Source organism: Rana temporaria, chromosome 3 (assembly GCF_905171775.1).
Source record: "Rana temporaria chromosome 3, aRanTem1.1, whole genome shotgun sequence".
In the NCBI taxonomy this organism is placed as follows: domain Eukaryota; kingdom Metazoa; phylum Chordata; class Amphibia; order Anura; family Ranidae; genus Rana; species Rana temporaria.
Window position 1 is genome coordinate 409625627 of NC_053491.1, and position 285708 is coordinate 409911334.

Genomic DNA, 285708 nt, shown 5'->3' on the forward strand with positions numbered 1-285708 from the left:
ACCAAAAATGTAAATGTGTTTTATTGGGATTTTATGTGATAGACCAACACAAAGTGGTACATAATTGTGAAGTGGAAGGAAAATGATAAATGGGTTTCAACTTTTATTACAAATATATATCTGAAAATTGTGACGTGCATCTGTATTCAGCCTCCTTTACTCTGATACCTATAACTAAAATCTAGTGGAACCAATTGCCTTCAGAAGTCACCCAATTAGACCCCTTTTACACTGGAGCGGTGCACTTGCAGGACGCTAGGAAAAGTCCTGCAAGCAGCATCTTTAGGGCGGTTTGGGAGCGCTGTAATTAGCGCTCCCAAAACGCTTTGTGCATTAAAATGAATGGTGCAGTGCTTCCAAAGCGCCTTAAAAGCGATTCGGAAGCGCCACAACACACCCTCCTTTGGGGTTAAAAGCGCCCCGCTAGTAGGCAAAAAGTGCCTCTAAAACGAGCGGCGCTAACGTGGCCATGGCCCCAGTGTGAAAGGGGTCTTAGTGCATAGATTCCACCTGTGTGTAATTCAATCTTAGTATAAATTAGGTTTGTTAGAGAACCCTAGTGAATACAAATTCACGCTACACTTTTCACATATTTATTTGTAAAAAAAAATGAAAACCATTTATCATTTTCCTTCCACTTCACAATTGTGTGCCACTTTGGGATGGTCTATCACATAAAATCCCAATAAAATACATTTCCGTTTTTGGTTGTAACATGACAAAATGTGGAACATTTCAAGGGGTATGAATACTTTTTCAAAGTACTGTAAATGTGCTGATAAGGAACTTGATATGAAGAGAGAGCAGAAAGTTTACCTCATAAGTCTACTGCTCTATTACTGTTTCCTCAGCAGGCTGAAGGGGGAGAAGAGACATGAACACAATCACTAATTGTAACAGAGAAAGTGGTATCATCTGCTGGCTGTACTTACTTGCAGGGCTTTGTAAAATTCAGGAGTAACAGAAATATAAAGACTTTGACAGTTAAAATAGCTTCCTTATAAGAGTTTCATCTGTATATTTAGCGGTTTGCCTGAAGTTCAGCTTTAACAAAACAGGCATCACAAACACATGGCTTGGCAGGCAGTCTGCAGCATCAGATGTTCTATTTTTACACTTTGCTGTTGCACACAGCAGTATCATTGAGAACTTTGGCTTGATGAATAAGTGGGAAAATGAACATTGATCTGTAGCAGATTCTTGCAAAAATACATGTGCCTAAGTTTGCCCACCAACAATAAACCTGCCCCTCAGCCAATCTAGAGTCAGCCTTGTACAGCATCACTGTTTGTTCATAACTTTTTAACCACCTACCTATTATGGAGATGTAATAGGAAGTGAAAATGGTTTGAACATTTGCAAAGGTGTGCGTGTTTACAGACTTATGTAGAAATGCATGTTCAGAAAGCTTGTAATCCACAAAATGATACTGGTCTGATACATCTATTTTGCAGTTATACCTTGCAAAACACACAATGGGGGTTATTTACTAAAGGCAAATCCACTTTGCACTACAAGTGCAAACTACAACTGCAAAGTGCACTTGGAATTGCACTGAAAGTGCACTTGGAAGTGCAGTCACTGTAAATCTGAGGGGAAGATCTGAAATAAGTGGAAGCTCTGCTGATTTTATTATCCAATCATGCGCAAGTTAAAATTCTGTTTTTTACTTTCCTTGCATGTCCCCCTTAGATCTACAGTGACTGCACTTCCAAGTGCACCTTCAGTGCAATTTCAAGTGCACGTTGCACTTATAGTTTGCACTTGTAGTGCAAAGTGGATTTGCCTTTAGTAAATAACCCCTACTGATCTCTCTTAATTTTGTTCATGCACTTAGCCCTCAGTCACATTAGATTGAAGTCGCAGCTTTTTGCTGGCAATGACACCGTTCCAATCAGTATGATGCTGACTTGCTTCGTGCCACACCGATTTGCAAAAGTAGTTCCTGCACTACTTTTGCTAATTTCGAGTGCGACTTCAATAGACATCTGTGCATGACGATGTCATGACGATGGTTGGAGACTGAAGACATGCTGTAGGCTACAGACAGGGAACATTGATCCAGGAATTACTTGCTGTGCCGCTCTAAGCTGAGATAAAGATCTCCCCGCCGGTTCCAGTGAAGGGAGCAGGTGCAGGTGCCAAGTACCATTTTGGGGTGTAGAAGCATCAAGAGAGAAAGGAAGGAAAACCGCTCACTGACCCAGTGCATGAATATGTGAATAAATGTGGCCTCATGTTGCAGCAATGGCTGAGGCCACATTCATTCACGTATTCATGCACTGGGTCAATGAGCAGAGACGGAACATGTTATGAGAACATGTTATAAGAGACTGGTAAAGATCATTGCCTTTGCATTTCATTTTCAAATTGGTGCTCTCAATACTCACTTCTCAGGTTTGAAGGGTGCATCAAGTACCAAAGGTCTCTTGTACTGCAGATTGGCCAACAGGAGGTTTGGTGTTGTAATGTTTCAAAAGCTTTACAAATTTGCTTTGGGAATTGTTTTTAATTCCTTGATTAATGAAGGCTGTTATAGAAAAAAAGATGGAGGATGGGCAGACCACAATAACCCACAGCAACTTATCAACAATCATTTTTCTTGAGTGTGAATGTAAGATCTGCTTGAATGCTTGTTGCCTTTTTAATTTAAAGTCACCTAGGCAAATGAGAGTAAAGCTTTATACAGTGTTGAAGTTACTATATGTATTGTTCCCTAGCGCCTCTCTTAAATAGTTTCTTTTTTAGACTGAGAGGTTTGTAGTACGGCTGAAGAAAATGTTTGTGAGCATAGACCAGACCAGACATATTATGGTTTTTCTTTTTTAATTTGCAATATTCTGAAACAAATCAAGAGGAAGATTTTTTTTCTGTTTGTCTTTATCCTCTTGCTTTGACACTTACAAGGCTCAGAAAAAAATAGTGAGAAAGAGACGAGAAAACAGAAATATAAAGGAAGACAGCAGCAAAAGAACCCCACTGGCATTCAGAAAACGAACAAGCTGTCCTCTTGTTTCTCTTATATATAGATTTATGTATATATATATGTATTTATAGGATTTCTGTTTAAAGGGCATGCAAAAAATTAAACAGCAACAAATGAAAACAAGTCAGGCCGGAGATTCGCCTCTCCTCTCCCTTGGGGTCACTGCTCTGAACCCTGTAAACTTGTGTAAAATTGGCATTCGAGGAAGGAGTGTTACACATATGCTCCTTGCCTTTTCAGTTAGGGATGCGCAGAAGAGTCTGTCCTGGCAATGAAGATCAGGCACAATAGCAATAATTGGATTTCTGCTTTCCCTCAATCCCTGAAGATTTTGGTTGCTGCTTTTTCCCAGTGTATTCAAAGAGGATCAGTCATCTCAACACAGTGAAAGTAGCCATTTTCTGTGCAGAACCAAAGCTCATCCTTTGTAGAATTAGTCACACTAGATCCTAGTGAATTATAATCAGTTTCCTGCGTTCTTCTGAAAAGTAGCTCAAGTCACGAAAAGGGCCACCTCCAATGTGAAGTAGATCCACTTTAAGGGAAACTTTTGCATCCTGGAAGATTCAGTCCTTTACACTGGACTTATATTTATTATCCTTGGATCATACATTGCCGCCCTACAAACACAGAAAATCCTATAAACCCTAAACCTTCTGCAAAAAATGTCATACACTACAAAATAATGGATATCTCAATAGTAACTAGAATTCAGAAAAAAACATCATCTCCTTGAGGACCACTGAATGAAAACCCAAGCTACTTCAAAGGAAATCTATAAGAAGAATCCCTGTGATATATCCGATCTCAGAAGATCCAAGAGGCGTCATGGATTCTGTGCACAGACCCCACATGTCAGAGGAGAATCGTACTCACTGAGAATTGACAGACTTTAAGCACACTCCAAAAAATGCTGGCCATGCTTTGGGACTGGCTCTCCCACTGCAGACAATGGATAAGACCATTATTTACAGGGTGTGGTTATGTTGGAGCTGGGTCGCTTCTTAAATATATATAAATATATATATTTTTCTTCTTTCAATATAAATAAATATATATATTATATATATAGATATATCTATATGTATAATATATATATTATTTTTGCATTCCTAAAGCAAAAGAAAACAGAAACAGGTAGCAGTGGGGGCCCCTGGGAGAACTGCTTTGCGGAAATAAAAACAAAAAATATATATATTTTTTTATTTTATGTCTTTTAAATTTTTTTTGTGTGTTTTTTTAAAAGTACCTTTTTTGTTTTCTCTTTGTTCTGTTTGGACGACTCATTTCACGTTGGACGCGCAAACACACGGGAAGGAACAGCTCCACGGGAAGGTTACAGTTCTCTCCCCCCAGCCCCTCGAGATTTCAGATGATCCCTCCACCCCTCCACAACCCCCCAAATAAAGCCAAAAAGACCAAAGGGAAGAAGGCTGAAGGTCAAATTTTTCTCTCTGCAACAAGTCAATAGATGCACCTACCCCTGTAGCATGATAGGGGTCATACAGGTTTCAGCTTTCCCTTCCCCAGCTTGGGAGGGGTAAGAATGCTTAGAAGTTCAGAAGGGAAACATACAAAGGAGGCTTTTTTTTCCTACAACATTTTCTTGTCCTCTTGCAAACATTTCATGAGTCCAGGCAGTGGATGTCTGGGGTATGTGTGCACATGGGGGGAGGGGATTGAGGGCCACAAGAATAGAAGAGTCTGGATTTGGAGGGGTTGAGGGGGAGGAGGGATGAGAGGGAACGGCACAAGCATGCGGTCACGTGCTTTTCCTCGCCGCTGGAACTCTGTGAGCGGCGGAGCCAAAAGTCTCTGGCACTTCCTCTTTTCTGGTGAAGCCAGGAGGGCATTACTGGAGGCTGTGTAAAAAGAGATAAAGTCATCTTGAATCGGATGTAAAAATTTAAGTAGTAGATCATACATCTTTTAGATTTCTGCCATTTTGACTTAAAGCTATGATGTGATAGCTCCCAACTAACTCTGTTTTGAAGCTAAATTCCTCTGTCCATTTTTCTTCGTAGTTTATATCCAAAAGCAAAAATTTTGTATATTGCAGCTCATACATGCTATGGGGTGGATTTACTAAAACTAAAAATGTGGTTCCATTGTGGTAACCAATCAGCTTCTAACTTCAGCTTTGACAAAAAACCTGGAAGCTGATTGTTTTTTATGCACATCTGCACCAGATTTTGCACTCTCCACTTTGAGGCTGGGTTCACACAATACTACACTACAGCAGTACGACTTTCATCCTACTTTACTCTGCGACATCAGTCCTACATTGGTCCTACATCCATCCGACTTTCATGAACAGGATACTACTTTGATCCGACTTTGCGATAGTCTGACTTGTTCTTTGACCAATCAAAACAATCCCAGAGTGAGATAAATTCCTTTTACTGCTGCTGTAATCACATGTCAGATGTCAAAAGTCGGATAGTAAGGACAAGGCTCCTACTTTGGTCCGACTTCAATGATATTCAATGGAGTGAAGTAGGATCAATGTCGGACCAAAGTAGTACAGGGAGCATTTTCAAAGTCGGACCAACTTGTATCGAACCAGTTAAGACAGGTCTCATAGGGAAACATTGATTTTCACACGTCATGCAACATAAACTCCCAATGTCGGAGCGTTTGTCGGACAAGTGTGAACCCGGCCTTAGGCTACTTTACACACTGAAGGCAATTTTTAGGTGTTTTAGCGCTAAAAATAACGATTGTAAAGCACACTGGAGAGGTGCGCTTGCGGGATGTTATGAAAGTCCTGCAAGCAGCATCTTGGGGCGGTTTGGGAGCGCTGTATACAGCGCTACTAAACCGCCCCTGCCCATTGGAATACATGGGCAGCGCTTCCGAAGCGCTGCAACATGGGTGATTTTAACTCTTTCTTTGGCCTCTAGTGGGGGTTAAAAGCACCCCGCTAGCAGCCGAAAAGCACCACTAAAACAAACGGCTCCTTACCTCTAACGTGCCGTGGCCCCAGTGTGAAAATAGCCTTAGTATATCAACCCCTGTATCTCTTCTACAATAAAATAATCTTACCTGCCAGTTTTCAGTCTTGTTTACAATGTACACTGAGCTGCATACCTGCAGCTCAGGGGTACATTCTTGGCATGGTGCCTGTGTGCCAGGATGTCATTCAATGCCACATAATAAAAAAGAATAAATACCTGTCATCCAATAGCTGGGGAGAAGATATTGGTGCCTGCGAGGGACCTTGCAGATGTCAGAGCATTGCTGGGGAGGTTAGCATTTGTGGCTTTAGTTCCTCTTTAAATGTGGTGGCTGCACTTGTTTTTTATTTGTATGCTTTTTTTTTTTTTTTTAACCTGGAGATCCAGCCAATAAGAGCTGCATGTGCAACAGGCTCTAATACCCCTGTAAAAACAGATTATTGGAGGATTGCTTTCTCAGAGGTGGTTTTGAGCTGGTGTACAGGCAGGTAATACTGTCACCTCCTGAATGCTTTTTTCTTTCTTAATCGCAATCTGGATATTACATTGAACCACAGCACCACAACCACCATAGCCACAAATGGCATATGGTTGCGGTGAAGGCTTAAATTGAAGGTCCGCCTAAAAAAAAATATTAAAAGCCAGCAGCTACACATTCTGCAGCTGCTGACTTTTAATAAATGGATACTTACCTATCCAAGGTGCCCGATGGCGGCAGCCGAAGCCCATCAATCGCTCGGGTCTCGGCTACCCCCGCCGCCATCCTCGGTGTGGGAATCAGGAAAGTGAAGCATTGCGGCTTCATTTCCCGATTCCCTATTGCGCATGCGCGAGTCGCGCTGCGCGTCCTCACTCGTCCCTGCTCTCCTCTGGGACCTGTGTGTTTCCCAGAAGACAGCCGGGGGGGGGAGTAACGTAGACCCAGCAGATTCTGCGGGGGTCTATGCCCGGAAGTGGGTGCAAATACCTGTATTATACAGGTATCTACATTCCCTCCCCCCTGAAAGGTGCCAAATGTGACACCGGAGGGGGGGAGGGTTCAGAAAAGCGGAGGTTTGATTTTTGTGTGGTCCTCCGCTTTAAGTTATTTTTTAATTTCCTTTTAGATATAAGCTGTAACCGCTTGAAGTGTTAGCTTATTTATTGGTCAATTCTATCTAAATATACCTATGCATCTGAAGTTGGCTATACACTACTGGTTACAAATGAACCAGTTAAAATAGCGTATCTCGGGGTTGATTTTTTTCGACCAAAATCGGTAACCCCGAGTCACGCTCTGGGTAGCTGTGCAGAGCCTGCAGCGCGCGCTGGCTTACCTTCTCCTGGATCCAGCGATGTCACCGCGCTGTGTGAGCGAGCGGGACCTCGCTCGATTCACACAGCGTCCTCCTGTGCCGTCGATCTCCGTTGCCTGCGACGTTACGATGCACGGGAGCGGAGATCGGCGCCAAATTCAAAAAAGTAAACAAACACTATACATACAGTATACTGTAATCTTATAGATTACAGTACTGTATGTAAAAAAAAAAAAAAAAACACTTGTCCCTAGTGGTCTGCCCAGTGTCCTGCATGTTCTTTTATATAATAAAAACCTTTTTTTCTGCCTGCAAACTGTAGATTGTCCATAGCAACCAAAAGTGTCCCTTTATGTCAAAAATGGTTTTAGAGCAGCTAGAAAACAGCGATAATAAATTATAATCACTTGCAGAATTGTGCGATAGCGATTTGTGGGGAAATTCGTCATAAAAAAAAAAATAATGACAGCAACAATTCTGCAACTGAGCAAATTTCAGTGATTTTGAGTTGATTACATTATTGAATAATTTTTATTAGAATTATATTATTATTTGTTATAATTATTTATAATTATTTATTATATTATAATTTATAATTTTGTTTTTAAAAAAATGTCATACCCGGGATGCCTATTAGATTCTTGTTTGGTCAGATTTAAGTGAGTTATTCCAAAAAATTACAGACCTACAGTATAAAACGCCAAATTTCCTTGCAAATAATGGTACCACTTTTAGCATGTTTTTTCTGAAAGAATCATACCGCCAGGGAGGTTAATTAAGCTTTGAAAAAATAAAAAAAACCTGGAAGCTGATTGGTTTCTACACAGATCTGTACCAGATTTTGCAAATTTTTGCAGTTTTAGTAAATCATCCCAGTGTATTTTGGTCACTATGTGTACTAAGTATGTTTTTGAACCAAAGCATCTAAGCAAGGTTTCTGGGGTTTTTTTGGTGTGGGGGGGGGGGGGGCTGTTCCTTTTTATCAGTTGTTATCTGTAAATGCATGCAAAACATTTTTTTTACACAACATACAATATAGATTGTACTAACAGATCTTCTTTTTACAACTAACAAGGTTTTTTTCTAGCAAAGTCGCCTTTGATCGTATACCCTAATTTTATTTTATACTTAAAGTGGATGTAAACCCTCTCCTATACCCAGTGAAGTGAACAGCTTCAGATGATACACAGAGATAAAACAAATCTACATGTATATATGCTGTCTTCAGCTTGCCATATTCTTTAGCATTTTTACATCATGCTAGTGGGAGTGGTGTCTGGGCTTACACTTTGTGACAGCTGATTGGAGCAAATTCACCCCCACCCCCTTCAAATAGGCAGAAGAATGAAGATACTTTCAGAGCTGTGCTGTGACAAGACAAGCTCTCTGCTAATCTATTCATTGCACCCACCCAACATAAATCTCAGGCTGGTTTTACCTTCCCTCTTGGAGAACTTGTCAGAAGTTATACTGATAACAGAGGAAAGAAACAACAGAAGGACACAGGATTCAGGGCTTTGGAGAGAGATAATTAAACACTAAAGATAGATGTGCCTAGGTAAAATTTCATGAATCGGGTTTGCATCCCCTTTAAAATAGATAACCCTCCCCCAGCAAGGATTATTCACCTATTCCTACTCTTTAGCCACCTTCACATTGCAGAAGAAGTCTTCCCTGGAAAAGCTTCAATGTCAGAACTTAAGCAGGTGGATGTGGACCCCAACCCCCTTCCATGTGACAGTACTTGGGTCTGACGTTTAGACACTCAGGCCCAGGAACTGTCACATGGGTGAAGTAACCTGCTGCCCCATACTTCGGAACCAGTCTGTTATAGTAGCCTATCAAGAGTTTGAAGGAGTGGTGAAGGAGTGTGGATCAGTGAGAAGTCCTTGCTAAGGGGTGTGTCATCAGGAGTTACTATACACTGAAACAAGCAAACAATAGAAAAATCTGCAATATCTTACTGTCACTGGAGGGGTGCCACAGGGGCCCCTGAGCAGTGGAAGTGGACATTTTGCCACTTGCCATCACGGCGATGCCAAACACGGGTTTCTTCAGATTGGCTGGTACGAGGTCGACCCTGTGTATCGATGTATTGTGTCAGGCGTATGTAGGCGATACAGGCAGCATCCTCTCCCACCACATGGACGTGAGGATTCAAGATGGTCGTATGGATTGGCTTGTTGTTCTTAGACAGCACTAAACACAATGAAGATTAATTTTTTGGGTTTTAAAGAGAAATATAAAATAAAACATCAAAATCAATAAAATGGTTGCATAAGTATAAGGCCTCATGTACACAAGAAACTAGCAGCTGTAAAGCTCTCTAGTGTAAAATCACCAGAGCTTTCATGTTTCCTTCAGGTGCTGTGTACATGTGCCAGTTCAGGTAATTGGACATAAGCGTCTGTATTTGTTTAAACGCTGATCACTTGTGCATTGGAGTTTAAAGCGTGGGTAAATGCCAATGCAGAAACGATTAACACTTTCACGTACAGACACATACAGCCAATTACCTGTAATGCAGGCTGTACAAGGCACCTGTGGCTCGCCAAGTGTAGGAAAGTGCCAAATATTTTATGCTATATTTTATAAACTTACTACCCAATTTTTCTCCTTTCTTTGTCCATGTGCATGAAGTCTAAATAATTCCTGTATAGCACAGGGTGTTTTATGTTGTTTTTAATAAGGTCAGTCTGATGCTGTTCGGTCTATATACAGCCCTCTAGTACTAACAGAAATGTTATCATCACCTTATCACCAGATTTTGGCAGCATGGTGATGGTCTTTCAATATAGGAGTACCAAAAAAACCCAGAAACCATTATTTCAGTCATTCTCAGAACTAGAGATTGATCAGGTTGGATTTTATTTTCGGATTAAACTAAAGGAAAACTTTATTTTTAGTTTTGGACAGAGAATTAGACAGGTATTAGAAATACCTGTCAGATTTTTGTTGCTGTCTGTCCCATGTTAGGGAGATTCACCTTTTGTATTTGTCATGTTTACTGTCATCACTGAAAGAGAAAAAATCTAATTCTAAATTTTGAGTCCCCAGAACATTAATAGATGGGAAATCCTTCCTTGCTTCGGAGGGATTTCCTCTCATTTTGATGTTGGCTTGGGACAGGAAGTAAATGGGTTCTCCCCAGTGAGACACAAATGGCAACATTTTTATTTATTTTTTTACCTTCATGTATTAGATACACAAAGGTAAAAAACCTTCAGTATGCAGTTCGCCCATCAGCCCCTCCTAATACTTACCTGAGTCTGAACTCGATCTTGATGATTGAGAGCGGCTGCTCTCCCACGTCTCTACCTCCTCATTGGCTGAGAGACGGCTGTGGGAGCCATTGGCTCCTGCTGCTTTTAATTAAAGCCAGTGAGGAGGGGGCGGGGCCAAGCCTTGTTTAGTGTGTCTTATGGACACACAAAGTGGGGCTCGGGAGCGAGAACGCATGAGTGCCCCCTTACCAAGCTCACTTGCATGGCGGTATCTCTATGATCCCCTCCCTCTTTTTCATATACATTAACATGCATACTTAAGTAATCTGAGCATACATGTTAACTTTATTTGTAAAAAGATCTTGAATGTTTATAGCCATCTTTAATTTTGTGTCCCTTGAAACTTTAAGGAGTGAAATAAAGTATAGGTCATTTGGGTTAATTGCACACATTTGTGAAGTGTTTTGGACCTTTCATCAGGTTTAATACATTTTGACTATTTTTTTTACATCAAACCTGTAATTAAATATTTACTAATTAAACATGGCAATTTATAAGGTTCCGCCATATTTTTTGAGGTAAGTTTAGCCCCTTATCATTTGGCCCATGTTTTATTCAGGCTGACTTGCCGGCCTTAAAGCCTAACTCCAAGTTTTAGTGAACTTTAAATAGTTCATTTGGACCAATCTGGTCACATACAGCCTCAGTGTGCTCTGTATAAACTATATGTAGCATCAGCGGGATGGGGACTTTCTGTTCCGCTCCCAGATCAAAATTGAGTTTGGCTAAGCACTGTATTTATGAACGAATACAAGTATTCCTCTGATTGGCTGAGGACGAAAGGCATGATGCTACGATCTCCACCTCAGCCTAATCAGAGGAAACCGTGTATTAATTTGTAAAATACAAAGCTTCCTGTGAATAGCTTCCAGTGCTCAACCTGGTTCTATTTTGTTCCGGGAGCGGGATAGAAAGTTCACTTCCCTATGCCACACTGCTGTGTACTGTATGTAGCTGATGATACATACAGTTTATACAGCGCACACAGCTGCTGCATGTGTTAGTGAAAGAAATTGTTTGCTTGGACCAGCTTAGTCCAAATGCACTACCTACCCTCCTAGTTAGGTTGCTAGGGAAATTTAGTTTTTGGCTCCCTCTGTAGTCAGAGGAGTTGAATTGTCTGCTTTGGTCTGCTATGGCTCCACAAACTGTGGGATTGATTGCTTCCCACTAGTGCTGTTAAGAAACTTCTAGAGCTTGGGGTAGGAAGATACAAATCCTCAGCTTAAATATATACTACCCTCTGACTAATCCCCGGGAAGGTGTGCCCAGTAGGTGGTCAGAGAGGTTAAATAGGGTAACGCCTGGGCAGAGGAGTAAGTGTGTGCCTGATCTGACATATCCAAGGATTGACTGCTGTTGCTTCAGGGGCTACTTTCCCATGGAGCCATCAAGGATTAGCTGCTGGGGTACTCTGCTCTATGGACAGAACCCCCAAATTCTGGATCTCTCTTCCGGATCTGTGAGAAGAGCTTGATTACTGAGCTGCAGTATCCATGGTCCCCTGTTGTGGATAGTGACTGTTCCAATTAGCCCTAAATTTGATTGTGGTTTTCAGCTGCAAGGGTTTTAGGCTTCTCTGTTCTACTATACAGAGTAAACTATTGCTATAGAGAAAATTATCCTCAGCTTAAATTGACATTCGGCTTTTTGAAGTATCCCATTCCCTATTGTTTTCCTTCTACCGCAATAAACCCCAAAAAGACACCACCTGGGCTGTTTTCTGAGTGAGTTTACTGTGTGCCTGTCTACCTGAATAGGAAAGAACCTGGGCAAATCCAGCGGCCTTTGGGGGGTAAATGCTATTTAAAGTTCCCCAAAACCTGGAGTTAGCCTTGTGCCTTTGGTGAAAAGACTTTTAATTTTCTAGATGGTTGTCCTTTATTAAAATGAAAGGGCAGTTTAGTACACAAGGGGAGAAATATTACATATAGGTTAAGCTGGCATGCACTGCTCAGTTTTATCGTTCAGCCAGCAGGCCATTCAAGGTGGATGCTGAAATCCTCCCTGCTCCTCCGCTGTCAGAATACACTGATCAGCGCTGCAACCGACTGGCTGCATTGTGCTGATAGAACCAACATTTTACAAGCTTGTTCATGAGAAGTTGATCATTATATCGACTTCACTCGAACGAGAATGGACATGGATAGATCGAATTCAGCAAGTCCTTTGCCGAACCAGCCAAATTTATATCCATCTATGGCCAGCTTTACTTGTGTACGTGTATAAATATACATAAGAGGATGCAAATGCCTAATGCATTACCACAATTTTTTTTTATTGAAAGTACACAACAGTGTTATACTTACAAAGTAGCAATAAAATCAAGCTTGTCATACACAAGCTTAAATTGGTGAGGCGGGTGAATCTCAGGCCACACAGTCAGCTAGCTCTGAGGAAGGAGGTCTGTCTCCCAAAACACGTAAGATTTTCCACCGTGTGGCTGTAGAGTCACCCACCTCACCAGTTTAGTGTTGTATATGACAATCTTGATTGTATTCCTATTTTGTGAGTACAACACTGTTGTGGGCTTTCAATAAATGCTTTTTTTTTGGCAATACACTAGGCGTTGGTGCCCTCTTGTGTATATTTTTACAGTGATTGGAAGGACCGCCCTGTCTGAGGAAATTTGCATCACTGAAACCATTGCCTACCATCGTCCTGTTGTTTGAGGTAGTCCTGGGATTGAGCGCTGGATGGTGTTTTTGGTTTGTCTTGTGTACGTGTATGTTGATTCCCTGCGGTGACTGCAGAGTTTGGTGATTAAGACAAAACATACAATCTATATATGCATATTCTTATTGCTGTAATTTGCTACTTTGCCACTAGAAAGTGCAATAGAAATACAGTGCCCAAATACAAGGACAAATGCAGTCAATGTATAACTATGATTATTCACTATTTGTGACCCTTTATGGTTTCATAGAGAGAATCTTCTTTACAAGACAATTATCAACAGATTAAAAAGCTCTATCACAGGGTAAATACATTTTCTGTTTACATACTTCTTCCACCTTGTATATGGGATATTATTCTGGGAATGGATACTTCGATTTAAACCTTACCTCACAGCAGGGCCGTCTTAATAGCATCATGGGCCCCTGGGCAAAGCAATGCACTGGGGCCCCCTACCAGGCTGCCCCAATTTACACACCTACTCTCAAAAATTAAAGTATAAATAGTTGATAGAATTAAACATATATTTATTAGTACTTTTGATAAAATTTTATTTAAACAGTAAGAAAACATGCCATAAATCAAAGACTAATGAACACAAAGAGCACAGTATGGGGGAGGCAGAAGGGCACAATACAGGAGGAGTCAGGGGGACACAATACTGGGATCAGGAGGGCACAGTACAGGTTTTCGGGAAGTTGCCTGGGACACAGCCATCCTGGGACAGCTTAGTAAAAAGCGGGACTGTCCTGTCAAATCCGGGACAGTTGGCAAGTATGATGTAATACTAGATTATCATGGGGCCTCCATGCACCTGGGGCCCTGGGCACTGCCCAGGGGTGCCCATGCATTAAGACAGCCCTGCCTCACAGGTGTTTTTCCTACTGACTTTAAACCTGACATCTTAAGATCCCTTGTATAGGCAGCTGTTCTCTGTTTTAAACAATGATATATCTGAGAATGTTCCTAGAAACTAGTAGTCAGGTAACCAGTATACACCTGGAATGACTCACTGACAGCTAATAATGTTTATAACAGACATTTTAGCCATGGATGTAGTAAGAACATTTTGATGTGGAGAGGATGCTATGTCGAACAGGAATTTGAACATATGGTATTTTATCATGCTAAAAATAAAATGGGCATGGTAAAAGTTATTGTATTTATAAACCCTTTCGCCATTTTTCCTGAATGTACTAGAGCCAATTCTTGTCTCCTTTAGGCTAGGTTCACATCTGTGTGGCTCTGCGGGCATATTTGTGTGGGCACTGCATCCCTTTCATTTGAATGGGCTGGCGTGCCCCCTGAAATGCAGAGGAGAGATCTTTGCAACATTCCAGAAATCTCATCCTGCACAGGAACTGTAAGTGCAGTGTAGTTCCTAGTGCGATGTTATTTCCAGTGCGAGCACACCGCTCCTGCATTTTTATGTGTGGGTGGTTGCAGCTGCGGGGTCGCACCTGTTCACGCAGCCGCAACTATCTGCGCAGGTGTGAACCTAACCTTAAAGACTCTTTCATGTGGGCTTCAGCTTGCTCACATATGTGTTGATCATGAAGAACGTGGCAATGCTCATTATTGATTCTACAGCATTTATGACATGTTTTTGTTGCTTTGAAAAAGCTACAAGAATGCTTGATGCCCATGAAAGTGTTGTTTTTCTAGAGTGAAGCACCTAACCACTTGACCTCTGAGAGGCAGTATTTGTAGCTGCTGACTTTAAAATTTTCTGGGGGAGACTGGAGCTGCTCTTTAACTGCTTGCTGACCAGCCGCCGCAGTTATACTGCAGCAGGTTGGCTTGACTGAGCAAATCGCTGCACCGGTACGGCGGTCCCTTTAATGGCTATAGCAATTATAGCTGGAGACAAGGCGTGTGGTTGGCGGCCGCGATGTCCGCCGGCCACCCGCGATTACTCTACAGAGAACCAGAACAGGGATCTGTCAATGTAAACAAACAGATCCCCATTCTGTCAGGGGAGTAGAGAGAGATCGTCTGTTCCTAGTAATCAGGAACAGCAATCTCTCTTCTCCAGTCAGTCCACTCCCCCCACAGTTAGAAACACCTCCCTAGGGAACACTTAACCCCTTGATCGTCCCCTAGTGTTAACCCCTTCCCTGCCAATGTCATTTATACAATGATCAGTGGCTATTTTTAGCTCTGATCACTGTAATAATGTCACTGGTCTCCAAAAAGTGTCAAAAGCTTCCGATCTGTCCACTGTAATGTCGCAGTCCCACAAAAAATCACTGATCACCGCCATTACTAGTAAAAAAAAATTGTTTTTTTATATTTATTATAGCAAAAAGTAAAATGTTTTTTCTTGTTTTTTCAAAAGTATTTTTTTTGTTTATAGCGTAAAAAAAAATCACATAGGTGATCAAATACACCAAAAGAAAGCTCTATTTGTGGGAAATTTAGATTTTGTTTGGGCACAGCATCGAACTACCGCGCAGTTGTCAGTTAAAGCGACGCAGTGCTATATCACAAAAAATTGCGGGTTAATCTTTCCGGGGCTGAAGTGGTTAATGACCACTGTGTTTTTTTTTTTACAGTGGAACCTTGAATTACGAGGATAATTCTTCCAGGAGAATGCTTGTAATCCAAAGTACTCGCATATCAAAGCGAGTTTCCCCATTGAAGTCAATGGAAACAAAAAAAATTTGTTCCGCATTGACTTCAATGGCATGCAATACCACATGCGGCCAGAGGTGGGGGGGAGGCACTCGAAAAGGGCCGCGGACACCTCGGCTGAACTCAGAAAACCTCAAAAAGACTTGAAAACAGAGTATTTCCGAGCATTTACAAACCGTTCGGCTCTGCTTGGCTCCGGGGCCCCACCACCTCAGGCCAAACGCGCTATTGCACACCGCTTTGGCTTGAATCCGGCTCATTTTGCGAGACAACACTCGCAAACCGAGTCAGGATTTTTTTAAATACAGTGCTAGTGTTGCGAAAACGCTCGTTAACCGCAATCCAAGGTTCCACTGTATAAACAAATTTTTTTTAGAAAAAGGCCCTGAAATGTCAGAACAAATGACTCCTTTTTGGAAAGTAGACAGTTCAAGGTATTTAGGCATGGCGAGTTTTGTAAAGTTGTAATTTTTTTGTCAAAGCTTTTGGGAAAATGAAAAAAAAAAGTTCATTTAATTTCCTCAATTTTTTGTTTCTTACAGATTGTCATTAGTGCAGTACGGCGGCATCATATGATCACTGGTGTAGCGGTGATCAGGGATATTTTAAATATTTTTTTATTCAATTTGTTTAACATTTTCTTTCTTTATTTACGATTCTTTTTTTACATACTGTCATCAGAGTAGTTTAGTGTTACTATAGTGACACTGTACTACTCTGGAAGGGGGGGGGGGGGGGGGTGATCAGGGATTCTTTTTTTTTTACACTATCATTGCTTATAACAGTGATGATCTTGGTTATAACCAAGTTTTAACTGTCATAAATGGTTTTCATTCATAATGGTTTGCTTACTATTGTGATGCTGTGATTGGCTACAGCTAATCACATGGTACAGGGTGCCAGGTACCATGTGATAGCTGTGGGCCAATCACAGTAGTAAGCATGCTGTCATGAATGGAAGCCATTCATTACAGTTTTGCGTACATGTTATCATGTGATGGCCATGTCACAGCGATCACATGATAACCCAGCCACTCACAGCTGGACCACCCCAGGGGGCGTGCCGGTGCGCATGTGCGGATCTAGGGACCAGTACAACCCTTAACCTGGCTATGCCACCTGCTAGCAGTAATTGTAGTCGGCAAGTGGTTAAAAGGGAAGTGATGCAGAGGAAATTATGTATTTTCAAATTTTGGTTGGGTTGTGGTGTTATAGCAGACATTTTTGTGAATTCTCTGCAAGATGGTTTTGTTTACTTTGATCTCTTTGACACTGGGCTTGATCCAGCTCAATTTTGCTGACGTAAAAAAAGCTTTGCCAGAAATGTTCAGTGCCTCTGCTTTTACCTGGCACTGGCACAGTTTCTGGCTGGTTTGATGCTTTTGCCTAGACACAGAAGAAAATGGTGTTAACTGGCAGCTGCTGGAGTGGCTCTGTCTTATGCCTCATTTCCACTGAGCGGATCGGTTCGGGATGGTTTGGTACGGTACACTATTTTGAGTGTTTCCATTATGAAAGCGGCCCATACAACCGAACCATACCGCACCATTCTGGGTCCTGCTTCAGATGTGTGGCCATAGAAAATGGTACGATTCGGTTAGGGCGGAGCTACAATACATTCCACTGATTGGCGGACACGCTAGGCATTTTTTCTAAACCCTGTATGGCCCCTGACGGTCCGACTTGCAGTGGAAACACTCACCTGAGTAGGCCGAACCATTCTAACCCTTCCAAACTGTACCGACCCGCTCAGTGGAAACGAGGCATTAGTTATCTATTATTTCCCTGTACATTCTGGTATACAGGAGCCTTTATCTCCCTTATCCCAGTGCCCAGCTAACACTTTAACCACTTAAGACCATTATGCAGGTTAAGGACCTTGCCCCTTTTTGCGATTCGGCACTGCGTCACTTTAACTGACAATTGTGCGACGTGGCTCCCAAACAAAATTGGCGTCCTTTTTTTCCACAAATAGAGATTTCTTTTGGTGGTATTTGATCACCTCTGCAGTTTTTATTTTTTGCGATATAAACAAAAATAGAGTGTAAATTTTGAAAAAAAATCAATATTTTAAACTTTTTGCTATAATAAATATCCCCAAAAAATATAAAAAAAAAAAATAATTTTTCCTTAGTTTAGGTCGATACGTATTCTTCTACTTATTTTTGGTAAAAATATCCCAATAAGCATTTATTGATTGGTTTGCGCAAAAGTTATAGCGTTTACAAAATAGGAGATAGTTTTATGGCATTTTTATTAATAATTTTTATTTTACTAATAATAGCAGCAATCAGCAACATTATGGCGGACACATTTTTGGGACAATTGTCATTCTCACAGCGAAAAGTGCTATACAAATGCACTGATTACTGTGAAAATGACAATGGCAGTGAAGGGGTTAACCACTAGGGGGCGCTAAGGGGTTAAGTGTGCCCTAAGAGAGTGATTGTTACTGTAGGGGGGCGTGGCTGTAGGTGTGACGTCACTGATCGTCGTTCCCTATAACAGGGAACAGACCATCAGTGACACTGCCACACAGATGAACGGGGAAGTTGGGTTTTCACTCACCTCTCCCTGTTCTTCAGCTCCTGTGACCTGATCACGGGACATCGGTGGCGATCCGGTCCGCGGGAGCGGTCACGGAGCTTCGGACCGGGTCGCGAGCACGCCGCCGGCACACGCGCGACCCACGGCTGGGCTCTTAAAGGCAACGTACAGGTACGTGCCTGTGCCCAGCCGTGCCATTCTGCCGACGTATATCGGCGTTAGGCGGTCCTTAAGTGGTTAAAAAACCTTCACTAACACGCCATAAATGTTCTAGGTTCTGTTAAGGCGGGATTATAGAGCATCACCATTGAAATCAATGGAAGCAGTTGACAAGCGTTGATGCCTCATGAAAGCAACATGCTGCTTTTTAACACAATGGAACACAGTGCTATCTCTCTTGTGTGAACAGCACTGTGTGGTGTCATTGTAATATTCATGGCAGGCTTTGAAGGACAGTTTAAGGCTTTAAAAATGCTGAATAATTGCTGCATAAACACATGTTATTCACACGTGTTTGAATGAGCCCTAAACATCTAGAATGGAATATCCAAACTCTAAATTCAACATTATTGTCCCTCCTGACTAATATGTGTCCTTCCTAGATTCCACTGAAGCAACAGAGGTTTGGATTTCATAAACTTGCTAGTTTGTAGCCACAGAACCACGATTCAATTAGTGACTTTTGTAAAAAGACAGTGCAGTTGGGTAAACAGGAGCCTTTCTTTTCTTTTTTTTCTTTTTTTTTTACATTTTTACCCACTCCCACCAAAAAGAAAATAATTGCTATTTGTACAGAAAGTGACATCTCCCTGCATTGTCTCCTTACAGTTTTCGAAGTAAAATCGATGAAAATCTATCCCCTCAACAAGGTTACCCAGAGCTTCTGGCTCAAACGTAGTCAATCCAGGGTCACAAATTTTCCTAGAAAAAAAGGGATTCGTACGTTAAAAAATATGCATGTTTTCTCCAACCATAAATAAATACAACCCCAATTCCAAAACACAATGCAATGATTTGCAAATCTCATAAACCCATGTTGTATTCACAATAGAAAACACATCAAATGTGAAACTGAGAAAGTATACCATTTAAAAAAAAGGCAAATTTGAAGTTGATGGCAACAACACGTCTCAAAAATTTTGGGACAGGGCTATGTTTACCACAGTATAGAATCCACTTTTCTTTTAACAACACTCTGTAAACATCTGGGAATTGATGAGACCAGTTGCAGGAATGTTGTCCTGTCCTTGCCTGATATAGAATTCTAACTGCTTAACAATCCTGGGTCTTTTACGGCGATCAGCAATTTTTAGCGGGACTGCGACATTAGGGCGGACATATTGGACACTTAACTGACATTTTTGTCACTTTTTTGGGGGCCAGTGACACTAATACAGTTAATAATATGCACTGTTACTGTACTAATGACACCACGGGTGATCCAAGGGTTAAGTGTGTCCCTAGGGGGTGTTTACTAACTGTGTGGGGATTGCTCTGACTGGGAGAACACAGAGATCCGTATTCCTGCTAAAACAGGCAAGACCTTTCCCCGAAAAAGACATTGAATGGGCACATATCCTGCTCTTAAAACCTGAACATATCTTTCAGCATATATGCTGTATTGCTGCATACTGCTCTAATGCATAACATCAGAGATGCAGGCTTTTGAACTGAGCTCTGATAACAAGCCAGAAGGTTCCTATCCTCTTAATGCGGAGGTCCTGGTGCTCATGGTTGCCAAAAAAATTTAACATTTTGATTTGTCTAACCACAGAACAGTTTTCCAGTTTGCAACAGACCATTTTAAATGATCTTTGGCATAGAGAAGATGGTAGTGTTTCTGGATAATGTTCAGATTTCGTTGCATGATAGAGCTTTAACTTGCATTTTTGGATGGCAAAAACAGACATGTTCACAGACAGTGATTTTTTTTAATATTCCTGAGCCGATGCAGTGATGTCTATCACAGAATCATGCCTGTTTTTAATGCAGTGGCGTCTGAGGGCCAGAGGATCACGGTCATCCAATATTGTGTTTCGGCCTTGTCCACAAAGATTTCTCCAGATTTTCTGGATTTTCTGCAGATGATGATTTATTTAAAGTCTTTGCAATTTTACGTTGAGGAACATTGTTCTGAAATTGTTCAATAATTTTCAGATTCAGCTTTTCACAGATTAGTGAACCTCTGCCCATCTCTACTTCTGAGACACTCAGGCCGCGTACACACGGTCAGTTAAACCGATGAGAACGGTCTGATGGACCGCTTTCATCGGTCCAAACCGATCGTGTGTGGTCGCCATCGGTTATTTATCCATCGGTTAAAAAAAAGCCAACTTGTTTTAAATTGAACCGATGGATTCCTAACCGATAGAAACAAACGGATCGTTAGTACGACCATCGGTTGAAAAACCACGCATGCTCAAAATCAAGTCGACGGAAGCTTGGAAGAATTGAACTTCGTTTTTTTCAGCACGTCGTTGTGTTTTACGTCACACGATCGTTTTTTTAACCAATGGTGTGTAGGCACGACTGACCATCAGTCAGCTTCATCGGTTAACCGATGAAAACGGTTCATCAGATTGACCGATCGTGTGTACAGGGCGTCAGACTCTCTAAGATACTCTTTTAATACCCAATCATACTGACCAGTTACCAATTAATCTAATTGGTTGCAAAATGTTCTTCCAGCTCTTCCTTGTTAGTACCACTTTGCCAGCTTTTTGTTGTCCTGTCCTAACTTTTTGAGACATGTTGCTGCCATCAATTTCAAAATTACCTGTACTTTTTTCTTAAAATTGTACATATTCTCAGTTTAAACATTTGATATGTTTTTATTTTCTATTGTGTATAAATCATTGCAGTCTGTTTTTATATAGATTTAATGCAGCATCTCAACTTTATTGGAATTGGGATTGTATAGCCCAGCTGGTTTCTTTGTCACTTGTTCAAAAAGTTTTTTCAGGTTATTATCAAATTAACATTTGAACTTCCCTACAAAATCTGCTAACAGCTCTTGGTATCCAGTATCATAAATTAACCTAGAAATGCAGCTAGTCTTCTTATGATCACATAAAGCTACCAGGTAGCTGATGCTGCATTCCATCTTCATACAGAGCTGAATTATTAAAAGAAAAGTGTGAGAATCAAGTTTGTCCCAGAATCATACATACCTAGGTGGATGTAGCATCGGTCTGATGCTGCATCTGTCCACCATCGCCTCTGCACTGAGAACCGAGCGTTCGAACACTGCCGATCATTTGGTTCTGACAGTTGGGCTGTGGAGGGGGTAGAGCATCCAGCTCAGGCTCTCGGCGGCTCAATTAGAGGCTGAGCCAGGTGTCCATCCAGGGACCTGGCGGATCCCGTCTTCTATTGTCGTGATAAGGCAGGCCCTGGTTCCGCTTCTGTGATATCAGCAAAGAGCGGACTTCAGCCCGCTCTCTGCTGAAAATGGGTCACAGGATTGCAAAACGTATTGCATTGCTGTGATCCATAGGAGAAGTACAGTCAAACGAGCTTTGGTTATACTTCTCCTTTAAATTTTAAATGTTCCAGGACTGAAAATGTTGTGATCATGCGTAAAAGAGAAGTATGGCCAGAGCCTGTGCTCTCCTGTGACCCAAAATCAGCTAACAGCAGACTAAAGCCACAGAACCGCTCCAGGCTTTGAAATGGTCCCAACCATAATGTCGAAGTCCGCCCAGATGCCTGAGTGGCAGCTGCTTCAGCCTCTCAGCAGTGCGCTGAAAGCCTGAGCCAGCTGCTCCTGCCTCCTCTTTAGCTCGGTGCTCCAGTGAGCTCTGGAGGGGCAGAACAGAGAGCACTGACTGACAGTCACTGCTCTCTGCTCAGAGAATACTCAGAACTGAGCGATCAGTGGTAATGTAATTGCTCAGCTCTCGGGCTTAGAGCTGATGGGAGACCAATATTGAATATTTTATTGAAGGATTAGTTTACCATTCATATATATTTCTAACAAAACTCTGCATGCATTCCAGCATCCCCAGCTCATTACATACCATTGCTCAGTGTTTTAAAAAAGTGCTCCTTTTCCATCCCATTTATGTAGGCCATTCTCAACCTTTCTTCAAAAATTCTCAGGTAGCTGGACCTCCAATGTCCTGCCTAAATGACAGGACAAGCCATCGGTTGGCAGTGGGCCCCCAGCTGGATGTACTTTCTATCCCTCTAGCAGCAGCAGTTGAGTTCATATTTATGTGATTGCTAATGCAAGAGGGGCAAAGAATGCTCTGCACATGCATGCGATTTGAATGAGCCTTAGCACCTGCTGGGGGTGCACTTTTAATTTCCAACCTGTCTTGCATGAAAGGGGTCCAGCTAGCTGGGAGTTTTCGCAGAAAAGCTTTGCACAACCTACAGAATTAGACTGGAAGGAGCATTTTTTTTCTGTTTCAATATTTTTATTAAAGGTTTTCACAAAGAGTATAAAAATTATAATGAGGATTTTAAACAATACACACTTTTCACAATATGGAGTGCTTATACTATATATCAACAACAGAAAAAGTTTGTGTTACCAATCAAAGGAAGAACAGAAGGCATGTAGCCCGAAGCCCCGTATTAATTATAGATTACTCCCTCTAGAGCATCATTCTTTGGCCTTTCCAAGGCACTTAGCTGTGGGCATATGGGTTATTCTCAAACATTATCGGTCTAACAATTATATCTTGCAAAGAGGCTACAAATACCATGTCAACTCAATATGGCATATCATTTGCATAAAATGTATTTGAATTGATGCAGTACTGGGTTCGCCCTCCATATAGTAAAACCTTGGTTTGAGAGTAACTTGGTTTAAGAGCGTTTTGCAAGACAAGCAAACGTTTTTAATAAATTTTGACTTGATATACAAGCAATGTCTTGATATACAAGTAGCGTCATGTCATAACTGAGTATAAAAGAGAAGAGAGGCGCCTCTAAGTGTAGCAATATGGTTACATTTAATGAAGGTACAAGATTTAGCAACTCACATGGTTGATGATTACAAGAGTCACATCTAAGCATTCCGTGGTAAAGCTGTCCACATAGACCATCCTCCACACCGCCATCGACATCATCCCTTCCACACTGCACTCCATGACCGGTTCAAGCTTCACTTTCAGATCACTCTACTGCAGTGTAGTCTTCCTGGTCACGATTGCAGACTGACAGCGGTGAGAGCTGGTGGAGAGTTGTGGAGGACGGTCTATGTGGACAGATTTACCCTGGATGCCTGTTTTAATCATCAACCATGTGAGTTGCTAAATGTTGTACCCTTCATTAAATGTAACCATATTGCTACACTTAGAGATGTCTCTCTTCTCTTTTATACTATCTAGCTCCTGATGGATTTTGCTTCTAATCCCCTTGTGGAGGCTTCCATTTGTGGATGGTCATTTTTATGGTTACACAACCTGGTCAGATTGCTATAATCTTTTTATATGGGCTATAAACTGAAGGACCTATGAATAAATGGTTGTGAAATAAATTATTTGAATTTCCATTATTTCTTTTGGAGAAATTTGCTTTGATTTACAAGTGCTTTGGATTACAAGCATGTTTTTTGCTACTGGAACCGCGTATGCGTAATATTTCAATCACACAAATAAGAGAGAAGAGAGAGGGGGAAGGAAAGCAAAAGGGAGGGAGACCCATCCGAAGGCATACTAATCGGGTCTAGTCCTGGGATCATTGGTCAAGTATCTGATCCATGAGCCCCAGACTTTTTAAAACACTTTTTATTTTGTCATTTAGAATTAAAGATTTCACCTACTTTTCAACCCAAAAGGGCATGTTTAGGAGATTTGGTTAGATTGATTTGAGCAAGGGCATTTTTTTAAACAATCTGAGCAGTGCTATGTAATGAGCTGGGGATGTTGAAATACATGGTGAGTATGTTGGAAATGTGTCAGAAAGGTGAACTAACCTTTTAAGAGTATAGTGGTTCTGTAATTTGTGAAGCTATCAAAGATGTGGAAGAAAATTGCTTTATACGATAGTGCAATACTTTCTCATGCAACAGAATGAACAAAGAAACATCTTCTGTTATAGTCAGGAGACCTAACCCTTTTCTGCACAATAGCATATAGTAAATATTTTCAATTTTCTTTTGTGTCCCTTATCTTCTATTATTCATAATTGCAATGTATGTTAATAGTAAAGCTTGGTTCTATATGTTAGTAACAGAGCACAGCAACTCACGCATATGCTTCGAAGTCTCCATTATTCACTGCCTCAATCAGCTGTTCTGTTATCTTAATAATCTCCTGTTTCCGAGCTGGAAAACAAAGTGGTTGGTTAAACTAAACAGAATAAAATGAGAAAAGTACTGAAGAAAAAACAGTCTGGTGAACGTCTGAAGGAACACATAATGTTAGATGAGATACTAATAGTAAATATAAGTATGAAAGAGGTGCTAAACAAAAAAATGTTTCAGCCCTCAATTCAACAGATGAAAACAAGTGCAAGGACCAGAATGTGGAATTTGGGGCAGTACCTCAAATCAAAATGTAAGAGTCAGGCCCCATACACACCATAGAATCTATCCGCAGATAAATCCGTGCAAACGGGTTTCAGCGGATAGATTCTATGGTGTGTACACTCCGTGGGATATTTATCCGCAGATAAATCTCCCCTGGGATGGATTTCCAGCAGATGGATATTTGCTGACATGCTCAACAAATCCATCTGCTGGAATCCATTCCAACGGATGGATCCGCTCGTCTGTACAGACTTACCGGATCCATCCGTCTAAAGGGATTCCCCGCACGCGTCGTAATGACTTGACGCATGCGTGGAATTCCTTATATGACAGCGTCGCGCCCGTCGCCGCGTCATAATAGCGGCGACGGCGCGACACGTCATCGGCAGAGGATTTCAGCGCGGATTTCAATGCGATGGTGTGTACACGCCATCGCATAGAAATCCTCTGAAATCTTTGAGAGGATTTATCCGCGGATACGGTCCGCTGGACCGTATCTGCGGATAAATCCTCTCGTGTGTATGGGGCCTCAGAGATGATATCCACCTGTTCATGTAAATGTGGATAAATGGAATTAAAATGTTAGAACAGCCATATATGGACAAAACCCTTTTCAATCTTAATAATAGAGATTTGTCACTCTACTTCAGGACCGCTGGACCCCTACAACTTTCCTCCAGGACTGGATAGCGCTAAAGATTGCTTGTCAGTCTCTGGAAAATCGGAGCTTGTGCGGTAGGCTCAATCAGTAATACTGACATTTTAATGGTTTTACATTCTGAAGAAATGTTGCTCCAGCGAATACGTTAGTGTTCTATATCACACCTAATTATAATAATTAATATTAGCATTTCATTTTAATGCAGCTGCTAAGATTTGGTTGTTTTTAAAATTGTTATCAACCATCTTGATAACTGATACCTTTAGAGTGGCTTCACACTGACCCTCTGTGCTTTTTTTTTGTGGGGTTGGCTGCGCTTTCCCATAGACTTCTATGAGGTCCCACAGTTTTGGTTCGGTTTCAGAAAGAGCACCAAAGGTACAGCACAGGAGTTTTGCTGTGCTTTCTGAAATCGAACCAAAACCACAGGTCCTCAGAGGTCTATGGGAAAGTACAGCTATTCTGCAGATAGCTGCATCTTGGCAAAAGTGCAGCGGGGAAGTGTGAAACTTAAAAACTTTTAAATGATAATCAATTTAATTTATAAGTACTGAGAGTTATTTATTGGCAGAAATAAAAAGAGAGCAAAAGGAAGTGGCTATAGGCTGTCAAAGAAAAAAAATTGCTCATCTAGTAAACTAACAGATTTTTTTTGGCTTTTCAACACCAGAAAAAAAGATATTGGCTAAATGATGTACCAACACCCTTTTGTGCAAAGTGCTAAATGTAAATGTCTGGCAGAAAATGAGATTGGATTATTTGCAAGCAAAAAATGTCATGATTTTAAAGTGTGAAGGTAACCAAGCTGTGTGAATGAAAAATACAAAAACAGTGTGGAAACATACATTAAAAAAGGGTTGGAGGTAGATACAGTACTGTATATGTACAGTATACAATATGTGCACATTATGTTTATTACACAAATGCACAAAATGTTAGGGTTTTGAGGGCTATTCATACAAGATATCTTCTTGGATCACCAGTTTGTGCGTTATAAAATAGCAGCACATTAGCATTTGGTATTCTAGCAAAATAAATGCTTAGAGAACACAACATCAGGGTACCCTGTGGGGAGGGGGGATCCTTATAAAAGGGATGGCAAAAAGGAAAGAAGCTCAGGAAATTAGCATATTTCATTGTGAAAGGATATTGCAATAATTGCATGGTTAGGTGATAATTTCCCAATACACATGGAATTAAAATAGTAGAAAATATGGTAAAACAAAGGTTTGAAGTGCTAACTGCTTTAGAGCTTTGGAGATGGCCATTGTGAACAATGTAGCAAACCATGATGGCAAGTCAGATAACCCCACAGTTTGGGTCAGTAAACTTGTGGGAACAAACATCCATTCTGCTTAGAAAAAAGTGAGAACATTGGTGTGAAGATGATACCTTGTCAACTGGTAACTTGGAAAACTATCACAGAAAAAGGAAAGTCACATGTAAACATAAAAAAAGAGAGTAAATAATACTATACAGAATAAGGAATAAACTGAGAAAACTACAACAGAAGAAGACAGGAAACCTAGAGGGAAAGAAATATTGTAAGCTGACTGATATTGTGCTTAGAAGGAAAAAGGTGAGAAAAAGTACAGTTGAGCCAGAGTATTGTGCAATAGATGAAAAAGTATATGTCCCAATTAATGAAAAAAGCATGCATAATGAGCATGGTATATTGAAACGAATAAGCTAAACATATTTGGCTGGAGGAATAAAGTGGTTGATATATGGAAGAATTTATTTTTTATAGAAGATGAGGAGCTGGTAAGAAGATAACCACACTGGTGAGAAAATTATTGAGAGAAGAGAGGATTGTAAGAACAAAAATATGGTGAGACGCTAGAGACAATGGTCTTAAAAGTAAGGAGGAGAGTGAGCCCATGTGAGATGCGTTTGTATGCGCTAGTTCTACTTACGCTGTACAAACGGAGAGTTTAGATGGGGCTGGGAGAGCCGATGCTGCGTGTTGGAATACTGCACCCCCTCTGCTTCTGAGCCTCGTCTGACTGTGTTAAATATATCTGTGAATCTAGCAGCTGGGAGGGGGACAAAGAGACGGGAACCAGGGATAGAAATAGAGACAAGAGACAGGAAAGCAGAAACAGAAGAAGTAGGACAAGAGACAGAACAGCAGAGACAGAGTTATAAGGACAAGTGACAGAAAATCAGGAAAGTTATAAGGACAAGGATCAGAGAAGCAATAACAGGCATAGCAGAGCAATAGATAGAGAAGCATACAGGTATAAGAAAGGGGACAGGGAAAATAGAGAAGCAAATGTAAAAAGACAAAAAACATAAGCAAAAGTGAATATAGAAGAGTAAAAGGATGATAGTAAAGGTAACCGAGGACAGCAAGAAGAAGTGCAAGGAACAGAAATAAGAAAAAAGTACAACAAGAACCAAAGAATGATGCGCAGGATACAGTAAGAAGATAAAGAACAGAAGGTGAAGAATAGGCCACAAGATTGTAGCACAATCACATAAATAAAGATAGAAGGAAAGATGATATACACGAATAATCAGAAATAGTTATTATGGAAACATTGCGAATCAGCAATAGTGAAACAATAAAATGAAGATGGAAGTTGAAGACCAATCGCAGCGGAAAATGACAGAAAAACAGAGAGAAAGAAAGAAATTTGGAAATCCAAGAAGAAAGGTAAAGAAGGTAAAAAGGAAGTGGAAGGACCATAGCAAATATCAAAGAATGGGAAGAAGAGGGGGGGGGGGCAACGTTAAGGAAGCAACCAAGTTAAGGGAAAGAAAGGGGGGAAAAAAGAAGACAGATATCAACACAGAAAGAGCAGAGACACAGTAGCAATGTGAGTGACAAACACAAACAACATCTCATCACAAACAGCCAAGGACAATGCCAGTCTCCACCCCCCAGAAAGCAAGTAGGGAGCAAAGCCAACCCCAAACCCCAACGCACATATAAACTGTGACAGAAACACAAGGGGCTTCCCAATAATCTAATCTGAATCCACTGTCCGTTGCAGTACCAACTGTAATTAAATATATTAGCATCTTGGATTAAAATATTTCTATTTTCACTGTATTATTTCATTGTATTAACTTAATACATTTAAACAACATTTAGAAATCACATGTGATTTAAATTAAAATAAAAACAATTGCAGCATCCAATAATATTCTTATTCTAACAGAGTAGGAGTAAGATGTAGATTTCTTTACTGAACTATCCATGCATATAGGTTTAAGGGATTACTGTGTCCCACTCCTATTACTTACGCTGTGCAAGAGGTGAATGGGGGAAGGATGGGGAGAGGGGCTGCTGAGCGACCGCTGCTTGAGGTCCCTCAGCTTCCAGGGCCCCCGAACCCCTCCTCACTGAGCTTAAAATGTCTGAGAACTTCAGCACTAGAGAGAACGGGGAGAGAAGAGGAGGTGAAGCCAGACAGAGAAAGAAGGAAAAATGATTATGAAGAGAGAATATGTAGAGCAAGTCATGAGGAGCAGAAATGTTATGAGTTGAACATGCAGATTTTAAGACCATAGAAAACTGCAAGACAACGTGGGTGTTATTAAGCTCAAATAAAAAGCACACATACTTAGGACATCCCGTATACTCTCCTGCTGAGTAAAAATGGTTATTCCACTGTAAAATACTCAAGCTTTTTCTTTTAAAATTGCAAGATGGTCATTTTTGACTGGTTATTTTGTCAAACCGGACTAATAAAGTATACTAAAGGCAAAACGTTTTTTTTTTTTCTGTTTTGGATGGAGTGGAGAAGGATAAGAACACTTTTCAGTTTGTATTGCTGTTTGTACCCATTAGGGAGATACATCCACTCTATTTGTCCTGTTTGCCATTATCATTGAAAGTGAAAGTTAGTAAAAATTCCAAATGTTGGGTTGTCCCCAGAAAAGTAATAGTGGGAAAATCTTCCAAATGGGGACACTAGTTCTGGTGACCTGGGGGTCCCCAAGGAGTTACCCTAACTTTCAGGGATTTCCTTTCACTTTCTGTTTGGCCATGTGACAGGAAGTAAAGGTAAATCTCCTCAATGGGACACAATTAATGAAACATTTTTTTACAGTGGTTATGACCTTCCCATAATCTATCCAAAATACAAAAAAAAATAAGTTTTGCTTATAGTTCTACTTTAAAGCTAGATTTATAGCCATCATATATAAGTGTACAGAAGGGTAGCAAACACATTTTTTGGTTCTGTTCCTTTACTGCCATAAGTGGTGTAGCATATGGTGCTTTCGTTTGATAATATTGGATGTTCAGAAACCCAGCACAATAGGTGATATATAGGGTCCTGTTATCAATGGTCCAATGTAGGGGGGAAATGGCCAGTAGGGTGCAAAGTAAGATGCCCAAAATTGTATAATAAGAGACTGAAAGTCTAATAAAACTGAAAATTCTTCTCATACGACGTCCTCAAACTGAAAATGCCCACTCTTTTAATCTATAGTCATATATGTAATATTTTGCTTGCCTAGCCATTATTCTTCAGGTCTGTATCAGGAAGAATTAAAGGAGAAGTACAGCGAAAGCTCATTTAGCTGTACTTCTCATGTGGATCACAGAAGTGCCGTTATTGTAATCGTCAACCTGTAGTCTTGGCCATTTGCCAGTTATTACTCAGCACTGCAACTCAGTTCTCTGGAGTTCAAAGCTGTACATTAATCAAGAAAGGACAAGTAGACTGTTGAAAATGCAGCCTGTGCCTGATCAACCGGGTTGGTTTGCTTGATGATGCTACAGTATTTATTGATTTCTGTCTGTTCATGTTCTGGATTAGTCAACACTCGCCCCTGGTAACATAGTGGCTCCACCAAACTACATTATACATTATACATACAATAAATGTTTATCAAAACCTCTAACAGAACTACCGGGTTAATTTTAAATGTATGAAACTGGAAAAAAAGAATATAGATGGGATACAATGAAACACACATATAACAATGTGTCAAATATTTTGCATTGCTGATGCCAGGGTATTTCCAGTGGTCAGTTGGTAATAGTCCTTTTAGACTGCACGGGGTCAAGCCAACACACTGTATTCTGCATTTGCCACTCAATATTATAATACCCAATATTCTACATTGTTTCTGTTAATCCCTTTCTGTTAACCCTTTCATGATTTTAAAAGTACTTATAGCTATAAAAATAGTTTACACACTAGAATGGAGCAAATATAGTTTCGCAAAAGCCAACCTAAAAGATATAGTAGCAAATTAAGGGCTCATTTAGACACCCGAATAGTAATGTCCTCAGTGGAGAGCCACTGCCAGATACATTCAGTTCTTTGGGCTGCCTGTACACAGCTCTGAAGTGGATGCACAGGCATCTGCCAGCGGCTCTGCATAGACGACACCACAAATCGGCCATCTGAATGAGCCCTAAAAGTTTAATCACCCATTACATATTATTTATGTCTTAACACTCATTGAAATCCAATAACCCTCAGCCTTCTTGAGAGAGAAAAATCAGACAGTCGAGGTGGAATTTTCCAGACAATTACTATTGACTTCTCTGAGATTATGCAGAATAAAGGCCCATACACACGATCGGATTATTCGACAACAATGGTCCGACGGACATGTTTTATCGGACAATCAGACCGTCTGTATGCTCCATCGGACAATTGTCGGAATTTCCGACAAGTGTTGACTGTGCATGCTCTCAAATTTTCCGACAAAACATTTTTTTCCGTAGGATCATACGATCGTTTGTACACAAATCCATCGGATTAAATACAAAGTACAAACATGCATGCTCGGAACCAATGCTAAACATCAGCCAACAAAAGTTGCCCAAAGGGTGGCGGTAAAGAGCTGAAAAATCATGTGGTTTGGTGAATGTTGGCTGAAAATGTTCTGCCGTAAGTATGCATACCAAGTTCACGACCAACGCCCTTTCGGACAAAAATCCATGGAAAAGTCAGATGGAAGTCCGTTCGTGTGTATGACGAGGCTTAACAGCGATGCAACTCTTCTTCAACAGATAAAATATGTATATTTAGTTGACACAAACATACATATTTGTGAAAATATCTTTTAGCAGGGATGTTGAGCCTGCACACCTGACCACCATTTACCATCTATAGTTAAGCTCCAACCTCTCTACCAGTATATACTCTTTCTCTGTACGTTGGTGGGCAGGCAACTTAAGTTATAACTGTGGCACCATTTTGAATCAGCAGTTTGAGTCCTATAGGATGAAACCATAAAAATAAATTTGAGGCAGGTATGATAAACAGGAAACAACATGACAATAGAGATGACCCTAATAAAGTGCAACATAAAACAACAGATAGATGGAAAGAAAGCAATATAGAGTGTATGAGTTTGTTAGTTAAGAGTTTTTTTGCATGTCAGAATTGTTCTTATCAAGAATCAGTGTTTAGGAGAGACAAACTATGGAAAATAATATATAGGTGTTCTGAGGAGCTGGTATGGGTATAGAAGAGGTAGATGGAATAGGACATGTGTTGATGTAACCAGATGGTATATTCTTAGAAGTAGGTGGATGCATGAAAAGACTTACTTTATTCAATGGTAGTAAGATGAGGAACGTTTTATGTGGCTAGAGCTACAATACCTTTCATTTCTTCATCCTCTGGGTTTGTATGTGTACTGTCTGATGACTCCTACGTGAGACAAGGAAATGGTGGGAAAAGAAAAGAGAGACAAAAAAAAACATGGTTACAAGTACTTCCAAAAATCACATTCACAAATTTAATGAATTAGAACTAAATACCATTTTAACTCCTGGATTGTAACCCAAAGCTAGCCTGATGGACTAGGACTTCTCATCCTTTATTATAAACCTCTAAAAGTCAGCTCCACTCAAATAGGATGTTTCCATTTTGCAAATTGACTCACTTGCTGTCTTCTGATAACACAATCAGAGACTCAAGTGACAAGAGATTTCCCACCAGAAATGTTAGGTCCTTCCAAACAATATTTCAATTAAAGCAAATCAAATCACCAAGCTCCTCTGATTTTTTTTTTTTATAGAATAAAAATTACTGTGCAAACCAGCTGAGATGAATTGAAATCTTATGCCCCATACACGATTTTCCGTCAGAAAAACCCTGGATGTTTTTTTCAGACGGAATTCTGCTCAAGCTTGGCTTGCATACACATGGTCACAAAAAAGTTGTCTAAACTTTCAACCGTCAAGAACGCAGTGACTTACAACACTACGATGAGTTGAGAAAATTAAGTTCAATGCTTCCAAGCATGCGTCAAATTGTTTCCGAGCTTGCGTTGGAATTTTGCGTGTCGGAATTGCTACAGACAATCGGATTTTCCGATAGGAATTTTTTCCGTCAGAAAATTTGAGAACCAGCTCTCAATCTTTTCTTGCCTGAAATTCCAACAGAAAAAGTCCGATGGAGCATACACACGGTCAGAATTTCCGTTCAAAAGCTCACATCAAATTTTTGCTGTCAGAATTTCCGATCGTGTGTACGGGGCATTAGTCTTCTCATACCTAGTGCTGAGCACTGCTAACTATTCCAAAAAATACAGTTAACCAGTATTTAGCCCTGCTAGCCATCAAAGAATAACTACATATCAATTTGTTGGCTAGTATTGCAATGTGCTGGTAAATAGTATTAAGTCAAGTAAAATAGCAGTGTTTAAATAATCACTCCAGATTCTTACCCTTAAAGTGATTGTAAAGTCTAATTTTTTCCCCTATAAAAATAACAAACATATTATACTTACTTGCTCTGTTGCTGTGGATTTACACAGAACAGCTCTGATCTTCCTCTTCTGGGTTCCTTCTTCTGTGATCCTGGCCCCTCCCTCCTGTTCAGTGCCCCCACAGCAAACTGCTTGCTATTGGGGCACCCAAGCTAAGTCACAGCTCCCTGTGTCCATTCAGACACTGAGCCCTGACCCAGCCCCACCCCCTCTCTCCCTTGATTGGCTGGCTGACTTTGATTGACAGCAGTGGGAGCAAATAGCACGGCTAAGACACTCATAGTTATCGCTGGACAGAGGGGGCCTCAGGTAAATGTTAGGGGGGCTGCTGCACACAGAAGGCGTTTTATCTTACTGCATAGAATGCAGTAAGATAAAAAAAAACCTTCTGCCTTGAAGTTCTGCTGACTTCTATCATCCAATCATGTGCAAGCAAAACCATATATTTTTTTTTTTTACATGTGATTGTGTATTCTTTGCAAATTGAACTTTCGCCAATTTTACTAATCTAAGGAAAATTTTCCTTGCAAAGTGAACAGCCTATTTGTCTTTAGTAAATCAACCCCCATGCCTCCCATTTTTTAACCTAAGGAGTACTGCTAGTTTGAGCCTCTTTAGATTAACATGTGTAATTATAACTGTATCAATACAGTAAAGAGCCAGAACCTAATTGTGCTACACAATGGGTACCTAATTCTGGGACTGGTTTAGAATTTAAACAAAATAAAATTGCTTTGCTTTCCCTTTATTACCACCATATATGTAATTTACATTTGATGTTAAAGAAAAATTCTATAAAATGTAGACCTATGGAAGTGTAGGAGTTAACTTTAAGGTGTAAGTTATATATGTGTGTGTGGTATCCTTCATTGGATGTATGTCTATAATAAACAGATGACTTGAGACAGTGGGAGCACAGCAGGGAAAGATAAAAAAAAAATTAAAACCCCTTACCACCACAATTCTACATAGATCTAAACCTTTTGGAGTTTATTTTTTCTTTGACATTAGCAAGTTACAGTTAGGGCAGATTCACACCATGCTGAATGCACAGCTGCAGCTGTGTGCTTGGAGCGCCGAAGCACCGATCCTAGTGCATCACACTTTTTTTTTCTTTTTTGTTATAACTTTATTGAAATGTGACCATTGACATCTCATGGAGTTCTAGTCACACAGTGGTGTTGGGTTGTGGTGGTTTGTACTGCAGCCCTCTATGCTAAAAAAAGGTACTACATGCAGTACCTTTTTCAGTGCACACCACCACAACACAATGGTGAACTGTGAACTAACACCATGAGAAACAAGGCAAATACCTTTGTCTTTGCATTAGGACAGCGCTGGGCAAAGCTGTCCAGCACATCACAAATGGTGTGAGTAGGCCCTTAAAGTTGGGAAAAATATACTGCCAAATCTTTAAAGTATGCTCATACTTATAAAATATGTTCATGTTTTTAAACATAACAGAGTATGAGTATGTAGGTTAGGGTGTAGTTTATGTTATCTATTTCATCTTAATAGTCCTTTCAGAGAAGCTTACTTTACAGTTGAGATCCATGTATCTAAATTGTTTTGCCTTTCATATAAATTGTAATTTTACACACCGCTGCCACACTCTATAGCCAATACAATGACGCCACTGTTTCTGGTTTTAGATTCCTGCGTCATATCCTACGTCAATGTTCTCATTGAATGCTCAATGAGCAGACTGCGAAATGAGAGAAAACAAGGTAATCTGTACAGCTGAGTCTGCAAATGATGGGGAGGGGGGCATGGCTAGTGTCGCTCACAAGTCTAGTTCAGCACAATTAAAAATCCTCTTGGCAGGAAAATAAGTTGATACATATATTTATATATACACACAGTTTCTCACAAAAGTGAGTACACCCCTCACACGTTGTAACTCATTTATTATATCTTTTCATGTGACAACACTGAAGAAATTACACTTTGCTACAATGTAAAGTAGTGAGTGTACAGCTTGTATAACAGTGTAAATGTTTCTGTCCCCACAAAATAACTCAACCCACAGCCATTAACCCCCCTGGCGGTATTCCTGAGTCTGGCTCGGGGTGGTATTTCATTACCAAAAGCGGTAACCCAGAGCCAGACTCTGGATCGCCTTGCAGCAGCCACAGGCATGGTTTACTTACCTTGTCCCTGGATCCTGCTATGCCGCCGCGCTGTGTGATCGAGCGGTGTCTCCTCCCTCAATTCACAGTGTCCCTGTGTGCCACCGAGCTCTGTTCGCTGCGACGTTACGACGCACAGGGGCGGAGAACGGCGCCAAATTCAAAAAAGTAAATAAACACAATACATACAGTATACTGTAATCTTACAGATTACAGTACTGTATGTAAAAAATACACACCCCCTTTGTCCCTAGTGGTCTGCCCAGTGTCCTGCATGTACTTTTATATAATAAAAACTGTTCTTACTGCCTGCAAACTGGAGATTGTCCATAGCAACCAAATAGTGTCCCTTTATGTCAAAAGTGATTTTAGAGCAGCTAGAAAACAGCGATAATAAATTATAATCACTTGCAGAATTGAGCGATTTGTTGGGAAATTCGTCATAAAAATAATAGGAAAATGACAGCGACAATTCTGCAACTGAGCAAATTTCAGTGATTTTAAGTTGATTACATTATTGAATAATTTTTATTATAATTACATTATTATTTGTTATAATTATTTATTATATTATAATTTATGATTTTGTTTTTCATACCCGAGATGTCTACTAGACTCTTGTTCGGACATATTTAAGTGAGTTATTCCTAAGAATTACAGGCCTACAATGTAAAACACCAAATTTCCTTGCAAAATAATGGTACCGCTTTCAGCACCTAAAATCTGAGATAATCATACCGCCAGGGACGTTAATGTCTAAACCACTGGCAACAAAAGTGAGTACACCCCTAAGTAAAAAAATTTAAATTGGGCCCAATTAGCCATTTTCCCTGCCTAGTGTCGTGTGACTTGTTAGTGTTACAAGGTCTCAAGTGTGACTGTAGGTGTGTTAAATTTGGTGTTATCGCTCTCACTCTCTCATACTGTTCACTGGAAGTTCAATATGGCTCCTCATGGCAAATAACTCTCGGAGGATCTGGAAAAAAGAATGGTTGCTCTACATAAAGATGGCCTACGCTATAAGATTGCCAAGACCCTGAAACTGAGCTGCAGCACGGTGCCAAGACCATACAGCGGTTTAACAGGACAGGTTCCACTCAGAACAGGCCTCACCATGGTTGACCAAAGGAGTTGAGTGCACGTGCTCAGTGTCATATCCAGAGGTTGTCTTTGGGAAATAGATGTATGAGTGCTGCCAGCATTGCTGCAGCGGGTGAAGGGGTGGGGGGTAAGCCTGTCAGTGCTCAGACCACATGCCGCACGCTGCATCAAATTGTTCTGCACTGCTGTCATCCCAGAAGGAAGCCTCTGCTTAGTCTGCTGAAGACAAGCAGACTAAGGACATGGATTACTGGAACCATGTCCTGTGGTCTGATGAGGCCAAGATATACTTATTTGGTTCAGATGGTGTCAAGCATGTGTGGCAGCAACCAAGTGAGGAGTACAAAGAAAAGTGTGTCTTGCCTGCAGTCAAGCATGGTGGTGGGAGTGTCATAGGTCTGGGGCTGCATAAGTGCTACCGGCACTGGGGAGGTACAGTTCATTGAGGGAACCATAAATGCCAACATGTACTGTGACATACTGAAACAGAGCATGATCCCCTCCCTTTGGAGACTGGGCCACAGGGCAGTAATCCAACATGATAATGACCCCAAACACACCTCCTAGATGACCACTGCCTTGCTAAAGAACCTGAAGGTAAAGGTGATGGACTGGCCAAGAATTTTTTTAGACCTAAACCCTATTGAGCATCTGTGTGGCATCCTCAAAGGGAAGGTGGAGGAGCGCCAGGTCTCTAACATCCACCAGCTCCATGATGTCATCATGGAGGAGTGGAAGAGGACTACAGTGGCAACCTGTGAAGCTCTGGTGAACTCCATGCCCAAGGGGGTAAGGCAGTGCTGGAAATAATAGTGGCCACACAAAATATTGACACTTTGGGCCCAATTTGGAAATTTTTACTTAGGCGTGTACTCACTTTTTTTGCCAGCGGTTTAGACATTAATGGCTGTGTGTTGAGTTATTTTGAGGTAACAGCAAATTTACACTGTTATACAAGCTGGACACTCACTACAGTACTTTACATAGAAAAGTGTAATTTCTTCAGTGTTGCCACATTAAAGTATATAATAAAATATTTTCAAAAATGTGAGGGGTGTACTCACTTTTGTGAGATACTGTGTGTGTGTGTGTGTGTGTGTATGTATGTGTGTGTATATATATATTTCTAACAGTAGTATGCACTGTGTTTTTATGATTTTAAGTTGTCTGAGCCATAATTTAAAATTAATAGATATTATGGGGGAACTACCGAAGAATTGCGCCGAACATGAAGAACCAACGCCAGTTTCTTTTCTACTCTGAAAGAGAAACTGGCATTGGTAGCCCACATAGACCTGAAACAGGTCTATCTGTTTTGGGAAGTGGTGCGTGCCACTTGCACCAGTTTCCCGTTACTTCCCCTCTCGATGATATAGTTAGCATACATACTTTTTTTTTTCCACCAACTGGCACTGAGAATAATACTATGACACATAAGAGGATAAAAACATAACAGAACTTTGTCAACTGCCACATGGAAGCAATTGTTAGGTGACAACTTTCATTCCTAAAGAGGCCATGTCATATTTTGATGCACTAACATATACTGCTGTTTTGCCAATAAATATTCCCCCTTCCCCATCAGAAAAAAATCAGAAAAATCAAAACAAAAATATATGGAAATGCTTGATATACACAACACAATGTCTCTCCAAAAATATCAGATTTATACTTAACATCAACAAATCATTCAGAATTGTTTTTAGCACATCTTGTTTTCTCAGGTAAAGCATCTTTTAATCACTAGAGTCTACCAATCAAATTTTTATCATAACGCAAACAAGACCCCTGCCAGCAATATGTCTGTAGTAAAATATTTGTGTATGCATTATGACAGAATGCACCAACTAGTGGCTATGTTTAGAATTACACCATGTATACTATGGTGAGAATCTCTCACACAGCCCTTCCTCTGGTGCCTCCAGAGTAAAGAGGTGCATAAAACATGACACATGAAGAGAGAGGTAAAGATATGGCAAATACCTTTATCCCGTCCACCAGGTTATGAATTACTGTGGTTTGAGGCTCCTACAGAGGAAGAAAGAATGAGAAATGGGAAGGAGGAGAGAACAAGAAAAGGTAGGGGATAAGAAGAGGAGTAAGAAGGAATTGGGGTGTCAGGGATGTGGGGAGGTAAAGAAGAGGATCGGAGGAGAGATGATAGGGTAGCAGGACTGAGAAGATGGAGGAGCGGCAGGGCATGTAAAGACTGCTTCAAAAATCACAGACCTTGAACTACCCCACAAAAACATTACAGACTAATCTAAGCCACAGACAGATAACAGACTTCCCGCTCCAAAGACAGACCACAAACTTATCTGAACCACAAACAAATTAAAACATGTATCCCTAAGCCCACAAATAGACCTTCCTGAGACAAACCACAAACATCTGTACTCCAAAGAACACAAAACAAACTTTCCAAAAAATAGACAGGAAGAAGGCAGCACTCCACTTACAGACAGGGCAGAATATTCCCCGTATACCCGCCTTCGCCCCAACAGTTCAGCATCCCACAAAATATCACAGATGAACAAAAAGTGTGGTTCAGTCCGACCCACATCTCATACCAAGGCAGCTGGTGGAATAGGCCCCTTCGGACTAGTCACTCCAGCGCTGTTCTTAGTGCTGTTCGTCTGAGGCTTGGGAGAGAGACAAAGATGAGACTGATTGTCAGCAAAGAAGCAGAGCTGTGTGGACTGCTGTACGTAACACCATATAAAATATACAAGCCAGAAAGACTATTTTGAAGCAATAATGCAGAGGCCAATATTAAAGAGCTTCTCAAGCTAAAAGGTAAAACCAAATGGAAATTTGTAATTATTTTGTACTACGTTTCTAAAGTCTGTCCACTTCATTTACTTTAATATTAATTTCTATACATTCCAGCCACATTAAGTAGGTATCTCACTTAGCTTCTTGGTGGTGCTGAAGAATTTTTGCCACATAATTCTATGTTGAGCAACATCCCTTTCAGTTAACTACAGAGGATGGTGCTAAGAACCTGCAAAAATATGACCTGCATATTTCTAGGCTTGAATTCAGGAAACAAAAATAGGGTAGGGTAGCTAACAGCACAACATGAATGTTTAGCAGGTAGGCTGTGTCGCCAAATTGTCCTTAGATGCTAAATGTTCAAGTTTAACTGAAGTATGTTATGAACCCATAGATAACAATATTCATAAATTAAGGAGTTTGTTCAAATAAGTTGTAATCTAAAGAATTTTTCTTTTTGTTTAGGTTTATGCATTCATTTTATAGAAGACATATAGTACATTATTGCTGTATGTTAATATTACCTTTCCAACATCCGTCTTCTTGTTCAGCAAACTCTTAGCTGCTGCAGGAGGACCAAGAAATAAAGAATAAGGTCAGCATGCATGAAACTGTCACCACTGATATATTTAATATAATATTGGCAGCATGGGATTATTTCTAGGAATCTTTTTGATCTATTTCACCCCTGTGAACCATGACCTTGATGAGTCTCATAATGCAAGACCAATATCTCAGGGAGAATAGTCGTAATTTCAGCTATTACTAATAAATATGATGGAGAAATATGTGTTCATGTCAAACAAAATGAGATATGGAAGCAATAGTATATATATTTCCCAGGTAAGAAACTAAGGGCTCGTTTACACTTGCTTTAAAATGCGGCATTGGAAACACTTTTTGAAAGCATTCGGAATGGCAGTCAAAGCATCCTGTTTAAACGTTGTGTTTGCTTTGCTTCAAAAATGTTTTCCTTTCTTGGTGCTTCAAAGCATCTTCAAGTCCTCCATAGACGTCTGAGACAAAGCTCACTTGCAGCACCTGCAGCGTTTGAGAGGCTTTTACTCAGCTTTAGCTTCATTTTATTTTGTAGGTACTGCAGATATTAGATATCCCAGGATGCACTGGTAAGCCAACAAGCAAACCAGAAACACACCATCAGCAGTCACTTCCGTTTCATGTGTGTATATTCTGGAAGTGTCTGGTGCAGACGTCACATCTGGTGTGCAGCATGAAGCAGCAGGGTCCGGACTGGAATGAAGCAACTAGCAGATAGCACGCATGATGTGCAATGCGGAAATGCTATAGCAGAAGGTAAGTGGGGACCAGAGAGAGAAGACTAAGTCACAGAGGATCAGCATAGCTGTAGGACCAGAGCAGGAGAAACTAGCAATGTCACACATGTGCAGCGTGGGAGCAATATATCAGGAGGCGAGAGGGGACCAGAGAGAGAGAGGAGGATCAGCAATCCAGAGGATCAGCAGAGCTGGGGGTTACTACTGAGTGGGGGATCAGCATAGCTGGGGTTACTACTGAGTGTGGCATCAGCAAAGCTGGGGTTACTACTGAGTGAGGGATCAGCAGAGCTGGGGGTTACTGCTGAGTGGGGAATCAGCAGAGCTGGGGGTTATTACTGAGTGGGGGATCAGCAAATCTACTACTGAGTGCGGAATCAGCAGAGCTGGGGGTTACTGCTGAGTGGGGGGTCATCAAAGTTGGGGGTTACTACTGAGTCGGGCACCAGCAGAGCTGGGGGTACTACTGAGCAGGAGATCTGCTGAACGGCAGTACCAATGAATGAGCTGGGGATCTGCTGAGTGGGGGTACTACTGAGGTGGGGTTCTACTGGGTCCCTTTGAAACAAATCAATAATTAACACACACACAGGGCATTTGCTAGGATTCATTAAAGCTTCAAAAAAGCATCACCAAAGCATCAAAAACACATTAAAAAAGCATGTTGAAGCGGTAGGCGCTTTAATGTGTGCTAAAGTCGAAACAAGTGCAAATGAGCCCTAAACGTTAAAATAAAATGTATCACTGTGTGCTGTTAAGTGTGCCTATCCTAAACCACACTTGCCAGAATTCATATTTGCGCTGAAGGGGTTAATAGTTTAGAAATATGGCTTCCTGAGTGAGATACTTTTTTGCTGTTTAAAAATTCCAGTGATTGTCATAGTTGTTCTATGTGCTTTAGTGTTGTCATATATTGCTGTGCCACATGTATGGATCCCCTGTAATTCCTTTTTTGACAGCAACATTGGTTTGGAATCTGATAGGTCTTGTCCAAAACCTCTTCAGGATATTTATGACTGTTTAAAGCATTGTCTTATCTTTAATATGGAAATACTGCAGGTTTGATTTCCAAAAAGAGGTCTGCACAGACCATTCTTTTTTTTTTTTTTTTTTTTTACAGTGAGACTCAACCCAAAACATTTATTGCTGTTTTAGCTGTAAGCAAAGGTTAAGACTTCTGTCAATTTTTATTTTATTTTATTGCTGTCAATGTTCGCACTGGGTGAACTAGGACAGAAACTTTGGTTCTGACCCTTCCAGAACAGGCTAAAAGCAAAATATTTTCCAAATAGCTTTTAAGCTGCTGTGCACAATAAGAGTGACAACAGACAATAGAGATGGTGAAGGTGAGTATGTGCTGAGTGGGTCTGGAGGAAGCGAAGGTTGAAAATAAGTAGGCTGCTTGGCTTTCACTTTGCCCTACATTTTACTACCCGTGTACGCCTTACATTTTGGAGCTGTTTATATCAGATGTATTTAATAAAGCATAACATAGGTTTTAGCCTTGGGTTTCAGTTGCCGTCAATATGATGGAACCCGCACAAATGTCTGTCAAATTACCCCCGAAGTTGGTATGAAATGCCAGTTTTAAATCGTGCAAGTTCAGCTGAAATTGCACGAGTTCAAAACAGCCCTCAATATTAACATGGGCTATGACAGAAAAGGAAAGTAGCAAAATACATATCTTAAATATCAGATGTAGGCCAGGATATGATTTCTTTATAAGTTAATGCATTTAGGGCTGAATATATTAAACACAATATACCGTAAGTCATCCAACTGCAAAAGGTGATTTTCCTTGAATCCACCAATCTAACATTATTAGTCCACTGCAAAGTTAAAGAATAATACCAGGCATGGTATATATTTACATAGTTACATTGGTCCAACTTGAACTAATGTAATTACTGTATGTACTGTATATACCATACCTGGCTGTTGCCTTGAGAAGCTGGAAATCACTAAAGTAGGCACCGCTACGCCAGTGATCTCCAAGTGCTTCCAGGTCCTGTGCTGAGTGGCCGGCCTGATGCATTGTGAATACTCAATATTCAAATTTTCCTCTGAACGTTATGGAGAGGTGGGGCAATGATGAAAAAATAAAAGCTTAATTTATTTAGTAAATTGCTAAGCTGTCTGTTAATATAAAAAAAATATATATAATGCTAACATTTTAGATCTTTTTTTTACAAATTTAAACATTTAACTTTAACAATACATTTCTGAAAACCTAAAATATGAATATAATTTGATATGGTGGCCCATATATGAGATCTTTCACATATAGCCGGCTGACAAGTGGCTGGGCGGGAACCAAGGAGGCCACACAGCTAAGATTTCGCCAGATCAGGGACATGCAAGTATAAGACCAGCGGGGGTTATCAAAATAAGTGAAGTGTAACCGAAAGTGCAGTTGCACCTTCAACACTTATCTCCCACAGACTGGCATAACCTCTTTCGTACTATATCTGTCAATCTAATTTAAAGGATGGCATATTTTCAAATGTTAATGTGCTATTACTGGATCATTTAATGGGAAAATGAGCAGAGATCATCTCTATTCACTTATGTTGGTGGTTTTCTGATGTCAGTTCCCTCTTACATATTTGGTGAACTTGTGGGGAAATCCAGGCATACTGGAACATCATTTCTCAATTATGTGAAAAAGTCTTCAAACTTCTCATGATCTCTATTGTAAGCTTGTTTGGATGCTGATATAGTATCTATTCTGGTACAGATACCATTTTTGTTATACAGTATTTCTGATTACAAAATGCCAAAGGGTTGTAAAGTAACTCATTCTTTAAGTTTAAATGAATGCCCCAGATAAAAAAAAATTATTGTAGAAGATTGTATGGTATTGTAGAGAGATCTCCATTTCTACACAATTGCTTTTCAAATACCGGTTTAAGTTACTAAAAATTTAACTATAGATATATTTATTCACTTCCTACTTTAGCCAATATATATTTTCTTTTTTTCTATCATTCATAGTTGTAAATAGGAAATGTAAAAAAAATACCAGTGTCTTGGACTATAGGCAGGGATAATGGCATCCACCCCAACACTAAACATTAGTCTTTAAGTGGAAGAGGATTTCCAGTACAGACCCTCCTTAAAATACTAAACCATACAAAATAGGACTTTCAGTGTGCCGCTAGGAAAATACAAATCCCAACAAAAAAAATTTATGAAGAAAGAATATTTTATTGTACAAACAATGTTAAAATCATCCCATAAATAAAGGGCCCACATATAGGAATAAATATATAAAAATACATTTCAGAACATTATGGATTATATTGGCATAAATCCTATAAAGTCGGATAGGGTAATTGTCTTCAAGTCCATAAACCTATGGCCCATCTATAAGAAATTATAATATACATTGTAATACCACATATAATCGATTTAAAATAATATATTATTATTAGATTGACAAAAATTACTCGCCTCCTGTCTTCATATAATCAATATTTTCCGTCACAAGCTAGGAAAATCTAGAATTATATATAGTAACCTGATGGCTGCCCTTTGTACCCTAGAGCATGGGTCTCCAAACAAAGGGCCAGTTTACTGTCCTTCAGACTTAAGCCCTGTACACACGATCGGTTTGTCTGATGAAAATGGACCGTTTTCATCGGACAATCCGATCGTGTGTGGGCCCCATCGGTTTGTTTTCAATCGGTGAAATAAAATAGAATTTTTTTTTTAAATTTCCTATGGATAAAAAACCTGATAGAAAAAAACGATCGTCTGTGTGGAAGTCCATCGGTCAAAAATCCACGCATGCTCAGAATCAAGTCGACGCATGCTCGGAAGCATTGAACCTATGTTTTCTCAGCACGTCGTAGTGTTTTGCGTCACCACGTTGGACACGGTCGGATTTTAGACTGATGGTGTGTAGGCAAGACTGATGAAAGTCAGCTTTATCGGATATCCAATGAAAAAATCCATCGGATTAGATTCCATCAGATATCCGATTGTGTGTACAGGGCTTTAAAGGGGCCGGACTGTGGGCATTGGGAGTAGAAAAGGTCCCGACATTGGGAGGAATTGTGCCCCATTGTTGGTGTCATTGTTCCCCATCTTTTGTGTCATTGGGAGAAATAGGGCTTGCTTATCCCCCTTCGGATGCAAACATTCTGGGTCATCATGGTTAATTACTTAATTGGCACTACACACTACTTCCATTAACGGGAGCTACTGCATCCTCTGCTTATCTTTACGGCAGGTTCTGGCCTGTATGACTCTTATGTGTGCACATTTGGTCCTGGGATGACATCACTGAAACTAATAACAGGCTTTATCTCATAAAAAGTTACAGAGAGAATACATTGCTTTATATGTGTAAGTACATTAAATAATGACATGTGATTATAACTGGCATTACATTGTATATTATAATATTTTATAGCTGCAAGTAGGTTTATGGACTTGAAGACAGTTACCCTGTGAAGAAACTGTGTATCCATGGAATGCGCTGGCTAAATAGGATGTATGCCAATATAATCCATAATGTTCAGATATGTACTTCTTTTTATATATATTTATTCTTACATTTGGGCCCTTTATTTATGGGAGATTTTAACATTGTTTGTATAATAAATATATCTTGTTAGGCTTTTTATTTTTCTGGCAGCACATTGAAAGTCCTGTTTTGTATGGTTTGGTAATTGCTTTGTTAGATTCCACTAGTTATGTAAAAGACGTTTTTTCTAATGAGGCTCTCTTTTTTTATTTGAACATTGAATTATAATTCCTGGGTTTGCAACATAATACAAAGATTCTCTATGCATATTGTATGTATGTTATATTGTATGTTTTTGTAATGACTTCTGTCAACTAAGGATGACAGAAAATTGCTAATGATGGGACCACTCTGTGCTTGGATCCCAAGAAAACAAATAATTGTACCATGGTGGTTCACATGGCATCAGAATAGTAAAGCCTGATTATCTTACGGAAATATCACTTCCACTGACAAAACAGGATGTAAAAGGATAACTAAAGTGCTAGAACTTACCTTGCAATAAATAGAAAAGGAACGGAAGAATACATAGTAGAAAGAGAGAGGCAAGGTATGAGAGCAGAGATAGAACATAAAAGAAAGAAGCAAGAATTAGGAAAGTCAAACAGAAGGAGAGAGAAAAAGAGAAATAGTGAAACAGTGAAAAAAGACAGGGGGAGAGGAAAAGATACACATAGGTAAAATACACAAGGTGGGCACTGTCAAATGGCAAATCTGTGCATATACTTCGGGCATCAGCAGGCTGGCAAGACAGGACATCCAACACATGCCCAGCCACGAAAACACTGTCCATCTACAACACTCACAACCCCCCCACATTTTTTGCTCTCTGCCTGTAATACAGTGCATTTGTCAAAGTGTGGAAAACACTACATTTGTGTCTATTGGGCTTACAGTGTGGGACTTTGCAGAAATAGTTAAACACATCTCAATATTAGCCAATGTGTCTATGCACATTGTGGTGTTTAGATTCATATTTTATAGCGCTTTTTAGGGGCATTACAAAATGCATCAAACCTAAATTTAGAGAGACGTGTACTGGTGTAGTTAGCGCATATATATGCACCAAAACACATACACACATAATTTTATTTCTAGTGACTGTAACAAATATTCCTCAAGCATGAAACTACATGCATATGCCTTTAAGTGTCATATGCACATGAGTGCATGTAAATACGCACCAAGCTGAGCATGTTTTAGGCTGACTTTTACTGCCAGCTCCTGGTTTCATTGATTTTTAGTCAAATTTTGTTGAGCTGGAAGGTCCGGACAGTATAGCAGACTTAAGAAAGTGGAAAGTGTTAGCGCTTTCCTTTAAAGAGTCTGTACCTCTATTTATAAGAAGTACACCATAAAGTGTTTATACAATGATCAGCCATAACATTATGACAGTCCACCATATATTGAGGAGGTCCCTCTTTTGCCACCAAAACATCCCTGACCCATCAAGTCATGGACTCCACTAGACCCCTGAAGGTATTCTGTGGTATTTGGCACCAAGCTGTTAGTAGCATATCCTTTAGGTCCTGTAAGTTGCAAGGTGGGGTCTCCATGGATCTGAATTTTTCTGAAACTCACTGTTGTGTTCCTCAAACCATTCCTGAACCATTTTTGCAGTGTAGCAGGGTGCATTATCCTGCTGAAAGAGGCCTGTGCCATCAGGGAATACCATTCCCATGTCGGGATGTACTTGATCAGCAACAATGTTTAGGTAGGTGGTAAGTGTCAAAGCAACATCCACATGAATTGCAGAATCCAAGATTTCCCAGCAGAACATTGCCCAAAGTATCACATTGCCTCCACCAGCTTGCCTTCTTCCCATAGCACATCCTTGTGACATTTTTTCCCCAGATAATCAATTCACACACATCCAGCCATCCACATGATGTAAAAGAAATGTGATTCATTTGACCCAGACACCACCTTCTTTTGCTTTGTGGTTCAGTTCTGATGTTCACATGCCCATTATATGGGGTTTTGGCTATGGAAACAGGCCAGCATTGGTACCCAGAGTGGTCTGCGGCAACTCAGTCCTATACGCAACAAACTGAGATGCCCATTTTTTCTGCTTTTAACACATCAACTTCAGGAACAACGTTTTTTCTTGCTGCCTAATATATTCCACCCATTTAGAGGTGCCATTGTAACAAGATAATCAATGTTATTAACTTTATCTGTCAATGGTCACACCGTTATGCCAGATCAGTGTATATCTTCTAGAAACAACTGTGAAAATCTTTTAAACAAAAGTCACATATAACGTATACACTCAGATACAGTTTCTACAAACATATATGAGGTCCTACAAGAAAATATATGTGCTGCTTTTAATGTATCTATACACATTAAATTGAGTAAAGGAAAGTGTAGGTATTATTTATATTGGCTAGTTGGGTTCCATATTTGATTGTGCTTACGACGATTACTTAACCCTTTCTCATGGAGGAAACCCCAAGTGTAAATGTTATTTTTTTCGCCCCTAGAACTGCAAAAAAGGGGCCCTCAGTAGAGACTATCAGGCTCCTGTTTAAATATTAATAATGTATTATGCAAATGTATAATTTATCCATTTGTGTCACTGTCTTGCTAGGCTTTCCTAGCTACAATCTGCACCATTCAAACACTGACAGAACACTGGCAAGGGTATAGACTGCTTTTCACAATACAACATCTAAATGTTCTCTTTGAACAGTGACACTCACATACAACGTGTACACACACATGCACTGTACATGTATACACAGAACTGCTGAGGAGCACAGTGAGGTCATTGTACCATAAATGCCATGTACACTGTCAGATGATTGCTGGATTGTACCTCAACACATGCCATGCACATGACATGCCCAAGCATACAGCATGCTCCAAGGTATGCACACTACATGCAGCGTCTCCAAGTGGACACCCAAAAAAGGCCCCTTATATGTTACCTATACAACCTCAGCATGGCAAAGACAGATTGGCACATAAAAGAAAAGGAGCCAAAGAGTGCCTAATATATGTGGGACAATGTATTATTATACAGGCTGGTAGAGGTTTTACCTTTCCACATTCGGCCATGAAAAGATAACACTTAAGTGCTTAGGCAATGTTATAGCGCTAATATATTAGAAGCCCTAGTATAGTCGATTCTATCCCCTTCTATCGCCTCCTAATCCTTGCAGGACAAACCTGCAAGCCAGTCTCATTTCATTATTCCACGCAGGCAGGCAGCTAGGGAAGAAGCAGCTACATGCAGTCACTTCTGAGGGAAGGGAAGGGGCAGGTGTAAAGAGGGAGGGGGAGTGCCCTACGGACACTACTACCTTGTTCCACCAACCCCAGGGCTGTACTAGTGGCGGCAGTGGTGATTGTGGCAGGAGCTGTGGTCTGTCTGCCCACTGTGAGAATGACAGAGATCAGAGAAAAGGAGACGGAGGAAAAAAGTAAACAATGGAGGAAAGTGGTGATTAGATAGATCACATTTAACAGTGATAGGACACAGGAGGTTGGTTATATACAAACATATAAAATAAACCAGTAAGAATAAGAAGGAGAAAGAGAGGAAGACAAATTCAATGTAAGGAGGAGGACAAATGAACATAGGAAGGCCCAAACAAGGCAGACCAAGAGGAAAATAGGTTATGTGTGGGGGTAACGATATGTAGGAGAGTAAAACAGAGGGAAGGAGAGGAAAGATGAAGTAAGTAGAATAAGGCAGACTTAAAATAAAGAAAAGATAAGAGCAGAGAGAAAAGCATATTATCCCCACCACATGGTTACACAAAGAGATGGATCATTGGTAACTGGTTATGTTCAAAAAAGTTCTGCAGCACATTGAGCTGGTCACTTCAGAATGAGCTCCATTGGATGTAAAGTGCTGGACTCTTCTGTGCATTTCCATAATTGTAAAGCATTGCCTCTGCTTTGCTGTACATGGATTGTAGAAATGAGTGGGTAGTATTTTAAAGCATTTTTGTAGTGTTATATGCTTATTATAAGAAGTGGTTTTATCTGTGTATTGGTAATATTAACAGTGGCCACATTGCAGGACCTCTACTGAATCAGATCAAATCTGCTGAGCCTATCACTGGTCATATCCAAAATGCAGCTAGAACACTGTTGTGTCAAAGATAGACTCTTCAGTCTGTCACACCCTTGGTTTGAGGAAAATAATTCTTACAATGTTACAAAAGTGTATAAAACTGGCATCTTAAGCCCTATGCACACAGAGAGTTTGCCCAGCTCTCCTAAACGCCTTTTCATTTTGGCAACATTCAGAAATGTGTTAATTCACTTCATTGGACAGAGTAATATTTTATTCTGGTCATTGAAATGATTTAATGTTCAAGCGCTTGATGCCACTAGACTCAATGGCAGTGGGGTTTTGTTCTGCCTTTAAATGTCTCCAAACACCTATGTGTGCATGGACACACAAGCTAACATGGAGAGGAGTTTACAGGCAAAAAGAAAATTGTCAGATGCCCCTAAAACTGCATTTTTAATACTTAATATGCATGAGGTCTTACAGTTAACCCTGCAAATGCACAGTATTGAGTATAGCAAAAGGCTTTGTAGCATGTCACACTAGTAATAAATGATAGAGATACAATGTGGAACATAAGATAGTCTAATTAGCATGTTGTACATAGTGATGCCATTCCATTAAATGTTAATAGTGGTTGACATATTTGCCTGTGCCACTGTAAGGACCTGTGGTAGTTAATACTGTATTTACTGGCATATAACACTCACTTCTTTACCCTGAGAATAGAGGGTAAACTGTGCCTGCGTGTTATACACAGGGGGCCGTGGAAAGTGTTTTTCCTGAAAATTCCCTCTTAAAGTTAGGGTGCGTGTTATACGTCTGTGCGTGTTATACGCCGATAAATACGGTATTTATCACTAATCCTTAAAACATAAGGCTGAACTGCCATTCATTATCACTTGCAGACCAGTATTATCTAAAGGCGTTGAGTACTTTTTATTTATTGAAATGTGGTTTTGGATTATGTAACATTAACTTTAAGAGTGGGATCTTCCTTATTAATTAATACAATAAAGATCAGCAGTGTTCCTGTAGAACATTATAACAGTATGTATATATGGTTAGCAGAGTGCCTGTAGAATATTTCCCAGATTAGGTAGGGTAATCACTTACCAGAAAAGTTCCTTGTTGCCAGCATAGTGGTCAGAATGGCTCCCTATAGAAATAGCATAATGTGGATTAATATGGCATCCACATTAGAAAGGGACACAGATCAGAAATGCATGATGGAACCACACTTACTTTTAGCTTTCGACGAGCATTGAACTTCTTCAGGCACTCCACAGTCTCTTGTCTGTGCATCATTGAGGCAACAGTTGAACGTTGCTTTAAGGAGAAAGACAGGAAAGTTGCATCATGTAATATTCCAGCTAATCCCTACTGTGATGTACAGTCCAGCCATATAAATGCCATAATAGCCAGTATCAGCAAATATATAATTGTAAAAAATATGGGTTACTCACGCAGACCCATGGGTGCTTGAGAGCTTCATGAGCTGTAATACGCTTGGCAGGGTTAATGGTCAGCATCTGGTTAATCAGGTTCTTAGCTTCTGGTGTCACTGTGTCCCACTCCGGAGATGGGAACTGTAGAGATATTCATATGTGTCAGTGAGACGTGCTAAACTGTCAGACCATTTCTGATCCTTTGGTCCAGGTTACAATTCGGTTTTAGGCAATGGTTACACCTTTAAGTTTTTGCCATTCTATCTAAGAAGTTGTTCCCTTGCTGGCTGAAATGGTGCAGAATCTTGATTATAAGAAGAGCAACATCTCACTGCTATGTCCATTAAGGGAACAATGCTAAAATAGAATGTGAGTAGACCACCAGCAAGAGAATTGCTAGTGTGACATAGGCCTTAAAAACAATTATTATACTAGTCTGAGATATCTGTTTCACAGAACTGGCTGCAAAATAATTTCTTATACAGACTTATGAATCTGGGGACTGACAGTGATACATGTAACATGTACAGGAAAACTGGAAGTGATTAACTGCAGAGTATTACAGGCAAGTGAGCGGTAAAGAGAGGAGCTTTACCTGTTCATCTTTTATGATCTTCCGTATTTACCCATACATAGGAAATGAGTGATGGGCAATAAACCTAATTAACGCAGTTGTCTGACTAATTTGTGAAGCAAGAGTGATTACATCAAAAGATTGCTGAAATCAGTGAATGGGCACCAAGATATGAGCCTGTTGGTTTGAGTCCAAATCTACGTCTTTGATTTTCGGTATAATCCCAGATCTCTCTACTGATGAATAATGAGTAGGTATTCCTCCCACAATACAACTGTCGCTGGGTATCAGAACCCTCCCCCTCTTTTCTCTCTCGGTTACTAGTCCTCCTTCTCTTTCTTTTCCCCATTCCTTTCTATAAAATTCTATCAAGTCCTCTCTTTCTCGACTTCTTCCTTTTCCCCCCTTTCTCTTAACCCCCTTTCTTAAGTACACCATTGGTAGCATGATATATTGGTATATTGTATTTGTTTTACCAGCCTCCAGATTACCATGTGGTATCTCTCCCTATTGTTGGATTTCTAAACCTCTCTGTATCCCCAATGCCAATAATGTTTTATTGTTATTCCTTGTTCATTGTAAACAATGTTTTGGGTAATTGAAACCTATGAATACTCCTTGTCATGCTTCTTGATATGTTAACAAAAAAACTAAATTTTAACAGAAAATTCAATCAGGTCTTGGGAAACCATTGGTTATATTAGTTAGAGCTTGTACTTTACCTTCTCTGAATGCTACTGCAGTTATTGTTCACTATGTGATTTCCCCCATCGTACTTGATGTAATATACAGTTGGGCTCATAAATTTACATACCCTGGCAAAATGTATGATTTCTTGGCCATTTTTCAGAGAATATGAATGATAACACAAAAACATTTATTTTACTCATGGTTAGTGTTTTGGCTAATACATATAGATAGATGGCGCATAACCAGGAGAGCACAGTCAATGATTGAAAAGTACATATATCATAAGGTCCATGTCAATTAGGGTTGTCCCGATACCACTTTTTTAGGACCGAGTACAAGTACCGATACTTTTTTTTCAAGTAGTCGCCGATACCGAATACCGATACTTTTTTTTAATGTCATGTGACCGTTTTCAAACCACAATACAGACCAAAGATATTTTCTTTAGAATTATGAAGAACTGGTACATCATGGTGTGGGGCTGTTTTTTAGCATACGGTACTGGAAAACTACATATCGTTGAAGGAGTGATCACTGTCAGTGCAGCTCATCGGTGCCAGTGCCCAAAAGTGCAGCTAGCCAGTGCCACCTATCAGTGCAGATCAGTGCCCATTAGTGCATCAGTGCAGGGAGGCAGCTTATTAGTGCATCTTATCAGTGCCACCCAATCAATGCCAGTGCCACCTATCAGTGCCATCCATTTATGAGTGCCATTCAATCAATGCCAGTGCCACCTATCAGTGCCATCCAATGGTGCCATCCAATTTGTGTTCGATGTCACAAAAAAAAAAAAAAAAAAAAGTATTCTATTTTGGTATCGGGAGTATTTGCGCGAGTACGAGTACTAGTGCAAATACTCGGTATCGGTCCCGATACCGATACTGGTATCGGTATCTGGACAACCCTAATGTCAATAACAAAAAATTAAAAATGAATGAATGAATCAATAGTCCAATATAAGTCCAATAGCACTTTAGTGGCAGCAAAATCCTGAAGCAGAAGCAGACTCTGAAAGATATGTATAAACAAAAAGAGAAAATGCGCCAACCTAAGTGCAGTAAGTGGGTATTTAATTCAAGCAATTTTTACACAATAAGAATGGCTACTCACAAAACCAGTGATAACACAGGCATGTAATGGAAGAAGCGGCTGGTCCGGTGTCACAACGTGTCATCAACAGTACAACAGGCTGGTCTCATGTCCTGGTCCCCTGGGCGATGGAAATGAAGGTCCAAGGTGTTCGGGAGCCTTTGGGGAACCCCAGAGAGTACAGGAGCCGTGGATGCTGTATCAGAAGCGGCGTGCGTTCCAGCGTGGAACGCAACGTATCGCCGTACAACCGGAAGTTGGCTGTCCGAAGCCCCTACGTCACTTCCGGTTGTACGGCGATACGTTGCGTTCCACGCTGGAACGCACGCCGCTTCTGATACAGCATCCACGGCTCCTGTACTCTCTGGGGTTCCCCAAAGGCTCCCGAACACCTTGGACCTTCATTTCCATCGCCCAGGGGACCAGGACATGAGACCAGCCTGTTGTACTGTTGATGACACGTTGTGACACCGGACCAGCCGCTTCTTCCATTACATGCCTGTGTTATCACTGGTTTTGTGAGTAGCCATTCTTATTGTGTAAAAATTGCTTGAATTAAATACCCACTTACTGCACTTAGGTTGGCGCATTTTCTCTTTTTGTTTAGTGTTTTGGCTGAAGCCATTTATTAGCAATCAACTGTGTTTACTCTTTTTTAATCATAATGACAACAGAAACTTTCCAAATGACCCTGATCAAAAGTTTCTGGACTCCTGACAGACCCTTGCATCTTTCATCCAGTGCTGCACTGACGTTTCTGGATTCTGAGTCATGGGGAAAGCAAAAGGATATGCGGGAAAAGGTAGTTGAACTGTATAAAACAGGAAAGGGATATCAAAAGATAGCCAAGGAATTGAGAGTGCCAATCAGCAGTGTTCAAACTCTAATCAAGAAGTGGAAAACAAGGGGTTCTGTTGAAACCAGACCACAGTTTGGTTGACCAACTAAAATTTCAACTACAACTGCCAGGAAAACTGTTTGGAATGCAAAGAAAACCCCACAAATACCTTCTGATGAAATACAGCACTCTCTGAAAACATTTGATGTAGCTGTTTCAAGATGCACAAAAAGGAGGCACTTGAAGAAATATGGGCTGCATGGTCGAGTTGCCAAAAGTAAGCCATTATTACGCAAATGCCACAAAGTATCCCGCCTCAAACCTTCTGGCACAAAGTCATTTAGAGTGATGAGACCAAAATGTAACTTTTTGGCCACAACCATAAACGCGTCATTTGGAGAGAAGTCAACAAGGCCTATGGTGAAAGGTACACCATTCCTACTGTAAAAAAAAAGAGGAGGATCGCTGATGTTTTGGGGATGGGTGAGCTACAAAGGCACAGGAAATTTGGTGAAAATTGATGGCAAGATGAATGCAGTATGTTATCAAAGAATACTGGAGGAACATTTTCATTCATCAGCCAGGAATAAACATGTCAATAAACAAAAACACAAGGTCAAGTCGACCTGTCATCGGCTACAGCAGAATAAAGTGAAGGTTCTGGAGTGGCCATCTCAGTCTCCTGACCTCAATATCATTGAGCCACTCTGGGGTGATCTCAGCCCAAGAATTTACAGGAACTGGAGGATTTTTTCCAAGAGGAATAGGCAGTTTTACTCTCTGAGAAGAGAAAGAGCCTCATCCATAAATACCACAAAAGACTTCAAGCTGTTATTGATGTTAAAGGGGGCAATACACGGTATTAAGAACTGGAGTATGTAAACTTTTATCGGGGTCATTTGGGTAGTTTCTGTTGTGATTATGATTTAAAAAGAGTAAACACAGTTGATTGATGATAATTGGCTTCAGCCAAACACTAACCATGAGTGAAAGGAACGTTTTTGTGTTATCATTCATATTCTCTGAAAAATGGCCAAGAAATCATAAATTCTGGCAGGGTATGTAAACTTATAAGCACAACTGTATGTGACTTTCTAATAGTTTGTTTTTACAAAAAATCTTAATATTGTGTTTTCTTTGTATAAAGAAAAGTGTACCAATATACAATCTGTGCAATCAAATACCGTATTTATCGGCGTATAACACGTGTTATACGTGTTATACGCCAATAAATACAGTATATTATGTGCAAGTACAAAAACAATCAGTGCTAAATGAAGTGCTAGCCAACACCCGTAAGTGATTCAAAACGTATTAAGCCAAACTATTAACCAAAACATTATGTAGCACAACTCTCATAAAAATGACATACTGTATATATCTTAACCAAAATGTAAACTAAAACAATATGCATAAAAAAAACTGTGCATACTAAACAAAATAGTGATAAAATAAACATAAAAAACAGTGCATATCTTTGCATATTTGGAGATATTTTATCACTATATATTTTTTATTTGCACAGTTTTTAATGCATATTGTTTTAGTTTACATTAAGATATATATACAATTTTTATGAGAGTTACGCTACATAATTTTTTGCTTAAATGTTTTCTTTGTATGTATTTAAAACTTTCAATAAAAACATATTAAACAAAAAAAATCCTCAATAAGCATCTGCTGAGTTTAAGGCCCCTTTCACATGGTCGGACCGTTCAGGCCGCTCCATACATCTCTATGGAGCATCGTATGTCAGCTGTGACATGTCTGCTGACATCCGATCCGCTAAAATCAGACGGATGGAGATACATGCTGTCTGTTTTTATCAGATCTCTCCATAGGAGACAGCGGCACTGGACAAGCCCCTTCCCGCTCAGTGAGCAGAGAGGGACTTGTCATCCGCCGGCTCAGCAGAGATTCAGGGAAAGATCTCCCGCTGAGCTGGAGGGAGCTGGCAGACTCCGCTGCGACGGATCCGCCTGGTGTGAAAGGGGCCTTAGTGTTGTTTTCATTTTTCTATAAATCTGATAAAGCAAAAATAAATAGTTATATCCTATTCTTTTTGGCAGCACTTGGGAGATTATAAAACATTCTTAAAATACTGCGTGCGTCTCCTCATGGAGAACGGTCTGTCCTGTCTAAGCTCCCGATTACACAATTCCAATCTTCTCCTCAGTTAATACAGTATATACAGATTAAAGACCTGTATTGATGAGTTTTGGACTTGTGTCAGTGGCATTAGTTTAAGATGTTTCTAAAATCAAAGACTTTTATGGAAATGCAAAACCTGGCTAAAGTGAACAGAAGTCCTTTGACAAAGGTCCCTACTATGAGTTTTGCTGTTACACAGGGTTGAAAAATCTAAAAACACCTAAACAAATGTAGACTTCTAACAGTCATGTACATAATTTTCACTATTTAATATTACACTGACACTTGATATCATGTGTTATGTTTTCTTCATGGGACAAACCTTTCAATTTACAGAATACATGTGTTACGTATTCTTCATGGGACAAACCTTTCAATTTACAGACTAAGATGCCTGTATTTTGAAAGATTTAACAAGGAAGATACTACAAACGCTACCTATATGACATGTACCGAAAATATTAAACATGAGCTTGTGAAATTTCAAAAATATTCATGATTTATTAAACTGCACATTCAATGTGTGCGTGAGTTTTATTGCTCAGTTGTTTTGGTGAAAGACCGGTATGTGAAATCAATAGCAGGGTTATTTAATACATCTAGCAGTGTGTAGAATCCAGGAACACAAACCAACCAATCAGAATTTGTATCTCAGTAATCTGTATTCTGTACTGAATTATGAAATAAACTCATCTATGAATAAGGTGAGCAGGCAAGTAAAACTCACATCATATGCCCCAGCTTTAATCTGCTGGTAGAGCTTGTGCTGGTCTTCATCCCAAAATGGTGGGTAGCCAACCAGGAGAATATAGAGGATAACACCTATTGAGACAACACACAGAGGAAGCATGTTCAGAATTCAAATATATGACATAAAAGCTCCACTTTTATAGGGAGACCATACAAATCAGCACCAATCAAAGTAAAGGACATCCTTATTCTTAGGCTTCGTACACACGACCGGTTTTCTCGGCAAGAACCAGCAAGAAAACTGCTGGCAGAGCTTTCTAGCCGAGTAAACCGAGCGTGTGTACGAGGCTTTCAGGTTTCTCGTCGGGAAATCTGGCCAGAATCTCGACGAGAAAAATAGAGAACCTGCACTCTATTTTCTCGCCGAGATTCTTGACGGCCTGTTTCCCCGGCGAGAAACCCGAGAGTGTGTATACTTACCTGTCGCCAAGGAAACCCGCGCATGCTCAAAATGACTTTGACACATGCGCGTTAGCTTCCACGACATTGGTAGGGTGAAGCAAGATGGCGGCGACGGCATCGAATGTGACAAGCGCATGCTTGTCGTACGCGATGACGTCACTGCGTTCTTGCCTTTCAAGAGAACCGCCGTTCTTTTGAAAGGTCTGTGTGTACACTCGGGCGGCAAGAGATTCTTGCCAAGAATCTCGTCTGGGAAAATTACGTTTTTTTCCTGACGAGATTCTTGCCCGTGTGTACGAGGCCATACTCATCCTCCCTGTAGGTTATGGTTTGAAATACCAATGTCAGGCAAAAAAAAATGTACCTTTTATCCGTTCTCTAATATTGTAACTGTTTAAATGTAACCTATTAATGCATGTACAGGTTTTTATCTATCTAGGTCATAGTATATCTAGTAGTAGCTAGTCACATTTACTTAAACTTGTTTAGTAATTCTAAATATATATTTTCACTCATCTGAGTAGATTTTTTTGTTAAATGAGTGTTGGGGACATATACCAGTGTTGGAAAAAGACCCACCCCCATCAAAGCAAATTTGTTTCCGTTTGTGGAATATTCTGAAAATATTCCAATTAGATGTATTACTAAATCAGAAATCAACAATTAATTGTTGTTAGTAGCTATTCAGATTTAGGAAACATTTACATCTGTGCAAACTCCATCACTGCATAGGTCACCCCCCCCCCCCTTTAAAAAAAAAATACTCTATAAACTAAGGAAGGGCATGTTAATAATTTAAGTCCATCTTTTAAGAGAAAAATAATAAATTCACATACATTTGCAAGAGAAAAATGTGCATTCATTATTATTCTTATTCTTATGTTTGCTTGGGAGCCTGCAAAGCATTGCACCCATGATCAGTGGATCGCATGTGTAGAGGCAGGCTTCTGCAGGCTCTTCCTACATCTTCCTATCCATGCCAAGGTATGGGCTTTAAACTGGAGAGTTCAGTAGACTATGGATATGGCGATTACTGCACTTGTGTTCCTTTGAGAGTAGATGCGACTGTAATTTATTGATTCACAGATCTCAGAGCCACACACAGTCATATCAATTTCAAAAGTGACAGTGGTTCATTAGAAAGAAGAGGAGGGCAGAACCCCTGCACACTGTAACATATAACATAGTGCAAAAGATGGACTTAATGTTTAACTGAACATATGGCGATTCTGTACAATGGTTAATTGGGTCTCAGTAAGTTTAAGAACGGTTGCTGTTCTTAGTGATGCACCCACCTCATTATTACATTAATCGTGTAGCAAAAATATAAAAAAAAATAAACTGGTTGTTGTTGACAATCACTATAATGTCTGACAACTTTGTACTTTATTTCTTGAGTTCACTGTATTTACAACTGTTGGATATACACGTCTTTGTCGTTCCATAAACTAAGCCTGTGCCATGCTGGTTGGATCAGAATGATAAGCAGGCCATTTTAATCAATTCTGAAGACACATGTTGAATTCTAAGTGAGAATGGTAGAACCCTCCATATGGTGTTTTTATTATACAGCCACAGTCACTGCAACTTGTGTCTGCTTACCACATGCCCAGATATCCACCGGTTTTCCATATGCCTCTTTTCGGAGCACCTCTGGGGACAGGTACCCTGGGGTTCCAGCAAAACCTAGCACAGAAACAACATAATGAAAGTCCTCCTGTATCTCCAGCTGGCAGTAGTTTATACAAAGAGCTATGTGCCAGGGGATTGTTTCATGTACTCGCTTAGGAGAAATGGTGCGTGAAAGATATTTTCTATGCTCAGAATTATAGGCACAGCTCTTGTTAATCCAATGAACTTCAAAAACATTTGGAAGGAGATTAAATCTACCAAGATAACCCCCTAATAAATATCTGACAATCTATTTCTACAGACAGTTATATTTTGGGAAATCTAAAGGCTTATTTAAGGCAGCGCAAAGAGCAAAACTAATAGGCTTAGAAAAGTCACCCAGAGCAACCAATCAGATTTCAGCAGTTGCTATGGGTTACTGCACATTGACCTTATTACATAAGCCAAAATTATTTTGATTTGTGTCACTCCAAAGAAAAGAAGCAGCTACTGTTAAATTTAAAGGTAGCTTTTTTAATGAACTGTGTCTAATATGACACTTAAGCAGAATTAAGATATTACTTCTGTTGTGATTCAGTTATTAGTAATTTTATGGTATTAACGTGAAACTCCGATCCCTGGGTTAGATCTTTCCGTTTAGTTCTGGCATAGTGCCCAGAAGGACTGCTAAAGTTACATCCCATTCACACAGGCTAATTGCAATACATAAACACCAGAACTATCATTCACATACTATAGATCAGAATTGCAACAGACATTTTGTTAGACAAAAAAAACTTTGTATTAAAAAAAAAACGTTGTAGTATTTCTGTCCTTTACTCTTCTGTGTATCCAGCAGTTTTGATTAAGATTTGACTAGGATATAATGAAAAATGTATCCCAGTTTTTCCCTGTCTATATGCCATTAAACCCATTTTTAGGGTTAAATGCTTACCTTCAGCCCAGCTTCAGTGATCTTTACTACTGTGCAGCCTTGCCTGGCATCACACAGCCTTTTGGGGTAAATATTGTGCATCATCTGTGCATGCAAAGGTTGTACTTTTGAAAGGCACAGTCATTCATAAGAGTACAGCCTTATCTATAGGAATGAATAGGAGAAATTGTGGATGTGCAGTGGATTCACAGCCCGCACAGCACTATATACAACTATGGGCTGTGTAGTGCTCGGCAAAGCTAAACAGTCAGCATCTCCAGAACGGGCTTAAAGGTAGGTATTTAAAACTGCTGTTTACACTGGGGTGCTCTTTAAAGGAGCTGTCCTTTAAGGAGATTTCCCTTCACTTCCTGTCCTTAAGGCAAAATAGGAACTGTAAAGAAATGTCTCCACAATAAAGGTAAATCTCTACTTAAACAGATTTTCTATTACTTTTTATTTCAGTGACAATGGCCACCAAGACAAAATTTGAAGGTGAATCTGTCCAGTGGGAAGACAACAATAATAACCTGAAAAAAAATAAGTTTTGGCTAGAGATATACTTATAAGTAGGGATGCACCAGTATCGTGAAAAGGTGTAAGAGAATCCTGGGTAAGAAGCACGCATTGGAGCACGAGCATGGGCATACCAGGATTTGCACAAGAAAGGGCAAGCACTGGCGAATACGTGAGCACGAGCCGGTGCGCCTATTTAAACCAGGCAATGACATACACACTTTGCTGAGTGGTCTTTTAGCTTGTTTCCTTCTACCAGATCTGTTCCTGTTCCTTGTGTCTGACCCGGCTTCCTCTGTACCTGTCTTGGATCTCCGCCTGCCTATCTGTGACCTCGGCTTGTGTAGACTCTGCTCCTGCCTTATGTTCCTGTACCTCGCTGCCAAACTGTGTACCAGACCCCGCCTGTATCCTGACTTAATCTCTGCCTCACGTCTCGGTAGCTGCTCTGCTCGGCTGTTGGTGACCCCCTGGCTTCCGTTCCGGCTACGCTTCCACCTGCTGTTCCAGTCTTCAGTACCTGCCCAGTGATTGCCAACCATCAGGCCCAACCAGAGCCATCTACTACATCGGCCCTTGTACCACTCTGTGTCCTTCACTCCCTGTCATCTCTACCAGGGGCGTTGGACAGGAGGTGCAAGATAAGCCCCCTCTACTGCTCGATCTCCACCAGGTAAGTGAAAAAAGGTTCCTGATATCGAAACCAATAGTTTGCGGTGCGATTTGCGTCAATACAAAATGAATGGGCGTAAATCATACTGCATAAAATTAAATGCTTTCTTCCCCCAAGCTGACATCACTTCTGCCCTATACCCACGGGGTTCCGAAACCCCTCCTCCATCCCTGTGAGCACCTCCAAGTGGCCGTGATTTTCTATAATTTTCTTTCATCTGCAGGACCGGGTTAGTGGCAACATAGAACATTGTAAATGAAAGTTGCTCACTAAAACTTTCAAAATAAGGTAGTATTTCCTGCAAGGAGGTAAAATACACACCTCTCCTGCTGCCTACATTTCCAATCTCTGCAATAGCATAGCTCCCAACTGTCCATGATTTCGAGGGACTGTCCCTTATTCGGAACAAAGTCCCCCTGTCCCTCTTTCCTCCTCATTTGTCTCTCATTTTGGAATGATCTATATAGATGTATATAAAATGTAATACTTATATATCAAAAAGTGTTTTACAGTGTTAAACCTTTCATCCAAATTCTAAATTGCTGCATTTGTAAATTCCAAAAGCCAGTATAAGGGAATAATATGCAAAGTCCAGGAATCAAAATAGAGAAAGGGATATCACTGCTCCAGGCAGGTCAAATGAAGATAAAAGCCTCTCCTCCAGATTAGAAGCCCCAGGTGCTGGCAATGCATGTAACAATGCAAATGGAAAGAAATTCTGGACAGCCGCACTCCAAAAAAAGTTTTTGCCTTTATTAAAAAAATGGATTAAAAAATACGCATGCCACAGCAGATCAGAACGGACAGAAGAGCTGACGCGTTTCACACTAACAAACAGTGCTTAGTCATAGCTATGTCAGGAGCTATGACTAAGCACTGTTTGTTAGTGTGAAACGCGTCAGCTCTTCTGTCCGTTCTGATCTGCTGTGGCATGTGTATTTTTGAATAAAGGCAAAACCTTTTTTTGGGGTGTGGCTGTCCAGAATTTCTTGCCATTTGCATAAGGGAATAATAGTGGTTAAAAAGCACTTGTGGGTTTAACCATATTTTTTTTGTACAACTTTCCTTTAAGTTGGGGGGGCATGGCAGGGTGTGTGTCCTATGCCTATATACTTTTGCTAATAGGTGTCCCTCACTCCCATCTCAGAAAGTTGGAAGGTATGCAATAGTAAAGATAAAATGCTAGTTAAACATTCTGCAGAATCTCACTTTTGCAAGTATCCCATTCCTGGTCTCTTATTATGTGTTTTAGTGATTGAGTTGCTTTAAATATGTAGCATCAAGCTGTCAGGATAGACCGTATATTCTTCATTAGTGCACCATACAATCTTTCCATGACCTGGTTCTAGAGAACAAGCATGTCTCCTTCCCTCCCACCTCCTAAAATTCAATACTTCCTGCTCATGGACCTACCATAATGCCTGGAATTATCATGTAGGTGACGCTGTAAAATGACTGAAGAAATAACATTGTTTTGGTCAGCTTTAAACATTGACATATTCCCCCTTGCTCCCCAAACTTACCAAACCAGGCCTGCTGTTCTCCTTGTACCTCTATGGCCAGGCCAAAATCCGCCAACTTTACAGCAGCTCCTTTGCATTTACTGGCAAGTAGAAGGTTTTCTGGCTGTTGTTAACAGAAATGTGGTTAGTTGAATTGACAGATTACTACTTTTCACTGTCTGCAGTTTACAGTCACCCAGGGGGACTAAGGTTCCCTTTATAAAGGTGACCAGACTTGTATGAATGTGCTTGAGAAATGATAAAGTTCAGCAAAAAGCTGCTTTGTCTTCACTGCAACTTTTCATAAAGGGAGGTCTGGTCACCTTACTTTCAGATTGCATGATCTCCATCTCCTTTACCTGATAATCTAGTCACAGATTTGACTTCTCCAAAAAAATGTTTTAACTTTGTTGTTATTATTATTATTACAATGATGGGGATTCTCACAGTAGCAGAAGAGATAAATAAATAGCTTTTTAGTGTTGATGGTGTTTGTACTTTGACATTTCTTCCCAAGGAAATGTCTCTCCACTATTTTGATGAGGTACATGCTGTGAGGCCCACCTTTTGGCTATAGCCTCTTTTAGGCAACCAGTTTCTCTCTTTGTCCTTCCTGATGGCTCTGGCAGGGGACCCCCTGTTTCTTGCTCCACCATTGCTATGTGAATTAGAAAAGTGATCATTCAAGTTTATAGTCTAAAGGATAGGGTTCCTCCCTTCCCTGTTAGGGTGCATTCTACCAGATCTGGTGCTTCATGGACTTTTCAGAGTCATACAGATGCAAGGCTGTCACCTGGTCTTCTGTTCGTATTTTTAGGTTTTGCCAGGTGGATGTTCAGGCCTCTTCTGATACCAGTTTCAGGTGTAAAGTGCTGCAAGCTGCTCTCTGATTTTGGTTGAGCCCTTTCTTGACCTGTTGTTACATGGACATGTTAGTGTTTGCTTGCTGTGTTACCCACCTCTCTTTTGGACTGCTTTTGAACACCCCATGGTTAACACTAAGATCCTGTGTTCCGTATTATACGATTAAGTAAAGAGGATTTTTTACTTAGCTTTTTATGATCTCCTTATTGCTTCATACAAATCTGAGGCTTGTTGGGAGTGGGGGAAATTATATAGGGGGGTGTACCTGTAGCATTTGCCAGTGTCCAATCACCTAAAGGTAATTGCAATAACCATGATTCGGTGTCCTGTGCTGTACTCCATGAAAATTATTTTACAGGTAAGACAGAAATCATCCTTTTGTTTTTATGAGGTAATTTTTCCTTAAAGTGGAAGTCCATGCTAAAACTAAAATGAAAAGAAAAAATCAGTACACATACCTTTTCTGCAGGCGATCCGACCTGATCTCCAGCGGCGGAAGCTCTGATCCCATGCTGAGCTGCCAGCTGCGGCTTCGCTGTGGAGGCGGGTGCAGAGGACATGTCCGACAATGGAAGCCCCATAGTAACTCTATGGGCGACGTCACTCACCATTCATTTCACAGCTGTTGGAGATTGGGTCGGATCGCCTGCAGAAATGGTATGTATACAGATTTTTTCTTTACAGGGCTAGATAGGTTAGTGTTAGAATGTTGGGCTATAGATGCAGGAATTTTAGCTTTAGTATGGACTTCCACTTTAAAGATAATGGGCCGGATTCAGGTACAGCGGCGTATCTTTAGAGCGGCGTAGCGCATCTCATATGCGCTACGCGGACGTAACATAGAGAGGCAAGCTGAGTATTCACAAAGCACTTGCTCCCTAAGTTACGTCGGCGTAGCGTAAATGGGCCGGCATAAGCCCGCCTAATTGAAAGTAGCAAGGCAGTGGGCGTGTAGTATTATAATTAAGCATGACCCCATGTAAATGCATGGCCGAATGAACGGCGCATGCGCACGCATGCTCAGAATCACGTCGCAAATACTCCCTAAGATACGTTGGCTCAATGCTTTCGACGTGAACGTAACCTACGCCCAGCCCCATTCATGTACGACTTACGCAAACGACGTAAAATCCGACGGCAGTTCCGACGTCCATACCCTAAACGACTTAGACCAGCTTTTTGGTGGTTTAACTTTACGCCGGAAAAACGCCTTACGTAAACGACATAGATTACAGTGATGGGCGCAAGTACGTTCATGAATCGGCGTATCTCGCTAATTTACATATTCGACGTGTAAATCAACGGAAGCGCCCCTAGCGGCCAGCGTAAATATGCACCCAAGATACGACGGCGTAGGAGACTTAAGTCGGTCGTATCTTGGCACAATTCAGGCGTATCTGATTCAGAGAATCAGCGCATAGATACGACGGCGCACATTTGGACTTACGACGGCGTATCAGTAGTCTTTGTGAATCCGGCCCATAGTGATTTCCTAATGCTGACATATATACCCTATTGATTAATGTGAAATAATAATTTTAATGATAGGTCTACTATAAAGTGGAAACCTGGACTAATCATGAAGCATAAATTTACAGCCCCCCCCACCACCACATTCTGGCCGGTTGGAAAGCACTGCTTGCACAAAGCTGAACAAGGCATGTTACAGGGAGTCACGGATACCCTGGTGAGACTAGCTCAGTTATAAGAAAGAAGTAGCAGTTGCTACACGCATGATCAGAAATGTGAACTGCTGTGAGTGTGGAGATCACTTCCGGCAGGATGGCAGAAGTTTGCTTTTACAGGTTGTGCTGTACAGGTATTTAGTGTATGTTTCCCCTTTTTACTGATTTTATAGATGAGCTTTATATGTTGAATTATAGTCACCTATTAATTCTGCTACCCAGAGAGTCAAATAACCAACTCTGGTAAAAAAAGTAAATCAACGGAAGCGCCCCTAGCGGCCAGCGTAAATATGCACCCAAGATACGACGGCGTAGGAGACTTAAGTCGGTCGTATCTTGGCACAATTCAGGCGTATCTGATTCAGAGAATCAGCGCATAGATACGACGGCGCACATTTGGACTTACGACGGCGTATCAGTAGTCTTTGTGAATCCGGCCCATAGTGATTTCCTAATGCTGACATATATACCCTATTGATTAATGTGAAATAATAATTTTAATGATAGGTCTACTATAAAGTGGAAACCTGGACTAATCATGAAGCATAATTTTGGTGAACATTGTTTTAAATTGAGAAACTGGCAAAGACCTATGATGAATTAACATGTTTATGTACTTTTCCAGAAATGAGATTGCAGCTTATGTTGTGTCCAAATTTACAGCCCCCCCCACCACCACATTCTGGCCGGTTGGAAAGCACTGCTTGCACAAAGCTGAACAAGGCATGTTACAGGGAGTCATGGATAACCTGGTGAGACTAGCTCAGTTATAAGAAAGAAGTAGCAGTTGCTACACGCATGATCAGAAATGTGAACTGCTGTGAGTGTGGAGATCACTTCCGGCAGGATGGCAGAAGTTTGCTTTTACAGGTTGTGCTGTACAGGTATTTAGTGTATGTTTCCCCTTTTTACTGATTTTATAGATGAGCTTTATATTTTGAATTATAGTCACCTATTAATTCTGCTACCCAGAGAGTCAAATAACCAACTCTGTGACTAGCACCTCTTTCATACTGCCAAGACTGAGTGGCACAACAGATGGCAGAGATGGATAGGTCTTAGAGAGATGGTGAGCATACTGTTGCTGAGCAGGGGAAAATTCCAAAAGGATTGAGAAGACTGGTATAATGGTGGTATAAATACAAATTGATCCTTGAACCACTGATTACATATAAGAAACATACTGCACGTTTAAATACTTTGGGCACAAAACCATGCAGAATAGCACAAAGTAAAGATCACTGCCCTCAACATGCCATGCACCCCCAAATTAAGCTGCTTTCCCATTCCAAACCTTCACATGCCATAATAACCACAACTATTTCAACATCCACAAAGAAAGCCAGAAACAACTTGCCACCAGCATGCAGGCGACAAAACCAACAGCAGGCTTGCATAGAGTGAGAGATGAGTATGGAGGTATGTCCAGCCTGACATGCACATGGAAAAGAGATGGTATGGGCGGGGGAGACAAAACTCACCTTAAGGTCCCTGTGGACAACCCCCATTTGGTGACAGTGGAGGACTGCTTCAAGAATCTGCTGGATGCAATGACTGCGTGCAAACAGCAGGGGGGGCGTTAGTAAGATCTGTGTGCACCCTGCGAGCTGATGGAGGAGGGGAAGGGTGGGAGAGAAGGGAGGGGATGTCTGCCAACCAAAATTAACCATTGCAAACGATGGGGTCTAAAAATCCTTGTTTCAGGTACAGGTGTAAACTGCTCCTGAGTTTGTACATTCACCATTTCACATGCTCATTTCATTGACACTTTTGCACTCAAGACATTTTTTATGTGTTTGATACACACATTTTCACTTGTAAACATACTTCTTGTGACATCACATAACTGTACGTTTATTGGATGGAAGCAAAAACAAATTATTTAGAGATTACCTATTATGCTGATAGATATCTAGGAATTAAAATACTGAGACTTGTATGTCATGAAAGAATGATATAGTCTACCATTGCTGGTTTCTCCTACTGAGAACGCTAATTACTAGGCTGTAACACTAGTTTTTTGGCTTCGAGTATTTCATTCAGTCATTCAGCTGGAATTAGTATAGAGGAAATTTGACTTTTTTTGTCCTTGCTCTGTGACGACAGCCCTTATATTTCTCACATGACAGGTGCCCTTTATTATATTTTCCTTTTTATTTTAAGTTAAATACTACATCAACGTATAAAGTTGACATTCTGATTTACAAACCTGGTGAAGTAAATTCCTAGGACAACCAATCAAATGTAAGGTCTTGCACAAAAACATTCCTCCGGTGGTCTAATTGCTTCCCCTGCACTAAAGTAATGCGACTCAACATAACACATTGCAAAGATACTCTCATTTTGTGGCACACAGAAAACTATATGCATGTAGATTTATTTTATCATGGCTGGCATGGCTAAAGGAATCTACACTGCTGGCTGTTGTATTGTGATTGCCAAAGCACCCGCAGCTGTCTGTATACCCAGTCCTCATTGGATGCAGTCACTGTTTGACCATCAATTTTCCTCAAGGCTTCTTCATTTTTTAAATGAAGTTTGACGAGCCAGGTGGTGCTGACAAGGCCAACTACAACTTTCAGCTAACTCTTGCTTTGGTAAAGTGAACACATCTCACAGTCTGTAACAATCTTTGGTCTGAGATGGAGATCCAATTGTATGGAAATCTAATATATGCAATCACATATTATATACAAAGCAGTCATCTAATAAAGATTTAGGGCCAGATTCAGGTACATCGCCGTATCTTTGTGCCGGCGTAACGTAAATGGGCCGGCGTAAGCCCGCCTAATTCAAAGTAGGCAGGTAGTGGGCGTGATGTATTGAAATTAACTGGGCCCCCATGTAAATGAATGGCCGATCGAACGGTGCATGCTCAGAATCACCTAACTTACGCCCAGCCCCATTCACGTACGACTTACGTAAACGACGTAAAATACGACGGCTGTTCCGACGTTTCCGACGTCCATACCTTAACATGACTTACCCCTGCGTAAGGGGTAAACTTACGCCGGACGTACGCCTTACGTAAACGGCGTAGATTATTGCGATGGGCGCAAGTACGTTCGTGAATCGGCGTATCTAGGTAATTTGCATATTCGACGCGTAAATCAATGGAAGCGCCCCTAGCGGCCAGCGTAAATATGCACCCAAGATACAACGGCGTAGGAGACTTACGTCGGTCGTAGGAAGCCAAAATTCAGGCGTATCTTGTACTGTGAATACGGCGCAAAGATACAACGGCGCATCCAAGAACTTACGCGGCGTATCAACAGATACGTCGGCGTAAGTTCTCTCTGAATCTGGCCCATACTGTATATTGTACTGTCATGGTACATTTTTCCCCCCTAATGTTCTATATGATTATTAGGTGCATTTAGCACAGTAATGCTTTTTTTCAATCATTATTATGCAATACAACTTGTGGGTAAAAGAAAATAGAACATAGACAGCAGTAGCAATTAGCTGTTATCAAATGCCTACTGTTACAAAATGTTTTTCCTTAGTGCTGCCCAAAGATTTTATTCGCATCGGCCCTAATCGCTGGTGTGAAGGCCTCGGGAGGGGTTCTCTAATGGAGGGTCTCTAAGGGGGACCTTGATATAAGGGGACCTTATATCTCTAAGCAAGGGGCAGTGCGCTTCTAAAGTGTTCGAGTTTGCGTTGAAGAAACGTATCCACCCTATTGTTCAGTAATCTGCATGTTTTCTAGCACGGCTCTGTGTGGACAGAGCTGGTGCTTGTTTGCCTTTTCACTACACACAACAGTACGACAGTCAGAAATTAATTTAATTTCCTCTGTCAAGCCAAAAATTTGGGGACAGAACATTTAGAACATCAAAAATATAAATATTTTTGTTTCAATTAGAGTAATGAATGGTTAATCATATTAGTTTCTTTATTGTAGTTGGGGGAGACACACAAGGAAGTGAGAGGAAATCTTAACAGGAAATCCACTTAAACCAACTTACAGATTCCTCCACCCAATTCCTTTTCCAATGACAACTAAATATTTAGGAATTTCTCTGCCTGACACTCCCTGACACTGACAGGTGACAGAAGAGACACTATTGTCAGTGTTAATGTACACTGAGCTGTGCATGCGCAGCTTACATTTAGGGCACTGCTTTGTGCCATGATGATGTGGCAAATGTGCAGAAGGGAAATCATTGGAAGGAAGACTGAGAGAAGATGCAAACGCTCATTGGAACACTGACAGTGCAGTGTTGGGGGGCATTGTTTCACAAATAAGTCTGCGATAATGTGCTAATATGTGATACATACTAGCACGTTATTTTATATAGCTCCTGGAGGCCCATTTAAAAAAAAAAACATTCTGCTTTAAGAAAATAACACATCACTGTTGATTTTTGTTACCGTGACTGAAATTCAGGACTAGGGCAAAATAGATTAAAGTGAACCTGTACCCCATTTAAATGTTTAAAAATTAAAGTCCTGTTAACAACAGTTTTCAAGCTATGGTAATCCTACTAGGGCCGAAACTTGGGGGCGGGGGCGCAGGGGGGGGGACACACCCTGGGTGATGCATCTGGGGATCTGGTGGGGCGCCGCCAGGGTTCTGTCACCCCCCCACCCACACTGGAAAGCACTGCTGTAAGGGTGTCACTGCCGCCCACTGCATAGTTTGCCAAACACCAGAGAACCAAATAGGAGGGAGGCTGCGCAGGCACACTAGCGCTAAATCACTCTGCTCCTCCCACCTGCCAGCACTATAGAAAGGCATTCCAGGGCTACGCTTCAGCATGGGAAAGCCTCTGTGGAACTGGAAGGCATTTTGTAAGACAAGGAGAGGGGTTTGTGTGCAGAAGGCCCTGGACTAGGAAGTAGGGCTTGGTATGGCAAAGGATTGGGGGGCCTGGGGGGGGGGGGGTGCAGAGAAGGCTCTGGACTGGGGGGGGGGACCGAGGAGGCCCTGAGCTCTCTGCTTAGGGAGCACTTGAGAACTGAGTGAATGGCGGTGTTTGATTACTCAGTACTCAGCCTTAGAGCTGGCAGGGGGACAGATGCAGCATCTAAAGTCTGCTCTTCGCTGATGTCACTGCCATCAGTCGGGGCAGCACGTCATCCCGGATTCCAAGTCAGGATCCACCAGCTGCCCTGATTGATGGCAGTCTCAGCGAGCCGCTGAGAAGCTGAGACAGCCTCTTCCCGCCCCTCCACAGCTCAGCACTCCAATAAGTGTGGAGAAGCAGAGAGGAAAGACGCTGACTGACAGTCAGCAGCTTTCCTCTCGGGGATCGATGAGAACCAAGCCATCAGCGATGTTCGGTGGCTCGGTTCTCAGTGCAGTGACGGTGGGGGACAGATACAGCATCAGCCTGATGCTCCATCCACCGAGGTAAGTATGAATATTGTTCCAATACATACCAAATTGTAGGTGTCTTCTGGCAGGTCCTGTGAAGAAAAGGGTCCTCTTCATCCTCTTCCAGCTTCTTCTTCCTTGGGCTGTGGATAGTTGTGAATGCTGCAGAGAGGCAACCTTTCTCTGAAGCACTCTCCTGTCAGCCTAGGCCAGCGTGATGATGCGCTCACAAGGGTTGTGTCCATGACTGCCTGGGCTCATGGGAAGAAGGTTAAATAATGCTGGACATTATTGAAACTGGAAGAGGACTAGTGCAGAAGGGCGCATGGACGATAACTGCAGTGAAAAGAAGATGGGTTTTGCAGCAAAAGCTGCATTTTTTTTTATTGCCCAAGGTCTGGACAGTTTGAAAAAAAAAAATCCCATAGATAGGGTTGGGTATAAGAAGCAACTATAATTAAAAAAATAAATAAAGTCAAAGGCCCGGATTCACGTAGGAGATACGACGGCGTATCTCCAGATACGCCGTTGTATCTCTGAGTCTGAGGCGTCGTATCTTGGCGCCTGATTCAAAGAATCAGATACGCCAGAATTTGTATAAGATACGACCAGCGTAAGTCTCCTACGCCGTCGTATCTTAACTGCATATTTACGCTGGCCGCTAGGGGCGTGTACGCTGATTTACACTTAGAAATATGTAAATCAGCTAGATACGCCTATTCACGAACGTACGCCCGGCCGTCGCAGTAGAGATACGCCATTTACGTAAGGCTTTGCTTGGCGTAAAGTTACCCCTGCTATATGAGGCGTAGATAAGGCATACCAATGTTAGGTATGGACGTCAGAACAGCGTCAAATTTTTCACGTTTTACGTTGTTTGCATAAGTCGTTCGCGAATAGGGCTGGGCGTCATTTACGTTCACGTCGAAAGCATTGGCTTCTTGCGGGTTAATTTGAAGCATGCGCACTGGGATACTTTCACCGACGGCGCATGCGCTGTTTGTAAAAAGCGTCATTTACGTGGGGTCACAATAAATTTACATAACACACGCCCACATCTTCCACATTTGAATTAGGCGGGCTTACGCCGGCCTATTTACGCTACGCAGCCGCAACTTTGGTTTGTGAATACTGCACTTGCCTGTCAAAGTTGCGGAGGCGTAACGTAAATAGGATACGTTACGCCCGCACAAAGATGCGCTCTTCTACGTGAATCCGGGCCAATATGTAGCAAAGGAGGAAGGAAGGGAAAAAAGCAGTTATGTTTTAAATACGTTTTTTTTTTTTTTTAACTAAGTACTTTAGGCGACCTGCCTCTGTATAAATTCATTTAACCAACAAATACAAGATTCTGTAAGTCCAACCTCTATGTCATTTACACACCACTCATTTTGCATATGGCTGCAATAAAAAGGTTAGGTTGTAAAGCGTTTGATGTCATGGTAATATTCTGAGATGCACAGACAGCCTGCTATACTTTCCCACATCCTATTCTTGATGTATTTCCATGGTAACAAACAGAATGGAGGAACAATAAAAATACATGACAGACATACCAGCAATTCGGTTATATTTTACTTGCTATGTGTACAGTAATCCATTACTGTATACATAGCAGGTAAAATACAACTGAATTGCCGCTATGTCTGTCATGTATTTTTAAATTTCCTCCACTGTATATACTGTATATATCCATACAGTAAAAGTAGACACTCTACCAATTAATCCAAAATATGGTTTAAATTGAACATGTGGTCACTTTGAAACTAAACCAGCAGCAGGATACAAGGACCTTCAGTATTCATGTTCAGGCCCACCCTTCCATTCCTGATGCGGGAGGCAATGATCCCTTTGGGAACTGAAATAGCTATCAATTTAATAAGGAAACCCAGGTTTTGAGGTCCCCAACTTGCTTTGCAAGATACCTAAACGTTCAAAATGTACCTCTAGGTTATGTTTTTTCTTGTCTGCTGCCAGTCTTTCCAATATACAATGGAGAAAATAATTACTTGATCCCCTGCAGATTTTGTACGTTTTTCCACAAAGAAATGAAGGGTCTATAATTTTTATCATATGTGTATTTTAAATGATAGAGACGGAATATTAACCAAAAATCCAGAAAAAGACACAATACAAATGTTATAAAGGGTAAGGATGGGGTAAGGATGATTATGAGAAAAGTGAGGGATCAGCCCAGAACTACACGGGAGGAGCTTGTGAATAATCTCAATGGCGTTGGGACCACAGTCACCAAACAAACCTTTGGAAACACAATACGCCGCCATTGATTTAAATCCTGCAGCTCCCGCAAGGTCCCCCTCTCCTCAAGAAGGCACATGTACAGGCCGGTCTGAAGTTTGCCAATGAACATCTAAGGCCCCGTACACGCGTCCGAGAAACTCGACGCGCAAAACACATCGTTTTGTTCGTCGAGTTCCTTGTAAAAGCCGCCGAGGATCTTGGTGAGCCAAGTTTCCTCATTGACTAACGAGGAAATAGAGAACATGTTCTCTATTTGGCCCGACGAGATCCTCGTCGGTTTCCTCGGCCAAAAGTGTACACACGACCGGATTTCTCGGCAGAATACAGCTCCGATCGAGTTTCTGGCTGAATTCTGCAGAGAAACTCGGTCGTGTGTACGGGGCCTCAATGATTCAGATAAGGATTAGGAGAAAGTGCTGATGTCAGATGAGACCAACATTTAGCTCTTTTTCCATTAACTTGACTTGCCGTGTTTGGAGAAAGAAAAAAAGCATTGAGGTGAAAACAAATATGCTTTGGGGCTGTTTCTCTGCTAAAGATATAGGCCGACTATTGAGGGGCCAACGAAAGGGGCCATGTATTGTAAAACCTTGGATGAGAACCCTCTTCTCTCAGCCAGAACACTGAAAATGGTTCGTGGATGAGTCTTCCAGCATGACAATGACCCAAAACATACTGCCAAGGCAACAAAGGAGTGGCTCAAGAAGAAGCACATTAAGGTTATGGAGTGGCCTAGCCAGGATCAAGACCCTAATAATATGGACCATTTATGGAGGGAGATAAAACTTGTTGCCAAGCCACAGTCAAGAAACCTTAAGAATTATAAAGAAGATCTGTAAAGAAGAGTGGACCAAAAGCGCTCCTAAGATGTGTGCAAAGCTGGTAACCAACTACAACAACAACAAGAAATGTCTTTCTTACCTTTGTGCTTGCCAACAAGTGTTTCTACACCAAGTACTAAGCCATGTTTTGCTTGGGGATCAAATACTTATTTTACTCACTGAACTGCAACTCAATTTGATTTTTTTCTGGATTTATGGTTAATATTCTGTCTCTATAATTTAAAATACAGCTATGGTAAAAATTATAAACCCTTCATTTCTTTGCAAGTGGGCAAGCTTACAAAATCTGCAGGGATCAAATAATTATTTTCCCCACTGTATACAACTACTGCTCTTGATAGGGGACGCGGTTTGCAGCCACACTTGTCTCCCTCCTGTTACTCTGCAGCTTTGCCTAGCTTTCAATATGTGACGCATACACACAGATGGAGTGCACAAGCATAGATGTGAGCAAGGAGATTTAATTAAAAGAAAGCACATGAGAAGGTTTAAACGTGTCTTGACGTGTTTCGCACTGTGGCCATAATCTTTTGACTAAACACCATAGCACAAAATATTTCAATGCGCTTTTTATGCATTTTTTTTAGGAGTAGCATCAATATTAATTACACTTCACAGCATATAACAGGGGTTTCAATTGATGATACAGAGTGGTAATGTAACCAAAGAGTATGGTGCAAAGACTCTGGCCTCGTACACACGACCGAGTTTCTCGGCAAAAACCAGCAAGAAACTTGTTGGGTTTTTTTTTTTGCCGAGGAAACCGGTCGTGTGTACACTTTGACGAGAAAACTGTCGAGGAACTCGTCGAGCCAAAAAGAGAGGATGTCTTCTTTTTCCTCGACGGGAATGGGGAAATTTGGCTCGCCGAGATCCTCGACAGCCTAACAAGTAACTCGACGAGCAAAACTATGTGTTTCGCCCGTCGAGTTTCTCGGACGTGTGTACGAGGCTTAATAGCACATTATACATGAAGGATAAGAAAACAAAAAACAGAAGTCTGAAATCCCCCATTTTTGTTCGGATTTAATGTCCACTTGTAGATTCCAGTTGTGTATATGTGCTACCACCCTTAAACGTGACCACTCAGAATTGCACCATTCTAAAATGCAGAATGGAAATCTGGGTACTGACCAAAGGCCACCTAACCGTGCTCCATGAACTCAGTTGCACATCGATACTGTCAGATCTCATTTAATATTTTTAAGCCCTGACACAGCACACTACATTCCTGCCTTGGACTGGCCCTCCCATTTATGTTTCATCCAGTTTGATCTTCAAAGAGAATATTGTGATTATCTGTGATCTTGTACAGCTGTTCATAGTAAACAATCAGCTTTTAGGGTTTATTGTCAAAGCTTAAAGTGGTTGTAAAGGTAGAGCCCAATCTCCATCCAGTGATGTGCACCAGAGCCGAGGTTCTCTCCCTCCTTATTGGCTCCTGCCGCTGTCAATCAGAGGTAGTGATGAGGGTCTGGGGGTGAGGCTGAGGCCCACTCTGTGTGTCGATGGGCACACAGAACAGGGCTCAGGAGTGAGCATGCATAAGTACCCACATAGGAGGCTGCAAGAAGAGGAGGATCAGGGCACCTCTATGCAAAGCCTTTGCACAGGGCAGATAAGTATAACATGTTTGTTATTTTAAAACAAACCAAAAAAAAAACTTTAATATTACTTTAACTGAACAAGCTGAAGTTAGAAGTTGATTTTTTCTATGCACAGCTGCACCAGTTTTAGTAAATCTCCCCCATAGTTTGAATGTTTGTCTGTTGTGCCAAGTGACAGTCTACAATATCATGTACAATGGTATAATCTAACTTCAGCTGTTAAATGCTGTTAAAGAACATTATGTTAGCTTTTAAAGCAAAAACATGTTGTTGATTAGGTAACTATGAGTAAGCTCCCTTTGTGCATTGCCAGTTGGTAAACAAAAGGTTTACTGCATAAAACAGAGGACAATGTGCAAAGTGCATTAACACATACAGTATAACCCAGTCTGTTTATTTTTCTGTTTGGAGTAGACCGATTTTCCTATTTAGATGTGTATGAGCTGTGATGCTTGCTTGAGCTATTCTTCACTGGGCTTATGAAGTGTGAAGTGTGTGCTAACATTTTCTTGCTGTCCATTCTTCAGAAACCAAAACCCTTGTTTTAATTTCACCGTTGCACTATAGAAAGGTCAATCTAACCACTTGCTGCCCGGCTCACGCCGATATACGTTGGCAAAGTGGTTTGTTACCGCGAATCGCCGTATTGGTACGTCTGTACCTTTAAGGGCGATAGCAGAACGGGGAACCTGATGTGCGTGGCCGGCGGGCGTGATCGTAGCCGGCCACCTGTGATTGCATGCACGAGAGCAGGAACAGGGATTTATGTGTGTAAACACACAAATCCCTGTTTTGTCAGTGGGACAGGAGACATAGGGCCGGATTCAGGTAGATCGGCGTATTTTTAGGCGGGCGTAGCGCATCTCATATGCGCTACGCCGACTTAAAGCAGAAAGGCAAGCACCTAATTCACAATGCAAATGCTCCCAACGTTGCGCCGGCAATTCAAAGTAGGTGGAAGGTGGGCGTGATCCATTTAAATGAAGCGTGACCCCATGCAAATGATGGGCCGAACGAACGGCGCATGCGCCGTCCCGTGGACGCATTCCCAGTACGCATGCGTCAGAATCACGTCGTAAATACTCCATAAGATACGTCGAATCACTGCCTACGACGTGACGTAACCTACGCCCAGCCCTATTCACGTACTACTACGTAAACGACGTAAAATACGACGGCTGTTCCCTGGTCCATACCTTAACATGACTTACCCCTGCTTTATGAGGCTTAACTTTACGCCGGATGTACGACTTACGTAAACAGCGCATATTAATGCGCCGGGCGCAAGTACGTTCGTGAATCGGCGTATCTCACTCATTTGCATATGGGAATCGAATTTCCCATATGCCTCCAGCGTAAATATGCGCCCACGATACGCCGGCGTAGGAAAGTTAAGTCGGTCGGAAGAAGCCTATTTTCAGGCGTATCTAGCTCTGTGGGCACGGCGCACAGATACGACGGCGCACATTTACACTTACGCAGCGTTTCTGTAGATACTTCGGCATAAGTGCTACGTGAATCCAGGCCATATTGTTTGTTCTTATTAAATAGGAAAAACGATATGTCTCCTCCCCCAGTCAGTCATATCCCCATACAGTTAGAAACATTAACTAGGGAACACATTTAACACCTTGATCGCCCCCTAGTGTTAACCCCTTCCCTGCCAGTGACATTTATACAGTAATCAGTGCATTTTAAAGCACTGATCGCTGTATAAAATATCAATGGTCCCAAAAATGTGTCAAAAGTGTCCAATCTGTCCGCCGCAATGTCACAGTACAGCTAAAAGTCGTAGGTCACCGCCGTTACTAGTAAAAAAAATAATAATAAAAATGCCATAAAAATTACATAAATCTTTCCCATAGTTTGTAGACGCTATAACTATTGAAGAATGTATACTGGCCTAAACTGAGGAAGAAATTTGTTTTTTAAAAACATTTTGGGGATATTTATTAAAGTAAAAAATAAAAAATAACATTTTCAAAATTGTCGCTCTTTTTTTTGTTTATAACGCAAAAAATAAAAACTGCAGAGGTGATAAAATATCACCAAAAGAAAGCTCTATTTGTGGGGGAAAAAAGGACGTGAATTTTGTTTGGGTACAGCGCGATTGTCAGTTAAATCGACGCAGCCCTGTATCGCAAAAAATTGCCTGGTCATTAAGCAGCCAAATCTCACATTCTGTAAGTGGTTGAACTGGTTGCCAAGAGAAAAACAATATTTTTGTTTTTGTATTTTGTTTGCACAAACCCCATGTGCACTGCAATTTTCCAACTACAGCTCTAATAAGCCCTTTCTATGAATGTGATTGCTGCCCTTTGAACAACAACATTACACATTACAGGACCATGTTACCCAAGTTCAAAAGTGTGCGAAAGTGCTAATTAGCTTAAAAAAAAAAAAAATCGTAGCCTACAACAAAATCATAGATGTGTAGCTTTACTAAAACTAGAGAGTGCAAAATCTGATGCAGCTCTGCATAGTAGCCAATCAGCTTCTAACTTTAGCTTGTTCAATTAAGCTTTGACAAAAGAACCTGGAAGCTGATTGGTTTCTTTTCAGAGCTGCACCAGATTTTGCACACTCCAGTTTTAGTAAATCAACCCCTATGTGAAAGAGGTGAGCTAAAGCATCTTTGTGACATACAGACTGGAGCACAGAAGTCATCAACACAGTCCAAAGTTACAAACAGAGATCACAAAGACACACAGGACTAGAAACAATCATGTAGCTAATCTAAACAGAAATGCCTATTAGGAATGGTTCTCCAGCAGAAGACAGGACAAAGGCCAATCTTTTTTCCCCTTGTATGTCCTAGATATCTGGGTGATGCAAAGAATTTTCTTCAGTAAAATGCACTCAGCCCTCACCCCATTACAACAATATTTGTGTAGTTCCTTCTACAACGTTTCTAGCACAAGGCAGTGTCTAGTACTGCAAAGCAGACAAGAGAGAAGGACAGGACACAAAGGATGGGAAATTGAGATGAAAATAAGAGAGGAGACAGACAAAGGTCATAGCTGCCAACTGTCCCCCAATTTCCAGGGGCAATCAAAGAGTTTGTAAATTCAAATTTTTAGGTCTTCTGTTTTCGGCTAATTACACAAAAAATGTTTTGCAGGATTCAATATAGTGACATCTGTGTAAGATATGTTTTATATAAACCAACTGAGGATATGTGAGATAATGAAGAATGTGTTGGACTGCAGTCATTTGGAACAATGCTGATTAAGATTAGCATCCATTGGAAATGATTTTAAGGCCCCTTTCACACGGACGGATAGAATGGTGCTTTTAGCTGCGGATTCTCAAGTTATCTACCACAGCTAAAAGCACACAGTGCTTTCCTATGGCCCCATTCACACACTGGGCTGGATTCAAGAAGCAATTGCGCCTGTGTAACCATAGTTACACAGCGCAATTGCTTACTTGCCTCGGCGTAACGAATGCTCCTGATTCAGGAACCTCGTTACGCCGACTGCAGCCTAAGATATGCGCGGCATAAGGCTCTTATGCCCGCATATCTTAGGCTGCATTCTTGCGATGGCCGCTAGGTGGCGTTCCCGTTGTGCTCAGCGTATAGTATGCAAATTGCATACTAACGCAGATTCACAACGTTACGCGAGCCCTGCGTACGCAGTTTACGTAGTTTCCGTACGGCAGTTTTCGCGTAAGGCTGCCCCTGCTATTAGCAGGGGCATCCAATGTTACGTATACCCGTCGTTCCCGCTTCGCGAAATTTCAAATTTACGTAGTTTGCGTAAGTGATTCGTGAATGGCGCTGGATGCCATTCACGTTCACTTTGAAGCAAATGACGTCCTTGCGACGTCATTTGCCGCAATGCACGTCGGGAAAGTTTCCCGACGGAGCATGCGCTCTACGATCGGCGCGGGAATGCGCCTAATTTAAATGATTCCCGCCCCCTACGGGATCATTTAAATTGCGCGCGCTTACGCCAGGCATTTTGCCGGCGTGCCCACGCAATTTACGGAGCTACTGCTCCGTGAATCAAGGGCAGCGCAGTAAATTTGTGGGGGCGCAGGGCAAAAACGTTGGCCTGCGCCTCCGTAAAAAAAGCGCAAATCTACCTGAATCCAGCCCACTGTGTTTAGCTGCAGTTTGGTTACATGCGGTTTGGTGCAGATAGAAAAAATAAAATTGACTGCGTCTAGGAACGATTTGGCGCAGCTATCTGCACATAACCGCAGGTAATCACAGTGCACCGTATCAGCTGAGTTTGGTATGAATCATGAGGGGGAACTCCACGCCAAATTTTAAATAAAAAACGGCATGGGTTCCCCCTCCAAGAGCATCCCAGGCCCTTGGGTCTGGTATGGATTTAAAGGGGAACCCTTACGCCAAAAAAAGGCGTGGGGGTCCCCCCAAAAGCCACACCAGACTCTTATCTAGCACGCAGCCCAGTCGGTCAGGAAAGGGGGTGGGGACGTAATAAAGTAATTATTAGGCCGCTCTAGAGGTCTTCTTCCGACTTCGGGGGTCTTCTTCTGACTTCCGACTCTCTGGTTCTTTCTGCCTTCTACCGGGTTCCTCCACTATCTTCTTCCAGCTCTTTTACTAGCGGTGGCCTGGTCTTCTCCCTTCTTCCAACTTCGGGGGTCTTCTTCCGACTTCTCCGCTCTCTTCTCCCACTCTCCGGTTCTTGCTGCCTCCTGCCGGGCACCTCCGCTATCTTCTTCCAGCTTTTTTACTAGCGGCGGCCCAGTCTTTTGCGTTGTCTTCTTCCCTCTTCTCTTTTTCCGATGTTGACTCGACAATCTCTTCCGCTGTAATGCCATGTGCGCGGTGCGCAACGATTCATATAGGCCTCTTAAGATGTCACAGTCCCATCATGCTCCGGGTGGTGATGACATAAGGGGCGGGGTCACCGGGTGCCATCACCCAGTGACCACGCCCCATGCCTATATAAATCGTTGCGCACCCGGCATTACAGCGGGAGGAAGCGCCATATCAACATCGAAGAAGAGAAGAGGGAAGAAGATTACGGAGAAGACTGGACCGCCGCTAGTAAAAGAGCTGGAAGAAGATAGTGGAGGAGCCCAGCAGAAGGCAGAAAGAACCAGAGAGCGGAGAAGTCGGAAGAAGAACCCCGAAGTCGGAAGAAGACCCCCGAAGTCGGAAGAAGGGAGAAGACCGGGCCACCGCTAGTAAAAGAGCTGGAAGAACATAGCGGAGGAGTCTGGCAGAAGGCAGAAAAAAACAGAGAGCGGAGAAGTCGGAAGAAGACCCCCCAAGTCGGAAGAAGACCCCCGGAGCTGCCTAATAAATTACTTTTTCTTCTTGACACTTTTTCCCCCAGGTGAATGGGTAGGGGTATGATGTACCCCATACTCCTTTTCATAGGGTGGGGGGCGGGATCTGGGGACCCCCGCCTGCAGACCCCAACAACCAACTTGTCGGGAAGAGGCCCTTGTCTTCATCAACATGGGGACAAGGTGCTTTGGGGTGGGGGGCCGGAGGGCTCCCCACTGCCCCAAAGCACCCACCCTGCCATGCGGCCTGGTACGGTTCAGGAGGGGGGGCGCTCGCCCGTCCCCCACCCCTTTCCTGACCGACCGGGCTGCGTGCTCGGATAAGGGTCTGGTATGGCTTTTGGGGGGACCCCCCACGCCGTTTTTTATATAAAATTTGGCGTGGAGTTCCCCCTCATGATTCATACCAAACACAGTGCCTGGTATTGGCGCGGATACAAGTCGGATCCCCGTTTAATATCGTGCCGCAGCTAAATGCAACCGCATGTAAACACAGCTAATCACACTGTACAAATGCAGCTGATCGCTGTGCCTGGAGTCTTGAATTTCACAGAAAATAAACATGCTTTTAACTGCGGCAGAACAGCCGTCTGTGTGAAAGGGGCCTAAAATGTTGGCAACCATTAGAGATAGATAGATAGATATATAGATAGATAGATAGATAGATAGATAGATAGATAGATAGATAGATAGATAGATAGATAGATAGATAGATAAATCTGGTGTATTTTAGAAGAGGAACATTGTGTCCTTGGATATTAGCAAACACGAGTTTATTTAATTAGGCAAACAATATGCAAAGTGAAGTGCTCCAAAGCAAGCAATTGGAATTTACAGTTCACTGATAAGACAGCAGAAAACTGAAATCTGGTTGGTTGCTATGGGTTGCTGCACTTTCAACATCATGATTGCTCTTTACACTGCTGTTTTTGAATAAGCCCCACGGTGCAGTAGTTCAGGAAATGCAGACATGTGGTGCAGAGTGGTGTGCACACAATATTATCAACTGAGAGACACATGGAAGAGAGCGCAGGAGGGGGAGGACATAGAAGAGACAGATGGAGGAGGAGAGAAACTAAAAATAGGTGCCAAAGAGAGCAAAAAACAAGCAAAAGAAATGCAGAAAAGAGAGGAGGAGAGGGACTGAGGAGGGGGACAGAGAAAAAGATGTTGGGGGAAAGATAAGAAATGCTGGTTACACACTAAAGAGAAAATAATGTATAAAATAAAGAACAGAAGATGCTATTCGAAGAAGACAGTCAGAAAATGATGGGTGATTAATTAAAGGAGTGAGGAGAAAGGGCACTTATGAGTATACCAAATGCAGCACAGGTAGATATCATGCAAGTTAGATGCAAAGTATCACGCCACAGGCTATGCAATGCTTTGTATATGCCTCCTGCATTGCTTCATACTCCAGATTCCCACTGGCAGCTATACAGAGCTGTGCATGCTGGGCCTCAAAATGCATCTGACTGTACAGTGCTCACTCACTCTCTGTTTATTGGATGAGAATAATCAAATGAAGCCATGGTGAAAAGAGGACAACAAGCAAGTAAAGGAAGAAAGGTGGCAGTGAAGGGTAACAGACAATAAACAGAGAGTATTGTGAACTAACTCAGAATCGTCATATGACATACAAGCATACATATATTGTAGGACAGGTTCCTCTGGCAACCGGATGATAGGATGCATCAGTGAGGCTATTCAGTACAGATGATTTCATGTACCGCCTTTTATCATCCAGTAGATGGTGCTATATGAGATCTTATCATTAACTCATTTAATATAAAAATAATAACTATATAGAATAATACTAAAGATCTCATTGAATCTCTTTATATGAAAATAATATAATTAGAGTAATACTAAAGATTTTATCATTGCATCTCTTATTATGAAAAGAATCACCATATAGGATAATACTTTTTAGTATCTCACAAAATCTACGGAATTGTGTGAATTAAAAATGGAAAATAATGCACCTTTCATCCATTGCGCTTGCTTATGATGTAGAGGTTCCTGTCCCTTGTTGACAGTAGAAAGAGCCATTTTGGAAAAAAGGCCATGTGGTTTCTCAGGTCTAAATAGTTATTCCTCATGTCTCAGTGACACACCTGATTCATAGTTAAAAGATTCCCTCTAACCTTTTGAATATTAACTCACAAAATGGCTGCCTCCATTGTGTAGGTGACAGGTACCCTTTTATTGACAGGAACGGTCCAAACAAGATATACATGTTTGATCAGGGACAATTAATTTATCTTTCAGAAGACAGCACTATATTTTGTAAGTCCATACTCTTGTTCAGGGCATAGTAAGGCATTGTTTATCTGTTTCCCTTCATGCCCTCCCAGATGCAAACCCCCATCATCGCTACATACCATCACCCCATCTCCCCATGCACTATCCCCAGAGCCAGATGGTGTAGGGTGTGGTGAAGGGTGCAGTACCCCACGATGCGCCGCTTCTCACCTGGACCCCCATGCCATGTCACCCCCTTCCCCTTCAAAAATACTAACCTTCAAGTCCCTGTGCACAATGTCACAAGAGTGTGTGAAACAAACACTTTCTAATATCTGATGGAGACAGTGACTGTAAAACAAAACCAGCAGACCCACATGGTACAGGGGCAATGATTTGGCACAGACAAAAAGGGAACATGTTGGGTATGTGGAAAATTGACATACATTGGGAAGGAACATTTGCATTTGGGGGTAAAGGTAAATGGGTATTCATAAGGAATTTAGGAATAGTTACAAGAACGTATACAAATAGGGAAGATAACAGTAGGAGAAAAGCGGATGTAGTTAGGAGGTAGGACATTAATGATAGGGTTGAATTAAGCAGAGCATTCAGGGTTGGTGAGATGGTAGACAGTTTGTAGGAGAACAATTTGATTGAGACCAATATGTCACAACAGAAGGAAAAAAAGACAGAGGGAAGACGTAGATTGAAAAAAGGGAGAAGGGACAAGAGGAGAAAAACAGTGTCTTAACATCACAAAACATCACATCAGAAAAGGGGCAGCATGCAGGACTGTACAGGGACACATTGTTTAAATGCTAAAGCAAAGAATGTCACCCTGGGACTTCTATGGTCTTACTTAGCAAGGTAGTGCAAAATGCAATGACTTCATGCAAAGTGTAGCAACAAATTTGACTTCTATTTAACAGGAAGAAATTCAACCTGATTGCCAGATAGGGCTTACAGCACTTTGCACTTCATCACTGCTCTTTGCCCAACCATAACAAATAAAGCCATTGGTGTTTAAATGGAAATCTAATTTCAATGTACTGCTGGAAATACAGCAATTTTAGAGGCATGGTAGAGTTTACTAACATCTCTCCAAATTGTTACTTTGTAATTTTTAAGATCAAAAGATTTTTGATATGTGATTGGTTGATACCAGCAACATCCACATTGTCCCCTTCATTATATATCATTAAACATGTTAGTAAATCTCCAGAGTTTAATAAAATCCTGTATAGTAGTCTTACGTTAGGAAACATCTGCAGGAAAATCCCCTTACTGGGGTTATATTGTGTTCAAGATCAAAGTGTATAGTCCTGAAACAGAGTTCTGACAAAATAAACAATGGGTTTTTGATTGTGGTGATTTTTTATCTAATTCGTATATAGTGAATGTGGAGGTGCGGAGAGGATTTAGAGCTTTAAGATATGAAGTGTAAGAACTTCTATTTATAATGAAATATCACTTGTTCATAATTTTATGATAACCATTTTTATTCTCATATGTATCAGCCCTAATTTGAGTGGCATACTTAATACAGCACAGGACTTGAGTCACCCTAAAAATGGCTGGGAGGGGACATGGGTGAGAGGGGGAAGGAGAAGGGGAATTCTAATAATAGAGAATACCCACCTTGCATCTGCTTCACTGTAATATTCTCTTGCCACAATGTCTTCAAACAACTCCCCTCCTGTGACCCTGTAATGCAAGAGACAGAGGAAAACCTTTTAAATGCACACTAGTATTCGCATAATGAAAATGTCATCAGCACAATATTTGTCTTACAACATCTGCATGTTTTTAAATGCAATTCTGTAATTACTGGTATATTTATTATATAGATCTCATCCACCTTTCCAACTCCTCATTGTCCACCACCCTTTTCTACCAATCACTCCACTGGCTTCCACTCACCCACAAATTCAAAATACTAACAACAAAATAAAAAGCCGTCCACAACTCTGCCCTGAGTTAAATCACCAACATTGTCTAAAAATATTACTGAAACCATCCTTTTTGCTCTTTATAAAACTCCTGCTCTCTGACTCATTCATCTTTTCATCCCATGCTTTCTTCTATGACTTCTCCAGAGCCTCTCCCTATCTCTGGAACTCTTATGCCCTGTACACATGGTTTTCCTGACATGCCAAAACCCGACGTTTTTCCCGACGTGATTCCTCTCAAGCCTGCCTTGCATACACACGTTCAGTCAAAAAAAACGCTCAACCAAAGCGTGGTGACGTCCAACACGTACAACGGAACTATAAAGAGGACGTTCCATTCAAATGGCACCACCCTTTGGGCTGCCTTTGCTGATCCTCGTGTTAGTAAAAGTTTGGTGAGAGACGATTCGCGCTTTTCAGCCTTGTGCTTTTCAGTCCGTTACAGCGCGACGAATGTGCTATCTCCATTAGCACAAACATACGCCATTCTACGTGAATCTACCCCATAGACTTCTTGTCGGTTAGGAGTACCTTTACCAAAATAAATTCAGTCACTTCCTTGATGAACTTCTAAAGGAATGACCCAAAATTGTATTCATTATCAAAAAGCATGTGTAGAAGGCATTTCTTACTAGTATGCTCAACAGACCAAGCTTTTAGCCACAAAATCATGTGCATGGGCACAGAGATACAGTAAGAGCGAGAAATATGCTTTTGTCAGACACAATGCGTGTTGCGTGCCAGAGAGAGAGACAGAGTCAGATGAGGGAAACAGTGTCAATATAGCACATGGCTCCGGGACAAGGGAACAGCTATTACCCTGAGCGGTGTTCTCTGTCTCCTGTATGTAGGACATCTGCGGAATGTATGCTATTAGGCTGTTTTTGACCAGCTTTCTTAAACCAATTTTAGTGCTTGATGAGAAGCGTTGGAGTCAAAATAGCAGGGGGTGCCATAATAAACTGAATAACACTTAAATCCTCTGCCTTCTAAGCCATGAAGTGTGCTATGCCTTGCAAATAATGTTTTTTTTTAAGTATTAAGGTTAGGAACTGGATTCCATGTACAAGGAAGCCCTGTTTTAACCTATCCATGAGGCTGGGCCTTTTAAAATCCAGGCCTCACCCGTCATGTTGGGCTCATCTCAGAAAAGGTCTTCTGAGTCTCTAAACCACAGAAATAGACCACGGCCCTAGTCCTGTTTAGCACTTCTTGTCAAGGTGAGCATTCAACGCAGGTTCCAGTGGCCAAAGCAAACATTACAGGCCAGTCCCACATGGTGGTGTCCGTGTATAGTGCCCAGGGTATACACAGAGGGTAACCAATCCAGAAACTGCTAGGTATTGCAAGGCAACGAACAGTCAGATGTTGATAGAAGATTCAGATGAAAAAAAAACACGTTGATAGTTTTAAAAGAAAAAAATCTTCTCCAGAAAATTACAGATCCATCACCTAAGGACACAAAGTGCTGGAGCCTCACATGGATGGGTGGATGGGCTGTATGGGTATATTCTAGGGCAGCCCAATCAAAGTTTTTTTTGCCAGTGACCAATCACTTAGATAGCAGCATATTACCACTGGTCTAAGTCCTGTATTGTACAATTAAGATAATAATGTTGACACCTGGGCATCCAAAACCCTGCCCCCTCCCAACCCCCCAAAAAGAAACATTGAATAACTTTCACTGAGCTAAAAATTGTAGCATTGATCTAGCTTGCAAGCTTGGTGGGAATCAGCACTACTTTTTCTTGGTCAATCCTTCTGCATGTAATGTTTCTGCTTTGGAAGCCTTACCCTGTAAAGAACCATTTTTTGTGTTACATAAAGATTACGCTATTTTTAAGCTATTTTGTCAGGATGTAGTTCGTGCTGTTTAAGATTAACTCTCAGCTACAGTTTCTTTTCATCAATCTAACACACTGTTTGTCATTCCTGATGGCCCCCCGCAAGATCAAACAGCTTTTTGTTCCACTATTGCTAGGTAGATTCATTGACTCATAATTCAAGCCTATTACTTTAAGGGAAAGGTCAATTCACACTCTACTAAATCTGTTTGTGCTTCTTGGGCTTTTCATCATCATGCTTCTGTTTTTCCAATCTGCAAGGCTGCCACCTGGTCCACAGTTCATACGTTTGTTAACTTTTACCAGGTGGACGTCCAGGTTTCAGCAGGTGCTGGCTTCAGTTCTGCAGGCAGCCCTTATGCCGTGTACACACGGTTGGAATTTCCGACAAGAAAAGTTTGATGCAAGCTTTTGGTCAGAAATTTCCTACCACGTGTAGGCCCCATCTGACTTTTTCTGTCAGAATTTCCGAGAGCAAAAATTTGAGAGCTGGTTCTCAAATTTTCCGACGGGAAAAGTTCTTGTCAGAAATTCCGATCGTCTGTATGCAATTCCGACGCGCAAATAAAACGGCGCATGTTTGGTATCAATTAGATTCATGCCCAGAATCATTGAACTTAGTTTTTCTCGACTCGTTGTAATGTTGTACGTCACCACGTTCTTGACGGTCTGAATTTTGTGTGACCGTATGTATGCAACACAAGTTTGAGCCAAAATTCAGTCGAAAAAAAAATCCACGGTTTTCTTGACGGAATTTCCGATTGTGTGTATGCGGCATTAGGCTGAAGGACCTTATCCATCTTTTCCTCATGTTTTCTTGGACCTGTTAGCCCTTTGCTGTGTTACCCACTTCTCAGTTTAACTACTTTTGGACAACCCATTGGTTTCATAATTAATTATTGCCCCCTTTAACATCAATGACAGATTGAAGTCTTTTGTGGTATTTGTGGATGGGGCTCCTTATCCTGTCAGATGGTAAAGCTGACCATTCCTCTTGGCAAAAACTCTCCAGTTCCTGTAAATTTTGGGCTGTCTTGCATGAACTGCATGTTTGAGATCTTCCAGAGTGGCTCAATGATATTGAGGTCAGGAGACTGAGATGGCCACTCCAGAACCTTCACTTTATTCTGCCGTAGCCAATGACAGGTCAACTTGGTCTTGTGTTTTGGATCATTGTCATGTTGGAATGTCCAAGTATGTCCCATGCGCATCATCCTGGCTGATGAATTCAAATGTTTCTCCAGTATTTTTTTTAAAACATACTGCATTCATCTTGCCATTAATTTTGACCACATTTTCTGTGCATTTATAGCTCACACATCCCCAAAACATCAGCGATCCACCTCACAGTCCTTCATCATAGGAGGCCTCTCCAAATGAAGCGTTTATGGTTGTGGCCAAAAAGCTAAATTTTGGTCTCATCACTCCAAATAACTGTGCCAGAAGATTTGAGGTTCGTCTCTGTGCTGTTTGGCATATTGTAGGTGGGATACTTTGTGGCATTTGCAAAGTAATGGCTTTCTTCTGGCGACTCGACCACGCAGCCCATCTTTCTTCAAGTGCCTCCTTAATGTGCATCCTGAAACAGCCACACCACATGTTTTCAGAGTCCTGTATTTCACCTGAAGTAATTTTTGTGGGTTTTTCTTTGCATCCCCAAAAATTTTCCTGGCAGTTGTGGCTGAAATGCTAGTTGGTCTACCTGACTGCGGTTTGATTTCAACAAGTTCAACTACCTTTTCCTGCAGATCCTTTGACAATTCTTTTGCTTTCCCTATGACTCAGAATCCAGAAAGTCAGTGCAGCACTGGATGAAAGATTCAAGGGTCTGTAAGAAGTCCAGAAACTCAATGACTTTTTATACACACACACTAATTACAAGCAAACAGATCACAGGTTAGGATGGTTACCTTTAATAGCCATTCAAACCCCTTTGTGTCCACTAGTGTGCATGTTACCAGGCCAAAATCACTAGGGTATGTAAACTTTAGATCAAGGTCATTTGGTTAGTTTCTGTTGTCATTCTGATTTAACCACATACCGACCAGCTGCCATTGTTTAAAGGGCGGCAGGTCGGCATGATCGTGCGAACTAATAGCTAGGAACCACGATCTGTTATTTCCTCTAGGTCAGTCCCATCCCCACACAGTTAGAACACAGTGAGGAAACACACAGTTAACCCCTTGATCGCCCCCTAGTGTTAACCCCTTCCCTGCCCCCTAGTGTTAAGCCCTTCCCTGCCAGTGACATTTATACAGTAATCAGTGCATATTTATAGCACTGACCTCTCTATAAATGTCAGTTGTCCCAAAAATGTGTCACATGTGTCCAATCCATCCGCTGCAATGTCGCAATACTGCTAAAATACCACAAATCACCACCATTACTAGTAAAAAAATAATAATAAAAACGCCATAAAAATGCCATAAATCTTTCCTATCGTTTCTAGGTGCTGTAACTTTTGCGCAGACCAATTAATATACACTTATTGCAATTTTTTTTTACCACAAATATGTAGAACAATACATATTGGCCTAAACTGATAAAGAAATTAGATTTCTTTGTTTATAGCACAAAAAATAAAAACTGCAGAGGTGATCAAATACCACCAAAAGAAAGCTCTATTTGTTGGGGGGAAAAAAGGACGCAAATTTTGTTCATTGCATGACCGCGAAATTGTTAGTCAAAGCGACGCAGTGCCAAATTGTAAAAAGTGCTTTGGTCAGGAAGGGGGTAAAATCTTCCGGGGCTGAAGTGGTTAAAGGATCGGTCTAATTAAATACCGTTTGGGAGCTACACACTGTGTTATATATAGAATGATGCGTTCTAGTGCCACTGCAGCACCTTCTTTCAAAAGAAACGCAAGGGGAGGGTGAGCAGCATAAATTGTGCAGGAGTGGGGGACAGAATGTGCACGGGAAGAGAACAGAGGGGTGTACATGTCAGAATGGTGATATACCAAGAGGTGTGTGTTTGTTTGAGGAACAGCACAGTGCTACAGTACATGATGGAAATTGACAAAGAGGTGGGTGTAAGAGCAGCACAGACCTCTGAGAGGAGGATGCAAGATATATCAGAACTGATGGCAGTGTGTATGAGTGTGCGATTACTAATACAGAAGGATGAAAATGCAGTGGAAGAGGTGGTGGATTCTGGACAGGAAGAGGACAGTGACTGGTGTGGGGTAGTTTGAATTGTTCCAGCTGGGTAGATTGGTGGGACTGCTGCGTGCGAGGTCAGCACAAGAATACCAGAGGTGGCTGCAGGGGAGGATAGAGATGTAGTGTATAGCAGCAACACTCATGTCTTGTCTTCATCTAACGCCCACAGAGCTGTAACACCAAACACAGCCTGGTGTATTTATAGGCTGCGATCCCCCCTCCTCTGTGCCTGCACCAAAATCCTTTGCAGAAAAAGCAGAATGGAGAGCTCAGTTATTCCACCAACAATTCAATATAGCTTCCTTGTTATGTATTCCCAATGATATCATACAGGCATTGTCGGGTACGTATCGTCCATTGGAAAAAAACGTAACAAACGCTAGGTATCTTGTTTTACAGATAGATGTACAGTCAGCTTTAGGGGAGAATCAAGGTCCAGTCACAGCCTTGGGCACAGAGATAGCTGCCTGGATTTGTCACTGTAAAATAGACTTGAACCTTCCCTACCGTAGTAGGAATGGCACATTTAAATACAAGGTTGGCCATAGACAGATCATTTTCTGAGAGTTATCAACCTGTCTTCATGTGTATCTACACACTGCCAGGATGCTTCTGGCTACTTACTTTGACAAACAAATGAAAAAAATAAATACCAAAGGGTTCATTCTCCTTTCTCTTTAAAACAGGGAATGATTAGTTACTATACCAAATGCACAGAGGCCTTGTAATATGTGGGAGCATTTCTGCATGCAGAAACATTTAATTTCTGAAGGGAAAAATTGGTTGTATTTGGCCTCTAATTATCTCATCATTGGAAAAAGCACTGGTCATGTCTGTCACATCTCATTTTTAAAGTCATGAGAAAGATAAAACATTAAAACTGACTGTGATGCTGCGTACACACGACCGTTATTCATGTTATGGAAAAAAAATATGTTTTTCTCGACGTGATTCCTTTCAAGCCTGCCTTGCATACACACGATGCTCGAGCAAAGCGCAGTGACGTACAACAACACGTATGACGGCACTATAGAGGGGAAGTTCCATTCAAATGGCGCCACCCTTTGGGCTGGTTATGCAAATTTCCCTTCTCATAACTTGCTTCTGCACATGCGTGTTTTTTTCCCCGTCGTTAAAGTCTACACACGACCCTTTTTCACGACAAGAAAAACGACGACGAGAAAAAATAGAGCAGGTTCTACATTTTTAATGCCCATTTTTCTCATCGCGAAAAATGCTCTGGAGCCTACACACGACCGTTTTTCACAACCAATTTAAAAAATTGCATTTTTCTTGTCATGAAAAACGGTCGTGTGTACGCGGCATGACTGTAAAATTCAAGTGAATATAACTTCGGCCTGATTTTTAAACAATTGACATTACAGTTGCCCTTTTTGCTGATGATACAACATTATGTAGAATTTTTAAGCCTCTGCATAATAGCATGATTATACAGCTAGACAACTGATAAAATGGCAACATGAGCTGTTCAATAATAAAAATATGAAAAATGTAAGGTTATTTACTTAGGCTGTTGTATCAGCTCTGCCCCCATTACATTAAAGTATAAATAAATTATGAAAAATTAACATCGCACAACTTCAAAAATGTGTTTCTGTTTTTATTTATTTTTTACTTATGGTTTAAAAAGTTTGTAAAGCTGCTCCCCAAGTGTAGGGGGGTACCCTAAACTGTAAAATAATAACTTTATTATTTTTATTGTTAAAAGTATAACTAAAGGCAAAACGTTTTGTTTCGTTTTAGATAGAGTAGAGTGGGATTAGAACACTTGTCAGTTTTCATTGCAGTCTGTACCCCCGTTAAGGAGATTCGCCCTCTCTATTTGTCCTGTTTACCATTATCATTGAAAGTAAAAGAAAATCCCAAATCCCCAGAGAAGTAAGAGAGGGGAAATCTTCCATTGGGGACACTAGTTCTGGTGACCTGCAGGTCCCCAAGAAATTCCCTTAATTTGCAGGTATTTTCTCTCACTTCCTGTTTGGCTATGGGACAGGAGGTGGAGGTAAATCTCTGCAATGGGATAGAGATAGCGAAAAAATGTTTATAACCCTCCCTTGCTCTATACAAAATGGGAAAACAAGTTTTGCCCATAGGGAGTGGAACACAGAGCTGGAGAAGGACTTGGGGATACTGGTTAACAGTAAGCTAAACAACAATATTTAAAAGCCATGAAAAAGCCGTAAAGGCAGACAAAGGAAGTATAAATAGGATAAAACAACATGTGATGCTAGTACATTCTTCTTGTCCCATTAAAACCCCTTGAAAGGCCACATCCTGAACAACATACTTTTGGGCATGACTTTGAACTTGAGTTTTAAAGCTGGGCAACAGAACTTATACAAAGGATGGCAAATCTTACTTCATGAAAATAAATTGTGTATAATAATATTCTTTATAGTTAAAGTGGTTAAGTTGAAGAGTGCCTAACTCACATAAGGTAGCAATAGTAAAATCAGTAATGTAAAAATGTAACTACTAAAGGACAACAGGAAGGTATCAGACTGTCCTTGTGTGGTCATAGTTTCTCCAAGGGTTTCCTTTTGCCATCCTTTCAGATCTTAACAGTTGGTGCTGTGAAAAGCAAATATTTACATGTCTTTCTAATATAAATTTGTGCTAAATTAGAATGTATTCTGTTTTTAATAACCCCCATTAACTATACAAGCTGAAGGTCATATAAATTTACTTTTCCACAATGTAGAACAAGTTTAAACCTAGGTTTCCCCAATAGTCTCTGTCCACAATGTGCACAAGCATGTTCTCAATATGCTTTGGCATGGGATTTTCTGATTGTTGTACTACTGAGAATGGCTAAAAAGCCCCCAGTGACCAATATAAACTTCCACTGATACATTACCACAACACCTGCTTAAAAGCACCATCATTTTTCCATTTTGCCATTTTTACAATGACTCTGTAAATTTGCCCATTCTCTTTAAAGTCCACCCACTTATACTTATCCTCCCCACAATATCACATTATTTTATTGCTCTTCAGTCCTAACCTTGTGCAAATTTTTTTGATGGATAGTGTCAAAGCATGCACAGGATATACAGTGAGGAAAGTAAGTATTTGAACACCCTGCTATTTTGCAAGTTCTCCCACTTGGAAATCATGGAGGGGTCTGAAATTGTCATCGTAGGTGCATGTCCACTGTAAGAGACATAATCAAAAAAAAAAAAATTTTCAGAAATGACAATTTATGATTTTTTAACTATTTATTTGTATGATACAGCTGCAAATAAGTATTTGAACACCTGTCTATCAGCTAGAATTCTGACCCTCAAAGACCTGTTAGTCTGCCTTTAAAATGTCCACATCCACTCCATTTATTATCCTAAATTAGATGCACCTGTTTGAGGTCATTAGCTGCATAAAGACACCTGTCCACCCCATACAATCAGTAAGAATCCAACATGGCAAAGACCAAAGAGCTGTCCAAAGACACTAGAGACAAAATTGTACACCTTCACAAGGCTGGAAAGGGCTACGGGGAAATTGCCAAGCAGCTTGGTGAAAAAAGGTCCACTGTTGGAGCAATCATTAGAAAATGGAAGAAGCTAAACATGACTGTCAATCTCCCTCGGACTGGGGCTCCATGCAAAATCTCACCTCGTGGGGTCTCAATGATCCTAAGAAAGGTGAGAAATCAGCCCAGGACTACACGGGAGGAGCTGGCCAATGACCTGAAAAGAGCTGGGACCACCGTTTCCAAGGTTACTGTTGGTAATACACTAAGACGTCATGGTTTGAAATCATGCATGGCACGGAAGGTTCCCCTGCTTAAACCAGCACATGTCAAGGCCCGTCTTAAGTTTGCCAATGACCATTTGTATGATCCAGAGGAGTCATGGGAGAAAGTCATGTGGTCAGATGAGACCAAAATAGAACTTTTTGGTCATAATTCCACTAACCGTGTTTGGAGGAAGAAGAATGATGAGTACCATCCCAAAAACACCATCCCTACTGTGAAGCATGGGGGTGGTAGCATCATGCTTTGGGGGTGTTTTTCTGCACATGGGACAGGGCGACTGCACTGTATTAAGGAGAGGATGACCGGGGCCATGTATTGCGAGATTTTGGGCAACAACCTCCTTCCCTCAGTTAGAGCTTTGAAGATGGGTCGAGGCTGGGTCTTCCAACATGACAATGACCCGAAGCACACAGCCAGGATAACCAAGGAGTGGCTCTGTAAGAAGCATATCAAGGTTCTGGCGTGGCCTAGCCAGTCTCCAGACCTAAACCCAATAGAGAATCTTTGGAGGGAGCTCAAACTCCGTGTTTCTCAGCGACAGCCCAGAAACCTGACTGATCTAGAGAAGATCTGTGTGGAGGAGTGGGCCAAAATCCCTCCTCCAGTGTGTGCAAACCTGGTGAAAAACTACAAGAAACGTTTGACCTCTGTAATTGCAAACAAAGGCTACTGTACCAAATATTAACATTGATTTTCTCAGGTGTTCAAATACTTATTTGCAGCTGTATCATACAAATAAATAGTTAAAAAAATCATACATTGTGATTTCTGGATTAATTTTTTTGGATTATGTCTCTCACAGTGGACATGCACCTACGATAACAATTTCAGACCCCTCCATGATTTCCAAGTGGGAGAACTTGCAAAATAGCAGGGTGTTCAAATACTTATTTTCATCACTGTATCATGTCACCAGTTGTGACAGTCTTTATGACTGGCCATTGGCCACTGGGACCCAAGCACTGAATCATGGGAGGAGGTCATAGGCTCCTCCATACCCGGATTCACTGGCTATTTTTCAGTGACTCCGATGGAGTGTTGGAGGATTCTGGTAAGAGTGAATATAGATGGGTTTTAAAATGTCTCTTCAAGTGTATTGTTAGATTTTTAAAAAAAAACATACAAAAGTTACAGCAGTTCAACCAGTAGGTTGAACGAAAAAAATGTACTTGATTCCCCTATCCACACACTCAATGTGGATGAGGGAATCCTTTTCGCTGAGTTATTGTATTCTGACAGCAGAGAGAATTTCCATTGTGACAATACACAGATCAGTGCTGCTGGCTATAGCTGGTGGTACTAATCGATCAGGAAAAACCCAGCAGGGTGGTTGTACAGATATCAATCGGTAGACTGCCTTCTCTACAACCAGTCTGCCCCATAAACATGGGCGTCCGCTCCATAGGCTGCCCCCCCCCCCCTACAGCCGTGATTCTCTGATTAGCCCTCTGCTGGGCGCAGCAAATTCAATTAGAGACCCTCTCTCTCTTTGGCTGACATAAAAGGGGAGGGGGGAGATATACAGACAGTCCGCAGCTCTCCTCTCCCTGTCACAGCGCCGCTGCCGAGTTCTCTGGTAAATGGAGCAGCTGCGCTGTGACAGGGAGAGGAGAGCTGCAGGCTGTCTGTATATCTCCCCCGATCGCCCCCTCCCCTTTCTGTCAGCTGAAGCTAGAAGAGAGAGAGTGGCTCTAATTGGATTTGTCACACCCCCCCCCCTTTCAAGCCCACTGTTTTACTCACCATGATTGGCCACAGCAGAGGGCCAATCAGAAGACTCTGGGGGCATCATGGGATTAAATGTAGTGGTGGCCCAGTGTGTCCACAGGCACCATGCTACAGCTCCCAACATGCAAACACTCTGCTGGGGGGGGTGTTACAAGAGGAGAAAAGAGAATACTGTGCTGGGGAAAGCCAGAGAGGGAGCCACGCTGTACCCACACCACCAGAGAGCCACGCTCTACCCGCACCACCAGAGAGCCACGCTGTACCCGCACCACCAGAGAGGGAGCCACGATGTACCCGCACCACCAGAGAGAGAGCCACACTCTACCCGCACCACCAGAGAGAGAGCCACGCTGTAACCGCACCACCAGAGAGGGAGCCATGTTGTACTCGCACCACCAAAGAGCCACGCTGTACCCGCACCACCAGAGAGGGAGCCACACTGTACCCACACCACCAGAAAGCCACGATGTACCTGCACCACCAGAGAGAGAGCCACACTGTAACCTCACCACCAGAGATGGAGCCACGCTGTACCTGCACCACCAGAGAGAGAGCCCCGCTGTAACCGCACCACCAGAGAGAGAGCCACGCTGTAACTGCACCATCAGAGAGGGAGACACGCTGTACCCGCACCACCAGAGAGGGAGCCACGCTGTATCTGCACAACCGGAGAGGGAGCCACGCTGTAACCGCACCACCAGAGAGGGAGAAAGACCGAGCCACTGCCAGGGTACAGGCATGCTACACTACTGACTAGAGTTACCCCGGGCAACCCAGAGGGTTGCGAATGTCCAGCCAGAGGGATCACTATTGCGGTTTCACCAGGTCTGGTAAGAGGGCCTGTTGGCCATTATCCATTACTGTTCCTAGGGACTGAGCCATTAGGAAGTGTCTAACCTGATATCCTCCCATCAATTATTGCAGAAAACTACACCAAATGTTGGGAGTTTTTAGTGCGGAAACTGACACCAGTGCTAAGGGTCATTATTATGTACACTGGTACAGATGCTGAAGTATTTATTCTCTAAATCTGCACCGATGTGGGGGGTTATTATTGTTGCTACTGACACCAATTCTGGTGATTTTTATTGCAGAAACTGACAGCAAAGCTGGGGATTGTTTTTGAAGAAACTGTAACTGATCCTGGGAGTTGTTATTTCCTTGGGGGGGACTCCATTTTTTTATGATATTGTTATTCAAAGTTGCTAGTTCCTTGATAGTTGCATCAGGATTCTCAAACCTTTGCATGCCTGCGCTTTATGTGATAATGACTAAGCCCTTCCCCCTCATGACATTGTCAAAAAGGGACTGAGCATGGATGACCTTAAAATAAGGCCCACTGAAAACAGTTCAGCGGACGCCCATGCCCATACATGAATCAAAATTTGACTGGTACCTGCTGAACCTGACACATTTTGATCAATGTATGGCTGGCCTAACTGGCTGGATCACCAGATAAAAATAAAGGAACCAAAGCCTTAATAAGAAAACAAATGCAACCATAACACCTGAGAATTGGCAAGCTGAAATATAAAGGTAGATTCAGAAAGAGTTAGGCCGGCTTATCTACAGATAAGCCAACCTAACTCTGAATCTGCACCGACCTATGTTTAAGTGTATTCTCTAACAGAGATACACTTAAACATATCTAATATCTAACATATGCGCCGTCCTATCTTAGATTGCAATGTTGCTGATGGCCGCTAGATGGCGCTTCCATTGCGGCCGGCATAGATTATGTAAATGAGGGGATACGCCGATTCACGAACGAATGCCAGGCCGACACAGTACTTTTACGCCGTTTACGTAAGAGATAGGCCGCCTAAAGTTAGAGCTATGCTCTAGTGGAATAGTAATGTTAAGTATGGCCGCCGTTCCCGCCGCAAAATTCGAAATTTTTACGTCGTTTGCGTAAGTCGTCCGCGAATCGGGATTTACGTTGTTTACGTCCTCGTCGAAATCAATAGGCCCGTACGGCCTACTTAGCCGCAATGCGCACTGGGAAATGTAGTCGCCCGGCGCATGCGCAGTGACAAAAAACTTCAAAAACGTGAGGTCAAGCCTCATTACCATGATACACGCCCCCCTCCAAGTCATTTGAATTAGGCGCCCTTACGCCCGCTCGTTTGAGGCTACGCCGCCGTAGATTAGCAGGTAAGTAGATTGAAAATCACTACTAGCCTAGCTAATTTACGGCGGTGTAGCCTAAACAGGCTAGGCTACGCCGCCCTAAAGTTAATCCTATGTACCTGAATCTACCTATTAATGTTTGTTTTGTGTGTTTAATACAGCTGAAAACATCTTCAAGTAAGCGTGGCATTAAAAGAAACATGTATCATTCTGAACATAGTAGTAGCCAAATCTTTTTTCTGAACATAGTAGTTACCTGGCTTATATGCTGAGGCAGGCCATGCATGATTCAATTCAACCAGTAAGTTGAACAGAAAAAAATGAATAAATTCCTCCATCCATACATTCAAGGTGGATGGGGGAATCGCTCCCACTGAGCTTTTGTATTCTGATAGTGGGGAGAGCTCATTGATGTTAAAATACACTCATCAGCACAGCCGTCAGGACTGAATGACAATTGAGAGATTGACTTCTGTACAACCAGCCTATCCATAGATGGATCAAAATAGGGCCAGTCCCTGCTGAACAGGCCAAATTTAGTCCATCTATGGCCAGCTTTAAATTTTGCCATTAATACTTTCAGTCACTGACTTGGAACGAGCATACAAATGAGGAATTCTGACTACTTTCAGCTTTGGCTATTAGCATATTTGCTCCATGCAGTGACTCTTAAAGGAACACTAAAGTTAAAAAAATGTTTTGGGAAAAATAACAAACATGTTATACTTACCTCCACTGTGCAGCTCGTTTTGCACAGAGTGTCCCCAAACCCTGTCTTCTGGGGTCCCTCGGCGGCTGTCTCGACTCCTCCTCGCAAGAGCTTTCCACCTTCATGCGAGCGTGCTCGTATGGTGGAAAGCTTTTGCGGGCGCGCTCCCGTGATACAGCGGCGGGCATAGCCGCCGACTGTATCACTCGGCCCCGTCCCCTGGCGTGCCGCATCATCGGATGTGATTGACAGCAGCGCCTGCCAATGGCTGCGCTGCTATCAATCCATCCAGCCTAGCCAATCAACGGGCAGGCTGGGAATCAAAGAGGATCACGGGGACGCGCGCAGGACTTTCGAGGGGTGAGGTAAATAAAACGGGGGGGGGGGGGGGCGGTACCATCCGATGTTTTTTCACCTTAATGCATAGGATGCATTAAGGTGAAAAAACATGTTTGAACCCAAAGTTTAGGATAAAAACAAAACAACTAGCATTTTAGGACATCAACAAGGTAAGCCCTTATATTTATTATACTGTATGTTAGGTTTACTTTAATGTTCTATAGAAACACTAATCTAGGCATAAAAACATTGCTGTCTATAAATATATTACAGGTATAAAATGCTATAGCAACCCAATTAGTCTTTAAAATTGTACTCTTTCTAAATTCTTTTGGTCTACTCAAGTCAGTAAAATCTAGAAGCATCGTTTAATACTATTGTTAACATTTTTATATTTCCTCACCATTATTGGAAAATAATAAGACAGCAATATACTTACAGGTCGAAGATGAGATAGTGGAAACCCTCCTCTGATATACTGTCATGGAGGCGTACTGCACAAAAAAAAGCATACATTTAAACATCAGTTTTAAGTATCAAATAGAGACCAGTCAGTGGGGAAAAAAACAATGCAGTTTAGAGAATACTGCCAACTTTTTATAATCAGCCTGCTCTGTTTACTTTAACCTTATTTTTAATATATCTCCTATATTCCCATGGGGTTTTTACACTGCTTTTTTATTCAGCTTTCTTTTTTCAAATCTCTTTTCAGCTCACAATGTATATAATTGGAGATTATCTGTTTTGTCTTTAGAGTCTATGTCTAGTCAAAACTTTTTTGTTGCTGTTTTGTTTAGAGTCGGGAAGGGTTATTTAAGCATGTTTTTTACTACTATTTATGGTTTCATTAGGGATATTTATGCCCACTTCCTGTCCAGCTGACAGTGTTATATAGAAAGAAGTAGGGGAAAACTCTACAAAAGCAACAGCAAAGTAAAAATAATTTTCTTTAGTAGAGTAGGGGAATTCTAGAAACCCTATCAGGAACGTATTTCTGTCTGTGTCCCTGTTGCAAATGTTACCTCCTTTTCTGTCTTGTCAGACTGTTGTCAGCAGGACAAGGTTTGAGCAGAAATCTCTCTAATAGAGACCCAAATAGCAGTAAATATCCAGCAGAGATTATAATCCTTCCTCACTTTATCTAAAACATAAAAAAGGGGTTTAGGTTTGCATACACTTTAATGTGCAAGTTCAATTTTGTTCCAGTTCCATCCATACCTTCTTTGCAGAAGTCTCTAAAATAAATGCAGATCTTTGATACAGTCAAGCAGCATACCTGTGTCTGGAAATGTTTACACCTTCTGGCTCCAGTATACTCAAATGTCCATTTTAGTGTCTATGATCATGCACAGGGCTGTGAATTGAACAATATTGACACATTTCGAGCTTTACCATGCATCTAGGTTGACTATTATTCTAAATGTTCAGATCCGTTGTTCAGATTTATTGCTTGGGCAAAACAAGAGTAGAGACTTTAGAGTATGCCAGAAATGGAGATTGTACACACATTGGTAGAAATGTTGCTTGTCTGCATCTGTTTTTTGTATTTCTGTTATATAATGATGGGGGGTGTGTTACAGTTACAATACACATAGAGACTAAAGCAGGCCAGAGATGGTGCGATTGTCTTTTCTTCATTTGCAATTTACTACTTTCAATGCTGCTGGTTCCTGCTCTCTTAGTGCTGTTTCCCTGAACTTTAAGTTTTCGCAAGAAAGAGTTAACAGTGGATAATGTAGTCTCCCACCAGTCTGTTAGCTTGGAAAAGAGGGGAGGAAGGAGGAAGGCAGAATCTGGGGTGTGCTGTGCAATCCTAGGCTATGATGCAACGCTGTATCCTGGCCTAGGCCAATAAGGCCCAGGCCTAGGGCAGCACTTTGCAGGGGGGCAGCACGGAAAGAGTCCCTGCCGGCTTGCGCTACACTATTGTGTAACACAAGCTGCTTCTAATTTTGACTGTCCTATCATCCTGGACCACAAACCTTCCTCACTGTGCTATATGTTTTCTGCTGCACCATTGGCATGGTTATATCTTCTTAGTCCTCTCCATAAAATTATCAGAAATTTGTGCTTAAAGGCAACACTTTTTTTTCATTTTGGCTAGAGTAAGGGAGGGTTATAGCCCCTGTCAGTTTATTTTTTACCATCCCAGTCCCATTGCAGAGATTTCCCTTCATTTCCTGCCCCATAGCCAAACAAGAAGTAAAAGGAAATCTATGCAAATTAAGGGAATCCATCCCCCCCCCCCCTCCACACAGGCCCTAAGAACTAGTGTCCCCACTCAAAAATTTCAGGATGGGTCTTAAACAGAAGGGGGCGTGGCCTTGACAGGAAGGGGTGGTTCATATTTAAATTAGGGGGTGCACGAGTTTAGTCAGGCCTAGGGCAGCACGAAACCTAAATACACCACTGCTATGATGTTCTGTGTTTCTATTGATGCACACAGTGTAGAGAGATGAAGCTTGAGTCCCTGCATGCAAGGGTGGCTCCATAGGACGCTGCAAGAGAAAGAAGTTTCCCTGAAACAGCAAACCTGGTATTGCAGTTATGGCACCAGCTTAAGCTGAAATATAGGCAAGGATTAAAGATAAAGAAGCTGCAAACTCAGTAAGTATTTCAATCACCTTCTGAAAGAGCCTCACCCCTTCCCATCCAGCCCTGACATCCTCTTTAATGGGTCTTTACACCCGTGTGGGCTGGACAGACTATCTAATCACATGACCACTGTGATTGACATTCACAGTGGTCACATAATCTGGGACCCATCCTGCCGGCTCCTGATTATGATTAGAGACTGAGAACGGTCTTTGCTGGGTGCACACAGTGAGCATGTGCTCAGCACAAAAACCTTGACTGCCCATCTACACAATGTGGCATGTGGGCGTCAAAGACAAACCCCTTACCTACAGTACACACAAAACTTGCAGAGCTGAGGCAGTCAGTCACAGGCTGTGTGCTGGAGTTCCCTCCCCTGTCCTGCTCTATCTCTTAAGCCCTGTACACACGATCGGTTTGTCTGATGAAAATGGACCGCTTTCATCGGACGAATCGATCGTGTGTGGGCCCCATCGTTTTTTTCCCCATTGGTGAAAAAAAATAGAACCCGTTTTACATTTTTCCTATGGATAAAAAAACGATAGAAAAAAACAATCGTCTGTGGGGAAGTCCATCGGTCAAAAATCCATGCATGCTCAGAATCGAGTCGACGTATGCTCGGAAGCATTGAACTTCATTTTTCTCAGCACATCGTAGTGTTTTACGTCACCGCTTTGGACACGATCGGATTTTTAAACGATGGTGTGTAGGCAAGACTGATGAAAGTCAGCTTCATCGGATATCCAATGAAAAAATCCATCGGATTAGATTCCATCAGATATCCAATCGTGTGTACAGGGCTTCAGAGTCAGGAGCCAGAAATGACTCATTAGGCTTGAGACTGGGTCGGAGGTTCACCATCCAGCAGGACAACGACATACAGCTAGACCTACAATGGAATGGATTAGATCAAAGCATATTCATGTGTTAGAATGGCTCAGTCAAAGTCCAGATCTAAACCCAATTGAGAATCTGTGGCAAGACTTGAAAATTGATGTTCACAGACGCTCTCCATCCAATCTGACAGAGCTTGAGCCATTTTGCAAAGAAGAATGGGCAAAAATTTCACTCTCTAGATGTGCAAAGGCTGCAGAGAAATACGCAAAGACTTGCAGCTGTAATTGCAGTGAAAGGAGGTTCTACAAAGTATTGACAAATGCACGCTCCACTTTTCACATAATTATTTGTTTACATTTTTGAAAACCATTTATAATTTTCCTTCTACTTCACAATTATGTGCCACTTTGTGTTGGCCTATCACATAAAATCCCAATAAAAAAGTAATATGTGCATTTATTTTTTTAAGGTGAACTTATCCTTTAACGCTGTCTGAATGCTGGGTAACCCCTTGATGACTGATATAGACCCTGCTTTAGCATTGTCTGATTGCATCCTGATTGGTGTCCCTGAACAAGGGTGGTCCAGTAAGGCAGAGTTCTGAGTTCCAGAATGTCGATGGGGTGTTTTGTTTCCCTTGGGGACCCCAATACTATGAGATATTAGAACATTCCTCCCCAGCCAATGAGGTTAGCTTCTGTAGTTACTACCCTACAGGGGTCAAGTCCTGGGGAAAAAAGTGTGGGAACTCCCACCCAAGATCCACTTCCCCACCAAAAAATATAAAAAATCATACACTCATATGCATGATCACTAAACCGCATGTTTTTTTTGTTTTTTTTTCGATCCACTGTACCTTAGTAATCCTTTATGTTACTGGCCGCTTCCTGTATATGGATTCATCGGGTAGTGTGCGGGTATTCCGTCACTTCCTCGATGCCGCAATGTCTCCTGGGAGTTTTTGTCATTGTTCCCAGGAGACTTTGCGGAGGTCTGCCGCGAGTTATCGCGGGATTTAGAAAGAAGCAATTTCTTTCTAAAAAGGATTACTAAGGTTCGCCTGCCCCTGACAGTGACTCGAGCTGGGCATTGCCGCTTAGTGAAGGATTGGCTCGGGTGACTCGGCTGCTCTAGTCCTGCAAAGGGAACTGAGTTCTTGCTGTGAAAAAAGTGCAGGAACTCCGCTCCCACACGTTCCCGCAGGACTTGAGCCCTGGTACCCTCCATGTCTATGGCAAAATCAACTATTTCCAAGGCTGGGTTATAAATCCACCATGCTATAGAAATTTCTTGCTGAGTTAAAGAGAAGCACTGGAAGATCACAAAAAGCAGTCTGTTTGCACCAGGCCAACAGTATGTTGTGTTGAAGAAGCCTTAAGTAGAAGAGAGGTAAAGGAACAGCCTTGAATGATCATACCATAGGCTCAGAACCCTCATGGAGAATCTCACTGAGGGATGTCTTTTTTATCTTTTGGCCCATCATGGGATCTTAGGGAGAAAGGTTTGTTTTCCAGAAGGAAAACTTCTGCCTGGGCCACGTCTAGAATGGGGTTCAAATATTTTAGACTAAAGGAAGACTGGAGTGCAGACTTTTGAGGGTTAAAGCGGATGTGCCACGGGAACAAAATATTAAAAGTCAGCAGCTACAAATACTGCAGCTGCTGACTTTTAATATTAGGACACTTACCTGTCCTGGAGTCCAGCGCCGATCGCAGCAGAGCACGAGCGATCGCTCGTCACTCTGCTGCTCCCCCCGCCATCCACGCTGAGGGAACCAGGAAGTGAAGCGCTGCGGCTTCACTGCCCGGTTCCCTACGGCGCATGCGCGAGTCGCGCTGCGCCCGCCGATTGGCTCACACGCTGTGTGCTGGGAGCCGAGTGTTCCCAGCACACAACGGGCGACAGACGGGATGTGACGGAATGCCCGTCTTTCGCCCGTATCGTGTGGCCGGAAGTGGGTGCAAATACCTGTCTTTAGACAGGTGTCTGCACCCCCCTCCCCCCTGAAAGGTGTCAAAAGTGACACCGGAGGGGGGGAGGGTTCCGATCAGCGGGACTCCACTTTAGGGTGGAGGACCGCTTTAATTGCCCATCCTTAGGCCAGAAGAATTTGGATAGTTTGGAAATTTGCAGATAGTTTTGAGGGAGATAAATGCTTTAAAATAGGTCATCTAGGTACTCTGTGACCTGAATGCCCTGGGTTCCTAAGAGTATCAGTGAGGGTGCAAACACCTTTTAAAATACTCTGAGGAAGTGCCTGAGTACCTTATAAGGGCTCTGGGCAGAAGTGGTGGTAATATCTCCTGCAGACTAAGATCTGAATTGTGGATAATATGCCCATTTTGTGCATCTTAGCCGGGGTTAGGTGAGATTGGTGGAACATTTTTTGTTGGATTAGCCTGTCCCTGGAGGATATAACAGAAGCCTTAAAAGTGTCACAGAATTCAGACCAGTCATCCTCCGTCATAGAGATATCTAGGGAGTCCCATTTTGTTGTGAAGCCTTAAATCTAGGGTTGGAATTTGCCGCCAGAGCTAAATAATAAGTAGAGATAAGTTTTGTTTGGTCCGGGGATCGCATGAGTTTTTCTAAGTCAGGAGTCAAAAGCGGGTTGTCTAGGGAACCAAACTGAGCTTGCACAGCATGTCTAAGCTGGTAGTAAAAGAACAAGCAAGTATGTGGTAAGTCAAAGTCATCCCTCATCTGGGTGTAAGATTTAAAGACCTGGGGGGTGTATATGTGGCATAGGTATTTGACCCCTCGGGAGATCCACCTTTGAGGGTCAGGCAAGGAGTCCAATTCCGGAAGGAATGGATTAAACCATAATGGATTATTTGGAGAGGCCGACCATGAACCTGGGGCATGCTTGAGTGTCACAGTTTTGAATAAGGATAGAGAGGTACGCAGCATGGTCAGTCCAGGTTCAGGTGGGGTGCATCCACGATAGACAGTGTTATGTAACGTTTCGAACGATGAGACCATGGCACCTTCAGTGGTGGTGCAGGCATTGTTCGAATCAGGGTGTAACCAATCGTGAATATTAACCAGTTGAGATGCTTCATCATAGTAAAGGTAAAAATCAGGGAAAGCTAAGCCTGCCAAGTGTGATGGAAGTCGAAGCGTCCCCAGTGCTACTCTAGGGGGCTTACCATTCCAAAGGAACGCTATACAAATCGAATCAGTGCTCTTGAAAAGTGTTTTGGGAATTTTGCAGGGGGCTTTAGCCAGGACATACAATAGTTTGTGTAGATATATCATCTTTAAGACGTTGGCACGCCCCATCAAATCCAGGGGTAAATCCCTCCATTGCTTAGTTTGGGTCTGCAATTGAAGCAGTACAGGGCCCAAGTTATTGGCAATATATAATTGAACCACAACACCTAGGTATCTAAAAGAGGTGGCTACCTGTAACCTAGAATCTGAGTGAGTTTGTAGAGCAGGAGTCTGATCTATGGGGAAGATGGTGGATTTCTCCCAATTCACTCTGAATCCGGAGAAGTCCCCAAAAGTAGACACTATTGTTAACAAGTTAGCAATAAAGTCCCGAGAGTCAGCCAAGTACACTAATGTATCATCTGCATAGAGAGAGATCCGCTCCTCATACCATTTATGGGTAATCCACAAAGGAGTGGAGAAGTACGGATCCGAATAGCAAGGGGCTCCATAGCCAGGGCAAACAGAAGGGGCGATAGAGGGCAGCCCTGTCTGGTTCCCCTGGTAATCTGAAAGGCGTCAGTAACCTGTGAATACGGGCGAGTGGCATGGTATAGAGGAGTCGGATCAAGGGAATAAGCCGAGGGCCCAAGCCATACAACTGCAAGACCCGAAACAGGTATGGCCATTCCACACTGTCAAAGGCCTTGCAGATGTCTAGGGACACCACAATCTGAGTCGACGGACAGTCGTGCATAAACATCAAGTTATGGAACAGTCTGCTAATGTTCATCCTGGTCGACCGACCCAGTATGAAACCACCTTGATCACTTCCCACCAAGTGAGCAATCACCCTGTTCAGACTGTTTGCCAGAGCCTTAGCCAGAATTTTGGTATCGACATTTATAAGGGATATCGGTCGATAAGAGTCACATTTCAGCGGATCTTTTCTAGGCTTAAGAAGATTGAGGGGGGAAGTACCCCTTCCTTCAATGCCGCATTATACGTCTTCAGCAAAAGAGGGCCAAGGAGGTGTTGAAATTTCATATACCATTCCACTGGAAACCCGTCCAAACCTGGCGACTTATGAGCCGGCATCTGTAAGATCGCAAGTGAAAGTTCCTCCACAGACAGCGGTTCATCCAACTCACCCCGAACGTGATCCATCAATCTAGGGAGTGATATTTGGCTGAAATAATCATCAAGCTGTGTCTCTGAGTAGTCAGCTCTGGAGGTGTAGAGGTCCCGATAAAAGGAAAGAAAGGCCTCTGCTATATCCTGAGGGACAGCACTAATCTTATTCTCTGAGACTGATATCCTAGAAATAGAGTTAGGGGCACAATCAGCTCTGGTAAGATATACGAGTAGACCCGCTTTGTTACCATGCTCAAATGTCTTCTGTGTGACATAGAGCATACGTTTTTTAGTGAGATCCAGTAAACAAAGTTCATATTCCCTGCGACTATGAAGCCAGGGGGTCAACGTAGCCGCAGAAGGCCGTTTAGAGTACTCAGCCTCCGACTGCACCAAAGCCTGTTCTAGTTCCTCAGTGCGCTGCTGGTTATTTTTAAGCTGGATACCCATAATTGACATAAAGGTTCCTCTCAGCAATGCCTTGGAAGCCTCCCAGGCATTGCTGAATCCAGTGGTACCCTGGTTCAGTCTCCAGTATTCAGTCATACCCTTTTGACACTCTACCTGCACAATCTCGTCCTCAAGCCAGTAGGAATTCAATGTCCAGACCCAAGGGCCAGCTTTTGGCAGAAGGAGGAGACCAACCAGCAAAGGGGCATGATCCGAAATCCCTCTGGGCAAATATGTAATTAAATGAACCAGTGGAAGTACATCCGCCGGGGAAAATGCCATATCTATGCGAGACATAGTATGAAAGGAGTCCGAATGACAGGAAAACTGTCTGTCATCTGGGTGCTTCAAACGCCACAGCTCAGTAAGGGCAAATACCTGGGTCCAGTCAACAAAGGAGGGATAGGGCCTGCCCCCACCCCGCAATCGGTCCACCATAGGGTCAAGTACAGCGTTGAAATAACCTACAAAGAGCAGGGGACCCGGGGCTCTGGATAATAACATTAGTGATAGATGGGAGAGAACCTCTGGAGAAAAAGGTGGAGGAATATATATATATATTTACTAACGTGAAAATTGAGGAAGCTATACGGAGGGTAAGTATAACAAATCTACCTGCGGGATCCGATTTCACATGCAAAGTCTCAGCCGCGAGGGCCTTTGCCACCAAAATTGAGACCCCGCGTGAGAAACTGGAGTAAGTGGCATGATATTGAGTAGCCAACCAGGGACGTTTAAGGGACTTTAGCTTAGATCCCATAAGGTGAGTCTCTTGAAGACAGATAATATGGGGTTTGTGTTTTTTTAAATAGGAAAACATTAGGGACCGCTTGTGAGTTCAACCCTCTAACATTCCATGAAATAAGTTTAACCGTGTCCGCCATGAGTAAGTGCAGTTAGTACGGGAACAATGCAAGAATAATATATAATGTAGTACACCACAGATAATATCCACCATGATACAGTGTATAACAGGGATGCATTAGTAACAAAAGGCTATTTTTCATAGGAGCAAACTTATCAACCAAACCTCAGAGTGGCCGGTCATTCTCTGCATCCAGAACACCGCCAAAGTACACACCCCCACCCTGCTCTACTAACCCCAACACAGTAAGCATTGGATCCCAAAACAAAATCCCACCCCCTCAGCAACAGGCATGAGAGGGAGCAAGGAGCCCTGTGGCCTCGCCACCTACTAGTACCAGGGGAAGTGGTAGTTCCATATGGGCTCCCAAATGTAATGGAAGTGTCCATATTGCAGGATCTGAAAGAAATTGAGACTAAAAGGCACAAACAGTGATAAGTGCAGGTGGCACTTTAGTGATAATAACCTACAGGCAGTGCAAAGGGTATTGCTGTTAAAGTTCACATCAGATTTGTCAATAGTGCAACAGTGGCCTCAGCTGAAAAAAAAAAAAAAAAAACACGGAAGAAAGCCAATAAAACTTGGAAGTGAGGGGATAAAGGATAGATAAAAACCCCAATGTAAAGGAAAAATAAAAGGTATAACCCCCACCCTCCTTCTCAATAGGATTAGGTCACAGTTAGGTCCAGTCTCCGATCACTGGAGGGAAGGCACAGGAATAGATTCCCAGAAGACCAAGCCCCTTAAGGCAGGTAGGAGAAATGAAGGGTCACCTTGAACCTCAGGAACTGTCACCTGTAAGTTCAGTTGTGACGGTATCTGGGGTGTTTCCCAAATCTTGCATCCAGCCAGGACATAGCTTCTTTAGGACAGGAGCAGAAGTGAGCTTTGCCTTCATATACTGTATGATCCTCAACTTAGCAGGGAACAACATTGCATAGGGAAGGCCTTCGTTGCGGAGGCGGTCTTTCACCGCAGCAAAAGTTATGTGCTGGCGCTGTACCTCAGCAGAGAAATCCGGATAGATGGAGATGTTATTACCGTTGAACTTGAGGGGACCTTTTTCTCTGGCCAGGCGTAGAATATTAACCTTGTCCCGGAAATTCATCTTGAGGGGAGCCCCAGGTTGCAACCTTGGGGGGGCCCCAGGTTGCGGCAGTACGGTGCGCCCTTTCAATTTCAAAGGTTTTGGAAAATTCCTCCATCCCAAAAACATCACGCAGCCATTTATGCAAAAATCTCTCTGGACGGGAACCCTCTGATCGTTCCGGGAACCCAACAAAGCGGAGGTTGTTCCTCCTGGAACGGTTCTCCAAATCATCCAGCTTAGCTCTTAGGGCCCCCAACTCATCCGTGGCCGTGCACACATTAACAGAAAGGGGCTGCACAACGTCCTCCAGGGAGCTGACACGACCCTCCACCTCCCCAGTCCTATCCCTTAGGTTTTGGACATCTTGCTTCAGATGGAAGAAATCAATATGGATGCTCTCCATCTGTAAAGTGAGGGAGGACTTAACATCCTTAATGACCACCAGGATCTCAGCCAGGGTAGGCTCAGCAGCGGAGGGGGGGGGGGGGGCTCAGTGATGCAGAGTCCTCTGAGTAAGCCAGAGACTCAAAGGACTCATCCTAAGTGCAGAAAAGAGCAGGTCCTGTGCTGCGATTGGAGCAGGCTGCGGCGCGGCCTCGTGCACTGCTGGAGGATCGGCGCCATCTTGCCTCTTAAACCGGGCCAGTTGCTCCGCCGTGGATTGGGGCGCCGGGGGCCCGTATTTGTTCACCATCATGCCTGCCTGGATCGGGTGCCCGCCGTCCTTAGGAGCAGAACGGTGCCTCTTGGTACAGGATTGAGGGCAGGATGCCTGAAGGATAGCTGTACAGAGCCGGAGCTATGGGATCACGCTGCCGCTCTCATGGACTCCAAGCCATGCCCCAAGTTCCATGCTTGATGTAAAGTTACAGTATTGGTCCAATAACCAGGATGAAGATCTTACCTTTCCATGTCACTGGTCCATATATTGGCCCCACCTTTGCCAATAAGCATATCCCAAAGCAATATTCAAAATCTGGGAACTATAGGAATGAACCCTAGCCGGGTCCTTTATAGCACCCTGTAGCTTGCTTCACTTTGTGCCAAGATGAGCTTCTAACACAGGTTTTGGTGCCCCAAACAAACATTACACACAGTGGGGTTGTCAAGGTCAGGGGGCCAGGCTCGGAGAACAGTAGAAAGTCTCCCACAAGCCAGCTGGATAAGTAAAGAAGCAGGTCACCCTGGCTGATGCCACAGGCTGACCCGCAGAGTCTAAGCACTAACCAGTGTTCATCAGAGCCATCTGGGTTTTGTTGCTTGTTAGTACCTGGTCACGGTCCTCAGGGTCACCCCTCTAGGTGGCGAGCAAGCCAGGGTCCAGTAGCATAACAAGCAGGTAGGGATCAAGCAGAAGCGTAGTCAGTAAACAAGCAAAAGGCCAATAACAAGTGGCTGCAGGTTGTGATCATGCCAAGATTGACAAGAGCAATATATTGGCTGGAGAGAGCACAATAATCTGGCATACTGGAAGTGCAAAGGCATGGCAACAATGGGAAGTTTGTGGGAGGAGCAAAGGTTTAAAGGTTCAAGAGAAACTAGGTTCAAGGCAAGATTGTTTAAGGAATTGTCCAGGCTGCTGTCCAGCATCCTAGGTGGCTCAGCAAGAAGAGACACTGCCAGACACAGCAGAAGTTGCAGATTCATACCTGGGTCCTGACAGGGGTCCAGGTACTGTCCTCAAGGTTCACACCCAAATATTTGGACTGATTTGGAAACTGCTAGGTATTGCAAGGCAAATAGCAGTCAAATGTTGATAAAAGATTTGTATTTAAAAACTTTGATGGTTTAAAAAAAAAAAAGAAAGAAGCTGCACTGTATGATTAAGATGATAATGTTGACCCTACCCAGGACTGCTTTTACTTAGTGCCAAGGTGAGCTCCCAAGAACGCACATAAAAATGCGATGCAGAAATCTGCACCAAAATGATGTAAATAGTGCCTTACTATACAAGCATTGCAGAACTGACTTCTAAAGGTGAAGAAGATGATTTTTATGCTGTACACTTATACGCACAGGCATTTTACGATGGGATAGCAAATGGAATGGCAAAAAGGGATAAAAAGGCAATATACTTTTACTTACCAATATTTGGGTGCTTTAATAGACGACAAATCCGGGCTTCTCTCTCTAGTTTCTGATGATCTGTAGAATGAGAAGAGACATATACAATTAATTCACAGGTGCTATGCAGGTTGCTGGTGTTCATAATAAAGAACTTGTTGGCAGGATGGAAAACAGTCATTTACTGTGTGTCTCAATCAGAAAGCAAAAATAAAAACCACGCAGGATGCCTAAAAATCATATACAAATTTGAGATAGCGGCTGTCACAATTCCATAATACAGGGTATATATAACAAATAAACAAAAAAAGTGCAGTGCACTGTGTGTGTCAAAATGCACTTTAATGCTTTAAACTACTGTATACATTAGTACATGAGAACATGATCATAAGTACATTGCTGGTGCTCAAACCAGATCTTTTCCTTTTGTTTATTTTAGTTAACAAAGTGTTTCCCTTTTTTGCTTCCTTTTTTCCATTTGCTTTTAAATAAAGCTCTATCCTCTTGTTAATCCAGCTAGGCATGCCACAAAGATTTTTTGCATTCACATTAAAAGGCCTTCAACTACTTGAGTTGGAGAAGACTAAAAGTAAGAATGGGTGAACTCTTTGTTTTTCCTTTCTCATTTTGGCTAATCAATATGATGACCATAGTTAAATGGTATCTAGTTATTGGTCTTACATGTTATTGCCACAATTCCCTGTTTGTTGACCATGTTTTGTCACAAATGCATGCTTGCTACCCATGCTACCAGTTTGTTGCCCACATACTGTTACCACTGCTCATTTGTTTCCCACATATTTCCATAAATACCTGTTTGTTGCCCATATATTGTTGATTATATATTGCCAGATATGCCTGTATTGTCAGTTATGTCAAGTATGCCTGTTTTATATATATATATACACAGTATATACACAGGCATTTTTCGTTGCATTTCTGTTTTAAACTGAATGTTTACAAGGTATTTGTTCACGTATACTTTAAAGCAAACATGATGTTTTTTCATAAATGGGTAAAGCACAGGTTTACTTTAAGGAAAATAACTAAATAATTTCATAATATTAACCCAGTCATGCACAATATTTATGTTTATAAAAGCTACACAATAGACCATTCATAAATCTAGTTCACAGATATGTTAGTTACATGTTAAACCTGAGTAATATAATTTTAAATCTGCATCTGTACTTTCCATCTGGGACCTACATTACATGTACCTGAAATTACAGCCTAATAACATACCACCATTAACATGGACATGATGCTTAGATTTAGCGGTAGCATTCTCTTCACATGTTCTGTTATTTTAAGAGATCTTTGTATCTGTTCATAGAAATTTGTTAGCTGTGCCAGATCCGTGCCCCTAAGAGGTAGAAGTATGCAGAGCCTGAGAACCTACGTCTAAGTTACTGCCTATCTCATGTCTGTATGATAGTTCATCTTGCAATCCATATAAGCTCTTTATAATAGCAGACTGCTGCAAGTCATTTCTTAGCTTAGCAGCCTGTCCAAGTCAGCTGCAAGTATGCCTGTGGGCCTGGTGGTTTATCCCTTATTGACCTCTTCATTCCCTGGGCTTTGTGGCCAGGACCCTTGTAAGTAATGATTATGTTAAGTATTGTAACATGATTTGAAGTCTTATTTTCAGAAAGCCACTGTTATTACCAATTTGTCCAGTACCTAGTTTTCAGATCTCTAAAGTCCATTCCGAATAGCCAAGTAAGCCATTTCAAGGTTTAAAAATCCTTAAACGGGTAGCCTGGCTTCCAAATTAGTTGCAAGCACATAATTCATCATGCAATCTATCATTAGGTCCTTTCTGAGTATTATGAACCAAGAAACTTTCACTTCTCTCTTCAAAATTATGTTAACCTTCTTTGGTATTCAGACCATACATAAAAGTCTACTGCTGCTTACCATACACTGATTTGTTAAACATTCTTTGTTTAACCCCCTTAGCGGTAAACCCGAGCGTGACTCGGGGTAAGTTTTCAATGTTAGGATCGGTATCCCCGAGTCACGCTCGGGGTGGACGTGCAGAGTGTGCAGCGGCGCGGCTTACCTGCTCGCTGAATCCACAGGCAAGTTACTTACCTTGTCCCTGGATCCAGCGATGCCACCCCGCTGTGTGAGCGAGCGGCGTCCTCGCTCGATTCACAGTGTCCCCGTGTGCCGCCGATCTCCGTTCCCTGCGACGTTACGACGCACGGGGGCGGAGAACGGCGCCAAATTCAAAAAAGTAAACAAACACTATACATACAGTATACTGTAATCTTATAGATTACAGTACTGTATGTAAAAAATACACACCCCCTTGTCCCTAGTGGTCTGCCCAGTGCCCTACATGTACTTTTATATAATAAAAACTGTTCTTTCTGCCTACAAACTGTAGATTGTCCAAAAGTGTCCCTTTATGTCAAAAATGGTTTTAGATCAGCTAGAAAACAGCGATAATAAATTATAATCACTTGCAGAATTGTGCGATAGCGATTTGTGGGGAAATTCGTCATAAAAATAAATAAATAATGACAGCGACAATTCTGCAACTGAGCAAATTTCAGTGATTTTGAGTTGATTACATTATTGAATAATTTTTATTATAATTATATTATTATTTGTTATAATTATTTATAATTATTTATTATATTATAATTTATAATTTAGTTTTTTTTAAAAATGTCATACCCGGGATGCCTACAAGACTCTTTTTTGGTCAGATTTAAGTGAGTTATTCCTAAAAATTGCAGGCCTACAGTACAAATCACCAAATTTCCTTGCAAAATAATTGTACCGCTTTTGGTACGTAATTCCAGACAGAATCATACCGCCAGGGAGGTTAAAGAACAAAACATACTGGCTAGTTGTAAGGCCATTGGCCGGTTATCAATCAACTTGTGTACAACTAGCCTGTCTGTTTTTTCCCAAATGATCAGCGCCGCTGGCTATAGCCAGTAACACTAAATAGTGTTTTCTGATGGCAGGGAAGGCTCCCCGCTGTCAGAATACAGTAGCTCACTGGGAAGGATTTCCCCATCCACATCAAATGTGTGGATTATGGATTTGAGGCATTTTCTTCCCAATCAACCTGCTGGGCTGCCTGAGTGAGACTTTAACTTAGGAAGTAGGGAAATAGGGTAAAGAGGGTAACAAGGGTTAACACACCTAGCTATGTCATTTCCAAATAACCATTTAATATCTTGTGATTAGTGTGCCACAAAATCGTATTACTTATTAATTTATAATCCAGGTCATCAGAACATACTGTACATATATGGCTTGTAAATCTCTTAGGCCTCGTACACACAACCGAACATGTCTGCTGAAACTGGTCTGCGGACCAGTTTCCGCGGACATGTTCGGTCGTCTGTACGGCCGACCGGACAATTTTCCGGCGGATCGGACAGGTTTCCAGCGGACAAATGTTTCTTAGCATGCTAAGAAACATGTCCACTGGAAGCCTGTCCGTCGGACATGTTCGGTCGTCTGTACGACTCACCGGACATGTCCGCTCGGCCAAAAGCCCTCGCATGCGTCGAAGTGATTTGACGCATGCGTGGAAGCATTGACCTTCCAGGGTCGCGCAGGTCGCCGCGTCATCGTTGCGGTGACGGCGCGGCCACGTCACCGCGTTCGCTGTCCGCGGGAAATTTGGTCTGATGGTGTGTACAGCCATCAGACCAAAATCCGCCAGCGGACATGTCCGATGAAAATGGTCCGCGGACCGTTTTCATCGGACATGTCCCGTCGTGTGTACAAGGCCTTAGGCTTCATGTACACGGAACGTTGTTTAACCTCTCCTGAACAATTTAAGCCTTTGGCGTTTCAAATGCCTCTGAACATCCGTCCTGAACACATTATTTTGTATTAAAAAAAAGCTTCTAAACTCAACTGCCTAGAAACGACTATAAACGTCCCTGTGTACATGTACTGATAAGATAACATAGAGGAGAGCTCAGGGGCAGCTGAAAAAAATGCCCAACTGCTCCTAAATGTCTGTTTACCAGCAGCAGTGTACATGAGGCCTTTTAGGTTCACTGGTATTTGAACATACCAAAACTCATTTCTATGTCAGCTCTTAAAGATGAGCTTCGCCCTGGTAACAAAAATGTAAAAGTCAGCAGCTACAAATACAAAGCTTTTGGGTGAAGTTCTGCTTTAAAGGTAGCTGTTCCCTTAGATTAATAGTAATCTGACCCGGTGGTTGCCCATAAATCAGGGGGGAACAAACAAAAAATCAGGGGGGAAATTACTTGTCAACAGTATTGAATTGACCTTTTCCTCATTACCGAACTAACCATGCCTTGTTTCACATTGTGTCTTTGTGCGAGGTCTGCCATCATGACGAAGGCTGGGCTTTGCTTTCTCATGTTAGAGCTGCTCTCTGATGACTGGTAAGCTGATAACTGGTGGGGAAATATTCAAGAAGCAGCAGAAGAGTAGGATGAAGCAGGAATATGTATGCAGGTAGGTCTTTAATAACAAATTGTTTTCCAGCAAGCAGCTGCCTATACAACTAAAGCTGGCATTCTGCCATTCAGAAACCTTGATCCAACATAACCACTCATGGGAATTGTTTCCACCACATAGTATGCAGCAACAGTCATGAAGAATGGGGAGCCTATTCTCCTGAAACATGTTAGCTTGATGTACATGTTGCTATTTTTTTTAAGCGTGCACAAACCATATTTTGGAAGTGATATTTCTTTAAACACCGGGCGCTCCTTTCTTTTTTTCTACAGTAAGTCTACAAGCTTAAACGACATTAAGGTCGCACAGAAAAGGCAGCAGCCCAACCCCCAAGAGGGCCCATCACCACCATCCATCACTGGGCACTTTCCACTGGAAGGCATTCTTTCCATTTTGCCCACAAAAAATACACACTCAGGACCAGGGACCAATCTAGTCAGTCCAGCGCGTTTTCTAACACAAGCAAGCAGCATGGCAATGACATCATTAAATCTCACTTCAAATCTTGTGAGATTAGCAGCCAAAGGCAGCAGTGACTCTCACACTACAGATATACAGCTATGGGGCTGTAGGCACAGGAGGGCCTGGGCACCCTCACTTGCCAGAAGGTGCACTACTATTTTTCATGTGGATTTCAAAAACAAAACTGCATTTTTAGGGTACTGCTTAGGCAATTTTGTTTTATTTCTAAATGATTAATAAGCTCCCTGGGGGTAGGGGCTGATGTGAATGTACAATGTATATGTAAAGCGCTGTGTAAATTGACGGCGTTATTTAAGTACCTGAAATAAATAATAAATGAATACATTTATATTATAATAAAGGATCTAAATGGAGCCAACAGTTTGTTCAACCCTTTACAAAATAAAATGAGACAGTGCTGGTACAATACAATTCAATACAGTAGGGCTAGGTGGGCCCTGCTCTAAGAGCTTACAATCTAAAGCTTCCCTATAACATAGCAGGTCTTCACATTCTCTTACCTCCCAACTTTCTGAGATGGGAATGAGGGACACCTATCAGCAAAAGTATGCAGGCATAAGACACTCACCTTGCCACGTCACCTTAAAGGAGAATTTTACAAAAGATAAGATTGGTTAAACACACAAGTGCTTTTTTAACACTACTATACCTTTATATTGGCTTTTGGAATTTACAAATGCACCCATTTAAAAATCATATGAAAGGTTTAGCACTGGGAAACACTTTTTGATAGATAAAAAGTGCATTTTATATACAACTATAGAGATCAGACCAAAATGAGGGACAAATGAGGAGGAATGAGGGACAGAGGAACATTGTTCCAAATCAGGGACAGTCCCTCGAAATCAGGGACAGTTGTGAGGTATGCATTCTGAGTTCAGACTCACTTCAAATGATATGTCTATAATTAGCTTACTATAGTCAAGTAAGTAAAGACTATGATTCATTATATTTATCAGCTTGCATTTCTTATACATGATGAGACAAGATTGTACATTGGTGCCCATTCATAATGTTTTTTGACTAAGGTTGTCTGGTTGCCAGCCTGGGCCTGTTCAAGTAGAAATGCTTTAAAGCGGAACTTCATCCAAAAGGGGAAGTTCCGCTTGTCTGCCTCCCCCCTTTAAGTTTTGGTATTTCTTTATTTTTTGAGGGGGAGTGGGTACCTTGTTTTGACAGGTACCCACTCCCACTTCTGGTTGGATCACTGGGCCGATCCAAGCAGAAGTTCGACTCCCTCTCCTTCCACCTCAGCCTTCTGGGACACATCACAGGTCCTAGAAAGCTGTGGGACCATTCACAAACCGCAGCATGGCTCACGCACACACAGTGAGAAGCCACAAACAGTCACAGCCGTTTTCCCAAAGTAAACATGCCGGCATCTGAACAAGAAGATGGCTCGGGTGAGGACAGCGCTGGATCCCTGGACAGGTAAGTGTCCTATTATTAAAAGTAAGCAGCTAAAGTATTTGTAGCTGCTGACTTGAAATTTTTTGTTTTTAGGGAGAAGAATGTTTTACAGAACATAGATCATGTTAGTTCAGGTATCAGCTGAATGGAAAATTGGAGAGAAATTCCACCCAGAACCAAACATTCTGATATCCTAAAGCTGAACCCAACAAAACGGTTCATTTAAATATATTCTTCAATATCCACAAAATGTATTTTGTGTTCTGGTGCCTATTCAAACCTTGGTGAAAAAAGAGTAACAGGGACATCATCACTGTGCTGCACATAACCTGTGCAGAAAGCAGAGATGTGGGAGGGGCCCCTAGAGGCTACCCACTAGCGGAGGGACCAGATGCAAGACCAGTCACCCTGCACAAGGGGAGAGAGAGAGCAATAGTGATGGTCTTTATTATAGGAAGCTCCTGCACAGAGGCAGATTTTCACATTTTGTACTGCACAGATCTGGAAGAAATACACAAAACACACCAAGATTCAATTAAAGCAGAACTATTGGCTTTGGGGAGATTTAACTTCACTTCCTGTCTCAAAGCCAAAATAGGAAATGAGAGGAAATCCCTGCAAATTAAATTACATATACCCAGTGAATGGACTGGCCTCAGGTGATACACAGAGATGAAACAAATCACCCTACATAAGTTGTTCCTGTCTACCTGAAGTCTTCTCTTCTCTACAGTTGTTTTAAGTGCTGAATATTTAAAGCTTTTCTCAGAGAGTTCAGAAAAAAAGGGTCGGAGAGCTGAAGTTACACTCTGCAGAGCTCAGTGAGGAGAGCTCTGAGAGCTAATTGGAGGGAAAGGAGCACACACCCCTTCAAACAGCACACAGGAAGAAAGCTGAGGCTGTCAATCTACTGGAGGTCCCTCCCCTGTCACCATTTTTCTCTTGGTGATAGGATAACTTGTCAGAATTACTTATGTTGATAGAAGAAGAATGAGGCAACAGACAGAAATTATATTAATTGAGACAGGTACACAATATAGAGGGTTGTGATTTGTTCATATTTCATGCATGAGGTTTACAACCACTTCAAGGGAAACAGGACAAATAGAAAGGGTGAACCTCCCTAAGGCCCCTTTCATACTAGTGGACCGGTCCATTTTTCAATCAGACCACCTATAGTGGAGCGGCCGGTGTCAGTGGACATGTGTCAGCTGACACTTACTGGCATCCAATCCAATCCGGTCCCCTAAAAACAGATAGATGGGCATCCATTCCCCATCCATCCAGCAGATCCGATCGGATTACAGTCAGATGGAAATAGACAGGCGGTTCGTTTCCATCCAACCACCTCATAGATAACAGCGGACTGTGTCCATGTCTGCTCTAGCGGAGCGGACATGGACCTGTCATCCGTCTGCTCAGCGGAGATCAGCAGAGAGATCCCCCACTGAGCAAGTGGATCCGCTTGATGGAGTCCACCCCATCTATAAGGGGCCTAACGGGGGCTCAGACAGTAAAAATAAACTAATAGATGTTCTAATTTATTTCTACTCAATCCAAAGAATAATTAAAAAAATTTTTTGCCTTTAGTTATACTTAAACAAAGCTCACGTGTTTAGACAATATTTGCTTATCCCGAAGTTTAGCTTTAAAGCAGCTTATGTGGAAACGTCACACAGCAACATCCCGAGAATAGACAAGTCTGGCATTATGCCACCAAAAATACTCCATACGTCATCCCGTACAAATCTCCAGTAGCTATTGCATATTGGTTGCTGTCTGAATTTTGGCTGCAGCTCCAACCACTGCACCAAAGACTGAGTAATTAGTGTCTATGATCTCCTTCAGCCTGAGCAGGGCCTTAACTGCACTGGGCAGAATGCAGTCACAAGCACTTTTCAGGTGATTTTTTTTCAGTGAAAATACATGAAACAACATTACCTATAAACAGTAGCACTGTATAAATCAATTATCAGTAATTTCTCTGTTAACAAATAAAACACTGTTAAAATGGTATTAAACAAAAAAACTGAAATTTTATATATTGCTGCTTACCAATCCTTATATATAGTGGCTGAATTATTTATTTTATTTATGCAATTATTATTTTTTTACTTGGGGATCCATTCATTTACACACTGGGCACATTCATGGCTGAGCACCGCACAGATGTCAAATTGGGAGCAGCAGCTGTGTCTGTACAGCTGCTGCGTCCCAATAGACAGCAATAGGACTGCCAGCACAGGGATTCACAGGCGACACCCGTGCTTTCCTGTGCCAGTAAAACACAGCCCTCACTCCGTGTGAATGAGACCTAAAAGCTGACCAATGTAAGCACCCCTCTCTCCACCTGCTAACTGCTGCTTTGTCTGGATAGTTTAGTCTGTTAAAGTAAGTTGACAAATAACAGGCTTACTGGCTGGATCACCAGGTAAAAATAGAGGAAAAGGACAAAAAAAAAACTAGAATTAGTGAGCTTTTTTTATGCTGCTGATCAAAAAAAATAACAGGCTTACTGGCTGGATCACCAGGTAAAAATAGAGGGAAAAGGGCAAAAAAAAACTAGAATTAGTGAGCTTTTTTTATGCTGCTGATCAAAAAAACACACATAGAGATTATAGTGCATCTTCTGCATATGTCACAACAATACACTATGGCCTAGATTGACGCAGGGCGGCGTAAGTGTGGGCGGGCGTATCGTATTTACAAAGAGGCAAGTGCTGTATTCACAAAGCACTTGCGCCCTAAGTTACGGCGGGCATAGCGTAAATGTGCCGGCGTAAGCGCGCCTAATTCAAATTGTGAAGAGGTGGGCTTGTTTTATGCAAATAAAGCATGACCCCACGTAAATGACGTTTTGAACGAACGTGGACGTATCCCAGTGCGCATACGTCGGATAGAATGCCTATGATACGTCGAACACTGCCTACGACGTGAACGTAACTTACGCACAGCCCTATTCGCGTACGACTTACGCAAACGACGTAAAAAGATACGCCTTTTCCGACGTCCATACTTTGCATGGGCTGCGCCACCTAGAGACCTGCTTTATCTTTACGCCAGCGTATGTCTTACGTAAATGGCGTAACTAAATGCGGCGGGCGCGTGTACGTTCGTGAATCGATGTATCTAGCTCATTTGCATATTCGACGCAGAAATCAACGAAAGCGCCACCTAGCGGCCAGCGTAAATATGCACCCAAGATACGACGGCATAGGAGACTTACGCTGCTCGTATCTTGGCAAAATGTATGCGTAACTGATTCTATGAATCAGGCGCATACATACAACGGCGCTCATTCGGACTTACGACGGCGTATCTGGAGATACGCCGTCTTAACTCTTTGAGAATCTGGGCCTATATTTTGAGGGCTTCTTCACACTAGTGCGGTGACTGGAATTTTTCTGCACTGGAAAGATGGCAGTCATTTCTATGATACATAGAAAACAATTGTTTTCTATGTGCCCTGTTCACACTGCAATGCAGCCCGGAGGTGCAGTGCAGTAAGCTGCAAAAAAATGTAGGTACAGTATGCTGCATTTTATTGCAGTACACTGGATGTCAGGGGTGACAGGAATGAAGTTTCATATTGTGCACTTCTAATATATAAAAAAAAGGGAAAAAGGGAACTGTATGATGTGGTAAAACACGCATCACACCGTCCACTGCCAAATGTGACTACAGCCCAAAACAAACAGCTGTCCACACATGAAACTGCTTCAAGTGAATGGGCCCTTAACCACTTAAGACCCGGACCTTTATGCAGGTAAAGGACCTGGCCAGTTTTTGAGATTCTGCACTGCGTCGCTTTAACTGACAATTGCGCGGTCGTGCGATGTGGCTCCCAAACACATTTTTTTGCGCTATAAACAAAAATAGAGCGACAGTTTTGAAAAAAAAACAATATTTTTTACTTTTTGCTATAATAAATACCCCCAAGGCCTATACTTATTCTTCTACATATCTTTGGTAAAAAAAATCGCAATAAGCGTTTAACGATTGGTTTGCGCAAAATTTATAGCGTTTACAAAATAGGGGATAGTTTTATGGCATTTTTATTAATATTTTTTTTTTTTACTACTAATGGCGGCCATCAGCGATTTTTTCCGTGACTGCGACATTATGGCGGACACATCAGACAATGTTGACACATTTTTGGGACCATTGTCATTTTCATAGCCAAAAATGCTATAAAAATGCATTGTTTACTGTGAAAATGACAATTGCAGTTTAGGAGTTAACCACTAGGGGGCGCTGTAGGGGTTATGTGTGACCTCATATGTGTTTCTAACTGTAGGGGGACGTGTTATGTCACTCAGGATTCATCAGGGGCTCCATATATATATTATACAGCTATTCCACATCTTACTCTATTGCCATATATATCTAGACACACAAATCTGGGATCAGGAGCAAGCCTGGGGCACTCGGTGGGGGGGGGGGGGGGCCAGAAGTGTCGGTGTGTAAGAGGAGAGTCAGGGCTGCTCTGTGCAAAACCATTGCATATAACAGGTACATAGAACATGTTTGTTATTTTAACCACTTCACCTCCAGAAAGTTTTATCCCCTTCAGCCTAGGTTCACACTGCTGCGAATTCAAAATCGCGGTAAAATGCGCGATTTTACCGCGATTTCGCGGCCGCGATTTTGCCGCGATTTCGGCCGCAATTTCATGAAAATCGCGGCCCAAAATCGCAAAAAGTAGTACAGGAACTACTTTTTGAAATCGCAGATGCGGCGTCGCACTGATTAGGACAGTGCCATTGCCGACAATTGCCGCCGATTTGAGATGCGATTTGACATGTCAAATCGCATCTCAAATCGTTCCAAATCGTACCCAGTGTGAACCAGGGCTCATGACCAGCGCTTTTTTTGCTAATCAGCACTGTGCTGTTTTAACTGGTAACTGGGCGGTCATGCAACACTGTACACAAATTAAATTTATATCACTTTTTTTCACAAATAATGCTTTCTTTTGGTGGTATTTGATCACCACTGTTTTTTTTTATAATATATTGATATTGATATTTTCTACTTTCTGTTATAAAACCAAAATCTTTCAAAAATTTAGGCCATAATATATTCTGCTATGTGTCTTTGGTAAAAACAAAGAATCCCAATAAGTGCATACTAAGTGTATATCCCAATAAGTGTAGATCGTCTAGCCTGGCTGGGCCGCCCATCTGCAGTAGATGTACTGTAGGTGGGCAGCAAGTGGTTAATTAGAAAAAAAAGAAGCATATAACCATCACTTTAATGTGTGTTGCATTAAGGCAGCCAATTGTAACCAATGGACTTCCAACGTAAAGAGGCATCCCAATTATCAGACAAGTCACAAAATGTTTACTGCAATGCACTATGGTATGTTGCCTTGCATGTGCATCACCTCGGCAATGTATCAGCCCTTGTAATGTCCACAGCATAGATGTAAATTGTCCCTTAGTAAATCAGCATCATTGATATTGTTATTGCACCTAGTGCATAATGTCCTTAAAAAATTCATAAGCATAACCTTTTCCCACGTGAGTTTATGTCAGTGATGGTAAATAGTCTCTTTTCTTCTCCCTAGCTCCACCTTTTACGCAGCTTTTTATAAACCAAGATTGAGGTCAGTCCCTTAGAAAAGCAGCTGAGGGCTGGAATGAGGTTATACAACATGAGTTATGAGACAACTGTCCTATACAAGGTGAACTAAATCTGACAAGGTGTGTGTTTGAAGAGCAATCTTTTAATCAATTAATGTAATTCAATTATTATTTTAACATTTGTCTGAGCAGAGGACGTGGGGTTTTACTGTCAGCAAGCGTAAGCTGAAAAACTTTTGACTAGACAGGGACAATCCAATGAGAAAATTAGGTGGTAGAGGCAGAAAGTTGCACTTTCAAAGTGCCGCAATGCACAATAAACACACCTCTACTCTTTTTGACAACACACAGAGCATTCACGTTTTGTGGTGCGTTATAGCTTAGGTCTATTTTTTCTTACGTTATATACTAGAAAATGTAGATGTCAGAAATGCTGTAAATTAAGAATGCTTTCGGAGGTGTGGAGCAGGAGAGGGGTATACTACCTGCACCACATTTTATCGGATGGGGCCCTTAAAACGTTTGATGTCCTCCAACACCAATATACGCTTCCCGGATCTATGCACTATAGGTTTCTCCAGCTGCTTAATGCAATGCATTCCCAGTTCTCTCAAACCCTCCCGCAACCTGCTTCTAATAGCCTGGTGGCGGTGGTCAAGATTTTGGACCCTCGTCGTTTAATCTCTGATTTTTATAATATGCTCCTCACTCCATCGGCCACCACATTAGCATATAACCTTAAACCAAGATGGGAGAGGGATGTGGGGCCCATTGATGATGAGGAGTGGAGCGAGGCTCTGGATGCTTGTAAGGCTGCCTCTCCCAAGCTCTCTGATAGATTGTCACAATTGTATATCCTACATCGAGCACATCTTACTCCACTCAGAGTTGCCCGCTTTAGACCTGAGACACCAGCCACTTGTGGGATGTGTGCGCAAGAGCTGGGTACATTCTTCGATTTACTTTGGGCATGCCCTATGCTACAGGGTCTGCGGAAGCAGGCGGTAGACTTTCTACACAATGATATGGGCTCCCCCCTATCCCTTGACCCTAAACAATGTCTATTGGGCATTTTTCCTGACTCTGACCTAGATAAATTTACCAAAACGATCCTTCACGAGACGCTTTTGTCGGTTAGGAAGATGATAGCCCGACACTGGATGAGATCTACACCCCCTAGCATCCACGAGTGGAAAGCGGATGTAAATACTACCCTGCCTTACAAAAAATGTATATACGTTAATAGAGGCTGTCCTGACAAATATAACAAAATCTGGGATAGATGGCTTAAATCCACTACCACTTGCACGTAATCTCTGAGGCCTCGTACAGACGACCCAACATGTCCGATGAAAACGGTCCGCGGACCGTTTTCATCGGACATGTCCGCTGGGATCATTTGGTCTGATGGCTGTACACACCATCAGACCAAATTTCGTGCGGACAGAATACGCGGTGACGACGCGGCGACGTGACGGCGACAAAGACGCGGCGACGTGCGCGAACCCGGAAGTTCAATGCTTCCACGCATGCGTCGAATCACTTCGACGCGATGCGCGGGTTCTCGGGCCAGCGGACATGTCCGATGAGTCGTACTGATCATCGGACATGTCCGGCGGACAGGCTTCCAGCGGACATGTTTCTTGGCATGCTAAGAAACAGTTGTCCGCTGGAAACCTGTCCGGTCGGCCGGAAAATTGTCCGGTCGGCCCTACACACGACCGAACATGTCTGCTGAAACTGGTCCGACGGACCAGTTTCAGCGGACATGTTCGGTCGTGTGTACGAGGCCTGAGACCGCAAACAATTACACAACTGGTTTCTGCCCCTGCCTACATGTTGTGAGTTATGCTTGTTTTTCAACTGTGTGCCCTCCTTTTACCCAGTAGAATCATTAGAATCAGTTGATCTCTAGTTGATCCTACTCTGGACTCTCGTGTGTCAATGTCTGCTTGGTTGCAATTATTTTTGTTTTGCTTTTTATGCTGGACTTCTCTGTAACCTGTATTGCCATGTTACCTGCAGTGTAATGCTTTATATGTACAGTGTTCAATAAAAAGAATGTTTAATGTAAAAATTAAGAATGCTTTCAGAAATAGAAGTGTTAATTTATTTATTTTTATCAATTAAAAAAATTGTAAAAAGTTAAAAAAAGTAAATGAACAGAAGAGGAGTCCAAATCTAATCTGTTTGGTGTGACCACCCTTTGCCTTCAAAACAGCATCAATTTTCTAGGTACGCTTGCACACAGGAACTCAGCAGGTAGGTTGTTCAGGAATGCTGTTAGAAATCATGGGGGCCCCATGTGCAAAAATTTCAAAATTAAAATTACCCCTTCTAGCACAAATCGCCCTTGCCCCCAAAAATTACCTGCCTAGCACATATCTTCTTTCTTCTCAAACTTTCTATCCTAGCACAAATCTTCTCCCACAAATTAACCCCCCCTTCTATTATCCAGAATTCCCCAATTTTCTTATGGCACAAAATCCCCCCCATCTCCCCCTCCCAGCACAAATCTTCTTTCTTCAATCCCACTCATAGGAAAAATTCCCACAAATTCCTCCTCCTAGCACAACCCCCTCTACGTACATTACCCTTCCTAGCACAAATTATTCCTCCCAACTCAAATCCCCCTGCCCCCCCCCCAGTACTAATCCCCACCCCCCTCTCCTAGCACAAACATCCCCTCTCCTGGTTCAACCCCCTGCCCCCCAAGATCTCCTCCTAGCACATATCCTTCCCCCATTCTTCCTCCTTGCACATATCCCACATCCCTATTACATTTGCCAACCCAGATAACCAGGAGGAGGTGCGCTGTGTTTTGCTTTCCCCTCCTGTCAGAGGAGTGTTCATATTCTGTACATACAGGAGACCCCAATTGCCTCTAAGGGCTGCTCACTTCCCGGCAGCAGCAACTGTGGATAGGGGCGGCGTGTGTATACAGTGCGATTAGATCTACAGTAAGAGCGATCTGGTCTCCTGTACTGTATAGACCAGTGCTCTTATGACAGGAGGGGAGAGCACAACACAGTGCACCTCCCGCTGGCTCTTCTTCTCTCACCGCTCCAGCCTCTAGGCTGCTGTCTCCTCGTCCTGGCTATGAGTGCGGGCGGGGGCTGGGGCAGGAGCTCTGGGGGAAGAACTGTAATCTGGGTGGGCACAGTTCTGCCCACCCTAGAACCCTCTAAATCCATCCCTCCAGTTCTCTCACCCATCAGCTGAAAGCCTTTGGGAGGGAGAGAGGAAGAAACCGTCTTTCAGTTGCTGTGTGAGAGATGCTGTCATCCGTTCTCTGCTCCACCGATCCTCCTGCTCTCCGGGCCCCCTGTAGGTGGATACTCATTATTTTACTGTTCTCCAGCACTTCTGCAAACAAACTGCGTCCTGCTACAGCCAAAAATATCAAATTTAAAATCATCAGTCCAGGACACCTGCTGACATGTTTCTTGGCCCCAGTTTCTATGTCTTCATGTTTAGTAGAGTCGCTCAGCCTTGTTTTCATGTCGGAGGTATGGCTTTTAGGATGCAGTTCTTCCATGAAGACCAGTTCTGGCCAGACTTCCCAAGACAGTTGATGAGTGTACCTGGATCCCACTGGTTTCTGACAGTTCTCTGCTGATGGCACTTCTGGACATCCTCCGATGTTGAAGGGAAAAACGCATGATTTGTCTTTCATCTGCTGCATTAAAGAGGAACTGCAGGCTGCTTACATAATCTGTAATAAAAACATCTTTGCAATTCTCAAGCTTCCCTCCAACCACTTTGCATATTATTTTATATATACTGTGATTCTGTACTTGCCAAATCTGCTGCAGAAATCTCCCTCCCTTCCTGGCAAACCCTCACTAGAGTGAGAGCTCTGCATGATGTCATAAGCCTAGGCTTTTTATCAGACAAGAAGCAGGAAGTTGCCTGTATAAGGTATTTACTGGCAGAATTTTTTTTTTTACTATCCAAAGTTAAAACAACAAGGCCAGAAGATTTAATAGATGGAAAGATGAAAACATTACTGAAGTTCCGCTTTAAGTTTCCTTGTTCGACCACTGTGTCTATGGTCCTCAACGTTGCCCGATCAATGGTGTCCTCAATGCCGAGAAATACAGGCAGATACTTATCCATCATGCCATACCATCATGGAGGTGTGATTGGCCCCAAATATATTCTGCAGCAGGTCAACGACTCCAAACATGCAGCCTATGTCGTAATAAACTATTTTCAGCGTAAATAAGAACAAGGAGTCTTGCAAGTGATGGTTTGGCCCCCACAGAGCCCTGATCTCAACATCATCCAGTCTCTCTGGTACTACATGAAGAGATGGAAGGATTCCAGGTAGCCTAAATCCACAAATGATCTGTGGTTAGTTCTCCAAGATGTTTGCAACAACCTACCTGCTGAGCCTCTTTTGAAAATTGTGTGCACAAGCACTCTGTGTACCTAGGAGAATTGATGCTGGTTTAAAGCTAAAAGGTGGTCACACCAAATATTGATTGTTTTAGATTTGTCTTCTGTTTGCTCACTTTGTATTTTTTAAATTGATAATAATAAGCAATTAAAAAATATATTTTTGAAAGCATTCTTACTTTACAGCATTTCTGCATCTGCTTGGAACTTTTGCAAAGTACTGTATCTTTAGCACTAATGATGCCTTTTGAGGTGTGCAGGCTATCCATTCTATACACACTAATGCACCCCTATCCCATCAGAGATGGAGGCTTTTGAACTGAGCTCTGATAACAAGCTGGAAGGTTCCTACCCTCTTTAGTTCGGAGGACGCGGCACCCATGGTTGCCAAAATAGAATGTCAAATTACAGTTTGTCTGACCACAGGACAGTCTTCCATTTTGCAACAGACTATTTTAAATGAGCTTTGGCACAGAGAAGACAGTGGCGTTTCTGGATCATGTTTAGATATAGCTTCCTGTTTGTATCATAGAGATTTACTTTTTTGTAGGGATGGCATGGTTCTTAACAGACAGTGATTTTTTTAAATGTTCCTGGGCCCATGCAGTGATTTCCATCACAGAATCATGCCACGCAGTGGTGTCTGAGGACCTAAAGATCACCCACATCCGATATTGCGTTTTGGCCTTGTCCCTTGCCCACAGAGGTTTCTCTAGATTCTCTGAATCTTTTCACAGATTGGCAATCCTCTGCCAATCTTTATTTCTGAGACACTCATGCCGCGTACACACAATAATTTTTCAGCATGAAAAAAAACGTAGTATTTTTTAACGTAGTAAAAACGTAGTATTTTTTAACGTAGTTTTAAACAATGTCGTTTTTTGGGTTGTAAAAAATGATCGTGTGTGGGCTAAAACGACGAAAAAAACCAGCGCATGCTCAGAAGCAAGTTATGAGACGGGAGCGCTCGTTCTGGTAAAACTACCGTTCATAATGGAGTAAGCACATTCATCACGCTGTAACAGACAAAAAAGAGCGAATCGTCTTTTACTAACACAAAATCAGCCAAAGCAGCCCCAAGGCCGTACGTGTTGTACGTCACCGCGCTTTGCTAGACCCTTTTTTAAAACGATGGTGTGTGGGCAATATCGTTTTAATGATGAAGTTGGGAAAATTTCGTTTTTTAGACATGCTGAAAAACAACGTTTTCTTTCATGCTGAAAAATGATCGTGTGTACGTGGCATTAGACTCTCTAAAATGCTCTTTTTTTTTGTTTGTAAATGTAAATGTTGAACACATCCTAATGGGGCTCTTATTTACCACTTTAACCTCTTGTCTACCGAGCCAATTCTATTATTCATGTAAAAATCTGCATTATTTTTATTAGAAACTACTTAGAACCCCCAAACTTTATATATTTTTTAAGCAGAGGCCCTAAAGAATAAAATGGTGGGTGTTGCAATTTTAGATGTCACATGGTATTTGCACAGGAGTTTTTAAAACACAATTTTTTGGGAAAAAATATACAAATACATTTTAATGCACAAAAGCACAATATAATACACAATTGTTTGGTAAAATATAAAAGACGATGTTACACCGAGTAAATAGATACCTAATATGTCACGCTTTAAAATTGCATACACCCATAGATTGGTGACAAATTATGGTACTTAACCGCTTCTGAACCACCCACCGCACATTTACGGCGGCAGGGTGGCCCGGCTGCGCAAAACAACGTACCTGTATGTTGTGGCTTCTTCAAGTTCTAGGGCGCGTACGCACTCCCCCGGCGACCCGCTACCGCTGTGATTGGCGGAAGCCAGTCACCGGGACCTACCGATCATTCCGAGGAGAGACAGAATGGCGGTCTGCCTATGTTATAACCTCTACTTGAATACATTTGTATACTGTATTTACTGTTATTACGTCTATTGGCCAAACTGTGCTCACCTCACTCAAATGTTCTGTTTTGTTGTACAAGGCAGATTGTCGTTCTGCCAGAGGGGAAAATGGAGATCTTCTGTTTCTGCTAAGCAGAAACACGGATCTCTGTTTCCCCCCAGTCACAACATTCCCTCCACAGATAGAAAGCATCCCCTAGGGACACAATTAACCCTTTGATCGCCCCTGGTGTTAAACCCCTTCCTTGCCAGTGTCATTAGTACAGTAACACTGCATTTTTTTAGCACTGATCACTGTAATAATGTCACTGGTTCCCCAAAAAAGGGTCAGTTAGAGGTCCACTTTGTCTGCCGCAATGTCGCAGTCCCACTAAAAATTGCTGATTGCTACCATTACTAGTGAAAAAGAATAAATAAATAAAAATTCCATGAAAATATCCTGTAGTTTGCAGACGCTATAACTTTTGAACAAACCAATCAATATATGCTTATTGAGATTTTTGAATACCAAAAATATGTAGCAGAATACATATTGGCCTAAATTGATGAAGAAACTAGATTTATTTTTATTTTTTATTGGGTATGTTTTATAGCAGAAAGTAAAAAATATATATTTTTTTATACACTTTTTTGTTAATAGCACAACCTTCCCCCTCCGCAAAAAAGATTTCCCTTCCTACCACAAATTTCCCCTCAAAGCACAAATCCTTCCCCACCACTTTAAATTTCCCCCTTCCAGCACAACATCTTGTCCCCCATCCTAGCACAAGTCCCCACCCCCACAAATTTCCCCATCTGGCACAAATACTCCCAATCATTCCTACTAGCACAACCCTCCCCCGAAAAAGAAAATATACTTGTATAGCACATACCCCTCCCAGCATGAATCCCCCCAAATCATCTTCTTAGCACACCTCACCAAATGTGCCCTCCTAGAACAGTTCTTACCCCCTGCCGCCCAACAAATTCCTCTTTTCTACACAAGTACCCCCCCCCCCCCAAAACCCCTTGTGGTGCCCCCCACCTCACATGATACCACAGTGCCCGGGGCAGCCACCCCTCCTGCTTACCCCCTGTTGTCACCTGACAGGTGGTCTCTATATACTGTCATGTAGTCAGTCTGGTTGGCTGCTGGTATCTCTCAGACTGTCAGTAGGTGTTATCTGTGTCATCCCATCAGTGGATACCAAATATTTTTTTTTAGCATCCTGTCTGATGTGCCCTGCATCTGCTAATGGCTACTGGGTGACATCTGGCAGTAGATTGTTCACCAAGTGTTTATCTTTCTATGTGTCTGTTGGCACTGTGTGGTTATGTCTGGATCAGGTTGTTAGTTATGCACAGAATGTTCTGTCTGATGCACTGACGCTGCTCCACATACTACCTGCAATGCAGAGCCTGCCATCTCCCCTGTAACCCCCTCTCTGCCAGGGTGAAGCAGCTTCTTCATAACCCATTCTTTGCCACTGGCAAATCAGTAGCCTGCTGCCAAACTGCAGGAGGAACAGAGCTTGTTCTTATGGCAATAGGCTGTAGATAATATGACTGCAGCTCCCTCTCTTTCCCTATTACAAGAGACTTTGTAACCTATTAAAGCCACTTTTAACTCTTACATTGCAGAATAAATGCATTGCTGCACATCACCTGCTAACAGAACAACCACTGACTCAAATCAAATCTTGCATACAGTGCCTTTTTAGTTTTTAGATCATAAGGTTTAAGTAATTTATTTGTATATCCTTGAAGTACACAGCAGGTAGAGTAGGAGATAGAATGGTATAAATGAATCCGCGCAATGGAAACAAATATTGCCTATGAGTGAGTTATGGGGTTTTGACACTCTTAATTAATTAAGCAGCTTCCCCTGCTTAATTTTTTCACCTAAGTGAGATAATGAATTGAGTGAGGTATAGAGGTAGGAATGGCGCTACCTTAAAGGAGTTGTAAAGGAAAACATTTTTTTGTCTAAAATTAATGTCTGCAAGGTAGACAGACAGAATAGTGTAATGATTCTGTTAAAAAACGAGTAAATACCTATTAAATTCCTTCATCTATATCACCTCCGACGTTCTAGTTTCTGTTCTCTCATTCACTTCCTGGTTTGCAGCGCTTGTTCATGTAAGAACTACATTTCCCAGTATGCATTGCGGCACGCCCAGTAATTTACACCTCCTTGAAGTCTCTAACACGTAGAGAGCGTCCTGCTGCACAGATGTAGTTCCCAGGAGGGGGCGAGCACGTCACTGACCACTGCAGTAAAGCCTCCCTTCACGGTGGTGAGTAACAATCAGACAAGCAGGAAGTGAACAGAACAGAGAAGAAATAGAGCAACTTCTGAGCAAAAACGAACAATGAGGAAGTGAAAAGAGGAATGTCTGCAGGTAAAGGATGCTTATTATGAAAAAAATAAATTCCTTTACTACCCCTTTAATTAATACGTGAATGTAAAGTGCAATACTGATAATGTGGACATTGAATTTATCCTATTTTTATAAAGTGCACGTGTGCTTATTATGTGAAAAAAACATAAATACAATAAAATTATCAAATAATGCACCTTAATAAGTCCTCGTGCCTCATGTGGATTACTAGTGATATCCAATCCAAACGTGTGCATAAAATTAACTGACAGAAAATATATATATAGGTAAAAAATATATATAAATAAATAGAAATCAAAAAAAAAAATGAAGAAAGTGCTTCGTGCTTTGTGAACGTCTAGTTCCCTATTTCACACGGTGATCCCCTCACACTGTGCTCCTATGTGGCCCGCACTTACCGGATTTTCAACCCCTCTTGGGGTTTACAGCGTTCACAGTGTATGCCACTGTGCAGCACCCTGGCAATAGTACGTCCTGCTGTGATCCTGGTGATGCTCCCGGTGATTATCCCATATGGAGGAGAGAAAGGGTCCCAAATAGTGTAGTAACGTTTTAAAATATTCAGTTTTTATTGTTTAGTCAAATGAGTACCCACAATTTGGTTGATTCAACAGAGCATATCATTACATCCAAACAACGGAAGTGTTGTGGCGTTCTATCGGATCGCTCGACCGGTTTCGTCATCCTGACGTCATCTGGAGCGTCCTGAACGCCACAAAACACTTCCCTTTTATGACAACATTGTGTCCTTTATTACGGTGGCCATGTTTAGTGTGATCTGAGGACAGAAGTCCATACACTCTAGTAAACTGCATCCTGTATTACGGTGGCCATGTTTGATGTGATCTGAGGACAGAAGTCCATACACCCTAGTGAATATAAACGGCGGCCATGTTTGTATTACAATGAATGTAAACGGCGGTGATACAATCACCGTCGCCATAATGCCTTAGTCATAGAAGACTGTAGCCTAATTCCCCTTATTCCTGGATTGTTTTATCCCCACAGGACATAATGTATTTATTATTGCAAATACAACTATTAAAAACCATGCATTCGATAAAGAGGACAGGTTATAACATATGAATATGAAAAATAAAAGAGTGTGTGTTTTAAAATGTGTTTTAAAAAATGGAAAATGATCTGCTGTAGTGACATCTTACTATAAGGTATTGTTATTTCTACGAAGGGGGTAAAGTAAAATATATTCTAAAAGCACAAGTTGCATGGTATATATAAGGGGCAACAGTTAGATATCGGTGTAGTTGGTATTAAAAATAGATAAACATTGATAAAATTAGGATTGTTGTTATTACGTAATCTCTGAGTATTTTAGTGTAATGCCCCTAGACCAATCTCAAAATGTACCGTAGGTACATTGATGACATTATGATCATTTGGAGAGGCACAGAAGAAGAACTACACGGTATTAAGAACTGGGGTATGTAAACTTTTGATCAGGGTCATTTGGGTAGTTTCTGTTGTGATTATGATTTAAAAAGAGTAAACACAATTGATTGATAATTAAATGGCTTCAGCCGAACACTTACCATTAATGAAAGAAAAGTTTTTGTGTTATCATTCATATTCTCTGAAAAATGACCAAGAAATCATAAATACTGCCAGGGTATGTAAACTTATGAGCACAATTGTACATAGATCACCCAGACTGAGAATGTTTTTTTCTCAACAAAAGTGGAGTTACTCTTTAAATATAAAATTATTTGCGGGGCGTGGCCTGGCAAGCGATGGAGTAGGACGTGGGTGGAAGGAGCTCCTCTGGCTGAAACTCCTGTATGTGATCCTGGCTGATTATTTTTGCTACTAAACTCCCTAGAAATCCGTCTGGAGGCGCAGGGATAAGTGGAAGACATGTCCCCACCGAAGAAAACAACTGCTGCGGCAGACAAACTGGCTAAATACCGCCACGATGGGGGAGAGGAGCAGGCCAAAGATGGCGCCGGCGAGGCCTCGGGAGAAGATCGCCATGCGGCAGAGACAGCTAAAGTGCTGGAGGCAATAGCGGTGCTGCAGGGAACGCTGACGACTAAGATCGATGAGGTGAAAATTGATATCTCACTTATGAGGCAAGATCTGTCTGCGGTCCACGAGCGGGTGAAGGAGACGGAGGAACGTATTGGAGCTGCGGAGGATGTGCTGTATCCCATGCAACGGGCGGCGGAGGGGGTGCAGCGCCAATTACAACAATTACACGCGCACCAAGACGAAATGGAGAACAGACTCCGCCGCTGCAATCTGCGCTTTATAGGGATACCAGAGAGATCAGAGGGCAGAGACCCAGCAGAATACCTGGAACAGCTACTGATAAGAATATATGGCAGAGAGGCGTTTTCCGCCATGTTTGCGGTGGAGAGGGCGCACAGGATTCCAGCGAAGCCCCCTCCTGAAGGGGCACCTCCCCGCACTTTTATTGCTAAGTTCCTGAACTTTCGTGACAGGGATAAAATCATGCGACTGTCCCGGGAGAAGGGGAACATGCGGGTGGAGAATGTACAGGTGGCAGTGTTCCCGGATTTCTCTGCAGAAGTGCAGAAAAAGAGGTCTCACTTTCAAGATGTGAAACGCCGCCTGCGTGTGCTGCACTTTAAGTATGCCATGTTATTTCCCGCCAGACTGCGAGTGGAAGAAGATGGACGTGTACTGTTTTTCGACACCCCGGCAGCAGCAGCTGAATGGCTGGATCGGAAGGGGAGACAGGAGTGAGACTTGTATTGGCAACTTGTGAGTAACGCACGGGGGGGTTGGGGACAGGCTGCACGAGGAGAGGAGGATGATGCCCCCCCCCCTCCCTTATCCTGTATGAAACTGTGCAGATGGGACATGCTGCTGGAATTGAGTGACCCATAGACTGTGACTTTGTTATCTGGTTGTCCCTCATCTCCTATAGGGAAGGGGGGAGTTAATTTTGTTTGTGGGACATGGACATGAGGCCCAGGGAAGAGTGGGAGATGGTATCGGTGATGGCCTATGAAACTGCGATGCTTCCCCTCCGGGGCTCCGGGGGGGGGGGTTTTAAAAAAAAAAAAATTTCGGGGGGGGGGGTGGATGGCCCCTCTCAGACATGCTTCTATGTCACAGTGGAAAGGAATAAGATCCGGCAACGGTTTCATAAAGCGGTGGGGAAGGCAAAGAGCGCTGGATTTGATGAGCCAGAGGAGCAAAGGAACTGGAAAATTTGGGATATGTTGAGTTTTCCCCGTATCGATTCCACGTATTGCTCAATGAACAATCGTCCCGTTAGACGAGTGTATAATGGTCTAGCCATGATGCACACAGGACCTAAGTACCGTGCCTCCAGTCAGATTTCTCTGCTGGAAGAAGTATTCTTTTTCTTATTCATATGGGTTCTGTTGGTTGGGGAATGTATGCTCACACCATGTTGGGGAGGTGCTGGGCTGGGTGGGGGGTGGGGAGTTGAGAAATATCAGGGCCACTGTTGGGACCCTGAACGGTTGCTGTATTGGAGTATGTGGTTTATAGATGGGATATGGCAATGTAAATATGTCAAAACAGGAAAATGGGATGTCCAAAGATTAATGAAGGATACACAGGTGAATGGGATTGTTGTGCTGCAGATCCGACCCCGTAAGCTAAATTTCATGGTACCATGACCTCTATTAAATTTCTAACGTGGAATGTGAGGGGGGTGAGAAATAAAATTAAGCGTACGGCGGCCCTAGCATATCTTAAAGCGCAAAAAGCGAACATTATTGCCTTAACAGAAACGCACGTTACCGGTCATTTACAGTCCGCACTGAAGCGCCCGTGGATTGGATGGGCCTATCATAGTACCCACTCCAGTTTCTCCAGGGGAGTCTCACTGCTAGTGTCAAAGGCCACCCCTTTTGAATTGCTTACACTGGAGTCGGATCAGCAGGGGAAATATTTATTCTTATATGTACATATAGGGGGAATGCCTATGTTGTTGATAGCATGCTATATCCCCCCTCCCTACAGCTCGGAAGTTATCACGCAGGGTTTGGCATTTATGGCTAAGCACCCGACGGTACCGGCTGTGTGGATGGGAGATTTCAATATGGTCATGGACCCCAGCCTGGATAGACCAGAAATGCTGGGAGGACATGTGGGGCCCCCCGGTCTGACCAGACTGGGACGCCTGATGAAAGAATTTGCGGTTGTGGATGTGTGGAGACAAAGGAACCCCAAGAGTAGGGCTTATACATGCCATTCAACCAGCCATGCTACTATGTCTCGCATTGATTACGTGTTGGTCTCAGCAGCCCTGCTGCCGAGGGTGGGGGGGGGGCCGGGTTTGCTCCTAGGGCTCTGTCCGACCACTCGCCTTGTTGGGTACAGGTATCATTGCCAGATAAGGCCCCTGTGAGGGGGTGGAGGCTCAACCTCTTTTGGCTGACAGCCTTGACTGACCATGACAGCATAGAGAGGGAACTACAGTTCATACTTCCGGAGGGTCAGGGTTACACAGATATTAATTCCCGATGGGATATGTTTAAGACTCAGGCGGGTAAAGTTCTAGACACTAGGATACGCAGGCTTAAACAGACCTCCAAAGTAGTTGTGAATAGTGCAGAAGGCGCACTGCAGGATCTTGAGACTATTTTTAATAATCAGCCCACTATAGAGAATCTGACCAAGGTAAGAATGCAGACCAGGATGGTAACGCAGCTACATATGGAGAAGGCCAAACAGCGTATTTTTTTCAGTAAGGCAAGAGTTTATGAGCATGGGGAGAAAGCGGGGAAGATGCTGGCGTATTTGGCGCACCTGGAGGATAGGCCGCCAGTGGTGGTCTCACTGAAAGAGCCGGATGGCTCGATCATTACGAACCCTCCAGTGGTGGCTGATAGGTTCAGACATTTTTATGAGGAACTATATAGATCTCAATGTACGCACACGCCACAGGAAATACGGGCCTATTTGCACACACTGCAATTTTCGAAGCTGAGCCGGGTACAAGTACAGATGCTGGAAGCCCCAATTACTACCCAGGATATAGCCACGGCGCTATCGCAATTGGCCAAGTCTAAGGCTCCTGGTCTAGACGGCCTCCCGCTAGAATTTTATACTACATACTCAGAAACACTGATCCCTAGGTTGAGGGCGTTATACCTTTCTATATTTGAATTGGGAACCCTCCCCTCCTCTATGCAGGAAGCACAGATAATTGTTCTTCCTAAACCGGGCAAGGATCATCACTACCCAGAATCTTATAGGCCAATATCTTTACTTCCGGTGGACATTAAAATCTTAGCTAAGATACTGGCATCTAGATTGAATTCGGTGATATTATCACTGATTCATGGGGACCAAACGGGGTTTATGCCTGGGAAGAACACAGCAATGAACATCAGGAGGCTATTTATGAACATTCAAGCGCAGCATGATAATGTAGGAACCCGGGTGGTAGTTTCTTTGGATACAGCTAAGGCATTCGATTCAGTCGAGTGGCTGTACCTACGGATTTGGTCCACGATTTATTAAATGGGTGCAGTTACTCTACCAGACCCCCAAGGCAAGGGTGTTCGTGAATGGGTGGCTATCAGAACAGATTTCCCTAGAGAGAGGTACGAGACAGGGATGCCCCCTGTCTCCGCTGTTATACGCGTTGGCAGCGGAGCCGTTGGCGATTGCCATCAGACTCAGCTCGGAGGTGGTGGGATTCAGGAAGGGAGACACCTGGGAAATGATCGGCCTGTATGCGGACGACACAATTCTATATCTGGAGGACCAGGGCCCCTCATTAAGAGCAGCACTGAATATTATAGAAGAGGTGGGGAGATTCTCCGGCTTACGGATCAATTGGGATAAGTCCAAAATTCTCCCTCTGGATCAGTTCCCCCCCCCCCCGCAGTGTCACATGACTTACCACTACAGAGAGTGGCTGAAGTTAAATACCTAGGGGTAATGGTCACAAGGAATCTTAGAGATTATGTCCCTCTGAATGTGGAACCACTATTTGCGGTGGTCAAAGCTAGAACACAGGCATGGGCGAAATTACCACTAGGGGTGATGGGACGAATAAACTTGATCAAGATGATCCTACTGCCCAAAATCCTATACATGGTATGGCATGCTCCCCTTTATATACCCCTTAAGACTTTTAAACAACTTGAAGCTATCTTAAACTCTTTTGTGTGGGGGGCAGGCAGGCATAAGCTGGCATGGCGTATACTGCAAAATCCGAACACAGAGGGGGGGTGTTCTCTCCCTGATTTGCAGGATTATTACATAGCGTCGCAATTATCGCATTTCTACTATTTCAACAGGTCTGAGTCGCAGAGGTATAGGTCCCTAGTATGTAATAAGCCGGATAGCCCTTTACACACTCCTATACAGGCAATCTTTAGGAGAGGTCATGGAGGATGCAGGACCACCAGATTTGGGGCGGAAATGCTAGCGCATCATCAAAAGGTATGGGATGTTGGCCTTAAAAAACAAGGAGAGAGTCACGTACATACACATACCCCGCTGTGGAAAAATAGTTCCCTGCCAGAGTTAGACACGGTCCCAGATCCAGGGGTATGGGCTGCGTATGGGATACTGTATCTGTCCCAGGTCATGTTGGTCACGGGCCCAAAGCCATACAATAGACTCAGGGAGGAATTCTCCCTTCCGCCGCAACTCCACTTTAGATACTTGCAACTCAGGCACGCACTTAGAGCCCAGCTGGGCTCGACCGGTATAGATGTGAGTGCCCCACAGGTGTTGGATGTGATTTTTGGGAGGGAATCCACTGGTCTCACGTCCAACTGTTACTATGTCATTAGGAGACGTAGGACCAGCAAGATAGCGCAGGCAGCCAAATTAAAGTGGGAGAGAGACGTAGGCCCCATAGATGACACGGAATGGGAAGAGGTGCTGGAGGGGGTTAAAGCTGCGTCCCCTAAGCTGTCAGACAGGTTAACTCAACTGTACATACTACACCAGGCATACATTACACCACAAAGAGTGGCGAAGTTTCGGACTACTAGGAGCCCTAGGTGTCCCATGTGCGCAGTTGAGGAGGGGTCCTTTTACCATATGATGTGGCATTGCTCGGATGTGCAAGCATACTGGCTGCAGGTGATTTCTGCATGATAACATGGGAACCCCGGTGGGAATGGACCCAAAGTTGTGTCTGCTGGGATTGTTGCCTGATGTGGATATAGAAAAGTACCAAGCAATCTTTATGAGTGAAACGTTATTCCTGGCTAGGAAGGCAGTGGCCAAGGTATGGATGCAAACGGAGGCGCCGACGCTGAGGGACTGGAAAAAGGATGTGAATGCTATTCTCCCTTACAGGAAAATGATTTACACACATAGAGGGAGACCGCAAGAATTTTCTCATGTATGGGACAGGTGGCTGGAGGATGGCGAAACATGCACAGTTTGAGTATGGAGGTGTTAAAGCACGGGATTAGACAGAGAGGGGATGGACGGGGGGGGGGAGCCACCTGGGACCTAGCAGATGTACGATCCATGCAGAAGGTCCTTTTTTGATGTACAAGGTCGGGTTGTATATATCTGTATGCTTATGCCGGGGGATACACCTGTTGAAGGGAATGGAGTAGATTTGGATAACCATAATTGTCTTTGCCAAAGAATATATGGGGAATGTTGACCCATTGTTACAAATACTTGTTTACCTGTTTATACATTTTAATAAACTTGGATTTTTTGGTAAAAAAAAAAATATAAAATTATTTAATGTACATTTGGTGCAGAATATGCCAGAAAACACTGCAGCATACAATTTATACAACTTGCTTTCATAGCAATCGATGCTCCTCGTTTGTTTATTGATTCATTGATTCATTGATTCATTTAGCTTAAATTATATGCCAAATGCTAAAGTTACTGATGATATGCAGTGAGGAAAAAAGAATTTGATCCCCTGCTGATTTTGTACGTTTGCCCTCTGACAAAGAAATAATCAGTCCAGAGGTGTAGCTTGAAGCTTGTGGGCCCGATGCAGTTGACCTGGCCCCCCCCTCCCACCACGGTGCGTGCAGATACATCCACCGAATGCCAAGATACTCAAAGTGGCTTAAGAGTTTTGAGTTCCCAGAGTTCCTACTTACATCAGAGGACAGGGATCACCACTGGAGAATCAGAGGACTGGGACCCCTGGCAGGTCACTTGGCAGAGCTCCTTTCTCATCCCAGCACTGTATACAGCTCCTCCCTCCCACACTACACAGGGCTGAAATCACATTTCTTTACACACAGTCTGTCAGCCTTCACAGGGTGTATCTGGCTTTTATGTTGCTGTTTTGACCTGAGAAATTCTCTGGTCGGAACAACAGTGTAGTTGCAGTAGGCAGATATACCTTGTACAGATCGTGGCTAACTGGTTTTGTTGTCAAGGAATGTGATTTCAGCACTGCAGGGGAGGAGCAGTGTAGAGTGCAACTTAGATCTGGGGGGGGGGGCAAAGCCATGTGACACACAATCTTGAGCCTTCAGCCCCTCAGGGGCCCCTTAGGAGGTGTTAAGGGATTTGCTTTGGCAATTTCTGAAGGTTTCTCTTTCAGTGTTGGCAAGTGTTGGGGGAATGTCACCTCCTGGAGGTTTGTGTCTTTTTCCAAGTTGTCAGGGAAGTGGGGTAATCAGACATGCCCAGGTGGGGGGTAAAGAATATCCCAGCTAATGACTAGGAGACACTGAGCAGTGTCTTACCTCACCAGTGACATTGGTCCCATCGTGGCTACAGGACGGCACTTTCCTCCTCTTAACTCGCTGAGCTTGGTTACCATTCCATGCACACAACACAGACACTTCCCCATTCTGGGCTGTTCTTACCATTGAGAATGGAGGGGTGTGAACTGTGGATGGCAAAGTGGAAGCCCAGTACTGGAGCCTGGCTGGGGGGCCCTAGGGCAGTTCGGAGCTGGACTTTGTGGAGGATATGATAACATGACAGGGAGGCTTCAGGGGCCCCCTGGAGCGAGGGGCGGGGTTGCGATTATGACCCCTGCAACCCCTTATGCTACGCCCAGGGATCAGTCTATAATTTTATGTTTATTTTAACAGTGAGAGACAGAATAATAGCAAAAATATCCAAAAAAGGCACATTTCAAAAAAGTTATAAATTGATTTGCATTTTAATGAGTGAAATAAGTATTTGGTCCCCTATCAATCAGCAAGATTTCTGGCTCCCAGGTGTGTTCTATACAGGTATCGAGCTGAGATTAGGAGCACTCTCTTAAAGAGAGTGCTCCTAATCTCAGCTTTCTACCTGTATAAAAGACACCTGTCCACAGAAGCAATTAATCAATCAGATTCCAATCTCTCCACCTAGGCCAAGACCAAAGAGCTGTCAAAGGATGTCTGGGACAAGATTGTAGACCTACACAAGGCTGGAATGGGCTACAAGACCATCGCCAAGCAGCTTGGTGAGAGGGAGACAACAGTTGGTGCATTGAGAAACACAAAATAACTGGGACTCCATGCAAGATCTCACCTCATGGAATTTTAATGATCATGGCAATGGTAAGGACCTGCTCAAGAAAGCACATGTACAGGCCCGTCTGACGTTTGCTAATGAATATCTGAATGATTCAGAGGAGAACTGGGTGAAAGTGTTGTGGTCAGAGGAGACCAAAATCAAGCTCTTTGGCATTAACTCAACTCAATGTGTTTGGAGGAGGAGAATGCTGCCTATGACCCCAAGAACACCATCCCCACTGTCAAACATGGAGGTGGAAACATTACGCTTTGGGGGTGTTTTTTCTGCTAAAAAAACAGGACAACTTCAAAGGGACGATGGACCATCAAATTTTGGGTAAGAACTTCCTTCCCTCAGCCAGTGCATTGAAAATGCATTGGGCCGTGGATGAGCATTTTAACATGACCCAAAACACATGGCCAAGGCAACAAAAGAGTGGCTCAAGAAGAAGCACATTAAGGTTCTGGAGTGGCCAAGCCAGTCTCCAGATCTTAATCCCATAGAAAATTTGTGGAGGGAGCTGAAGGTCCGAGTTCGAGTTATCAGCCTCTTAATGACTTGGAGAGGATCTGCAAAGAGGAGTGGGACAAAATCTCTCCTGAGATGTGTGCAAACCTGGTGGCCAACTACAAGAAACATCTGACCTCTGTGATTGCCAACAAGGGTTTTGTCACCAAGTACTAAGTACTACCGGTATGTGCTTTTTTGGATTATTTTTGTTGTTATTGTCACTGTTAAAATAAACCTAACATTAAAATTATAGACTGATCATTTTGTTGTCAGTGGGCAAACATACAGAATCAGCAGTGGATCAAATACTTTTTTCCCTCACTGTAAAGCACATGGCTTCGCAGCCCAAGGGTGGCATGGAATACCTTCTTTGCTGGCATGTGTTGTGCCTGGACCCCCCTCCTCCCTGGCAAAGGCACGCCAGCAGTTTAACTAGCAGCAGAATGAAAAAGGGGTCACAATATGTGGCCACTTTCCTGGGATTGCGGCCTCCCCAGCTGGGTTTAGCAGGGCTAGTTAGTTAGCTTAGTAGGGGTTAACGCGGCAGCTGGGGCAATCAGCTGCAAGGGAGCTAGCAGGAAGAGCCAATAGGCTCACAGGTAATGTGCTGGAAGCCTGGGCAAGTTTATTTAAGGAGCAGCTGGCTCCGGGGCTCTTCCTCTGGCCCGGTGGACGTGGAAGAAACATGAACTCCCTCCCCCCCGCCCCAGTCGCGACGACTTTATGTGATGGGTCACCCTGGATCCAGGGGGGACTTTAAAAATTTTGTGATTAAAAAATTAATTCTGCTTGAGTTGTGAGAACTGAGCAGGTAAAGTATGGTATTGATGGTTATGATGAGTTATATGGATTCTGAATGAATAAACTAAAGTATAAATTTATTATTTGTAAATCAATAAAGGCGTCGCGGCCAAGTTTTTTGCCAAATAAAAGTGGTTTGTGTGTTTATATTTAGGTACGGGTAGGTGGTTGGTTGGGAGGGTGAGGCCTGCAATACCAATACAATGCTGTAGAGGAAAAGTGAACAGGGAGGTGGTGTGGGCTGTGTTTTCTCCTCCTTCTGTGTCAGAACCTGTGTCACAGTGGAGAGCCAACACTGGGGAGGAGAAAGCAGGAGGAAGTGTGGTCTGTGTTCTCTCCAGCTCCTGTTATAGCACCTAGGGCTCCATCAGGTAAGCATGGAGGGTGGCTCCTCTCTCCTCCACCCTCTGTGGTTAAAACCAGTCTGTATTTGGATTATGCAGCCTGTAATGGGGATGGATCATGTAATGTAATGCAACCTGGGGCTCAACTGATTTCCTCTGTGACATGAAAGTCCCCATTCCTGGATTCTACAGCATTATTCTATTATTATGCCCTATTGGCAGAATTCTGTTCTGCCAATAGGGAACCTCTATTCCTGTTCTGGGGACAACAATTTGGGGATTTTCTTTTACTTTCACTGTCAGTAATGCTGATAAACAGGACTAAGAGAGAGGGTGAATCTACTTAACAGGGGCACAGACAGCAATAAAAACCTGGCAGGTGTGCTAACCCCTCTCCACTCCACAAAAAATGTTTTTGTTATGCTTTTGTAAGGCTCCCCTCCTCCTCCTAGGCATCCAATAAGATTGCCTGTACTTTCAGCCAAGAGGATGACCAGTGACAAAACCCGCTTCCTGTTTGGCTGGTAGGAGGATTAGTGTTACAACAGCGAATATTGATTCCCTGTTGTATCAAACCTGGGTGGGCTAGGAGCGCACTCTCTGTGACCCAAGCCCACCCAATATTGAAGACTATTAGAACCTCTGCATCTAATCTGTGTTTCAAAAAAACACCCCCTCCGCATTCTAATCCATGCGCCGGTATCCTGAAAGGGGCCGGACACATAGATAGGGGGAGGCGGCGATGGACAGGGGGGGGGGCGCCCATGTGCCCTTAATGGACGGGCTTCCCCTGCATGTCATACTTACCTGCTCTGTGAAATGAGTACACGAGTTCCTTTTTTTTGGGTTGAATGAAAAAAAAATTACCCAATTCCCCCATCTACACATTTGAGGTGGACGAGGGAATCTTTTCCCTGAGCTGTATCATTCTAACAGCAGGCAGGAATTCCTCTGCCATCAAAATACACTGATCAGCGCTACTGGCTATGGCCTGCAGCATGGATCGAGTGGGGAAAACCTGACAAGGCAATTTTACAAAAGTCTATTGGTAAATCAACTTTTGTACAACCACACATACGTGGATTGAAATATGTCTGGTCCTTGCTGAAACAGCTGAATTACAAACCATGTATGGCAAGCTTTACTATATCTGACAGATGTGATAGCCACCAAAAAAGCTACCTTGCAGGAGATCGGTAGATTGACTTCTGTACAACCACAGTGCTCATACATGAATTGAAATTCCTTCAGGCCCATGCTGAACCAGCTGAATTTCAATCCATGTATGGATGGCTTTTCTCAGAGACACGTCTGACAGAGATGATAGCTACTAAAAATGCCTATTGTCTAGACTGGGTTAAAAACCTACCAAGCTACGGACTTCATTGCTGTGCTGGATAGAAGCATAGACAGGTCGCGAGAGGTAGCATGTTTGCTTAATGCCGACAAGATGTGCTGGAGGGGCCTTGAATGAAATTGGGCAAATAGAAGAGCCTCAAAGGGCCAACGAGGGCCAAAAATCTGAGAGAAAACCTCACAGGAACATTTCTTTGATCTGAAATGAGCATGTCTAGAATGAGGCCCAAGTACTCCAGGTGAATGGGAGGCTGGAGAGCAGATTTTTTGGAATTTGTTAAGTGTGAATTATCTGATTAGACCTGTGGACATTGGCAGGTAGTTGAAAGGGAGATGAGTCCTTCAGAAAAGGTTATCTAGATATCCTGTAACCTAAATGCCCAGAGTTCTGAAACCTTGTAAATAAGCTGGGAACAAGGTAGGCCAAATAACAGTGTGACAAACTGTAAACAACTGTTTGTATCCTACTTAAAGCATTGATGAGGTGGGTAAAAAGGAATATGCAGATAGGCATCTTAAACATTTATGAATGCCAGGTTTTCCCTTTGTCGCAGAGAGGCAATAACTCACCTTGTAGATTCCATATGAAACTTTGTAATTAGGGAGGTACTTCTTTACAGATTTTAGGTCTAAGTTAGAGGAATACCCCTGTTGGGTTTTGGTACAATGAGCAGGCTCGAAAAGAAACCTTCATTTTTTTACTGCAGAGACAAGAGATGGGACAAGAGATGGTTCAGGGCATTCTGCCAATCTGAATGGCCTTGAACAGATTTTGGATAGTTTGAAAGAAGAAAGCAGTGATGGATTAGAGTTCGGAACCTTATTTTGCACCCTTTTGAAACCACCAATTGAACCCAGAGTTCTGGAATGTCTGTGAGCCAGAGCATCCAGTCTGGCAGACTAGGAACGGGTGGGGAGGACGAACGCACAGCCCTCCTCCAAGTCATACCAAGCCACATGCACTGAAGAGGGGGGGGGGGGGGGTACTGGAAAATCATCTTATGTGCATTTTGGTGAGAACAAGAGCTTTTTGGGCCAATTATTGTGAGGGTGCACTTATAGGACCCCCAGATCACGCCCCCCGAATTGAATGAGTATGGGGTAAATTGTACCCCTACTCATTCACAAAAAAATAACAAGTATAAATAAACACACAACACAGCTTTTGACAAGTCATTTAGTGCTGGCAAGCGCTCACAGGAGCAAGCTCTCTCTGATTTAGTTTGCCTTACATGTGCTTTCTCTCCCCTGATACAGCAGTTCTGAGCGAGAGAGAGAGAGAGAGAGAGAGAGAGAGAGAGAGATCTATGTATATAGATATCTATAGCTATCTATTTATATACAGTGCTCAGCATACATGAGTAAACCTCAACAGATTTGTCAGAGGACCTTTACTTTCCTTTCAGAATCAACATTTTCTATGGGAATTTTTCTTGCACAGACATTTTTTGTGTTTCATATTTTGTAATAAAAATGTATATCTTTCAAACTTTTGGTGTTCATGTTGCCTTTAAAGTTCCGGTCCCAAGGGGGTTTTTCTTTCATTTTTTCAGAATCAACATTTTCTATGGGACACTACAAAATACTCCCACAAATGGGAGGCATTGATTGCAACCAAGATTTGTTAATTTGCACACACAAAAAGTTTTCCTAAAAAATTCATTTAAGGCCATGTTGCAAAAATGAATACACCCCAATAAAAGCCATAGGAGCAAAGCTAAATTTTAGACAGCAAAATCCAAATTAACAATAATAACGAAAATTCAACTCACTACAGGTGAGTCATATTATTCATTAAATAGGTGTCCAGCAGACAGTTGATTATAACAGGGTGTTACTCAACAGAGAAAACTCCTTCCCATTTAATACTGTCAGCAATGGCAGCACATGGAAGAGAAATGTCAGAGAACTTAGAAATAAAATAATTTTTTTCTTTGACAGGTATCCTTTCCCACTTCCGGGAGTCCGGGCCGCGGCCCGTGACATCACTGCGGGGCTCCCTCCTCCTCCCCGGCCGCCAATAGGAGAAAGGAGCAGGGACTCGTGCATGCGCAGTAGGGTTCCCGGCGTGAAGCCAACAGTGAGGGACTCCAGGACAGGTAAGTGTCCTATTATTAAAAAGCCAGCAGCTGCAGTATGTGTAGTTGCTGGCTTTTAATATTTTTTTTTGGCCGGAACACTGCTTTAAGGGAGACAAAAAAGGAAAGGAGGAAACAGATTTTTGATATTTTGTTAAATAGCTGTGCTTGTATGTATCTATTTATCCTATCTTAAACCTTCTTGACATGTGTTGATTGGTATCATGTAGGTGTCCTGCAGGTGTGTGGACTGTCATTTTCTTGGTTGTGTTTGCTCAGTTTACTTTGATGTATAGGTGTGGACATGGGGTAAGAAAGAAGGAAGGCTTCCTGTTGCTGCTAAGAAGCAGAAGGACTGTGTTTAGTCAGAATAAACTGGAAAATACCTTGACCTGTACTTTTCTGTTGGAGCTTTCTTTCTACTTTGCACTGTGTGCTGAAAATAAGCTTATTGTTTTACCTCTTTGCTGAAGCAATTTGTGTTTGTTTTCCAGAGAAATAAAAGGAATATTTGTTTTCACAAGTCTAAATATCTGATGCCTTACTTTTCCCCAATTCCCACATACTATATATGCTGAGCTATATACCCTGAACTGTGAGGCTGAGCTATATACTCTGTACTGTGATGCTGAGCTGTATACTCCTGACACTATGGGTGGACAGAGTGAGTGGATACTATAAGGGGTGGGGCTTATAAGAAGTGGGGGGGGGGTCAAAAAAGAAGGATGTGGTCTGGCACCCCCATCCTAAAACTTCACCAGCCCCCACTGTTATCAAGGAAGGTTTTTTGATTGTTGAAAAATATGTTTTTTGTCGAGCACAGTCCAGACAATCCCACTAATCTACTGTTGTTGCATCTCAGTCTGTTTTCTAAATCTTCAGATTTGAGGGATAAGGTATTAGCTTTGTAAAGAGCAGTTTTACCCTCAGCTTTTAAAGTGATTGTAAACGCATGCTTTTTTTTCCTTTAAAATAACAAAATTGTCATACTTTGTTCTACGTTCTGTGCAATGGTTGTCCAATCCCAAGCTCCGCTGCCTGTGTCCATAGACACAGACAACATGGCTCTGGCCCCCCAATCCTTTGTTAGGTCTCCCTGAAAAGGGATGCTCCTCTTCTCAGGTAACCCGCAAGTGCTCCTGGCTACTCCACCAAGGAAGGTGCTTGGTTTGGGGGCCAGCTCAGCTATGATTAAGCACCAATCTACATTGTGAAACATGTAAGCTGTTTGTCCCCTCTTCTGCACAGTATGGACTGACTGTTTTTTGGATTTTAAGTACCAATAAAGATGTTGTATCGGGTACGGCCGTCCAGGTCGTGTGCCTCACTAGGGCGTGTATTCCATGAAACTCCTGTCTGAGAGTGGAAACCCTTTCTCCCCTTTATACTTACCTAAGCCCGATCTGTCATCTGCCATGATTTGTCTTTCGTCTGCTGCATTAAGTTTCCTTGGCTGACCACTACGTCTACAGTTAACGTTGCAGGATCATTGGTGTCCTTAGTGCTGAGAAATAAAGGCAGATACTTATCCATCATCCATACCGTCAGGGAGGCATACAGCCAATGTCATTAATAACTTTCTTCAGCGTAAAGAAGAACAGGAGTCCTGGCAGTGATGGTTTGGCCACCACAAAGTCCTGATCTTAGCATAATCAAGTTTTAGGTTACATGAAGAGACAGAAGGATTTGAGGCAGCCTACATCCACAGACCTGTGGCCAGTTCTCAAGGAAGTTTGGAACAACCTAAGTGCTGAGTACCTTTAAAACTGTGTGCAAGGTTACATAGAAGAATTCAAACTGGTTTAAAGCCAAAGGATAGTCACATTTAAATTTTTCTTCTGTCCACTTTACATTTTGTAAATAATGGATAACAATTCAAATATATATTTTTTAAAGCATTTTTACTTTACAGCATTTCTTCACAGAGGTGTCTAAAACGTTTGCACAGTACTGTATATATATATATATATATATATATATATATATATATATATATATATATATATATATATATATATATATGTATATACAGTATCTCACAAAGGTGAGTACACCCCTTACATTTTTTTACTGGTCTATTTTACATAAAATATTGGGTATCTTAAGTGGGATTTAGTAGAATTTCCAACTGATGTGTTTTCATTATACTGGGCATGAGACAGAGGAAAATAGGAGGATATGACAGGATGAGTATAATGAATGTGGTAAAATCAACATCATATATGAAACACGCATATATCCTCCTAGATTGTAAACTCTAACGAGCAGGGCCTTCTGATTCCTCTTGTGCCAAATTGTAATGTAACTGTAATTTCTGCCTTCATTTTGTTAAGCGCTGTGCAAACTGTTGGTGCTCTATATAAATCCTGTATATTAATAAATAATATACACCCCTATATGGTTAATAAAGAATCCTGTATATTAATAAATACTATACACCCCTATATGGTTAGTAAAGAATACATCCACCCTGCCTGTAATCTATTTTCTGCCAGACCGAAATTAAATAGCTATTCCTGATCCAGTTTCCTGACAATTAAATGTAGATCCTCTGGGCTTTTATTCATTTCCTGCCAGGTGAACGTAAAACATCTGTTAACTAGGGACAGGTAGACACAGATCATCTATCTTATTAACCATTTGCTTTCTGGCCCGATAATAGTAGCTGCCTGTTAACTCCTACCAAATTGAAACACTTGCAAGGCAGAGAAAAGTCTTGCCTTGCAGTCAAATAAAGAAACATTGAAGTTTTGCTGGAGATACAGTACTAATATATCTATATATTAATCTATATTAATTCCCTGTTATCTTCTGGCAAGCATTTTAACATATTTTAGTTGAATTTGAGACTGAAATAGTCACTGGACCAATGCCATTATACCCTGCCCTACTAAATAATGTCCTCTATAGTTGTCCTTTCAGTGAGGTCCATAGAGGTTTAACACTCTGTAACCCACGGCCCAGTCCTTTCCTCGAAACAGGAAATTTCTTCACTAACTCTTCTATAAAGCTCTAGCAAACGACGACGCCTTTAATATCATTTGACCTATGTAATATTTAAAGGGTATTTTTGACACAGAGGGGGTTAATTCCAGCATACATAAGGCTTTTTTCCCAAATCGAGGAGGTGGGGGATGCAAAGAGGAGGGGGAGCTGTAGAAATAAGCTGGGGAGGGGGGGATGCGACAGAGGGGTCTCCATAGAAACCAGCATCACAGAGTCAGGAAAGCACGCGCCAGCAGGAGAAATATTTATAACCATAGATTCGATCTAACGTTTGTACTGTTATCCCAGCGCTATTCTCTCTGCTATTCCTGTATTGACCTAGAATGCACAGCTCTGCCGCTACTCTTCTACAGATGACCCACAAATGGCTCTGTCATGTTCCTTACAGACCATTTTATGGCATGTCTTAAAAACGGAGTGCCTCCCCCCCATGACCTGCAGTCCTCAGTTTTATATCAATAATATATTAAAGAGACAGATTTGATTTCCACCAACTAATAGTTGCTGTCAGGGCCGGACTTACCATTGGCCTTGACTGGGCTCAAGCCCAGGGGCCCCACCCAATAGGGGGCCCCCTTTAAAAAAAAAAAAAATTTTTTTTTTTTTTTTTTTTTTTTAGGGGTCCGGAGGCCCCCAGGGGCCCGGAGGTCCCCAGGGCCCCGGACAGCAACCCCCCTTTTTTTAATTTATTTTTTGTAAAAAAATGCTTTTTTTATATATTTTTTATTTTTATATATATAATATAATATATATATATATATATATATATATATATATATATATATATATATATATATATATATGTTTTTTATTATTATTATTATTATTAAAGGGCCCAGGGGTCTCCAGGGCCTCGGACGGCAACCCCCCTTTTTTTTATTTATTTTTTGTAAAAAAATGTTTTTTTTATATATTTATTTTTATATATATATATATATATATATATATATATATATATATATATATATATATATATATATATATATATATATATATATATATATATATATATACAGTATATATATTTTTTTATTATTATTATTAAAGGGCCCAGGGGTCTCCAGGGCCCCCGGATGGCAACCCACCTTTTTTATTTTTTAATAAAAAAAATTAATTTTTTTTTATATATATATATATATATATATATTTTTTTTTTTATTAAAGGGCTCAGAGGTCCCCAGGGCCCCATGTGGCAACCCCCCCTTTTTTTTATTTTTTTATAAATGTTTTTTTTTATTATTATTAAAGGGCCCAGAGGTTTATTTTTTCTTTTTATTAAAAGGCCCAGAGGTCCCCAGGGCCCCGGATGGCTACATATATTTATATATATTTGTTTTCTTCTTTATTTCTTCTTTTTTTTGTAAAGGCCCCCCCGCTTCTCAATTTGCGGCAGCCCCCACGCTTCTCAATTTCAGGCGGCAGCACCCCCACCCCCCCTAGGTTCTCTGCTTCAGGGGGCCCATGCCTTAAGCTGTGCAAGGGGCCCCAAAATTCCTGATGGCGGCCCTGCGCATACCTCCCAACACGCACGGATTCTGTGGGACTTTCCCGCACAGACAGCTTCTTCCCGCAGTCCCGCAAAAGGGTTAATTTTCCCGCACTGCAAGAGGAGGAGGCAGCACGGAAGCAGGAGGAACCGGAGTGGTGTGTGGAGGACTGTGGCTGCTGAAGGGAAGAAAGCCGACAGCCGGGCTAATGACAGTCTGTGGCCCCGGCTGTTGGCACAGGTGAGAGGCACTCCCCCCTCAACAACTGCAAAATCCCCCCCGCTCAACAACTTTAATGCGCTCCCCCCCGCTCAACAACTTCAATCCGCCCCCCCCCCCGCTCAACAACTTCGATCCCCCCCAATTCTCGGCTCCAGGGGGCCCCTTCAACACTCAAGCCCAGGGGCCCCCACCACCCTAAGTCCTGCCCTGGTTGCTGTAATGTACAATATGAAACTCAGAAGTACCTGAGCCTTCACACCCCAATGCTGCCCTTGTGATATCACATATTTCAGCAACAAATCTAATTTCTCTATATACCTAACTGAAACAAACGGAATGTTCCCAACCTCCACCCTTCGCTTGGCTGTGGTACAGCTCTCCTCCCAGCATCCCTGTGTGTGGGAAGCAGCCCGTACATTCCACCATCTGTGCCTCGCACCATCTGTATACAGCACAGGTGGGGTATGTGATAAAGGGATGCTCACAGTACTGCTCCCAGACAGGCCCCGAATATCACCAGAAAGGTATTCTACCTCCAGCTATTTCATAACCTTTGTGGTGTTCTCTGTGTGTTGCATCTTAACACATAAACACTTTTCACTCCAGCATCTCTCCTAAGATGGACACAGTTGGGCCGATTCATCAGATTATTAAAAAGTAGAACCGTGTGTGTTGTCCAACTGTTTCCCAGTGAATGTTTAAATCTGATAGGATTCTATGGACAACAGATAGTTCTTTTTTCACATACGCTCACTTCTGTGCAACTCCTAATGACCTGCGAGTGTTGTAACTGTGCAGGTCTGAACGCCTCAAATAATATAACTATAACTGTCTGTAGCACCTTCCTAGGTAGGTTCTAGAGAGTATAGTATTGGGTTTACCTGCCTACCAGGGAGTCTATAAGGTAAATTTAGGTGCTCTCTGCATACCAGGGAGCAGTGATCCATTGATAGGATCTGCTTATTGTGCTCAGGCATAGTTACAGTCCTGGCTATTGGCAAAAGAAGGAAACTAGGGTTCAACTGGGCACCTACAGCCCATGAGACTTAGGGGCTCAGGTCACCTAATGTGTGTTCTATTTGAGGAGGCATGCAATTTCTTTGGTCGACCATGGCGAGGCCTGTTGTAACTTGAACCTGTCCTGTTAAACCACAGTATGGTCTTGGCCACCATGCTGCAGCTCAGTTTCAGGGTCTTAGCAATCTTCCTATAGCTAGGCCATCTTTAAGTAGAGCAACAATAATTTTTTTCAGATCCTCAGAGAGTTCTTTGCCATGTGGTGCCATGTTGAACTTCCAGTGACCAATATGAGAGAGTGAGAACGATAACACCCAATTTAACACACCTGCTCCCCATTCACACCTGAGACCTCGTAACACTAACGATTCACATGACACTGGGAGGGAAAATGGCTAATTGGGCCCAATTTGGACATTTACACTTAGGGGTGTACTCAATTTTGTTGCCAGCGGTTTAGACATTAATGGCTGTGTGTTGAGTTATTTTGAGGGGGCAGCAAATTTACACTGTTATACAAGCTGTACACTCACCACTTTACATTGTAGCAAAGTGTAATTTCTTTAGTGTTGTCACAGATATAATAAAATATTTACAAAAATGTGAGGGGTGTACGCACTTTTGTGAGATACTGTATATTGTATACCTATTGTATATCTTGCATTTGGCTTTCAATACTTTATCAAGCTGAAATGAATGCCACTGTATAACATTTATTTCACAACTGTGCTTAGAAAGGCTTGACTACTGGTACGAATGTGTGCAAATTAGGTACCAGAGCTGCACCTTCGTCGATCCACTACAAACATTGCCTATTTTAACCAACTGGGATATAAACGTCTGTTCTCAAGAATGAAAGAAATGTTTTCATTGGTTGATATGGGTGTGACGAACCCTTGTCCTCAACAGGACTATGTCCGCCATCGATGCTTCCTCTGTCCAGAACCAGCACTATCCAAGACTCTTTAGCCCACCCAGTCACCCGCCGTATTTCTGTGTTGTATAAAAACCAGCAGACTCACTCTATTCAAGCACATGTTACAACAGAAAAATAACTCTGAGACACTTCCCCCCACCCTTGGATTCAGGGCGGGTTAAACTGTCCAATGACAATAGACACGCAGATCAGGTGTTTTCAAACTTCTCATCAGTAAACAGTCTTATCAGCAGTGGGGCTGCTGGAGGATTCCCCCTCCCTATTTCTTCACAGCAAACACACTTGCACATCCCATGTTTGAGGCAGACAGCCACAATAGAATACAGTCATACAATATATCTATATACACACACAACATTCCAATGTGGCTGTACTGTGAGTCCAATTAGTACAGATCAGACTGGATTTCTCTGTCACCCTGTGCCCCTATTAAAGACTCAGTTTGATTTACACATAAGAGGGACTGGGGAAGCTGGACAAAAAGGCCGCGATTCAGATACATTGTCGTATCTTTAAACGGGCGTAGCGCATCTCATACGCGCTACTCCGATGTAAACGTAGAGAGGCAAGTACTGTATTCACAAAGCACTTGCTCCCATATGTACGCCGGCGTAACGTAAATGGGCCGGCGTAAGCCCACGTAATTCAAAGTAGCAAGGCAGTGGGCGTGTTGTATTATAATGAAGCGTGACCCCATGTAAATGCATGGCCGAATGAACGGCGCATGCGCACGCATGCTCAGAATCACGTCGCAAATACTCCCTAAGATACGTCGGCTCAATGCTTTCGACGTGAACGTAACCTACGCCCAGCCCCATTCACGTACGACTTACGCAAACGACGTAAAATACAACGCTGTTCCAACGTTTCCTGACGTCCATACCTTAACATGACTTACCCCTGCTTTTTGAGGGGTAAACTTACGCCGTACGTAAGCCTTACGTAAACGGCGTAGCTAAATCCGACGGGCGCAAGTACATTCGTGAATCGGCGTATCTAGGTCATTTGCATATTCAACGTGTAAATCTACGAAAGCGCCCCTTGCGGCCAGCGTGAATATGCACCCAAGATACGACAGCGCAAGGAGACTTACGTCGGTCGTATCTTGCAAAATTCAGGCGTATCTCAGTTCCTGAATAAGCGCATAGATACGACGACACACATTTGGACTTACGACGGTGTATCTGGAGATACGCCGTCGTAAGTCCTTTCTGAATCCGGGCCACTGTTTCCAGAGCTCTCCAAGGTAAGCTGAGTTGCACAAACCCCCCACCCAAAGTGACTCCTGTCACAATTGGAAAAACACTCCAGGTCCTAATAAAGTACTCTGCTTCTCTTCCTGTATTTTGTTTATTGTTAAGAGATCATGTAAGGTTCCCAGGGTAATGAAGACTTTGTGGGGGAGCATTTCTGTGGTTGAGTCATTGCCATAGAAACATTTGTAAAGGGGAGGAGTTAGTAAAATGACCACGCCCATGTGGGGGCGCCAGAAATATTTCGGCGCCTGTGACCCTAGGATCGGCCCTGCACAGAAGGACACTGCCACCTCCATATTTCACTGTAGGCAGCATTTATTTTCCTTTGTACTCCTCTCCTTTGCAACGCCATACAGTTTTGAAGCCATCAGTTCCAAAAACATTTACTTTATCTTAGTCTCATCACTCCATAATACAGAGTCACAGTAGTCTCCTTTTTTAGAATGGGCCCAGGCAAAATTCTAGGCAGGCTTTTTTGTGCATGGGCTTTAGGAGAGACTTCCTTTGTGAATGACACCCATGCATGCCATTCCTCTGTAGTGTATGCCATATTGTGTCAAGGGATACAATCACCCCAGGTTGGTGTTCTACTTCATTCACTAACTGCTAACTGCAGTGAACCTGCATGGCTATTTTCTCCAACCCTTCTCATCAGAAGACGCTCTTGTCGAGTTGTCAACTTCAGTGGACGGCCTGGACGTCTCTGTGAGATGGTTGCAATTCCATCTTTGTTATATTTTTGTATCAATTTTGCTACAGTATTCTGACTGATAAGTAAAGCTTTGCTGATCTTTTTGTAGCCTTCACCTTTCATGCATAAAGAAATTATTTTCTTTCTCAGACCTTGTGACATTTCTCTTACATGTGGTGCCATTGCTGACAGCATGAAATGGGAAGGGGTTTTCTTTGTTAAGTAACGCCCTTTTCTAATCAACTGTCTGCTGGACGCCTGTTTAATGAATAATTAGACTCACCTGTAGTTGAAGTTTTGTTAATTAGAATTTTGTTGTCTAAAATCCTATTTTTCTTCCGTCTGCCGGATCAGATGAACACGGACATACGGTCCGTGTTCATCTGATCCCCCATAGGGGAGAGCGGAGGAAAGACAGGTTGGTCCCTGCACAGTGTGCGGGGACCGCCCTGTCAGCTGCCAGCTCAGCGAGGATTTTACGGAGGATCCCCGCTGAGCTTTTGCGGACACACGGAGCGGATCATTACTGATCCGCCCATGTGAAAGGGCACTAAGACTTTTATTGGGGAGTATTCATTTTTGCAACATGATCTTGAATGAATTTGTAAGGAAAAATACTTTTTTTGTGTGTGCAAATTAACAAATCTTGGTTGCAATCAATCTGAGTTTAGTTAGAGGCTCAGGTAAGCCAATATTTAGTTTACAGACGTGCTGTACATTTGTCGGCAATGACACTGTCCTAATCGGTGCGACGCCGCATCTGCGGCGCTGCACCGATTTCAAAAAGTAGTTCCTGTACTACTTTTTGCGATTTCGGGCCGCGATTTACATTGACATCTGTGCAGAAACCTGCACAGATGTCTCTTAAATCGCGGCCGAAATCGGGACTGCCGGCGGGAGTGAAATCGTGCGAGTTCAGCTGAACTCGCACGATTTCACTCCCGCAGCCCAGTGTGAACCAGGGCTGAAATTGTGTTTGTCTGCTGATTTGCTGAAAAAGTGCAGGATAAACCTGCTTGTTTCTGGTTTTCCTTGTCTTATGAATGGTTTGCCATACACATAATTTACCATTCAGTTTTTTGCATATGCTTGTATGCTGTACTTATGTTTACTATAGCATCGCTGTATGCAGCAGCACAGAGCCTTTCACATGAATACCAGGCTGTACTCTGCACTTGGGCTGCCTAGGTGAAAGAAAATATGCTGGCAATCACAGTAAACAGGCTTAACTGACCCATGTGCAAGAGCCCTTTAAAGGGTTTGTAAAGGATTTTTTTTTAATCTTAATAGCTTCCTTTACCTTAATGCAGTGCTGTTTTCATGTCCTCATTGTTCGTTTTTGCTCTCAAGTTGCTCTAATTCTTCTTTGATCTCCACACTTCCTGGTTGTCTGTTTCCTGATAACCACAGTACTGGGAGCTTTCTCTTTGTGGTCACTAATCAAGGAGGTGTGATTACTGTGTGTCTAAAACCCCAGTTTAGTTTTCCAAACCATCACTGCCCTGTATGGCTCTGTGGCTCTGTACAGCAGAGGCAGGAAACAACATGCAAAAACGAAACTAGAAACTACAGGTACATTATATGATTGATTTCTATCTATTTTAATCGTTTTTAAAAGGAATCAGTTAACTATTATGTCTCTATACCCTGTAAACAGTCATTTCAGCATAACATTTTTTTTTTATTTACAACTCCTTTAAGAGGAACTTCCCCCTGATCATAAAAATGTATAAAAAGGCACATTTAAAAATGTTTAATAATGGCAATCTACAAACAGATATTTATAAATAATTGCAGGCTTTTTTTTCTTTGCATTGCCTTATTCTCCTCTTCCTCTCCATTTTTATCACTGTGGTCATTTTTACTAAGGGCAGATGAATCCATCTTTTTTTACTTCCTGGAACTCAGCCTAAAACTTTAGGTCAGCCTCCTGAAACATGTGACTTAAAGTTCCCAGGATGCAGTTGTAAGGCCAGGGTGATATCACCTTAACCACCTCCCGCATGGCCCATGTATAAAAATGGTCAGACGGCAGCAATGCCCATGGTTTGTGCATGGCTCACGCTCACAGAGCATGCACCTGGGAGCCCCGTGATCGCTGTATCCAGGGCCGGATTCCAGACAAGGCCAACAAGGCCAGGCCTCGGGGCGGCAGTGGGTGCAGGGGCGGCACTGCAGCTGAGAGCATAGGACACTTTCACTTTCATTTCGGGAGTTCCCCCCTGTCATGTCACGGATGGTGAGAGGAGAAAAAAAACCAGAGGGAGATGGTTCTCAATGTAATTTTTGGCCGCAGCACCCCCACCTCTCAATGTCATATTCGGCAGCAGCAAACCCCCACCCCCCGCTTCCCAGTGTCCGGTGGATAGTGTGCGGCGGGGGCAGCATTGAAGGACCCGGCCTTGGGGCGGCAAAGGGAGTAAATCCGGGCCTGGCTGTGCCCCCGGAAATTGGTCCTGTACCCGTTTTTTTCCACTCTCTGCTGACATCACACAGATCAGTGCAGGCACTGTGTCATCATGACTCTGGAAGTGTGGATCCGCAAGGTGCATGGACTGATGGCTGTCTGAGGCCTTGTACACACGGTCGTTCCAAACCGATGAGAATGGTCCGACGGACCGTTTTCATCGGTTCACCCCTGAAGTGGCCTGATGTGTGTACACACCATCGTTCCAAAAACCGATCGGGTCAGAACGCGGTGACGTCAAACACACAACGTGCTGAATAAAACGAAGTTCAATGCTTCCAAGCATGTGTCGACTTGATTCTGAGCATGCGCGGATTTTGAACCGATGCTTTTCTGTACTAATCATTGGTTTGGACCGATCGGGCAGCGGTCCATCGGTTCGGTTTTGAAGCATGTTTAGAAATTTTGGACCAAAGGAAAACAGACCGATGGGCTATACACACGGTCGGTTTGGACCGATGAAACTGAACCTCGGTCCATTCTCAAAGGTTTTGTCCGACCGTGTGTATGGGGCCTCAGTATCTCAGCGAGCCGCTGAGAGGCTGAGACGGCCGCTTCCTGCCCCTCCACAGCTCAGCGCTCCAGTGAGTGTAGAGGAGCAGGAGAGCTGCTGACTGACAGGCAGCAGCTTTCCGCTCGAGGAGCTAAGAGAACCGAGCCATCGGCGATGTTCAATGGCTCGGTTCTTAGTGTAGAGGTGCTGGGGGACAGATGCAGCATCGGTCTGATGCTGCATCCACCTAGGTAAGTATGAATATGGGAAAAAAATTCCCATGCTTCTCTTTTAACCACTTAAGGACCCCTTCACGCCGATATACGTCGGCAGAAGGGCGCGGCTGGGCACAGGCATGTACCTGGGGTCGCGCTGGCGGCGGGCCCGCTCGCGACCCGGTCCGAAGCTTCGTGACCGCACCCGTGGGACCTGTGGACCCAATCGCCGCCGGTGTCCCGCAATCGGTCACAGGAGCTGAAGAACGGGGAGAGGTGTGTGTAAACACACCTTTCCCGTTCTTCTGTGTGGCAGTGACACTGATCATCTGTTCCCTGATATAGGGAACGACGATCAGTGATGTCACACCTACAGCCACGCCCCCCTACAGTAAGAATCACTCCCTTAGGGCACACTTAACCCTTTAGCGCCCCCTAGTGGTTAACCCTTTCACTGCCATTGTAATTTTCACAGTAACCAGTGCATTTGTATAGCACTTTTCGCTGTGAAAATGACAATGGTCCCAAAAATGTGTCAAAAGTGTCTGATGTGGCTGCCATAATGTCGCAGTCACGAAAAAAGTCTCTGATCACGGCCATTACAAGTAAAAAAAAAAATTATTAATAAAAATGACATAAAACTATCCCCTATTTTGTAAACGCTATAAATGTTGCGCAAACCAATCGATAAACGCTTATTGTGATTTTTATACCAAAAATAAGTAGAAGAATACATATCGGCCTAAACTGAAGAAAAAAATAGTTTTTTTATATCTTTTTTGGGGATATTTATTATAGCAAAAAGTAAAACATATTGAATTTTTTTTCAAAATTGTCGCTCTATTTTTGTTTATAGCGCAAAAAAAAAAAACACAGAGGTGATCAAATACCACCAAAGGAAAGAGCTCTAATGGTGGGAAAAAAAGGACGCCAATTTTGTTTGGGAGCCACGTCGCAGGACCGCGCAATTGTCAGTTTGCCGAATCGCAAAAAGGGGCAAGGTCCTTAACCTGCATAATGGTCCGGGTCTTAAGTGGTTAAGTAATACTTACAGATCTTGTCCCTACCCCAGCCTATGATTAGACAGTAAAAGGTGAAGCAGCAAACTGATGAGTCCAACTCTTTGTTACTAAGCTTTCTTCTCCTTTCTACATGCCCATTCTTAGCACATGAGCACAACTTACTGGCTCATTGTGCTGCTTCTTTCCCTCCCAGCCTGAGCACTGCTATACAGGGGATTAAGAGGCTGATACAAAGTTCAATTCAGGTACTTGCATTGCTTGCATTTGAAAATAGGATGTATTCATGAGTACAGACCCCCATCCTATCTTTTATATCTGCCTGGAGTTTAGCTTTGACTCCAACAACAAAGCACATCTTATTTGGATTGCTGCTATAGTGACACATGGAACTGACAGTGAATGCTCTTTGACTGTCATATAGTTAAAATTTGAAGACACTGACTGCCCTTTACTGGCACCAGGAATAAATGGGTAGTATTATCCTGAAATAATTATTCCTGAATTTGTATTCCATGCGCTAAATTTCTGAGGGTGGTAACTGGCACAACATCATGTTCAGGATTTCTCTTTATCATTTTAGAATATTCATTCCCCATCATCTTCCCACTCTACCCTCATAAACCTTCAGTGAATAATCCTACCACAATTTACCTTTCCTTCACTTACTTTCTGCTAATATGAACTTATCTGAAATATACAGAATCTATATAGAATTTGATATCTGTTTCTAATTGGACAAGTGGTATGAAACAAAGCTATACCCACGACCAGTGCCGATCCTGACCTCCCTGGGGCCCTAAGCAAAGTGACATGTGACATTAAAGTTGAGAAGCTGGGGGAGGGGGTGTTCTGTTGTCGGAAATTACATCTTACATTAAAGTGAGAAAAGCCGGGGGTGCTGACTTCTTACCTCTTCTCCCATGCAGCCAGCGAGTTAAAAAGCGGGGTGAGGGGCCGAAAATGACTTCTCACCAGGCGGGGCCTCTAGTAATTTGAGGGGCCCTCCGCAGCTTTGCGGGGCCCTAAGCGGCTTGCATAGTGAGCCTATAGGGCGTATCGGCCCTGCCCACGACTATTTAAAAGTAAACAGTGGCTCCATAGAGGTGCACAAAGCGTCCGTTCAGGTCCGCCTGTGTGAAAGGGGCCTTAAGCTCTGACAGTTTTAGTAAATCAATCCCATAGGCGTTTAGAGCCAGAAAAAAAACACTGCCAGTGCATCCAGAAGCAGGAGCAAAAAACACTTAGGGCCAGATTCACATAGAGATACGACGGTGTATCTCCTGATACACCGTCGTATCTCAGAGTTCCATCGGTCGTATCTATGCGACTGATTCATAGAATCAGTTACGCATAGATATGCCTAAGATCCGCCAGGTGTAACTGTGTTACACCGTCGGATCTTAACTGCAATTTTAAAATGGCCGCTGGGGGCGTTCTCCTGATTTACGGCGAGAATATGTAAATCAGCGAGATATGCCAATTCACGAACGTACGCGGGCCCAACGCACTTTACGCCGTTTACGTAAGGGTTTTCCCGGCGTATAGTTACCCCTGCTTCTATGAGGCGCAGCCAATGTTAAGTATGGCCGTCGTTCCCGCGACGAAATTTGAATTTTTTTACGTTGTTTTCCTAAGTCGTTCGTGAATAGGGATTTGTGGAAATGACGCTCACGTCGGCTTCATTGACGTTTTCCGATGTGAGTTGGAGCATGCGCACTGGGCTATTTTTTCGGCCGGCGCATGCGCAGTTCGATCAAGCCGCCCCCTTTGAATTACGCGGCCTTACGCCGGGCCATTTACACTACGCCGCCGCCGCAAATTACGGAGCAAGTGCTTTGAGAATACGGCACTTGCTCCAGTAAGTTGCGGCGGCGTAGTGTAAATGGCTTACGCTACGCCGCCACGGATTCTATGTGAATCTGGCCCTTAATGCGTGTAAACGCTGGGTGCATCAAGCGCTTGAACATTAATTCATTTCAATGGCTTTTTTTTTTCTGACCAAAAAACGTATCGCCCAAGTGCTCCACATTTCCCTTTTTTGTTCATAAGCAGGGCTGGTGCAAGGATTTTTGACACCCTAGGCGAAACCTAATTTTGCCACCCCCCCCACACACACACACACACACACACACACACTGACTCCGCCCCTCACTAAAAAATTTGCGGCACCTATTTATTCAGCAGTGGTCCACAGGTTTGCATCTGTGCCTCTGGACCTTCTCACCCCATCACTGTATCACTCTGCATGCCTGTTCCCCTCTGCACACACCCCCTCCCCCTGTACATCTGCCCCCCACACACATCTGCTACCCCTCTGTAACCCCCTTGCACATCTGCCCCCCCACACACATATCTGTTCCCTCTCTAAACCCCCTGCACATCTGTCCCCCCCACACACACCCCTGTCCCCCCCCTGCACACCTGTCCCCCCTACACATATATCTGTTTCCCCTTTGTACCCCCTGCACGCCTGTCCCTCCCACACACACACACACACACACACACCTGTTCCCCGCTTTATCCCTATGCACATCTCCCCCCCCACACACACACACACACACATCTGTCCATCCCACACAAATTCAGTACCCCCCTGCACGTCTGCCCCCCCCAAACACATATCAGTACCCCCCTGCACGCTCTCCCCCACACACACATTCAGTACCCCCCTGCACATCTGCCCCCCCACACATATCATTACCCCCCTGCACATCCGTCCCCCACACACACATATCAGTACCCCCCTGCACGTCTGCCCCCCCCAAACACATATCAGTACCCCCCTGCACGCCCCCCCCACACACACATTCAGTACCCCCTGCACGTCTGCCCCCCCCAAACATATCAGTACCCCCCTGCACGTCCGTCCCCGTCCCCCACACACACATATCAGTACCCCCCTGCACGTCTGCCCCCCCCCAAACATATCAGTACCCCCCTGCACGTCCGTCCCCGTCCCCCACACACACATATCAGTACCCCCCTGCACGTCTGCCCCCCCAAATACATATCAGTACCCCCCTGCACGTCCGTCCCCGTCCCCCACACACACACATATATCAGTACCCCCCTGCACGCCCCCCCCCCACACATTCAGTACCCCCCTGCACGTCCGTCCCCGTCCCCCACACACACATATCAGTACCCCCCTGCACGTCTGCCCCCCCAAATACATATCAGTACCCCCCTGCACGTCCGTCCCTGTCCCCCACACACACATATCAGTACCTCTCTGCACATCTGTCCCCCCCACACACATATCAGTACCCCCCTGCATGTCCGCCCCCCCACACACATCAGTACCCCCCCCGCATGTCTGCCCCCCCCCCCCCCACACACACACATCAGTACCCCCCTGCACGTCTGCCCCCCCAAACATATCAGTACCCCCCTGCACGTCCGTCCCCGTCCCCCACACACACATATCAGTACCCCCCTGCACATCTGCCCCCCCAAATACATATCAGTACCCCCCTGCACGTCCGTCCCCGTCCCCCACACACACACACACATATCAGTACCCCCCTGCACGCCCCCCCCCCCACACATTCAGTACCCCCCTGCACGTCCGTCCCCCACACACACACATATCAGTACCCCCCTGCACGTCTGCCCCCCCAAATACATATCAGTACCCCCCTGCACGTCCGTCCCTGTCCCCCACACACACATATCAGTACCTCTCTGCACATCTGTCCCCCACACACATATCAGTACCCCCCTGCATGTCCGCCCCCCCACACACATCAGTACCCCCCCTGCATGTCTGCCCCCCCCCCCCACATCAGTACCCCCCTGCACGTCTGCCTAAGTCGCCCCCCCCCCCCACATATCAGTTCCCCCCTGTGTACACAGTGCAATGCAGAGTCCATGCAGAGTAAGAAGCAGAGTCAGTGTTTGCTTTTGTGACTGGGCGCTGGCTACAGCACGGAGCGCTGCCTGTGCTCACTGCTTCCACTATACCTGAGCCAGCGGTGGTGATTACTTTACTCCGGCTCCAGGAGAGTGGCGCTGCCCCTGCCTGTCCTTTCAAACCAGATCCCCGAGCGCCCAGGAGGAGGAGGAGGGGGGGAGCGGATATCACGGCAAGCCCGCCGTAGTTACACTACATGCAGCCACAGGGCTCCCATCTCATCCTCCCCCTCCACCGATCATGCGGCACTTCCGGCCGGCTGCTTGCTTCTCATCCCGGCTCTCTTACCTCAGACCTCATATCATCTTCTCACTGCCGCCGCCGCCGCCGCGCCGCTACTACAGGCTGGGGATAGAGCGGCCCGTCGAAATTCACAGGCGCAACCGCCGGTCCTGGTAGGATTATCCAGGATAATCTGAATCCCAGCGAGTGGCTGGGGATCCGGATTTTGGCGCTCCCCCTAATCTGGCGCTCTAGGCAGCCGCCTGATCTGCCTATTGCTAGCGCCGGCCCTGTTCATAAGCCATCCATATATTAACTTGGGGGGTTCTACCTTCTGAGATTGGGATCCTAGTATTACTGTTGTTCTCAATGCTAAATGGTTCTTTTAGAAAACAGCCGGCATCACTGACCTAGTAGAACTTTGCAGATCACAGGTGGAAACATTTCTTCTCTTTTACAAGGATTCTTTATCTCATTTTAATGTAGGTTATAAAATCTGGTGCTCAGATAACTAAACTCATATAGACAATGCAGCAATGCTTTATAGGAATTAGATTCAAATAGTAGTTTTCCAAAAGGAAAATCAATTTACGGTTGAATGGAAATGTTACTGGGCAAGTCTGTGGGGGAGTATATCATCCACTATACTGGCTTTTCTAAAGCAAAACACCCATCCAGTAAGCCATAGCAGCACTGCCCAATAGTGAGCGAGCTGTGTCAGCTGTGCAATGCTTTCCAATTCAGTGGGTCAGACTTTCACACACAGATGCTTTATGTACAAATTACATTTTATAAAATGTTTCATTGCAATTACTAACTGAAAGGATGCTGTAACCTACAGAAACTAATCCAGTTCTGTCATTTCTGTAGCACTGCGTACAACATTAGATCAAACATCTGGTTTCTATGGAGGCCAGCTTATTTTTGTAGCTACCGATGTGCTCTGTGCCTGGTGTGATATATCATTTGTCACCATGATTAAATGCAGCATGTGACTGCAGTCTATCATTGCGTTTATTTGGATTTACCCAGCAGTGCACAGATGCTGGCAACGCACTCAGAATTATGCCCCAGCGTCAGCATTTTTATTATAAACACATCACACCCCACTTATCATTGTAGCTTTGTTAATAAACCTATTTTGCAACATAAATTCATAATCAGCATTTCCTCAAATTCACTCTCTGAAAATATTTCCATTCTAGTGATAAAGGTTCTTTGGGATAATTTCAAGGTTCACTGTTATGCTAGAGCTTTCATATACATTTTCATATACATTGTACATATAAGTTTAAAAAAGATACGGTAGCTACTATCACACATACAACTTATGTGACCCTCTTTTTCATTGCCATATAATTAACTTTATTCAAATTAGCTGTTGGTGTTGGGGGTGGTCCTGTAGGACTTAAAGCGGTGGTTCACCCATAAAAACGACTTCCCCCTATTACACTGCCCCCCCGCATTACAATACGAATATGCCATTAATTTTTTGCCTGCTGTACATACCTGGGTACAGCTATTCACCCGTGTCCTCCAGGTTGCGAGTCCCGCGGGAGTGGGCGTTCCTACCATGGCGGTGATTGACGTTTTGACTAAAAAATGAGCTCCCCTCCGTCACGTAAGCTGCGTCACGACTGGCGAAAGGAGCCGAACTGCGATGCGCAGGCGCAGTATAGCGCCGACTCGCCGTTCGGCTCCTTCCGCCAATCGTGACGCTGCTTACGCGACGGGGGGAGCTCGTTTTTTAGTCAAAACGTCAATCACCGCCATGGTAGGAACGCCCACTCCCGCGGGACTTGCAACCCGGAGGACACGGGTGAATAGCTGTACCCAGGTATGTACAGCAGGCAAAAAAAAATTAATGGCATATTCGTATTGTAATGCGGGGGGGCAGTGTAATAGGGGGAAGTCGTTTTTATGGGTGAACCACCGCTTTAAGTCATTAATTCAATCTGGACTAATAAAAAAATCTACATGGAGTATATGCTGTAAAATTAAAAATCAGGTTGCACAGTTTACTGTTCACTCAAATCAGTGTGTAGCTCATCTCCTGTTGTATATAAAAACCTTTCAATCTTATATATTAAATATGGGACTATCAGTATAAATGCTTGTATATATAAACAACAATATAGAGAAAATAATCAAAAAACATCGATTATACTCCAAATTCATAACAAAAATTAAAAAAAATCGTTATTAGCCCTGGTTCACATTGTTGCGATTTGAGATGTGATTTGACATGTCAAATCGCATGTAAAACCAGCAAGATTTGCTGGCAATTGCCGGAAATGGCACTCACCTAATCGTTGCAATGCCGCATCTGCGGCGCTTCACCTGATTTCAAAAAGTCGTTTCTGTACTACTTTTTGCGAAACCTGCACAGATGTCTCTGAAATCGCGGCCGAAATCGGGACTAACAGGTGGGAGTGAAATCCTGCAAGTTCAGATAAACTCGCATGGCTTCATTCCCGCAGACCAGTGTGAACCTGGGCTTAAAAAGAAACGAAAACAAAAAATTTAATTATTCTGTACAGTATATACACCCTCTGTAAACCCACAAGCCTAAAATCATTTAAAGCAGTTATCAACATTTTAAACATAATATACATATATAATTGTAGCCAGTTGCTTGGCTAAGAATGAGAGACAAACACTGGCTGCAGCTGCTCCTTTCTGTAGCTACTGCCCTGAGGTACTGAACTGGTTTTTGATTTCTTGGCCATTTTTCAGAGAATATGAATGATAACACAAAAACATTACTTTCATTCATGGTTAGTGTTTGGCTGAAGCCATTTAATAATCAACTGTGTTTACTCTTTTTAAATCATAATGACATCAGAAGCTACCCAAATGACCCTGATCAAAAGTTTACATACCCTGGTGATTTTGGCCTGATAACATGCACACAAGATGACACAAAAGGTCATTGGCGTGTGTGTATATAAAAGGTCAAATAGTTTCTGGACTCCTGACAGACCCTTACATCTTTCATCCAGTGCTGCACTGATGTTTTTGGATTCTGAGTCATGGGGAAAGCAAAAGAATTTTCAAAGGATCTGTGGGAAAAGGAAGCTGAACTGTATAAAACAGGAAAGGGATATAAAAAGATATCCAAGGAATTGAGAATGCCAATCAGCAGTGTTTGATTATAGGAGGATAACCACCATGGAGAACTTGTAACTTCTCACTTAAAGTGGTTGTAAACCCAACCACACTTCTTGCACCTACAGGTAAGCCTAGATTAAGGCTTACCTGTAGGTGCAAGAAATATCTCCTAAACCTGCACGGTTTAGGAGACATTTACAATTGAGACAAGCGCATGCGCGCCATAGACAATGTCCAGGGCCAGACGGGTACACATCTCTATATTTCAAAACATTTCTTGAAACATTGACGCCTTACTTTCACCTCTATATGAACTCTATCGGGGGAGGGATGAAGATATGTAAGGAAGCTTTGGGGGCCCATATAACAATTTTGCCAACTTTAGGCCAATCTCCCTGATCAATGAAGATATTAAAATGTATGCAAGGATCTTGGCTGAAAGACTGAAGCTATATATGTTAGACTGTATAGAGAGGGACCAGGCAGGCTTTGTCCCAGGAAGGGAAACAAGGGAAACCTGTTTTCTTTCTATCAGTAGATGCTGAAAAGGCCTTTGATAGAGTTGATTGGGAATATATTTTGCAGACATTACATAAATTTGGCCTAGGACCACGAATGCTGAGGTGGATAGAGGCTTTATACTCTGACCCCACGACTCAAATCCAGGTTAATGGAACACTATCAGAGGCATTTAGGCTCTACAATGGGACACGTCAGGGATGCCCACTCTCTCCCTTATTGTTTGTGTTATCCTTGGAACCCCTATTATCTTCTATAAGAATGAACCAAGAAATAGGTGGTATTGAGGTCTCTTGGCAAAAACATAAGATATCTGCGTATGCTGATGATATTATGCTATTTATAGCGAACCCTAGGCAATCACTCCCTAAGATTATGGAAGAAATGGGTGAATATGGAAAGGTCTTGAATTAAAAAATGAATATGGAAAAAACAGATATTAAACATAGGTACCCCCTAAAGGAGAAAAGAGAACTCAGATCCCTCTTTCCCTTTATATGGAGAGGAAGGGGGCTGAAGAATTTAGGAGTATCTCTCTCAGCAACAACAGCAGATCTATACCAGGATAATTATGTACCTCTTCTAAATAAAATTAAACAAGATCTGAAAGGATATCAAGTGTATAGATTGTCATCGCTAGGAAGGATAAACGTAATCGAAATGATGACCCTTCCGAAAGCCTTGTATATCTTCCAGAGCCTCCCGATTTGTATCCCAGGGGCGTACTTCAGAACTATGAGAACTTAAATACAGAAGTTTGTATGGAACCTGTATCTCCTATAAAATAATGAGCAGATCTAGAGATAATTGGGGGGGTGCTCCTTCCAGATTTTCAGAAATACCATGAAGCAGCAGTAATAAAGAGAGTTATAGATTGGTCCATAATGTACCACATAAGAAATGGGTATCATTAGAAGATAATATGAGTTAAACGGCTCCGGCTCAGATAATCTGCATCCCCCAGAAAATATAGAGATCTTCCTACGGTAGTGGCCCAAATTACAACAGAAACATTAAGAGTATGGGATAAGGTAATTAAAGGCACGACAGGGCAATATAATAGTGCCTCGATGTCCCTGACGGGAAATAACTATTTCCCCCCGGGGAAAGATAATAAATTATACCTCAAGTGGACCCACTCGGATAGATTGAGACTGAGGCCTCGTACACATGATAGGTTAACCAGAGGACACTGGTCTGATGGACCGTTTTCATCGGTCCAAACCGATCGTGTGTGGACCCCATAGGTTATTTAACCATAGGTTAAAAAAAAGCCAACTTGCTTTAAATTTAACCTATGGATTCCTAACCGATGGGGAAAAAAACGATCGTTAGTAGGCACAACCATCGGTTAAAAATCCATGCATGCTCAGAATCAAGTCGACGCATGCTTGGAAGCATTAAACTTCATTTTTTTCAGCACGTCGTTGTGTTTTACGTCACCGCGTTCTGAGACGATCGTTTTTTTTAACCGATGGTGTGTAGGCACGACGGACTATCAGTCAGCTTCATCGGTTAACCTATGACAATGGTCCTTCAGACTGTTCTCATCAGATGGACTGATCGTGTGTACGAGGCTTAAGAGATGTTCTAAAAATTAATACGCTATGCTCATTAGGAGAATTGCGAGAAAAATATGGAACAACACCGTGGGATGGGTGGAGATATAGGCAGCTCCAACATTTTATTGAGTCTCTTCCAAAGCCTCTCCGCTGTGTCGAAAGGTTAAATCTATGGGAAAGATTAGTAGATCAGGGGGAGATAAGCAGAAAAGGGACACTCTCCAAAATATATAGGTTGTTGGTAACCTCCATGAATGACGGGTTAATGTATCCGTTGGAAAGATGAGTGATAGAACTGAACCAAACAGTGCCAGAGATGTGTCTCCCAGAAGACAGCTGGAAGGATGGAGAAGGTGCCAGAAGTGGCGTAGATACTCGCTGGTGGCTTGGGTATCTATGCCCAGAAGTGGGAGCAAAATATCTGTATTACACAGGTATCTGCTCCCCCACTCCCCCCGAAAGGTGCCAAATGTGACACCGGAGGGGGGGAGGGTTCCAAAAAATGGAAGTTCCATTTTTGGGTGGAACTCTGCTTTAATGTGTTAATCCCAGTCTAGTAGTTTAGAATTGTATTCTAAGTTACCATGGCATAGTGATTATACTGTCTAGTGTACGGTGTCTGCACCTACTTTCTGTGTGTTCATTTATGCTTAAACCACTATTTATTCTAACCCGTGCCAATACATTGAGTTAATTTACAGCTAACCAATCTTGTGTCTATATCCTGGTGCTAATTCGCAGATGAGTTAAAATGATCTATACTTGTGTCTTTGTGCAGTAACTTTCTTTCAACCTGGTGTGTCAGAGAATTTGGGAGTATTCTAGGAGTCGAGGCGCAGAACAGAGAACCCAAAATTACCAAGCGACTCCTGCAGGGGTAGCACTATATAATGATACGTCAACGAACCCGGAAGGATAACCGCGTGAAGATGAAAGCCCTCTCAGCAGTGACAGCGCGCAGCTGGAGGGCTTTATTTACTGATTACTGTGCCTTTTTTTCACATCAAGTCTCTATCTATGTGGATTGAGCCATCTTGGCAGACGGCTCCCTGACGACTTGTAAACTGATGAATGTTGGGGTAACAATCAGGAAGCAACAAAAGGGTTGGAGGAAGCATAGAATCGTAGACTAGACAAAGCTAACTTAGAGAGACCCCAAGCGCCCACTAACATTGGTGCATTGCATTAAAGAACTTGGGGTTACTGCAAATGCAAAGAAAAATGTGTACTTTAGTGCAGTGTGCTGAATAGCACCCCAATGCGTAACACAATGCACTGTGGCACACATGCATTTTCACGCACCCCAGAGCACAGGTGTGAAAGATCTGTGTGTTGTGGTGCATAGCATTACCAATAGTATGGAATGCAGCACCCTTGGTGCGCTGCGAGCCATTCAAGAATGGCCATTCAAGAATGTTTTTTTTAATGCAATACTCAGAAAATACAGTTTAATGTGCATTCAGATAACTAATGCCCCGTATGCACGAGCGGTTTTCCCATCGAAAAAAAAAACGGGTGTTTTTTTCGACGGAATTTCACTTGCATACACACGGTCACACAAAAGTACGGTGAACTTTTGACTGGCAAGAACGCGGTCTCATAAAAGACTACGGCGAGCCGAGAAAATGAAGTTCTATGCTTCTGAGCATGCGTCGATTTGTTTCTGATCATGCGTCGAAAGTTTGTGCGTTGGAATTTGTACACACGATAGGAAATTCCGATCAGATTTTTTTTCCTGATGGGAAAAAAGAGAACCTGCATGCATAGAGTACTTATCTGAACGCTTTAAGATTATCCAGCAAATTACCCAACTGCAATTTCACTAGCTCATTTGTTTCTTTTATGAGGTGCTCACCTCGTGCTGACAACTTCTTGGTGTTAATGATCTTTGCCGCATATTCATGCCCTGTGCAGAGCTTCACGCATCTTCTGACCACTGAGAATGCTCCCCTGAAAGCAAAGAAAAGATTTTAATTGCATGGTTTGCTTTAGCACATGTTTCATTCTACCTTTTATAAACTATCACAGGCTAATGAGATTAGGAATGTCTGCTGCTAGTATATATATACTTTAGATATAAGTGGAGCTTACGTTCACTCCTAACATCACTGAAAGTGAATCCTTGAAATACATACCTATGCGTTTGATTTTTAACCAAAAAATAGTACATCAATGCACACCAATCATTTGTGTTGGTAAATTGGTGATCCACTTTTTCTTGAACAGGCCTCTTTAGCCACATCCTTTAGTAAGAAAATTATTACTAATACAATAATGATCTGTCAATCATATTGATCGGTACACTCGTGTGGAGGGAATCCTCATCACCCCAGGCAATTGGTAGCTGAAGTTTTGACAATAAAGTTGCTGCTAAAGGCCACTATCTACAACCAGAGCAGAGCTAAGCAGAGGTTGTGGAGGAAACGCTGAATACCGGAGTACAGGGATACCATCAGGGGAATTTAAAGAACCCTAATGGCACTTTTCTGGCAGTAGCTCCCTTAAGACCTACCTTCGCCTAATTCAGACAAAGCACTTTACTGACACATATGGCAAATTCAGGTAGTTATTAATACTACCAGTTTAATAATCTGTCACTATGACAGTGACAAATTCTTAAAAAATTTATGCCAGTTATCAGATTAGGAAACTGTCAGTAATTAAGAACCACTCAGATCTGGTGAAGAGAGATAAGCTACTATTTAGTGTGGGCAGTGCTGGGGAGCTGTCATGAACATGACAGGGCTGTCAGTCGGGGGATTCATTGGCCAAAAGCTAAATGTAACCAGAAATACAGGTGATGTCATTACCCAAAAGAGTGGGGGGGGGGGAAGGAAAGGAGAAGGGGGGGGCACCCAGCCAGTGCCATTAGTACAGTGATAGTGTACAGTATTATTACTGATCACAGTATTAGTGTCACTAGTGACGTCAGATACTGTCAGTTAGCATCATTTCTTAATTTTTCACCACGCTACCACAGCCAAACTTTAAGTCGCTGATCCCCACCATTACTAGCATAGTGTCTGCCCGGGTCGGTATCCTGGTCACAGTCAGAACTAGTGTCCCCAATAGTATAGTGTCCCCAAAAACGCACTGTTATCACCGAGCACTGCCAGCACATGTACCAGAATACATTTTGGCCTAAATTTATGAACACATTTTATTTTATTGGATATAATTTATAACAGAAGGTATCTGTTTTTTTTTTTAATTCTTAGTTTTTCTTTTCATTTTTTTTTGTTTATATATTAAAAAATAAAAAACCCAGTGGTGATCAAATACCAAAAGAAAGCTCTATTTGTGTGATATACATTAAATTTGGATACAGTGTTGCATGAGTGTTCAATTGCCAGTTAACATAGTACAGTGGTGAATAGCAAAACATTTCCTGTTTATGAAGGGTGTAAAAGATGTATAGATTTAATAACAATACAACAAATAGTTACATTTGACAATCCAATATAAGCTTACTTGAAAAATCTCCTTTTATTTTGTGAGTTCTGCCTGTCTGCTGGCCATCTCTTTCCACAGCTTTCTGGATTCTCTGCATGCTTTGCAGCTTCTCCTCTGCTGTTTACATTATATTTCTATGGACTAGTGATTCCTGTACTGACTCGGCTTCCAAAAAAAATCCTCCTCTCAGCACCTCTGTAGATCAGAAGGTAGGCTCTGTGAAATCTGTGACACAGCAGTTCCTACTCATGGAACATGAATATGCCACAGAATTCAAGAAGATAAATGTGTGGGGTGATCTTCACAAAGTAAGTTTACAAACTTCAAAATTGTTCAGATTAATGGGAGTAGGCTAGACATTATTGAAATTCAATGTGAAAATTAGCTTTATGATTTCATATTTTAAATTATTTAAAATTTTGACCACAGATACAATTTAAGTGTGCTATAAATGGCCACTGTATTATTAGAAAAAAAGTGAGGGCTGCTCTTGGAATCACGAGGTATTGACTTCAGAAACTAAAATTCAGGGCCATTTAGAGGGTAAAGATACAGATTAGCTAGGGAACAAACATATCTGCAGGATAACAGGTTTATCTGAAATGCATAGTCTAAGGCCCCGTACACACGATAGAATCCATCCGCTGAAAAATCCCAGCAAATGGGTTTCAGCGGATAGATCCTATGGTGTGTACACTCCAGCGGATCTGTTTCCGCGGATATTTCTCCCCTGGGATGGATTCCAGCAGATCGAATATTTGCTGACATGCCAAACAAATCCATCTGCTGGAATCCATCCCAACGGATGGATCCGCTGGTCTGTATAGACTCACCGGATCCATCCGTCCGAAGGGATCCCCCGCATGCGTCGTAATGATTCGACGCATGCGTGGAATTCCTTATATGACAGCGTCGCGCACGTCGCCGCGTCATAATCGCGGCAACGGCGCGACACGTCATCGCCAGAGGATTTCGGCGCGGATTTCAATGCGATGGTGAGTACACTCCATCGCATTAAAATCTGCTGAAATCCTCGAGAGGATTTATCCGCGGAAACGGTCCGCTGGACCGTATCCGCGGATAAATCCTCCCGTGTGTATGGGGCCTAAGATTGTCACGATTGGAACAGTTATGACAGCTGTGATTCAAACTGTCCCTGTCTGTTACAAGGGCCACAGCAGATATTTGTGATGAATATATTAGTCAGGCAGGCTGGACAGATGTTTTTCTATCTGCACGTTGTTTTACTATTATTATATTATTATTATACAGGATTTATACAGTGCCAACAGTTTGCACAGCGCTTTACAACATAAAGGGAGACAATACAGTTACAATACAATAAAATACAAGTGTGTTAAGAGGGCCTTGCTCATAAGAGCTTACAATCTAAATGATTGCTAACAAAATAATATGTAAAATTAGCTATGGACACAAGAGTATAGACTTTTCTTCAAAACTGAATGACCATCAGACAGGAAAAGATTAAAAAACTCTCGGAAAAGTGTCAGAATTTATCGGCTTACTGGCATAATACCCAGTGACCATCACATACAATTGACACAAGTGAAGATCACCATGATAACAAAAAATAAAAATTTGTCTTGAGGATTTGTTCCACTCATACCGATTGTATGATATAGACATAAATGTAAAAGTACATTTTTTATAAAAACTGTTTGAAATTCTACAAGCAAGTTTGATCAGTAATTAAAGTGGAGCTCCACCCAAAAGGGGAAGCTCCACTTGTTTCCTTCCTCCCCACCTCCACTGCCACATTTGGAACCTTTCTGGAGGAAGTGGGTAGCTATTTTTGACAGGTACCCGTTCCCACTTCTGGGTGAACTCGTTGCAGCTGGGTCTCCTGGAAGTTTGGCCCCCCTCCTCCTTTCCCCGCCACGGGGCCATTCACAAAGCACTTTGTGCATTCGCAGTAGGGACCCGGCTGTGAAACTGCAAGTCTTCGCTGTCGGTTGTCCTTACAAGGAATGGCGACACTGGCAGCCTTGACTTTTATCACCAAAGGCATGTGTTGAATGTAACTGTTTTTAGAAATAATCCAGTTGGTGGGTTTAGCCCAGGTTGACACTGCTGTGACTTTGAAACCGGACCCCAGCGTGACTTTGGCTCGACTTGCATATGACATCTGTAACAGAAGTCAATGCAAGTCATACCAAAGTCAGACCAAAAGTAGTGCAGGAACCTTCTTCTAAGTCGGAGCAACTCAAATCGCACCAATTAGAATGGTTCCATTGCACTGAATGGGGTCTGACTTCTTTTTCTTTATAATTCTTTTCTTTTCAAATAAAGTGCATTTAACAGTCAAAAATGGAAGGCAGAGATACAAGTGAATAGCACTAACATAAGGAACAGAAAGGGTCTTATAAAGTAATAGGCAGTTTTTTTATAAAAAATAAAAAAAATAATCAAACATCAAGTATCAAGCAGATAACAAATATACCAAATGTATCAAGCATATCAAATGAATCAAATGTATCAAACTTATCAAATATACCTGAGCCCCCGGCAGTACACAATGAGGAAGGCACAGTAGGAAGGCACAATGTAAAGATATACAGTGTGTGAAGCCGGGGGGGGCGGGGTCCAAAGTCGGAGCGTTTGTTGCATCAGTGTGAACCGGGCCTCAGCGAACTCTACATGCTACTACTAGTAACAGGTTGGGTCTCCTATGTGACTTCAAGGGGTGCCCAGTTCCTGAAAGCAGTACTGGTTCCTGGTCAGGTATGTGAATGAGTCTGATGCTGCACGTGTATGTTCTTCTAGAACTTGCAATGCTTCCTCGAATCAGACAATTGCAAACCCCATCCAGATGAAAATCATCATGTCAGTTTATAGCCTTTCTGCATTGGGATGGAAAGTGCGTCCTATGACACCTCCACTAATTGCAAATCAACTTTGTTTGCCATCCTACATTTTATTGAGAAAGGGATTTCATAATAAGGAACCAGATGGACAGAACTGCACAATTTCCTAAATAAACAGTCTTTTGTCAATAGCAGCTCACACTGACACGATGATACAGGCTTTGTTAAAGTATCTTTCCTGACAAGGATGACATATTTCCCATCTGTCCTTCCTTGGACTGAATTCAGCCAGTCCTTTTCCCTTGTCACACTGTCCATACTTTAATTCAGAGATCTGTATGAATGAGCTTTTATACTGAGTATATTGAGCAATGCACATTTTTAAGGTATTTCCAACAGTCTAAAGGTATACTTATTATTATTTTAAACTAAGGATTCTGCACTCCCATTGATTTTACAAAAAAGAAAAATGCCTACACAACTGCTGTATATATATGAAAAAGATATAACAAAGTAAAAATGTTTGGAGAATGGAGAATGTTTCCAGACTTGGCAAACTAAATTTTTGGGCTTTTGACTACATTTGTTGTCCATTAATCTGCTTAACAAAATGAGTTACCCACCAAAGGGGTGTTCTCACCATCACACAGATATAAATAATATTCGGCCTCCTGGCTATGTGGTCTGCTTGGACCAGTGGTCATCAACTTGAAAATTTTACAGGGTCTCGATTGTGGCTTCCATTACTTTCAGGGGGTTTTCCAATAACGACACATTTTCATGCATTGAGGTGCATTGCATCAAGTTAGGCAGTCCCTTTAAATGAAATGGGCTATAATGCACCTCAATGTCCAAAAATTTCTGTCCTGCTATATTGTTTTTGCAACATTTCGCAATGCACATTGAAGAAGCATTGGTATAAATGGCAGTAAAAAGCAACCCCCAGCATTCAGGTCCGCCTGTCAGTTTTGTCCGCGGACCTGAATGGCCGCTCCATGCAATCCTATGGAGCGTCGGATGTCAGCGGAGACATGTCCACTGACATCCGACCTGATCCGCCAAAATCAGACATATGGCGATACGTTCCCATCCGTCCATGGCGGATCGGATCGGGTGTGATCTGATGAAAACAGACATGGTGTCCGTTTTTATCAGATCTCTCCATAGGAGACAGCGGCACTGCACAAGCCCCTCCCCGCTCAGTGAGCAGAGAGGGACTTGTCATCCTCCGGCTCAGCGGAGATCTGCGGAGAGATCTCCCGCTGAGCTGGCGGAAACAACCTAAAACGAATAAATAGAGGCAAACTAAGCACATGGTAAGGAATGGCATTTGTACTTGAATAACATTTTGAAACTCAAGTAACACTTTGTGGAAAAAATATTTTTTTCAGTAGCCTTTAGTGTAGTACAGTTTATTTTATTATTATTTTTTGTTACTTGAATCATGTCAATGCCAGCATGTGCCAATGTATCGAAAACAGTATAACACCGTGCCACAAAGCACAATTTGTACATTGTGGTGCACTGCCACTCAGGTCAGTAGACACCTACAAGTGTCAATATCATTGTACACTGGGTTGCCACTGAAAATAAATGGCACTGCAATGCATCCAAATGCATAGGTATGAAACTAGCCTTAACAAAAATACAGCAAGCAATGGAAAATTTATAAAATGTGTTGGGTTAAAATGTTGTACCTGGACAATATAAGTCATCTCCCTGTTTATTGAAAACCTGGCAGCATTCTGACCCCAGTGTGCTCCAGTTTAATATAGGACCCTCTACTCAAATTGGCTAAACCTAAATAAAATACACCAAAGATTCTGTTTTTCCCACCACTTACTTGGCACTAATAGTATGAAATTAACAAAGTAAAAGTAATTTCTTCATTGTTTTTTGTCTGCTTTACAACATTGCTGTCTTGCTTTACACATGACAGCTTCACTTTAAAAAGCGAAATAGATGTTCCATGTCTAGTAAAATGGACCTGCAGATATTTATTGATCTAGAAAATTGAATCCACACGACGAATAACATGATAATGCTGAAACAGAACAAGAATTTCATTGTGCTCAGAACATTTATATCTGTCTTGTATCTATGCAACAGTGGCAGCGGTATTCAATCAGGAGACACAGAACTAATGCAAGCAAAGGTTAAAAAATTGATCATCTGCATATCTCATCAGAAACAAGAACAGAACAAGCAAACTGAGACTCTGTGTGACATTTTGGGACCATCATAAAGCTTCATTTTATCTCTGCCAGCGATTATTGTATTATGTATGTTGTTTTGCATAAACACTCCAGGCAAATATACTGTATAAATTATTTTTTAGATCAGTCATGTATTCTGTACTGTAGCTCACATATGTATTTTTTTTTTCTTTTTAGGTAATCTAATCAACTGAAATCTGTTTTTATAATGAATTGAAACACCCCAGATGAAATTTAAAATCAGTCCCACAATGTAGTGCTCATTCTGTAAGTTTATGAAGACAATACATGCTGACATAATTTACGCTGGCACAGTACCCTGCTCTGATTCTAGCACAAATTTCCCTGGAGTGTTGAGCAACACCTATCCGCTTTGTCCTCCAGTTGTCAATCACTCCCTGTGTGCTCACCTCTAGTAGAACACTGAGGGTCATTAGAGTTGTAGGCCCAGATTCACGTAGTTCCGCGCATTTTTACGGCGGCGTAGCGTATCGTATTTACGCTACGCCGCCGTAAGTCAGAGAGGCAAGTGCTGTATTCACAAAGCACTTGCCTCCTAAGTTACGGCGGCGTAGCGTAAATGGGGCCGGCGTAAGCGAGCCTAATTCAAATGAGGATGAGGGGACGTGTTTTATGTAAATGTTTGGTGACCCGACGTGATTGACGTTTTTTACGAACGGTGCATGCGCCGTCCGTGTACATATCCCAGTGTGCATTGCTCCAAATTACGTCGCAAGGACATCATTGGTTTCGACGTGAACGTAAATTACGTCCAGCCCCATTCACGGACAACTTATGCAAACAACGTAAAATTTTAAAATTTCGATGTGGGAACGACGCCCATACTTAACATTGGCTACGCCACCTAGGGGGCAGCTTTATCTTTACGCAGCGTATCTCTTACAGAAACGGCGTATCTTTACTGCGACGGGCAAGCGTACGTTCGTGAATCAACGTATCTAGTCATTTACATATTCTACGCCGAAATCAACGGAAGCGCCACCTAGCGGCCAGCGGAAAAATTGCACCCTAAGATACAATGGCGCAGACCGTCGTATCTTAGCTAGGTTTAAGTGTATCTCAGTTTGAGCATACACTTAAACTTACGACGGGCTTAGATTCCGAGTTACGTCGGCGTATCTAGTGATACGCCGGCGTAACCCTTTGTGAATCCGGCCCGTAGTGTCATTTAAAAGCTTGCATGTGAGGTGATGTCCAACCAATACAACTAACTATACACCACCCCAAAGCAATTGTTGGGGAATGTCATTGCAGTGCAGAGAAGGGGTTTTGGGCTAAAAGACTAATTTGTGGGAGCAGAAACTGAGGTAAATCACTTTTTTGTAAGGTCTTTAGCTCTTGCCTGACATGGTATATTAGGGTTTAGAATTCACTTTAAAGTGGAAGTAAAGTTTACTTTTTAACTTGTACCTACAGGTAAGCCTATAATAAAGCTACTGCTAAAAACTGCCTTTAACCTCCCTGGCGGTATTCCCGAGTCTGGCTCGGGGTGAATTTTACATACCAAAAGCGGTAACCCTGAGCCAGACTCGGGATCGCATTGCAGGATACAGGGGAAGTTACTTACCTTGTCCCTGGATCCTACGATGTCTCCCCGCTGTGTGCGCAAGCTGTCTCCTCGCTTGATTCACACACTGATGATCGCAGAGTGCCGAGCTCTGTTCCCGAGTGGCACGATGCACGGGGGCGGAGTTTGGCGCCAAATTAAAAAAATGTAACCGGTTAAGGACCGCCGCGCGACTATTTACGTCGGCAGAATGGCAGGGCTGGGCACATGGACGTACAGGTAAATCCCCTTTAAAATGCACAGCCGTGGGCCGCGAGCGACCCGGTCCTGTCCTCTGTGACCACGCCCGCGGGACCCGTGGACCTGATCACCGCCGGTGTCCCGCGATCGGGTCACAGAGAGGAAGAACGGGGAGAGGTGAGTGTAAACAAACCTTCCCCGTTCTTCCTAGTGTGGCTGTCAGTGATCGTCTGTTCCCTGTGTTAGGAAACGACGATCAGTGACGTCACACGCACAGCCACGCCCCCCACAGTAATAACACTCCCTTAGTACACACTTAACCCCTACAGCGCCCCCTCCTGGTTAACCCCTTCACTGCCAGTGTCATTTTCACAGTAATCAGTGCATTTTTATAGCACTTTTCGCTGTGAAAATGACAATGGTCCCAAAAATGTGTCAAAAGTGTCCGCCATAATGCTGCCGTCACGAAAAAAATCGCTGATCGCCGCCATTAGTAGTGAAAAAAATTATTAATAAAAATGCCATAAAACTATCCCCTATTTTGTAAACGCAAACCAATCAATAAACGCTTTTTGCAATTTTTTTACCAAAAATATGTAGAAGAATACATATCGGCCTAAGGAAAAGGGGATGGGGACAGGGGACGAGGGACAGTGGCTAGGGCTGATCCTCTAAGAATCCCCATCCCCCAAAAAGGGGGCGATTATAGGACTATCTCGGTACTGGGTAAAAAATGACATACATATAAAATAAAAATATATTGTATTACATAAAATTGTTGAACAAAGAATACATGATAAAATTGAAAAAACAGGACCAATATCGGCCTAAACTGAGGGGAAAAAAAATGTTTATATATTTTTGGGGGATAATTATTATAGAAAAAAAGTAAAAAATATTGTTTATAGCACAAAAAATAAAAACAGCAGAGGTAATCAAATACCACCAAAAGAAAGCTCTATTTGTGGGTAAAAAAGGACGCCAATTTTGTTTGGGAGCCACGTCGCACGACCGCGCAATTGTCAGTTAAAGCGACGCAGTGCCGAATCGCAAAAAGGGGCCAGGTCCTTTACCTGCATATTGGTCCGGGTCTTAAGTGGTTAAAACACAGTATAGATATAGTATACTGTAATCTTAAAGATTACAGTACTGTATCAAATAATTACACATCCCCTTTGTCCCTAGTGGTCTGTCCAGTGTCCTGCATGCAGTTTTATATTATAAAAACTGTTCTTTCTGCCTGGAAACTGGAGATTGTCCATAGCAACCAAAAAGTGTCCGTTTATGTCAAAAGTGGTTTTAGAGCAGCTAGAAAACAGCGATAATAAATTAGAATCACTTGCAGAACTGAGCGATAGCCATTTGTGGGGAAATTCATCATCAAACACTGAAAGTAATGACAGCGACAATTCTGCAACTGAGCAAATTTCAGTGTTTTTGATTTGATTACATTATTGAATAATTTTTATTATAATTATATTATTATTTGTTATAATTATTTATAGTTATTTATTATATTATAATTTATGATTTTGTGTTTCAAACTTTATCATACCCGGGATGTCTACTAGACTCTTGTTTGGAAAGATTTAAGTGAGTTATTCCTAGGAATTACAGGCCTACAATATAAAACACCAAATTTCCATGCACCAGGGAGATTAAAGCAGTAGTAGTTATATAGTACATACTAAGTCAGGTTGAAAAAAATACACCTAGTCCATCTAGTTCAATCTAAAAAAGGAAACAAAAAAAATATACAATCCCGTAAACACAATCCTATATCCACAGTTGATCCAGAGGAAGGAAAAAAAAAACAGCAAAGCCTAATCCAATTTGCTCCAGCAGGGGAGAAAAATCCTTCCTGATGCCCTGAGAAGTAATCGGATATTCTTTGGATCAACTTTACATATAAGGCTGGGTTCACATACGAACACACAGTGGAAGCCCGGTGTGGCTCTGTTCACCGTTTTAGGTCCGAAATCAGCCTGAATTTTTGACTGAATTCAGACCAAAAGAAGCAAATTGCAATCTACTGAGCTGACCAGAACCAGCTCTTGAGGGAGTCTATTCCACATCTTACTGTGAAGAAACTCTGCTCCATGTAAAATATGATAAAATAGCTTACATGTAGTTGGCTTTAAAAGTATTACAAGCTGCCCTTTAAGAGATATTGCCTGATTGTTTCAATGACGTCAATCACAAATGCGTGTTTGTCCCCATTGATGGCACACTTAGCATGCGAATCAGTCTGTGCATCTACAGCTGTATGTGCCGTGTCTCTGTCAGGATAACTTCACGGCATTGCATTGCAATCCAGCGAGAGTGCTGACCATTGATCTTTTCCAGAAACATGCCATGTAGCTAGCTACGTCACAGGGGGTGTGAACAATGACGTTCATGATCAACACAGGGAGCAATGAGGATATGTGTACTCTTCCTGGTTGTGCAGGGCATGTCGCCCAAGTAATGGTAAAGGAAAACAAGGCTTGGTTAACGTTTACTGCTCATGTTCGAGATTTTAGCTATGACAGAGAGGAAAAGGCGAAAGTACAGATGAGGATGGAATCCAAAAGCAACCGCAAATATGGCGCAGGCTTCTGCTGGAGCAGATAAATAAGAACGGGAAGAAAGATGCTATGAGGGTAATTAGTATCCTGGTGTGTTTAGAAATGTTATAAATAGCATGATTGCTGAGGAGTTTGCTATTGCTTTAAAGCACCATACAAAAAAAAGACAAATGAAGAAAAAGTCCATCTATGCAAGCCCCTATAATGAATTCACTTGAAGAATAAATCCTTTCTGAACCCACAATAAGTACCCCTGGTACACACATGACACTAGTTGAGTCATAGAGCAAATAACAGAATGAAGAAATCGCTTTACTGTATTGAGCTGATGCTGCTATTGCCAAGCAATCAATGAAAACTCATTGAATTCTTCACCTTCCATTAAAGCCGTAGAATGTACAGCAGAATGCTGCACGATGCTGGGAGCTTTCTTTGCTGCTTTGGGACTAGACACTGCAGATAATTATTCAAAGTGGTCAAACCCAGCTGGAATTTAGTTTTACATTACCACATTAAAATGGACAGTGACAGAGTTAATCCAACGTTGTTTAATTAGTGATCTACTTCACGCATTCCTTTTTAAATGATAAGTTCATTTTAAAGAAAATCTAAAGTGACTTCCATTTATCTGAACCGCTGATGGTACCATGCAGAACCTCCAAGTGCCTATACAGCAGATCATTTTCAGCAGTCCAGGTGCCCTGAATACCAGACCACACTGGTTTTGCACATATCAACGCAAGTTCTTAGGTAAAAAGTCTGGCCCCACCAACTCTTGCCATCCAAGTTTATTAGACCATCACTATGATGGCTAGTATCGTTCTGGCCAATAGAGAGACTTATGCCTCGTACACACGATTGGAATTTCCGATGGAAAAAGTCAGATGTACTCTAATGGAACCTTGTATAACAGTAAAGCCTGACAGTGGTTCTAACCTTTCCCTTATTCTTTCCAAAACTGAAGAAAAGTTTTGGGGTATAGATACTTTTTAACATATAATACAGTGAAGTTAATATAATACCACATATTTAGGTAGCTAAATCCGTTAAAACTTTGGAACAACCTTTATAAATGCTTTAGATCTATTAATCAGTGCAGTCTGTTATAAAAAACAGGTAGACATTTTATTTTCAAATCTATTTTGAATTGATAGAACTTATCCTTTTTGGGAACAAAATACAATCCATATTAGTAAGAAAGTCTTCTTTTCCTGGGTTCTTTAATAGTGTTTCAGTGCATTATAACTATTACTGTGCATCACTGCTGGCACTTTAGAGTTTGTAATGAAGATCCATTGCTGGTCATTTGCAGTTAATGTATTAAAATCTAATTTTACCAGAGGGAAGATTCATGAGTTAAGACAACATTTCCCTTTCTGAATACTGATTGATCAGATTTACCCAAGTTGTATTAACCAGGTTTCTATGATGTCGGTTGACTATGCATGTTTATACCCACCGCCAACCTATTTTGCTGTAAATGGTGCCCCTTTTTCCAGAAATAACTCTTATGCCCTGTACACACGATCGGTCCAACCGATGAAAACGGACTGATGGATTTTTTCATCAGTTAACCGATGAAGCTGACTGATGATCAGTCGTGCCTACACACCATCGGTTAAAAAAACGGTTGTGTCAGAACGCGGTCACGTAAACCACGTACGACGGCACTATAAAGGGGAAGTTCAAATCCGATGGCGCCACCCTTGGGGCTGCTTTAGCTGATTTTGTGTTAGTAAAAGACGACTCGCGCTTTTCTGTCTGTTACAGCGTGATGAATGTGCTTACTCCATTACGAACGGTAGTTTTACCAGAACGAGCGCTCCCGTCCCCTAATTTAGTCTGTGAATGCGTGGATTTTTAACCGATGGACGTGCCTACAGACGATCATTTTTTTGCTATCGGTTAGTTAACCATCAGATAATTTTAAAACAAGTTCCTATTTTTTTCACTGATGGATAAAAAACCGATAGGGCCCACACACGATCGGTTAGTCTGATGAAAACAGTCCATCAGACCGTTTTCATCAGACAAACCGAACGTGTGTACGCGGCATTATGCTGCGTACACACGATCAGTTTGTCTGATGAAAACCTGATGGACCGTTTTCACCAGACTAACCTATCGTGTGTGGGCCCTATTGGTTTTTTATCCATCAGTCAAAAAACTAGGAACTTGTTTTAAAATTATCTGATGGATAAAAAACATATAAAAAAAAAAAACGATCGCATGCTCAGAATCAAAAACTTCATTTTTTTCAGCACGTTGTTGTGTTTTACGTCACCGCGTTCTGACACGATAATTTTCTTAACTGATGGTGTGTAGGCACGACTGATCATCAGTCAGCTTCATCGGATAACTGATGGACCGTTTTCATCAGACGAACTGATCGTGTGTACAGGGCATTAGACACTGACTTGACAGTATGATGTTTGTTGTACAATTCCTCACATCCGGACAAATGACAATGACAGTGTAACTCACTGGAAGAATGCAACTTGTTAGCAACACAAATCCCTTGTAAGTGACAAACAATCCTGATTTAGTGCCTAATTTCAGATCTAACAGACCTATAACCCTAAGGCCGAGTACTCACGAGCAAACATGTCCGTTCGAAATGTCCGACGGGCTGTTTCCGGCGTACAAGGCTGTTTTTTCATTTGGCCCGCTGGCTTGTACACACCAGCGGACGATATTTCCCTGCGGACCTGAACGCGTGCACGTAATCCACGTTTGACGTCACTATAAAGGGAAAGGCCAAAGTCAATGGCGACGCCCTCTGTTCCGCTTTTGCTAGTTACGGCTTTGCTCGTGTTAGTGAAGGTTTGGTTAGAGCTGATTCGCGCTTCTCGGTCTCCAGGCTTTAGCAGGTAGTATTTTCTCGTTCAGTGCGTGTGCTTGTGGGTACGTAGTTGGCATTCGGGTACAGGCGTGCAGTTCGTTCTGCTTAGCAGATTCGTACTGTGCGTTCGTATCTGTGTGTCGTGCGTTCTTTGCAGGTACCGCTGGATTTGATTGTGCTTTCTGTTGGAGTGTGTTCTTGACTGACCAGCCGGCCGGTTTGAAGCCATGATGGAGCAGCAGCGTCAATTTTCGCGAGTTGGTGCTGTTTATGGGATGGCTGCTGGATATGTTCATTATTCCAGTACTTTGGCCAGAAACAGGGGGCGGAGGCGTTTCTGGACCAAGAATTGGTTGCGCCAGCGTGACCAGTTCTCACATATGCCTCTGCTTAGGGAAATCCAGGAGAATAATCCTAATGACTATAGGAATTTTCTCCGCATGACGGACCCCGTATTCAACAGTCTGCTGGATCTTCTGTCCCCCTATATCACGAGGCAGGACACTGTGATGCGCCAAGCCATCACGGCCGAGCAGAGGCTTATTGCCACGTTGCGGTACCTGGCGACTGGGAGGAGCCTGCAGGACCTCAAGTTCTCGACAGGCATCTCTCCGCAGGCGCTTGGGGTCATCATACCGGACACGTGTGCTGCCATCATTAAAGTTATGCACGAGGAGTATATGAAGGTAAGTTTCCTCATTTTAACCTCACAATGTGTCTTTAATAATGTGGCAAACTAACTTTTTATTTTATTTCCCAGATATGCTGTGTGTTTAACTAACGTTCCCTTTTCTCACTATGCATGTTGATATCAGCTTTTACATGTTCTTTTTATTTTGGCCTACCTGCATATTTTGATCTTACCCAATATTAACCTGTCCAGCATGCTATCTTCGGGCCAACCCCCACCATGCCACTTTTTTTTTTTTTTTTCTAAAAACAGTTTTAACACCCCCCACCCCCCCTTCAAAGTGTTTTTGTCCCCATCAGAGGGCTGTGGAGTCTCTTATTAATTAAGTGGGCCTATATATTTGTGCCCCGAAATTCTCCCTTCATAATTTGCAAATGCTATTTTAAAAATGTAAAGTTGCACAAGGATGCTTGTAGGATTATGTTTGCAATGTTTATGTGCCAAAGTACTAAATCTCTTTTTTTGTTTGTCCCCACAGCTACCCTCCACACCACAGGAATGGCAGTCTGTGGCTTCCCAATTTGCCGAGCGGTGGGATTTTCCTAACTGCGGTGGAGCAATAGATGGGAAACACGTCCGCATTGTGCCCCCACCCCACTCGGGGTCCTACTATTATAATTACAAGGGTTATCATAGTATCGTGTTGATGGCGGTGGTGTCGGCACAGTATGAGTTTCTATATGTGGACGTGGGGAAGAACGGCCGGATGTCAGATGGGGGAGTGTTCGCACGGACTGATTTCTATGATCGTCTCCAAACTGGTGGTCTGGCATTGCCACCAGATGAAGATAATGTGGAAGGACTTCCGTTTGTGTTCCTAGCGGACGAGGCTTTCGGCCTTGGACCTCACCTAATGCGGCCTTTTCCCCAGAGGACCCTCACCTTAGAGAGGAGTGTGTTTAATTTTCGGTTGTCCAGGGCTCGGAGGGTAGTCGAGAATGCCTTTGGGATCCTCAGCAACCGGTTCCGCCTGTTCCTGACATCGATACATTTGGCGGAATATAAATTGAACACCATTATATTTGCCTGCTGCATTTTGCACAATTTTCTACGCAGGCACTCCCAGACGTACCTAGCCTCCATGGGCTCTGAGGCAGGACTACCCTCAGAGAACATTCCTGGCCTGGACACTGGTCGCGCTGGCTTGGCCCCCCAATCTGCTCGTGAGGTACGCGACAAATATGTTGAGTACTTCATGGGTCGGGGGGCCATTGCTATGCCAGATCATATTTCTTTCTAATTCGGCCCCCAAAGAAAGGAATATTCTCACAACTAATAAATAATTAGACCATTGGACTTTATACAGTTGTTTGTCATTACTGCTTTTTCTCTATTTTTCTGTCTTCCAGGTTATCTCCAAAAATCGTGCACTTCTAGTGCCAAATTTACTTACTCAGATGTATTAACTAACCACATTTGCACATTATTCACTCATCTACAAACTGGGTATTCAGTCTAGAAATAAGAAGCCACTCATTTTTCTGCTTTTGATGTCTCATATTTTTTTTTTTATTTTATTCATTTTTTAACAAGAAATGTGTATTTTTAGGCAGAAAACATTTCCTGCAAATTCTTGAGACAAAATATTGGCTTTTAATTATTTATTTTTTTGTCTTTATTGACAGTGATTATCAATAATAATGATCGAAACACAATGTAAGAATAATTTCACTGAAACTATACGCAAGAATTTTTGGGCTTGTCATTTGTTTGTGTCTAATTTTTTCAACAAGATTTTAACACAACACAAAAATTTTTGAATTTTTTACCAAAATTAGTTAACTTCTTTCTTTAGGTGAGATTTATTGTTCGTTTTGTGATCTGAAACTGGAAACATTTACAAACCAAAAAAGATCAACACCAAACAAAAATTTAAAAAAATAACAGCAGTCAGTCATATGGATGGTGTGCTTTCACACTGGAACACGCCAAAATTTCTAAATGCACACATTCAGTGCAAACTCGCCAAATGTCATTGGTTAAACAGACAAATGGCCACATGTGCTATCTGACATCATGGGTGATCAATGTCTGTGTTTTGTGGGAGCAAACCCTTCCTCTCAACTACTTGAGGATCGAGGAGGGGTTTGTACCCACAAAGCACAGACAATAGATAGTCTGTGATGGCAGCTAGCACATATTGGCACACTGTGTGTGCATTTAGAAATTTTGGCGTATTATAAAGTACAAAAATTAAAAAGGGTTTTGTGGGCGGGGGATGGGCGGGGGATGGGCTTCTGTGGTTCAGTCTTTGACACGGCCCATCATGTCCATGATATTTTTGTAATTTTGGTTGATGACTAGCATCCTTTGTCGCATGTTCTCCATTTCCGTGCTACACTCTGAAATGACATTTCGCACATTCTGCTCCATGACTAGCATCCTTTCCTGCATAATGTCCATTTCCGTGCTGCACTCCATTAGTTGCTGTATAATGATAGAAGCACTTGCACGTGAAAAATGTGCTACTCCATCTTCATCCCCTAAAAATAAACAAATTGGCATTCAAAATATGTAAATAATTTCCAGCCTATCTGCATATGTTTGGCCCTATTAATATAGGGGTGACACTGACCTGATGGCCTGATAATTTCCACATCCCCAATTTCTTCATCTTCTATCACTCCTCCTTCTTCCACCACCTCCCCATCATCTTCTATCACTCCTCCTTCTTCCACCACCTCCCCATCATCTTCGACTCATCCATCAATCCACCTTCTTGCAATTCGCCAAATTGTTCTTCCGCCACTTGCCCTTCATCTGATATAAATTCTAAGTCCAAAATAACTTCTTCCTCCTCTCTTCCTTCCTCCTTTCTTCCTTCCTCTTCTCCTTCCACATCCTCTTCTCCTTCCACATCCTCTTCTCCTTCCACATCCTCTTCTCCTTCCACATCCTCTTCTCCTTCCACATCCTCCTCTCTTCCTTCCCCAGCCTCCTCCTGCTCAACATGTGGAGGTGTTTGATTTTCCGGGTGTCTGGCCCTCTCTGCCTCCTCCAATTGCTGGCGTCTTCTTTCCCCTATAAGAAATAATAAAAAACAAAAGGTATACTCATCAGCACACAGATATTGGATATCATAAATCGCACACATTGCATAGACGATACATTTATGATGATTTTTGGTTGTTTATTCTTTCAGCAATCCTCCATTTTTGGCGTAGTTCTAGGCCAAGCTCTGATCCTGCCCCTTTTTTGCAAAGAAGTGACACAAATGGATGTCACCCCAAAACATTAATTCTCGTCGACCCTCCAAATAAATATACTTAGATTTTTGAGACACAGGTGCTTTGCATTTCAAGATGTTAAAACATCAGCTTTATTTGCATTTTGGAGAATGAATCTTGTTTGCCTGTCACATTCACTCAATTTAATTTCTGTGATTTTGCTAGTCAACAATGTTGGAAAACCAAGTTTGGGGCCAGTCAGCCATGTCCAGGTGTGTTGTTCCTGGAGTAACGTCACATTTTTGCTCAACAATGTCATATTACGCGTGTTTACTATTTCACAAAATTTGTTTAAGGTTGTTATTTGACATAAACACAATACAGTATCTACACGTGTTCAAAAGTACAAGCAGGCCAAGGAGGCAGATGTGAAAAAATACATGTCAACACATTATTGCAGACATTTCCCCCCCCCCTTAAATAATATGGACTTACTTTTACGCAGAATTTTTAGTATCTTCTTCATGTGATGTGGCTCCCTCAATTTTAAATCGGACCAACGCTTCCGTAGTTGCTCCTTTGACCTGGTGACACCAAACATTCTCCTCATTCTCCTTGCCACCTTGTCCATTATGTGTGACTTCCTACGGTTCGGTGTTTTGTAGGGCCCACATTCACCATCATAATCCTTCCTCCTCATGATGTAAACCAACTCCACCATTTCTTCGAACGCCATATTAGTGGCTTTATATCTTTTAGGCCTGGATCGGGACGGTCCAGCCTCTGTCCCTTCACTTGCGCCATGAGAGCTCCGTGCCCGCTCGTGTGACATCGCCATCTTTCCTTCCCACAGAGATTAGGGGCGTGGAAACGAGGAAATGTCCCGTCAGGGGCGGAGATGAGGGCGGGGATTATTGCATATGCGGAGTGTCGCGAATGCCAACAACGTATTGACGTACGTTACGCGGAGAATATTCGCGCGATTCCAGAACCTACACAGTTAACGCCATATTTACTTTTTCAATTGATTAGGGGCATGGCAAAGGTGACGAGGGCGGCGTTTCATACATACGCGGAGTGTATAAAAGGCGCTTGACGTGATTACGTAGGTTACGTGTTAATTCAGCGAGCGGAAGAAACAAGGATTGTGAGAGAGGCAGGTAAGAAATTTAAACATGGGATCAGCAGCGGGCTCTAAAATGTAGAGCAATGGGATGGGGGTTTGGTCTGTTGGTTGCACAGTTTTATTAAGCTATTATGTCTCTTGGATACCAGAATGTGATTTTCATACCCAAATGCTTTTGTAGACATCACAAAATAGAGAGATCAAAAATGCTGTGACTCATTATCAATTATGTAGGGTGTATTCAGATCAGGCCAAGTATTGTTCTGTGTTGGTTGGACAGAGGTCATTAGGAAGTTTCTTTCATGTAATCAATGCTGAGGGGCAGGATATCTACACATGCAATAGTGGCTTGATGAATGCTGTCATTTGTAATAATTGTGTATGGTTGTAGATTTATATTATTTCCTGCAATGTAACCAAAGGGGCGGCATGTATAAAAAAAATGTTAGCTAAAACCAACCAATGGGGCAGAGCTGGCCAGCATTTTCTAAACAAGAGACACTGTGTTTGTATTTCTATATAGGTACTACTTTTTAAACAACATATTCTATCAATGTAAATGCTGAGGCTTTTTTTAATTGTGTTTTTGGTTTCTTTTTATTTTTTCAATCTAGAAAAAAAAAGAGTAAATCCTAATTTCCCAATGGATCTCCTGCAGAGCCAAGACATTATCCAGCATTTGCTGGATAAATTCAGGGAAATGCCCATCCTGTGGGATTCAAAGCAGGACCATTATCATAACAAGGACGTACGAGCGGCAGCACTTGAACAGCTAGCAGCATACATGAGGACATGGGTGCCAGAATGCAGTGCCAACATGGTGAAGGATAAACTTGCCAACCTCAGGGGCACATATAGGAGAGCGTACAAAGCTCACCAAAAGAAGCTAAGATCTGGAGCAGCAGCAAGACCACCAAAGGAACCCAAGCTGTGGTATTACAACCAGATGTCATTTTTGCGGGATCAACTGGAAGGCAGGGCATCAATGTCAAGTCTGAATCCCAACCTTTCCTCCACGCTACCTCCCAGCGGGACTTCCCCAGATCACCACAGCCCTGCAGAGTCGGATGAAGAGGGCCTGGCTGACAGAGAGGCAGATCTGCGCCTCTACGATGATGAGGTATAGTAGTTTCATAACTAGTTATGTAATAATCTTAATTATTGTTTGATTCTTGACTTGATATTGGTTAATAAAATACAAGCTGGGAAGTAAAAATCTAAAATCGTGGGCAAACAAATAGGTGTCAGGGATGACAACTGCAGGGGTCAGAGGGTGAGTCTGTTTTCAAGTTTAAATTCAAGGCAAAAAATAAGATTCAAGCATGAAAATGTGAGTGAGTATATTCCTAAATATATTACAACATGTCCCTTTTTTTTACACAGGAAGAAGAGACCAGCCAGGAGGTGGCAGATCCTCTCCTCACTGTCAGCCAGGACGAAGGGGTCAGTGGCAGCCAGGAGGAGGCCGGGCCCAGTGGCGTTCAGCAGCTCCCCAGGACAAGCACCACCAGCCAGGCTCCTCCCCTTTATATTAGGCCACCAGGCCGTAAGAAGAAATTGGGGGCAGTGGAGGAAGCCAGCCTGAAAATGATTCAGGAGGCGAGTGCCATCATGAGGGCCCCCCTCAACCCCACTGAGGCCTACAGTGCCTCCGTGGCACATGACCTCAATAAAGGCACGGAGGAGCAGAGGCAATTGGCCAAGGGCATCATCAACCAGGCCCTTTGGTGGATGCAGAGGGAGATGCTGACCCCAGACACTGGGCTATGTGACCCGGCCCGGCTTGCTGAACATCATACTCCTGCTGCCACATCATCCCCACCTGCAAGGGCCCAGGGAAGACCCGCTGGAAGGCAGCCTGGAAGGAAGGTTGCAAGGAAGAGGAGACGTTGATGCCCTGCCTTCCATTTGATCCCCCACAAATGGCATCTTGTTTGGACTACCACAGCTTGGGTTCCTTTGGTTATGTGCTGCTGCTTCAGATTTTATTTTGTGTGCTTCCTGAGGTTGGCTAGTTTATCCTTCACCATGTTTGAAATGCAAGTTTGCATGTATGTTGCTAGCTGTTCAAGTGCTGCCATTCTGTTTTTGATCCTTTTTATAATTTGCTCAAATAAAAGCCTTTTTGTTGATTTGAAAAACGTGCCTATTGTTTGTAATACTGTGGGTATTATTTTAGGCATCAAACATTACAAACAAATAAAATGTTTAATCTAAACTATTCACTAACTCATGTGGGGGGGGGGGGGGTCATTTGGTGTGCCAACATGGTAGACAATTTAAACAACCTTCAAAAAAATCATGTTAAATATACAAACAAAAGCTAAATCAAAACTATTTCCTATTAAAATATTCTAAATGGTGACATAACTATAAACACCTAAAGAAAGTGGGAAAGATAACCATTAAACATTAAAAGCAAAAAATTTGAAATGTGGAGGACCACTAAAAATATGATACGTCGGGCCAATAAAAGTTTGCAAAAATCTTACTACATCACAGCTAACAAATGTCACTTTTCAGTATGGAACAACTCAGTTGAAATAACATGAGCTAAATAACTGATTAGTTATAGCAAGAGAAGAATGAATAAAACGACGGCATCAAGCATTGGTTATTGTGTGTTTTGCTTCAGTGTTCTATTGCTAGAATTAATCTTTCTATTGACGAATGTGCCATATCCCAAAGAAACGTGAGTTTTACCTGAACGAGCGCTCCCGTGGCCTCATTTAGTCTGAGCATGCGCGGGGTTTTTGTACGTTGGTTTTGTGTACTCACCACCAAACATGTACGTTCGGACAGGATTTGAGCGGACGGTTTTAAAACAAGTTTGGAAATAAATGTCTGCTGAAAAACGGCCCGGCGGGCAAATGTACGGTGAAATTCTGTACGCTCGTAACTACACACGACCAAACATGTATGCTGAAACTGGTCCGCGGGCCAGTTTCAGCAAACATGTTTGGTCGTGAGTATGGGGCCTAAGGCCTCATGCACATGCATCTGAGTATTTAGGCGTAATTGTCTAGGTTTTTCTTGCACCTGGGGAGCAGCACCATTTACAGCCAACAACACAAGTGAATGGCTGTATGTGTCCAATATCCATGTACATAAGGCCTTTGACACTACACAAACTGGTCTAAAATCACAAACTGGTCTAAAATTGCTTAGTGAAACCATTAGATAACATTTGTTTCTTTGACTCCTCGGCACTTATTCTTAAAGGATAAGTTCACCTGTGGAACATGTTAGATGTTCCACCCATATTTAAAGTGGAACATCAGGGCTTGAGTCCTGCAGGAACGCATGGGAACGAAGTTCCTCCACTTTTTCCACAGCAGGAACGTCGTTCCCATTAGAAGCCGCATCCTGCAGGACTGGCCTTTGGCTGCTTACACACACAGCCCCGCCCACCACACACTTTGCTAATCAGAGCTTAACTTACATCACGCTGCAGAGCCCTGTTCCCGATATCCAATGGGGGGACTGCTGACATCTCCCTCCTCACCCACCATGTTTGCCTGGCTCTCAGTACTCTGTGTGTGTGCAGCGAGTGCTTGGAGGAGCATTAACATGCCGAGAGGAGGGGGAGACCCGAGATGACAGGGGTAGAGTGCTTAGGACTGGACACAGGTGAGCTGTGTTATTGCTGCTCATTAGTGGCTCTGTACTGTACAGCATTTTCTAAGGGAGCTGTATACTGTGTCCTGGAGCAGCAGACTGCATGTGTATTAGGACAGACCTGAAGTGTGGATATGGAATGGGCACTTCAAGTTACTGCTCTGTCATCTATTAGCTATGTAGGCATGAAGAGGTATGTACAACTTGGGGGCCCCCCACCACACTATTTACTTGTCACAGTGATGAAAAAAATGCAAGCTCCAGATCATGTTAAGAGTCTCTGACCATCTCCTGTATCATGTCTGCAGTCTTTGACCATTTCCTGTATCATGGCCGCACAGTCTCTGATCATCTCCTGTATTATGGCCGCACAGTCTCTGACCATCTCCTGTATTATAGCCACACAGTCACTGACCATCTCCTGTATCCTGGACACACAGTCTCTGACCATCTCCTGTATCCTGGACACACAGTCTCTGACCATCTCCTGTATCAGTTCTGCAGTCTCTGACCATCTTCTATATCATGTCTGCAGTCTCAGACCATCTCCTGTATCATGGTCCCACAGTCTCTCTTTTTTTATATACACTATTAGTTTTCGAAATTCCCTGCGAGGGAACTATTATCACACATTGTGGTGGTTTTTTTTTGTTTAATGCATGTGAATTTTGGAGCTGTCCTCACAAACTGACACTTTACAATAAATGTTGCACTTTTGAGGTGGGGGGAGGGGGTCTTGGGTGAGTTCCCACACCTTTTCCCCAGGACCCCTGTGGAACATGTAACTAATTCCAGCTCCAGCGCCCACACAGCCGCGTCATTCATTTATACTTTCTTGTGAATGAGTAAACTACAAGTACCATCAGCCATCATGGCAATTGTACTTGTAGTTTGAATGAACTGTGAGTGCGTTGATCAGCACATCCGTAGTTCACTCACACTGCCTACAGCTCTACAACAACAGCCCGTACAGAGGTACATGCAACAGAGTTGTAGTGTGCAGAAGCCTGACACTTCACCGGCAGGGGCAATGCTTTCCAGGCTCCTGTTTTAACAAACAATGAATGCATTTATTTATTTTTTCACAGAAAAAATGCATGTTTTTACCTGCAAAAAGATTTGCATTTATAATTTTTTATGTAAAGGTGAATTTAGTCTTTAAGCTGGCTACACACGTAAAGAGGCACCAGTAACTGCAGCTGATTGGTTTTACTTTTGACAGATGTACTCAAATGCCAGAGGATATGCACTGACAGTCTACCTTGAAGGGGTCACTGCACAGGCCTGAATTTATGGACTACTGTTCCGAGGTACATGGTGATATGCTGTTTCAACACTTGCAATGCACGAGCACCTTCCACTTTAACAACCGTAAGTTCTGCTCGCACAGATGAGTGTTGTCATGCTGTAGGAGAGATAGCAACTCGCCAAATGCTTTAAAATAAGCTTTTTGGAAAAAAAATATATATATTTTTTTAGATCTACCTCTTTTCACAGAAACAATTAACCTGGCTCATGACTGGGAGACTAGACTGGGTGTCCCACCTACTTGTCTTACTTTTTCCTCTGATTGTCAGTTTATATTTCCTAAAACAGAGGCCAGCCTGCTTTGAAAGTTTTCACTACAGTCTAATTAGCCAATAAATGATAGCAAACTAAAGCTGGCCATACACGGAGTGAATTTTGGCCAGTTCCTGATGAACCAGCCAAAAATTCACTTAGAGGGGTGCCCTGTTGGCACTCCCCCATCCAACATACCTTAGTTGAAAAAATCAGGGGAGTCGAGTGGAAGTATGTTGACTTAACAGCCCCCGCATCCAGTCAGATGCAAGCACTGTTCAGGTGGTTGGACAGCACAAATAGACTGTGCACATTGCAAGTGCATTTGCACTAATTTTCCCCAGAGCGAAGTGAAACATCATCCAAACATGTGTAAGCAAAAATGCTTTTTTATTTTCCTTGATTCTGATTGGGTAGTCTTTACAAAGTGAAGCTTTACCACATTACATATACTATGGAGAATTGGTGCATCTGCACTTTCAAAGTGCACAGTTTGTTTAACTTTAGTAAATCAACCCATTGTGTTCATACAGTCTGATGTTTGCACATGAACATGATATACAGACTTTTTTTTTGTATATTATCTCTTTATTTATACATTTTTCCATTTAACAATTTATCAATTATACAGATTTGAACATCATTTGTAAAGATTGGGCTGCAAAGGTGTCCCTGGGAGGAACCATATATTTCTCTTAATGCTGAAAATAAAATATGTATTCAACTGACTTCAGTTAACATTCTCCACTTTTCTTTAACCTGAGGTAGTGAGAATACGATTTACAAAGGATAGGCAATGTATTGTTCCTGATTTTTGGGAAAGCTTTTAGAGTAACTTCTTGTTGAGAAATAAATATCCCCCCTCGGAGTGATCTATGCACATTGCAAGGATTTTGCAGAGTTCTACCTTTTCTTTTCCTGGAGATATAGCTGTTTATTTGTCTGTGTCCATGTGCAAAGTAAATCAGTATGGGAGTGGTTTTGCAATTATCAATCAGCTGCAGGGCTCTAATGATGAAAATTGCAGGGTCTGCATCCCTATCGAAGTAGTTATTTCAACAAAAATGCAATTTTTGTTGCAGGGGATTCTCAAAATCGAATTTGTATCTTAGTGCAGACTTCTGGGAAAATCAGTAAGCCAATCAAGGTGTTATGGGTAAAGGCCTGCTTTAAGTGCATCTAAGTCTACTAGTGCATCTAATACTACCCTCTGCAGGGGTTGACAATGAAGCTGTTTAAGGTTGCCTCCTTTGCTCCGCAGAGTAGACAAACCCTAATGCCTCGTACAGACGTACGGGATTTCCGACGGGAAAGGTTCCCATCAGAAATCCCAAGGGGAAAGCCGAGAACCTGCTCGGTTCAGTCTTTACCCTACACATGGCCGGTTTTCCCAACAGGAAAACTGTGATGGAGCTTTGGTTGGGAATCCCGGCCATGTGTATGCTCCATCGCAGTTTTTCCCATAGGAAAACTGACAAAAACCGCTGGGTTAAAGTCTGCCGGTTTTCCCAGCGGGAAAAAAGAGAGCTGGTTCTCTTTTTTGGTCCGGTGGTTTTTGGGCAGTTTTCCCGTCGGAAAAACTGCGTGGAGCATACACACGACTGGGATTTCCGGACAAAAGCTCTCCTCACAGTTTTCCCGTCGGGAAAACTGATTGTGTGTACAAAGCTTAAGACAGGAAGTATGTTACTGGGCAAAAGCAGCCACCACATCTAAGGAATGATAAGCTGCAATATACTAAGTTTTTGGTTTTGGGCTAAATACTGGTTTAAGCAGAAGATTGCCAAAATTTACACAATGTACAAAAAAATTGTACAACAGTATTACTAGTCTTTGTGTGTCTGAAGGCCAAGCAGCAACACAGGAAAAATGGTATGTGAAGGGTTGCACAGAAGGATGGTGGTGGTGGTGAAGTGGTGACAGCTGGGTGCATATCGAGCTGGGATAGCAATGGAAAATACAGATATCTGTGATCGTAGAAACACGCACACATCCATCACAAATCTAAATATAGGTCTCTATTGACCCCATGATGGCATCGCATTCTGCCTGCTCTTTAGCAGGGATATAATAATGTAATTTTCTAGCTCCCAGGAAACACCTGGACCATTCTGTGGAGAACTGCTCAGTGCTGTATCATTCCTATCCCTGTAGCACATAGTGCCTCATCCTGCAGGGAAAATATTGATGACTTCTTGGATACAGTGACAGTTCTTGTTAGATAAAAATAATCCTGATTGGCTCATAATGAATTGGTTTACACTTTTGCATCTAGTCCAGATTTTTCCTTCCCTACTCTGGACATGTTCACAGCTCAGCAATAAACAGACATTTTAGGTCCTATTCACATTGTTGCAGGGCAATTACGCAAATGTGTCAAGGTGCATTACATGTGTCAAGGTGCATTACGTTAAGGTAACCCATTCATGTTAAATATTGTCACCATACCACAATAAACCTAATAATGCATCTGCATAATTTTGTCCAAGGCAGCACACCATAATACACAGCAGCTATGGTACAGCTGCGTAATGCGTGTTACCACAAAGGATATGTGTAAATGAGCCCTTACCCCTTAACCCCCCCTTATCCCAGTAGTTGGTAAAGCCGAATGACAAGGAGAAATTAATCTAATATCGCTCTCTCCAGTTCTGGACATGCTGGACTCCCTTTCCAGGTCTTTGAGATTGGACCCTTTCTCCCCTTTTGTTCTCTTTCTCTCTCTTTTTGTTTTCTTCTCCGCTCTAATCTCTTTTCTTTTACCCCTTTACTCTATTCCTTGTCAACCAAGCAAAAGACAATGTAGACCAAGATATCTGCCTCTACCTTTTTATAACATGTTTATAATATTAATAGGGAGGGTGGGAAGGTGGAGAAGAGAGGGAGGGGATGGGGTAAATTAAGGAATTTAAATAATATATGCTTGGCTATATGTAGAAATATAATGTAATTGTACCAGACAATGTAAACTATCGATATGTAAACATATAAGTCTGTAGATATGTCTATTCTTTGGAAAACAATAAAGAAAAATTAAGATAAAAAAAAAAATGAGCCCTTAGCACAGCAGATCAATAGTTATATGCAAATGTGTACTTTTTTTGTGCTACACCTTGTGGACATCATGCATGTGGGATTAACTGACATGGGACAAGTGTTCAGCCAAACAAGTGTCGGGATAGCTAACAACCAGTGGTGCGTCCATAGCTGCCGCCCACTATTCCGGTGTTTGGCCCCCTGCTGAGCGCCGGCTATCTGAATTACAAAGATGGGTGTGTTTTGGAAGTGCCTGATTAGAGCCATCGGCTCTAATAGGCTTCCTAATTAAAGCCTGTGGGCTCTAATCAGCTTCCAAATGGTTAAACAGTGGGCGCACTGCTGTGCGTTCCCTGTTTAAACCATGCCGTGTTAGGAAATCTCTTCCCTAATACCGACCTGCCTCTCAGCCAATCAGGTGCACCGGGTCTGGTTACCGGTCACCTGATTGGCTGAAGCGATATCGAGGACAGGAGCGTTGAGAAGGATGGCGCTGACCCAAGAAAGGTAAGTGCCGGTTGGGGGGGGACAAACTAGCATCATTAGAGGGGAAACTTGCTTCATTTGGAGACAATCTGGCTGCATTTGAGGGGAAACTGGCTGCATTTGAGGGGAAACTGGCTGCATTTGAGGGAAAACTGGCTGCATTTGAGGGGAAACTGGCTGCATTTGGGAGGAAACTGGCTACATTTGGGGGGAAACTGGCTGCATTTGATGGGCAAACAGGCAGCGTTTGATGGACACAGTGGCTGCGTTTAATGGGCAAAGTGGCAGCAATTAATGTTTTTTTTAGTTTGTTTGTGCCCCCCCCAAAAATTTTGAGCCCCACCTGCCACTGCTAATAACACCTACTTGTTTGAGGTCATTAACTCATCAGTTAGGAAGGACGATGAAGTAAGCAAGGCCGTAGTGGCAACCCACATAGACAGTATCTATTCAAAGATTGAAATAACCCTGCCTCTAGAAAGTTTTGACCAGCCATTTTAAACCAGGGTTCCTTTAGAGGAGGGGTATCAAACTCAAATTCATCATGGGCCTCACCAGCAATATGGTTGCCCTCAAAGGGCCAGTTGTATCTGTTAGGCCCCATTCACACGAGGCGGACTCCGTTCCTAAGACTATATAAATGCATCCAGGACTTTTTTTCTCAGAGAATAGGTGCAGAAACTCAACCACGCCCAAACCAACCCCCCCTCCCCCCCTCCAAACTGCATCAAATGGTGAGTGTGGCCAAATTGCAACAGTGGGAGGATCTTAAATGGGCAATGAATACCAGGTGTGCGTTATGTACGAGTTCAGGTATGCGGTACATACAGAGTGCAGAGTTCAGGGGTGGGCTGCATATTGAGTGTAGGGTTCAGGGATGTACAGAGTGCAGTTTCAGGGGAGCCCTATGCACAGAGTGCAGAGTTCAGGGGTATGCTATGTACATAGTGCCGAGTTTGGGGGTGCGCTATGTACAAAATGCAGGGTTAAGGGGTGCACTACATACAGATTACAAGGTTTAGGGATGTGCTATGTACAATGTGCAAGGTTCTGCTCTCTTTTACAGGCTCTCCACATCTCACTCTAACCCCTCCTCAACTCTGACCTCTGCACCACTCTTCCCACATCCCCCACTTCTGCACACACCATTCTCCAGAGCCCTAATCTCTCCCACCCCAAAGCTTCCTTACATCTCACCTTTTAAAAAAATTGCTCAGCCTGGCTCTAGTATCTCCTTGTAGTATAGGCGGCTCTGCCTCTCTATCATTGGTCAGCATCTGTGCACCTGGCACAGATGAGGATCACAGTGCAGCCTACCATGTGATGCCCCATCCCACCTATGATCACACTGCACCCGAATCTGCATCTCCCTTGTCCCTGCCATGAGTGAAGGGTAGGCAGGAATCTGTGAGAGCCGTTGAGAAGAAAGCTGTCCTTGTAAACACAGAAGGCTTCTGTGTTTACAAATCACATCAGTAAGCGGGGACCGGAGGGGGAGAGTCAAAGGTGGTGGAATAGAATTCCACCATGTTCTGGCTGAAAAAAGCCCTGGGTGCAAGGGCCACATGAAATGGTCTGGTAGGCTGGATTGAGGCCATTTGCTTGATGTGCTCTAAAGCCCTGTACACACGCTCGGGGAAAGACGAGAACCCGGCAGGAAAACTGCCATGAAGCTTTGGCCGGGAAAAAAACGATGTGACAATAGAGAGCAGGTTCTCTATTTTCCCGCCGGGATTCCCATCTGTTTTCCTGACGGGAAAACTGCGAGGAAGGTCCGGTTTTCCCAGCCAAAAGCTCTCCTTGCAGTTTTCCTGCCTGGAAAACTGGTCGTGTGTACGAGACCTTAGAGTTGCTAATGGTTCTATAAAAGAGAAGTTGGGGAACACAAAAAAATAAACAATCATACTCACTTAGAGGGCAGCAGCACCAATCCTAGCTGCAGCTGTCCCCCCGATATATATCTACACCAAGAACTGGCCGGTCGAAAACTGCTGATTGCTCAGTTCTCGTTATTCAGACTGAAGAGAGCTGATGGCTGTCAGTCACCAGCTCTATGCTTTGCCCCTCCAGAGCTCACTGGCTTTCTCCCAAGCCTCGCTGTCTGCGTCTATTGCCGTAGACAGCAGGACTCAGACCTGCCCCCCATTACCTCATCACTGGCTTTGGCAGCAGCAGGAACCAATGGCTTCCGCTGCCTCAGCAAAGCCTGAGAGACCAGGAAGTGAGGGGAGATAAGAGCTGCAGATGGGCACAGCGCTGGATCGATGAAGGTTCAGAAGAATAAGGGGGGGGTGAGAGGGGGATATCGATTCCTGAACATTTTTTACCTTAATGCAAGGTATAGAAAGGAAAGGCTTTATAACCACTTTAACACATTTCTTTCTTTTCCTTCAAGACATGAACTATTAAACTTCTAGAAAGTCTAGAAATCTTTTAGCTTTCTGTATCCTCCCTGTTGCTGTTAACTTTAAAGAAGGAAAGTGGACGTGAGAAAAGATTACTGATATCACACATCACATGTCCAGAAGACTAGGATCTCTGTTGGTAGTGGACTGTCTTAAAGAATAATTGCAGGCATTTGTATGTTATACTGTACATAGTTATATTGGTCCAGTGGTCCATACTGATGCCCCGGGAAGATGGAAATCACTGAAGTGATCTCTACATGCTTCTGGGTTCCACGCCAAACGGCTGCTCTCCTGCATTGTGGTGGCTGGTCACACAGCATGGGTGCCATTCAGAGAATGCTTTGCACTCTCTGAATGAATGTAAAGCGTTCTCTGATTGGATGAGGTGAAGAGAGTGAGGTCACAATCCCGCCTCTCCACCTCAACCAGAGAGCCCTTTGCATCCATTCCAAAAATGCAAAGCATTCTCTGAATGGCACCTTTGCGGAGCGGCTGATCTCCTGTAATCACAAAGCATCAGGCCGGCTGCTCAACGCGGAACCCGGAAGCAAGAGGAGATCACTGAAGTAGCGATGTCTACTTCAGTGATCTCCAGCTTCTAGGGACACCAACCAGGTATAGTTTATGCATAGTTTACATTGGTCCGAGCTGTAACTATGTCTAACATACTGATGTCCAGAGTTCATCTTTAACAGTTTGACATTCTTTGAAGGCAAACACTTCATATTTCATGGGTGTTTTTTTTATACACTTACATGACAAATTTAAATAGGAAATGTAGGCTATACTGTTGAAATATTATGTGTTGCTATACTATGCTAGCACCTTATGCCTCTGCAATGCTCAGTCTTTCAAAAAATGACTGAAATGACAGAAGTATGCTATCAAACTGGATACAATGAAATGCAAAGGTGATGTATGTCCCTGACAACCAGTGAGCAGCTGTTTTTTCCCCTTATAAAATAAAGTAAAACTTTAGTCAATGTGTATAACAACCCTTTACAGTAAAACCTTGGTTTGAGAGTAACTTGGTTTGAGAGCGTTTTGCAAGACAAGCAAAATTTTTAAATACATTTTGACTTGATATACAAGCGATGTCTTGATTTATGAGTAGCTTTATGTCACAATTAAGTATAAAAGAGCAGCGAGGCACCTCTAAGTGTAGTAATATGGTTACAATTAGTGAAGGTACAATATTTAGCAACATATTGCTACACTTAGATATGCCTCTCTTCTCTTTTATACTCTGTAGCTCCTGCTGGATTTTGCTTCTAATTAGTGTTGAGCAGAATATGCCATATTCGATTTCGCGATATATCTCGAATATATATTCGAATATTCGAGATATATTCGCTAAATTCGAATATTCGTGATATTTTATCGAAATTAATTGAATGCGATTTTTCGCTATTGCGAATGCGAAAATAATTGCGATTTTTTAATAACTGCGGTAGGAGCGCTCTGATTGGCTTAGAATATTCGTGATATTTTATCGAAATATCGCAACATGCGAATGCGATATTTATTGCGCAATTTCGAGATATGCTGGAGGAGCGCTCTGATTGGCTCAGAATATTCGTGATATTTTATCGAAATATCGCAACATGCGAATGCGATATTTATTGCGCAATTTCGAGATATGCTGGAGGAGCGCTCTGATTGGCTCAGAATATTCGTGATATTTTATCGAAATATCGCAACATGCGATTGCGATATTTATTGCGCAATTTCGAGATATGCTGGAGGAGCGCTCTGATTGGCTCAGAATATTCCTGATATTTTATCGAAATATCGCAACATGCGAATGCGATATTTATTGCGCAATTTCGAGATATGCTGGAGGAGCGCTCTGATTGGCTCAGAATATTCCTGATATTTTATCGAAATATCGCAACATGCGAATGCGAAATTTATTGCAGATATTTCGAAAACTGCTGTAGCAGCACTCTGAAATCGAATATGTATGATATTTTAACCAAAATACATATTGCGATTGCGATTTTTCGATCGCGCATGCGCAATTGCGCGAACAACACGCGACCATTTCCTGGAGCCTTGCCAGTTTCCCAATATTACAGCAACATGGTGGGAAGCAATTTCTCAAAGTCTGAGGAAAAGTTGCTGATTTGTGTAAGTATTTTGACCACTGTTATTTCATCATCTTCAACTGCATTTAAGTCTAGTTTAAAAGTTAGTATATATGATCAGATATTAGTATTTAACCAAAAATGTGTCTCCTGCTTTTACAAAACTACAAGTCCCAGCATGCCTGGACAGCTGCAGACACCCTGGTTGGCAAATGTGTATTTAGGCACTTTTCCTTGTTATTTAGCATAATGAATTTAAAATTTTTTTGGACATAGGACGTATGCGAACGTCCTGACTTCAGTGTCCTCAAGGCCCAAGGACGTTCGAATACATATTGCCCTTTAGATGTTGCAGAACTACAACTTCCAGCATGCCTGGGAATGCTGGCACTTCTAGTATTGTAAGTTCTGCAGGCCCACATTTTTCAGGCCTTTATGCACGGGTCTCTAAACTGTGGCACCCTAGATGCAGCAAAAGTAAAATTCTTAGCATGCACTGACAGACCGTGGCTGATGGGAGTAGTAGTTTTGCAACAGCTGGAGGTGGACTGGTCTTGAAACCCAGAGTTAGGTAACAAACCCGTAGTGTTTTGCAACCATTCTGCCTCCAGCTGGTTATTTTCTGTTGAAAAGCCTGTGGCGTGCAAAACACAACCCAAAAACTCCACCCGGTGCAAGGAAAAATTTGCACACACCTAAAGAGTGACATCACAAAAAACTGCGACGGTTGCATACGTCAGTGGTCCTCCGAAAAGGTCCCGTCTCTGACCCCCCGGGGCGTTAGGCTCCTGACAGGGAAAAGAGTTACTGTGGTCCATACAGCCGAAGCCATATGGACCCATCTCGGTCCAAGCAGCGCAATCAACACGCGAACAACACGCGACCATTTCCTGGACCCTTGCCAGTTTCCAACTTTATGATCGCAACGCAATCGCAGAGCAAGATGGTTGGAAGTAATTTCACTGTATCTGAGGAAAAGTTGCTGATTTGTGTAAGTATTTTGACCACTGTTATTTCATTATCTTCAACTGCATTTTAGTCTAGTTTAAAAGTTAGTATATATTCATAATTATGCAAATGATAATGGCTGCTATATTTATGTAAAAAAGGTGGCGACGGAAATGGCAGTATATAAAATCTGTCATGTTACCCCTGTCATTGATTAATAAGGCGAGAATGCTTCCAATTGTTGAATAGCATACATTTATGTCATATATCCATAAGGCTGTCAACAAAAGTATTACAATATACTTTGTTCTTCATCTTGCAGAAGTTCCTGGAAACAGGATACGATGAGCTGCGGAGGCAGCAAGAAAAACAGGGAGTTATAAGCTCCCTGATTGAGGAACTAGGCGAAGAACACACTCGCATGGCGATCCTCAAAAAGTGGTCCGACCTGAAGAGGCGCCAGATGAACCGGGTCAGGCGTATCCGGAATAAATATCATCCTGGTAAGTTATTGGTCACAGTTATGTTTTTTTTTTCCCTAAAGTGTATTTTGTGCGTGTACTCGAGAGAGGAGCCGGACTGCAGGAGTTGGGAGTAGGCAGGCCTCCCCCAGAGGTAATCTGCCACCTTTCTCCATGCCCCGGGTGGCAATGGCGGGTGTGAGGGGGTCCTCCCACACAGACCGTCCTACCTGCTCCGCTTCGAAGCCCCACGGGGCAGAGGGACTCCCTATAAGGGAGTGAGAGGATTTGCCCGCTCAACCAGCCCCGTTAGTCCTTCGCCTCTCTTTTTAGAGACCGCATGGTCAGAGTGCGTGCATGTTAACCCAATTGCGAGTGCGTGTGTAAGTGTGGTGGTTTTTGTGGGAGGGAGGTGGGCATACTAAGCGCAGGCTTACCTCGCATAGCACACCCACCGGGGGCCGAGCTGAGACCACCAAACTCAATTCACATGTAGCCGAGAGCGGGATCCGAACCCCTAGCTGCAGAGGTGAATGGCTTGTCAGCGCAGTGGCAATCGCGTTGAGCCAGCCCGGGTCCCTTGGGGACAGTTATGGAAGGTCATATGTAATTAATGTAAGGTCAGATGTTGTTAACCAAGACGCCATGTTGTTGTAACATATATCACCACCAGCCAAGGTATTCATAGTACTGTTGGAAAAAAACATGGGACAGCAGACAGGAACACAGAAGTTATGTGGGAACATACTTTTCCCATTGCTTTGCATGGGACTTTAAACAAAAAGCCCGACCCTCACCAATGGGGTTAGTTAAGGGATAAATTAACGATCCTATACTTTAAGTGGACGTATAGATAACATGTGACCAAGTGTTATCGAAATATCTACAGCTGTTATGAAATAACATGTATTTCCCATAGAGTTGAATGGGACTTTAAAGAAAAACCCTGACCAAGGCAAATGGGGGTGGGTATGGGTTAAACCACCAATCCTATATTTGTGGCTGACATATAAGTAACCTGTGTGCCAAGTTTCATGTAAATATCTTTAGCCGTTTGGACGTGATGGTGGAACATACATACATACATGCACACACACGTTGAGTTTTATATATATAGATTCCCACTAAATTCCTGTGTTAGGCGTGGGGTTGTTATAGTAATCCTGTGTACTCCATCAAGTACTTTTTTTTAACATGAGATCGTCTGAACAAAACAAAGGAGACAAAAACAGCTCATTTTACCATGGTGGCAGCCCAGCTCACGCTCAGTCCCCTGTAGTGCCCACAAGACCCTTTAATATAACATTGTCCCATTGGTTAACTGTCTATATAAATTAATTTGTATTCATATACAATACAGTAGAGTACACAGAATTTGCATACGTCATTAGAAAACATTTTTATAATATATGAACATTGTGTTATTATAGGAGCTCCGCTACCAACTGTGCGCCCCAAGCGCACAAGGCGACAGGCCGCAGAGGAGGAGCAGGAGGAGGATGTGGAAGAGGAGGAGAGGGATGAGGAGGAGCAGCCAGGGCCATCCACATCACCACCCCCAGTTCCTGTGGAGGAGCAAGAGGAGGAGCTGCACCCCCCCCCCCGAAACTTCTGGTGGAGTAGTGGGTGACGAGGAAGAGGAGCAGGATGAGACGGTTAATTATACCGTCAATCAGGAGGGTAAATATGTGCACATATATTAATAAAATTTCAACAATAAAATGTAGCTCTAAAAATGGACAGCATTTAAAGCAGGGCTGTGGAGTCGGTAGATAAATTTTTCGACTCCGACTCCTCAGTTTTATGTACTTCAGACTCCGACTCCCCGACTCCCCGACTCCGACTCCTCTGTATTAATATGCGAATGTATTTTATAGATTCCTTGAGGGAAAGAAACGCAAACTACCACAGGACTACTGGCTGGGAAGCCAACAGTCTACTGTATTGCACAGTTTAAGCAAAAGACAAACACAATGAAAACAATCAAGTGACTGGATAGTAGCAGCAGGCTTAAACATCAGGAACATGATCTTTAACAGTTCAAAAATACAGACCACATTATTTGGCTGTTTTAGAACCAAAACAAAGCTTATCTATAATGAACCCAAAAAAAAAAATATGAAAAACCTAGAAATGGTTTATATTAATCTTGAAATGTAGTTCTAGGCTTAGCAAATGCAAATAAATGCAATGTAGAGTTCTAAGGAAGAGAATTGCCTCTGCCAGATCCTCTTTCATAGAGTCTCTTAAGTCAGACTTTATTATTTTTATGGCTGAAAATAATCTTTCGTAACGGTCTTTGAAATCCAAATGTTTTTTTCTTATATCCTAACAGTTCTAAAAAAGCTAGAGGTGAAGCAAGCTGCCATGAAAAACCTCACGAAGAGAGTAATGGCAAATGAGCAGCAGATACTGTTTTTGATGCGCCAAAATCAACAACTGGTGCAACAACTGGCGAAAAACATGGATGAGGTGACAGAGCTTCAGAAGTTAATGTCCTAATTTTTTTTTTTTTTTTTTAATAAAAAATGTTATATTTTGCAAAGGTTTCATTTCTTATTGAAATTGTTAGTTTTTTAAACACATCTAACTTCACATCTAACTTCACATCTAACACATCAACATCAACATCAACACATCTAGCTTAATAATAACCGAAAACATTTTATACTATTACTAGCTGAATACCCGGCGTTGCCCGGTCTTCCTATCTTAACCTTTTGGGGAGGAAAATCATAGTAATATAAATATACCCATCTTTTATATAAGGGTGTTGGTAAGGGTTAATTTAACTGTTATATATTTTTATTTGGCATATAAGTAATATGTATAGCGGGTATTATTGAAATATCTCCAGGCGTACAGAAGTTATGTGGGAACATACATTTTCCATTGATTTGCATGGGACTTTAAAGGAAAACCCCGACCCTCACAAATGGGGGTAGTTAAGGGATAAATTAACTATCAGTGGTATCAGTGAACAGCAGTGGTAATAGGAGTATATATAGAGTGGGAATTAACTTTTTACATAGGTGTCTTGACAGAGCAGCAGCAGCAGCAGTAGTAGTAGTAGTAGTAGATACAGAGTCATATCACTTGGGCAGGAGGTGCCATGATGAACAGCAGTGGTAATAGGAGTATATAGAGTGGGAAATTACTTTTGACATAGTTGTCTTGACTGAGCAGCAGCAGCAGCAGCAGCAGCAGTAGTAGTATTAGCAGTAGTAGTTGATACAGAGTCATATCACTTGGGCAGGAGTTGCCATGATGAACAGCAGTAGGAATAAGAGTATATAGAGTGTGAAACAACTGCTGACATAGGTGTATTGACTGGGCGGCAGCAGCAACAGCAGAAGCAGCAGTAGTAGTATTAACAGTAGTAGTTGATACAGAGTCATATCACATGGGCAGGAGTTGCCATGATGTACAGCAGTCTTAATAAGAGTATATAGAGTGTGAAATAACTGCTGACATAGGTGTATTGACTGGGCGGCAGCAGCAGCAGAAGCAGCAGTAGTAGTATTAACAGTAGTAGTTGATACAGAGTCATATCACATGGGCAGGAGTTGCCATGATGTACAGCAGTCTTAATAAGAGTATATAGAGTGTGAAATAACTGCTGACATAGGTGTATTGACTGGGCGGCAGCAGCAGCAGCAGAAGCAGCAGTAGTAGTATTAACAGTAGTAGTTGATACAGAGTCATATCACATGGGCAGGAGTTGCCATGATGTACAGCAGTCTTAATAAGAGTATATAGAGTGTGAAATAACTGCTGACATAGGTGTATTGACTGGGCGGCAGCAGCAGCAGAAGCAGCAGTAGTAGTATTAACAGTAGTAGTTGATACAGAGTCATATCACATGGGCAGGAGTTGCCATGATGTACAGCAGTCTTAATAAGAGTATATAGAGTGTGAAATAACTGCTGACATAGGTGTATTGACTGGGCGGCAGCAGCAGCAGAAGCATCAGTAGTAGTATTAACAGTAGTAGTTGATACAGAGTCATATTACATGGGCAGGAGTTGCCATGATGTACAGCAGTCTTAATAAGAGTATATAGAGTGTGAAATAACTGCTGACATAGGTGTATTGACTGGGCGGCAGCAGCAGCAGCAGAAGCAGCAGTAGTAGTATTAACAGTAGTAGTTGATACAGAGTCATATCACATGGGCAGGAGTTGCCATGATGTACAGCAGTAGGAATAGGAGTATATAGAGTGTCAAATAACTGCTGACATAGGTGTCTTGACTGGGCAGCAGCAGCAGAAGCAGCAGTAGTATTAACAGTAGTAGTTGATACAGAGTCATATCGCATGGGCAGGAGGTGCCATCATGAACAGCAGTAGGAATAGGAGTATATAGAGTGTCAAATAACTGCTGACATAGGTGTATTGACTGGGCAGCAGCAGCAGAAGCAGCAGTAGTATTAACAGTAGTAGTTGATACAGAGTCATATCACATGGGCAGGAGGTGCCATCATGAACAGCAGTAGGAATAGGAGTATATAGAGTGTCAAATAACTGCTGACATAGGTGTATTGACTGGGCAGCAGCAGCAGAAGCAGCAGTAGTATTAACAGTAGTAGTTGATACAGAGTCATATCACATGGGCAGGAGGTGCCATCATGAACAGCAGTAGGAATAGGAGTATATAGAGTGTCAAATAACTGCTGACATAGGTGTCTTGACTGGGCAGCAGCAGCAGCAGAAGCAGCAGCAGTAGTATTAACAGTAGTAGTTGATACAGAGTCATATCACATGGGCAGGAGGTGCCATGATGAACAGCAGTAGGAATAGGAGTATATAGAGTGTCAAATAACTGCTGACATAGGTGTATTGACTGGGCAGCAGCAGCAGAAGCAGCAGTAGTATTAACAGTAGTAGTTGATACAGAGTCATATCACATGGGCAGGAGGTGCCATCATGAACAGCAGTAGGAATAGGAGTATATAGAGTGTCAAATAACTGCTGACATAGGTGTCTTGACTGGGCAGCAGCAGCAGCAGAAGCAGCAGCAGTAGTATTAACAGTAGTAGTTGATACAGAGTCATATCACATGGGCAGGAGGTGCCATGATGAACAGCAGTAGGAATAGGAGTATATAGAGTGTCAAATAACTGCTGACATAGGTGTCTTGACTGGGCAGCAGCAGCAGCAGAAGCAGCAGCAGTAGTATTAACAGTAGTAGTTGATACAGAGTCATATCACATGGGCAGGAGGTGCCATCATGAACAGCAGTAGGAATAGGAGTATATAGAGTGTCAAATAACTGCTGACATAGGTGTCTTGACTGGGCAGCAGCAGCAGAAGCAGCAGTAGTATTAACAGTAGTAGTTGATACAGAGTCATATCACATGGGCAGGAGGTGCCATCATGAACAGCAGTAGGAATAGGAGTATATAGAGTGTCAAATAACTGCTGACATAGGTGTATTGACTGGGCAGCAGCAGCAGCAGAAGCAGCAGCAGTAGTATTAACAGTAGTAGTTGATACAGAGTCATATCACATGGGCAGGAGGTGCCATGATGAACAGCAGTAGGAATAGGAGTATATAGAGTGTCAAATAACTGCTGACATAGGTGTATTGACTGGGCAGCAGCAGCAGAAGCAGCAGTAGTATTAACAGTAGTAGTTGATACAGAGTCATATCACATGGGCAGGAGGTGCCATCATGAACAGCAGTAGGAATAGGAGTATATAGAGTGTCAAATAACTGCTGACATAGGTGTCTTGACTGGGCAGCAGCAGCAGCAGAAGCAGCAGCAGTAGTATTAACAGTAGTAGTTGATACAGAGTCATATCACATGGGCAGGAGGTGCCATGATGAACAGCAGTAGGAATAGGAGTATATAGAGTGTCAAATAACTGCTGACATAGGTGTCTTGACTGGGCAGCAGCAGCAGCAGAAGCAGCAGCAGTAGTATTAACAGTAGTAGTTGATACAGAGTCATATCACATGGGCAGGAGGTGCCATCATGAACAGCAGTAGGAATAGGAGTATATAGAGTGTCAAATAACTGCTGACATAGGTGTCTTGACTGGGCAGCAGCAGCAGAAGCAGCAGTAGTATTAACAGTAGTAGTTGATACAGAGTCATATCACATGGGCAGGAGGTGCCATCATGAACAGCAGTAGGAATAGGAGTATATAGAGTGTCAAATAACTGCTGACATAGGTGTATTGACTGGGCAGCAGCAGCAGCAGAAGCAGCAGCAGTAGTATTAACAGTAGTAGTTGATACAGAGTCATATCACATGGGCAGGAGGTGCCATGATGAACAGCAGTAGGAATAGGAGTATATAGAGTGTCAAATAACTGCTGACATAGGTGTATTGACTGGGCAGCAGCAGCAGAAGCAGCAGTAGTATTAACAGTAGTAGTTGATACAGAGTCATATCACATGGGCAGGAGGTGCCATCATGAACAGCAGTAGGAATAGGAGTATATAGAGTGTCAAATAACTGCTGACATAGGTGTCTTGACTGGGCAGCAGCAGCAGCAGAAGCAGCAGCAGTAGTATTAACAGTAGTAGTTGATACAGAGTCATATCACATGGGCAGGAGGTGCCATGATGAACAGCAGTAGGAATAGGAGTATATAGAGTGTCAAATAACTGCTGACATAGGTGTATTGACTGGGCAGCAGCAGCAGAAGCAGCAGTAGTATTAACAGTAGTAGTTGATACAGAGTCATATCACATGGGCAGGAGGTGCCATCATGAACAGCAGTAGGAATAGGAGTATATAGAGTGTCAAATAACTGCTGACATAGGTGTCTTGACTGGGCAGCAGCAGCAGCAGAAGCAGCAGCAGTAGTATTAACAGTAGTAGTTGATACAGAGTCATATCACATGGGCAGGAGGTGCCATCATGAACAGCAGTAGGAATAGGAGTATATAGAGTGTCAAATAACTGCTGACATAGGTGTCTTGACTGGGCAGCAGCAGCAGAAGCAGCAGTAGTATTAACAGTAGTAGTTGATACAGAGTCATATCACATGGGCAGGAGGTGCCATCATGAACAGCAGTAGGAATAGGAGTATATAGAGTGTCAAATAACTGCTGACATAGGTGTCTTGACTGGGCAGCAGCAGCAGCAGAAGCAGCAGCAGTAGTATTAACAGTAGTAGTTGATACAGAGTCATATCACATGGGCAGGAGGTGCCATGATGAACAGCAGTAGGAATAGGAGTATATAGAGTGTCAAATAACTGCTGACATAGGTGTCTTGACTGGGCAGCAGCAGCAGAAGCAGCAGTAGTATTAACAGTAGTAGTTGATACAGAGTCATATCACATGGGCAGGAGGTGCCATCATGAACAGCAGTAGGAATAGGAGTATATAGAGTGTCAAATAACTGCTGACATAGGTGTCTTGACTGGGCAGCAGAAGCAGCAGAAGCAGCAGTAGTAGTATTAACAGTAGTAGTTGATACAGAGTCATATCACATGGGCAGGAGTTGCCATGATGTACAGCAGTCTTAATAAGAGTATATAGGGTGTGAAATAACTGCTGACATAATTGTCTTGACTGATCCAAAGGAGTCATGGGAGAAAATCATGTGGTCAGATGAGACTATAATATAATTTTTTGATCATAATTTCACTAACCGTGTTCGGAGGAAGAATAATGATGAGTACCATGCCAAGAACGCCATCCCTAATGTGAAGCATGGGGGTGGTAGCATCATGCTTTGGTGGTGTTTTTCTGCACATGGGACAGGGTGACTGCACTGTATTAAGGAGAGGATGACCGGGGCCATGTATTGCAAGATTTTGGGCAACAACCTCCTTCCCTGAGTTAGAGCTTTGAAGATGGGTCGAGGCTGGGTCTTCCAACATGAGAATGACCCAAAGCACACAGCCAGGATAACCAAGGATTGGCTCTGTAAGGAGCATATCAAGGTTCTGGCGTGGCCTAGCCAGTCTCCAGACCTAAACCCAATAGAGAATCTTTGGAGGGAGCTCAAACTCCGTGTTTCTCAGCGATAGCCCAGAAACATGACTGATGTAGAGAAGATCTGTGTGGAGGAGTGGGCCAAAATCCCTCCTCCAGTGTGTGCAAAGCTGGTGTAAAAATAAAAGAAATTTTTGACCGCTGTAATTGCAAAGAAAGCCTACTGTACCAAATATTAACATTGATTTTCTCTGATGTTGAAATAGTTATATTCAGCACTGTAAATACATCAGGTCCGGGGCTTCATCAGGGAATGCATGGCAAGGGACCCTTCAGCGCCCTGAACCGACGACGGGTGCCAGAAAGTCACCGCCGATCCAGGACTCATTCATCTTTATGAATGTGAGTCTGTCCACGGACTCTGTGGACAGACGGGTCCTCTTGTCCGTGACCACCCCACCTGCCGCGCTGAATGTCCGCTCAGATAGTACGCTGGAGGGGGGGCAAGACAATAACTCCAGCGCATACTGAGCGAGCTCGCGGCAGGTGTCCAATCTGGCAACCCAGTACTCCATGGGGTCGTCGGTGCTCATACTGTCAGAAGCACCGACGGACGCCATGTAGTCTGCCACCATGTGGGCCAGCCGCTGGTGGTGACTGCTGCTGCTGCTGCTGGTGGTGGTACTGGGTCGCTCGGTTTGGAAGAACATCCTCATCTCTTCCATTAGGTCCCCTGCTCGGCTGCAGCTGGGTGCAGCCACCTGCTGGGTGAGATGAGGGGGGACAACTGGAGGCCGGGGAGTTGCCTGCTCCAACCGTCTGACAATGGCTGCCTGCAGTTCCTCCATCCGGTGCTGCCTCCGGCTGGCTGGGATGAACTGCTCCAGTTTCCCCTTGCACCTGGGATCCAAAAGGGTGGCCATCCAGAAATCATCCCTCGTCTTGATGGTCTTAACCCGGGGGTCCCTCCTGAGGCATCTGAGCATGTGGGCAGCCATGGGGAAGAGCACAGCCCGCTGTGACTCCTCAATGCTGGCCAGGTGAATGAGGTGCGACTCTTCTTCCCTGAGGCGCTGCTGGTCAAACTCAGACATGCCCAACCCCCGGACTATCGGTGCCCCCAACACCGGCTCTCCCTCCTGACCAGGCCCTGACTCCGGGACGACACCAGCAACCACCTCCTCCTCCTCTTCATCATCATCCTCCTCCTCCTCCTCCTGGTCCTGGCCCTGGTCTCGGTGGAGCATTGCTGACTCCTCCTGCTCCACCAAGGCACTCTCCCCAGCCTCGAGCAGGCGATCTAGTGTCCTCTCCAGCATGAACAGTATTGGCAGCACGCTATTGAGGCCAATTTGCTCACTGCTGACCATCTTGGTCGCCTGCTCGAAGGAGGACAACACTTGGCAGACCTGGTTTATCTGCCCCCACTCCGCACAGGCGATGAAAGGGAGTTGTGGTGAAGCCCTCTGAGTGCCTAGTTCCATCAGGTACTCCCTCACCGCCCTTTGCTGCTCCCACAACCTCTTCAGCATGTGGAGGGTGGAGTTCCACCGCGTCACACTGTCCACAATCAGCCTGTGAAGGGGCAGATTGTACTTCCGCTGCAATTTGGACAGGGACGCGGTAGCGGTTGGGGAGCGCCTGAAGTGGCTGGCAATCCTACGCGCCTTTGCCACAATGTCACTCAACCCTGGATAAGTGCGCAGGAACTTCTGCACCACCAGGTTGAGGACATGTGCCAGACAGGGCACGTGCGTCAGACTGCCAGCATGGAGGGCGGCGAGTAGGTTGCTGCCGTTATCGCAGACAACCATACCTGGCTGGAGCCTTCGGGGTGTCAGCCACTTCTGGACCTGAGCTTGAAGTGCTTTCAGCACTTCTTCTGCAGTGTGTCTCCGGTCCCCTAAACTAACAAGCTGGAGCACGGCCTGACAGCGCACGTGCCCCACACTTGAGTAGCTACGGGGGCGCTTGCTGGGAGGCTCAGCAGCTGCGGAGACAGTGGCTTGAGGGAGACCAGCAGTTCTCCCCTGGACACCCCGGGGCGGCACCACAAGATCGGTTGCCGACGATCCCTCACCGACGCCTCGGAGGGAAACCCAATGGGCCGTGAAGCTGATGTAGCGTCCCTGCCCATGCCTGCTGGTCCAGCCATCCATTGTCAGATGAACCCTGTCGCTGACAGCGTGATCCAGCGACAGGGTTACATTCTGAACAATGTGCTGGTGTAGGGCAGGGACACCAGTCCTGGCAAAGAAATGGCGGCTGGGGACACGCCATTGGGGTTGGGCCTGCTCCAACATCTGCCTGAAGGGGTTGCTGTCAACTATGTTGAAGGGCAGCAGATGTTGGGCAATAACCCTTGCCAGGAGCCCATTGAGGGAACGCACACGTCGGTCTCCAGGGGGGAAGGGAGTGGTGCGGTCAAAGGCGTCTGAAATCGACGCCTGGCGCCGGACGGCAGTGCGGGACACAGACGTGGAGGGTGCTGTGGAAGTAGAGGTCTGGCTGCCGGTACCAGTACCTCTACTAGAGGGAGCGGGGGGGCATGACCTGCTGGAAACAGATGAAGATGTGGCAGGGGCTGCTGTACCCTGCTCACTTGTGGTGGTGGCGCTGCTACCACCACCACGCTTCATCTCCTCATACAACGCCCAGTGGTTTATCCTGAGGTGCTGGTTCAGGGCTGTGGTACCCACCCGAGCCAAACACTTCCCTCTCTTCACCCTCACTTTACAAATCCGGCAGATGGCCACGGTAGGGTTGTCTGCCACCAGGGTAAAGAAATTCCAGACAGGTGACTTCAGCACCGCCCTCCTGTCAGATGGGGTGACGCTTACTTGCACCTGCTGGGATTCGGTGCGCACAGGTGGAGCTGCCTGCTGCTGCTGCTGCTGCTGCTGCTCCTCCTCCTGACACCTCCTGCTGCCATCACCAGTGGAGACCCTGACGATGGTCTCCCTGGTGGTGACCTGGCGCACCGTTTCACCAGGGTGCCTACCTTCCCCGTCGTCACTGACGTAGTGAGCCGACGCGTCAGATGGCAACCATGATGGGTCACCCTCTTCGCCCCCAGAGATGTCAGACCAAGGGCTGAGATGTGTTGGTCTGAGGGAACCACGTGACATGGAGCCTCTAGCCTGGCTCCGCTGTCCCCTCACCCACGCCTGGGTCTGACTAGGTGCTGCTGTTTCCTGCACCAAAACAGCAGCACCAGTTTGAAGGGATGTCTCTGGGATACTGCCAGCAGGTATCCCATCCTCCTCATCCATCCCTTCAAAAAGGTCCTGACCATCAGGACAGAGCTGGAGGTCTGCCTGATGCATGGCCTCCCCCAAGAGATCCCTATCACTGTCGCTGTCGAACAGTAAGATGCTGGACTCTTGGGGGCTGGGGGGGGGTAGTACAGGCAACGGTGTAATGGTGGTACTACTGTGAGTCGGGACCGACGACTCAGTGGCACTGCTGTGCCCCATGTAGTCCACCACTACTTGAGCCTGAGATGGCAATATCGGGCGGCTGCCCGATGGGAAGAACTCCCGGATCAGGCGTACTCCCCTTGCACCCGATCCTCTACCACTAGTAGGGGCACGAGAGGTACCCCGTGCTGGCAGCGATCCAGCACTGGGAGTAACTCCCCTACCCCTACTGCCACGGCCACGGATGCCGCTCATAATTGCTGATATGTGTGTGGGGGGGTTAAACTTTATTGGGGGGGAAAATGTGAACAAAATGTGTTTTTGTGTTTTTTTTACAAGACAGGCACGCAGACAAAGACGTACACAGACAGCTACTAAACTATAAGAAAAGTAGTACACCAGACAAGGACTACAAAATTAAAGAAAAAAAAAAAAAGCACTAAACAAACACTAACTTTTTTTTTTTTTTTTTTTTTAAACACAAAACACAGACACTAAACACACACTAAGCTAAGCTAGATGAAATAAATGTACACTAACAGTGTGTACACTTACTACACAAAATTTAACTAAACTGAACACAAAACTTAGCTTTTATAAAAGCTCTTTAGGGAAAACTAAACAAAATTTGAACTGAGATGCCTATCAAATATCACTGAACAGTGAACCTGCAAGATCTGACAGTAACACAAGATGAACAAAACTTAGCTTTTAGAAAAGCTCTTTTATAAAGCTCAGATCAATATGTGTTCTGAAATCTCTTGCAAATATAACTGAACAGGGAGGATTGCAGGATCAAACAGTAACACAAATGAAAAAAACAGCACAAAACAGCACAAAACGTAGCTTTGAAAAAAGCTCTTGGGTCTATTGCTTTGAAAAAAGCAGTTGATATACTGGAAAAGATCCACTGGAATCACTAAATAGCAATGCTGGTGATGATCTAAATCAATCAAGAACAAAGACACAGGAAACCAGGAAACCAGGAACACAGAAACAGCCTCCACACTCTATAGCAAGCTTCTGAATCTGCAATGAAATGGTGCTGGGAGTGAGCTTATATAATGTCCATGCAGGCAGGTTCCTATTGGTTGCTAACCTGTGACGAGTGTGGAAGGAGAACTCTGATTGGCTCTGATGCAAAAGGGCGGAGCAAATAATCGCGCAATATTCCTATTGCCGAATATTCGCATTGCGATTATTCGGCAATATAAAATGATCGCTTCAGCTACTCGGCCCAATGGCTCTAATCATACCAGCAATGCTTTCAGACGTCTATGGAGATCACTAGGATGTGATCTGTTTTAAAAATGAAACTGTAAAAATCGCTCTGATGCGGAAGATCGGGGCGAGGAAAATAATCGCGCGATATTGCGTTTGCCGAATAATCGCATTGCGATCTTTCTGGAAAATTCAATGAACGCTTCAGCTACTCGGCCCAGGGTCTCTAATTATACCAGCAATGCTTTTAGACGTCGATGGAGATATCTAGGATGTGATCTGATTCAAAAAAAAAATTGTAAAAAATCGAATATTCGGAATTGCGAATATTCACCGCGAATTTCGAAATATAGCGCGATTTCTCGAATATGCTATATTCGAGTCGAATATTCGCAATGCGAATATTCGTGAGCAACACTACTTCTAATCCCCCTGTGGAGGCTTCCATTTGTGGATGGACATTTTATGGTTACACAACCTGGTCACATTGCTATAATCTTTTTATATACCCTTTAAACTGAAGGACTTATGAATAAATGGTTGTGGAACAAATCATCTGAGTTTTCATTATTTCTTATGGGGAAATTCGTTTTGATATACAAGTGCTTTGGATTACAAGCATGTTTATGGAACGAATTACGCTCGCAGTCCAAGGTTTTACTGTATTTATTTTCTTAATTTCTATTCCGCAGACAGGCCTATTCAATACAGTAGTACAGGGGGCATAGATGATGTTCAGCTTGCAATAACCCAGTCACCTGTCTGTTATTTTATATTTTTAACTGGCTTGTAAGCCTTTGTATACTCCTTGAAATTTAAATTAGAAACAATAAATTATTTTGATTTTTAATAGGTAAAAAACAGTAACTTATAGAAACATTGTTTACTTTTCACTGATGTGACTACAATAAACTACAATTGAATTAGCTACTAAACCGTGTACATCAGGAGTGCCACTTTCATCATTAACCCCCTTAGCGGTAAACCCGAGCGTGACTCAGGGTGGGTTTTCAATGTTACGATCGGTATCCCCGAGTCACGCTCGGGGTGGACGTGCAGAGTGTGCAGCGGCGCGGCTTACCTGCTCGCTGAATCCACAGGCAAGTTACTCACCTTGTCCCTGGATCCAGCGATGCCACCCCGCTGTGTGAGCGAGCGGGTCCTCCTCGCTCGATTCACAGTCTCCCCGTGTGCCGCCGATCTCCGTTCCCTGCGACGTTACGACGCACGGGGGCGGAGAACGGCGCCAAATTCAAATTCAAGTAAACAAACACTATACATACAGTATACTGTAATCTTATAGATTACAGTACTGTATGTAAAAAATACACACCCCCTTGTCCCTAATGATCTGCCCAGTGTCCTACATGTACTTATATAAAATAAAAACAGTTTTTTCTGCCTGAAAACTGTAGATTGTCCAAAAGTGTCCCTTTATGTCAAAAATGGTTTTAGATCAGCTAGAAAACAGCGATAATAAATTATAATCACTTGCAGAAATGTGCGATAGCGATTTGTGGGGAAATTCGTCATAGAAAAAAAAAATAATGACAGCGACAATTCTGCAACTGAGCAAATTTCAGTGATTTTGAGTTGATTACATTATTGAATAATTTTTATTATAATTATATTATTATTTGTTATAATTATTTATTATACTATAATTTATAATTTTGTTTTTTTTAAAAATGTCATACCTGGGATGCCTACAAGACTCTTGTTTGGTCAGATTTAAGTGAGTTATTCCTAAAAATTACAGGCCTACAGTATAAAACGCCAAATTTCCTTGCAAAATAATTGTACCGTATTTGGTACGTAATTCCAGACAGAATCATACCGCCAGGGAGGTTAAATAAGTGTTTGCTAAATAAAATAGTGCATAGAGTAAATTCAAACAGCCAGTTAGATTTTAGCAGTTCTGTGCAGTCAGGACAGTTAGCTACCCACAAACGTGTAGATTTCTCTCGTTCAGCCCACTTGATTCCCTTATCCATAAATGGAGAAATTGCCGCTGACGGCTATTGTATTCAGACAATTGCTGCATCCATGGCTGTCAGAATAGTCACTGTGGGGTACATTTACTAAAACTGGAGCACTCAGAATCTGGTGCAGCTATGCATGCTAGCCAATGAGCTTCTAACTCCAGCTTGTTAACCAGTTCCCTACCGAGCCATAGTAATATGACGTCGGCAGGAACTGTCTCTCCCTCAGAGTGGATGTCATATGACGTCCTTTGCATCGCGGCCGCTAAGGGGGAGCGCCCGCGGCATCGCTCGCGACCCGGTGCGCGTGTCTGCCGGGCACCCGCGATTGCCGGCAATCACGGCAGGAGTGTGAATCTTTGTGTGTAAACATACAGATCCACCTCCTGTCAGAGGTGAGGAGGCCGATGTGTGTTACAGAGGAACACACAGAGGAACACAGATCAGTCTCCTCCCCTTGTGAGTCCCCCTCCCCCTACAGTTAGAATCACTCCCAGGGAACATATTAACCCCTTCAACGCCCCCTAGTGTTAACCCCTTCCCTGCCAGTCACATTTACACAGTAATCAGTGCAGTTTTATAGCACTAATCGCTGTATAAATGTGAATGGTCCCAAAAACGTGTCAAAAGTGTCCGATATGTCCGCCGCAATGTCACGGTCACAATAAAAAATCGCAGAACGCCGCCATTAGTAGTAAAAAAATAATAATAAATAAAAATGCCATAAATCTATCCCCTATTTTGTAGACGCTATAACTTTTGCGCAAACTAATCAATATACGCTTATTGCGATTTTTCTTTTTACCAAAAATATGTAGAAGAATACGTATCAGTCTAAACTGAGAAAAAAAAATGAATTGATATTTATTAAATCAAAAAGTAAAAAATATGTTTTTTTCAAAATTGTTGCTCTTCTTTTGTTTATAGCGCAAAAAATAAAAACCGCAAAGATGATCAAATACCACCAAACGAAAGCTCTATTTGTGGGGGGAAAAACATAAAGATTTTATTTGGGTACAGTGTTGCATGACCGCGCAATTGTCATTCAAAGTGCAACAGCACTGAAAACTAAAAATTGGTCTGGGCAGGAAGGGGGTGAAAATGCCCTGTATGGAAGTGGTTAAATGAAAGTGATACTAAAGGTTCACATTTAAAAAAATAACAAACATGTCATACTTACCTCCACTGTACAGTTAGTTTTTCACAGAGTGGCCCTGATCATTTTCCGCTGGGGTCCCACAGTGTCTCTCGCGGCTCCTCCTTGCATTAGCTAACCCCCTCTGGGAAGCTCTCTCCCGAAGGGGTTACCTTGCGGGCGCGCTCCTGCTATCAATCTATCCAATGAAGAGCCGAGAAGCCATGGGGAGGATAATGCGGGATTGCGCTCATGAAAGTTTGTGGCTCAGGTAAGTAAAACGGGGGCTCGGGGGGGCCAGAGAGTGCAAGGTGTTTTTTCACCTTAAAGCGGAAGGTTCCATTCTAAAAAAAAAAATTAAAAGTCAGCAGCTACTAACACTGTAGCTGCTGACTTTTAATAAGGACATTTACCTGTCCTAGCCGCCAGCGATGTCGGCCCCCGCCGAGGCAGATCCTTAATCCTGGCAGCTCCAAGCGCCGCCATCCACAGTAAGGGAAACAGGCAGTGAAGCCGTGCGGCTTCACTGCCCGTTTCCTACTGCGCATGCGCGAGCAGCGCGGCGCTTTGTGAATGGGCCGGCTGCTTTCTGGGACACACACAGTTCCCAGAATGCAGCGCGCCCCATTCACAAGAAGACACCGAGTGTAAGGCCCCATACACACGATAGAATCCATCCGCAGATAAATCCCAGCAAATGGGTTTCAGCAAATAGATCCTATGGTGTGTACACGCCAGCGGATCTGTTTCCGCGGAGAAATCTCCTCTGGGATGGATTCCAGCAGATCGGATATTTGCTGACATGCACAACAAATCCATCTGCTGGAATCCATTCCAACGGATGGATCCGCTCGTCTGTACAGACTTACCGGATCCATCCGTCCAAAGGGATTCCCCGCACGCGTCGTAATGATTTGACGCATGCGTGGAATTCCTTATATGACAGCGTCGCGCCATCGCCGCGTCATAATCGCGGCGACGGCGCGACACGTCATCGCCAGAGGATTTCCGCGCGGATTTCAATGCGATGGTGTGTACACTCCATCGCATCGAAATCTGCGGAAATCTTTGAGAGGATTTATCCGTGGAAACGGTCCGCTGGACCGTATCCGCGGATAAATTCTCTCGTGTGTATGGGGCCTAAGAGGAGGATGAGAATCCACCACGGAGGATGAAGAGGCAGATTTGGCACTTCCGCATAGCAACAGCTATTTAGGGTAAGTATAAATGTATTTTTTTAAAGGTGGAAACTCCACTTTAATGCATAGGATGCATTAAGTGAAAAAACACGAGGCTTTACAACCCCTTTAAGCTTTGGCAATATAACCTGGAAGCTGATTGGTTTCCATGCAGAGTTGCACCAGATTTTTCATTTGGTTTTAGTAAATAACCCCCACAGTCACATCAATGTGATGCAGTCCCTATCCGGTCGATAGTTTTCTACCCGGATCTGTCAAATTTTAAATTGACTTTTGTGGAGGAGGGTGCTATGACCGAGGCACATACAGCTCAAATTTTGGCTGATCTAGCAGGGATCATCTGAAATTCAAGCTGTTAATGGCTTGCACTAAAGCAGAGTTCTGATTGGCTGATAAGGGTCACTAGCCTTTGCTCTTTTCTTTTTTCTATGACAGTGAGAATTGCAGGGTACACACTGGCCACTCCACTCTGCCCATTCATTTTTGGTAGTTCGGTGCAATATTTAAAGAGCCATGATGATGTGTGTGGTGCACATGGCAAGCAATCATGTTTTCATTTTCTGTAGTCAGATCAATGAGTAGAATTCTGAATATAAAGCAGTGAATGTCATACTCATCAAACATTCACAGGTGGTTAATTATTCTCTGTAATTTAAAGCACGTGTACCAGAAAGATTCACTTGCAGTTAGTGTTTGGTGAATGCTTTATGAATATGCCGTATATACTTATTCTATTATGTGGTGTACACAGCAGTGCGAAATGTATTATAATCTCTAGCAACCAATGAAATGTCAGATTAATATATTTGCAACTGTTAAGTTGTGATTTCTAATTGGTTGCTGTCAGTTACTGCACTAAGCTCTTTGCACAACCATACAGAATTAGCATGATTGCGTCTTGATGCAGCAGTACCTGAAGCATGATAGATATTAGGAGCAGTAGGGAGATGGATGAATCTCGATTCTCTGCAACTCTAGTAGCCTCAGCTCCCGGGTGACTCCCTGACCCCATATCTCACAGGCCCTGTCCTGAAAACCTCATCCATGTGAGAGCGAAATGTGACATCATCAAAGGGGGCGGAATAACACTCAGGAAACCAGGAGGACCTGGGAGGGGAGGGGGTGCATCCAAGGGACAGAGAGATACCAGTGCACCTGCCAATCAAAGCCTCATCTTCATAGACAATATTACCAATCACTCATCGAATACACCACTGCTGGGGAAGAAATCCGGTAGATGGCCATATATGGCCATTTTTCAAATCCGTACGTCTAAAGTGAACATAAATATCCTGCTGTTAGCATCATCCATCACTAAGAACGATCGCCCATTAGATATTAATAACCACAGCATACAATTACTTGCCAAAAGCATCTCCTATAGCTCATGTCTTTCTATAACTTCTACCTTTTTTTTCCAATGGCTACCATCTTAAAATTAGCACCCCCAATTAGTACCCCAGCACCCATAAACACCCAAATGTTATCAGTCACTGTGAAATACTCCCACTGATGGGCTAATTTTCAGCCTGTGCTTACCACGTCTCTGGTCCCCCATAGGTAGCTGCAGAAATAATGATGTATCAATAACCCAATACATCATCTACCTCCCTCAGCAATTACCAACCAGTACACCCAAGATCATCCATTTTAATGCTAAATTATCTTGGCTATTTGACAAGTACGCAACCCCCCCATCCCCCTACATTTCTCCCACATTATTTCTGCCCAGCAGTGGGTGCCAGCCAGCTATGATGATTCCCCTGCAATCCATGAATAGTGTTCACAGATACACAGCAGCCACCATCACCCCAAACCTCACCCTGAATCCAATCACGTCCCCCGCAGGAATAGACGCAGACACTCAGCAGTGGCTCCCAGACATAGGCACATCATTTGTGCAAATCAATACACATTCCTATTAACAAATCGGAATATACGCCAGAACCTTTTCCCAAATACTACCGGCGGTCAAGTCAGACGAATGCAAACGTATAGACATCTGCAGTCACATCAGGAGTTGGGTCACCAAATTTCCTCATCACCAATGACCACCCATTCTTATCACACACCCTATATGCCCCCATCGGTGCTAGAAGGCCCCATACTACATCTTCTAGTATTACAAAAATGCAAGATTATGTGTGAAAATTAAAAATTTAGAAATCTAGGTTTAGGAATTTAGTATTTCTCAGTCTATAGCAACAAGGGGTGGATTCTATGGCTACCCCCCTCCCCCCCCCCAGTGTGCCTTATTGCTCCATCCGCTGAGCTGCAGGTGAGTAATCAGATGGTGTCTTACTTGCCAATCTCTTCATACAGCTGGTATTCATCTGTAAAGCGTGTGCAGGTTACAGCCATGTCTGCATGGGATCCGGGCTCTGCAGTGCTTATTGGTTCTAGCAAGGAAGAGACCTCCTTAGTCTTCTTTCAGTAAGAGAGCGGCAGGGGCGTTTGGCTCTGATGAGATCTGTCTTAATTGCCCCCTTCTAGTCCTGTTATTTGCTCTTTCCTGTCTGCCCCTCCTGTAGGGTTCTCTGCGTCTTTTCTACCACAAAAAAAAAAAAAAAATCCCAGAAAGGATGAGGAGGAATAAAAAAAAAGACAGATGGAGAGGGATGAAAAGAATGAGAGAGATAGGAAAAAAAAAATAGGGATCAGGGGAGATTTCAGGAATTAGGGGGAGATAGGGAGAAAGAGAAAGGAGAGGTAGTCAGGAGCAGCTTTGAATGTGCCTTGCCTGTATTAATTTCAGACTGAGAGAGAACAAGAGGGAGGGATGGGAGGGAGAAAAGAGAGAGGGAGGGCAAAGATAGAGTAGAGATATAGGGGAATGAGAACAGGAGGGGGAGACGGGAGAGAAAGTGTGAGGACAGGACAGGAGCTACCATTTAACGGGGAATCTTTAACTCCTTGGCTGCTAGCATTGCAGACCCCTGGGCCTATTTAGGGGTTAAAGATGGACGCTAACCACTGACTGCACCAAACAGCTACTGTAGGCATGCTTTTTTAGATTCTGCATTGTACACATCAGATGGTCATATATGTATCTGAGCATCATTGGCACTAATCTATGAAGACATGAGCATAAATGACAGCTGTTGTCCATGGCAACCAATCAGGTTACAGCTTTCATTTTCAAATGTGTCCTGAAAAGATAATAAAAATAGGTTGCTATAGATAAATGCAGTTTTATTATAATTTTATCATTTTTTAATGCGTTTCTAGAAATAGGTAAAAACTGCTGTGTTTACTGGGCAGCTTTGACACAAGCAAGTTTAGAAACCCCAGATTGGTTCTGAAGCCTCGTACACACGACCGAGAAACTAGACGGGCGAAACACATCGTTTTCCTCGTCAAGTTCCTTGTTAGGCTGTCGAGGAACTCGACAAGCCAATTTTCTCCATTCCCGTAGAGGAAATAGAGAACATGCTCTCTTTTTGGCTCGTCGAGTTTCTCGACAGTTTCCTCAAGGAAAATGTACTCATGACCGGTTTCCTCGGCAAAAAAATTTCTCCCAGGAAGTTTTTGCCGAGAAACTCGGTCGTGTGTACGAGGCCGCATTTAAACGCATTTAAGGCACCCATGCTTATGTTTTAACTGCATAGCTATAGACATTTTCATAAGGTTTAGTAGGAAAATTACTGATTTCATAGGAATACTGTAGGTCCAAGGAAGAGTTCAATGTGATCTGCTGAAAAAACTGAATTTTCATGTATAATTATAAAAGGATGCACTTAGAAAGTTTTACCACATGCAGTCCTATGCGTTTTCTTCCTGCATCAAAAATGCGTGGACAGTAGGTTACGTGCGTTCCAATACTGTCAACATAAGTAGAGCATGGTTTTTTTTTGTGCAAAGAACTGCACTTGGACACAGCAAAACGCATCAAAAACGCACCAAAACGCATTACAGCCAAAATAAAAAAATAAATAAAACAGGAAAATTCAGAGAAAGATAAAAAAAAAAAGGGGAACAAATGCACTAGAACGCTTTGAAAATGCATCAAAAACACACTGGAATGCATAAAAACACACATGCAGAAACACATCCTGATTGTGTTTCTGTAATGTGAACCGGCCCTAAAAATGGAACTAAACCCAATGATTTCAAGTGGTTCTAAAGGCAGAAGGTGTTTTATCTTAATGCATTCTATGCATTAAGATAAAACACCTTCTGTGTGCAGTACTCCCTCTCAGCCCTCCTAATACTAACCTGAGCCCCATCTCGATCCAGCGATTTTGCACGAGAGATGCGTATGTCAGGGACTCTCTCTCTTGATTGGCTGTGACACACAGCGGGCACCATTGGCTTATGCTGCTGTCAATCAAAGTCAATGAGCCAATGAGGGTACAGAGGTGGCAGGGCTAAGCCGCAGCTCTGTGTCTGAATGGACTGTGTGTCTGACAAGCTGCTTGCTGTGGGGACACTCGGCAGGAGGGAGGGGCCAGGACCGCCGGCGGGAGGACCCGGGAAGAGGAGGACCCGGGCTGCTCTGTGCAAAACCAGCTGCACAGAGCAGGTAAATATAACATGTTTCTTATTTTTAGATGAAAAAGAGCAAGACTTTAACCACTTGAGATCCGCGCTGTAGACGAAAGACGTCCACAGCGCGGCTCTCAAGTGCCGGGTGGACGTCCTGTTGTTTACATTCCCTGTGCGCGCCGCTGGGGACACGCATCGGGGAAACACTGTGCCCAGGGCATCGCTGGGAAGCCGATGCGCGTGCCTGGTGGCCGCGATGTCCGCCAGGTACCCACGATCGGCGGTGACAGCAGGGACGTGGAGCTCTGTGTGTAAACACAGAGCTCCACGTCCTCTCAGAGAGAGAGGAGACCGATGCTGTGTCCCTTGTACATAGGGATACAGCATCGGTCACCTCCCCCAGTCAGTCCCCTCCACACACAGTTAGAACACACCCAGGGAATACATTTAACCCCTTCCTCACCCCCTAGTGATCAGGTCCACCTGAAAAACCGACAGGCGGACCTGATCGGAAAGCCCGTGTGAAAAGGGTCTTACATTCAAGGCCTCCTGTGAATAATAATTGTCACATTTGTTTGTGCTCTTCACCAACTGTCAAACCAATAATGGCTGCTGTCATAACTGATCACATCTGTAGAACCAATGCAACTGAAGATTAAACAAAAACCAAGATGGCAGCTTCCTTAGGAGGGTTTAGTTCCACTTGAAATACAGCGTTGCAGAATGCCCAGAACCCGTAGTAGTCTGTATATTCCTTAGAGGGATAGAAAAACAATATGAATAATATTACACACAGGAAAGCATACTATTCATGAATTGAAGTACAAGAATAGGAGCACACAGGTGAGTTTAAGTAACATGATCATGCCATTAAAATCACTAGTAGCATTCAATCACTTTACAAAGCATATATGACTCCCGTCTATGGCCAGCCTAAAGCCTAGTACACACAATCAGAAAATCAGAGGAAAATTACCACTTTCGAAGCACTCATACTATAATCTGATCATTAGTACACAGCTTTCTAGAGCCAATCTTGACAGTTCATCCAAAATTATCCAAAGTGACACATTTTTTCTCGTACCATACCAGAAAGTACAATTTTCATTTACGGTATATACTCGAGTATAAGCCAACCCAAGTATAAGCCGAGGCACCTAATTTTACCACAAAAAAATGGGAAAACGTATTGACTCGAGTATAAGCCTAGGGTGAGAATGCAGCAGCTACTGTAAGCGAAAAAGAGGGTCAACAGTGCCCATTGCAACCTCACTGTGCCCATTGCAACCTCACTGTGCCCATTGCCTTACTGTGCCCATTACCTTCCTGTGCCCATTGCAGCGTACCTGAAATTCTTGACAGGCTGCGCTGCGGGTGTCCATTTTTTAAAACTCGCGGCTTCCTCTTGGTCCCGTCCCGTGATAGGCGTTTGACACTGTGTTCAGTGTTCTGCCTATCATGGACGTTCTTTCATCCTCGGACAAGAGAAGGTCTGTGATAGGTGGAACACTGAACACAGTGTCTGCTGGGAAACTGAGTCTGAGGATGAGAAGACATCCGTGATAGGCGGAACACTGAACACAGTGTCAAACGCCTATCACAGAAAGGGACGGGACCAGGAGGAAGCCGCGAGTTTTAAAAAATGGACGCCCGCAGCCCTTCAGGTACACTGACTCGAGTATAAGCCGAGGGGGGTATTTTCAGCCCAAAAAAAGAGCTGAAAAACTCAGCTTATACTCGAGTATATACGGTAATCGGTACAGTTTTTGTCTGATAAAAATCGGAAGAGCAAGACCATGCATGTTCGGAAACAAAAGAATAGATTAAAATACATTACATCACTTCCAAAGTTGTATTCTGTCATACGAGAATTTTTATAAATTAAGTAACCTCTTCATTTTCAATATGAGATTGGCATGCATAAAAAAAAGTAGTCGATCATTCGTCCGATATCCTCATTGTGTGTACAAGGCTTAAGTTACTGGGTTGTTAAAGAGTAAGTAAACCGCTGTCTCATTTTTTTTTTCTGACCTGCAAAGTAAATGCATAATGTGCTAGTATGCATCGCATACTAGCACATTATGTGAATCTTACTGGCAAATGAAGCCCACATTATCACCGCTGGAGGCCAAATCTATCTTTGCCCGTCTTCCTTCCGTCATCGGTTGCATATGCAGTAAATATCTCCTAAATGGTGTCTGTTTAGGAAATATTTATAGTACCTATAGGGAAGCCTTATTATAGGCTTCCCTATAGGTACAAGCAATCAATGGAAAAAAAATGTAGAAGGGTATATATAGATACCTCATCCAAAGATTGTAGAGTAATATGTTTTAATGGTTTTATCTATGTTATTTTAACAAATTTTGTAATAAATAATTTTTGATATAATTTTGGTTGCTGCGTCTCTTTCTGATACCGTTAAAGTCTGTAAAATCGCTCCTTTTTTTCTAAAAGCAATAGATGGAAGTTTACTTCCACTTTAATCGTAGCTAATCAGATCATCTTATTAATTTTCTAATCTGCACTAGAAAACAAAAAGCTAGGATCCGATTTGTTGCTACAGACAACATCTGGCCTGATTTTAAGTTTTGCAGATGCCATGCATTAGGGAAGCATCTTGAAGGATCTGTTTGAATGAAGAGCAATCTACACTTACATTTATTGTTGTTTTTACTATGCATTGCAAGGACAGCATGTCCTGTTCTGCTATGTTTGAACTGTTTTTACCCTTGTGTACAAGTCAGTTGAAATGCAGTGTGAAAACATGGTAAACACAATATAAGAACATGATAAACACATTAGAGGAGGAATAAAAGAAGTTTGGGACTTTAAATGAGGTAACAGGGGCCGTTCAGATCCCCTCCTCCATCCCGGTTTTGTATTTAAAAAAGGAAGAACAAGAGGCGGGACTCATATAAAGTCCCGCCTCTTGTTCTTCCTTTTTTTAATACGAAACCGGGATGGAGGAGGGGATCTGAACGGCCCCCGTTACCTCATTTAAAGTTCCAAACTTCCTTTATTCCCCCTCTATGTTATTGATTAGGGATGGAGACACATGGGCGCACTAATTTATTTATGATTTTACTGCACATGGTTGTTTTACAGTTGACCCCATACTCAGTCTCCAATTACTTTTTTCCCCAAACTATTTCCATATAGTTAAATCAGTTTATGGTTAGGCTCTCTTAACATTTTATTTTGCAGGCGTTTGCGCACTGTTGGTCTTGTCTGTGGATTTTGTTGGACCCTGCCTTGACTGCCGCTTCCGGGAGCTGCGAGGCGCACTGGTGACCTCCTCTCTCCCTCTGCTATGTTCTGGCCTGGGGTGGGCAGGGCTTTTTCGCCACTGCGCATCAACGCCACGCATTACACGCCGGACATGCGGCGTCCATGTGGCATTGCTGGCTGTTGGTTTGCCACCGATCGTGGCTTGGGGGATTGAGTGGGTGGGCGCATCTTGCCGGGTGCTGTGATGGCCTGGTTTATGGGGCCCCCCTCTTTTCCTGCCTCCCTATCTGCATCAGCGTGACGTTGGGGGTTGGGCCATGGCGGCACTTCCCATATAGGCCTCTCCTCCATTTGGGTTCCACACATAGGAAGAGACACTTTACCCCTCAGTTGGATTATCACGCACCAGGCATACATTTGCCCCTCCACATTCCAAAAAGGTATACCTTGAATTCTCACCATTCACTTATCACTTGTCTTTTCTACCTTCCGTTTTCTTTCCTTTTCTTAGCTCCTTTCTTGCTTCTCCCTTCTTTTCTTTCCTTTTTTCCACACTTTGCACTTTCTTTCAACGCCAATACACTACACACCCATACACATTTTTTCACTATTTCATAGCATCATCTGGGCTTTTCTGTTTTTGTTTTTGGTTTCACTTTATTTGAATTTATTTATTTTATTTTATTTCTCATTAATTCACAGGGGTCCCCTATGTACGGGATCATTTCACCCAGCTCACACTAGCTTGGCACTTACACATTTCAACCCCTGGGGGAGCTTTCTGTGTGGGTCGCTGCCGCCCTGCCATGCCTCCTCAGCTCCCGGGTGCGACTTTTCTTGTTTGGTCTGCAATTCTCACGGCTGCACCGCCACTGTGCAGACGCATCTGCAAGGTATGTGGGCCAAGCACTTAGGTGGGGGGAGGGTTTCTCCTACTTTTATGTTGGCCCACTGGTTTTCCATTAACTTTCCATATCAATAAAATTCACTTTTTTCCTTTTAGATGATCACTTCGGTTTTGCTCCTGATGAGTGTCCCTAAAGGCCTGAAATGCATAGAGCTAATATCTACCGATAAGTGTATACATTCATCAACTTTTATGGACGTTCCTTGAAATATACCTTTTACCTCCCCCTACCTACTTTACTTTAAATATTTATCTATCTGTACAGGTATCAACTGTAATGTATGTAAAATATGTATCAACTATTCCGTGTATGTGTAAATATATATCCTTAGACCCGGTTCACACTGGGGCGACACGTCAGGCGGCTCAGCCGCCTGACGAGTCGCGTCCCATTGAATGCAATGAAACCGTTCTAATAGGAGCGACGCAAGTCGCTCCGACTTAGAAAAAGGGCAGCTCGGGACTTTGGGGGCGGCTCGGGGCGACCTGCATTGACTTCTATACAGAAGTCGTTTTGCAAATCGCCTCTGAAGTCGTTCTCAGGACGACTTGCAGAGTCGCCCCCCGAAGTCGTGCCGCTGCAGTGTGAACCGACTCTTATTGGAATATTTATCTATTGTTGACTATCATGGAATACCTGGTTTGGATGAAATGAAAATATTGACATATAGCAGAATGCATAGAATGTAATTATATAACTAGATTTTACCTTGAATCAATTAAAAAGCCTTTTACATCTAATTTATTCCTCTGTGCCCATGTGTCTCATATAAAGTCCCGCCTCTTGTTCTTCCTTTTTTTAATGATAAACACATTGTAAGCACATCCCAAAAGCAATCTATTTTTCTTTGAAAGCAACTGAAAGTATGAGTTCTAGCTTCATTACAGTTGTTACATCTGACTGCTAATAGCGATGAGTACTCCATTAAAGTGGAAGAAAAGTCTAAATATAACTATTCTTACCTATCCTGCATAAAACAAATAACTGTATACTTACCTATTTTTAATCTTCCCCGGTCCGGTCACATCATTCTGCAGCTCCAGCTCCCCTGTGTAAGGGAGCGCTCAACAATGGTTATGAATTCTTGGATCATGACTTTACCCATAAGCTCCCATGGCGCAGCAACTGTTGGCGCTCTCCCCTGCAGCAGACGCTTACTGACAGCTGGAAGTCGCAGCTGCCAGATCATGTGACCAGACCAAAGCAGATAATACAGGGTCTCAGGTGTGAATGGGGAGCAGATGTGTTAAATTTGGTGTTATCGCTCTCACTCTCTCATACTGGTCACTGGAAGTGCAAAATGGCACCTCATGGCAAAGAACTCTCTGAGGATCTGAAAAAAATAATTGTTGCTCTACATAAAGAGCTATAAGAAGATTGCCAAGACCCTGAAACTGAGCTGCAGCACGGTGGCCAAGACCATACAGCGGTTTACCAAGGGCAGGTTCCACTCAGGGCGGAGCTTCAATACGTCTTTGCATCACTTCCAGTCAGGGCTGTAGATAGGATTTTTCTCAGCGCCTGTGTCTGCATTGTATGTCTTTAACTTTTTGAAGCAATGTGAGTATGTTTCCACATTTTTTATTGGAATAAAAGTTTTAAAACGGTATCACGCTATGGGCATCCTTCTCTCCTCTATATAATTATCTTGGAGAAACGCAAACACCACGGATTGACCATCTCCCAGAGTGCTACACAGTGGCAAATGCTGTGGCTGCGCAACACCCCAGGTGGGGTAAGAACTTTCTGGTGAAGGCATTTGTAGTAAGAGCACGGATCAGTCACTTGCACTGAAATCACTTGATTCAGAAGAAGAACAAGCAATCTTCTGTTTACAAGCACTGGACACTTTCTTCTTTTTTAAGAGCACAAGTCACTTTGTTTTCTACTGTTTATTATAAAATTCAAAGTGGAAAGGACTTTATATATGCACATTTTTTTCTTATTCAATTATTTTCTTATTGAATTTTTTATTTTCGGTTTGTATATTTGATCATTGGTATATTAATCTAGGAATATATCATTGTCTATATCATGTTTTTGCATATCAGCCGGCAGGGGATCAAACACAGGTGAATGATAACATACACATAGGCAATTTCGTGTAAATGTCACCAGTCTGTGTCACCATACGCACAGGAGATACTTTGATGTTTGATGGCTATACCCGACAGAGGGTGTTAGGCTTCATTCACACTTGGTGGACTCCGTCGCTACGTAGTCCGCCTGCTCCCGTCGGCTCAGCGGGAGATCAGTCCGCAGATCTCAGCTGAGCCGACGATGACAAGCTCCTCTCTGCTCACTGAGCGGGGAGGGGCTTGTCGGGCACCGCTGTGTCCCTATGGAGCGATCTGATGAAAACGGACAGCATGTCCGTTTTCATCAGATCTTACCCGATCTGATCCGCATGGACGGATGGGGATGTGGCCCCCATATGTCTGTTTTTAGCGGGTCGGATCGGGTCGGATGTCAGCGGACATGTCTCCGCTGACATCCGACGCTCCATAGCGATACAGACGGACCCGAACGGCCAAGTGTGAATGAGGCCTAACACAGCGAACCCATCATATATAAACACTTCCATGCACATTTATTATTTTTGGTAAAAGGCTTTTCAGGGGATTACCCAGCACGTTTTTCCTCAAATAGAACAGTGCCACACCTGCAACACTTTTCAATTCATCTATCTGTACTCCACTCAGGTGGTAGTAATTTGTAGGGGCAGCAGATCTCTCTTCCTGCTTTGTACCTTCTCCTTTGCGTGGAATCGTACCTTAACTCTTTCCACTCAGAACAGGCCTGGCCATGGTCGACCGAAGAAGTTGAGTGCACCTGCTCAGGGTCATATCCAGAGGTTGTTTTGGGGAAATAGGTCAGGACTGAGGGTTGAGGTCAGGACTCTGGCCTGGCCAGTCAAGTTCCCCCACCCAAACTTGCTCATCTATGTTTTTATGGACCTTGCTTTATGCACTGGTCAAAATCATTTGGTGGAGGGGAGATTATGGTGTGGGTTGTTTTTCAGGGGTTGGGCTTGGTCCCTTATTTCCAGTAACTCTTAAGGCACCAACTTTGTGGGAACACTTTGGGGATGGCCCATTCCTGTTTCAACATGACTGCGTATCAGTGCACAAAGCAAGGTCCATAAAGACATGGATGACCGTGTTTGGGGTGGAGGAACTTGACTGGCCTGCACAAAGTCCTAACCTCAACCAGATAGAACACCTTTGAAATCAATTAGAGCAGAGACTGCAAAACAGGCCTCATCTCCAACATCAGTGCCTAACCTCACAAATGCACTTCTGGAAGAATGGTCAAACATTGCCATAAACACACTCCTAAACCTTGCGGACAGCCTTCCCAGAAGAGTTTAGGCTGTTATAGCTGCAAATGGTAGGCCAACTCAATACTGAACCCTACAGACTAATGCCTCGTACACACGATCCGAATATTGTATGACGGATCGTATGACTTTTTTTGCTTAATAGTCTCAAGTAAAATGAAATAGTTTATTAAAGTCACGAAAATTCTCGTACGATAGAAAAAAATAATCGGAAGTGATGTCATGTGTTGTAATGTATTTGTATCTAATAATATCTGATGAACTGTCGTGATCGGCTCTCGAAAGTAGTGTACACACGATCCGAAAATGGTACGATTCTTCCTCGGATGATCGTTTTCGTCCGATATTCGGATCGTGTGTACGGGCCGGGCCATAACACTGGGATGCCATTAAAGTTCATGTGCGTGTAAAGGCAGGTGTCCTAATACTTTTGGTAATATAGTGTGTGTGTGTATATATATATATATATATATATATATATATATATTTTTTTTTTAAAGAAGATAAATTGCTTGAGAATTGTTACATTATCCAATTCTGAAGCAAAACAGGGGATACGGTATATTTTGGCTCCAGAAATTGACAATGTGATAAAGAATTTTCTTTATTTTTAAATAAATAGTGGCAATGAAAGTGTTACAGTGTGACCCTTCACCTCACCCTTCCCCTCCTTGCTGTGCTCAATTAGTAAACAGAAAGGCAGAGGTATGGACTTCTTGCTTTTGGCCTAAACCATGCAGATACAGTCTGTGCCACGTTGCCATGGAAACCGCTACTAGAACAATTACATGGCAATAAGCCGCCCCCCACCTCATGCACTGAAGGGGGGAGTCCCTTAATATGGAAAGAGTCAGGCAGGAGAAGTAACAATGTTTTCTTAAACATTATGTGTCTAAAAATATCTCTATAAGATAGAGGAAGCATATAAGGGATTAGCTGAAGAATATATCGGCACATGTTAAAAGGCAGGCTTTGTGTATAGTAATAAGCACATGGGTCGGATCAGGAGACATTCTCATGTGTGCAAGGAAATACAGAGTGAATCCGTGTCTTGTTTTACAGAACACGATAAATAAAATAATTAAATAAAACATGCACATAAAATTGGTCACTGCAATAACTTGTCTTCCGATGTACTTAACGTTTTTTTCCACCTAAAACTAAGTATGTATGTGCCTGCCTGGGTAAATGCATTTAGTCTTTTTTTTCCATCTATTGCTTGTGGAAACATTCTGGTGGTGATATCTCCTAGTTCTCAGATCTGTCCACTTGCTATAACCATAGAGAGGGGGTCTTGTTCTGTCTGATAGAGTACTCTATTATTCGTTATAATTACCGTATACATCGGCGTATAACACGCACAGGCGTATAACGCGCACCTTCATTTTAAGAAGGAAGTTTCAGAAAAAAACATAGGGCCAGATTCACGTAGGGAGCGCGTATTTCTGAGCGGGCGTAACGTATCCTATTTACGCTACGCCTCCGCAACTTTGACAGGCAAGTGCAGTATTCTCAAAGCAAAGTTGCGGCGGCGTAGCGTAAATAGGCCGGTGTAAGCCCGCCTAATTCAAATATGGAACATCTTGGCGTGTTTTATGTTAATGTATTGTGACCCCACGTAAATTACGCTTTTTACGAAAGGCGCATGCGCCGTCCGTGAAAGTATCCCAGTGCGCATGCTCCAAATTAACCCGCAAAAAGCCAATGCTTTCGACGTGAACGTAAATGACGCACAGCCCTATTCGCGAACGACTTACGCAAACAACGTAATCGACGGAAAATTCGATGCTGGCCCGACGTCCATACCTAACATTGGCTGCGCCTCATATAGTAGGGGTAACTTTACGCCGGAAAAAGCCTAACGTAAACAGCGTATCTGTACTGCGACGGCCGGGCGTACGTTCGTGAATTGGCGTATCTAGCTGATTTACATATTCTAGGCGTAAATCAGCGTACACGCCCCTAGCGGCCAGCGTAAATATGCACTTAAGATACGACGGCGTAGGCGACTTACGCTGGTCGTATCTTAGCAAAATTCTGGAGTATCTGATTCTTTGAATCAGGCGCCAAGATACGACGCCTCAGACTCAGAGATACGATGGCGTATCTGGAGATACACTATCCAGTTTCTACCTACAAGTTTGGGTCATTGTTTGTCTTGAGACATTGCAGCAAATAATGAACTGTTTTGTTTTTATTTTATATTATTATTTGTACAAATATTGTTGTTTTATTTTATTATTGTTTTCTGTGTTTTTCAATCATTTTAACACTCTCTCTTTAGATTCCCTGATTGTCTTGTATGTGTACAACCATTTTCTATGTCAGGTCCACCTCTTTGGGTGATCTTTTTAATACAAATTGATATTTAGGGTGTTTTTTTATTGTTTTTGCCAGCTGCTCGGTTATTTCTTGTATATAGTATCTACCACGGTCACCCTTGCTTTTTCTTTTCTTTTTTCTGTTTCTTTCCTTTATTTTCTTTCTTCTTCCTTGTCTTTTACTATGTTTTTTGGTCCCCGCAGCTGTTTTTGCTTACTCGCTTGTCGATGCTGTTTTTACACAGTTTGGGCATTTTCTGTCCGGCATTTAGTTGTTTACATTTTATACTATGAGCGCGACCATTTTGGCGCCTCCTGCGCATGCGCTGCCATTTTGGTGCCTAGTGCGCATGTGCAGGTTCTCGCGCTTAAGCAATTGCATCACTTCCGGCCGTGCTGACAGGCTTCCGGCGGCGCTGCTTTTTTAAGATGGCTCCGTTGCTGCACATGTCTGTGCGACCTCGGAACCCTATACTCCTCCTGGCTCCCTCTTGGTCCGGACTTTTATGCCTTGCTGGAAATAGGTAACGCACACTTCTGAAATATCATCTCTAGGATCTTTTTTGACCCTTCTTTTCTTGGCTTTTGTGCAGTCCTTATTTCTTTCTACGCTGATATACCACTCAGTGGCCTGTATGGCTCCCCCTTCCTCCCCCTCTGTTTTTTCATTCTAGGGGTTAGGTTGGGTCATTAAACATGTTTTCTATTATGATGCAATTGTTTACATGTGGCCGTTTTCTCTACATTACCCCCTAGCCTACAAGCTATCCAGTCTTTTAGGCTACCATTTCCGGGACTCGATATTGGGACCTCATTTGGAGTATATTTTGTCGCCAGACAATAACCATTTTCTACCTATATATTTTGTGCATTAGCCCAAAGTTTTTACACTCATATACTCTGGTGAGCCATTCTCTTTTTCTCTTTTTGCTTTGACTCTATCCTCAATTGTTGCCTGTTTTCCTGGCACCTTACCCTGTTCTAATCCCTATTTTTGAGCCCCCCTCCTCCCCCTTTTTTACATCACCAGTTGCAACAGCCTTATATCATCAGGGCAATCTCTTTCTTTTTATTTTTCAGATGTTTTAAACAATCTGTTACTAGCCTACCCGGCTGGCCAGGTAACAACATTGTACATGCCATATAACTATTTTCGATGGTTTGTTTCACACATTCCTGCGGAGATTTATCTTATTTGTAAGTCTATAAAATGTTTATCTATTTTGCCTTATCATCATTTCTCTCTTAAATATATTTCCTTTTTTATCCTTATTTCTCTGGGTGATTTCTTTCCCTTTATTGGGAGGTGCTCCTTGGTCTGCTATATACCACCAATAACTCTTAGCAGTTTGTAATTTTATATATCTGTTTTTTGTTGTTTTTCTGATATGATTAAATTATGTACTAATTGATATTTCTTTGATGTTTTCTTGTTCGTGTCATATTTTGTGTATTATTAGACAGTTATGCTTTTTTAAGTCTGATGACAGCGAATAAAACTAAGTTTCTCTGGGCAGGCAGGGCAGTGCCAACACAGGTTTACCCTTTATAAGTTTTCTGAATTACTGGAACTAACAGGGGCATGGTACTTTAAAGCCCAACTCCAGGCAAAACATTTTTTTTATTCTTGCTGGAATGAAGAAGAGGATTCCGGGGTTTACGTCCTTATGCTTGTGCAGGTTTATGCAAGTACCGGTGTATACCTACAGACAACTGTACCCGTAACTCCAGGGCAGGGAAATACACCTGAATTTTGACAGACTGACAACACAGTTTGAAAGCTTGGAACTTTTGTTATACTGCCCCAGGTGGCTGTGTGCATGATCCCCAAATCTTAACGGGGGAAGAGGGGTTACAGAAAGCAGTAAAAACCTTGCACCCTTCCCTAACCTACCCATACCTAAAAAAATACAATTTCATAGTACAGTGTTTTGTGTTTTCCCACTAGCTTATGTACAGAGATTAAAGCTGGATTCACATATATGCAATTTGGATGCAGGTTCCTCCGCATCCACTTCGCATGACAGGAGAGTGACACAGCTTCGGGGCAGCCGCAGTCTGCATTTAAAAAGGGTCCTGTGCATCTTTGGTTCCAATTTAGGTGCAAATTTAGGCAAAAATTCAGACCTAATTCACACCTTAATCAGTGAATGGGGAAAAAGTTTGAATGCATTTCTAAACTCAGAGATGTGAATGAGCCTTAAAGCTCACAACACAGCCATCATTTTACAAAAAGCATAAGCAACCAAGTGTTAACAGCAATTTTGCATTTATCTACAGAGATTTAATCACTATTAATTTTAATAAGTCCTAAAAATAACTCAAATATGTATATCAGTTCTCATATTACAAGTCATATGTTGCTGCCACATGCCTGTCAGAAATGTCATATGGACTGCAGAGCTCACACTTACTCCTCTCTACAACTGTTGCATCTGTCAGCTCTTGTTTCTGGCCTGAAAAAAGATGCAGCTCCCTCCCACCCCTCGGTAGCGGTGTCCATGGAAACACCCAATAATAGCTGGAGGAGACAGCTTTTCACGCAGAATAGTGCTGAAAGGGAGACAGACAGGCAGAGAAGACATCTCAGGAACAAGAGACTGCTCAGAACAGAGCAGTGCCGGAAATATAGAAGGAATGATGTTATATTTTGACAGTTGATACAGGCGATGTGATGCATACACTATATATATGTGTATAGACTATGTATATATAAAGATTTCTAATATAAATTGTTTGGTGCAGTAATCATACCAATTTTGCCACGGAAGTTAATGAGGTTTCTTGCTGCCATCCACAGTGAAATAAACCAGCAGTGGCTGTCATTCAGTCCTCTGCATTACACCTTTAGTGCATTGTGCTGCAAATGTGCATAGTGCCCACCGTACAACACCAATTGCTCCCGAATCCCAACTAGAGGCACAAATGTTACAAATGTCTGTGGATATCGTTGTATAATATTACAATCTGTATTGTGTCATGTACCCCATACATACATGTATTATTTGTTTATGTGAAGTGGTTAAGACAATTTGATAAGTTAGATGTATGTTGTCAGCTGGAGTAGGAAGAGTATAGGAAGAATATATTGTTTTATGATTCAAAAATTATAAAAAAGATCCCTGTGGCCCAAACAATATTATTGGCAGGCAGTAGGGAAAGATAAAAGGCTAAGCTAAGGCTGTTTAAAAACATAATTTTTAGGACATTTGTTAACAGTAAATAAATACATTTATTATGTAGCGGATGGTTGCTACCAGTTACTAACACCCACCATATCACCCTGCTGCCAGACCTCCATCTATCACCTCAGAGACAATGAACAGTCCTTTGCGTTGTTTTGTTTTTATTTATAGGGGATATAACTTGGTTGGGGGGTAATACCACATTGCCACGGCTAATAGCACGTGGTTACAGTGAGAAAAATAAATGAATCCGCGCAGTGGAAGTAAAAATAAAGAATGAAAAAAGTGCCAATATACAATAGATGTGGGGTTTTGACGCCCCCCTACAGATAGCTGCCTCTACGTAATTTATTCCACCTGGATGGAATATGTGATTAAATAGGGTATGAATGTAGGAGTGGTGCTACCTTAACCACTTAATCCCCGGACCATATTGCTGGTCAAAGACCAGAGCACTTTTTGCGATTCGGCACTGCGTTGCTTTAACAGACAATTGCGCGGTCGTGCGACGTGGCTCCCAAACAAAATTGGCGTCCTTTTTTTCCCACAAATAGAGCTTTCTTTTGGTGGTATTTGATCACCTCTGCGGTTTTTAGTTTTTGCGCTATAAACAAAAATAGAGCGACAATTCTGAAAAAAATGAATATTTTTTACTTTTTACCATAATAAATATCCCCCAAAAATATATAAAAAAACGATTTTTTCCCTCAGTTTAGGCCGATACGTATTCTTCTACATATTTTTCGTTAAAAAAAATCATAATAAGCGTTTATTGATTGGTTTGCGCAAAAGTTATAGCGTTTACAAAATAGGGGGTAGTTTTATGGCATCTTTATTAATATTTATTTTTTACTAGTAATGGCAGCGATCTGCGATTTTTTTTCGGTATTGCGACATTATGGCGGACACTTCAGACAATTTTGACAAATTTTTGGGACCATTGGCATTTTTATAGCGATCAGTGCTATAAAAATGCATTGATTACTATAAAAATGACACTGGCAGGGAAGGGGTTAACACTAGGGGGCGGGGAAGGGGTTAAGTATGTTCCCTGGGTGTGTTCTAACTGTAGGGGGGGTGGACTCACTAGGGGAAATGACTGATCACTGTTCATATATTGAACAGACAGTCAGGCATTTCTCCCCTGACAGCTCCATACAGCTCCTGGTTCTCGCTCTGTAACGAGCGATCGCGGGTGCCCAGCGGTGATCGCGACCGCCAGGCACGCGTGTGGGAGTCAGGAGCGAGTGGGGGGCGTGCCCCTATTGGCTGCTGGGAGAGATGACATAGATCTACGTGATCTCGCCCAGCAGAGCCGACCTGCCGCCGTAAAACTGCGCCTAAATAGTAAATGGTAAAATGTGCATTTAAAAAATTATGCTTTTTAGTGTCTAAAAACCGAGTGCCAACCTGAAATTTGTGCAATGGATGGATGATGAAAGGATGTGCATAAAATGTGAATTAAATAAATAAATAAATAAATTAGATATAAATAAGAATTTGTTACAAAGTGCTCAAGTATTAATACATGTGCTGAATGTCCATAATTAATAGGTGAATTGCTGTGCTCTCTGTGTCACAATTCAAAAGTGCTTATGCCAAGTAAACTTCTGTTCCAATGTTCCACTCAGTGACCACCTCTTAGGCCCCATACTCACGAGCAAACATGTCTGCTGAAACTGGCCCGCAGGCCAGTTTCAGCAGACATGTTTGGTCGTGTGTGGGCGCGAGCGGGCCGAATTCCAGCAAACATTTGCCCGCCGGGCCTTTTCCCAGCAGACAAATATTCCTGGACTTGTTTTAAAACAGTCCGCTGGAATTCAGCCCGCTCGGACATGTACGGTCGTCAGTACAGACCTACCGTACATGTCCAGGCGCCCGCCGTCCCTCGCATGCGTCGAATGACTTCGACGCATGCGTGGAAGCATTTTAAAGGCGGGCCGCCCACGTCGCCGCGTCATTGTCGCGGCGACACCGCGTCATCGACGCGGCGACACCGCGGACACGCCCCGCGTATTGTTTACGCGCGGACTTCTGTACGATGGTGTGTACAACCATCGTACAGAAGCCCTCTGGCAGACATGTATGGTGGAAACGGTCCGACGGACCGCTTTCACCATACATGTTTGTCCGTGTGTACCCGGCCTAACAGTGCTCTTATGTGGCCCGCACTCACCGGATACATTCTACATTCATTGCACAAATTGCAGGTTGGCACACTGTTTAAGACACTAAAAAGCATAATTTTTTGAATGCACATTTTACCATTCACATGGTTACAGTCACTGGTTGCAGGGCTTGTTACTTTTGTGAGTGTCCATTGGGGCAACTGGTTGCAGGGACGTGATGGCTGAACAGTTGCTATGGACGACGGCACTTGGTAACAGGATTGGATTTGGTTGCTATGGGCAACAGCATGTGGCAAAAGTAATTTTTGAAGACAAACACACAGTCCTTTCCTTGTTATACCCCAAACTTGGCAAAACAGGCAGTTTCCCCCAACTTTCGGTTGCTAGGGGTGATGGCTAGCAGGTTAACCATGAAGGCGGATCTCGGTGGGACCTCCAATTGTAGAGATTGGTTGCTACTACCGTGTTTCCCGAAAATAAGCCCGGGTCTTATATTAATTTTGGCAACAAAAGACACAGTAGGGCTTATTTTCGGGGTAGGGCTTGTCATGTGCTGATTTCTCCCCCAATCTCCCTCCCTGCCCGTCAGGAATCCCCAGTGGCCAGTGGAACCGAGTAAAAGTGCCTGCAAAACTCAAGAATGCTCTGGATTACAGTATCAGTTAATAAAAACTGTACCTTTCTGCAATCCATGTGTGACAAACACCTTCACATAGCGCATGTCCCCCCAGAGCACTGCAAATTAAGGGGGTCAAATATCCCCCGCAGAAGAGAGCTGGCAGAAGAGAGGAGAAGAGCAGCGGGACATCAGCTAAGCGCCGATATGCGCTTCCATGGCCTGCCGGAGCTCTTGTTCCCGCTCTGAGCACTGAGGGGGGCCAAAATCCCCCACTGACAGCTGGCTGAAAAGAGGAGAAGAGCAGCGGGACATCAGCTGAGCGCCACTATGCGCTTCCATGGCCCGCCGGAGCTCTTGTTCCCGCTCTGAGCACTGAGGGGGGGGTCAAAATCCCCCGCTGACAGCTGGCTAAAGAGGAGGAGAGCAGCGGGAGGCCAGCTGAGCGCCTGAGCGGCGCTATACCGAATGCATCCAGCACACACAGCCCACATCAGATACCACTCTGGGTCTTATTTTCGGGGTAGGGCTTATATTGCAGCCCTCCCGAAAATCACAATAGGGCTTATTTTTGGGGTAGGTCTTATTTTCAGGGAAAAACGGTAGTTATTAACATCCACCATATCACCCCGCTGCCAGACCTCCATCTATCACCTCAGAGACAATAAACAGTCATTTGCATTGTTTTGTTTTTGTTTATAGGGGCATATAACTTGGTTGGGGGAAAGGGAATATGGGAAGCCCATAGAACAAGTTGCTTTGCCATCATATTTAGTGAACATTGATAAATTGGTTTAGCCTTGAAGAACTGATGTACTTCTAACATTTACAGTCTCTTCCGCTGCATAACACCATGCAGACTATTGCTCCTCCTCCTCTGAATTAACTCCTGCAGACTGTTGCTCCCAGGACAAAACTTCCACTGTAAAACTATTAGGTCCTGTCCCATCATCTTCATTATGACACAAGAGATCACTCTGAATAATGCCAGATGCTGTCTGTATTTGCTGTGTGGTTACTAGGCCAGAGGCCTGCAGTGCCCCTCCTCGGAGGCCTAGTAATTTAATAGCTTGTACTGGTTGGTGGACTACTGACCCCAGCTAGCCCGAATTGCAAATCCTGCACCCGCAGGCTGCATCGATTTGACACAATCCTCACCCAGATGAGGCCTGCCTCCTGCCACTGTCTAGTACTCCCTTCTCCACTTCTCCCGGCCGACAAGTCCCCCCACCAGTGAGCTGTTGCCTCAGCTTATATGGGAGACCCGCCCCCTGCCAATACCAAGTGGAGATTGGTCAGGGCTCCTCACATAAGCTGCCTGTCACTCCAGCCCTGGCCCTGCCACTCTTCCAGAATAATCCACTGAAAGCAGGGGAGGCACCCAAGTACTGAAGCACACGTGGTCACACCCACTGCTACACTAACCACTCCCTGCCCCCAGATTAAAACAAGCAGGCCTAGCCTGAAGCATAGGCCTGCCTAATTTTACATACGCTGACAGTTTTACCTCACAAAAAATCCTATACTAGCACCTACCTATGGTAGAGGGTGCTACACATAACATGTGTAAAGCCCTGTACACACGATCGGTCTATCCGATATAACCGGTCTGATGGACCGTTTTCATCGGTTAACCGATGAAACTGACTGATGGTCAGTCACGCCTACACACCATCGCTTAAAAAACTGATCGTGTCAGAACGCGGTGATGTAAAACACAACGACGTGCTGAAAAAAAATAAGTTCAATGCTTCCAAGCATGCGTCGACTTGATTCTGAGCATATGTGGATTTTTAACCGATGGACGTGCCTACAAACGATCGTTTTTTTTTCTATCGGTTAGGTATCCATCGGTTAAATTTAAAACAAGGTTGCTTTTTTTTAACCTATGGATAAATGACAGATGGGGCCCACACACGATTGGCTTGGTCCGATGAAAACGGTCCATCAGACCGCTCTCATCGGTTTGACCGATTGTGTGTATGCGGCATAACTTATTGTAACTTATGCGACTCTTAGGATTCTAGTGTAATAGTCTTTCATTTTGTCATGCCACGAGCTGTAATTGCCCTTGGTTACAGCTGGTCATTTGCATTCATGACTTTTTCCTAAAAGTGATCATCTATTGACATGAGCAAGATTTTACTACAAAATTGAAAAATAAATGTATAATTCCAATTTTCTTTTGTATCCAGCGATTATCTGCTTTGAATGTTGTGATTGCTATTTGGTTTGTTGGATTTTTGTCGAATGTAATATAGAACTGGCCCTGAAGACAATGTCAGATGGCTGTTGCATATGACATTTTAATGTATCACTATAGCTAAAAGCCAGCATCATCAGCAAAAAAAAAAACTGCGCAAGAACAATCATTCCCCCCCCCCCCACAATTAATGGTGATTAGGCAGAGACTGAAAGAGATGTGTGTTTCCTTACAAATCAAGAACAAGATTAGGGCATCATACAGACTCTCTGGCTATAGTGTACTACCACATATAATTTTTGGAACTGTGGATTTGCTCTTTATTATGTGGATAGGAGATTTAGTGAGTCACTTACCTGAGACAAGCATGAAGCTAGTGAAGTGGGACGTCTGACATACATACCTGTTGCAGGTCAGTGACTGGCTAACTGAATTAGGCTCCATTCATACTAATGCGTTTTTTGGTGCATTTTGCAGAAAAGCAGGGAAATTTTTTAACATTGGTTCCTATGGAACATGTTCACATCAATGCTTTTTTGTGCCTCTGCATTTTTGGAAAGGGTCGGGGACTTTTTTTACTGCAAAAAGCAGCGTTTTGCATGTAATAGAATTCAAGAACCGCATTTTTACCGCGTTTTTACTGCGATTTTGCCACGATTTGCGCTTTGTGTTTTTTTAACCTGTTTATTGCTGGTTGTTAAAGGAAATGTAAAAAAATTTAAATTGATGTACAAAAAAAAAAAACGCAAAAAAATCTCCTGTCAGCAGCATCTTTGGAGCGATGAGAGGAGAGGCGTGTATACCGCTCCTTTCCCTGCTCCCTCCCATTTAAAACAATGGGAACCGCGTCAATACCGCCCGCATTGCGCCGCTGCAGAGGCGCATTGCTGGTGGTATTAACCCTTTATCGGCAGCTAGCGGGGGTTAATACCGCCCCGCTAGCGGCCGAAACCCGCGGCAAATCTGACAGTATAGCGCCGCTATTTTTAGTGGCGCTATACCGCCACCGCGGCTCCCGCCCCAGTTTACAAGATCTGTCTATTGAACTGGAAAATTTCCCATGTTTTTTTTCCCCATGTTGTGCTAGGATAATCTACCAAAGCATAGGGGTTACCAAATATGAGGCATCGGACTGTTCTATGCAATCATACATACGTGAAGAAAATTCATCCTTTATAGGGAGCAATACATCAACGCAGAAGGGTTTTCAAAGTGTCATTTTATGTTTGTAATTTTTCAGATTGCAGTTTGAAGTATGCATATTCCTCCCTCCTTGTTTTTTGGTATAATATGCTGTTATTTGACAATATCAAAAATTTACTCATTGATAATTTTATTAGTGTGATTTCCCCAAAAAGTTTTTCAAAGGAAAGAAGTTGCCCAAGCTGGGAAAAAAGAATGCAGTTATAATGCAATAGATATACCAAAAGTAAAGCAGACCTTGTTAAAAAATAAAACATCTTTCTATCATTATAGGTTGTTTTATTCACTCAGATTTGTACAGTTAGGCCTGGTTCAAACCTATACAGGTTGTAGTTTGCATATTACAGGTGCATTTTGAATTTTTTTAAAACACTTTTTGATCCATTGAAGTCTATGGAACCAAGAACCAGAAAAAAGTCCCTGGCCTTTTCATTAAAATGCACAGATGTAAACTACATCCATAGGAAACCATGTTAAATGGACTGTAGTGTGTTTCTACAAAACTGTAAACACACTAAAAATGCATAGGTGTGAACCAGGCCTAAGTTGGCAGTTCCTAGTATGCTGGTTATGTGGTGATCAGATAAATGGCAGGTGATGGTACAATGTCAGAAGTCTCTCTCCCTTCTATTCCCTTCCATTGGTTCCCATCTCACAGGACTTTCCAGACAGTGGGCTCAACATGAAACAAGGGAGTAAATCTTCTGTAGCTATCTAAATATGGCAAATTTGGTATATGACTTAAAAACAATTCTGTTCCCTGGCTCTAGAAGTTCCAATATGCAATTATTAATTAGTACATTGTCTTAAAAAATGTGGGAGTTGTGCCAGCAGTGGGTCTCAGCCTCACTCTAGGTGGTACTTGGTAAAGTTAAGTACAGGCTCTCTCTTAATGACCAGATTATGTTCCAACGACCAGGCCGTTAAACGAATTGGTCGTTAAACGAGGAGCCACGAGTAATCAATATTTTAAGCATTCTACTGTACTGTACTGTACTGTATTGTGAAAAAAGGTCTAAACACAAAACTTCAGCTCAATAACGTTGTTTTAATTTGCATAAGTACAGAACACAAACGAAAATTCTGTACTGTACTGTACAATACAATGATGTACAGCATGTCGTTTGGGTGGTGAGAGCTGGTCGTAAGTCCAAGCGGTCGTTAAACGAGGAGTATCTGTATTTACCGTATATGCAGTACTGCCTTGTAAATTAATAGGTTCACTGTAGTAATGGCTCCTAGCATCAGGAATTAAATTTAAAATAGTTTACAGCTTTAAAACTCACTATCCATTTATTGAACTTTAAATTGAATGCAGAACTGAAGCCCCACTGTAAAAAACTGTGAGCAGGAAGGCTTTTTTTGCAGAAGAGACACGTACTTTCCCTTACCTGCCTGCTCGCCATTTCCTCTAGCACTGTAAACTGAGCTGCACATGTGCTGCTCAGATTACAGGCCGGATCGGTCTCCGAGTGCCAGGATGACGCCCTCCTGCTCATGTTTGGAAGTGACGTCATCCCCTTACAATCCAATGAAGAGGCCACTCAGAAGAAGATGCTGGTGCAAGAATGTTAGACAGGTAATTATGGTGACTTTAGTTCCGCTTTAAGGCACTGTTGCCTTGGGAAGCTAGTCTTAGAGTAAGACTATCACTGCTGTGCCACTTAGTTAGCTCTTAACACAAAGATACACAGAGCAATATTGGCCCTCTGCCTATCTTTTTTGGGCACGGTTCCAGAGTTAAAGTTTGTTACCCTAAACGAATGGATCCTGTTACCTTAAAGCATAAATAACAGCACAGTGCCTGTGCTGTATAATTTGGTCCTCTGTATAACCTAAAATACCTGGCTGATCCTGCCTGGTTCTGCCATGCGACCTGTAAACTGACCACGGTTTATCATGGCTGCTGAGCCCTGACACCATGGTCAGTTTATGTGCCTCCGTCATCTGCAGCTCCCTTCTGTCCTCCTCTCCCTCCCCCTCCCTGCCTGTCAGCTTGCGACAGTGCTGCTCTGCTCCCTTCCTGCTGCAATAATAACTATAGTATATTCATGCTATCCCCTCTGTTAAATAACAATATGTGTCCCAGTGTCTGTGCTATATAAAAAAGATGCCGATTTCTTCCTTATATAAAAGCATCTCCTGGCGCTCACATAACTGCTTGGCTCTCTCTCTCCTCCCCTCCTTCAGGGCTGATGTCAGTTAGCCTGGGTGAGGAGAGAGGCAAGGAGTCACCGGGGAGACGATCTGATATAAGGCAGAAATCGGCATCTTTAATTATATAGCACAGACACTGGCATGTATATACTATAATGGCTTAACAACCACTTTACCGTCCTCTTTAAGAGTCCATACTGTAAAGAAAACCTGTTAAGTTGGACCCAGACCGATCAAAATTCAGCTGGTTCAGCAAAGAACTGGCTGAATTTCCAGCTGTGTGTGGGCCTCCCTGTTTGACAGAAGTTGATCTTTAAATCGACTCCTGTCGAACAGACATGCTGGAAATCGGGAGCTGCTATCAAAATACAATGTCCCCAGCTTAAAGAGGAGGTCCACCCTAAGGAAAACAAATTGCCATGCGCAGTGGGAAACAGGCGCAGTAGGAAACGGGCAGTGAAGCCGCAAGGCTCCACTGCCTGTTTCCCTTAGTGAGGATGGCGGCGCCGGGATCCGGTCTGAGGGACGGATCTGCCTCGGACGGCCGACATCGTGGGCAATCTGGACAGGTAAGTGTGCTCATTAAAAGTCGGCAGCTACAGTGTTTGTAGCTGCTGACTTAATTTTTTTTACCGCTGGACCGCCGCTTTAAGTTTGCTCAATATGGACAAAGTACAGGTTCAAGTTAAATTACTGTGATTCACTTTACTTCAGCATTCATAACAGGAAACCTCCATTATACATAAATAACTGGGTGTAATTTAGCCACTTCATTACTGGGCACTTAAACCCCCTTCCTGCCCAGGCCAATTTTCAGCTTTCAGCGCTGACGCATTTTGAATGACAATTGCGCGGTCATACAATGCTGTACCCAAATTATATTTGCTTTCTTTTGGTAGTATTTGATCACCTCTGCGGTTTTTATTTTTTGCGCTATTAACAAAAAAGACAGAAAATTTTGAAAAAAAAAACAAAATTTTTTACTTTTTGTTATAATAATATCCCCAAAAAAATTCAAAACATTTTTTTTCCTCGGTTTAGGCCAAAACGTATTCTTCTACATATTTTTGTTAAAAAAAATCGCAATATTGATTGGTTTGAGCAAAAGTTATAGTGCCTACAAAATAGGGGATAGATTTATGATTTTTTTTTATTTTTTACTAGTAATGGCAGCGATCTGCGATTTTTTTGGTCAGGCCTGTGATATTGCGGCGGACATATCGGACACTTTTGACACAATTTTGGGACCATTCACATTTATACAGCAATCAGTGCTATAAAAATGCACTAATTACTGTATAAATGTGACTGGCAGGGAAGGGGTTAACACTAGGGGGTGAGGAAGGGGTTAAATGTATTCCCTGGGTGTGTTCTAACTGTGTGTGGAGAGGGACTGACTGGGGGAGGTGACCGATGCTGTGTCCCTATGTACAAGGGACACAGCATCGGTCTCCTCTCTCCCTGACAGGACGTGGAGCTCTGTGTTTACACACAGAGCTCCACGTCCCTGCTGTCACCGCCGATCGCGGGTACCTAGCGGACATCGCGGCCGCCAGGCACACGCATCGGCTTCCCAGCGATGCGCCGGGCACAGTGTTTCCCCGCTGCGCACCCCCAGCGGCGCGGGCAATGTAAATAGCAGGACATCCAGGGGCGTCCATCCGGCACTTGAGAGCCGCGCTGTGGACGTCTTTCGTCTATAACGTGGGTCTCAAGTGGTTAAGTATGTTAAAATTTTATTTTACAGTACAAGTAAAAAACACAAACAAAGAATGAGTCTTTATTAATGCTCTCTAAGTCACATAACTACAGGAACAAGAAACCATTAAAACACTCTAATCAAATACTTCTGCTCTGCTGTATTCATTTATATGGCATCCTCAAAACAATCTCTTCTGGCTCAATTCACAAAAGCTAGTACACAGTATTTGTGATAGAAAAAATAACAATGACTTTTGATAGAAAAATTAACAATGAATAATACTGAGAGGTTCAATGACATAAGAACCTTGGAATACTATCAGATATGCAGCACATATTTAGCAGGTTTTGTACATTTATAGAGAAGACTTATAGAGGTATAAAACAGAAACCAGAAAAATAATATATTGCAGTTTACCAATCCTTAGGGTCAGTTCACACCTAACTACATACTGAATCGCACAGCAATGCGTTACGTATTGCTGTGCGATTCAGTGCAGTGCAACTTTACACTGGATCACACTATTAGTAGTACACTTTTAAAAACTCAATGCAACAGGAATGCATGGTACTGGTGCAGGAAAGGTGCATGGAATGCCATTCTCCCAAACCGCATTCTGGTATGAATGGACTTTTAGATGTGATGTCTGCATTCGTTTTTTAGGCTTTATTCTCTGTTTTCACCTGTTGATCTGGTCAGTAACACACCTCTTGTATTATAGTGCCTACACTCTGGAGGAGTACAGGGGCACCTTTGGATAGCAGCATTGTTAATCTGTGGGACTGTTAAGATTAAGGTGACCAGATTTTTTAAATGAAATCCGGGGACATATTTTTTCTTTACTAGTAATGGCAACAATCAGCACTTTCTGCCCATCCCCGCCCACCTCACAGCCTCTCAAGTCTTACTCTTCGGGCCCCGGCTACTACTGGATGGGGAGCGGAGGAAGATCACTCTGCCAGGGAAGGCAAGGAGATAGGCAGGTGGCTGGCCAGGATTTGAGCCAAGGCAGAAGAACATGCAAACAAAGCTGAATGGGCATGCGCCCGAAACTGAAGAAATATTCCCTCCGCTCCAACCAGCATATGATCATCAGAAAGGGGTACAGATAATGGGAAAAATACAACCCCCCTATGCTAGTAGGCACGGCAGAGCGGGGGTGTGTAATTCTATTTTCTCTTCCGTTCATAGACGGACACAGCCTTCTTTGACATTAGGGTTATGCTTCTTCCTACCAGGAGAGTTTACCTGGTAGGAAGAAGCATAACCCTAATGTCAAAGAAGGCTGTGTCCGTCTATGAACTCAGAGAAATGGATTTTACGTTGAGTACAAAAATCCTATTTTCTCTTCAGTTCATAGACGGACACAGCCTTCTTTGACATCAGGGTTATGCTTCTTCCTACCAGGTAAACTCTCCTGGTAGGAAGAAGCATAACCCTAATGTCAAAGAAGGCTGTGTCCGTCTATGAACTCAGAGAAATGGATTTTACGGTGAGTACAAAAATCCTATTTTTTTTATTTAAATTCTGCAGTCTTTGAAATTGCCCCTGCCCCCTATTAAATCCAATCTGGGGACAAAACCAGGGACAGACTTGGTCCGGGGACAGTGTCCTCAATCAGGGGACTGTCCCCTGAAACTGGTGATGTCTGGTCACCCTAGTTAAGATGCCCTAGCAGATTTAGATACACTAACAAATTGAAGTTGAACTCCAGATAACACTTTATAAGCACTTACAGCAACAGTTTTTGTTTTCATTTTGGGATAAAGGTGGCATTTGTATTGTTATATACAGCACTATATGAACTCTTCTAAATCCATCAAAGTCTTAACAGGCCAGTCAAACACATTTATGCTACTGTGTGATATACCATGATGATCATTGAGAAGTTTGGGGGTCCAAAGCTTTTGGAAAACATGTGATTTCCTCATGCACATGTAGTACACACACTGATAGAGCTGTCAATACTTCCACATTCCACATCTGGTGTCCAGGATATAAAAAGAGTTCTAGAGAATATAGTTCTATCCAAAGTTCTAAAGAAACCTGTCACTATAGAGGCTTGGGAGCAAAAAAAAAGAAAGCTCTCTAGCAATACACACTAAGCTGAGCATGTGCAGAGTGCCCCCAATGCTTTGTACTGTCAGGAGATGGATTTGGGACTGTGGAAGAAGGGAAGGGTCAGAGAAGACAGGATCAAGCAGCCTTTTTACAGGATTAACACCTTCCACAGTGAGTAAAACAAGTATGCTTTATTACTACAGACTGATGTTACTGTTGTGGTTTTAGTAGCTTTCTGATCTAAAACACATCTGAACTTTCACGATTTAAAAGCCGCATTTCAGTCCGACTTTAGGGGTGACTTGAAAGACATCTGTCCGGGTTTATGCACAGATGTCTATTAAAATCGCTCCAGAAGTCGCCAAGAGTAGTGCAGGAACTACTTTTGGAAATCGGTGTGGTGCCGCAAAGTTGGCGTCGCACCAATTGGGATGTTCCTATTGCCGACAATAGGCTTCGATTTGACCTGTAAAATGACATGTCAAATCGCGCTGATGTGGATGGAGGGCTAAGTTTCACACTGGATTACTGCACAGATGTGAAAGAAATCACAACACTCACCAAGATTGAGGTAAGAATAAATATGACTTTTGCATTTAGGCAATATTTACTGATACTGGAGATCAGATAAGAAAGTTAGAGAAAGCTTATAGGGGTTGTAAAGGTTTGTTTTTTATTTTCTAAATAGGTTCCTTTAAGCTAGTGCATTGTTGGTTCACTTACCTTTTCCTTCGATTCCTGTTTCTCCTCAGTAAACTTGCCACCATCATCCGAGCGGTGGTTAGTCAGCCAGAACCGCTTACTGAACAGCTTACCGAGGAGGAACAGGAAGTGAGAAATTCAGACAAAGAAAACAAAGAAAAAAAAATTAGAAGGGAAATCGAAGGAAAAGGTAAGTGAACCAACAATGCACTAGCTTCAAGGAACCTATTTAGAAAATAAAAAACAAACCTTTACAAGCCCTATAAGCTTCCTCTAACTTTCTTATTTTCAGACATATTATGTTAGTGTTCCAGAAATGATTACAGCTAATGGGTCAGCATAACAGACAACTCACATTTTAGGAAGGAGATGAGCGGTGTATTCATCTCTTCAGATGTTTACTGAATAAGAATATATGAATACTGTGCAAGTCCACATCTTAAAAGCCCATTAGAATATTAGGAAGACGCTCAATCTAAGCAACTTTGACTGTGGAATAATAATTGTTTGTGCCAGATGTGATGGCTGCAGCATCTCAGAAACTGCTGACCGCATCATAGTCGCTTGAGCTTACAGAAACTGATGCAAAAAAATCTCGAGTGAGTTGCACTTTTGTGGGCAAAATATCTTTGTGATAAACAGGGTTAAAAAACAGTAGATCTAAAACAAATATGTAAATATGCAGCTTCCATTAAAGTGCACCTGTGGCCAGACTGTGAACATCAAAACATGAACATATTCTTAACAAGTCGTCAAAGAGCTTTACAAACCACCTCTAAGGGCCTATTCACAACCAAATGAAGTACATTGATGTGTATTGCACCAATCTGCATTAAAATTGTGTAACCCATCCTCTTAAAATGGACCACTCTATTAAAATACATTTACTATTTTCAGTAAATGCATTACATTACAAGTACTTTATATATAAATATTTAAAGCCTTTCTATGGTCAAAATGTAAGATCATATATTAAAAAAGTATTAAGAAAGTTGCGAGGGGCTGATAACTGTACTATCTCACGAGATTGATAATCTGGTTGCACAGCCCTTTTCCCATTGTTCGTGGAACCCCTTGCCCTCTTTCTAAGGTTAAAAGTACAAGGATTAGGCCTTCTCTTCATTTTTGACTGGCTGGTCTATTTTGGTGGACTTACTGTATCTGTTATCCAAGTTTACCTTTAGGGCAGGGGTGCCCAACCTTTTGAAGTGTGAGGGCCACTTAAGCGTCTTGGTAACTGGTCGCGGGCCACAATCAGCGGATGGCAGGGACACAGACACAGCCAGATCAGATTGGAGGTAGGACACAAGTCTGTTTACATCTGCCATTCCTTGGAGGTGAATGGAGGGTCCAATTTGGTCGGACTGACCGTGTGAAAGGGGCCCATGGCTGCTTTCACACTGATGCGCTGCGGTTTACCTGCACCACGGGTGCAACGCAGTGTACCTTTGGCTTTTCTGCACTTTGCAATAGACTTCTATTATATTCTGCAGGTTTGGTGCACTTTCAGAAAGCTCATCAAACTTGCAGGTAATAACAGAAGTCTATGACTCAGTGCAGGTAACCTGCAGGTAAACTGCTCTGCATCTGTGGATTTTTTGAAAGCAGCTCAGTAACCACTGCAGAACAGATACAGTGATGAAAATAAGTATTTGAACACCCTGCTATTTTGCAAGTTCTCCCACTTGGAAATCATGGAGGGGTCTGAAATTGTTATTGTAGGTGCATGTCCACTGTGAGAGACATAATCAAAAAAAAATATCCAGAAATCACAATGTATGATTTTTTTAACTATTTATTTGTATGATACAGCTGCAAATATGTATTTGAACACCTGAGAAAATCAATGTTAATATTTGGTACAGTAGCCTTTGTTTGCAATTACAGAGGTCAAACGTTTCTTGTAGTTTTTCACCAGGTTTGCACACACTGGAGGAGGGATTTTGGCCCACTCCTCCACACAGATCTTCTCTAGATCAGTCAGGTTTCTGGGCTGTCGCTGAGAAACACGGAGTTTGAGCTCCCTCCAAAGATTCTCTATTGGGTTTAGGTCTGGAGACTGGCTAGGCCACGCCAGAACCTTGATATGCTTCTTACAGAGCCACTCCTTGGTTATCCTGGCTGTGTGCTTCGGGTCATTGTCATGTTGGAAGACCCAGCCTCGACCCATCTTCAAAGCTCTAACTGAGGGAAGGAGGTTGTTGCCCAAAATCTCGCAATACATGGCCCCGGTGATCCTCTCCTTAATACAGTGCAGTCGCCCTGTCCCATGTGCAGAAAAACACCCCCAAAGCATGATGCTACCACCCCCATGCTTCACAGTAGGGATGGTGTTCTTGGGATGGTACTCATCATTCTTCTTCCTCCAAACACGGTTAGTGGAATTATGACCAAAAAGTTCTATTTTGGTCTCATCTGACCACATGACTTTCTCCCATGACTCCTCTGGATCATCCAAATGGTCATTGGCAAACTTAAGACGGGCCTTGACATGTGCTGGTTTAAGCAGGGGAACCTTCTGTGCCATGCATGATTTCAAACCATGACGTCTTAGTGTATTACCAACAGTAACCTTGGAAACGGTGGTCCCAGCTCTTTTCAGGTCATTGACCAGCTCCTCCCGTGTAGTCCTGGGCTGATTTCTCACCTTTCTTAGGATCATTGAGACCCCACGAGGTGAGATTTTGCATGGAGCCCCAGTCCGAGGGAGATTGACAGTCATGTTTAGCTTCTTCCATTTTATAATGATTGCTCCAACAGTGGACCTTTTTTCACCAAGCTGCTTGGCAATTTCCCCGTAGCCCTTTCCAGCCTTGTGGAGGTGTACAATTTTGTCTCTAGTGTCTTTGGACAGCTCTTTGGTCTTGGCCATGTTAGTGGTTGGATTCTTACTGATTGTATGGGGTGGACAGGTGTCTTTATGCAGCTAATGACCTCAAACAGGTGCATCTAATTTATGATAATAAATGGAGTGGAGGTGGACATTTTAAAGGCAGACTAACAGGTCTTTGAGGGTCAGAATTCTAGCTGATAGACAGGTGTTCAAATACTTATTTGCAGCTGTATCATACAAATAAATAGTTAAAAAATCATAAATTGTGATTTCTGGAATTTTTTTTTTGATTATGTCTCTCACAGTGGACATGCACCTACGATGACAATTTCAGACCCCTCCATGATTTCCAAGTGGGAGAACTTGCAAAATAGCAGGGTGTTCAAATACTTATTTTCCTCACTGTATGTCCATATATACACTGATTTTAGTATCAAACTGACCTTTAATAACAGTATTCTATTCCATCCCAGAGCAGGAGGGTGATTTGTGATATTTTTGCACTTTTTTCCACTTATTTTATGCTAGTTTCGGTGTTTGCATATGTAGTAGCTATTTTACTATGTATTTTCACCGTTATATCTTTATAGGATTATAGGTGTTTGTTTTAGTATCATCAGATACCCCTTTTCTTTCACTGTTTAGTTCACCCACGATCTCTTTACTTCCCATTCCTTTTCTCTTCCCCTTCCAATTTCCTCCCCCACAGCTCAGCAATCATGTGAGTTGCTAAATGTTGTACCTTCATTTAATGTATCCATATTTCTACACTTAGAGGTGCCTCTTTTATTTTTTATACTCTGTAGCTCCTGCTGGATTTTGCATCTAATCCCCTTGTGGAGGCTTCCATTTGTGGATGGACATTTTATGGTTACACAACCTATCACATTGCTATAATCTTTTTATATGGATTATAAACCGAAGGACTTATGAATAAACGGTTGTGGAATGAATCATTTGAGTTTTCATTATTTCTTATGGTGAAATTTGCTTTGATATACAATTGCTTTGGATTACAAGCATGTTTCTGGGACAAATTATGCTCGGAATCCAAGGTTTTACTGTACATCTTTTAATAAAGTTGAGAATCACTGTTCTAGACCATCAGTGGCAAACTGTCACCTGGAAATAGTCTAGTGTCCTTCATATTTTATTACTTTCTTCATCAAGAATGGCCCAGACTTCAGCCTAAGGTGTTCAATTGCAGCTGCAGATTTGATTATTTCTAGTCTATTTTCTGGGATATATCTCAAGTCAAAACACATTATTAGTTCTTGACGTTATGGGGCTCTTGTTATCTTCATTCCTATTGTTGTTGAGTTCCTGCAGTCTTTTGCTCTACAAAAGTGCATTAATTTTGGCCATGTCATTGAAAATAAGAAATCAACTCCTTTCCTTGACACTGTGACCATCACATTTCCTGATAATAAGATCTCTATGAATGCAATTCCGGTACTGTTGGAAAGCAAAGCAAGTGTTAGATTTTCCATACTGTCACATTTCAAATCTGACACCAAGTAATTATGATGATTCTGTAGAGCCTACCATAGAGCTGCAATATATAACGGTAACCTCTTAATGCTGGTACACAGCTAAATTTACAGTTAAAATACAGATCAACCTTCAAGATTGTAGTTAAGGAAATGTTATTACTAAAGATTATGATATCTGGCCTCTATAGCATAGAAGGCAGCATGTCTTATACTGTATGTTTACCAGACTACGCAAACTATGTACTGTTGAAAATCAATGCCAAAGTCTTTATTCTGTGCTGTGAAAACATGAATAAAAACGACTGAAAACAAAATACATATATGCAAAATTCTTATAAGAGTTCTACTTACCAAAAGATTTGTATTTCCTTGCTTGCTATTCAGTCCCGATATACAAACAGCCTGCCTTTCCCTAGACAGCACAGCCCGGCTGATGCTGGCTGCCTTTACTTTACGGCAGAATCTCTATTGGTTCGAAGTCAATTTCCTTTCCTTAATTTATACAGTTTAGGCTATTGCTCTGTATGATATATTTTAAATATTTATACATTTGTTTACAAATACAAATTAAATAAAGGACAAAGGATTCCCTGAGTACTATGGATTAGCTAAATAGACAACACAGTAGATGCTGCTTGCCTTGTGGTTCCATGTGTAAACTCCTACTTCTGTGTGTAAACTGCACCCCGAGCTATGGAATCTGTAAACAAAAGGCTTTTTTACAACAAGCTGTAAATAGAACAAAAATGTGGCAACCACCCCAACCTATAACTTGCCTTTGCAACAAAGTGCACCTGGAAGGGCAATGGCAATCACAAACAAAATATTGGCCCTGTTTAGCGGTTTACGTTAAAAACAGAGGATTTTGTTTGCACACATTTGCAAATATATACGTAAGCTGCAGTGCCCAAGAGATCTTTGTATATACTGCGGTCCTAACTCTAAATTTCCAGAGCCTTCATAGTAGGAGCACATATAAGAATTGATAGATTAAAGGGGAAGTAAACCCTCTCGAAAAAAAAAAGGGCAAGACAAAGGCATAATGAGCTAGTATGCATAGCAAACTAGCTCATTATAAATTACTTACCTGAGATGGAAGCCCCCGCAGCGGTCCCTGTTCCCCTCCTCCGTCACCCCCATCTCCCCTGGAGTGACTTTCGGGTACCGTAGCTCCGGCGCTGTGACTGTCCGGAGCCGCAATGATGTCACTCCCTCGCCATGCGCGCGGGAGCCGTCAGTCATTTAGGTTTGGGAGATATTTCTTGCACCTACAGGTAAGCCTTAATCTAGGCTTACCTGTAGGTTAAAGTGGTTGTAATGGGTTTACAATCACTTTAGGGGAGGTATGCCTGGAGGGAGCCCACAGCTCCTTAAAGCGGGAGTTCACCCAATTCGTTATTTTTTTCTATTTTCCCCTTAGATGGATGCTCGTTTTGTCTAGGGGAATCGGCTATTTGTTTTAAAATATGATCCGTACTTACCCGTTTTCGAGATGCATCTTCTCCGTCGCTTCCGGGTATGGGTCTTCGGGAGCGGGCGTTCCTTCTTGATTGACAGTCTTCCGAGAGGCTTCCGACGGTCGCATCCATCACATCACTCGTAGCCGAAAGAAGCCGAACGTCGGTGCGGCTCTATACTGCGCCTGCGCACCGACGTTCGGCTTCTTTCAGAAAATCGTGACGCAATGGATGCGACCGTCGGAAGCCTCTCGGAAGACTGTCAATCAAGAAGGAACGCCCAGTCCCGCAGCCCATACCCGGAAGCGGCGGAGAAGATGCATCTCGTAAACGGGTAAGTACGGATCATATTTTAAAACAAATAGCCGATTCCCCTAGACAAAACGAGCATGAAGCTAAGGGGAAAATGTGTTCGCTATGGGTGAACCTCCGCTTTAAAGGCACAAGGACACACATGACACCCAGACAGAGCACAATGGCAGTGAAGGCATCCATCGAATCCCTGCACTTAATTCATCCAACTGTCCAAAAACACTGCAACCACTCCAATCTATAACTGTTCTTTGTAGCTATGTGAAAAGGCAATGCCCATCACAAACAAACCTAGTATTTCCCAGCACACTTATCAGCCATCCTCCAAAACAGCCAAATTGGCCCTGTCCAATAGTTTACATTGAAAACAGAGGGTTTTGTTTGCACACATATATGTGTACGAGATATATTTACAGTGGGTATAGAAAAATAATTACCCCACTTCAAATAATAAAATTTTCTTGCTTTGCAGCCTGAAATAAAGACAGACACAGTTTTTGTTTTATACAGCTGTATTTACTCAGTACAACTTTTAATATCAAAGTGAAAGAGGTAACAACAAAATGTCTGATTTTTTTTTTTAATACAAAAACAGAATCAGTAGAAGTAGGAAAAAGTATCACCTCCCTCCTAAAAATAACTTGTAAACTCAACCAGGTTTAGCTAATCACCTTCTCAATGGCACACAAAGCCACGTGACTTTCAACTGTGATCAGCTGTGGTCATTCTGATTATCTCAGCATGGAAAGAGCTTTCCTGGAGCATTTCAGTCCCTGATAGTGCAATGATGAAAGAGCCAGGAGGAAACTGGTAAGAGAGGCTACCAAGAGGCCTGCAGCAACTCTAAAACAGTTGCAGGAATTTATGAAAAAGTGTGGCCATTTTGTGCATGTGACAACAACATCACAAATTCTCAAGAAATGTGACTTGTATGGGAGGGTTGCAAAAAAAAAAAAGGCCACTCCTCAAGAAAGGCCATGAATGAGCTTTACCAAAATGCACCTTGAAGATCCTGAGGCCTCGTGGAAAAAGGTATTATGGTCAGATAAGACCAAATTTTAATTATTTGACCTCAACACCAAACGATATATCTGACGGAAATCCAATATAGCTGGGGGTGTTTCTCTGCAGCAGGGACTGGAGCACTTGTCAAGATAGAAGGAAAAATGGATGGGGCAAAATAACGTCAAATTCTTGAGGAAAATCTGGTGCCCTTTGTCAGAGTTGTCAATGGGAAGAAGGTTTACCTACCAACATGACAATGACCCAAAACACACAGCAAAAATTACCACACAGTGGTTGAAGAAGAAAAAGGTGAATGTCCTTGCATGGCCTAGTCAGAGCCCAGACTTAAACCTTATTGAAAATCTGTGGCATGATTTGAAGACTGCAGTCCACAAACGGTCACCATCAAATTTAACAGAACTTGAGCAGTTCTCCAAAGAAGAGTGGGCAAATATTACAAAGTCTAGATGTGCAAAGTTAGTAGATACATATTCCAACAGACTAAAGGTTGCAATTAAAGCAAAAGGTGGTTCAACAAATACTGACACAAGGGGGTGATCCTTTTTCCAACTCAGTGATTCTGTTTTGTTTTTTTTCTGACATGTTGGTGTTATGTCTTTCACTTGGATGTTATAAGTTGCACTGAGTAAAGACAGCTGGATAAAACAAAACTGTGTCTGTCTTGAGAAAAGGAGCCCAAATCCTCACTTGCTGGATAAAAAATAAAATGCAAAATAACAATATACAATATAAATAACAATATGCAATATTTTATATTTTCCTAACTAAAAAGAACATTTAAATACATTTTCCTTTTATTAGAATATACAAAACCCCTCTACACTCCCTGTAAGCAATACAGCTTGGTCACCTCCCTGCCTTAAACCTGTGATTTGAAAGTAAAAAAAGAGACAGCAGTTTGCGGAGCTCTTCTCTCTGCTATTTCCTCTTGTCCTTACACAGTCTAACTAAAGAGCCAAATAAACGTACAAAAGTTCAGGTAGTTTAATGAAAAAATGTATTCATAGCAGAATAGATCCAATACGTTTCAGGGAAAAAACACAATCCCCCTTGATCACCCCTTTCATCAGGGCTTATGAATTCTGAGTTTAAATCAACTCAGGTGAGCAGATATCAAATAAAACTGCACTGTGATTTACTGCTTGGAAACTTTCAGGAGTGTAGGTTACACCAGTGTTGGTGAATGCAGCATGCCTCTTGCACATCCAGTTGACCACCAGTGCTGTGATAAACTGCAATATATAAAAAAAAATGCTTTTGTTTCAGTTATTTTCATAGCAGCAGTGCTGTGATGGGGTGGTTCACGTTGTAATCCATTGGGCTGAAGAAATTACTGCATGCCGCAATGTGTTGTGAACTGATACTGTAAATAGCAAGCAATAGCAAGCGGCTTCGTTTTTTTTTTTTCGGGTTTGGTGCGTGGCACGATTGACAATGGATTTACATCGGGGGACACTATTTTTATTGTGTTTTTATTACCATCTGACACTTTTTTGGTGAATGGGTAGGAATACTCATTCACATGGGGGTGGCGGGATCTGGGGGCCCCATCTTATAGGGGGCTTCCAGATTCCAATTAGGCCCCTGCACGCTGACCCCTACAACCACCGGCCACGGTTGTGGGGATGAGGTCCTTGTCCCCATCAACATAGGGACAAGGTGCTTTGGGGTGGAGGGGGCAGAACAAAGCACCCACCCCTCCATGTTGAGGGCACCTCCCCATGTTGTCCCCCCCTTTCCTGACCTGTCAAACTGCAAGCTCAGATAAGGGTCTGGTATGGATTTGGGGGGACCCCAAGGCAGTTTTTAATTTTTTTGGCATGGGGTTCCCCTTAAAATCCGTACCAGACCCAAAGGGCCTGATATGCATTGGGGGGGAGGTAATCGGTTGTTAAGGACATGGTGGCAGGCATACTGATCCGCTCCTTAGCAACCAGCTCAATGAGGTAAATTACTGCATTAACTAATGCAGTAATTACAGCTAAATCGAACAAATACCACATTCGATATTTAAAGGGGTGGTTCACCCTAAAAACTAATTTTTCTTATTCCACTGCCCCCCCCCACATTACAATACGATTAAGGCTCTTATTATTTTTTTCATGCTGTACATACCTTAGTACAGCATATTCACCCGTGCATCCGGGTTGCGAGTCCCGCGGGAGTGGGCGTTCCTAACGTGTGTGATTGACGTTTTGCCCAAAAACGAGCTCCCCCCCGTCGCGTAAGCCGCGTCACGATTGGCGAAAGGAGCCGAACGGCGATGCGCAGTATAGCGCCGACTCGCCATTCGGCTCCTTTCGCCAACCGTGACGCGGCTTACGCGACGGGGGGGAGCTAGTTTTTGGGCAAAACGTCAATCACCAGCATGTGAGGAACAGCCACTCCCGCGGGACTCGCAACCCGGATGCACGGGTGAATATGCTGTACTAAGGTATGTACAGCATGAAAAAAATAATAAGAGCCTTAATCGTATTGTAATGTGGGGGGGCAGTGGAATAAGAAAAAGTAGTTTTTCGGGTGAACCACCCCTTTAACTCAAAATTCTTAGTGAATTGAACACTTGCACAATTGTTACCGCATGCAGTATTTTACCACATATTATTAGCTGTTATTTAACTCATAGTGAATTGACCCCTTAGTCTTTTGTGGAAGTGTCAATCAAGACAGTTTCATGATTATATTTTAACTTTCATACAGTTCAAAAGCTTCAGGTTCCAAAGCCTATGTATTGTACTTTATGCTGTACCCTCTCACATGCCAAGTATTTACAGTGAATATATAAAATACTCATCTGCACTGCCAGCAAAGTCTGCATATACTAGTATCTGAATTGATTTCAGACATTTTTACAGCAGTGAGCAAATCTTCCCTTCTCTTTAGTGTGCAAAACACACAAACACACTATCAGAAGTGGTGAGAAGTGGCCGGTTGCCATAACAACAACCAGGCAGGTTTGTAATACTGCGGATGCCCCCCACCTCCACTTGCAGGCTAGGCACCCCCCACTAGCACTCTATATAGAGGTGGCAGGGAAAATCCAGAACTCTATAGAATGTCCAAATACCATTGTACCCTTGAAATGATAAAAATTATACGCAGTGGCTGTATGCAGCAACATGCTGAACCAACTGTTGCTATACACTGCGTACAGGAGCTCCACATTATATAATAGTGCGGAGAGAGCAAATTGCATAATGCAGCATAATTATACAATTTGTCTGTCTTCATGAACATGCTGCGCCGTATCAGGAGGAAATGTATGCACTAATAATTCACACACATCGCTGAGGAATTGATGAAAAGAAGTCAGGTATTGCTAATAATAGTTAATATATACTGATTTATATAGTGCTGAGCTCTAGTGCTACCAAAGTCCAAGTGGAAGACATCTGTTTCCTACAAATGTAAATGATAAATGGCCAGTTGTCTATTGACTTTTAGCAGCCTCAACTGTCATTATTAGCCTTCTCTAAAGAAAGACATCATGACACCATCTGTTATGACAGTGTGTGTAATCATATTGCACGTATTGAAGCACAATGGGTTAATTTGGTGCCCAAGTACATAGTTGCCAACATTTTAAAAATATTTTCAGGGACACTTTTTTTTACCAGTGGTATATTTAGAGTAGCTGACATCCCCTGTGTTCCTCTATGCATCACAAAATTAAATGAGTACTAATAATGGGCAGAACAAATATGAGGACTGAGAAGATTTCCTTTAGTTGAACTAACAAAAGTGTGCCCATTCTAGAGCTGGTAACATTGAGGATATTCAATATAGTCTTAAAGAACTGTTTTTTTGGGTAAGAGGGATAGGGGAGGAATATGGATGGTATAAAAGTGGGAAGTATGTGCAGGTGAGGGAGAGGAATGTGGAGGAGGGTATAACAGTGGGCACTATGCACAGAAGAGGAGTGTGGAGGGTTAACAGTGGGCACTATGCACAGAAGAGGAGTGTGGAGGGTTGACAGTGGGCACTATGCACAGCAGAGGAGTGTGGAGGGTTGACAGTGGGCAGTATGTACAGGAGATGAGTGTGAGAGTATGACAGTTGGGCAGGATCTACAGGAGAGGAGTGTGGAGGGTATGATGGAGGCAGTATTTACAGGAGATGAGTGTGGAAGGTATTATGGGGGCAGTATGTACAGGAGAGGAGTGTGGAGGGTATAATGGAGGCAGTATTTACAGGAGAAGAGTGTGGAGGGTATGATGGGGGCAGTATGTACAGGAGAGGAGTGTGGAGGTTATGATGGGGGCGGTATGTACAGGAGAGGAGTGTGGAGGGTATGACAGTGGATGGTATGAGAGTGGGCAGTATGCATAGGAGAGGAGTGTAGAGGGTATGACAGCCAGAACTATGTACAGTAGAGGAGTTTATAAAAATGGGCAGAATGTATATGCAAAAATTATGATTTTTACATGTAGGAGAGAAGTGTCAGAATTGGCCTGGGTGGCTAGGGGTTAATTACCATAAGTAATTAATATACAAATAATTATTAAATATTGTTTTTAAGGTAATTTACTATATTTTCAAAAACTGTACTCAAGCAGGTGGCTTAACAGACAAATTACTTGAGTTTGAAGTTATAACTTCAAACCGGTCATTTCACAGTAACCAGATAAATAATAAATTATCTTATAACATATAGCATAATGATATATGATTTAGCTTGATTAAAACAGTACCTTTTCAGCAGCAATTCTTATTCCCCCTCTTAACTGTGTAAGAAAAACATGGGATTATGGGTAAATCTTTTACACATAAACCCATGTTTTTTCCTTCTAATTAAGAGGGCTGGACTGGAAGGGAGCATTTATCTTTTAGACACATGCCCCCTTCTATGACACTGCAGTGAGAGGCTTGCATCCACTGCAGCATTTTTATTGGACAGCTGGGGCCAATGGTATTTTACCCTTGGTCCAAGGCTCCAAGCTGTCCATTGAGCTCAGTGCCTCTGACAATAAGTAATAGGCACTGTGATCTCATCCTCTCAGTCTGCTGCAAACAGAGGGTGCCAGCTTGTATTTAAACTGGCAGCGCTGTATGTAGCTTCTGATAGGCTGCACAAGGAGTCCCGTATCTCCAGGTGCCTTGGTAGGGGGGCTGACCTGTATGTATATGTGTGTGTATTGAGGGGGAGTAGGGGAATGCATATTATGCATATGCGAGGAAGGGAGGCTGCCCTGTATTTGCGTGTGGGGGAGGGGGATGCATTGTATGTATGAGGAAGGAAGGGGTTGCATTGGATGTACGTGTGAGTAGGGGGTAGATTAATTGTATTTATATGGAAAATGTAGGGGCTGCATTTTATGTATGTGTTAGGGAGAGCTGAACTGTATTGTATGCATGAGGAGGGGACTGCATTGTATATACAGTATGTGTGGAAGGCCCCATCAATGCTGAAAGATATATCCGGGGTTTTAGAGCAGCATACTGTACGCCCAGACAAGAATGGGAAAACATTCCTCCCCCAAAACTCCAGCAACTGGTCTCCTCAGTTCCCAGACATTTATGGCTTTGCAGACGGAGATAGGGGAGAAGACCCCTGAGGCACGGCGCGGCTTTCCAGAGGTCATGGCGGCTATCGCCGCCTGTCAAGCTGCTCTGACTATGAAGATCGAGGCCGTGCAGATGGATGTTGGTCTCATCTGACAAGACATGGAAAAGCTGCGCTCGCAAGTATCGGGGGTGCAGGAGCTAGTGGGGCGAGCGGAGGACGGCATCGTGGAGCATACAGCATCCATCTGCGTGCTCCAGACGAAGGTCCGGGCCCTGGAGTATAAGGTAGACGATGCCGAAAACCGAAATAGGAGGAACAATCTCCGGATGGTTGGCATGCCTGAGGGTGCGGAGGGGAGGAATCCTACAGTGTTCGTGGAGGAGTTGCTGAGGGGCCTACTACCGACGGCACAGTTTTCTCCTTACTTCACCGTGGATCGCGCCCAATCGGATCCCTCCGGTCCCCAGACCACCTGGAGCCCGTCCCGCACCCTGATTTTCCAGATGCTCAATTTCTGGGATCGGGATGATCCCTGACTACTCGCTCAAAACTCAGAAGTAACGTAGGTCTTTTGACCAAGTTAAAGCCGGGCTGCGGGCGCGGAACATCAAATACAGTATCCTTTTTCCCCACGAAGCTGAGGGTCCAGGACGGAGAGACTGTTCAATTTTTCCCTCCCCCCCGGGATGCTGCGGCCTGGCTGGAGTCGCTGCCCCCTCTCCGTTAGCAGTTGGTAAATACAGCCCTTCTACTTTTTTCTATTAGTTCATTTGTACACTCTTGTGCTGCCTATACATGTTTTGACTGCGCTACCTGATGTGGACCGAACATGACTGCACCTCTGTAGTGGACAGGCCCTAAGGATGTTTGGTGCCGCGCGGTTTTGAGCTTATGGTTATCGTTATATGCTGAGTGCAGTACTTTCTTTGCTCCCAAATACTTTGTTTAGGTCAGTGTTTTTCAACCTTTTTTTCAGTCAAGGCACGTTGCTCAATCCTGGGGCACACCAATCTGAGGGCTTGTTCACACCAGGAGATGCATCCGAACATGTTTTTTTCTGCGTATTCGCACAAATCTAATTTTTTAAAGGGTGCGAACATACATGCATTTGCTAGATGCGTGTGGGTGTCATTAAAAAATAATGCCACTCACATGAGACTGTAAAAGGCAGCACATTTTTGTCTGGTACAAGAAAACGTGTGTCAAGTCTGTGAGGCAAAGTTCAGTGATTTTAGGTTGTAACTCCTAATTCCCCTTTCTAGCACAGCCCCCCCCTCAATTACCCCTCCTAGCACAAACCCCTTCAAATCCCCTCTCCTAGCACAAATCCACCCTCCTAGCACAAATTCCTCCTCCTAGCACAACCCCCCCCCATCCCCCCTCCGAGCACAACCCTCCCAAATTCCTCCATCTAGTACAACCCCCCCCCCAAATCCCCCCTCCTAGCACAACCCCCATCCCAGCACAAACCCCCCTGTTCCCAAATCCCCACTCCTAGCAAAAACCCCACTCCAATCCCCCCATCACCTCTCCCAGCACAAACCTCTTAAAATCAGGGCAAAATTGTGGGTGCGCGATATACGCCGATACCCGCTTCCCGCGCTGAGTTTGAACTGCGCCGCCGACATATACCAAGCGCAGTACACTCGGGTACATTCGGCCAGGCTTGGCTTCGCTCGCGGTCACGCTCTGTGACGCCTCCTAGCCTTTATGCGTGAGAAGCCGAGCGTGGCCGAACTTGCCCGAGTGTACTGCGCTCGGTATATGTCGGCAGCGCAGTTCAAACTCAGCGCGGGAAGCGGGGATTCGACTGAGAGACAGCGCGGGAGGACACCACCGATGCCGCAGACGAACGCCTGACCGGACAAGGCCACCGATGGACGCCGGGCAAGACACCAACGAGGGGCATTCAAACTGTAAGTATTTTTTTTTTCTAAAATTTCCCTTCTAGGTTGGGGGTGCGCGCTATACGCGGGTGCGCACAATACCCCGGTAAATACGGTAGTAGTAATAATGATATTTCTATAGCACTTTTGTCCCTGGGGATGCAAAGCGCTTATCAAATTAGTATTGGTGCCACTGCCTAGATAATAGCACCAGTTGCATGTAATTAATATTAGAGAAACTATAAATATGTAAAGCAGATTTGGCACAAACCAGAAGAAAAATGCTTTGCTATCTGATATCGGGCAGCCCAATGTCTCTGTAGAACTCTAGCCAAAAGCATAACAAAAAGCACAGGCAAGGATTAGAAACTTTGTAAGGGTTTAATTGCTCTCTGCATTCCCATAAAAAGGATGACTCTTTATTTCTTGTCCTGGTGATATTGATTTTCAGTAGAGATGAGAGAATATGCTTGGGTTTGGCTTGTGGACTGTTCATCGAACAAACTGATCGTAATGTCTGAATATTGCAAACTTTAATCCAACCCCCATTGAAGTCTATGAATGGTGAAGAGAGATCCAGCGGTACATTATGGTTACATATATTGAATGCTACATTTCTTTTTAATGCTGTAAGTGCAATGTTAGTAACCTTTGATGAAAATAAAACTACCAGTATTTTACTAGGCCTATTTTACTAGGCCTATTTTAGGCCTAGACAGTTGGTGGTAATAGGGGATTCTATAATCAGAAGGACTGATAGAAGAATTTGTCGCCAGGATCGCCTCAACCGAATGGTTTGCTGTCTCCCTGGTGCCAGGGTTCGGCATGTGGTGGACCGGGTGGATAAATTACTGGGAGGGGCTGGGCATGACCCAGCTGTCTTGGTCCACATAGGAAGGAGGGATTTGGGTTTCTAGAGCACTGGGCTGACTTTTCATTGAGGTGCAACCTACATGCTAAAGACAGTTTGCACTTGAATGGAAGGGGGTCTGCTGTGCTGGGGGAGAGGTTTATGGGAATGCTGGAGGAGTATTTAAACTAGGCTTGAGGGGAGGGTGAACTAGAATTACATCGGGCACACAGGTCAGTTAGGGGTCAGACATTAATGGAGAGTGGAATGGGGATAGATGGAGGAAGGGTTATGGCAGGTGACAAGAAAGTTCCCAGCTTGCAAACAGCCATTGGAAACTATAGTGCCATTTGTACTACTAAAAATGATATGAAAAACACCAGAGAGAAATGTAATAATACATTTAAGTGTTTGTACACCAATGCCAGAAGTCTGCCAAGCAAAATAGGTGAGTTGGAAGCTCTGGTGCATGAGGAGAGCTATGATGTAATTGGTATTGCTGAAACTTGGCTTCAATCCTCACATGACTGGGCAATTAATATTCCTGGCTATGCTCTCTTTCGGAAAGACAGGGTAAAATGGAAAGGTGGTGGGGTCTGTCTCTATGTGAGAATTGACCTCAAAGCAAGCGAGAAAGAGGACCTGGTTGATGGAGAGTGTGATGAGGCTGAAGCATTATGGGTAGAACTGCATACAGATGTGCGTAGTTCAAAGTTAATCATTGGAGTTTGTTATAGACCACCCAATGTTAACTAGGAGGTGGAGACTCAACTCCTTGCACAGATAGAAAGGGCTACAAGGGCTGGGACGGTGATAATAATGGGGGATTTTAACTACCCAGAAATTGACTGGAGTAATGGCTTTCCTGGACAGTTAACCACTTAAGGCCCGCCTCATGCACTAATACGTCGGCAGAATGGCACGGCTGGGCACAAGCACGTACCTGTACATTCTCTTTAAGTGCCCAGCCGTGGGTCACGGGCGCACACCCGCGACCCGGTTCAAAGCTCCGTGACCACGGACGCGGGACCCGCGGACCCGATCGTCGCCAGAGTCCCGCGATTGGTCCCCAAAGCTGAAGAACGAGGAGAGCTGTGTGTAAACACAGCTTCCCCGTTCTTCACTGTGGCGCTGTCATTGGTCGTCTGTTCCCTGATATAGGGAAAGGCGATCAATGATGTCACATGTCCAGCCCCGCCCCCCTACAGTTAGAAACACATATGAGGTCACACCTAACCCCTTCAGTGCCCCCTAGTGGTTAACTCCCAAACTGCAATTGTTATTTTCACAGTAAACAATACATTTTTATAGCATTTTTTGCTGTGAAAAATACAATGGTCCCAAAAATGTGTCAAAATTGTCCGATGTGTCTGCCATAATGTCGCAGTCATGAAAAAAATCGCTGATCGCCGCCATTAGTAGTAAAAAAAAATGTATAAAAATGCATTAAAACTATCCCCTATTTTGTAAACGCTATAAATTTTGCGCAAACCAATCGATAAACGCTTATTGCGATTTTCTTTACCAAAAATAGGTAGAAGAATACGTATCGGCCTAAACTGAGGGAAAAAAATGTTTTTTTTATAGATTTTTGGGGGGTATTTATTATAGCAAAAAGTAAAAAAAATAGATTTTTTTTCAAAATTGTCGCCCTATTTTTGTTTACAGCGCAAAAAATAAAAACCGCAGAGGTGATCAAATACCACCAAAATAAATCTCTATTTGTAGGAAAAAAAGGATGCCAATTTTGTTTGGGAGCCACGTCGCACGACCGCTCAATTGTCAGTTAAAGCGACGCAGTGCCGAATCGCAAAAACTGCATTTTGGTCCGGGTCTTAAGTGGTTAAAGGGCAAAAATTTAAAAACCTATTACAGGACAATTTTATGGTCCAGTTTATTGAAGCCCCAACTAGGAATGATGCTCTGTTGGACCTGGTAATCTCAAACCATGCAGAGCTTGTTACTAATGTTCAGATAAAGGAACACCTGGGTAGCAGTGACCATAGCATGATTTCATTTGATGTTAGCTGTAAGCAAGAAATACATACAGGAAAGATAAAAACACTTAATTTCAAGAGAGCAAATTTTTCAAAGATGAGGGCTGCTCTCCAGGACTTAGTCTGGGAGAGAATATTGGCATCGATAAACACAGAACAGAAATAGGTATTCTTCAAAAAGACTGTTTGTGAACTCAATGCAAAGTATATTCCCATGGGCAATAAGTTTAAAAGGCTAAAAATAAAACCCTTGTGGCTCACGGTCAAAGTTAAAAAAGCTATAAACTATAAGAAAAGAGCTTTTAAAAAATATAAAAATTAAGAAACACTAGTGTCTTTTAACCTCCTGAGGCCCACGCTATAGCCGAATGACGGCTACAGTGCGGACCAGAAAATCCAAGTGGACGTCTATTGACGCCCCTTTGCTCGTTCCCCGCGCGCGCTCCCGAGCGCGCAGCGGGGAAACTCTGTGCTGGCCGTGTCCCTTGGACACAGCCAATCACAGATCGCCGTGAACGGCCAATCGGAGTGGCCGTTCGGTAGGCGATCTGTGCGGCCAATGAGAGATGATCTCATATGTAAACATATGAGATCATTTCTCATTGCCACCTCTCACAGACAGCGTGCTGTCAGGGAGAGAGGAGACCGATCTGTGTCTCTTGTACATAGGGACACAGATCGGTCACCTCCCCCAGTCAGTCCCCTTCCCCCACAGTTAGAACACTAAGCAGTATACACATTTAACCCCTTCCTCACCTCCTAGTGTTAACCCCTTCAATGCCAGTCACATTTATACAGTAATTAGTGCATATTTATAGCACTGATCGCAGTATAAATGTGAATGGTGCCAAAAATGTGTCAAAAGTGTCCGATGTACCGCCATAATGTCGCCGTCCCAATAAAAATCGCAGATCGCCGCCATTTCTAGTAAAAAAAAAAATAATAAAAAATAATAATTCTGTCCCCTATTTTGTAGGCGCTATAATTTTTCTCAAACCAGTCGCTTATTGCGATTTTTTATTTTTTTTTACCAAATATATGTAGAAGAATACGTATCGGCCTAGACTGAAAAAAAATGTTTTTTTTTTAATTAATTATAGCAACAAGTAAAAAATATTGTATTTTTTTAAAAAATTGTCGTTCTTTTTTGTTTATAGCGCAAAAAATAAAAACCGCAGAGGTGATCAAATACCACCAAAAGAAAGCTCTACTTGTGGGGAAAAAAGGACGTCAATTTTGTTTGGGGGCCACGTCGCACGACCGCACAATTGTCAGTTAAAGTGACGCAGTGCCGGAAACTGACATTTCACCTGGGCAGGAGGGGGGTATATGTGCCCAGTAAGCAAGTGGTTAAATGTTACAAATAATATAACAGGATATGTAAAAAGGAAATCAAAGATGCAAAAATTTAAAACGAAAGACAGATTGCAAAAGATAGTAGGACAAACCCCCAAAAATTCTTCAAATATATTAATAGCAAAAAGATCAGGTCTGAGCATGTAGGCCCCTTACAAAATAATCTAGAGTGGGTGACTGGTGACAAAGAGAAGGCTAATTTATTAAATGCTTTCTTCAGCTCTGTGTATACAATGGAGCATGGGGGAGCTCATGTCCATAATGGGGGTTGTAGTGACAAAGCCCCAAATCCACAATGGCTCAAAAGTGATATGGTCCAGAAATATTTAGACAGAATAAAGGTGGATAAAGCACCTGGACCTGATGGCATCCATCCACGGATCCTAGGTGAGTTGAGCTCTGTCATTTCAAAGCCACTGTATCTAATTTTTAGGGACTCATTAATGACAGGAATAGTACCACTGGATTGGCACAGGGCCAATGTGGTGCCCATATTTAAAAAGGGCAAAAAGTCTTTACCAAATAACTATAGACCTGTTAGTTTAACTTCTATAGTTGGAAAGATACTGGAGCGTTTAATAAAAGACCACATAGATGGGTTCTTGCTGGAAAAAAAAAAAGTTTAAGCAACAGACAACATGGATTCATGAAAGACAGAAGTTGTCAGACAAACCTGATTTCTTTTTATGAAGAGGTAAGTAAAACCCTGGACAGAGGCGTGGCTGTGGACGTGGTATACTTGGATTTTGCAAAAGCGTTCGATACAGTTCCGCACACACGGCTAATGTGTAAGGTAAGGTCTACAGGATTGGATATATCAGTTTGTAAATGGATAGAAAACTGGCTAAAAGACAGAATTTAGAGAGTGGTGGTTAATGATTCTTACTCGGAATGGTCTAAGGTTATCAGTGGTGTACCCCAAGGTTCAGTGTTGGGACCCTTACTTTTTAATATCTTTATAAATGATATTGGTTCTGGGATCAAAAGTAACATTTCTGTCTTTGCAGATGACACCAAGCTATGCAGTGGAATAACGTCCTTGCAGGATGTCGCCAATTTACAAGCCAACCTCAATGCTCTGTCTAATTGGGCGACTTTGTGGCAGATGAGGTTTAATGTTGATAAATGTAAAGTTATGCACTTAGGGACTAAGAATATGCATGCATCATACATGCTAGGGGGAGTACAACTGGAGGGATCTGTAGTGGAGAAGGATCTGGGGGTTTTGGTAGATGATAAGCTCAATAATGGCATGCAATGCCAAGCTGCGGTTTCCAAAGCGAGCAAAGTCCTTTCTTGTATTAAGAGAGGTATGGACTCCAGAGACAGAGATATAATTTTGCCCCTGTACAAATCATTAGTAAGACCTCATCTGGAATATGCAGTTCAGTTTTGGGCTCCAGTTCTCAAAAAGGATATTGGGGAACTGGAGAAAGTGCAGAGAAGGGCAACCAAACTGATAAGAGGCATGGAGGAGCTCAGCTATGAGGAAAGATTAGAGGAACTGAAATTATTCACTCCGGAGAAGAGGAGAATAAGGGAGGATACGATCAACATGTACAAATATATAAGAGGTCCTTATAGTGAACTTGGTGTTGAGTTATTCACTTTACGGTCAACACTGAGGACAAGGGGGCACTCTTTACGTCTAGAGGAAAAGAGATTTCATCTCCAAATACGGAAAGGTTTCTTCACAGTAAGAGCTGTGAAAATGTGGAACAGACTCCCTCCAGAGGTGGTTCTGGCCAGCTCAGTAGATTGCTTTAGGAAAGGCCTGGATACTTTCCTAAATGTACAGAATATAGTAGTGAGTACTAAGATTTGTAGGTAAAGTTGATCCAGGGAATATCCGATTGCCTCTCGGTGGATCAGGAAGGAATTTTTTCCCCTGCTGTAGAAAATTGGATCATGCTCTGCTGGGGTTTTTGCCTTCCTCTGGATCATCTGTGGGTATGGAGTTGGATGTATGAGATTGTACTATGTTTTTTATTTTGTTTGTTTATTTTTTTGAGGTTGAACTGGATGGACTTGTGTCTTTTTTCAACCTGACTAACTATGTAACTATGACGGCCTCCCGGCAATATAGGTCCGTGCTGTAGCCGTCATTCGGCCAGGGCCGATCCTAGGGTCACAGGCGCCTGGGTGCAGAAATATTTCTGGCGCCCCACATGGGCGTCGTCATTTTACTAACTCCTCCCCTTTACACATGTTTCTATGGCAATGACTCAACCACAGATATGCTCCCCCACAAAGTCTTCATTAACCTGGGATCCTTACATGATATCTTAACAATTAACAAAATACAGGAAGAGAAGCAGAGTACTTTATTGGGACCTGGAGAAGGGCCTCTGTGATGGACACAGAGAGGGCTTCTGTTAGAGAGTCTGTTAGATGTTCGGCGCCCCCACCTCTGCAGGCGCCTGGGTGCAATGCACCCTGCCTAGGATCGGCCCTGCATTCGGCTATAGCATAGACGGGAAGCTGTTAAACAGAATATACAATGTTAGGGTGCTGGTAGTGAGGAAAACAAGAAGCGATGGAGTTTTGGCAGTGAGATGTAGAAGTAATTATCTGTGAGGCTTCAAGTGGGATGTTCCTCTGCCTCCGATCCAAGGGCAAAAACATGTGAGATGATCTACTATCACCATCCAAGAGAGATCACAAAATGCCCCAGTTTAAGGCAGCGCAACAGAGACTCAAGGTAATTTTGATTCTTGTTTTCCAACATGGAAACAAGGTGCCCTTGATATCATTGCTGAAACAAACAATGTGGCCATTTGTGTGGGGAATGTCACAGTATACTTCTGCACAACAGAATAAGCAAAGCACAACCCCCCCCCCATTTTGTTTTTCTGTTTGTCATAGCTGCCATGCCATCTTATAATACCTTTTTATTAAAAAACAAGGCCTGGCAGGCCTAAAGTAAGAGGCAAAAGATCTGCATGCAGAATAAGTAGAGGCAGTAGGTTCATTTTTAAACAGTATTTTGTATTGATATACTGTACTTAAATGTTTTAATTTGTACAGTACAGGACATAGGCATAGTATTTATACACTATGGGCTGGGGTGATTGGACACTAGCAAAGCTTTAGAGGATAAATACCCTGCGTACCTATCTGTTAGTAAATTAGTGATACATGAGGAGATGGAGGGAGTGGGTTGAGGGGTAGAGAAATAGATTTGGGTGTCATGAGCGTAGAGATAGTATTGGAAGCCATGGGAAGCTATCAGCTGACCCAGGGAGGGTCCAAGAACAGAACCTTGGGGGACCCCAACAGAGAAAAGAAGGTGAGAGGAGGAAGTAAAATTGTAAGTAACGCTAAAGGTGTGGTTGGATAAGTAGGAAGCGAACAAGTGAACAATAGAGTCATGGAGACCATAGGCAGTTTTTTTATGGAGGAGGGGGTGGTCAACCGTATCAAAGGCAGCAGAAAGGTCAGGGAGTAGGAGTACAGAATAGAGTCCATTGATTTTGGCTTTTGCATTGCGTTTGTGTGTGAACAGGGGGTTGAATTGTATGTATCTGTGAGTGAGAGGAGGGCAGGAGGCTGCATTGCATGTATGTGTGAAAGGTAAGGGGGCTGCATTGTGTGCATGTTGGGGGTGGGGGTGGGCAGAGGGGCTGCACTGTGTGTATTTATAGGGGGAAGTGAGAACAGGAGGATGCATTGTATGGAATTGTGGGGAAGAGTGGCTGTTTTTTATGTATATGCAAGGAGGGGGATCTGCCTTGTATGTGTGAGGGGGAAGTGGGGGCATGGGGCTGCATTATATGGAATTGTGGGGAAGACAGGTTGCATTTAATGCATGTGTGAGGAGACAGAAGGGCTGCCGTATATGTTCTATATGTTGGGGGCAGGGCCGAATTAAGAACATCATGGGCCTGGTGCTGGTGATTTTGGTGGGGCTTTTACATAATATAAATATAAAAAGTTCTAACAAATTTTATTAAATAGAGATAGGGAGGATGAGAGAGAGAGAGAGAGAGAGAGAGAGAGAAAGAAAGGGGATGAGAGAAAGGTGAGGGGTAATGGAGGGAGGATGAGAGAGAGAGAGAAAGGGGGTGAGAGATGGGTGAGGGGTAAGAGAGGGGGGATGAGAGAGAGAGGATGCACATGAGCATTACGTGGGAGTGACATCAACGCAGCCCGGCCAAGGCAAGTGACCGAAGGCACAGAACCCGCAAGGAAGACCAGGTGAAGAAGGAAGCACCCAGGACCCACCGGATTGATCAAAGCGCAGCGCAGGAGGGCTCAGTCTGACATGTAAGTGTGTTAATATGCATACTTGTACATTATGGCATAAACTACCTCAGGGCCTCTAAAAAGTAGTGTTGTTAGCAAAGTTTACTACCGCTTTAATATCACAGGATCCCAGGAGCCTCTCATGGGGCCAAATCAAGATATAATTCACATGTGTGAAAATTATTATGCCAGCCTGCAAAGCCCTATACTAGACTAGCATTTAGGATTCCTCTTTTCCCTGCAGTCTTCCCCAGATAAGAGATAGTCCCAATCCACTGCATGACTGGTTGCATAATACAATTTTTGTCCTAACTGTAAATTCCTTTTTAACCCTAAAACAATTTTCTTGGAATCCATTAGGGGACACAGGAATTCATACATTTTTGGGTAATTCTGCCATCTAAAAGAGAATTAGACACTGGGAAGATGTCAGCCGTCTCAGCGGTGTGTGGGCGCCACTGCAGGGCTTCATTCCAAGGTAAGTATTTCAAGATGAACTAGTATGCAATGCATACTAGCTCATTGTGCCTTTGTCTTACAGTTTTTTTTATTTATTTTTATTCTTCCTTTTTCAGGGTTTACAACCTCTTTAAATCCAGAATTTTTGCTTGCTTACATCTTACACAACAAAATTCACCCGAAATTGGTTGCTCAAGGTGAGCATACATGGAGCAAGATGTGCGCTGGGTAGCATTAGTACATATGGAAGACATGCATTTTATAGGGCTAGTCACATTTTTAAGAGACATGATTCAATAAGCAGCGCCTTTTTAGATTTGTTTTAAAGGGGCCGGCATGCGCCGGCTCTAAGGGGTTAATGTGATGTACATGCTCTTATTATTATATATAAATATTGGTTTCTAGGTATATTAAGCAGGCATGTCAAATGTGAAAGTCACATGAAAAGTTAAAGCGCTGCAGGCAATGTACTCAAAATTAAAAATGGCTAGAAGCAAGACGAAGATGTTCTTTGGCAGAACTTACATTTACATGTCTCATCTGCCAAAAAAACTCCTAGCAGTTTAGTTTAGTTACTTTAGTTCTGCTTTACGATAAATACTGCAATAATAACAATGTTTAAGGTAAAAAAATTCACTATACTTTCCTTTTAACCACTTACTGTCCACCGCACACACATATACATCGGCAGAATGGCACAGGCAGGCAAATGGGTGTACCTGTTTGTCTCTTTAAATTTGCTGCCTATCGGGCATGCCGTGGGAGAAGGCCCGCGGGTCCTGCGAACTCTATGTTCGCCGGCGGCCTGCGATTGCAGTAAGGAGAGGCAGAGCGGGGAGATGTCTATGTAAACAAGGCATTTCCCTGTTCTGCCTAGCAACATGGCAGGGGTCTACTGCTTCCTGTCATCGGGAGCAGTGATCTCTGTCATGTTATAGTGGGCCCACCCCCCCACAGTTAGAATCATTCCCTAGGACACACTTCGCCCCTAGTGTTTAACCCCTTCCCTGCCAGTGTAATTTTTACAGTAATCAGTGGCTATTTGTAGCTCTGATCGCTGAATAAATTACAACAGTCTCAAAATAGTGTCAAAAGTGTCCGATGTGTTCGCCATAATGTTGCAGTCCTGTTAAAAATCGCAGATCGCCACCATTACTAGTAAAAAAAAAAAATAATAATAAAAATGCCATAAATCTATCCCCTATTTTGTAGACACTATAACTTTTGCGCAAACCAATCAGTATACACTTATTGCGTTTTTTTTACCAAAAATATGTAAAGAATACATATCGGTCTAAACTGTGGAAGAAATTCGTTTTTTTTAGATATTTTTGGGGGATATTTATTATAGCAAAAAGTAAAAAATATTGCATTTTTTTCAAACTTGTCGTTTTTTTTGTTTATAGAGCAAAAAATTAAAAGGGGTGATCAAATACCACTAAAAGAAAACTTTATTTGTGGACGTCAATTTTGTTTGGGTACAACATCGCACGACCGCAATTGTCAGTTAAAGCGACGCAGTACATAATCGCAAAAAATGCTCTGGTCAGGAAGGGGATAAATCCTTCCGGGGCTAAGCAAGATGCTCAGTAGTATAAAAGATCAAATTCTTCCATGGCAAAACAGATCAATAAGTACATGGAACGGCTGGTTGCTTTTATAGTTACTTAAATTCAGAAAATCTGTTTTTCAAACCAAAATGGCAATACTTTTCTGTACTGGACCATTAAGTGTTGCAAACCATTGCAAATAAAATTAGTGCTTTTTTTTTTCTTTTATCTTAGTGACTGTCATTGGACAAGAGTAAAGCTAAATAAAAAAAAAATAACACAACCTTATAAAGATAGGAAAGGGGGATAAAAATATTTCATTTTTAATGGGTTACATTAAAAAACATGACATTAGATTCTACCTGCACAGAGTTTGCATGTTCTCCCTGTGCCTGTGTGGGTTTAATTTGGGTACTCCGGTTTCCTCCCACACTCCGAAAGACATGCTGGAAGGTTGATTGGCTCCTGTCTAAATTGGCCCTAGTATGTGTATGTATGAGGGTACTTTCACACTGAGGCGCCTGGTGCGCTGGCGGCAAAATTATAGACTGATCATTTCTCTGTCAGTGGGCAAATGTACAAAATCAGCAGGGGATTAAATACCCTTTCCCCCTCACTGTACATACACTGGCTGGGAAAGTTGGTCACTTGTACCATCACCAGAGCTCAATGGTACTTTTATTTACCTCATTCTGTCAACTAAGAGATCCGAGTTATTACTGCAAGATCACAAATATTTTCCAACATGTAAAATGTGCGAGAGCAAATGCTTCCAATGCTCATTATTTCACAGGACTTAGGTTTTCTAAGCTGAGATTACTGCAAGAGATGTTTAAGTGGTTGCTTACTTGCGCTTATTGTATGATGTTCAACTACCAATACTATGAAGAAGATATGTTGATCTTGCTGCACAGCTTGAGTGCAACACTGGAGCAATGAGACAGATTTTTTCAAATCAGGCAGTTTAAACTCGAACGTGCAGCTGCTCACCGGCTGCGCCTTGATGCTGTACTTTGCGGCAAAACTTAAAACAGTATGCCACTAAATGCGACTACTGCAGTTTTATGGGGTCGCCCCGCAACCTCACCAAAAAAGGCTTAAAACCGCCGCAGCGGCGCACTGCCGGCGATACGGTGGCGCTGCCCATTGGGCAGGGGTGCTTTAGGTGCACTACAGCGCTTCTAAGATGCGACTAGTAGGGCTTTTTTTTACCCTCCTGCCAGTGCACCGCTACAGTGTAAGCGCCCTCTTTCAAGGCACTATTGCTCCTCAGTGTGAAAGCAGCCATAGGCTTGGTTTAGACCTATGCATGTATTTTTTTCAAAACACAGCCCCCAGGGAAATTACATGATCATTTTGCCCATGTGATTTCCTAGCGATTCCTGCACCTGCAAATGCGCAGCGTTTTTACATGCGTGGGGGTGCCAGAATCATAATTCCCGCATTTGCAGCCACCCGCATAGATGTGAACCGAGCCTAAAGAGAAACTTTGAGGCTTAGTTCACACTTCTGCGTGTGGCTGTGGGTATCACATCAATTCCAACACCCACAGTAAAAATGCACTGCTCTGTGAAAGTGATTGAGGCTACCATTCATTGTGTGCGGTAAGTTCAGAGAAATCACATGGTCAATACGACCACGAGATTTCCCTGCAGCCGCATTTTTGAAAAGGTGTTTTTTTCCCCCCAAAATGCAGGCATTGCAGCCCATTTATTGGAATGGGCTGCCGTGGCTGCGCAAAAGTAGCCCCCGCAAAATGCATAGGTGTGAACCTAGCGTTGGTAAGAAATCAACGTTTGGCAAACAGAAAGGATGTGAATGCAGAAGAAACATACTTTGGGCCAGATTCACGTACGACTTACGCCGACATATCTTCTAAAACGGCACGTAAGTTCTAGGATGCGCCGTCGCATCTATGCGCCTTATTCTTGAAACAAGATACGCTTGAATTTTGGCTTGATCCGACCGGCCTAAGTCTCCTACGCTGTCGTATCATGGGTGCATATTTACGCTGGCCGCTAGGGGCGCTTCCATTGATTTACGCGTCAAATATGTAAATGACCTAGATACGCCGATTCACTAACGTACTTGCGCCTGTCTCAGTAAGCAACGCCGTTTATGTAAGGCGTACGTCCGGCGTAAAGTTATCCCACCTAAAGCAGGGGTAAGTCATGTTAGGGTATGGACGTTGGAACAGCCATCGTATTTTACGTCGTTTACGTAAGTCGTACGTGAATGGGGCTGGGCGTAGGTTACGTTCACGTCGTACACATTGAGCCGTCGTATCTTAGGGAGTATATGCGACGTGATCCTGAGCATGGGCGCGCATGCGCCGTTCGTTCGGCCATTCATTTACATGGGGTCACGGTTAACTTTAATACAACACGCCCACTACCTTCCTAATTTGAATTAGGCGGGCTTACGCCGGCCCATTTACGCTACGCCGCCGTAACTTAGGGAGCAAGTGCTTTGTGAATACTGGCCTTGCCTCTCTATGTTACGTCGGCGTAGCGCATATGAGATGCGCTACGCCCGCTCAAGGATACGCCGCTGTACGTGAATCTGGCCCTATATGTCTCGCTCACATTAAAGTTCTATTATCTGCCTATATGCACATGCAGGTCAGTGTACAAATTTCAACAATGCTGGGATAAATGAACTTCCACAGATGCATGGGAGCGATTTCTATCAGGGTGATAAGTATTCGGAAGCCAATCCAGCCAAAGATGACAGTGGCTGGCGAGGAGGTCCTGGAGACCACAGCGGTGGAGAGAAGGAGAGTATAGTTCCACTTAAAAAGAACTCCCTCAATGAGCTGCTTACTGCCTGTCAGAGTTGTTCGTTTTCATAATCACATTACTTTGTGCAAAATGAATGGACCATCTTTTATGGTGATGACCATCATTTATAATTTAAAGTGGAGTTCCACCCATTTTTTTATGTTTGTCTGTGCTGCATGCCCTAATCTCATAGTGTTCAGAATGGACAATTTTTATTTATTTTCTTGCTTGTAAACACCTTTATTTTGAAGTGCTTCATTACTTCCTTCTCCTTATTAGCCTATGCTATTAAGTCACAAGGCTATTCGCAAGGGTTTCTGGGATAGGTATCATGTATCCCAGTAGTCCTTGCAAATAGCCTATTTGCATAGAGAAGGGGCGGCAACTTCCTCTGACACTCCCGTTGCTATGGAAACCTGACTGAAACCTATTACATCGCTTGCGCAGCACTGAGCATGTGCGAGATCTGCAAGGCTGAAATCCAGGAAGTCATACAGTCTGGCTTCATGATGCCCACACTTAATATGGCCACGGTCTATTTTTAGATTTACTAGGGTTGTCCCGATACCACTTTTTTAGGACTGAGTACAAGTACCGATACTTTTTTTCAAGTAGTCGCCGATACCGAATACCGATACTTTTTTTAAATGTGTCCCCAAATGCAGCCATGTCTCCCCACAAATGCAGCCATGTCCCTCCCATATGCAGCCATGTCCCCCCCATATCCAGCCATGTCCCCCCATATCCAGCCATGTCCCCCCATATCCAGGCATGTCTCCCCCCATATCCAGGCATGTCTCCCCCCATGCAGCATGTCTCCCCCCATGTAGCCATGTCTCCCCCCCATGCAGCATGTCTCCCCCCATGTAGCCATGTCTCCCCCCATGCAGCATGTCTCCCCCATGTAGCCATGTCTCCCCCCCATGCAGCCATGTCTCCCCCCCATGCAGCATGTCTCCCCCATGTAGCCATGTCTCCCCCCCATGCAGCATGTCTCCCCCCATGTAGCCATGTCTCCCCCCCATGCAGCATGTCTCCCCCATGTAGCCATGTCTCCCCCATGTAGCCATGTCTCCCCCCCATGCAGCATGTCTCCCCCATGTAGCCATGTCGCCCCCCCCATGCAGCATTTCTCCCCCATGTAGCCATGTCTCCCCCCCCCATGCAGCATGTCTCCCCCATGTAGCCATGTCTCCCCCCCCCCATGCAGCATGTCTCCCCCCCCCATGCAGCATGTCTCCCCCATGTAGCCATGTCTCCCCCCCATGCAGCATTTCTCCCCCATGTAGCCATTTCTCCCCCATGTAGCCATTTCTCCCCCATGCAGCATGTCTCCCCCATGTAGCCAGCCATGTCCCGCTTACCTGTCCTGCATCCCCGCTACCGCCGACAGTCAGTGTAATACGCGCGCCGTTCCATTACAGCTTTGAATAGCTGAAATGATTGGCGCTGCGTATAGACACTCCCCCTCGCTCGGGATTGGACAGTTCACCCGAGCAAGGGGGAGTGTCTATACGCGGCGCCAATCATTACAGCTATTCAAAGCTGTAATGGAACGGCGCGCGTATTACACAGTCAGTCGGCGGTAGCGGGGATGCGGCTTAACGGCATTGGCGACGGCGGGGGGGGGAAATATTCTATTCTGGTATCGGGGGTATTTGCGGGAGTACGAGTACTCCCGCAAATACTCGGAATCGGTCCCGATACCGATACTAGTATCGGTATCGGGACAACCCTAATTATAAACTAACTAAATGCTCTAACAACCTAACAAAACGGACCTTAGTTTACAGACTAACTTTACTAGACTACATTAAGCTTGTGTATTACAGGGGTATTCATATTTAAAAAGTGAAATTGTGGGTGGAACTCCCCTTTAAGAAATAAAAAAAAATGCCAGATTTGTCAGAGTATGCAATGACTTTAAAATAGAGAATACTGCAGGAAACTTGGAAAAAGTGTTACAGGAATAAATGAAAAAAAAATAATAAGCACGACACACAAATCTTTATTTAATAAGTTTAACATAATTTGTATCTCTTATGCATCACAATATCGGCAGTGAGCATCAAATAATGTGGCATGACTTATATAGTGCTATACAGCACTACTGAAAGTAGAGTGACCACATTCATACAGCATTTAGGAACCAATCATTACATTTTAGGGGGCAACAGTGTCCTTTACAGAGCCAGGGAACACAAGCTTTTCATCATTTAAAATATTCACTGGCAATACCCCCCTGTGGGTGAGCATAGAAGAATGGTAACCCCAACAGCAATTGACACAATTTTGTGGATTACTCCTGAAATTCATAAACATATTACAAATCCAAGCCCCAAACACACTTTAAAAAATATGAGACTTGGTGAAATATTTGGGCAAATTGATATCCCCCCAATATGCCACTGGCCACTTTGCTTTGTAACCCTTCTTTTGTGCCAGGTCAAGAAGAACCTGGGACTTTTAAGTGGAGTTACCTCCGGCTTCCATCGGATATACAATCTGTCAACATCAGGGACATGACGAGCTGCAATTCTTTGCAAGATTTCCATAGAATCCCATCCATTGGACTTTTCCCGCTATGTTCACACATGGACCCCCCACTCTCCCTTACCCCTTACCAGCATGTATGCCATACTGACCCTCTGACTAAGGGCACACCTCCCCCAATATACAATTCCATTTTGTCTAGTGATATGTCAGATCTTCCGTCTTTTACAACACAATAGAAAAAGGACCTGGGGAGTCAGTTGAAGGCACAATAATGGTCCCAAATATGGGATAACATTGCACATGGCTTCATAAATCCATCTTTTTTGGAGGCCAACTATAAGCTTTTATTTCAGTGGTACATGGTACCCTCCCAGATAGCAAAATTTGCACAGGGTGCTTCAGATCGTTTCTTTCTGGGCTGTGGTATGACTTGCACTCTGGTACACGTGTGGTGGGACTGGCCAAAAAGGAAACAATTTTGGACAAGGGTTTATCATTTCATATATGCAGATCTAGGAGACAGTAACCCTACGAACCCCTTTGAGGCCTTGCTTAGGCTCTTGGCAACATCAGTACGCATATATGTGCCCTTTCAGTGGGTGGGCCTTCATGCCAATCGACCGCATAAGTGCAGAGCTGTGTAAACAACTTACCGTGCTGGGAGTGCCCTTCCAGCATGGTAGCCCGTGGGGATTGGCAAGCTTCCAATACATACTTGCGATCGGGACCTCCAATCATGTGACCCCTGTGACAGCCAACCACAGTGGTCACATGACCCGAATGCCTGCCTCCCGACTTTTAGAACTCCTAAAGGGCCGGGAGGTGGTCGGTGCGAAAGGGTTAATCGTAAAACACTTTCATGCACTCCTAACTAATTTAGTTGGTATCTACTCTCTTTTTTTAGAGGCATCCCGCTCCCACTTCCTCCTGAGACTCCATGGTTCCGGAAGGAAGTTCACCTTTCTCCTCCCTGCAATCTTCTGGGACACGTCACAGGTCCCAAAAGATTGCCCATCCAATCAAAGCGTGGCTCGTGCATGTGCAGTGTGTGGCCAGCTGTGAAGCCACAGTCTGGCGCCCACAGTAGTGATGCCGGCGCCAAAGAGAGGAGGGGGAGAGGAGCGGGGCTTCGTTCGCCCGCATTGCTGGACTGTGGGACAGGTGAATATCTGATTATTAAAAGTCAGCAGCTACACTTTTTGTAGCTGCTGACTTTTAAATGGGTGGAACTCCGCTTTAACCCATTTTCTGCTGTAATTTGCCATAAAATGTGATCTGATCCTCATCTAAAATTACAACAGTAAACACACACAATGGGGAAGATTTACTAAAACTGGAGCACACAGAATGTAGTAACCAGTCAGCTTTTATTGTCAATGCCTAATTGTCATCCTCATCCTAATTGAACAAGATGAAGTTAGAGGCTTATTGGTTACTATGCACAGCTGCAGCAGAGAGATTTTACTAAATCTCCCCCAAAGTACCTAAGCTGATAACACACAAACAATCCAAATTTCTCATGCCTTTATTAAACATTTACAGTTTACTGCTCTTTAGACCTTAGGGAAGCCAAATTGTGGCCCATGGGAGTAAAAAATGGCAAATCCAATTATAGAATAATGCCCCAATACTGGTGTCAGTGAGAAGAATATTGTCGCATGTTTGGAGAAATTGTTTGTCATCATTTCTGATGGCAGAGAGACTTTTTTTTTTTGAGAGCAGTAGCTTCCTCTGTGGTGTTCCGCCATGTACAAGGGAGGTTTGCCAGTTCAAGTAAGGTCTTCAAGCTTTTAGCTGTTCCTCATGGGTTCTTCTTTACACCATTGAGGATTTTGTGTACCTTGGGAGTCATCTTGGCTGGGCGCCCACTTCTAGGAAAAGTAGCCACAGTACCAAACTGTCTCCATTTATAGACTATTTGTCTGTTGCCTGGTGGGAGCCCAAGCACTTTGAGAGTTCTTTGTATCCCTTTCCAGCCTTATGTAGACCAACTACTCTTGATTGTATGTCTTCAGAGAGCTCCCTTTTGCAAGGCATAAGTGTTTGTGTGTTATCATCTTAGAAGGGGATCTTCTCCCCCTGCTCGGTGTCACAATTGACCTGCGTCATTTATTTACAGCGTTCTGTGAATGTGAAAACTACAAGCACCGACATCCTTTGCAGCTGTCAGCTTGTAATTGTCAATGAATTATCAGGGAGCTGTTGAACTCTCTGTCTGGGTGGTTCATTGAGTCTTCCTGTTATGCCACGTACACACGATCGGTTCATCTGATGAAAACGGACCGATGGATTTTTTTCATCAGATATCCGACGAAGCTGACTTTCATCAGTCTTGCCTACACACCATCAGTTAAAAATCCGTTTGTGTCAGAACGCGGTGACGTAAAACATTATGACGTGCTGAGAAAAATGAAGTTCAATGCTTCCGAGCATGTGTCGACTTGATTCTGAGCATGTGTGGATTTTTAACCGATGGACTTGCCCACAGACGATCGTTTCTTTCTATCGGTTTTTTAACCATCAGATAATTTTAAAACAGGTTCTACGTTTTTTCACCGATGGGGAAAAAAACGATGGGGCCCAAACATGATCGGTTGTCCGATGAAAACGGTCCATCGGATTGTTTTTATCAGATGAACCGATCGTGTGTATGCGGCTTAAGAGTGCAACTGCCTAGAAGTACGGGTACAAGCAGACAGCTTACACAGACTGTCTACAAGAACCTTGCAATCTGCTGCTTGCAGGTGCAATGCTTTGCAGGCTCCTAATACATCGTTTCCTTTTGGCTCCTCAGATTAATCCAATTCTGGATGTTGCTGTACTTGCCAAAAAAACAACTAAGGTTAAATGAGAACCCTAGTTGAAATAGGCAGATGGAAGAGGGGCTGCTTAGGATACTGTTTCACACAACGAAAAGTTTTTTACAAAACATTTGAACAACTTTGTTGAAGCCTTTAAAAGTGGTTGTACACCCTGTACAACCACTTTTACCTACAGGTAAGCCTGGATTAAGGCTTACCTGTTGGTGCAGGAAATATCTCCTAAACCTCCACGGTTTAGGAGATATTTACACTAGAGAGGAGCGCGGATGTCTACAGCGCATGCGCACTTTAGAAACAGCGATCGTGTGACGTCACTCGACGTCGGCCAGTCACAGAGCCAGAGTTCGTGACCCCGGAAGGAAGAGGGGTGAAGAATGGACGATTCCTGCAACAGGGGACAGCAGTGACATCGTAGGCTTTCGGTTTCAGGTAAGTGACACATAATGGTCTACTATGAGATGTATAGTAGCCCATTATGCTTTACCTTGTCAGGGAAATAAAAGAGGGAGTAAAACCTCTTTTGCACTGCATGGCGCGTGACTTGTCAGGCAGCTAAGTCGTCTGACCGGTCGCCCCAGTGTGAACCGGCACTAAAACGTGGAAAAAGTTCTTATTTATTTATCTATGTCTCATTTTTTTAGATTGCAGAAACCTGACATTTTAATAGGGATGTGTAGACATTTTATATCCAGTGTATGTTTTTATGCATGCATGCATGTTTACACACACACATACATATAGGATATAAAACGTCCCCTGTTAAAATGTCAAGTTTCTGTGATGTAAAGAAAAAAAATTAGACAAAGATAAAAATAATTTCAGAAACTTTTTCCACCTTTAGTGTCGGTTCACAATGGGGCGACCTGCCAGACGACTTAGCCGCCTGATAAGTCACGCTCCTTGCAGTGCAATGGAATTGTTCTAATGGGAGCGACTCAAGTCGCTTCGACTTAGAAAAAGGTTCCTGTACTACTTGGGGCGACTGCGAAGCAGCTTGCATTGACTTCTTTTAAAGAAGTAATTTCCAAGCCAAGCCGAGGTTGTGCTGTGCGGGGGGGGGCGCTTCATAATTCGGACAACTTTGAAGTCTCCCCAGTGTGAATCGGCACTTAATGTGACCTATAAACTGTACAACTCAGTTCAGTTGAACAACAAACTAAAATCTTTTAGGTGGAGTGAAGTAAAAAATTTTAACTAACATAATATGGTTGCATAAGTGTGCACACACTGAAACCAATACTTAGTTGAAACACCTTTGAATTTTATTACAGCACTCTTTTTGGGTATGAGTCTATTAGCATGGTACATCTTGACTTGGCAATATTTGCCCACTCTTCTTTGCAAAAACACTACAAATCTGTCAGATTGCGAGGGCATCTCCTGTGTACAGCCCTCTTCAGATCACTCCACAGATTTTCAATCGGATTCAGGTCTGGGCTCTGGCTGGGCCATTCCAAAACTTTAATCTTCTTCTGGTGACACCTTTCCTTTGTTGATTTTGATGTATGCTTTGTGTTTATGTTATGCTGAAAGATGAAGTTCCTCCTCATGTTCATCTTTCTAGCAGAAGCCTGAAGGTTTTGTGCCAATATTGACTGGTATTTGGAACTGTTCATAATTCCCTCTAACTTGACTAAGGCCCCTGTTTCAGCTAAAGAAAAACAGCCCAAAGCATGATGCTGCCACCACCATGCTTCACTGTGGGTATGGTGTTCTTTTGGTACTGTGAAGTGCTGTTTTTGCACCAAACATATCTTTTGGAATTATGGCCAAAAAGTTCAACCCAGATTACAACACATTTTCCCACATGCTTTTGGAAGACTTCAGATGCAATTTTCCAAAATTTTGTCAGGCTTGGATGTTTTTTTTTGTAAAAAAAAAAAAAGAAATCCGTCTTGCCACTCTACACCATAGCCCAGACATATGAAGAATATGGGAGATTGTTGTCACATGTACCACACAGCCAGTTCTTGCCAGATATTCCTGCAGCTCCTTTAATGTTGCTGTATTCCCCTTGGCAACCTCCCTGACCAGATTTGTTCTCGTCTTTTCATCAATTTTGGAGTGACATTCAGCTCTTGGTAATGTCACTGTTGTACCATATTTTCTCCACTTGATGAGGACAGTCTTCACAGTGTTTTATGGTACATATTGAATGCCTTGGAAATTCTTTTGTACCCTTCTCCTAACAAGGAGATCCCTCTGATGCTTTGGAAGCTCTTTACGGACCATGGCTTTTGCTGTAGGATGCGACTAAGAAAATGTCAGGAAAGACTTAATAGAATAGTTGAACTGTATTTGGGGTTAATCAAAGGAACTTTTAACCACTTTCCACCCGCCATATAGCAGAATGACGTCAGCAGGATAAGGCACGCAGAATGGTGATCGGTGGTGCATTAGTCTAACACACCGCATCTCCGATTCCTGTAAAGAGCCTAATGTAGACCCTTTACCATGTGATCAGCTGTGTCCAATAGCAGCTGATTACATGGTAACTAGGAATTTCCCGGTGATTGGCTATTCCTCTACTCGCACTGACAAGGCATGAGTAGAGGAGAGCCAATCGGCTGCTCTCCTGACAGGGGGGGGGTCTGAGCTGATGCTTAATCAGCGCATGGATTAACAGTGCAGACCCATTGAGGGTACCCATTAAAGCTCACCAGGGATGCCTGTGCCAATCAGTGCCCATTGAAATGCCAGTCTGTGGCCATCAGTGATTGCCTGTCAGTTCCTCCTATTTAGTTCTGCCTACCATGCCATCAGTGCTGCATATCATCAGTGCCCACCAGTGGAGGAGAAAATTTACTTATTTACAAAGTTT

General features: G+C 43.0%; 1 protein-coding gene and 1 long non-coding RNA gene across 24 annotated transcripts; one reads left to right on the forward strand and one right to left on the reverse strand.

The window, feature by feature from the left end:
* Window positions 1-2809: 2809 nt before the first annotated feature.
* Window positions 2810-222357, reverse strand: CAMK2B (calcium/calmodulin dependent protein kinase II beta). 23 transcript variants are annotated; one of them, XM_040346001.1, is made up of 23 exons: window positions 221879-222357; window positions 169322-169416; window positions 110195-110254; window positions 98425-98479; window positions 83989-84054; window positions 66280-66352; window positions 62271-62373; window positions 58616-58699; window positions 56589-56683; window positions 50538-50660; window positions 50317-50400; window positions 50188-50230; window positions 48353-48427; window positions 39743-39780; window positions 39014-39085; window positions 38427-38471; window positions 32102-32150; window positions 28774-28902; window positions 27438-27557; window positions 24581-24656; window positions 19254-19300; window positions 9203-9437; window positions 2810-4848 (listed from the first exon to the last, which is right to left on the reverse strand). In XM_040346001.1, exons 1-22 carry the CDS (start codon window positions 221935-221937, stop codon window positions 9205-9207), a joined length of 1824 nt encoding a protein of 607 aa, XP_040201935.1. In that variant the 5' UTR covers window positions 221938-222357; the 3' UTR covers window positions 2810-4848; window positions 9203-9204. The 23 variants fall into 23 exon arrangements, with proteins under 23 accessions (XP_040201935.1, XP_040201932.1, XP_040201931.1 ...); XM_040345998.1 differs by lacking the exon at window positions 66280-66352 and adding an exon at window positions 82626-82698 and having other exon boundaries at window positions 19206-19300; window positions 221879-222356; XM_040345997.1 differs by having other exon boundaries at window positions 19206-19300; window positions 221879-222355.
* Window positions 222358-227480: 5123 nt separating this feature from the next.
* On the forward strand, window positions 227481-228557 carry LOC120930891. Its single transcript, XR_005747772.1, has 3 exons — window positions 227481-227732; window positions 227995-228185; window positions 228296-228557. It is a non-coding gene; the product is annotated as an uncharacterized LOC120930891 (long non-coding RNA).
* Window positions 228558-285708: the final 57151 nt, after the last annotated feature.

What these genes read in the sequence shown, in the direction of transcription:
- CAMK2B (XM_040345998.1), bottom strand. Translation starts at nt 221,937, where the DNA reads ATGGCTGTAACCTGCACACGCTTTACAGATGAATACCAGCTGTATGAA. An exon ending in TTGTGCACAGGGACTTGAAG is followed by an intron (nt 62,374 to 82,625) that starts GTTAGTATTTTT and finishes TGTTAACAACAG; the next exon opens with CCAGAAAACCTTCTACTTGC. An exon ending in CCTGGGGTTGGTGGAACAAG is followed by an intron (nt 39,781 to 48,352) that starts GTAGTAGTGTCC and finishes CTCCTGCAGCAG; the next exon opens with CTAAGAGTTTGCTGAACAAG.